Source organism: Magnolia sinica, chromosome 15, assembly GCF_029962835.1.
Source record: "Magnolia sinica isolate HGM2019 chromosome 15, MsV1, whole genome shotgun sequence".
Taxonomy (NCBI): Eukaryota; Viridiplantae; Streptophyta; class Magnoliopsida; order Magnoliales; family Magnoliaceae; genus Magnolia; species Magnolia sinica.
This window is the reverse complement of record NC_080587.1, coordinates 29715919-29977645: the sequence shown is the minus strand read 5'-3', so window position 1 is coordinate 29977645 and position 261727 is coordinate 29715919. Positions and strand designations below refer to the sequence as shown.

The window sequence follows — 261727 nt, the reverse complement described above, 5'->3', positions numbered from 1 at the left end:
TTCCTGTGGGAAGGTGAGACCTCATAGTCAATGTTGCCTTGATAGCCTGAGTCATGGGAATGCCACTTGGCGAGGTCCATGCTAGTGAGAAGAATCTTTCAAGTGTACGGAAAAGGGACCGCCGCACACGATTCCTTTGTGGCCACTTGGTCCACTGGAATCCAAACAATAGTCTCTTAGCATCCAAAATGACTGACGACTTTCGCCTGCTCCATCACATCTTCACGTACAACGTGTATCCCAGATGGAGCAATCGCAGCGAGTGCACACGCCTGAAGGTAGATTTTCTGTACCAAGCTAGGCAAGGAGAGAAGCTGTGTGTGCCTACGTATGTGCTTCTATAGATAGTGCAGACTGCGCGCTCTACTAGGAAGGCCATTCTACTCCCATTTGGCCGACTCATATGTAAGCTTGCACGTGAATTCACCTACAGGCTTGGCATAGAACTCCCTGTGCCAATCCACTTCATCAACGACACGACTCTGCACAACATGGAGATTGGGCCACGATAGCGTCGAGCCTGACGTGAAGAGACTGAAGATGAGGCGGAGAGTGAAGAGGAAGAGACTGACAAAGAAGGCGATGAGATAGAAGAAGAGCAAGAAGGAGGGGAAGAGGAGGCCCGGGACACTAATGAGGGCTCTCCTCCTGCTACTACACGAGAGCGTGACAGTGATCGGGCTGTCAGGGAAGCCTGCTTGGCTCAACTGGAAGAGGGCCAAGTTGCCCTGCGATAGGAGATCGCACAGATCCGAACCAAGGTTGAAGAGACCGAGGCCTTCATGAAACGGAAATTCAAGAAGGTGACTCGCACGTTGAGGTCCATCCTGTGCTATGTTAAGGACAAGAGTGCACCTCCACCATCGCCAGATTCTAACGACTAGTCTTGCACATAGTCATCCTTTGAGTTGCTTTGTGTGTTTCTTTCCTTGTTGCTATGTATAGCCGTGTTGGGCTTAGTCTTATGGCAGGGTTAGTCGTATGTTTTAGTGTTTAAGCTAGTTTGAATTAGCTCACATTCATTTTCTGTCATGATTCATGTAATACTGCATCTCATGTATTGTGACAATTTTGGTAAATGGAATGCATAAAGTTTCTTTAAGCTGTGTGTGAATGTTGTGTTGTCGAATTGTGATTATGCTAAAGCTGACCTGGGTTTCACCCTATGTTGTATATAGGGAATGCCACCTAAGGCTGCACGGACTACGGCACATCACACTCCTGGCAACTCGATTGACGGGGCTCCTCCCCTAAGCGATAGTCAGACGGACCCTAGTTTGGGCCTGACTCATGACAGATTCTCAGCCGGCCACTGGCCCCACTAATGGACCGACACCTATTGCACCACCAGTTCCAGAGCAGAATCGTGCATCTACTTCGACGCTGCACATGCCTCAGGCCGCTCCTCCTACTAATAGGCTGGAGCAGATGATGTTATTGATGCAGCAGCAGCAGCAGCTCTTGGCCACCCTTGGGAGATTCTTTGCTCAGAGCATGGATGTGGCTCCGCTTGTTCCATTTGCGCCCCCTGCTGGGAATGCAGGTGCTAGCGGATAGTTCGAGCGATTCCAGCCCTTGCGGCCTCCTTCTTTTGCAGGTACTCACCGACCCGAGGAGGCTGAGTATTAGCTTGACTGCATCTCTAAGATGCTAAAGTCGCTGCACTGCACTGAGGCAGAGCAGGTTGAGCTAGTCTTTCTCCGCACTGTTGCGGTCGGATATGTATGGACGTGGGCAGCCTTTGAGACCTGCTTCCACGAGAAGTACTATTCCCTCACTTATTGCCACGGGAAGGAGAGTGAGCTTATTCACCTCCGACAGGAAGGGATGACAGTGACGGAGTATGAGAACAGATTTACGGAGCTGGGCAGGTATGCTCCATTAATATTGGCCGATAGCCAATGCGCATGCAAGGGTTTTCTGAGGGTCTATGACCCGAGATCCGCTCGAAGATGTATTGCGCTAGCATACCCAGTTATGCTGAGCTAGTGAGCATGTCTATGCGAGCGGAGCAGGACGGGGATAGGCAGTCTTGTATGCGAGCACCTATGGCTCTTAGGCCGCGATCGGATCTTCCGAGCAGACCGTTTCTCTATAAGAGGCCGCGTGCAGATTCACCGCCTAAGCTTATGGTTCCTCTAGCCTCGACGAGGCAATCAGACGTGTGGTGTACCTACTGCAAGAGGTCAGGCCACACGGAGATAAATTGCTTCTCCAGGATGAGGGACAACGAATTCTCACCGCCTCAGAGGATCAACCGCGCAATGCCTCAGGCTATCTCTACTCCTCCTCTACAGACAGCACCTGCACACCCTTCCTTTCGACCGTCGGTACCTCGCTTTAGGCTGCCTCAATGGCCTATGGTGTCACAGCCGAACCATTCACAGCAGGCTCGGGTGCACTCACTTATAGTTGAGGCATCCGAGGCATCAGACATAGCACCTATGGCTTTCAAAGTCACGGCACAGATTCAAGGTACGCTTGTCTTTTTATTGGTGGATACCAGGTCCACTATTTCGATCATATCATGTGCCGCAGTCAAACAGCTGGGATTGGTTACTACTCCTACGAGGGGAGTGAGGATCCTCACTGCTACAGGGACCTCGTTGGATGTTACCAGGATGTGTGAGGCATATTCATTAGACTTGGGTAGAAGGACAGTGCATGTCGACCTGATTGTCGCCCCGCTATGGCACTACGACTGTAACGCCCTACAAATCGGGGGTCGAGTAAAAGTTCAACTCCCGAGTCCCAACGCATCACTTATGCAACACATTTTATGATGATTAAATGTTGTCTGTATTAGTGCATAAAACATGAATAAGATTAAGCCAAATCAGGAAAACATAATCCAGGGACAGTTATAATACGCACGCGGAAGACTGACTCAAATACGTGTAACTCTACAAATTAGTATAAGTCCCCAAAGTATGTACGTGTTACCAGGTTAATAATTACATGTATTGTTTCAAAATACAAGATGTCAAAAATGTAATAGTCCACCACAAGTAAACCCTAAAACCCCGTCGATTTAGAACGGTCTACAAGAACCTGCCTAAATATTGCACATATGAGAATGCCTCCATATCGTCCTCAAAGTCCGGCTCCGCCTCGCAGGCTACGCCATCATCTGAACCTACAACAGGGTCTGGTTGGTGTTCAAGACACCGTCCCATAACGTGGGAGTGAGTGATCAACTCAGTGGAACAATAAAGCAAAGGTTAACATGTTATCAATTCAGTTAAGCAGTAATGATAAAGCAATAAAATCGAACATCTCTAGATACTCTGATTAATATAGGAATGGTATGAATAAATGATGTATGCCCTCGCCTACACTCCCTCAGCGATCTTCATCTAACGGTCGCGCATGTCAGTCACTTCCTCGTGCTCTTTACACATCGCCAAACGGCACATGCAATGTGGTGCATGAATATGATTACCAAGTTTTTATTAGTCCTTTTCATACAGCAGGATTGGGAAGCTAAGGTACCTCCCTTATATCAATTCCCAAACGATGATCCTTTCTAGGGTCGTCAGTCCTAGCAATTCTCATACGATATTGCGGTCTAGGTCACTGCAAAGGGTTCGTCACCTAATCAGTGCAGGCTTAGTGTACTCTTGTTGCTACGTAAGGGCTCGTCGCCTCTACGCGGTCTTAGAGTACACTCGAGGTCACTACAAAGGGCTCGTCACCTTATCAGTGTAGGCCGATAGCTCGAATACAGTGTCTCATACCACCATATTCGGCTCACAAGACTGTGTTGCTCACTGGACACTGCGGGGAGCCTCGTCACCCCAGCGTAGGCCGACATCTCGACCACGGTGTCCCATACCACCATGCCTGGCTCTTGAGTCTTAGCGGATCGAGGTACCAAGGTTAAAGGAGTTTTCACTGGTGAGTTTGGTACCTTAGTTTCAAGCATTAGCGTCCATACATGGTGAACATACATCGGGTCAATCGGATTACTTGACGAGCTCGACTAGTACGAACGCACGTTGAGTTGATCGACATGAAGTGCGTAAGCACTCTGTATGGCTTAACCACTGCCGGCAACCGAAGTACGACTCGGACTCATCGAACACGTCCTGTGTAGCGAAACAACCTCAACTACCTATTCAATGCCTGTTATCGATTGCCTGGACTATTCCATAGTCTCAAACACATTCAATTATAACAGATAATCATACAAGATAATCAGAACAGTAATGGATCAACAATTCCAATCATACAAGCATATGAGCATTTGATGGGTTTCAACTTAAACATGAATTCACGCATATGCAATCCCTAAATAAAACAGACAAAGAATATAAGTTACATGGAGGAAATCATACACATCGTTAAGGTAGTTGAGAATCTCTCCTCAACGCCCATATAAAGTACAATTTATTACACATTTGTTCATTCAGACATTTCTACAAACACTTAGACTACATATTCCAACATACATGACATATGTTGGTGATATCACGCCTTAGGGCAAATCCTTTCGCCAAGGAGTTGTTACACATACATCTAGCATATATACACGGCAATTAATCATGGCAAACACAATTTCAAATTCCATACATATACGATCATTTCTACAAACACACGGATTTCAATATACCCAACATAGTTCATATATATACGTAAAGCGAAACAGACATCGCATTTGGCATGTGAAATAACACCCACATCAGTAATAAACCATTAACCGACATTGAAAGCCTTGAAAACCATAACATATACGTTTATAGTCCGCACTTTACACCGGTAAACGCGTAACGGATTCGTTTTAGACACTTAGCCTTTGTCAATGGCGTATTGGCAACCTATAGCATGAATTAGGTTAGCTATTTCATAACTTACATTATCTGAAACCCTAAAACAGGTTAGGGTTAGGTTTTCTTACCTAAGAATGGAATCGGAATTGCCTGTATAGCGATACAGGAATGGTGGTTGAGTGCGTGGAAGAGCGGGATCGAATCCCAGGAAGAATCTCCAACTCTCACTCTCACTTTCTTTCTTTTTCCTTTTCTTTTCTCTCCTCTCTCCCCTAGGGTTTCTCAAATTCGTATGGGGTGAGAGAGAGAGGATTTAAGGTCCTTATATAGGCCCAAGTTTGATGGGAATGGCCCCAGGGCCAAGGTATACTTAGGTTATATTCAAATACAGACTGTTCTGATCCAACGAAGCACTTCTAGTAGTCCCTTTTCCACGTGCGATCAGACTTAAGCTCCCTGACCATGGATCTAGGTTAGGCTGAGTTTTCCTTCCGATTGGATTTACAGATCAGCTGTGGCGGACCAGTTTCAGTTCAATAGTCACAGTCACTCGATCAGGGTCACAAGTACATCGACATGTGTGGGACATTTTTCCTGATTCGAGGGTATATTTGGGTCAGATTCTGATGGTCTGAATCCCTAAATTTGACCCGCAAGTGACACGACTTAGATTACTTAAATTCAGATTTTATTTCTAAATATTCTCACGTTTCTCACACACTTCGCTTCGGGCTCAAGTTGTGCATTTATAGACACAATTAAGACTTGATTTCCAAGGAAGTTGTTAAGTCCAGTAATGCGGTCATAACTGTATAGTTTCGTGATCAGCGGACTTTCGACATGCGATCCAGGTCCGATACGGAGTTTCGGTGTGCTCCCGAGAGCAATCGGGTTTAAGAATGGATTCTAGATTTCAGGGTAATGCAGCGTCAATGATACTGTACAGTTTGGGTCTTGTAGATCATATTTAAAGTGATTAGTGCTAATTTCATAAGCACTCTAGTTTAGCACTTGCTAAAACTAACCTAATTTCAAAAGGTTTTGGTCCTGGGTGATTTCTGCCAAAGGTGGTACTTGGGTCCTTGTACGGATTTTTTTGAGATGTTACAATCTACCCCCCTTAAAGAAAAATTTCGTCCTCGAAATTAGTACCTTTTCGTACTCCTCGAGAATCTGAGGTAGTTCTTTCAAACCTCGGCTTCTGTCTCCCAAGCAGCCTCTTCTTCCGTATGATGCGTCCACAACACTTTCACAAGTGGAATAACCTTGTTACGCAACACCTGTTCCTTCCTATCTAATATACGCGTCGGTCGCAGTATATATGTAGCGTCCTCGCTCAACCGTACCTGCTCCCATTGATACTGTGGGAAGGATCGGGAACGTATTTCTTCAGCATAGATACATGAAATACGTTATGCACACTCGCAGGTGGTGTGGGCAACGCAAGGTGGTACGCCACGGCCCCCACTCGATCAAGTATCTGGAATGGGCCAATGAATCGAAGCGTAAGCTTCCCCTTCTTGCCAAACCGAATGACTCCCTTCATAGGGAAAACTCTGAGGAACACATGGTCTCCGACCTCAAACTCTAACGGTCGCCGCCTCGTATCGGTGTAGTTCTTTTGTCTGTTCTGCGCTGTCAGAAGTCGGCGCCTGATGATGTCGACTTTCTCTGAAGTCGCCTGAACTAACTCCTGGCAAATCAAGCTCTTCTCGCCAATATTTGTCCAGCAATGCGGTGCTCTACACGGGCGCCCATACAGTGCCTCATAGGGAGCCATACCAATGTTTGCCTAGAAGCTGTTGTTATAGGCGAACTCTGCATAAGGAAGACAGTCATTCCAACTGTCCTTGAAATCTAGCACACAGGCTCACAACATATCTTTCAGAATCTGATTCACCCGTTCCGTCTGCCTGTCAATCTATGGGTGGAACGCGGTACTGAACTTCAACTTCACGCCCATCGCTTCCTGGATATGAGTCCAGAAGATAGATGTGAGTCGCGTATCTCGGTCTGACATGATCTCCAAGGGAACTCCATGCAGACATACAATCTCCTTAATGTACAACCTAGCCAACTCGTCTGCAGAGTTCGAAACTCTGATAGGGAAGAAATGAGCCGATTTCATCAACCGGTCCACGATCACCCATATGGAATCATAACCCTTCCTCGTCTTCGGCAACCTAGAGATAAAGTCCATAGAGATGAAATTCCACTTCCATTCTACTATGGAAATGGGCTAAAGTAGTCCAGGAGGTCTGCGATGCTCTGCCTTGACCTGATGGCACGTGAGACAACGGGACACATAATCTGCTATGTGAGCCTTCATATTGTCCCACCAGTACGACCTCTTCATGTCACGATACATCTTCGTACTGCCTGGATTCATAGCCATCCTAGAATCGTGAGCGGCCTCAAGAACTTCTTTCCTCAAGTCAGGGAGGTTCGGGACGCATAAGCGGCCACGGTAACGTAAGCCCCCATCCGTACCAACTCTCCACTCTGAGTCCTCATTTGCACTAACCTGCTCTCTCATCTTTGCCAATAGCTCATCGTCTGCCTGAACTGCGATAATCCTGTCATCAATGAGGGGTTGTACTTGAATATGCGCGATGCCCTCATACGACTCCTCCACCGTGAGTTTCTGCTCAAAGTCTCGCACGAACTCTACCATGTCCCACTCTGCTATCATCAACGGAGCCGCAAATGCCAATGCCTTCTTGCAGCTCAGTGAGTCAACCACAAGGTTGACCTTACCAGGATGGTAAGAAACCTCGAACTTGAAGTCCTTCAAGGTTTCCATCCATCGTCGTTGCCTCATATTCAGGTCCCGCTGAATGAATATGTATCTGAGGCTCTTGCGATCGCAAAAGAGCTCGAACTCCTCTCCGTAGAGGTAATGTCTCCAGAGCTTCAGTGCAAAGATGACGGTTGCTAACTCCAGGTCATGCGTAGGGTAGTTCTCCTCGTATTTCCTCAACTGTCTCGAGGCATATGCAATCACCCTGTCCTTTTGAATAAGGACACAGCCCAAATCGACGCGAGATGCGTCTGTATATATAACATACTTGACCCCTTGCTCTGGTAATACTAGCACAGGGGCGGATGCCAACCTGTCCTTCAGCTCTTGAAAAGTTGTTTCTGCCTTTTCATTCCAGGAGAACTTCAGATCTTTCCGCATCAACTGAGACAAAGGTCTGACTATCTTTGAGAAATCCCGAATGAATCGTCGATAGTAACTGCCAGACCAAGAAAACTCCTCACCTCGGTAACTGAACCGGGCTGCTCCCAGTCCTGAACTGCGGCTACCTTAGCAAGGTCCACAGCTATCCCTTCCTTGAACACCACATGTCCCAGGAACTTGACTTCTTCTTTCCAGAAGTCACACTTTTTGTACTGTGCAAACAACTGGTTTTTCCTGAGTGTAGCAAAGACTGCCCGCAGGTGCTCCTAGTGATCTTCCCGACTCTTGGAGTATATCAGGATGTCATCAATAAACACAATGACAAATTGGTAAAGGAACGACTGAAATACCCTGTTCATCAAGTCCATGAACACAGCCAGAGCATTCGTAAGGCCGAACGACATCATGAGAAACTCGTAGTGCCCAAAATTGGTCCTGAAAGCCGTCCTCATCCCTGACGCGCAACTGGTGATACCCTGACTGTAGATCGATCTTTGAAAAATACTGCGCCCCTTCCAACTGATCGAACAGATCATCTATCCTGGGCAAGGGATACTTGTTCTTCACCGTCACTTGGTTCAACCTGCGATAATTAATACACAATCGCAGTGAACCGTCCTTCTTCTTCACAAATAACACGGGTGCTCCCCAAGGTGACACACTCGGTCGTATGAAGCCAGCATCTAACAAATCATTGATCTGTTTCCTCAGTTCTTCCATCTCACATGGAGTCATGCGATACGTCGGAAGAGATAGGTGTCGCACTGTGCACAAGGTCGATAGTGAAGTCGATCTCACACCGAGGAGGTAGTCCGGGTATCTTACTAAACACGTCCTCAAACTCTCGAACCACTAGGGTGTTTTCAAGTGCCGGGCCGTCAACATTCTTCAGTAAGGAAGCATAACAACGAACTCGAAAAGGGCAACTGATCTACACGGAAAACGTAAAGGGCGTGTCCGCAGGCCCATGAGCTGTCACTAGTCGGGTCTCGAAATCAATCTCGGCACTCACTTCAGTTAGCCAATCCATACCAAGGATGACATCGAAATGATATATCGTGATAACAATCAAGTCAATGCATATCGTCCTACTCCCAAGATCTACCAAGCAACCCTCACACATTTTTGTGGCATCTGTAAAAGTCCCTGGTGCTGCAATAACTCACACCCCAACCATCAGAGTCGTCTTCAGCCCTAAGCGCTGGACTGTAGAACATGATATCACGGATATAGTGGATCCTGTATCCACCAACAGAAATATAGGGGTACCTTCAATGTGGGCGGTGAGCTCGAAGGCCAAAGGTACGGTAGTTGTAGAATCAGGCGCTTCCGCTGTAAGTGTATGGACGCACACCTGCTGAGATCGGTTGGGCTGAGGAGCCATAGGTCACTGAGACGGCCTAGATCGAGGTACGAGTGGCCGGAATGATGGATGAGCTGGTGTCGAGCATAGAGGTGGTGGTGATAGAGTCTGGGGAAGCTGGTGGTTGATCCTATGGGGCGGTGAGAAGCCGTTATCCCTCATCTTGGTGAAGCAAGTCACCTCCGTGTGGCCTGGCCTCTTATAGTAGGCATACCACACATCAGGTCGCCTCACAGGGGCAGGTGGAGCCATCAGCCTCGGCGGTGAGTCTGCCCGTGGCCTCTTCCCGAGGAATGGTCTGCTTGGAATCTCTGGTCGCGGCCTAGGAGCCATCGGTGCTCGCATACGGGACTGCCGGTCCCCGTCCTGCTCAGCTCTCATGGACATGCTCACTAGCTCAGCATAGCTAGGTATGCTAGCACAACACATCTTCGAGTGAATATATGGTCGCAGGCCCTCAGAAAAACGTCGCATACGCATCGGCTCATCTGTCAGAATCAACGGGGTGTACCTGCCCAACACCGTGAACCTGTTCTCGTACTCAGCCACTGTCATCCCTCCCTATCGGAGGTGAAGGAACTCACTCTCCTTCTTATGGTGATAGGTGATGGGATAATATTTCTTGTGGAAGTGGGTTTTAAAATCTCCTCACGTTCATATGTGTCAGACCGCAATAGTACGGAGGACACTATCCCACCATAAGCTGGCCTCCTTCTCGAACATAAAGGTGACCAACTCCACTTGCTCGGGCTCTGTGCAGTGTAACGGCTTTAGCATCTTAGAGATGCGGTGAAGCCAATACTCGGCCTCCTCGGGTCTGTGAGTACCCGCAAAGGTAGGGGGTCGTAAGCCCTATAATCGCTCAAGGTGGCCGCTGACACCTGCATTCCTAGCAGGAGGTGTAAATGGAGCAGGCGAAGCCACACCCATGCCCTGGGCAAAAATTCCCGCCATGGTGGCCAAAAACTGCTGCTGCTACTGTGCCTGCTACTGCTGCTGCATCAATAACATCATCTGCTCTAACCTATCAGTAGGGGGAGCCGACAGAGGTACAGATGGCGTCGAGGAGGACGCACGGTTCTACTCTGGAACCGGTGGTATAACAAGGGTAGGCCCATTGGTGGGGCCAGAGGCTGGCTGAGAATCTGGCATGGTGTCAGAGGGAGACGGGCCCGAACTGGGGTCCGTATGGCTATTGCTTAGGGGAGGTGTCCCGTCAAATGAATCGCCAAGAGTGAGATGTGCCGTACTCCGTGTGGCCTTAGGTGGCATTCCCTATATACAACATAGGGTGCAATCCAGGTCAGATTCAACATGCCCACAAACTCAAACACACAGCATTTACACACAGCTTAAAGAAACTTCATGCATTTCATTTACCAAAATTATCATAATGACATGAGATACGTCATAACATGAATCATGACAGGAAACACATATGAGCTATTACAAGTAAAGCTGCAAATGTTAAAACAAGCCAACTAGCACAACATACTTTCCACCTACACTACTACTAAGCTTGTCAACTTTAAAACACACACATTTTAAGACAACAACAAAATAAACTACAGGGTGACAGCATGGATGACTAGACATCCGAGTCTGGCGACGGTGGAGGGGCGCACTTATCCTGCAGGCAACACAGGATAGCTTTCTCGGTGCCGGTCACCTTCTTAAACTTGTGCTTCACGAGGGTCCAGACATCGATGATCTCCTGTCGTAGGGTAGCCTGACCCTCCTCAAGTCGAGCTAAATGGGCTTTCCTAGCAGCCCGATCAGGGTCATGCTCCGCTGCTGTAGGAGGGGAGCTCTCCTCCGTGTCCTGAGTCTCCTCTTCTTCTTCATGTTCCTCCTTTATCTCTTTACCACTTCCTCCCTCGCTTTCTTCCTCTAGATCAATACTTTTCTCCCCCTCACTATCGGACTCCTCCCCATACTCGTCGAGTCGGGCTTGACGTTGTCGATGGCCGATCCCCATGTTGTTAAGTGTAGCGTCGTTTATGTACCGGATCGGTGCAATAACATCCATGTTAAGTCTATAGCCGACCTCTCGAGCCATCTTACATACCAGCCGGCCAAATGGGAGTGAGATGTGGTTGCTGACAGAGTGCAGGGTCTGAATTATCTGAAGTAGGGCGAACGTGGGCAGACACAACTTGTCCCCATGTCCAACCCTGTACAAGAAGTCTACCATCAAACGAGTGCTTTCAGTGCGGTTGCCCCACTGTGGATACACATTGTACGTGAAAATGTGGTGAAGCAAACGGAAGTCATCTGTCAATCTCGTCTATGGGAGGCAATTTCCTCACGTCCAGGGAGCCAGTCGGCCACAGAGGTACCACGTCTGACGATCTCTTTCTCGCACGCTCTTAAAAAAATTCTCATTGGCGTGTACCTCACCACGTGGAATCCCCATTATCCATGCTACCAGATCCACATTGACTGTGTGCTCCCGCCTCCCTACACGAACAGTGAACTGGAGAAGCTCCAGTGATGGGTCTCGGGTATGGGCGTAGAAAGTACGAACTGTATTCTCACATGTAGAAGACTTACCTTTAAACATGGGACCCCACTCGACGTCCACCAAGCGGTCCATAATTGGGTGTAGCCCAAACAACCTCTCATCTACGTGAGCTTCAAGTAAAACCTTGCAGCCACCAAACCGACCGTATTCGAAGCCTATCGATAGCGCTCTCTCGATCGGGGTTTGGGGGTCTAGGTCTCGCTTCGACCTGTGCTCATGGGCGGCGCTTGTGCTTGCCTTTACGCCCTCTCTCCTCTTTGGACGGGTTGAGCGACTAGGCCTGGCTTTATCCGTAGGAGCCCGCTTCCTTCCTATGAGAGAAAGGAAGGTGAAAATGGAGAAGATAGCCGTAACAAGCTCGAATAGAGTCATTGGAGTGGAATGATAGGTGGAAAAAGGATGGGTTGTTGAACTTGAAGGTATGTGAGACACAAATGAGGGATTTGTGCACTCAAATCGAAGAAAAAGAGAGAAATAGGAGAGGGTTTTGATGGGAAATGGTGGAGGGGTGTATTTGTTGAAGGAAAATGACGAAATAAGTGGATGGAGGGAAGATTTGAGAGAGAAACAAAGGTTTTTTAAGAAAAGGGAGAGCTTGGAAGGGTGTAGGGAAGGAAAATAGGGAAAAGGGGGAAGAAATAGGGGTCCCCATATGATTTGGTGGGCCCCACACGAGTTTAGGGGTCGGCCCGACGGCGGCCCGTAGCGGCTCGACCGAACCCGACCACGGTAGGCGCAATGCCGCCCTAGTGGGGCGGTGGCCACCCCCCTCCCGGGGTGCCCGATGGTGTACAGGGTCCACTGTGGGTCCCCCCGAACTGCGCCGATTTGGCCCCGACTCTGTTTTGAGTCGTTTCACATTTTCTCAATTGTGGAAGGCTAGGATTGGGTAAATCATGCTCTAAACCCATCGATTGACGGTCTATAAGTGGTCTGGGGTCAACTCAAGCGATCACGGATGTGTACAGACCCGATCTCAACGATTGTTTTCAGTAAATTTCACCAATTGGCGAAACTGGACAACCTAAGCTTGTTTCTACAATTTTCTCGCACCCACCTAGGTCTAAACGCGTCAACGTAGGTCGTGTGACCATAATCCAGGTCCGGTTTAATCCAAATCATGATCTGATACCAACTTGTAACGCCCTGAAAATCAGGGGTCGAGTAAAAGTCCAACTCCCGAGTTCCAACGCATCACTTATGCAACATATTTAATGATGATTAAATGTTGTTTGTATTAGTGCATAAAACATGAATAAGATTAAGCCAAATCAACAAAACATAATCCAGGGATAGTTGTAATACGCAAGCGGAAGACTGACTCAAATATGTGTAACTCTACAAATCAGTATAAGTCCCCAAAGTAATTATGCATTACCAGGTCAATAATTATATGTATTATTTCAAAATACAAAATGTCAAAAATGTAATAGTCCACCATAAGTAAACCCTGAAGCCCCATCGATTTAGAACGGTTTACGAGAACCCGCCTGAATACTGCATATATGAGAATGTCTCCTCATCATCCTCAAAGTCTAGCTCTGCCTCGCAAGCTATGCCATCATCTGAACCTACAACAGGGTTTAGTTGGTGTTCAAGACACCGTTCCATAACGTGGGAGTGAGTGATCAACTCAGTGGAACAATAAAGCAAAGGTTAATATGTTATCAATTCAGTCAAGCAGTAATGATAAAGCAATAAAATCGAACATCCCTAGATACTCTGATTAATGCATGAATGGTATGAATAAATGATGTATGCCCTCGCCTGCACTCCTTCAGCGATCTTCATCTAACGGTCGCACATGTCAGTCACTTCCTCGTGCTCTCTACACATCGCCAAATGGCACATGCAATGTGGTGCATGAATATGATTACCAAGTTCTTATTAGTCCTTTTCATACAGCAGGATTGGGAAGCTAAGGTACCTCACTTATATCAATTCTCAAATGATGATCTATTCTAGAGTCGTCAGTCCTAGAAATTCTCATATGATATTGCGGTTTTAGGTCGCTGCAAAGGACTTGTCACCTTATCAGTGTAGGCCTAATGTACTCTTGTTGCTACGTAAGGGTTCGTCGCCTCTATGTGGTCTTAGAGTATGCTCAAGGTCACTACAAAGGGCTCGTCACCTTATCAGTGTAGGCCGACAGCTCGAATATAGTATCTCATACCACCGTATTCGGCTCACGAGACTGTGTTGCTCACTGAACACTACGGGGAGCCTCGTCACCCCAGCGTAGGCCGACATCTCGACCACGGTGTCCCATACCACCATACTCGGCTCATGAGTCTTAGCGGATCGAGGTACCAAGGTTAAAGGGGTTTTCACTGGTGAGTTTGGCACTTTAGTTTCAAGCAGTAGCGTCCATACATCAGGTTAATCAGGTTACTTGACGAGCTCGACTAGTACGAGCGCACGTTAAGTTGATCGACATGAAGTGCGTAAGCACTCCATGTGGCCTAACCACTGCCGACAACCGAAGTACGACTCGGACTCATCGAACATGTCCTGTGTGGCGAAACAACCTCAGCTACCTATTCAATGCCTGTTACCGATTGCCTGGTCTATTCCGTAGTCCCAAACACATTTAATTATAACAGATCATCATACAAGATGATCAGAACAGTAATGGATCAACAATTTCAATCATACAATCATGTGAGCATTTGATGGGTTTCAACTTAAACATGAATTCACGCATATGCAGTCCCTAAATAAAACAGACAAAGAATATAAGTCACATGGATGAAATCATACACATCGTTAAGGTAGTTGAAATCTCTCCTCAACGCCCATATAAAGTACAATTTATTACACATTTATTCATTCAGACATTTCTACAAACACTTAGACTACATATTCCAACATACATGACGTATATTAGTGATAGCACGCCTTAGGGCAAATCCTTTTGCCAAGGAGTTGTTACACATACAACTAGCATATATACACGGCAATTAATCATGGCAAACACAATTTCAAATTCCATACATATACGATCATTTCTACAAACACACGGATTTCAATATACCTAACATAGTTCATATATATACGTAAAGCGAAACAGACATCGCATTTAGCATGTGAAATAGCACCCACATCAGTAATAAATCATTAACTGACATTGAAAGCCTTGAAAACCATAACCTATACATTTATAGTCCGCACCTTATGCCGATAAACGCGTAACGGATTCGTTTTAGACACTTAGCCTTTGTCAACGGCATATTGGCAACCTATAGCATGAATTAGGTTAGCTATTTTATAGCATGAATTAGGTTAGCTATTTCATAACTTACACTATCTGAAACCCTAAAACAGGTTAGGATTAGGTTTGCTTACCTAAGAACAGAATCGAACTCGCCTGTATAGTGATACAGGAATGGTAGTTGAGTGCGTAAAATATCAGGATCGAATCCCAGGAAGAATCTCCAACTCTCACTCTCACTTTCTCTCTTTTCCCTTCTCTTTTCTCTCCTCTCTCCTCTCTCCCCTAGGGTTTCTTAAATTCGTATGAGGTGAGAGAGAGAGGGTTTAATGTAAGACCCGTATCCTAGCTCGTACCATCCTATAGGCTTCCACAGTCCTCTCGGTAGAATTTTGACGACCCGCGATCTTTTATCGGCAGTTGTGTGCGACCCCAAATCGTATCCCGTATTCCAGAGTCGGCTCGATCCAAAACTTGTACCCTAGCGACTGCGCCGTCGCCGCGGTTCCGATGCCGCATCTCGCGCACCAAGGCGATACCTAGGCCAGGAGATGTGGGCCCGCGTTTAGTTCGAGAAAACGCCGCGCATTTATAAAATCCGAAGAGAATCTCTACAACCTTTCAAATCAATCCCATCAATCATGTCAAATGTCAAAGTACTCCCATCACCTCACACCCCATCCCCAAGTACAACTACCCCTCCCCTAAAGTCAATGCTCTCTTACAACCAAGTACACATACCCATCACTCACCATCCCTCTCTCCCATCATCTCTCTCTCTCTCTCTCTCTCTCTCTCTCTCTCATTCTCTCTCATTCTCCCAAGCAACCCCAAAGAGAAAATCGTCCATGGTTTCCATGGAGAAGCCATGTGTGGCCCACCTTCCTATCTTCCATCCCCACCTTCCAAAACCAATCTCAACCATTGAAGTCCGTCCTTTGGAGCTCTAGATCGTATTGGTGGAAGAACGAATAGACGATTAAAGGTAGGTGCTTCTATTGGCTAGTTTTCATATTTTTATGATGGGCCAAGTGAGGCATACCGATCGATGGTATGGATCTCACTTGTACCCTAAGATGTGGTTGATGGCTCATCTTGATTATCATGATCATTCCATGGTGGGGCCATTCTCCATGGACCCCATCATGATGTTTATTTTTCTTAATTTGCATGGATAGAGGTCATCTAGACCGTTTAGTTTGGGTGGAGAAGGAACTTCCACCATTGATCTTTGATTTGGTGGGCCCGCATGTATTGGGGCCCCCTTGATGTATGATTGAATGCAAGGGAAGGCTCATAGTGGCGGAGCCCTCCATCACGCATGTCTCTCGATCTCTCTTTCTCTCTCACTCCCTCTCTTTTTCATTTATTTTCTTTGTGTGTTGATGTGGCCGTGTGGCCCACTTGGATGGACCCCACCATGAAGCATGCATTTGATCCAAGCTACTTGTAGGTGAGGCCCACTTTATATATGTGTAGGTTCCACACCACCTATTCATGTTAAGCAGGGCCCACATTAAATATATTCCTATACCCAATAAATATATATATATATATATATATATATATATATATATATATATATATATATATATATATATATATATATATATATATATATATAGTCCAGCGTGCGTCTGGACGTGAACTTGGAAATTTAAATAGTAGCTTTGGTTAAAAGCGTTTGGGAATGACTGAGCATGTAGGCCCCACCTTGACGTATGGGTTTAATCCACACCATCCATTTCATTCTCCTAGTCATTTTAGGCGTTGAACCGAAAAATGAAGCTGATCTGAGCATCTGGTGGGCCATAGCATTGGAAACAGTGGTGTTCACCGTTAAAATACATCCTTTTTGTTTCTGTACACCGAAATATGCCCAATATTGGGCTTGATGGATTTTTTATGGTCTGTAGAGACCAATGGCTTGGATGGATTTTTCTAATGTGGGCCCCACATAGGCAAGACCTTCGAAAAACCAGTTTCAAAAATAAAATAAAATAAAATAAATAGGCAGCAACACTGCGGCTGCTGCTGACGCCATTTGACGCTGGAGGGCAGGGAAGTGGGTCCGATGCATGGGCCCCATCGTGATGTGTTTTGTACATCCATACCGTGCATCTGTTGGGTCCCCTGTGGGAAAGTGGGCCACCCAAAAATCAGCGCTATACATGGCTCAGGTGGCCCACATCATATGAAACAGTGATGATTTCACGTCTGCCTTTGAAACCCCTTTCGGGTCCAGGAGTTTTGGGTCCCTATGAAATTTGTTTTTCCCCTTCATTCAGGGCCGTGTGACCTTATCAATGGGTTGGATTGAAGATAAGTATTATGGTGGGCCCCACATGGGGCTCACTTCTTTCTAGAGGATTGGCTGATGTATGCCACACACCACCGGCAATTTTTGCTGCTGTACTGGACGTCAGCGAGTGCTGTATGCCCCACCATTATGCATGCGTTGTATCTATGCCGCTCAGCCATTTTATTGGTTGCTGGACGGCCCGTGGACCCCACTCTTGATCTAGGTGTTACGTCCAAACCGTCCATCCAGTTGGCAAGCTGCCTTAAGGCTTAAGACAAAAATGAGGCAGATCTGCGTATTAGGTGGACTACACTCCAAAGATCAGTGGGACGTCCACCGTACGTTCACATTTCTTAGGGGCTACAAAAGTTGCTGATCAAACTTATATTTTTTTTGTTTCCACTTCATCTATCAATATGTCAACTTATGAATGGGTTGGATTTGTGAACTACAGATTGGTGGGCCCAGCGAATGATTATGAATGTACCCCTCAACTGATGTGCATGGTGTGGCCTACACAAGCCACGGATTGACTTGATTTTTATGTCCGAGTGGCCCCACCATGATGTGTGTATTATACCTACATGTTCCCTCATTTTATTAGAGCCGTGGGTCCCATTATCTTGAGAGGCCCACCCTACTTATGTACCCCAATCATGGACCGCCTTCGGCGAGCCCACCATGATGCATGTGTTGGACCCACTGCCCATCTATTTTTTTTGTCCCAATCATGGGCAGCCTTATAAGGCCCACCTTTGATGTGTTTATGGCCTGTCCATGAGGCCCATATTGATATATTTTGTGGCCCATTCGAGAGGTCCACTTTGATATACATGAGGCTTATGTATTAGGCCCACCTTGATATATTTGTGGCCCATCCCTAAGGCCCACCTTGATACATTGGTGCGACCCGTTGATGTGGCCCATTGATACGCCCATTTGATGTTTATGAGGTTCATTGGTGCGACCCGTTTGTGCGGCCCATTGATACGGCCCACTTGATGTTTATGAGGCCCATTGGTGCGGCCCATTGATACGCCCATTTAATGTTTATGAGGTCCATTGGTGCGACCCGTTGGTGTGGCCCATTGATATGGCCCGCTTGATGTTTATGAGGCCCATTGGTGCGACCCGTTGGTGCGGCCCATTGATACGCCCATTTGATGTTTATGAGGTCCATTGGTGCGACCCGTTGGTGCGGCCCATTGATACGGCCCGCTTGATGTTTATGAGGCCCATTGGTGTGACCCATTGGTGCGACCCATTGATACGCCCATTTGATGTTTATGAGGTCCATTGGTGCGGCCCATTGATACGGCCCACTTGATGTTTATGAGGCCCATTGGTGCGACCCGTTGGTGCGGCCCATTGATATGCCCATTTGATGTTTATGAGGTCCATTGGTGCGACCCGTTGGTGCGGCCCATTGATACGACCCGCTTGATGTTTATGAGGCTCATTGGTGCATCCGTTGGTGCGGCCCATTGATACGACCCGCTTGATGTTTATGAGGCTCATTGGTGCAATCCGTTGGTGCGGCCCACTTGATGTATACGAGGCCTATTGTGATATATTTCCGGCCCACGTGATGAGGACTCTTTGAGATGTATTTTCGGCCCGTATGATGTGGCCCATAGCCATGTATATTAGGCCTTTGTGTGAGGCCATGGGCCCATTATATGTTTGGCTCTATGTGAGCCACTGCTTGGGAGCGATGTTGGTTAAATGTCCACATTGCTAGGCAATGATGGTTAGATGTCCACATTGTGACATTTTCTTAGGCTCTGGTTAGGCTGATTGACTGATTATCAATCGAGGCCGATTATCGTGACCGATTGCCGATTCTAGTTGTTGTGGTCGATTGACCGATTATCAATTGAGGCCGATTATCATGGTCGATTGCCGATTCTGGTTGTTGTGGCCGATTGACCGATATCAATCGAGGCCGATTATCGTGGCTGATTACCGATTTTGGTTGTTGTGGCCGATTGACTGATTATCAATCGAGGTCGATTATCGTGGCCGATTGCTGATTCTGATTGTTGTGGCCGATTGACCGATTATCAATCGAGGCCGATTATCATGACCAATTGTCGATTCCGATCGCCGATTCCGATTGTTTAAGGCTAATGTAATGTATATGAGGCCTATGTGATGAGGCTCATTGTGGTACATTTGTGGGCCAGGCGATGGAGCCCATTGTAATGTATGTTAGGCCCATGTGAAAGGCTCATCGTGATGTGTATTAAACTCTTAAGTGAAGCCCATGGTGTTCTATATTTAGCCCTTGTGTGAGGCCATGGGTCCACTATATGTTAGGCTCTATGTGGGTCATTCCTTGGGGGCAATGTTGGTTAAATGTCCACATTGTAGAGGTCGATTGTCGATGCCGGTTATTGATACCGATTATGAGTATGTGACCACATAGTATCATGATACATACCCATACGCATCATCTGCATGTTTGTTATGAGATGTGGTTGACCATTGCATATGTTATTGAGCAGGTTATTATGAGACTCCCTGATAGGCAGAGATTATCTCACCTGAGCGCATGGTATGCGTAGGAGTGATGCATAATTGGATTGTATGACTAATGCATCTTGCATTGTGATCACTGTACGCCCTAGCAACATCAGGGTCGTAGCCTCCACAGGTATTTCGTGGATGGCCAGATGGGACACCGAAAATCTGTTCTATATGGGGTACTATAGATATCCCTGGGTGAAAGTCCATAAACCCTCTTGGTTCCAAAGGTTGCTCTAACGTCTAAACCGAGTGGATGCACGAACGCATGAGGGCCGTATACCATTAGGCCGCGTCTCCCACTGTGTCGTGGTTAGTTGGAAGGGGGTGCGGCCTTACCTGCCTGAGAGGAGGGGGCAATGCTAGGCTGAGTCTGACCAGCTCGAGGAATGGGTCCGCTATCGACGAGCTGGGCCCGATATTGGCACGCGGATAGTGAGGTCTCTTTCACTCACCTTGTTGCGCGCGATGGGGTGGCAATCTGGTTTAGAGTGTAATAGACCCCGGTGATTTTTCAGAGAGTAACCGTACTGATATGTGGACTTATTGAGCAGGAATTGCATATTCATTCATTCATTCATTCACTATCTACTCGGGCTGGTGGTGCGTAACTATTTGTTACGTGTACCTTTGCATGGTGAGGATTTCGGTTGGGCGCGCGACTAACCTGAGATCAGGAGTTTACCACATTGAGTCTGACTATCCAAATTTTGGTATGGAACTGATTTGGATAGAAGTTCCTTGTGATGGACCCTGTAGCCTGCGATACTACGTACTATCATCCTGACTTCACTCCACCATGGTCATTTCATTTGTACCGCATATCACATTGCATCCGAGTACTTAGCATTTTAGGTTGCTATGTTTCTGCATTATATGGCCTAGATACGATTGACGGTATTTGTGGACTCATCAGGATTTGCATATTGCATTATATCATCGACATCTGATATTTGGCTTGCTGTCTCCGATTGCATAGCTGATTTATATTGCTTCATCAGTATATGATATTGTTTTCATTATATTTCCGCATCGCATAGCCTAGATAAGGCTGATGACATTTATGGGCCTATCAGTATGTTTTCGCATTACTCTGATGTCGTATGAGTCATAATCTTGTTAATATTTCTGCTTACTCTGGTATCGTATGATTCATGACCTTATTAATATTTCTGTTTACTCTGATTATTCCTAAACTGGTCAGTATTTCTACTTATTCGATATTATACGATTTATGGATTACCAGTATTTTCGGTATTGTATGATTATGACATTATATTGAATACTTGACACTTACCTTGTGCACACACTTTCACCACCCACTAAGCTTTCTATAAGCTTATGCATGATAGATGCATGCAGGTGATGTTAGGTTGCAGCAGCATTGAGCCTGAAGCGTGCAGCGGTCTTCTGGAGCTTTCATTTATTTTATATATGTATTTCCCTTTCAGTATTGTACTCAACTGATTATATTAGTGGATATGTGATGATGATGATATTGCCTTTGTGATTTGGGTAATCTTGTGGTTATGCTCATTACGAGATAAATGTACGTTGGAAAATCCTCCTTATAGGATCCCAAGATCGGAATCTGGCGTATATACACTAGGAGCCGAGAATGGGGTATTACGGAAGCTGTCAGCACCGGATTTGGCGATCGAAAATTTTGTGAGCCTGGTTTCCGAGTTTGGGGCGTGACATTTAAGGTCCTTATATAGGCCCAGGTTTGATGGGAATGGCCCCAGGGCCAAGGTATACTTAGGTTATATCCAAGTACGAACTGTTCCGATCCAATGGAGCACTTCTGGTGACCCCTTTTCCACGTGCGGTCGGACTTAAGCTCCCTGACCATGGATCTAGGTCAGGCTGAGTTTTCGTTCCGATCGGATTTACAGATCAGCCGTGGCGAACCAGTTTCAATTCAACGGTCACGGTCACTCGATCAGGGTCACAAGTACATCGACATGTGTGGGACATTTCTCCTGATCTAAGGGTGTATTTGGGTCAGATTCTGATGGTCTGAATCCCTATACTTGACCCGCAAGCAACACGACTCAGATTACTTAAATTCAGATTTTATTTCTAAATATTCTTACGTTTCTCACACACTTCGCTCCAGGCTCAAGTTATGCATTTCTAGACACAATTAGGACTTGATTTCTGAAGGGGTTGTCAAGTCCAGTAATGCAGTCATAACTGTATAGTTTCGCAGTCGGCAGACTTTCAACGTACGGTCCAGGTCCGATACGGAGTTTCGGTGTTCTCCCGAGAGCAACCGGTTTTAAGGATGGATTTTAGATTTTAGGGTAATGTAGCGTCAATGATACTGCATGGTTTGGGTCTTGCAGATTATATTTAAAGTGATTAGTGCTAATTTCATAAGTACTCTAGTTTAGCACTTGCTAAAACTAACCTAATTTCTAAATGTTTTGGTCCTAGGTGATTTTTGCTAGAGGTGGTACTCGAGTCCTTGTACGGATTTTTCCGAGACGTTACAACGACGTTATCCTCGGTATGGATTGGCTAACAGAGATGAGGGCAAAGATAGATTGCGAGACCAGGGTCGTGACAGCCTACGGACTTAAGGGCACGGTCTTTACTTTTTCAGTGCAGGTCAGTTGGCCCTATCGTGTTGGTTGTTACGCTACCTTACTAGAGCATGTTGATGGGTCGACGTTAGGAAACACGCAAGTAGTCTTGGACTTTGAGGACGTGTTCAGGGCGATACTTGGACTACCTTCTCGGTGCGAGATCGACTTTACTATCGACCTGGCGTCCGGTACGACACCCATTTCGCTACCCACGTATCGCATGCCTCCGTGTGAGATGGAGGAGTTGAGAAAACAGATTAATGATCTGTTAGATGCGGGCTTCATACAACCCAGTGTTTCTCCTTGGGAAGCACTTGTGTTGTTTGTAAAGAAGAAGGATTGTTCACTGCGACTATGTATTGATTATCGCAAGTTGACCCAGTTAACGGTGAAGAACAAGTATCCTTTGCACTGGATAGATGATTTGTTTGATCAGTTAAAGGGGGCACGATACTTTTCGAAGATCGATCTGCAGTCAGGGTATCATTAGTTACACGCCAGGGATGAGGACGTGCAGAAGACGACTTTCATAACCATTTTTGGGCACTATGAGTTTCTCGTGATATCGTTCAGTCTTACGAACGCACCGGCTGTGTTCATGAATCTGATGAACAGGGTGTTTCGGCCATTTCTGTTTTGTTCGTTATCGTGTTTATTGATGACATTCTGATATACTTTAAGAGTCGGGAACAGCACGAGGAACACCTGCAAGCAGTCTTGGGTACTCTGAAGAAGAACCAGTTGTTCGCACAGTACAAGAAGTGCGACTTCTGGAAAGAAGAAGTCAAGTTCCTGGGACATGTGATGTCTAAGGAAGGGATAGCAGTTGATCTCGCTAAGGTAGCCACGGTCCAGGATTGAGAGTAGCCCCGTTCGGTTATTGAGGTGAGGAGCTTTCTTAGTCTGGCAGGGTACTACCGTCGATTTATTAAGGACTTCTCTAAGATTGCTAGATCGCTATTTCAGTTGACACGGAAGGATCTGAAGTTCGCCTGGAATGAGAAGGCAAAAGCAGCTTTTCAGGAGCTGAAGGACAAGGTAACGTCCGCCCCTGTACTAGTATTGCCAGAGCAAGGGGTTAAGTATACTATATACGCCGACGCGTCTCGCGTTGGTCTAGGCTATGTTCTTATGCAGAAGGACGGGGGTGATTGCTTACTCCTAGAGACAGTTGAGGAAACACAAGGAGAACTACCCTACACACGACCTAGATTAGCAGCCGTCATCTTTGCACTGAAGCTCTAGAGACATTACCTCTACGGAGAGGAGTTCAAGCTCTTTTGCGACCACAAGAGCCTTGGTACATATTCACTCAAAGGGACTTGAATATGAGGCAGCGACGGTGGATGGAAACCTTGAAGAACTTTAAGTTCAAGGTCTCCTACCATCCTGGCAAGGCCAACCTTGTGGCAGACGCGTTGAGCCGCAAGAAGATCATAGAGTTTGCGGCTCTGCTGATGGTGGCAGAATGGGGTATGGTAGAGTTCGTGCGAGACTTCGAGCAGAAGCTCACTGTGGAGGAGTCATTCGAGAGCGTCGTGCACGTTCGTGTGCGGCCACTTATTGATGATAAGATCATTAAGGCCCAGAAAGACGATGGGCGATTATCTGAACTTCGAGAGCAGGCTAGGGACAATGAGGACGCCGAGTGGAGAGTTGGTACGGATGGAGGCTTACTTACCGTGGCCGCCTATGCGTCCCAAATCTTCTTGACTTGAGGAAGGAAGTCCTCGAGGCTGCTCACGATTCGAGGATGGCAATGCATCTTGGCAGTACGAAGATGTACCGCGACATGAAGAGGTTGTACTAGTGGGACAGCATGAAGGCTCACATAGCAGAGTATGTGTCTCGTTGTCTCACGTACCAACAGGTCAAAGCTAAATACCGCCGACCTCCTGGACTGCTTCAGCCCATGCCTATAGTTGAATGGAAGTAGGATTTCATCTTTATGGATTTTATATCAGGGCTACCGAAGACGAGGAAGGGGCATGACTCCATATGGGTAATCGTGGACCGGTTGACGAAATCGGTTCATTTTCTCTCATCAGAGTTTCAAACTCAGCAGACGAGTTGGCCAAGTTGTACATCAAGGAGATTGTACGTCTGTATGGAGTTCCTCTGGAGATCGTGTCGGACCGAGACATGCGATTCACATTTATCTTCTGGACTCGTATCCAGGAAGCGATGGGTGTGAAACTGAAGTTCAGTACCGCGTTCCACCCTCAGATTGACGGGCAGACGGAACGAGTAAATCAAGTGTTGAAAGATATGCTGCAAACTTGCGTATTGGATTTTAAGGACAGTTGGGACGATTGTCTTCCTTATGCAGAGTTCGTGTATAACAACAATTTTCAGGTGAGTATTGGCATGGCTCCCCATGAGGCCTTGTATGGGCATCCCTATCGGGTGTCGCATTGCTGGGTAGAGGTTGGTGAGAAGAGCCTAATTGGCCCAGAGTTAGTCCAGGCGACCTCAGAGAAGATCGACATTATCAGGCGTCGACTCCTGGTAGCATAGAGCAGATAGAAGAGCTACGCCGATACGAGGAGGCAGCAGTTAGAGTTTAAGGTCGGGGATCATGTGTTTCTGAAAGTCTTCCCCATGAAGGGAATTCTTCGGTTTGGGAAGAAGGGGAAGCTTACGCCGAGATTCATTGGCCCATTTCAGATACTTAATCGAGTGGGTATGGTAGCATACTGCCTTGCTTTGCGCACACTACTTGTAGGCGTGCACAACGTATTTCATATATTTATGCTGAAGAAATACGTTTCCGATCCTTCCCACATTATCAAATGGGAGCAGGTACAATTGCGTGAGGATGCTACATATGTACTGCGACCGACGCGTATTTTAGACAGGAAGGAGCAGGTGTTGCGCAGTAAGGTTATTCAGCTGGAGAAGGTATGATGGACGCATCACACTGAAGAAGAGGCTACTTGGGAAACTGAAGCCGAGGTTCACAAGAACTACCCTCAGATTCTCGAGGAGTACAAGAAGGTACTAATTTTGAGGACGAAATTTTTCTTTAAGGGCAGTAGATTGTAACGTCTCAAAAAAATCCAATCACTCAGGACTAAATCCTTTAGAAATTAGATGAGAATTAGCTAGTGTTGCGCTAGAGTACCTATAAAATTAGCACTACCCACTTTATATATGATCTGCAAAACTCAAGATGTGCAGAATCATTGGCGCTACATTACCATGAAATATAGGATCAATCTATAAACCCGGTTGCTCTCGGGAGCACCTTGAGACTCCGTATCAGACCTGGACCGCACGTCGAAAGTCCGATTACTGCGAAACCATACGGTTAGGACAGCATTCCTGGAGTTGACAACCACCTCAGAAATCAAGTCCTAACGGTACCCAAAAACACACAACTTGAGCCCGAAGCGAAGTGTGTGAGAAACGCAAATACCTTTAGAAAGTGAACTGAAACTTAAGTGAATTGAGTCATTTTCTTGCAGGTCAAATCTAAGGATTCAGACCGTCAAAATCTGACCTAATTACACCCTCAGATCAGGAAAAATTTTCAACACATGTCAGTACACTTGTGGCCCTGATCGAGTATCAGTGACCGTTGAACTGAAACTGGTCCGCCACAGTCGATCTGTAAATTTGATCGGACCAAAATTTTAACTTGACCTAGATCCAATATCAGGGAGCTTAAGTCCGACCGCATGCAGAAAAGGAGCCTCCAGAAGTGCTCCGTTAGTTCGGAACAGATGCTATTTGGCTGTAACCTAAGTATACCTCGGCCCTGGGGCCATTTCCATCAATCCTGGGCCTATATAAGGGTCTTAAATCCTCTCTCTCTCATTCCATACGAATTTGGAAAATCCTAAGAGAGAGGAGAGAAAAGAGAAAGAAAGAGAGAGAAAGTGAGAGAGAGAGAGTCGGCGTTTCTTCCTGGGATTCAATCTCGCCGCTCCACGTGCTTAACCACCATTCCTGTATCGCTATTCCGGCGATTCCGATTCCGTTCTTAGGCAAGTAAACCTAACCCTAATCTGTTTTAGGGTTTTCAATGGTGTAAATGGTGGAACAGCTAACCTATTTCATGTTATAGGTTGTTGTGGTGCCGTAGATAAAGACTTAGCTTTTAAATTGAGTTCGTTACGAGTCTACTGGCAAAAGGTGTGGACTATAAATGTTTAGGTTATAGTTTTCAAGGCTTTCCATGTCAGTTAATTATTTATGACTAACTTGAATGCTATCATATGCTTAGACACGATGTTTCCCGTGCTTTACACATACATATAAACTATGTTGAATATAGTGAAATCCATATATTTGTTGATATGCTTGAATGAATATGGAATTATGATTCGTGTTTGCCATGATTATTAATTGTAAATGTATGATCGTTGTATTCGTGGCATCTCCTTGTGAAAGGATTTGCCATAACATGTGTTTTAACTAAGTTATTACATGCATGTAATATGTGTAGTCTAAGTGCTTGTAAATATGTCTGAATGAGTAAATGCTTGTTTAAAGGTATGATATAAGGGCGTTGAGACAGGATCCTCAACCCCCTTATCTATACTTATGGTTTCCTTATGTAACCTACCTTGCTATTTATGTGATTTGTGATGAAATGCCTATGTATGTTGACATGTACACTAAGTGTTTGTTAAAATGCTCAAATAAGATCTTTATGTGGATTGATTATCATATGCTGTTCTTGACTATCACATGTGAAATAAATTATTTTGGAGTGTGTTTGGGACTATAGTATAGTCCAGGCAATCGGTAACACGTCCTGGATTGGTGGCTGAAGTTGTTTCACCACACCGGACGTGTTCGATGAATCTGAATCGTACTTGGGTTGTCAACAGTGGTTAGGCCACACGGAGTGCTTACGTACCCCATGTCGATTGGTTCGACGTACGCTCGTACTAGTCGAGCTTGTCAAGTAACTCGATTGACCCGATGTATGTTCACTATGTATGGACGCTACTGCTTGAACCTAAGGTACCAAACTCACTAGTGGAAACCCCATTAACCTTGGTACTTCGATCCACTAAGACTCATAAGCTGGACATGGTGGTATGGGACATCGTGGTCGAGCTATCGGCCTACGCTGGGGTGACGAGCCTTCTCGTAGTGACCAGTGAGCAACACTGCCTCGTGAGCCGAATACGGTGGTATGGGACACTGTATTCGAGCTGTCAGCCTACATTGATTAGGTGAAGAGCCCTTTGTAGTGACCTCGAGCATACTCTGAGAATGTGTTGAGGCGACGAGCCTTTCCGTAGCAACTAGAGTATAAACTAGGCCTACACTGATCAGGTGACGAGCCCTTTGTAGTGACCTAGAACCGCAACTTCGTATGAGATTTACTAGGACTGACGACCCTAGAATGGATCATTGTTTAGGAATTGATATAAGGGAGGTACCTTAGCTTCCCAATCCTGCTGTATGAAAAGGTCTAATAAGAACTCGGTAATCATGTTCATGCACCGCATTGCATGTGCCTTTGGCGTTGGAGTTAAGCACTGTAGAAGGGATACATGCTGCGACCGTGAGATGAAGTCCGCAAAGGGAGTGCAGGTGAGGGCATACATCATTAATACATAACATCCTTGCATTAACCAGAGTACTTAGGAATGCTTGTTGTATTGCTTTATCATTACTGCTTGACTGAATTGATAACATGTTAACCTTTGCTTTATAGCTCCACTGAGTTGATCACTCACTCCCATGTTCTGGGACGGTGTTGTGCACACCAACCAGACTCTGTCTTAGCTGTAGGTGGTGGCGATGCCTACGAGATGGATCCAGACTTCGAGGATGACGAGGAGGCATTCTCCTACACGCAGTTATCGGGCGGGTTCATATGAGCCGTGTTCTGATCTCCGGGGCTACATAGACACTGACTAGATGCCCTTACAATATTATTTTATATTTTGGAGCACACATGTATATTCATTTTGTACATTTTAGGAGTATACATGTATATATTTAACCTGGTAACTTGATCACACTTCGGAGACCTACTACAGTTCACATATCTTATACATGTATTACAATCTTCTGCTTGCAAAACTCACTTGTCTCTGGAGTATGATATGCAGTTTTGGTATAATCCCATTCATGTTTGCACTATACAGACAACATTTAATCATCATTATCTATGTTGCATAAGTGATGTGTTGGAACTAAGGAGTTGGGCCTATGCTCGACCCCCGATTTTCAGGGCATTACACTGGACCCGACACTAAGCCCAAGTCGAGCTGGTGTAGCAGCAGGTTGACAACAGCAGCTGCCCGCTTTCTCTCTAGCATTCTCTCTTCTATTTTCTTCTTCTCTGCTCGACTAGAAGGATTTTGGACTTAGCTTGAAGTACAGGTTCGGAAGAAGGCCCAACCAGGTCCGAGTCACCTGGTGCGATGGCTTGATGTGGCATGAATGCAGCAGCATTCTCTATCATCTTCGGCTCCTCTCTCTCTCTCTCTGAATCTTCTTCTCCTCCTTCTTTCTTCTTTCTTCTTCTTCTTTTCTTTCTTCCCTATCAAAGCCTGAACTGGACTAAACTTACATCAAACTCAGACCGAACTCGATCCAGACTTCAGTGCGGCTTGAACGGGAAGACGTGAATTGGCAATGGCAAAATCTCCCTCGCAGCTCCTTTCTCTCATCTAGCTTTGCTGAAGGGTTCGAATGGTTATCATGGAGCTTCTGGGTCAGGGATTTCGAAGCTCCATGTTGATTTAGATGGTGATTTTGAAGGGAGAAGGAAATGAGCATTTTCTCTTGGCGCCGCAAGTAAGAGAAGCCATCCACTCTACTGATTAGGGTTTCCATCCCTAAAAAAAATGAATCCTCTGCGGTTAGGATGCTCCTAAATGGACGACTAGGATTTGAAGTTTGTAGCGTGTGGATTGCTAGCCTGGCAGCGCAGCAAGGTTTCGTGTTCGAGGAGCGTGTCGGATGCATGCATCGCATCCGTTCACACTGAAATTACAAGCACTGAAACATGTGTTTCAAGGTGCACAGGTAGTAGGGGTTTGGGCGAAATTGGACCCTCTACAAGGTGAACGGTTTGGATCTTCCAAACTACGATGGTTGGTGGACCATGATTCAACAAAAACGAAGCAGTCCGTTTGAATTCCATTTAAGCGGGAAAAGAGAGAATATCTCTTTTTCTCTGTTTTGTCGAGTGAACATAGTTTGACCGTGTGGTCAGGCCCGATGCAATGAGAGCGCATTCACCACTTGTACACTAGTAATGGTGGGGTTCACATTGATGTATGATCCAATCCACTCCCATTGCGGTGGGGTACACAAGCGGTAATGGACCGAAACAACCACCCTTTGGCTATATCTTAAGTATACCATGGCCCTAGGGCCATTTTATCAGTTCTGGGCCTATATAAGGACCTTTACTCACCTCTCTCATTCCATACGAATTCTAAACCCTAGGAGAGAGAAGAGAGAAAAGGAGAATGAAAGAGTGAGGAGAAGAGACAGAAAGTGAGAGATCGTTGCTGGGATTCATTCCCACCGCTCTATGTGCTGAATCGCCTATCCCATGTCGCTACACCGGCGATTCTGATTCCATTTTTGGGTAAAAAATCCTAACCCTAATCTGATTTAGGAATCCAAATAGTAGAGTCAGCGAAATAGCTAACATATTTCGTGATTCAAGTTGCCATTGTGCCGTAGACCACGACTTAGTGTACAAACTGAGTTCGATATGAGTTTACCGGCGGAAGGTGCGGACTATAAACATTTAGGTTATGGTTTTCAAGGCTTTCAATGTCAATTAATGATTTATGACTGACTTGATTGCTATCACATGTGCTTAGATACAATGTTATCCATATATTACATATATATGTGTATTATGTTATTTTATTGCATTCAATGTGTTTGTTGACATATTTGATTGAATATGGAATTATGATTTGTGCTTGCCATGATTATTGATTGATAATACATGATTGTTGTATGTGTGGCAACTCCTTTGTGAAAGGATTTGCTATAATATAGGTTATAACTAATTTATTACATGTACGTTAATATGTGTAGCCTAAGTGTTTGATAAAATGCCTGAATGAGAAAATGCTTGTTGAAATGGATTTAATGAGGGTATTGAGATAGGATTCTCAACCCCCATATCTATAGTTACAATTTCCTTCATATAACCTATCTCACTACTATGTGCCTTATGGATGAAATGTTTATGTATAATAACATGTGCACTATGTGTTTGTTGAAATGCTTAAATGAGATTTATATTTAGATTAGTTATCACATGCCGTCTTGGACTATCACATATGAATGCTATTTTTTAGAATGAAATTAGGGCTACGATGTAGTCCAAGCAATCGGTAATGATTCCTAAATCAGTGGTCGAGGTCGTTCCGCCACACAAGACACGTTCGAAGAATCCGATTCGTACGCTGTTTATCGACAGTGGTTAGGCCACGTGGAGTGCTTATACGCTCCATATTGATTAATCCAACGTGCGCTCGTACCAGTTGAGCTTGTCAAATAACCCGATTGACCTAATGTATGTTCACTATGTATGAATGCTACTGGTTGAATCTAAGGTACTAACTTACCAATGAAAAGCCCGTTTAACCTTGGTACCACGATCCTCTAAGACTTATGAACTGGCATAGTGGTATGGGACACTGTGGTTGAGCTGTCGGCCTACGCTGGGGTGACAAGCCTCCCCGTAGTGACCAATGAGCAACCCAAACTTGTGAGCCTAATACGATGGTATGAGATACTGTATTCAAGCTGTCGACCTACGATCAGGTGAAGAGCATCTCATAGTGACCTCGAGTATATACTAGGACTACGCTAAGGTAACGAGCCTTTCTATAGTGACTTCAAGTATAAACTAGGCATGCGCCAAGGTGACGAACCTCTTCGTAGCGACCTAGAACTACTATCGTATGAGATTAACTAGGATTGACAACCCTAGATGGATCATTATTTGGGTAAATGATATAAAGGGAGGTGCCTTAGCTTCCCAACCTGCTGTATGAGTAAGACTAAGTAAGAAATTGGCTAATCACGTATATGCACCGCATTGCATGTGCCTTTGGCGTTGGAGTTGAGCACAGAGGAAGAGGTGCATGCCGCGATCGTGAGATGATGTCATGGAGGGAGTGTAGGTGAGGTCATGCATCATTAACATATATCATCCTTGCATTAACCAGAGTACCTAGGAATGCTTGTTGTATTGCTTTATCATTACTGCTTGACTGAATTGATAACATGTTAACCTTTACCTTATAGCTTCACTGAGTTGATCACTCACTCCCACTCTGGGACGGTGTTTTAAAACACCAACCAGACTCTGTTGTAGTTGCAGATGATGATGCAGCTTATGATCTGGAGCCGGCCTTCTACGATGACGAGGAGGAGTTCTCTTACCTGCAACTCTCTGACAGGTCTATGTAGACCTGGAGTTGTGTCACCGGGGCTATAGGTTATGGATTAGCAGACATTACACTTTATCATTTTTTAATTTTGAAAATTATACATATAATTTACTTAACCTGGCGACATGTTGATGCTTTGGGGACTTACTACTTATATGTTCTATATACTTATCACAGTCTTCCGCTTGCGTAATTTAACTCTCTAGAATATGATATGCTGATTTAGCATAATCCTATTCATGTTTAATGTGCCAATACAGACAACATTTAATCATCATTATCTATGTTGCATAAGTGATGCGTTGGAACTCGGGAGTTTGGCATCTGCTCGACCCTTGGATTTCAGGGCGTTACAATAAGATTCATCAATTAAATCAGTGGTTTGATGGGCTAAGTGTGGTGATTAAGTGAAGGACCTTTAAGTTGGTCGTAGTGGGTTCGATGAATGGCAGATATGGTGATTTAAGGGCCAAAATCGATGACGTATGGTTCAGTTTTTCCACTAAGGCAAGGTTTAGGCTTTCATTAGTATTGGGATCCCAGACATGAAATGGGTTCATGGAGGCCAATGTTGATTTTGTGATGAAACGTTTGCTTGTCTTTAAGAACCAACGATCAGATGACTTAACTTACGGATGAAGGTTGTTTTAACATAGTTAGATCGATGTATGTTAGAGTTTACAGGCTGATCTTGAAGTGTCTAGGTGATGATTGAGTGTGGATTATAAATCTTAGTTATTGCGGCTTGATGAACGGCATGTTTGATGATCAGGGGTTTGTTATTAACGGTGGATGGTTTATTCCACTTATCAAGAAGATCGAGATCCTGGATGATACTTGAAATTCGATGGAGGGATGGTTCAATCTATGGATGACGAATATACTTGACGGTTGGATCATCATTGTTGATGTAATCTTAGGTTGAAAGGTCGAGGGTCAACTCGAAGTACCTTGCAGATACGTTGCGACTGTCATAGTCTGAATCTAAATGTCAAGATGGATAGATTGAGGATTGTTGGATGGAGGTGTGTGGTCTAAATTACATGTGGTCTCGCACATGTGTAAAGTTATTTATATCTCTATAGTAACACCCGAGTATAGAAAATACGGGGTGTTACAATCAATACCTTTGATTTTTCATTAATGAGTAATACATTGTTTTTATTCAGTATTGATTACTAATATTAGTTAGGTGTGTAGAACATTAGTATTGCCATGAAATCATGTAGGATCTCTACTTTTATTGGCAGGTCAATCACCCACTTGCATAGTTAATTAACCCTGAATGTACAAGAAAAGTACATTTAAGGTGATGTTTATACGCTAAGGTATGAACTGCCCTTTATTGCGAATAATAGAGGATGAGGATATGAGCGAGTAATATTCGTCTTTAGCCCTAAAAAATCAAAGATGACATTGATTAAATTGAATAATATAATCACTCAATTGCTCTTCATGTGATTAATATTATGACTTGAATAAAAGTCAGGTCATGAGGGTATGAGATGAGTTATACCTCATGTGAGACGACCTGCATATTGTATATCCGACATATGTGTAGTATTGTCTACTTTACAGCGTGCATTGCATCCACCTGTTAGGATCTTTAACTTACAGATTGCTTTGATTTGTATACTTATTGTAACTTGCAAGTAGTCAGCCCCATAAGTAACTCTTTGTATCCTTAACTATCATACTCTTATATATAGGAGGATGAGATTGAGTGTTCATACTTTAGTGTACGATGATGAAAGACCCTTAATTGGTTAAACTCATTTACACTAAGAAAGTGGCTTAATCGATTCCAAATTACACATTTCCATGGGGAAGATCTTCTGATAGCTACACCAAGTTTCTAAAATTATTAATATGCACTTGAAGACTTATACATTGGTAGTACCGAGTTTTTGATTGATTTTTGCAAACAATATTCTTTTCAAAAGTATATATATTATAATATTACTTAAAAGGGTTTAAATCGATTTTGTGAAGAACAGAACGTTCACAATAACTCGATAAGTTGGATAAGTGTATATGTTGATCAAGTATTCTAGATAAGGAGTTAATTCTATTCAATGTGGTCATATTGACTAGGACATGCATTGCAAAGATTGGATATTGAGTGCTAGTTAGGTGGTTACTTAGTATGTACACACCTATGAGAATACAACAATGTTCCAGCCGGTCCCACGCCTCTAATTTTTTTTGTTCACGATTTTTTTGTTTTGGTTGTTATGAGATGAGCTAGATGGACAATCTACGATGTGCCCATCTCACGACATGATTGAGTGGGAGATGTTAGACATGGGCATATGGGGTCCACTTGTAGGTGGGTCCTACATATCTTTCCCATTACTCTCTTTCGGGACTTGGTTTCAAGTTTTAAAATTTAAAATTTGATTTTTGAATGAGGGCTAGATACAAAAGAGGTTAGATCAGATAGAGATAGTCATTATCTCATCCAAACTCATCACTCATTTCTTGATCCCTCATTTTATAAATACTGAAAAATATCTCTTAATGAAATTAAGCAGTTTCGAATCTCAGTGAGAATAGAGGGATAATGAGTTTGTGTCCACTTGATCTGTCTTCTACTATCCTAGCCATAAATCATAATTTGGGGCCATCTTAACTATAAAATAAAAGGGGTAATTAGACCTCTCTACTCTTGTAGTGGTTAGGTAGACCACTGGATGTACGCAATTCATTTTCTACTTTTATAAAGGTTTCAAATTGAGCAGATTGTCAGATCCTGCGAGCTCACTATTTCGGACTCTAACATCACTAAAAGATAGCCTAAAAGAGTGAGCTTGCAGGATCCAACGATTTACTCTATTTGAAAGTTTCATAAAAGCCAAAGATAAATGACGCATGTCCAGTGGTCTGCCCAACCACTATGGGAACAGAGAAGTTTGTTCACCCCTCTGATTATATGGTTAAGATGACCCCAGATTATGATATATGGCTTGGATCATATAATGGGGCCAGATAGACACAAACTCACTATCTTGAGATACACTGGGAATTTTAAATTTTTATATCCAACTTTCCGCTTCTTTTAGCTGGGGTATTTGACTTTGAAGAAGGTCATGTCCTGAAATTCTATCTCTTTACATCCTCCACGGTCCTCATAATCTAGAATATATCCCTTTGAGAGTAATAGATACCTTACGAACACACACTCAATAGTTTTAATATCAAGTTTACTTCTATACAGAGCAGGCGGCAAAACATATTCTAAAGATCCCCAAGGAGATAGGTCAGCTAGAGAAGAAATCCTCCCAGTTTACATCTTATACGAGGTCTTAAGAATGAATTCAGATTAAACTTTATTAAGGACATAAACGGAAAACATATCCTAAAGATCCCTAAGGGGGTAGGTCAGCTAGAGAAGAAATTCTCTTAGTCTACATCTTATATGGGGTCTTAAGAACGAATTCAAACGAAACTTTATTAAGGACATAGACGGTTATTAGCAACGCATCTCCCACGAATGTGGTAGAGAGATTGGCACATGTCATCATTAATCTATCCAAATCCAACAGTATCATGTTCTCTCTCTACAACTCCATTTTGTTGTAGAGTATAGGTTAAAGTGTACTGTTAAATAATGTCAACGTTTTCACGGTATGATTTAAACGTTTTAGATGTATACTTGCCACCTTTATTAAATTTCAAGATTTTAATCTTTTTCAATTGTTTGCATTATATTTAAGTGTGACATATCAAAATAAAGCCTTTATATATATATATATATATATATATATATATATATATATATATATATATATATATATATATATATATATATATATATATATAGTGTGTGTGTGTGTGTGTGTGTGTGTGTGTATGTGAGTAATCATCAGTAAAAGCAATGAAATATTGACATTCATTTCTAGCACGTACATTCAAGAGTTCACAGATATCTGAGTGAATTATCTCTGGCAGACCCTTAAACTTTGTCAATTTAGAGAATGATTTTTTAAAAGTCTTCTTGTACACAGCATTCACAAAATTACATATCAACATTAGATAATGAACTTAATAGACTAAAATATGCTAGTTTTATCATGTGGTCATTTTCAGTGTGACCTAACATCGCTTACCATTTTATAGATTGAAATACTACAAATTCATTCGACATAACAAATAAAGCAAAAGATGCACCATCACATTATATGTCTAAAATAAATATATCTGAAATCAAACTTCCCCATGCAAAGATAAGGTTATTGAGTCATAATGAAACTCTTGTTTCGAAAAAATAAATATCAAAACCATCAAATGACAATTTAAAAATAGAAATTAAACTCTAACACATGCTTAGTGTAAAAAGAGTATCATGGAGGATTATTATCCACCCTACGCGTACGAAGATGGTATACGTCAATCCTAGCATGTCTTCGACAACACTATTCCCTATATACACCTTATAACTCCCCATGGCTACAAAGCAGAATTTCTCGAGTCCTTAACGATCTCGGGTCACATTCTTTGTTGCGCTTGAATCTAAAATTCACTCATTAGATAGGATATCAACGTAAAGAATTTCAGAACAAACGTCTGCAAATAAAGTATCTGGTGACTTAGGAATTACCATATTTTTATTGGTGCATTGACAACCATAGCGGCCAGAGTTTTCGCAGACAAATCAAATCAAGTTAGACTGTCTCGGATTCTTCTTTCCTTTCCCCTTCTTGGGATTAAGAGATGTCACATGTTTTTATTTTTTGTCATTTTTCTTCGCTTGCTTGCAATTTTTAAACTAACTCCTGTTAGCTTTCCATATGTGAGTCTCTATTGTAAAGGCTTTTCTTATATTTGGTTGAATTGTATTCATTTCAACCTCTCATTTCGGTGGCCGCAAACTTCTTTGAACGTAGTGATAGAATCAATATGGTTCAGAATCCTTTCGATCGAGGCCCACAATTTGGGTAAGGAATGGTGCTTTATGGTTATCTTTTAATTTTTGGTCTATTTGCAGCCTATGTTCCTAAGGACACATATTATCTGCTCCATCTTATGGATATGGTCCTTAATGGGGCAACTGACTGGCATTCTATACTCCTAGAACTATAGTTCCATTGTCCAAACTCGTACATCTGACTTTTATGCATAGACATTAGTTAATGCACCCCAAATCCCCTTTAGCGGTCTCATGCACCTCATATGTAGGTATGAGCTCCTTATGCATGATGCAAATCATGACATCACTAGCTGAACAATTTGTTTACGTCACTTGTTGTAGTGGTTCATTGTGGCTTTATATTTTGCTAAATCTTTATTCCCAACTATTATTGGTTCTCCTCGAACTTCATCAAGAGTATGCAAAATGTTGTTCTCGTCTAAAATGCATCTCACAGCACGAGACAAATCTTCATAGTTGTTGCCGTCAAACTATTAACTCTTAAGTTGTTCAACGATTAACGTCTTGGTGACATCTCTATATTGCATAAAGTATCACTACTTAGCTATGATTGAAGGTATTGACACTAATCATCAGTATTTTAATTTGATGTTCAAAATTTTAAGTTATAAAAGTAATCAATCTATATTAGGTGGGATCTGGAAGTCCACATACCCAAATGGGCAATGCAAATCAATTAATTTCTATGCTTTTATGACAATCTATTTGTATAACTTGTAATCCTCTATTACAGGTGTATGCATCATTTGGTGGAAGAGACGAGCTCTTTCTCAAATTATAGACAACATTTATTTAAAAGGGATAATCACATCACTAAGTTTTCTATTTTCTAATGAAAATGAGGTGTTGATCTAAACATATCATAAAATTTATTGAAAACAAGTGCTAAGATGAATTAAAAAATCGATTATCACCATTGTTCATTTCCATTCGTAATGGATCTGATCTTCACCGTTAATGATCACAGTTGATGATATATCCACGTTGATCATCATGGTTAATAATAGTTCTGATCACTAGTGGAGCCATGATCTATAGTTATTAGATGGATATAGAGCAGGATCTACATTCCCATGCATGCATATGTGCAATAATGCATGCACACATACATTTGATAATCAAAGGGACACATGGGATTACACATTTTGGTCATTGTGTTAAAAAATGTGTGGCACACTTGACATCACATACATATGGACATGATCACAAAATAAAAAACCATAACTACGATTTACTAAATCCAAAATCTTATTATTTTATGTCATTATATATATATATATATATATATATATATATATATATATATATATATATATCATCATGAGATATATGAACGATTAAGCACAAAAATGGACCGCACCATCTGTTAAATCTCGTTGAAAAATCTCAAGTTACTTCCTAACACTCAGTCTAAATCTGCCCACAAATGGCCAATTAAAGGGCCCTTAACAAGGTATACTTACTCCTAAAGAGAAGTGATTTGGGTTTGTAATCCGGCCCATTTCAATGTGCATAAATGTGGGGCCCATATGGGTTGTCTAACCACTTATAAATAGCTTATAATGGTCCCCCAATTTTGGCACAATGCATGGAGTTATAAGGTATCACAAAGACCATAAATTTATTTATTTTTTTAAAGGCCATTTAAAGGTGTTAATGGTCCCGTGCTAAAATTTGGACCCACTTGTAATTAGACGCCTTGGACAACACCTAATCATGAATTAATTTTTAGGCCAGCTAATTTACAAGAAAACAATAAAATGGGTGCTGCTTTCAGCGGCAACAGACAGTTGCCACTCCTAGTGGCGGCGGCTAATGCTACTACTAGTGGCGGTTCATGGCTGCTGGCAACGTCTGCCTCCCCCTTAATTTCTCAAGTTTAAAAATATTCATACTTCTTCAATTTTTGTTCCTTTCTACTCAGGATTTTCGTTTCCTTTCTCCTCATTCTCTATCTCAAATCCTCAATATTTCTAATCGGAGGAGAGATTATGATATTTCTCTCTTTTTTATTAATCTCTCATTTTGATATCATTAATCATAATTCATTTTCTATTAATCCTCTTTTCCATGTTAACATAAAGAAACATAATTTACCAAAAACAAGGATTAAGGAAAAAGCCACAGGTCCTATATTTAATAAAATAATAAAATTTTAGATTTAATGATAAAAATCTACTTACCTCAATTTGATCCATTCACATTAAATTGAAGATCAGTCATTGAATCACTCTGGTGCCATTGGAAGACAGCCTGGAAGAGTGGGCCTGCAAGATCCGATAGTCTACTAATATTCACAAAAGTTGAAGATGATAGTACGTCTAGAGGTCTACCTAACCACTATGGAAACAGAGAGATCTGATCACCTTCTAATACTACGGTTAAGATGACCTCAGATTGTGATCTATGACTTCGATCATGTAAGGCAGCCCAGACGGAGACAAACTCACTATTCCTCTATTTTCATTGAGATTCATTGGGTATTTCCCTATATTTACAGAATGAGAGATAAGTTTGAGGATTATCCCTATCTAATCCAACCTATTCCTTATCTCTCTCATTGAAAATCAACTTTAAATTTTGAAAATTTTAAACAAAGTCCCGAAGAGAAAAGTAATGGAAAAAGATATGTGGGACCCACCCGTAAGTGGTTGCCCACAAGTGCACCCCAGGTCCCATGTCCAACATGTTATTCCAAAGCTAGCATCATAAATTGGCTGGATTTAGGTGGCTCGTGCATCTTTTTATCAGAAACTATTCTGCACCGGGACAACTTCATCTGTTCAAGTCTTTATAAGCTAATATTGTAGAAGTTTTAAGATTTTTTTACTCTAGGCATCATATCACATCTTGGTGAGCCGTCTTTGATCTTGTAGATGATGTTGGCATGCAATGTTAACAATAATTTGATATTTGATGAAATAAAATACTATCGGCATTGTAGTCAAAAAAAGGAGGGTCACATTTAAGAGAAAAATTGGTAGTTGCAAAAGATGACCAACAGATTATATTCGTTGTATGGTCGACTGACAAGAGTTTCAACATAAGGTCATGGGTTGGAGCACCCATTGTGGTGTGAGTGCGCGGGTGTACGGGGTGTGTGAGTGCGTGTGAAAAAAAAAAAGAGTATGTGTGTGGGCCAGTTAATGAATGGAACACCTTTTTCTTGTGGAGTTGACTTGAGCAGGCAGCCGATTTCTGCGCTCTGCTTTGTAATTCAGTTCTAACCCAAATGTAATATGCCACGTTGTGCGCATGTGCCCAATATCTTGGAGATGGCAAGATTTGAGGATTTAAAAGAGCCTACAAATGTAAATGTACTGATATTACTTGACCCCATTTGGTTGAAAAATCTGACCGATGGCCTTCGTTGCTTCATAATTTTCAGACTGGAAACTAAAACTTGCAGCAAAGGGAGGTTCACACAGGCAATGTGGTTATGTTGTTTTCGCGCGGCATTAGCTTGACTAGATCATGTGAGATGACTTGGATATGATAAGCCACAAGGGCCCATATAGTTTAGGGCAAGAGTTGGTATACCACAAATGCAAGATCTTCAGCTTAACTTTGATGTTTTGACCATTTTTCTAGTTTCATATGATCTTGTTCCTCTATTGATTTTAAGCTACACCATGGGGTTTTTTTTTCTTCTTTTTTCCATCTATGAGTTCATCATCACTTGCATTTGACTCAACTAGAATTCAAACCAATCTATATGACCTTTAGATCACATAACATGCAGCTTCACCAAATTCTACGTGCCACTGGGATGGTCAAACCAATCCATATGACTTCACATCATGCCGGTAGGCCCTACAGCTAAACCATTTGTTCGGTGCTTTAGCCGAATACTTGCAGCCCACTTTTGTGGTATTAATTGATGTCTGAAAATTATCAAAGTAGAAATTTGATTTTATTATTATTATTATTATTTTATTAGCTTTCCAAGGAGTTCAAGATCACAATTCTAATGCCGAATGAGAAAGTTAAGGAAAATTTTGTGGACACATACAGAAGGATAAGAACATATTGTCATATAAAAATCCACTTAGAATTCTGCTTTGGGCATCAATCGATATAAAAAAATCATGAAACTAGAATCATTTAAAAGCTTATTGAATTAGTTTGCCGATAAGACCAAGATTAGGCAATTCCGACACCAAACAGGGAGGTTTTGGCCAATCTTTCAAACACTTATCACCAGCTTGCATGACCCAGACTTTGTGCCAACATCATTTTTATCAAGCAAGCAAGTTGTGGGCAACTCAATCAGGTTGTGAAACCCTGGGAGATTTCAGCCCTAGAATTTTAAGTTTTTGTCCGGAGGAGAGTTTCTTAAGGCCTGTTTGGATACCACCAAATATGTTACTTTTTCCACTCACAATAGTAGATAAGTAACTTATTTCAGATAAGGTTGGTTCGTGATTAGTTATAAATAACTTTCTTACTTAAAAGTACTTAATCACTTCAGTTATTTTTTTAAAAAAACTTTTCTACTTTTCATAAGTTGCTGAAGAGAGGCATCAGGAGAGACGAAAGAGAGGAGAAGGAAGTTGATAAGTAGGTTGTTTAGCAAATATACTTATCTTCTTAGTAAGTAGAAACTAAGACAAGTTACTTGTGGCATAAGTAACTTATCTTAAACAACTTATGATGCAAATGGGCCCTTAGGGATTGCAGTCCTCAAGATAACTTTATGTCGCATTCAATTGATTTACCTGGAGTGTTTTTTTAGAGCTTTTGGCCCTTTTGCGAGGCCATTTTGGAGAGTAACATAGTCGGATCTTCATCCCCAAATAGGCATTTTTAAGTTCCAAAGGCTTTACGAGAAGTAACAAGAGCATTTTGCCGAGCGAGCAGCATTGGTTGCATGGCCTGATACTTTGGGCCCACTTTTGATGGATCAAATGGTATCCAAATATGGAGAATTTTGATTTCATTTGAAAGCTTGTCAAGTTAGCTTTCCAACAAGTCCAAGATAGTGCAAATATAATGTACATGTGCATGGGTGCATGTGTAGAGAGAGAGAGAGAGGATTTATTGAAGCTTTATGCAGTGGGTCGCATGACCTAAGACTTTCAGCCCACTTCTGACGGATTAAATGATTTCCAAATGAAGTGGCTTTGGTGTCATTTGAAAGCTTGTGAAATGATGCTTTGAATAGGCTCAAGATCACTCAATTATAAATGTATTGAGGGAGATATGAACATTTTCTTGAGATCATGCGCCGTTGGCATTGAAGTCATGCAACCTTAGAAAGTTATCTGTTGCAACCCAGCATGGGTTGGGCTACCAGGCTGTGAACACTCTTCCAAGGCTTTTAGGAGCCATTTATCACATCAAATGACTATTATAAATCCTTATTCGCAGATCTGGACCAGAAGAATGACCCGGTTGCTCATAGTTGATTTGGAACTTCCAATGACTTGCTATGTTGTTTTCAAGCGACATGTACCATTGAAAATCTTCACATGACTTTGTGTGGTCCTTGCCGTCAGATTGACTATATCAGCAATGTAGCCTTCAAAATGACCTTCTGTGAATTCAAATTGGGTAAACTTGCTTGAAGATAATTTATGATTATCTGAAGCTTTTGAACAGTCTGGATTAAAAGCAAAGGTCTTTTGTTGTTGATTTTCCCAGTAGCAGAGATGTGCGTACACTGTTATTTGTGAATTTTTAACCACTAACACTCCCATACTGGCTAACTCTAGCCACCTAAATGCTAGGACTTTTAAAGAACATACAGAGGATGTGTGCATCTCCCATCTAACATCCCTCCATTTAGGACAGGTTCCACCATATGCCAGTGTTTTGGAGCACCACATGTAATGTTGTGGGCACGATCAAATATCATATATTTCCTTGCGAGTATGCGCAATCCTTTTCATCCTCTAAGTAGCTCTAGAAAACCATACACAAGCTCAGTCCAAATCCTTACACGAACATGAAACAAGAAATCACCACCGAAAGAGTGGCAGCATGCAAAATCACCTCAGGATTTTGCTCCGTAAGATGCCCCCAACCATGCCATGAGAAATCACCACAGGCTGCTAACATGCGTCAAACCATGCACATCAACAACCAGGAAATAGCCAAATCATCATATCATAATAAATAATTAACTAATAAATCCTTTTTCTTTTCTAAACTTAATGGGTGACAGCCAGCGACATGGTTCTCTAACAGCATGAAAAGATTTAAAAGATAACCAACCAAAGCTGTTCTAAATACATTTGGGTCAGAAAGGAAGCTAACACATAATTCATCAAAAAAAAAAAAAACAGAGAGAGCAAGGATTTGGTCCGGGAGGTAATATTCAATGCTCAACCCAAACTGATGGTGCATTTGTTTAGGTCAGAATTTCTTCCAGACAACCCACATTCCAGTGTTCATCATTCATCTGGTGGGCCCCACCATCAATGGGCAACTGACTAAAATCTCTTCCAAACAATCCAAAGTCAATTGGTGGTGGATGTTTTCTTGGTTGCATGTAGACCATTGGTTGCATTTTATTTTATTTTTCCAAACCATCCATTTGCAGGCCAACAACACAACTTTTCCATAGCATTGCCTTCATGGCAGGGCCCATCAGATCAACAGTCTGGATGATAGAAAGATGGGTCTCATCTGCACAGAAGGCTGGCCCGCACAATAACACTGTTCAGTCAGACCGAGCACTTATGTTGCCTCATATAGATACTACTTGGGTATAGGATAGAATCAGTCACCTAAAGTTCGTTTCCGATGTATTCTCCACTTGCATCCCAGGGGCGAGTTTCAAAAGACTTTCCGATCATGCTGCGCCTCTTGTTTATTGTCCCATCCTCACATCGATATTCAGGGAAGTAGTCTAAAAAGGACTTGCTACCCAGTGTTGCAACCCCATTGAAGAGGAAGTTCCTCACTAAATCCTACACATGCAACAACATAGACCCCATGAAGAAACAGAAAGACACCAGGCATCTAGCAATCAGAAAATGCCTTCAAAATCTTATTGAAATACCTTCGCAAGAGCATCTCCAATCAACCGTGTCAGGATTGGATGACCTGGATCCTGCTTTACCAATCAATGCAAATTAAAAATCGATATTAAGGGAGGTATGTAACCCATGCTCCTCAGTACTAGAAAGAGCTATGTCAGAGTGCATAGACGGAAGAAAAAAGAGAAAAGTAAAAAAATGAAGAGTATATTTAGGACTAAATTGATACGGTTTTGAAGAATACTAAAAGTAGTTGGTTTTTATTTTTCTTAATTTCAATTTCAAGTGGCACAATTGTCTAAATTTTGGTATTCAAGTTCTTATTTTCTTTTTCTTTTTTTAACACACCCACCCACACACCCCCCACATGGGCACTCGAACCCATGACTTCAGGGTTGAAACACAGTGCGTCTACCACTAAGCCATGCATTAAGACCCATGAGCTTTTCTACCCTGTGCAAAACACATGGATTTTACCTGCGCGCAACACAAACAGGCTGGGTTACCATTTTCACTGGCCCACTCTCTAAAAATAGCACGGAATGACATCTACTCTGTCTGATTGGTGGTATTTTCTCCATTCAATGCTGACTATTGCCAATATTCTTCTCTACTGCCCAGCAGCTATATGGCTCAGGGTACAAACTATCAGAGAACTCGTCAAACCTATTTTTTGCGTGCCACCCAAAAAGGGCATTGGCATTGCACCCAAGGTGTTTCTAGGGTGACATTGTGGGTGTAGTGCGCCTTGGAAAGCCAATAATGATTCTGATAATCAAGTATATTAATGACCATATTTGTTTGGTTTGCATCTTGATGCCATAGCATGTGGGAAGCCTCAACTATCTGTGGTTTTATGGGTCAAAGAGAGGGTTTCCTTTGGTTGTCTTTGGGGAATGTGAGTTTGGATACACTGGCTACTAGCCATGGAAGAGTAGTGTTCCATGAATCTCAGTGCCCTAAATTCTATGACCATGGGCAATCCGTTAAATGTATATTGGTCATCCTGTATGAGGAAGCCAATGACAAGGATAAAATGTCTCAACCATCAGGCTCAACGAGATGTTGCTGCCTAGGCCCCACCCTACAAAGGAGTGTGAGTGGCCACAGTGCTCAGGTTCATGTGTTTGGAACTAGCTGAGCATTTGCATTGGAGGATTGCATTGTCTCCGAACCGGGAGATCCATGCCCAGATCGGATTGACTTGATCATGTACCAGCTTTAACTAGTCCCTAGACCTGAGGATGTGTCGGGACTTCATGGTCCTTATGTTGTGTGCTTTGGCTCACCCTGCATGGTTATATAGTGACTGACATATGGGTGTGGTTGGGTGCATGCGTTTGGATATAAGGAGCCCACGTGTTCTAAAATGGGATCCACTGCATACCTTGAGGAATTTTTTTGTGGTTTGGTGATCAAACCATCCATCAAGTGCTTCTATAACGGGGGCCGACGCTAAAAAGGTTTTAAATGTTGAAGGTTTTTAATTGTTGATCTTTTACTTTAACCATTAAAAGTGTCTTATCACACTTGATGGATATCCAATGGTTGATATTTTATACTCCGCCTCTGAAACGGAAATGAGATTTTAGTTCATAGTTGATGCCACTAGTTAGTGGAGGGATTAGGTCAATTTGGGTGAATGGATAATGCAAGCTTGGAAACTTTTATTTTTTTTAATGGTGTAGGGCATATACCAAAGTCTATAGTGATGGGGAGCACAATAGCTCTAAAACTCTAATTCCTATTTATAAATAGATCCCGACCTAGAAGGGTTACAGTGAGATGGCCTTGGACAACCACCCCTCCCCTTTGGACATTAGAGTGGGAAAGAAACAAAAAAGGTGAAAGAAGAAAAGGAGAAGAAGAGAAGAACGAGAGAAGTCTCCCTCCTCCCTCCACCTCATTTGGGAGCTAACTAGTCTTCCAACCGGTAAACGTATTGTTGGTTGTCGGTGGGTGTGTACCATTAAATTTTAGCCTAATGATGCAATTGAACGATTGGATGCTCGCATAGTTGCTAAGGGATGTACTCGGATTCTCGGCATTGATTACATTGAGGCCTTCTCTAGTTGTCAATGGGTTGGGCTAGCCAGACGGGCTTGGGCTGGAGTATCAGGTCCGAGGGCCAGGATTGAGCTTAAAAGCAAAGCATGTTTCTCAAGCGGGTCAAGCTTGGACATAGCTGTCCAAAAGCCCATCAGCCTGGCCCAGCCCTCTAGTTTTTCAAAAAAAAAAAAAAATTCAAAATTTAAATTAAAATTTTTCCCTCTCATCCCTCCCTCTTTAATTTTTTTTCAACAAGTATCAGGTGGATAAAGATCACGGGAAAACACTAAGCTTGTCCAAATAGGTCATCTACTTCAAAGTCAGTCTAATTTAAAACCAATGAGGGGAAAAAATCGATAGAAATTAGAAAAATCAGGGTACAAAACAACCAACAAAACCTAGAAACAAGTTCTTTAAATATCGCAGTAAAAAAAATCTAACGATCAATGTCACTCAGTTGGCTGACCGATCTTAGCATAAGCAGACTAATGGTGTGCCTGTTCGAATTCCTATAGATCCTTCTCTGTCTTCCTTCCCTTCTTGCGCTCATAGTAAACTCTCTCTCTCTCTCTCTCTCTCTCTCTCTGCTTGCTTTTCTCGAGTGACGAAGATCTGTTGCAATGATGCAAGTAGTAGTAGCTCAGTTCATTAATGGCTTCGTTTCCTGCCCTAGCAGAAACGGTAAGAACTCGCTTGAGAAGCTGAAACCCTCACTCATTCCATCCAAGGCCTTCGACGGACGAACAAAAGAAGAAGATAGGCCGCCTCATTCTCCCGATCACGGCTGCAAAGGGACTGGCAAGGATGTTCTTCCTCATAACTATTTAAGCGAATAGAAGCTCCGAGGACTATTTTTTAAAAAAATTACCCCCCCCCCCAAAAAAAATAAAAAATAAAAAATAAAAAATTCTAGTTCTAATGCTTGATTGTGATGTGTAAACATTAGAAACATATAACCATTCACCAGAGAGCCCGATACCACACTCTCGCCAAAGAGTGGACCGTTACACTACCCTAAATATGTTCAAAAAAAAAATGAATACATATTTGAAATATTTGCATTATCCTAGATTTTCTATATTATTATTATTTTTTAGAAATTTTCAGGCAAAATTTTTTCCAACCGTTACGGGGGGTCGTAAAGGTCATTACGCCCTCGTATCAACCGTTACGGCCGATACCCGTATCAGTAATGGTAGTGATCGTTATGGCCACCATTATTGATATGGAATACCTTAGTCGTAATGATTATGGGTGTGGGTCGTACTACTGTACAACAGATGCAGGACATGAAATTCAAATATGATGTGCGAGATTTTAGGCTTAAGATCACGTTAGTTCAAAAACAATTACACAAATTCCATATCCAACATGAAAGTCCAAACCATTCAATTAAGGGGAATCTATGCGGGTCTAGGCCTACACATGTTAGGCCCGGATCTGTTAAAATTATAAACCAAACGATGCACAAAGATAAGCAGTATGTTTTTTCAAAACTCAAATAAATAAATAAATAAAATTCTAGTTTCAATGCTTGATTGTGATGTGTAAACAATAGAAACATATAACCATATTCATAAATTCACCAGAGAGCCCGATACAACACTCTCACCAAAGAGTGGACCGTTACGTTATCATAAATATGTTCAAAACAAAAAATGAATACATATTTGAAATATTTGCATTATTCTAGATTTTCTATATTATTATTATTTTTCAGAAATTTTCAGGCAAAATTTTTTCCAACCGTTACGGGGGGTCGTAAAGGTCATTACGCCCTCATATCAGTCATTACAGCCGATACCCGTATCAGTAATGGTAGTGATCGTTATGGCCACCGTTATTGATATGGAATACCTTAGTCTAAATGATTATGGGTGTGGGCCATACTACTGTACAACTGATGCAGGACATGAAATTCAAATATGATGTGCAAGATTTCAGGCTTAAGATCACGTTTGTTCAGAAAGAATTACACAAATTCCATATCCCACATGAAAGTCCAAACCATTCAATTAAGGAGAATCTATGCGGGTCCAGGCCTACACATGTTAGGGTTGGATCTGTTAAAATTATAAACCAAATGATGCTCAAAGATAAGCAGTAATCATCCACACATGCACAACAATCAGTCTCTAATCCAAGGGATTCACCAATTTCAATTCAAGGAACCCTAGGGTGAGAAAATGGGCAAATAAATTAAGGATAATACGATCTAGGGTTAGGGTTTATGAAAAACTGGTATGAGAAGGTAAAATAAGAAGAAAACCTGAACCAAAAGACAGTTCCCATGTGCGGACAGCAACAATGGCCCAGATGCACATGTGTGTGATCACGACCGCACGTGTGTGGGGCCCACTATTTAGAAAAAGGTCACCTTGGCTAAAGTCGGCCAGGGATGGACTCTAAAAGCCCCAAATCTCAGCTTGATCCGATGCACGGTTTATGTGTGGTGATCCGCCGAAGTTTCAGCCCTCCTGCAAAGCCAGATTCTGATAATCTGTTGTGGAGAAGAAAAACGGCTACAGCTATTGATGGATTTGTAGATAGAATGCTTGTAAAAGAAGAGAAATATGGATGGAAGAAGGTGAGGGCGAATCGCTATAGATGTGGCTTCGCACCACGGTAGTTAGTCATTCGAAGAAGGGAGGGCTTCGCACCCAATTAGGTTTTCATAACTCAGAAAGGAGCAGAAAAACGCAACAATTTTTATTAATCTCCATTGAATCGAAAGAAATACAAAGTGTGCCTATTTATAGGGAAAACCCTATGCTCCTAAACTCATGCCGTGTGCGTAACCTATTACTTGGCGATGAAGTAAATTAAAATAAAAATCAAACAAAGAAATCTAAAGCGTTCATGATGTTCTAAATAATAACAATAAGCAAAACTTAAAATATGAAATCAATTCGACTAGTGGGCCACGATCATGAGATCCCGTGATGGGATTTTCTTGACTATCGAGCCCACTCTTTGAATTAAAACTCCGTCTTCTAACTAGGAGGCCCTCCCTGGACATCGTCATCGAGCCAGATTGACAATGGAGCCTTCATTCGTACGTGCGTGCATAGGGGGCGGCGTGCGTGCGCGTGATGTCCCCGTCAATTCTCCCCGGCTGCGAAGATTTCGCCACTAGCGAAATAAAACTCCTAAACTGCTCCAGGATGTCAGGATCAAGTCTCTGAAGCTCCTCAATGAGCCACGTACTGTCTGAAGCTGGGCGTGACTTCCATTTAACCAAGTACTTCTAAATCCTGCCGTCCAACATTGAAACTATCTGTTGGTCCTATAAGAACCCTAAGCTCTGATACCAAATTTGATGCAGGACATGAGATTCAAATATGATGTGCGAGATTTCAGGCTTAAGATCACGTTAGTTCAGAAACAATTACACAAATTCCATATCCTACATGAAAGTCCAAACCGTTTAATTAAGGGGAATCTATGCGGGTCCAAGCCTACACATGTTAGGGCTGGATCTGTTAAAATTATAAACCAAACGATGCTCAAAGATATGCAGTAATCATTCACACATGCACAGCAATCAGTCCCTAATCCAAGGGATTCACCAATTTCAATCCAAGGAACCCTAGGGTGAGAAAAGGAGCAAATAAACTGAGGATAATGCAATGTAGGGTTAGAGTTTATGAAAAACTGGTATGAGAGGGTAAAATAAGAAGAAAACCTGAACCAGAAGACAATTCCAGCGTGCGGACAGCAACAATGGCCCAGACACACGTGCATGTGATCATGGCCGCACGTGTGTGGGGCCCACTATTCAGAAAAAGGCCACCTTGGCCCTGGTCGGCCAGGGATGAACTCCAAAACTCCCAAATCTCAGCTCATTTAGACGCACGGCTTGTGCATTGTGTTCCGCCGAAGTTTCAGCCCTCCTGGAGGGCCAGATTCTGGAAATCTGCTATAGAGAGAAAAACGGCTGCAACTATTTATGGATTTGCATATGGAATGCTTGTAGGAAAAGAGAAATATGGATGGAAGAAGGTGGGGCGAATTACTATAGATGTGGCTTCGCACCACGGTAGTTAGTCATTCGAAGAAGGGAGGACTTCGCACCCAATTAGGTTTTCATAACTCGGAAAGGAGCAGGAAAACGCAGCAATTTTTATTAATCTTCATTGAATTGAAAGAACTACAAAGGGTCTTATTTATAGGGAAAACCCCATACTCCTAAACTCGCGCCATGTGCGCAACCTATTACTTGGCGATGAAGTAAACTAAAATAAAAATCAAACAAAGAAATCTATAGCGTTCATGATGTTCTAAATAATAACAATAAGAAAAACTTAAAATATGAAATCAATCCGACTAGTGGGCCACGATCATGAGATCCCATGATGGGCTTTTCTTCACTATCGGGCCCACTCTTTGAATCAAAACTGTCTTCTAACTAGGAAGCCCTCCCTGGACGTCGTCATTGAGCCAGATCGACGGTGGGGTCCTCCTTTGTACGTGCATGCGTAGGAGGCAGCATGCGTACGCGTGATGTCCCCATCAAATCCTGTGTTTGTGGCCCATCTAAGTCTTGAGATTTCATTATTTCAGGCAAAGTCTCTAAAGCTCCTCCTTAGTGAGCCACGTATTGTCTGAAGCTGGGCGTGACTTCCGTTTAACCAGGTACTTCTAAATCCTACCGTCTGACGTTGAAACTATCTGTTGGTCCTATAAGAACCCTAAGCTCTGATACCAAATTTGATGCAGGACATGAAATTCAAATATGATGTGCGAGATTTCAGGCTTAAGATCACGTTAGTTCAGAAACAATTACACAAATTCCGTATCCTACATGAAAGTCTAAACCATTCAATTAAGGGGAATCTGTGGGGGTCCAGGCCTACACATGTTAGGGTTGGATCTGCTAAAATTATAAACCAAACGATGTTCAAAGATAAGCAGTAATCATCCGCACATGCACAACAATCAGTCCATAATCCAAGGGATTCACCAATTTTAATTCAAGGAACCCTAGGGTGAGAAAATGGGCAAATAAATTAAGAATAATGCAATCAAGGGTTAGGGTTTATAAAAAGCTGATATGAGAGGGTAAAATAAGAAGAAAACTTGAACTGGAAGACAGTTCCTGTGTGCGGACAGCAACAATGGCCCAGATGCACGTGCGTGTGATCACGGCCGCACGTATGTGGGGCCCACTATTCAAAAAAAGGCCAACTTAGCCATGGTCGGCCAGGGATGGACTCCAAAACTCCCAAATCTCAGCTCGATCCGATGCACGGTTTGTGCGTGGTGCTGCGCCGAAGTTTCAGCCCTCCTGCAGGGCCAGATTCTGGAAATCTGCTATAGAGAGAAAAACGGCTGCAACTATTGATGGATTTGCAGATGCAATGCTTGTAGGAGGAGAAATATGGATAGAAGAAGGTAAGGGCGAATCGGGATAGATGTGGCTTCGCACCACGGTAGTTAGAGGTTTTCATTACTTGGAAAGGAGCAGGAAAACGCATCAATTTTTATTAATCTCCATTTAATCAAAAGAACTACAAGGGTGCCTATTTATAAGGAAAGCTCTATACCCCTAAACTCACGCCATGTGCGCAACCTATTACTTGGTGATGAACTAAAATAAAAATCAAACAAAGAAATCTAAAGCGTTCATGATGTTCTAAATAATAACAATAAGCAAAACCTAAAATATGAAATCAATCCAACTAGTGAGCCACAATCATGAGATCCCATGATGGTTTTTTCTTAACTATCGGGTTCACTCCTTTAATCAAAACTCCGTCTTCTAACTAGGAGGCCCTCCCTGGACGTCGTCATCGAGCCAAATCGATGGTGGGGCCCTCCTTCGTACCTACGTGCGTAAGGGGCGGCATGCGTGCACGTGATGTCCCCATCAACAACTCACCTGGAAGAATGAAATTAGAGGCCATTCAATGGTACGGCCCACCTAGTCCTTTGTTGTCCATGTGTCCCTTTATTTAGTCTACTAGGTACACTAAATACACGTTATATTGTAAGTTAATGAGGGGAATTTTAGGATATTTGCCTTCTTTTTTTTTAACTTAATAGATAAAGGGAGGGGCATGTAGCCCTATCTCTCTTTTTCTCTCTCTTTTCTATTTCGTTTAACTTCTAGATAATTCTACAAATATAAACAGAACTAAATAAAACCAAAGCACCTTTTCTGCTCTCCATGTTAGATATTTATGTTGCGCCTCCTGGTTACGAAGAATCTGAGATGCATTTGTCTCTGCTACTGCATGGTCCATCAACTCAAGCCATGCCTGTCATGGGCAATAATACTCATAATTTAGAATATAAAGGCATTCGGAAGTGGTAGCTAAATGAAATTCACAAGGACTAGCATTTACGTTAAGCAAAACTCAGAAAACAAAAAAAAAAAAACAAAAAAAAAAACAAAAAAAAAAAAAAAAAAAAAAGGAAAAAGGAATACTCCAACCTTATGATTTGTCAAACACCAGTCATTGACGCCACAAATATCGTATGGCTAGTAAGAAATCCATTACACTTTCATTCTTACAATAGCTTGAAGTAAAAAGTTACCAGTTTTAAAATGCATCATTGAAATCTCATGTTTAATTTGTTGTTACTTGTTATTGTGCACTGAAATCCAAAGTGATACTTGTAATGTTACAGACGTAAACCACATTTTGTGGGTTATCATTCACACTAGGGAAATGAACATAAAGAAACGATTTCAAAAACAACCGACTCTCCAAAATCTACATATTCCTGAAATATTACCCTAGTTCATCTAACTGGGAAGGTCATGTTGAGGCCACAATAGTGGGCATGGTTCTTCTTGGTCAGGGAACAGACATTTCCTACTTCACACAGCAGTATTATTGGCATACATTGGATGGGACCAAGAAACTGCATTACATGAATCACTCTTAAGATTTTCTTTGTGACAGGCAATCATACTGTGTTTAGAATAATCGCTGGATGTCGGTATCCGACGACCAATGTTCATTGAGTCACATGCTCTCATTGACCAAACGGTGATGCCTAGAGTATGGCTAATAACCTGGTGTTTTGGATACATGATTTAGATGGTGGTATGGTGGGCCCCGTTGGCATCCATCATGGGATCCACACCTTTAAGGACTTTTAGTATCAAGTGGGGATCAAGAAGTTAGATCTACAAGAAATGTAAATCCAGGCTCAGGTCATCATGAATGTTTTTCTAACAAATCGTATGTTATAGTTTCTAAATTGGATGTTATATGTATCGACTATTTTGGTTAAAGAAAAAGTCTGATTGACGTTTTCTTATGTGTGATAGGACAGCTAACAGTTCAGATCTATAGAATTCCTTTTCCCCAAAGTGGACAATGAGGATAATTTCAAAACAAGACGAAACTTGTAGTGGAGAGCAATGTTTTAAACATCATTATTGCGTAATGTATCACACCCTTGGGATACGGATACATATCAGTTATCACATGGGATATATCGGTTGTATCGCATAATGTATTGTTGTTGTTGGGAAACATGGGAACATTGGAAAATTGGTCAGATTTTTCAACAAAACTTCAAGTATTGTTGAAAAAGACATCGGAACACACTTAGAAATCAAAACATCACAAAAAAAAAAAAGAAAAAAAGAAAAAAAAAAAGTGCACATAATAGGGGTTTCGTTTGTATGGGGTCCTAATAAATGCATTGTCCAACTGAATTGATGCAAGTATAATTAAAGTCTATTCATATAATCTATAAACGTAAGAAGACATGTATGGAAACATAAATTATACATTCAAAAGCAAAAGAAGAATCACTAGATCAGGTTATATGTTTGATTTTGTGTTTGGATACAAAGATTGCAACTGATTTGCGAGAAATTGAGAAATTTTGATTTTTCTCAATTTTTCGCGACTTATCCCATCGCCCCCAAATCTCGAAATCGAAGCACCAAATCCATGATTTGTCATGGAAAACATGAAGAATCATAAAATTGTAACTATTTGACATTAACTTAACGTGATTTATGAAAAAAAAAAAGGATCAAAATTTTTTAAAAAAAAATGCTCAGCGGATCGAATAGGTAGGATATATTGGCACTACCTATGCATTTCATATCGCACAGGTAGGATACAAGATATATCGTGGGATATATCGGCACATATCGTCGATATTTAAAGCACTGGTGGAGAGACCTATACAATTGAATAGTGTGATGGACTTCAAATCATTTTTTTACTTAGTGTGGAAGTATCAAAGGATACATAGTGTGTTATGGGGCTCTGCCTAAGTGCTCAGGAGGTCTTTTGACCTACTGCCTCCCCTGTAAAGTCTGAGGATACAACACCTCCCTAGACACTTTTTCTCTTATTCTTTCTCAAAACCCTGGCAAAAAAGGAGAGGAAACCTCCAGATTCATTGTAGAGAGAGAGAGATAGGGTGTACAAAGCCCTTGGAACACCTCTTTATCGTGAGTGGATTCAAGCTTCATCATTCATTCTCCAACCTACAACAAGTGACGAAAATATAATACAGTTCTTACATTCTCTAGTAACCATCCAATTCAATATACTAAATGGTATCAACCCTAGAGCTGATAACTTAGGCCAATGTGTTGATCAATTCGTATAGGCCAACAGATAGACCACATCAAGAATGGGCCACTTGGTTGTTTCTAACCAATCAACCTATGGGATACTTCTGAACCGTTGCTCTAAACTTTTATTTCCGATCTAGAAATGGTAGATGGATCAGATTGCTAGGAATCTAATCAGAATTGACTTTGGGCTATGCCTCATCCAAGAGGTAATCTAATAATTGGAAGGCCAGATCCATCATGAAAGGTACCTGTTGCAAATGATGTTCCTAATGTTGGTACTATTTACTGCAAGGTACCTGTTGCACATTTCATCCCAAGTAATATGCATTTCAATCAAAACTGAGAGTATGGCAAAGAGAAGTTTATACCTTAAAGTAATCTACGAATGCAGAATACAAAACATCATGCTTGTATTGGCTGGAAGTAAATTTGGTCCATATAACAATTGGTGAGAAAAATCTCAAGGACTCACTTGTGATCTTGTCTCCCCATGGTAAAAGCTGCATAAATCATGTCAATCCATGACTTCAGAAACTATGACTATGAAATGTATTAAAAGGTCCTCGGGTTTGGAAAATATACATGATGTGGTAGTTCTAACACCTTCCTTACCTCAACATACTTCTGGCCAAGAGGCATTAAGCTTTTGTAGTACTTCTCCCTGTATTCCCTTTGGACAGTGACATCATGCAAAGGATTGAGGTCCCTAGAAATGACCAGTCAAGGCTAAGTTCCAGATTCTTTGAAAGCTCTATAAAATTCAGGAAGACGAAAATCTGTCGCAGATGGTAGAAACTGTTAATAGGCTATTTTATGTCAAAAGTCAGTCAGCACATAATGCACTCTCCAAAAATGAAATTGCCATAAGCATATGAGTTGGCACAGAAATCTTATCACAGGTGACATGAGTTCTATCATTTCATATATTTTTGTTCCCTGATTGTTGCTTGCCTATTGTACCCCACTACATTATGATCCAAACAATACATAAAAAAGGACAGCTAGAAATAGTCTAAATTTCAGCACATTTCTTAATAGATGCTGAGGATCTATGGTTAATGCTATTTTTAATATGTGGCCGATACACAGGGCCTACTAGATGAACTGTCTGGATAACCACATACTGAGGCACAAAGGGCAAGCAATAATGAATATCAACAAATGGCAAATAATGCTAGGAAAATTCTCTGTGGATGTCTCTCAATGGTGAATGTTTTTAATCTGAAAAGAAGGGACAACAGTTTGGCAATAATTGTACTACATAAATCTGAGAATCTTCTCCTCATCGGGAAGCCCTTCGCTCTCATTCCTCACATTGGGTCGCTTCCTCCTAGTAAAAACCAAATCAATGACTTCTTCAGACATTCTTATAATGGTTACTCGCAAGCGGCGTGGCCTGTGATCTAGAGAGGAATTTTGAGTGAAACATGATGTTTGTGAAGTACCCTCTGCTGCCATGAGATGTTATGGAGCAAAACACTAGAACTACCAATAACGATCTCTACTTTGAGATTATTGAACTAATTCAAATATAATCTGTCATGGGAAGATATCAATACTGACAGATGTGGAGACATGGGATATGACTTGGTCATTTCCTGAAATCCAAGAGATGAATATGAATAAGGGTATCATGCCAAACAAGTTGATAGTAGGAAAATTTTAGGATTGGAGAAAATAATGAAACTTAAACAATATGATAGATTTAAACCATATCCTACAAATATCCAGGTGGCATCCAATACCGCTATCTAATGTTTTCTGTATCACTATCATTATACGGATACATATCGGTCATCACGCGGGATATATCGGTTGTAAAGCATAATCTATCAATGTTATTGGGACACATGGGGGAACATTAGGAAATTGGTTGATTTCTTCAATGAAACTTCATGGATTGTTTTTTTATTTAAAAAAAAAAAAAAAAAAACCACCAATACACAATTAGGAAAAAAAAAATGTCACAAAAACCAAGTGCAGATAATAGGTTTCCTTTGTATAGGGTCCTAATCCATCCATTGTCTGATTGAACTGATGCAACTATATTAAAAGTCAATTCATAAATTTATAAATATAAGAAGACATGTATGGAAACACAAGTATTACATTCAAAAGTAAAAGAAGTAGAAACTAGAAATATACCTGTGGTTTGAAAAAAAATATTAATTTTTAACATTTTTAATTAAAAATTAATTTTTTTCCAAAAAACTCCTCCAATTGCCAAGAATGTGTAGATCAAGTCAAATAAATATTTGATTTTCTGTTTGAACACCAAGATTGCGACCAATTTGGAAAAAAAATTTAAGAAATTTCGATTTTTCCCCAATTTTCCGCAACTCGGCCATCTCCCCATATCCTAAAATTGAAGCTCCAAATCCATAATTGTTCATGCAAAACATGAAGAATGATGGATTTCTTACCGTTTGACATTATTTACAACATATAAAAATAAAATAAAAACAAATCAAAACTTAAAAAAAAAAAAAAAAAAATACAAACCTTTTAGAATCCAGCCCAAAGAAGCTTCTAATCACGATTTTAGAGAAATTTAAAAAATAAAAAATAAAAAATCTTCTAACAAACTAGAGTGGACTAGTCTAAATCACCCTATAATGTACTAGGAATAAGTTTTTTTTGCAAAATAATAATAATAATAATAATCATTTTTTTGTGATTTTTTTAGGATTTTCCAAACAAGATTGTGTCAATTTCCTTTTATCCCTTTTGATATCGCACGATACATAAGAATTTATGAAGGGGGAGTGTGGATATATCGCACAATATCGTGATATCCACGATATATCACATTATCATGTGATAAATTGCATGATACCATGAAAAATGAATTTAAAGTTGGGTTTTGTTTTGTCTGGTTGGGATAACAAATATATCATGGAATATATCGGTGATATCGCAAGATACCGAAAACTCTCTCTCTCTCTCTCTCTCTCTCTCTCTCTCTCTCTCTCTCTCTCTCTCTCTCTCCTTTAGATAAACGAATGAATGGCGCTCAGTGCACTTGCACGCAGCTCTCCTTTAGATAAACGAATGAATGGCGCTCAATGCACTTGCATTATTTCACTATGTGGGGCCAACCTTGATTTATGTGTTGCATATCAATGTCGTCCATCAATTTTGCTAGCTCATTTTAGCGCATGGTCCCTGAAATGAAGCAGATCCAAATCTCAAGTGGACCACACAGTAGGGATTGAATGCCCACCATTAAAAACTTCCTAGGACCAAGAAATACATTCAAGGTGTCACTCACTAGTGGTTCCCCTGAGATTTGGATTTGCCACACTTTTGGGACCATGCCTTAAAATGAGTTGGAAAAATGGATCGATAGCATGGATATACAAATACATTGAGGTGGGCCTCAACCACTGGTGGTCCACCTGAGATTTGGATCTACCTCATTTTTGGACAATGCCCTAAAATGAGTTGGCAAAACGGATGGACATCATGGATATACAATACATACATCGAGGTGGGCCCCACGTACAGGGCCCTAAAAAAATTGTACATGAGGCATATATTAATTAAATTAACCAATTAAATTATGGGATCGTTGTTACTAAGTCACCATACCAAAATCAAATTGTTTGAACGATTTTAACTATTAATTTGCAAGCACTTATTTTTTGAAGTAGGACCATTTGATTTTTTTTCATTCTTCGTTGTCCAATAAATGCCCATTGATCCATTAGTGGGATAAGTGCCAATAGATTGCATGATTTTGAGCTGATTTTTGGGGCATCGAGTGATCCACCAAATTAGCCCTAAATCGGCAACACTATTCACTTGAATCTAATTTTAATTTTTTTCTTAAGATCTATTGGGGGAAATGATATCAAATTGTTAGATATATGAATTACATAATAGGACAAAAGCCTCTAGACTCCATATGTTGAAATGAAATGTATGCGAGTCACAAGGTGTGTAATACACCAATATTATAAACAATAGTAAAACTTGCATATGAGATATGTTTTGGTATTACATTCATTCTAATAAATTTATCATTGATATTACATAGAAGAATGACCATTACACCACCATAAACATGTTTAAAACAAAAAAAAGGACCGCCCGATACAACATTCTCACCAAAGAATTGACCATTACACTTCCATAAATATGTTTAAAACCAAAATAAAAAATAAAAAATGAATGCATATTTGAAATATTTATATTTTTATGAGTTTTATGGATATTTTTTAGCAAACAAAAAAAATAAAAAATAAAAAAAATCAACCGATACAGGCCGTATAAGCCATCCCCCTTGCCGTTATGCCAATACTCTGCATTGATAACGGTGGCAACCGTTATAGTCATCATTACCAATACGGAACACCTTGGCACCAGTGAAAAATCGTCATTTGCGTGTGTACAAGCGTGAGACACACACTTATATGAATATTGGTATCGTATCGGCCAATACGAACATATCGTATACCTATCGACATGAGATGATATGCAATACGAGGTCGTATAGACCCAATACAAAAAAAAAAAAAAAACTAACCCGTATCTGGCATATCAACATCAATATGGAGCCGATATACCCATAAAACCTCCCCCCCCCCACACTTTTTCTTTTTCAAAATTTCACTAATGTCTCTCCTTTTTTTTCTTTTTCCTTTTTTCATTTAAACCATGGAATAAGCTTAAAAATTCATTTTAGGCTAGATCTAGACCTATTTTGGGATTAAAACAAATTATTTGAATGGGATTCAACAAATCGAAGTGAACTGGACCATTATGGGAAATTTTGGAAAGAAGGGTAAACCTTCACTTTCTTTTTTAGGTTTTCTTTTTCTTTTTGTTGTATTTCAATGTAATGGGCCCTAGTTCGCCAAATCATGCTTGATTTGTGATGCAGGACATGAAAATTAAATATGATATGCGAGATTTCAAGCTTAAGATCACGTTAGTTCAGAAACAATTACACAAATTCCATATCCCACATGAAAGTCCAAACATTCAATTAAGGGGAATCTATGCAGGTCCAGGCCTACACATGATAGGGCTGGATCAATAAAAATTATGAACCAAACAATACTCAAAGATAAGAAATAATCATCCACGCATGCATAGTAATCAGTCCCTAATCCAAGGGATTCAGAAATTCAAATTCGGGGAACCCTAGGGTAAGAAAATTGGCAAATAACTTAGGAAAAACGTAATCTAGGGCCAGGATTCATGAAAAACGGCTATGAGAGGATAAAAGAGGATAAAAACCTGAGCCAAAAGACGATCCCGCGTGTGGATAGCAACAATGGCTAGACGAACGTGTGTGTGATCCTGGCCGCACGTGTGGGGCCCACTATTCAAAAAAAGGCCACCTTGGCCTTGGTCGGCCAGAGATGGTCTCCAAAATCCCCAAATCTCAGCTCGATCCGATGTACAGTTTGTGCGTGGTGCTCCGCGAAGTTTCAGCTCGCCTGTGGGCCGAAATCTGGAAACCTGCTGTAATGAAGAAATCTGATGCAACAAAAGGACGAATTCAAAGTACGGATGGTGGGGGAAGATGGAAAAAAAGATGATGGAGGATGGGGGTGAATCGGGATCGATGTGGCTTCGCACCACGGTAGTTAGCCCTTCGAAAAGGGAGGGTTTCGCACCCACTTTTGAATTCTTCCACAACTCACAAAGAGAGCAGAAAAATAAAGCAGGAATTTTTTTATTAACTTCAATGAATCAAAAGAACTACAAGGGGTGCCTATTTATAGGAAAAATCCTATACTCTAAAACTCACACCATGTGCGCAACCTATTACTTGGTGATGAAGTAAACTAAAATAAAAATCAAACAAAGAAATCTAAAGCGTTCACAATGTTATAAATAATAACAATAAACAAAACCTAAAATATGAAATCAATCCGACGAGTGGGCCACGATCATGAGATCTCATGATGGGCTTTTCTTGATTATCGGGCCCAATCTTTTGAACCAAACTTCGTCTTCTAGGTAGGAGGCCCTCCCAGGACGTCGTCATCAAGACAGATCGATGGTGGGGCCCTCCTACTCCGTGCGTACGTGCGTAGGTGAGGCAGCGTGCGTGCGCATATGTGCGAGATGTCCCTATCAATTTGTGTTCAATTAGGGCCCATTTAGTTGACCTTCAATAAATCAAATCAACATACAACATTCTCTTCAAAGAATGGTCCGATATATCGTCAATATACCATCGAATATATGGTCAAAACACCAAAAAAATAAATAAATAAATAAAAATGAAACATTCTTAGATATCTCATTTTTCCTATTTTTCTAATATTTTTCCATGTTTCTTTACTTTAGGAAAAAAAAATTCTGGTCGATACGGCCCCGACACCGATATGTGACAACATATCGTATCATTTTTCTGCTGGACCGATACCGACATTCAGAACCATGACATATACACAACATTATGCACCCTGTAGTACGGAACCATGTGAAAAACAAAGAAGTTTGAAAAGAAGATTAGAATTGATAACCGAAGGACACGTAAGAGAAGCCTATAACTTTCTCCATGTTTGCCTAGAATGCCTGTTGAAAGAATCAAAGGATAAAGTGCCTAAAAGTGTGGTGATTCACGGGGATGAATGCCCAAAATCAGATAGGATTGTTTGATACATCCACATGGGCTAGGAAAATTAATGATGGATCAGCGGCGACAAGAGAATGGTCAACGGAATCAGAAGAAAAGATGGTGGTTGATCCATCACAAGAAGAAAATGAGACCAAGGCCGTTGCAGCAAAAAAGGAGAATATTGAAGAAGGTGACAAGACCATCCTAAACGTGACAAAGGAAAGATTACTAAATAAGTACCAACATGTGGAAAAAGCAATACATCTACTGCCAACAAAGAAGACCTCCAAGACGATGACACGTGTTTGAGGATGCAAGAAAAAGGGAGAGCATGATCTGGGGAGAGCATGATCTGGTGAACAATGTACCTACTCAACACAGGAATTCACCATTCATTTGCACCAAAGCAATAGAAGATGTTAGGGAGGCACATTTGATTCAAAGCTCGATGTCAGTGCCCAAGTTGGGAGGAAACGATGCATCAAAGCCATTCATCTATTAATAGATGTTTCCCGTAATCAGAAGCAACAAGCAGGAGGAGGGATCATCTTGCAATTTCTGGACAAGTTTAGCTTCACACCCCGATATCTGGAGCCCGAGTATGACGACCTTTGGTTCATGATCGATGGTTTTAGGGTTAAGCATGTGAAAGAGTAAAGTTTTAGGGTTAAGCATGTGAAAGAGTAAATAGATTATTGGGATCCTTATGTGATCACTAAGTTAATATACGGAGGGTTTTTTTATCGGACTTGTACATAAAAAGATACAAGGGCAGCATGTTGTATGGACTTATACACCATGTATTCCTTAAGTGTATGATAGACATATGAGGAGTTATTAGAATGGAAATTCCATAGTGGGTTAAGCATATACAAAGGTCATATATAAGATGAACGGAATGGAATTTCGAATAGATGTGTGTGTGAACAGATATAATGATCTCACGGTTGGTTTACTATGATCGTGTGGTCTGGTTACAAAACAGACGATAGGTTAAGTATATGTATGGATAAGAAGATGATTCAACGGTTAATAGTTATTATTTAATGGGACCTTTGGAAAGTTAAAGGCAAAATATGTTTTAGTGGCAATGTGAAAATTTTAACCCAAAATACAAAAATTACTAAATAAACTCTAACAATTAGATGGTTGATCTAAATGAATGATGGATAGATTTGATAATTAGACAGTCTTGATGATCGATGGCAACTGATGAATTTGATTTAGTGAATAGTTAGATGAATATATACGTTGCTGGATGATCAACTAAAGGAATAAATGGTTGGATGGATGGATCCATGTTCAATTTGGATAGATGTACGGCTGACTAGATGTATGAATGAACAATTAGTTTGAACAATTGGATGAATGGTTTGATTGGGTGGATGATCGAACCGCAGTTGGATTTTGGATAGATAAGTATATAGCTAAGCAATACATGATTAGATGATCGGATGAACAGGTGGATGATCACTTGTGTACTTACACGTGCACAAAATTTTTTAGGCCATTACATTTAGCTTCAAATCTCATATATGGCACTCCTGCAACTAGGTTCTTGAAGATTCTTGTTTGAATCAGTTTATTGGAGTTAACCCACTCTTTTAAGTTGAGTTGAATACAGTTGGTCATTTTAGGGCTTTCTCCATTCACTTGAAAACTTCAAGGCAGTTGCAATCAATTAATCAGAAGATGACGAAGTTTTGGCAATTTAAACTGTAATTTGGTCATAACTAACTTATATCACTTGGAGCCACACAAAATACAACAATCCAAAATGTCATGCGTAATTTTCATTAAATTAAAGAAGACAACAAGGAACAATAATGGTAAAGATCCAGATTTACCTATATGAGAAAAATAAAGATACAAGGGTTGCTTTGGATAGTGGGAAAAAGAAAAGAAAAGTGTAGTGATTATTCAATGATGGATCCCCATGGATTCCATGAACATTATTGAAACATGGATTCCATTTTTCAGGGCCGGATGGTGAGAGGAAAGCTCATTTTCCTCTCTCAAAAAACACCTTGTATCTTGAGACTGAGAAATTGACTATGGTGTTTGGATAATGACTGCTTGGTGGAATCCATTGTTTCCTTTGCTATCCAAACATATTCAAATGTCCCAAACAAGGAAAAGTACTTCATTTTCTTTTCTCTCCTTTTTTTTTTTTCTTTCCCCACCATCATCCAAACAGGCCCCAAACTTCTTTATTTCTACCCAACTCCTCATGAGATACACTATATTGTATTAAAGAGCATTGCATGTGTTATTTTTGAAGCCTCAAAAATCAAAATTGACAAAAACATTTTGACTTGAGAAAGTTATTTGGTTGACATTTAACAAAACTAAGACAAAGTCAAGTTTCATGCAATTGAGATCAAATTAGCAAGATCACTCAACTGAACTCAGTCATACAAGGAATTGAGTATGCCAATAAGTCAACAGTTACATTAGTTGCATACTAGCAAAAGACAAGATAAAAACATCTAGCCAGCATTGGCGAATAATTCCTTATATTCATGCTCCAGAAAACAGACCAAAATGAAGGTTGGTGACTCACAAGACGATTATATTCATGCTAGCAGCAGTGAAAAAGTTGGCGCAAAATATAGGTAGATCAAATTCTGGTTCAGGAAACACAGCAAAGTCCAGAACCTGGAGAAAAATGAGAAGTTAGGCAAGAGATGAGTTAGAAACAAGAAAGTTACGATTCATTATGAGGTGATCTTCCCCAACAATTTCAGTAACAGGTTATAAAGGCTTTATAAAAGACACCCTGAAGCCCTAAAAGTAATCTATTAATGCTTCCACTGAAAAGGACTATAGGAAACAGTTTCCTTACTTCATTACCAATACATCATCATCAACACCTAAGACCTATTCCAATTAACTGGTTCGGCTTACTTATCCCAATTAAACCTTACCTCATAACTAATTCACCATTAACTTGTATTTTCTCAAGCTCATGTTGCTATCATTTCACAACAGTATAGAAGTAGAAAAGAATGGTTAAAATTAAACATTGCAATACAAATAGAAATTAAGAATAAGGCATGCTACTGTGTAAGGATCCATCTTTCGGCTCTCAATTACGAAGCCTACCCCCACTCAATTTGCCTCCAAATTCTCGTGAGAAAGCTTCAAAAAATTAATTCCAAGAACAGCCAAATTTTCATAAAGAATAAGATTAAGGAGTTGAAGAAAAGCATTTACAAATAATATCTAAGAAATCACATTAAATTTAGGCAAGATGAAGATATTAGATGACGTGTTGTATATGAGAATACCATTGAAGTAAACCATTAACAAGTTTCCAATGAATGAACAGAAAACTTGGTTCATTAGTTGCATAAAGTACCATGTAAAGGCCTGCCTGTGTTTTAAATTTTTTTTTTTTTTTTTTTTTTTTTTTTTTTTTTTTTTTTTTGAAGTTATCTATTCATCACCAAGCCTTATTCTGATTTAGTGATGGACAGTTCACAGATCTATCCCCACTTCCTGGGCATCCAGTTCCTAAACATTGGTTAGGACAGCACATCACGATGCAGCTGTTCAAACTGATGATGTCAAATCGAGCACCTGAAGATCAATGGATTGTTTTGAGGGAGTGCGATGGATGGCATGTGGAGCCTTTGGGTGGAATCTTATTTTGCCAATTTTTTTATCGTTTGTGTTTTGTCATCTATTGTTTTGACTGTACCATTTACATGACTGTTGTTGCACATGGTAGTTTTTATGTATGGTTATTTTTCACTATATAAATCTAGCAAATGGTACAAGAGGGTCTGCTTATGGATACTTATTTTTCTAATTTTGTGTATGGCTGTTTTCAACTGTTTAAATTTAGGTAGTATGAGTGGTAGAGATTATGGATATCTTATTTTTTGTGGGACCATGTGGCAAGATAATTACATAGTTTGAATGAGTGAAGAAGCCCCAATTTCCAAAATGTAAGCAGTTAGGATCACTGATCAGGGCCCCACTTGGCAAGATAACATATACACAGATTGGTTCAGCGAACAGGGCCCTTAGCCAAAGTAAAAAATGGTTTGGATTATTTTTTTATAATGGACCCCACGTTCCAAGACAACATGTACACCATTTGCATCAGTAAACATTATACTTGAGTTTTGAGTTTGACAAGTGGAGCCAAAGGTTTGGTAATCCAGATCAATTGTTGGTTGTGTGCCAACATGGATGGACCATTCTCCAAAACTAGTCTAGACTGTAAGGTAATAATCGCCTATCTTGGGCCATTTCACAGTTGTCTGTGGACCATTATCAGATTTCACTTCTTAATTGTTTATTTGTGGGCCAAAAATCTAAGGACTAACAGTATACTATCTAAAGCAGTCTGCCTTCATGGTGCCACACAACATACCAATGGTCCAGATTATCAAACCATGGGCCCCTCCTGCCCAAACTGAAAACCCAACTTTGATAACCTTGTTATGGTAACGGACACTTCATGTCACAGATCTGCCAGCAGGTTAATTGGGTGCATGATTTGAGCTTTACATTAGTTAGGCACACTCTGAGGATTTCCTCACGGAAATATAGGCAATTCAGATTAGTGATCATGAGCACCAAGTGGCAAGATAATGTGTACACAGTTTGGATCAGCGAATAATGCCCCCCATTAGCTTCTTTGGATCACTGATCATGGGCCCCACATGCCAAGACAACATGTACACAGCTTCAATCAGTGAATAGAGCCCCCCTTGTCAAAATATTGATGGTTCGGATTACTGATCATGGCTCCCACATACCAAACCAACATCTACAGGCACCAACTTATACATGGTTTGGATCGTTGATCATGGGTCAGCCAAGTTAAAATGTACACAGTATAGATTTTTTTACATTTCCCTGTGCACCAATTTATACATGTTTGGTATCATCGAATAGTAGGCCACGCATTCCAAAACAAGTAGTGCTTGGACCATCGAACATGGTCCCACACACCAATCCTAATGTGGGGGCATTTTCACACCGGGCTCAAGTGGGGTGGCCTGTGGGATGCAGGGGCACACTCGGGGTCGGTGGCCCGTGGAACCCATGGATTTGGGGCGCGTGTGAGGTGGGTGGCTCATGTGAGGCAGAACCCATGGATTTGGGGCGTGTGAGGTGGATGGCTCGTGTGAGGCAGAACCTATGGATTTGGGGGCCCACAAGGAGGGTTTGACCAACGACCTAACCCATGAATTTGGGGCTTGGGCTATGAAATTAAGGGATTAATTTGTCATGCTCTATCAATTCGAGCTTTTGGAGCAAGTGGTTAATTGTCCTGCATCAAATCCTTATACGGTTTGGATAGTGGGCCCCACATTCCAAAACATGTAGCAGGTTTGGATAGTTAAATAGTGGACCCTATACATCAACTTCTAAATGGATTGGATCGCTAAATAGTAGGCCCCATGTGCTGGAAACATTAAGATGATTGATGCAAGACAATTAACCAAACATGAAGATGATTGATGCAGGACAATTAACCACTTGCTCTAAAAGCTCGAACTGTTAGAGCATGGCGAATCAATCCCTTTATCTCATAGCCCAAGCTCCACATCTCATGGGTTAGGACCTCGGCCAAACCCCCCTCATGGGCCCCAAATCACATGGGTACCGCCTCACACGGGCCACCCACTCCAAGTGTGCCCCTGCATCCCACAGGCAACCCCACTCAAGCCCAGTGTGAAAATGCCCTGCATTAATCACCCCCGGTGAGGAGTCTCGAACACGAGACCTTCCCACTCTGATACCAATTTGATGCAGGACAATTAACCACTTGCTCTAAAAGCTCGAATTGTTAGAGCATGGCAAATCAATATCTTTATCTCATAGCCCAGGCCCCACATCTCGTGAGTTAGGACCTCAGCCGAACCCCCCTCGTGAGCCTCAAATCACATGGGTACCGCCTCACACGAGCCACCCACCTCACACGGGCCGCCCACCCCATGTGTGACCTTGCATCCCACAAGCAACCCCACTTGAGCCCGGAATGAAAATACCCCTTCATTAATGATGTATATCACTAAACATGGCCACCACATGCCAACCTTTATGTGGCTTGGATCACTGAACGGTGGGCCCCACATGCCCAAAAATGTTTCAAGTTTGGACACTAAACATGCCCCACAAATCAATTTATAGATGGTTTGGAATCATTGAATAATAGGCCCTATATGCTGCAAACATGTAAATAGTTTGGATTGCTAAACATGGCCACCATTTTCCAAAATGCATATGGTTTGGATCATTCAACATGGCACGTAGACAGTTTGAACCATTGAACAAGAGGCACCCGTGCCAACATGTCAAACATGTAAGATACATGATATCTTAGCATGTGGAGCCCATGTTAATAATGCATAAGCGTAAAAAGCGGCTTTTATTGCTTTAAATTGCACATAAGAGAAAGGGAAAAAGGGGGGGGGGGGGCTTCCAAAGCTCCCCCTCCCCATTTTCTTTTCTTTTTTTCTTTTTTTTGGGAATTGTGTCTTTCAGAGCTCCTTTATAATGCGTAAGGTAAAATAGTCGTTCTTATGCTTTAACAGTCAAATACATTTTTATGCATAAATTGGGATCAAAACCAAGTCCCCAATATTGAAAGCATTGTGTCTACCATTTGTGGCATCATACCCCCACCCCCAGAATTAACATCATAAGTTTGTTGATACATCTGAGATTGTATATGAGCGATAAAGGAGTTATGCAAGCTAACTGATGAAGATCCAAAGGTCAAAATGCACATCGTGCCTAGATCAAGCTTATCCAAGGGTCTTGATCAAAGATCCAACCATTTAGGTTAAAGGTTTGGTCATTGATTAATGATTCCACCCATTAATAAGACAACTGAACCTGTCAACCATCCAGCTTGTAATCTCGACCATATCAATGGTCCATAATGACATGATTAATGCATGGATCAGATCCATGGTTTGCTGACCAAATCTATAGTCAAATTGGATTATGGGGCCTATGGATCGAATTGGAGGGCTTTGATTGATCACACATGTGAGATATCTCCAGTTCAAGGAAGTCCAAGCAATAAGCCAGTTGTCCTTATCTCCACACAACCGGTAGTTGAAATTCAAAATATAGATAATATCTTTTGAACTTTTGATGTTGTTAGATTACACTCTTCTTTACCCTCTTTGAAGTTGTTGAATAAGAGTAGGATGACTATTGGGATCAAGATAAGTATGAGTTATAGAGAATTCTAACGAGTTATAGAGAATTCTAACATATCCAAGAGGTTTAACATGACTTATTTAAAGCCATCTAGCCATAGGCATGAAACAATTATGGTTGAATGAATTAAAAGAATGGTTTTTCTTGAGGATAGCATGTGATGCTTCGTTTATATCTTTGTTGCTATTCAGTAAAAGAAGAGAGGGAATTTGCTGCAATGACAGGTGTTTAGGCTACTGGATTGTAGGGACATTCCAACATTCTTCTTCTTCTTCTTCTTCTTCTTCTTTCTTTTTTCTTTTTTTCCTTTCTTTTTTTTACCTTTCTTTTTTTTCCTTTTTTTTTTTTTCTTCTTTTTTTTTTTTTTTTGGAGAGAGAGAGAAACATGCCTTTTATTTTTTATTCCTGCATCTATTGGTAAATTTCTTGAAGAGTTTGACAGGAGATCCATCCAGATATGTGGTATGGGAACGGGTATATGATACGCTAGGGGTAGGATCATGAAGGTTGTTCCAGTATGTAATACTAAGGGCCCGTTTATTAAACCTGAAATCTAAAGTCTGAATCTGAAATCTAAAGTCTGAATCTGAAATCTGAATCTGAAGTCGGAAAACTGATAGTGAATTTAGAATAACTTGTTTGTTAACTAACGTCTGAAATGTTTGAAATATATTAATTTGACACATTTACCCATATGAAATAATTGTGATTGAATCCCTACCTTTAACGATAGGAATTTTACTACATTTTCCTTTAGTGCGGCCCACTTAAGTCTTGTATGCCTCTCATTTTTTGTCTCAAATCCTAAAATGATCTCAAAACATGGATGGACAGATTAGATTTATCACAAACATAACAGTGGGCTCCACCTAAGATTCCAGCCTAGGAACTTCCTACAAAAGGCATTTTGCACATAATTTGCACCCTGGGAGGGGATTGCGTACTACCCCACCAAGATCTATCTAAATATGAACAATTAAGGGCTTTTTGGGGCCTACCATGATATATATGTTTTTATCCATACTGTCCACTCATTTTTTTATATTATTTTAGAAATTAAGACAAAAAACAAGGCAAATATAAGGCTTAAGTGGGCCACACTACAAGAAATTGTGGGAATTGGGTGCCTATCATTGAAAACTTCTTGGGGCCACATAAGGCTCTGATAAAGCTGATTTTTGTGTTTTTCCTTCATCCAGGTCTATGTGACCTTATAAAGAGATTTGATGGCAAATAAGCTTCACGGTGGACATCAGGAAGGTTTTAACGGTAGTTATTCCTGTCCCACTACTTTATGTGATGTGTTGACTTGAGCTTTGGATGTGCATCTTTTTTCAGATCATGCTTTAGAATGATATAGAAAAGTTGATAGACGGGGTGGATCTAACACATAAATCATGGTGGGCTCAGAGAAGTGCCCCATATTAAAAGTTGGGATGTGTATAATGCAAGGGAGAAAATCTTTGTAGCTAAGGACAATTTTGGATTTTTTAAAAAAATAATCACGTAACGCATTCTTGATTCCCCATTAAGCTAGACTCCTATCATGGAAAAATTTCGACATAAAATGGTGGAGCACTTTCCTTCTTCCGCGTTAACAAACACCACTAAACATGGAACATTTTCCAAATTCTGCATTAAGTACAAAAATTCAGCATTAACAAACAGGCCCTAAGTATGCATAATAGGTTATACATTCAAATTTGAGATTGTAACTTATATATGAATTATCAATATAAAATTAAAAATCCTTCACGATCATATTATATTGCACATGCCTGATATTACATAAATCAAAGTTCAAATCTCTATTTTTCACCATCCCCCTACATTCTAATTTAAACTTAAACTACAACTTAATAATTAATTAATAAATAAATAAATAAAAGAGTGTAAACCAAAATTTCGGGTTGGTAAAAATAGCAATTCAGATCGTAAATGACCCTTAATCCGGATCACGTTATTTGGAACGGGAAACATAAGGGGTTTAAGTAACCTCGATCTAGCCATCCAGATCCAGGCATGATTCCTATGCCTTCGTATCTGATTTCCTTAAACTTGCGACATCATTTTCCTGGTGGCCTTCCAGACTTTTATCATTGTTCACATGCAAATTGAGGTACGCTAATTTACCAAGAGCCAAGTATATGCAATTTACAGCTGACTGGGTTAAAGTCAACAAAAATGTATGATGACAATATAATGTGGAGCCAATAGAAAATAATCTCAACTCAATACCTCTAGAAAATAGCATTATGATCTTAGAAACTCGAAGAGAGTAACTACTACAAGAAAGCAAATATTTAAATAAACATAAATAGGGAAACTCCTAGAATCAAGATAGGCATTTAAATCAAGCATTTAAAAGATCACAAGTGATGAAAATCTTGAATGCAACTGAGCAAATTGAATAGTTTGTTCCTTTTTTTCTTTTTTTGAAAAGCTATAAGAAGGCACACTAGAACATTGAATATACTGAAGAAATTAAAGGTCAAGATGCACACAAAAGAAAATGGTAGAGAACCAAATTACTAGTGATTGTAACCTGCATTGATTGACCCCCTTCGATGGTCAAACTGCGGAGCATTCTAATCTTCGGAGCTTGAAATGACAATGTCTGAAGCATGGTTTTTTGGTCTACAGCCTTCATGCATTTGTATTTCTCCTAATAAAACAACACAGCAAACCCATTGGAAGTCTCATACCATATGATGAACCTCAAGCTTCAGTGCATCAGTGAAATATATATATATATATATATATATATATATATATATAAATTCATGGTGTGGCTACTGAGTTCCTTTAAAAAAAGGAGCTACGGCTTCTTCTTTTTCTATGATATGTAAGTGAATTTTATGAATAAATGAAAGAGAATCCAACTCCAATGGTGAGGCAAAGAGTCATTGCCAACAATTAACCCTTTTGCTACTCTAGCTCTAGTTAAAGAATCAACAACCTACTTTGCCTCTCCAAACAAGAAAACATATATGAAAAGAAGAGGAAATGCTCCAAATCCCCTCGACTTGGATTATCAAGGAATTGTTGGGAAAGTTCTTCGATAAAACCATACACTCCATGCATGTAGGATCGGATGCAATCAATTCCAAGCAAGACATGCACATAAACATAAATTTTCAGATTTAACACAAAGGGAAAGATGAAAGAATGCCTCCTGTGGCGAAGGAGAGGAGGAGAGGCCACAACCCCAATGGGAGCGACAACCTCCAAAGTTCTCACACCCCTAGTACCCTAGTCATCCACACCCTCTTAGAAAACCTAGGTGAGGAGAGTAAAGAGAGAGAAGAGAGAATGTCCACTATGTTTGGATGTAACACCCTCGGGCATATATATAGCATTCTCATGAGTCTCCTATTTAGCACATGTGTGTGGGCCATCAACAGCCACTTGCACATAGGAGGTGTCCGCACATGAACTCTATCCCTTAGCACTTCATCCATAAACACATCATCATCACCCAACCATCATGTGGGCTCAGGCCCCAAACACAGACCCCACTTGATGATCTTGAAGATCCACCATTGGATAAGTGACAGGCCACTACCAAAAGGAAATAGACTCAAACCCATAAAAGCACATGTTTTCTTTTATGAAAATCATTTTAATGAAGATCTTTTGGACCCGAAAGACTGCATGAGCTCATGACTAACTGGGCATATCAATCCAAGTGATCTTCCCTAGTGACCAGCATTTTAAATAGTGGTAGTGTGTTGCAAAGTGCTCGGCCCTCTATAGCGTGTAGCATATGCTACACGATACTTCTATTTTTTAATTTAAAAATAGGAAAATATGATAAATAGTATTTTTAAAAAAAGGAAAAATATATAAAATGCCTAAAAGATTTATTTTTTTTTCAAGTATAAGCATGTTCAAACAAATTATTAATTATCATTTATCAAAAGTCAGTCCACATATATAAACCAAATCAAATAATTATTGCATCAACAACTTTCTAAGAAAACCACTTTAATTAATAATGTCTAATTGAAACCACAAGTATGAAAAGAAATAAAAATCCCATAGGTTAAAAGTATTAAATACAATACAATTGTTACATTCCTCAACATTAAATACAAAGAAAACGTTAAAAAATAATAAAAATAAAATTAATACACATGCACGCACGCATGCACGCACGCACGCGTGCACACACACACACATTGTAGCAATGTTACATGCTACCCCTATAGCATACGCCACGGAGGATTTAGGCTATTTAATACGCTACAAAGTGCTACGCTATGTAACGCACGCTACGAGCACTATTTGAAACACTACTAGTGGCCAACAATCTTTTTAAGAGACAATCATAGACTCCTTATTGGGCTCACACAAGACTACATGTTTCTCTTCTAGTGACCCAATTAAATGTGAATGTCATCCCAGCTTGCAAGAATGACAACACACGTCAGAGCCACGTCAGAAAATTACAAATTCTCTACATCTAGCCCCAAGGTCAAAGGACCTGTAGACAAGGCACATGGGAATGTATGAGCATTCCTTCATTGTGAATGATCCCCTATTCGATGTGCCAACTACTCATGTTGTGCCTGCTCATGCACTGAGGTATCCAACCCAAATTGCCTGAGACAAAGCCAACATTTGCTAATGCAGTTATCCAGTACCATGATATCCTCACATGTTTACTGCCCAAATACATGATTGGTTGTGATCAGAATTCTCATGGACAAGGAACCTTAAGCCCGATGTCTCTTGTATCATTGTCTTAACCACATGCACAGGCCCGAATAGTGATACAATATCCATAAAGGATTACATGGATCTAGCCATACAATGCATTTAAGTATAACCTCCCCAGATGCATTTAAACATATTTGTTCCTAAGTACCCATGTTGTGTTGATCATTTGCAAAGTAGTGTGAAACCTGGCTTAAATGGGTAATTGATTGGCTTTGAAGTGCACAAAAGCCAACCAGAACTGCTGCAAAATTGAGATTCCAATGACCAATGAGAGGGGAAGCCCACTTGGGCTTTAGTTAGGTCCTTTCTCGTGAAATCCATCATGACCTTCCAATCCTTACTAACATTGGAAACAGCCACCCCCCACTAAACTCATCTCCAAAGCTCATTGAATAATGAAGTTAGTGGTGGAATCTTCCATGCATTCCATGGCTTCATTTCTAGAATTATCCAGTGTTGTAATGTGTGATCGCACATTCGCATATGTGCACATATGTGCACTGATCACATATGCGATCACTGCACATATGCGAACGCATATGCCACATGTACCATGATATGCAATTGCATATGCAATGTATGCGATCGCATACAGCATATGCGATCACATAGTTGCCCCGTTTTCTGACCGTTGGAATTATTTTTTTTTTAATCTTGATTTTTTTTCTCTATAAAAAGGGATTCTAAGCACTCCTATATGCACTCAAAGCTCAAACTCTCTCTCTATCTCTATTTTACTCTCTAACACTCACTCTTATACAATTCCAAGCCTCAAGCTCCACTCCTCCATCCATATTTCTTTCAAGAATCAAGATTGAGATTGAAGTTTCAATCAAGGGACAAATACATACATCCACAAGGATTCAAGAATCAAGATCCAAGAGACATTACAAGAAAACCAAGCTCTCCATCCATCGAATTGAACTCTCTTTCTAGTTTCTAATTTTTCCAAGTTATAAATATTCACACAACACACCGACCACTCTCTCTTTCTACTTTCTAATCTATTATCTATCTCTCTTTCTATCTCATTCTCTCCTAAAGTTTCATAATATCCAAGTTCTAAGTTTTCTAACAACTTCTAACATTTTTTTTTAGTTTGTTTGTTACTTTGTTACAAGTTACAAGTTACAAGTTACAAGTTAGTGTTGTGTTAGTGACTTAGTGTTACAACTTACAACTTACAACAACACAACTTTACAAGTCTACGATCTACATAATTCTAGAATCAAGATCAAGACTCGAGTCAAAGGTCAAGGACTCAAGGCAAAAGTGAAGAGAAGATAACTTAGACAAGAAGTGAAGATTAAAGAATTTGGAACTTCTTTTTAAATTTGTAATTGTAATTTTGTTTGTGTGTAAATCTCTCTCTCTCCCCTCTCTTTTCTACAAGTCTACAAGTGCAACTCAACTCTCTCTCTCTCTCTCCTTTTCTTTTCCCTCTTCTTCTCCCTTTCTACAAGTGTAACTCAACTCTCTCTCTCTCTCTCTCTCTCTCTCTCTCTCTCTCTCTCTCTCTCTCTCTCTCTCTCTCTCTTTTCCCTCCCCCTTTATAGTTTCTACTAGACTACTACTAGTCTACTACTAGTGTAAGTGTGTAAGTGTGTGTGTGTGTAACTCTCAATCTCTCTCCCTCTCTCTCTTCCTCTCCCTCTCTCTCCCTCTCCCAAGTCCCATCTCTTTAAAGTCTTTAGTCACTTTGCTCTTAGTCTCTTACTTTACTTTAGTTTTTACTTTTTAGTTTACTTTCTAATTACTTTTTAGTACTAGGCTACTAGCAATCAATACACACACCACCAATATAATGTCTTCTTCCCAATCTTCCTCTTTGAAACCCAAGTCGAATGACACGAGTTGGAAGTATGGGCACTACCATAGTGTTACGGAAAAAACTCACATATTATGCGAGTTATGTGGGTATGTGAGTTCCAGTGGCATTGCAAGACACAAGCAACACCTTGCGCATTTACCGGGGTCAAATGCAAAGAATGCGACAAAATTACTCCAGAAATCTTAAGGGAGATCATGGAGTATATGAAAAAACAGTCAAGAAAGAGATGCGATAGTGCTCTACGTCAAGAGGAATATTTGGAACAAGATGTATATGAAGATATAAACGTAATTAATGAAAATGAAGCTAGTCCCACTCCCCCTATTTCGACAGGCCGGTCTAGACCACAAGTATAACCAACGGTCTCGAAAAGAGCCCGAGGGCATGGCCCCATGGATAGATGATGTAGACCACACCCCGAGGATGTGATCGACTAAAGGGGTAGAGGCAAAGGGCCAGCTCAAACAATTTTAGAGAACCAGTATAAACAAAAAGATAGAAAAATCACTATTCAATATATTGTCAAGTGGTTTTACCAAACCAGCATTGCTTTCAACGTCATTAAATCGAGAAGCTTGAAAGTAATGGTTAAGGCTATAGGTCAATTTGGACCTGGGCTTAGACCTCCTTCATATCATGAAATGAGGGAGACATGCCTGAAAACTGAAGTTGAATATACACAATCCTTCATAACTGAATATAAGGAATCACGGAAAACATATGGGTGTTCACTAATGGCCGATGGATGGACCGATAGATCCGGTCGGTCTCATTAACTTTTTGGTAAATTGTCCAGCCAGGACAATGTTCTTGAAGTCTGTGGATGCATCGGGCCATCCACACACATGAGAATACTTGTTTAGATTACTAGATAGTGTAGTTGAGGGAATAGGTGAGGAATATGTTATACAAGTAATTACAAACAACGCAGTCTCTTATGTAATGGTCAGACGTTTTCTTATGGAGAAGAGGCGTTATTTATTTTGGACCCCTTGTGCGGCCCATTGTGTTGATCTTATGTTAGAAGCAGGGTATCCCAAATCAATTACGTATCGGCCGTAACGGCCGATACGTAATGGTAACGGCGGTTACCGTTACACGATACGGGGCTGAAACAGAGAGGTGCAGAAACGGAACCGAAACGGCCATTACGAGGGGGCCGTAACGACCGTTACGAGCACGTAACAACTGTTATGGGCAATAACCCTAAAAGAAAAAACAAAAAAAATAATAATAATAACCTTATTCTCGCTTCCTCTTCTTCTTCTTCTTCTTCTTCTTCTCCGTGGCGCTGCTACAACTCATTGCAGCACTGCTGGAGTTCCTCGCGACGCGCTACAGCTTCTCGTGGCACGCTGCAGCTTCTCCTCCTACTTCTTCTTCTTCTTTCCCCTCTGGTGCAACTCCCTCTCCACCATCTCTCTTTTTCCCTCTCGTTTTCTCCTTCTCTCTCTTTTTCCCTTTCTTTCCCTCTCATTTTTTTCCCCTCTCATTTCTCTCTCCCTCTCTCGCAGTCTCAAAAAAAATGAATGGGGGGCGTGGCACCTTATTTTATCGGGTAGTCTGCGGCACATGCCACTTAGTGCACTTGCACTATTTTAGTGCATGCAGCCCACCTTAATTTATGTGTTGTATTATATATCCATGCCACCCATTAGTTTTTCCTGATCATTTCATGGCATGGTCCCTAAAAGGAAGCAGATCCAAATCTCAAGTGGACCGCACAGTAGAATTTAATGTCCATCGTGCACTTACATTGTTTTTGTTCATGTGGCCCACCTTGATTTATGTGTTATATTATATATCCATGCCACCCATCAGTTTTTCTTGATTTTTTCAAGGCATGGTCCCTAAAATGAAGCAGATCTAGATCTCAAGTGGACCGCACAGTAAGATTGAATGCCCACTGTTAAAAACTTATTATGGCCCACTGTAATGTTTATTTACCATCGAAACTGTTGATAAGGTTGCATGGACCTAGATCAAGGAAAACATAAGTTGCAACTTAAAAAATAATATTAACAAATAATAATAATAATAATAATAATATAAGTTTTAATTGTGGGAATTCAATCCCTATTGTGTGGTCCACCAAAGATTTGGATTTGCCTCATTTTTTGGACCATGCCCTAAAATGAGTTGGCAAAAAGGATGGACAGCATGGATATACAACAAATGCATCAAGGTGGGTCCTACTAATAATAATAATAATAATATAAGTTTTAATTGTGGGAATTCAATCCCTATTGTGTGGTCCACCAAAGATTTGGATTTGCCTCATATTTTGGACCATGCCCTAAAATGAGTTGGCAAAAAGGATGGACAGCATGGATATACAACAAATGCATAAAGGTGGGTCCTATATTCAGGGCATCATTCACTCGTGGTCCACCTAAGATTTAAATCTGCCTTATTTTTTGGATCATGATTTAACATGAGTTGGCAAAATAGATTGACGGCACAGATATACAAATACATCAAGGTGGACCCCAATTTCAAGGCCTCACCCACTAGTGGTCCACCTTAGATCTGGATCTACCTCATTTTTGGACCATGCCTTAAAATGATTTGATAAAACAGATGGATGCCATTGATATACAATACATACATCATGGTGGGCCCTATGTACATGGCCGTAAAAATTGTCCATGAGGCATACATTAACTCAAAATTAATAAATTAAATTATGGCATTATTGTTGCCAAGTCACAATTCCAAAATTAAATTGTTGAAATGATTTTCACCGTTAATTTGCAAACACTTGTTTTTTTGAAATATGATCATTTGATATTTTTCATTCTTCAGTGTTCAATAAATATCCACCAATCCATTAGTGAGATAAGTGCCAATAGATTGCATGAATTTAACGTTGATTTGGGGTATTGAATGGTCCACCAAATCAGCTCTAAATCAACAACACTATTTACTTGAATATAATTTCAATTTTTTTCTTAAGATTTATTGTGAAGTATATTAACTTGTTAGATATATGAATTACATAATTGGATATAAAAGTCCCTAGATTGTATATTGAAATAAAACGTACACAAGTCACAAGGTATGTAATATACCAATACCTACAAATATGAGATATTTTGATATTAGATTCATTCTAATTAATTTATATTGATATTATATAGTTAAATAATTAAATATAAAAGATCTATAGCCAATACTATGTTGTCAGGTTCATAAATTCATCAGGCAAATCGATACAACTTCTGACTAAAGAGTGGACCGTTACACCACCATAAACATGTTCCAATTTATAATGAATACATATTTGGAATGCTTAGAATATTCCGGATTTAATCCATATTTTTTCATAATTTTTTGGCAAAAAAAAAAATTTTGCACCGTTACGGGCCGTTACGCCTTCGTATCGCCGTTACACCCCCATATCCGTATCGGTATCAAAGGGCACCGTTACGCCAACTGATACCGATACGGGATACCTTGGTTAGAAGATATAGGTAGGTTATTTATAAGTGTGATTGAAAGGGCTAGAAGAATCACGGTCTTTATGTACAAACACGCCCTTCTTCTCAGTCGAATGAGAAAACACATTGGGAGTAACTTGCTACTTCCAGCAGTCACTCATTTTGCTACAGCCTTTTTAACACTACAAAGATTACATGCAAAAAAATCAGAACTTAGAAGCTTTGTAGTGTTGGCCGATTTTACAGGTGGGCCTTGGTCAAAGAAGGCTGAAGGGAAACAAGTTTAACAAACAATCCTTTCTCAAAGTTTTTGGACACAAGTGGTAAAGGCACTAAAAGCATCCGAGCCCTTAGTCACTGTGTTACGATTGGTGGACGGGGATGAGAAGCCTGCAACGGGCTACATATATGATCCAATGAAAAGGGCGAAAAATAAAATCATGGACCATTTCAACTATAGAGACCGTGATTACAAGCCAATTTTAAATATTATAGATAGAAAATGGGGCAGCCAAATGTCATCTCCATTGTATTCGGCTGCTTACATCCTCAACCCAACCTGTTTATTTGCTTCTGTTGATCCAGCAGAAGCACTAACTATACATATGGTTAGATTTATTGATGTCTTGGAAATAATGATTCCAAATAGAGGAGAACAGGACAAGATCTCAACTTTGCTACACTTCTATACAAAAAGTGATGGGATATTCTTAAGGGATATCATAATAAGGCATCGGACAATAAAATTACCCCATAAGTACTACCATGAATGTTAGTCTTAGTGTCTTACAAATAGTTTTTCTACAAAGTGTCTCTAACTTACTTAAATTGTTTTTCTCAACTGACTAGTGGGCTACCTATGGAGTGGACCCAAACAGAAAGGATCTAGCTCTAAAGAAGCTGGCTATGAGAATTCTTGGACTCATGCATTCTGCCAGTGGCTGTGAGCGCAATTGGATCACGTTCGAGGCGGTAAGTTTAGACTGTTTAGTAATTGTAAAATTCAATTTTTTAGTATAAAGCCTAAGCTAAATTAATTACCTAAATAGTTAATGTTAAATGCTCTTTCTTTCTTGTAGATTCATACCAAGAAAATGAATCGCCTTAAGCAAAAAAAGCTCAACGACTTGGTTTTCGTTCAATACAATAAAAAATTGCGAGAACGATTCCAAACTAGGAAAGAAAAGCTCGGTTTCTTTGACCCTATCTGCTTAGATGAGTTGGAAACAGATAACGAGTGGCTCGTAGAGACAAAGGATCCGATATTTGCTGGAGAGGACCTGACATGGGCACAAGTTGAAGATGCCGCATACGGATCGACACCTGGTGAAGGTAGTACCACTCGAAGCCGAAGGATGGGGGGAGCCGGGGGGTGAGTAGTAGCCATCATCCCATTGAAGAGATTGAAGAGATGGAAGAAAGAAATGGTGATAATGATAATCAAGCTGAAGATCATCCACCATTGGATGTTGATGAAGTAAGTGTATGTGAAAGAAGGAGATGACTCGAATGATGATGATGATGGTGGTGGTGGTGGTAGACCTGGTGGTGATATGCCACAATGGCAACTAGATCAATGTATACAGTATATGATCAGATGAATAATAAATAAATAACTTCTTCATTTTGTTTACTAAGTGTGTTGATGTTGATTGTTGATGTATATGTAGTGTTGAATGTTGAATGTTGATATTTCATATTTGTTAAATGTTAAGTTAACTATATAGTATAATGTAGAATTGTTGATGAATGATGACTTAATATTTAATTCATTATGTAATTGGTTTTATTTTACTTAAATTAAATGTATTTCAAGGGCCAATGACATATAATAATTTATTCATTTTTTTTCTTAATTTATCCCCTTTTTTTTATTTTTTTTTTTTAATTTTTTTTAAAGGGTTTTAAAAAAATGTGCGATCGCATATTCGCACAGGCACAGACATATGCAATCACACACGATCGCATATGCTATCCAACAACATTGGAATTATCGACCGCTATTTCTAAATGCCCAATGCAACAAAAGCACCACCATTTGCCAAAAAATTTGGCCTCGAACCTGAAAAGCACCAATTTCCCAACCCCTAAAAGCCTCATCAACCTTCCAATTGAGTACCTAATGAATAACAAAAAGGTGAAATAAGTGGCTCCACATTTCTCTAGCCTTGTCATAACAGAAAAAGATGATCATCCACGCTTTCCAAAACATTATATATATGGGAAAGACTAATTCTTTCAGCCGAGGTTATCAAGAGAATCTTTTGCATGCTATAGTCCGCCATGAAAAGGCTTCCACTAGTGGAGGAATGAAGTTTTACTCACAGTTCTAAATATTAGTATCAGCAGGCATATTGGCCTGGCCAAAAAACAATACAATATAGGCATTGCAATCGATATCAGCCCTGTATCGGCCCATATGGGTTGTGAAAATACGATGGAAGAAGAGGAAGGAGATTATGATGGAAGGAGAGAGAGAGAGAGAGAGAGAGAGAGAGAGAGAGAGAGAGGAGAACATGAGAGAGGGGAGAATCCATTTCACCTCCCTTACTCCTAGCGTTTTGTTAATAGCAAATTAGGTTACAATATAAGATAAAGAGGAATCCAAACATAATCACAATAAGACTCCTAGCCTAATTATGTTTAACACGAGATAAAAACAAAAAAGACCCAAAAAGGACAGGTGCACAATGAGAGTACACAAAAGTTATAGTGCACTGCAGGATATAGTGTACCACAGGAATACAAGAAACTGTGTACATTAACACTCCCCCTCAATTTGGTGCATGGATATCATCCATGCCAAGTTTGATGCTAATAGTCTTGAGAAGCACTGATGATGTGGCTTTAGTGAAGAAATTTGTTAATTGGTCTTGTGAATGAATAAAGGGAGTTGGAAGAAGATTAGCATGTAATTTCTCCAGAATGAAGCGGCTACTTCAATGTGCTTTGTATGTTCATGGAAAACTGAGTTGGACGTGATGTGTATAGATTCTTGATTATCGTAATGTAGTGGAATTAGAGAAAATGTCATAAAGCACATATACTAAAGAATGGCTTTCACCCATAGGGATTCATAAACTACACGAGTCATTGCACGATATTCCGCTTCAGTAAAGAAACAGATGACAATGGATTGCTTTTTTACTTTTCCAACTAACCAGATTTCCTCCTACAAATGTACAATATCATATAGTAGAGCGTTGATTAAAGGAAGAACCAGCCCAATAAGCATCATAAAACCCGTTGATATTCAAAGGACCATGACCTTTTTTTAGAGAAGACATTGTCTGGGAGTAGCTTTTAAATATTGAAGACTTTGATAGACTGCTTCAAAATGATGACGGTAGGTCATTGCATAAACTGACATACAGAGTAAAACTGAGATAAATTAGGTGACCCACCAATCTGCGATGCATACCTAGATAATCAATTTCGTCTAATTGTCTCTCTTATAACTTATGATTTATTTCGATAGGTAGATCCACTAGCGAATATGCACTCTATTCTAATCACGAGGTGGTGCTATTTGAATTCTCAGAAGAAGTTGAGTGCAAAGCATGCTAAGTAGAGTGCTTATATTTAGGAGTTCACGTCCAACCTAAAACATCGAGCCAGTATTTTTTTTATAAAAAAAAGGTAGTGGAGCCCTCAACCTAAAATCACATCTATTATCTGCCCTATCAGTCTCCACTGTTGGGTTTGAGGAACTTAAAAGAGGCTCTGCAGCAGATGATGACTTTAGGAAAGTATTTTCAACACTCACTGCCAGTTCAAGCATCGAGTATCCACGATTTAGGCTACACAATGGGTACTTATTCTATGATATAAAGTTGTGTCTTCCTAAAAACTCCTTGCAGGAGCTTGTTATAGGAGAACTTCATTCAGGTAGCCGCGGTGGTCACTTTAGCATCGACAAAACAACAACCTTGGTTTAGGACCATTTCTTTTGGCTGGGTTTGAAGAAAGATGTGGGAATCCTTGTTCATCAATGTCGAGTGTGCCAACAAGGCAAAGGTAGCAAGAAAAATACTGGTCTTTATACTCCACTACATGTGCCAAATGCTCAAGGGAAGACATCAGCATAGATTTCATCCTAGGATTGCCTAAAATTCAACGTGACTATGATTCTTTTTACGTTGTGGCTGACAGGTTCTCGAAGATGGCCCATTTCATTCCTTATGAGAAGACATCAAATGCCTTAGACATGGCCAATGTTTTCTTTAAAGAGATGGTTCATCTACATGGTGTTCCCAAAACAATTGTATTAGATCGTGATGTTAAGTTTATGAGCTACTTCTGGTGCACCTTGTGGTCTAAAATGGGAACTAAATTAAATTTCTCAAGTGTTTATCCGCTGCAAAAAGACGGGCATAGTTAAGTCATCAACTGCAATCTTGGAAATCTACTTCAATGTCTGGTTGATGATCATATCAGCTCGTGGAATATCGTTTTACCACAAGCTAAGTTTGCCTATAATAGTTTTGTGAACCGCACTACGGGACTCTCCTTTCGAAATTGAGAAGGATATGCGACTTCAGCAACCCATCAATTTAGCCCCACTTCTTATTGCAACTCTATTGAGTCAGCACGCCAAAGCTTTTGCACAGCATATTCAGGAAATACATGAGGAAATCAGGCAAAGGATCACCCTTATTAATGAAAATTACAAGGGGCATGCAGATGTTCGATGACGTATTCCACAATTTCAAGAAGGAGATAGAGTCATGGAATGGCATAATCCTGAGAGGTTTCCAGCGGGCTCTTATACCAAGCGCCACTCCAAAAAGGCAGGTCCCTATCATATTTTGAAGAAGCTAGGTGATAATGCATATCTAATCAAGCTTCCACCCAAAATGTAGATCAACCCCATTTTTAATGGAAGACCTTGCAGTTTATCTTGAAAATCATGAAGACGAGAGAGCACGGAAGAATAGGCTATTCAAATACTCAAGGTGCCACGCCAACTCGAAGAAATCATAAAGATGTGTTCGATGATCAAATAGTTTCCACACAACCGGGAGGGTATCAGAAGTTTCTCATCAAGTGGAAGGGCCAACAGAGATCCAATAGCACATGGATCTCAGTAGATGATTTCAAGGGCCTCAACCTAGAGCTCTATGAAGAGTACATTGTCATTAACTCGACAGAGCCGAGTTTTTCCAAGACGGGGGGAATTGATGCAATCACCCCACATCCCACACGTGCATGCTCCACACGTGTGTGTAAGAAAGGGCCCACTTTCTTTTTTTAGCCTATCTCTAATTTCCTTTTCTTTCATATCTCTATATTTGGATAATCATAGATTTTTCTTACTTAAGTGCCTTCTTATTTTAGAGATCCTATGTCAGGAAATAAGCATTGTTTTCTAATTTCGGAGATCTTGTAATGCGGGGCATTTTCACACCGGGCTCGAGTGGGGTGGCCTGTAGGATGCAGGGGCACACTCGGGGTGGGTGGCTCGCAGAACCCATGGATTTGGGGCCCACGTGAGGTGGGTGGCTCGTGTGAGGCGGAACCTATGGATCCCATGGATTTGGGGCTCACGAGGAGGGTTCGGCCGAGGACCTAACCCATGGATTTGGGGCCTGGGCTATGAGATAAAGGGATTAATTCGCCATGTTCTATCAGTTCAAGCTTTTAGGGCAAGTGGTTAATTGTCCTGCATCAAATTGGTATTGGAGCGGGAGATCTCGTGTTGAAGGGGGGAAGTCATCTCTAGTTTAAGACTAGAGTGTTGAATCTAAAGCGATGGAAAAGGGAAATATCTGTTTTTCCAACACCTTTCTTTGTATTTTTGAAATACTCATAACATAGAGGACTGTTAAGATTTGCTCACAGTCATTGCATTCTTTTCTCTTTTGTGGTTGCAACTTCAATCCGGCACATGGAATCTTATTGCAATTAGTTTCTTCTTTGATTTATTATAATAGAAGCATTGAAAATAAATGCACAATATTTTAACACTTGGTCTTCCAAAAATCACGAGAAAATGATGTGGGGTGTTATGGGCCTCTGGGCCTTCTGATTTGGTTATTGGGTTTATGTTATGTAAGGCCTTGTGTGGGCTTAGTCTATTTATTTTATGTTTGAATAAGTCTGCGTAGTATTGTTAGCAGTCCGAGTCTTGGGCAATATTGTTAGTAGTCAGAGTCTGTTGGGATGAGTAGGAGACGTGCTGAGGTAGTGGGTTGTTAGTTGCTTAAAGTTAGCAAGTATTACGGGTGTTGTTTGGTCGTCAGAGTCTATTTATATTCTCATTTTTAATGCAAAGCATCAGAGTATTTTTCCAGAACTTATGTGTTGGAGGATTTAGCCCCCTCGAAGTGGCTGATTATCTATTTCACTTTATCACACACCTTACATGGGGCAAGAAGAATGAGGAAACACATGCATTCGAGTGCCTCTATCCACGGAATCCACATTTCTAACACACAAGTCTTTGAGAAAGCAACCAATAAAACCACAGAAATTTTCGTGAAAAGGCATGAAATTCGGGAAATAGACGCATTTCATCTGCATTTCAGCTATCATTATGAATGTAAAAAAAGAATACATATCGAGAGAGAGAGAGACAGAGAGAGAGAGAGAGAGAGAGAGAGGCATTTGCAAGCGAGTGGGAGAAAGAGGGGGGAGACGGGGAAGGAGGACGCAGCTCACCTGCAAAGGCAGAGGAATCAAATCAATGCGACTTTGCGTTTGTTCCAAAGTGAAGCGAACGAATTTCTGGTAGGAGAAGGCCGAGATTTCCATGGCAGGCTTCACTGGTTGCCTTGACACTGGCATCATCTTCTCACCCCATCTACTAAAACTTCTGCACCAAAAGGCGCTTTCATGTGGACAGTTACTGGCCACTTTCGAAGTTCGGACCGAATTGTCTCCACCACCTGTTTTACACAAAAGCTCTGTGGGGCCCACCATGTTGTTTATGTGAAATCTGCTCCGTCCATCCGGTGAGAACGGTTATTTGAACTGCAGAAGTAGATGATAACCTTGACTAAAAACTCATACGAGCCACACCAATGGGAACAATGTAAATTTGCTCCCGAAACCGTTAAGTACACACGGTGTGGCCGGCCAGAGTATTGTAACAGCTGATTAACGGGTGAGATGAAAGATAGAGACCCTGGTAGCCCCGTGCACAAACCCATGGTTGGCATTCCATCCCCTGTTTTCCCGTGTAGCCATTTGAGTCGTAGATGTTGCTGATTTTAGTGTTGAGCCTAACGTAGAGATAGAACGTGGTAAGAGGGGAGCGAATCAGGTGATTTATAAATTTATCCACACCGTTCCTTCATTTTTTTTATTATTATTATTTTAAAATACTAGACCAAAAATAAGATATATTCAAAGTTCAAGTGGTCCACACCACACGAAGCAGCGCTGCTAAGGATGCCCACCATTGAAACCTTATTAGGATCCACCGTATCGTTAATTTTCCATCCGATCCGTTGATATGGTCACATGCAACTCTATGAAGTGAAAGAACAAATATCATCTTGATCCAAAACTTCCGTAGTCCTTAAGAATTTTTCAATGGTAGGAATTTATTCCCCACTGTGTGGTCCATTTGAGGATTTAATATGACTTATTTTTATCCAATATTTTAGAATAACATAGAAAAATGGATGGAAGGTGTGGATAAAATCCATACATCACAGTGGCTCCTCAGTGGCCCTTGGAGCCTCCACCTGTCCCGAGCTCCGAACAGGCGGGGTACGTAATCCGCGTCCATTTTAGTTGAGAGCGTATTGGGTGCTCAATCATGAATGTGTGGCCCTTACCGTGGCGTTACTGTGGGGCTCACATTGATGTATGTATTATGTACTCACGCCACACATCCATTTTTTTCAAATCATTTGAGGGTATTATGCAAAAAATTAAGCAAATCCAATTATCAAGTGGATTGTACCATAGGAAACAGCGTTGATTGACCATTAATGGGCCACAAAAGTTTTGGACCAATATGATATTTATTTTTTCCTTTTATATGTGATCGTGTGACCTTATCAACAGATTAAATGGTAAATAAACACGGGGAAACATTCAGGTGTTCCTGAGAAGTTTTTAATGGTAGGATAGTCAATTACAATTGTTTTTTAGGATATAGTCCACCTGATAATTGGCTCTACTTCATTTTTTGGAATTATTTTCTAAAATAGTACGTAAAAAACGGATGGATGGCGTGGATACATAATACATATGTTAAGGTAGGCCCCACGGTAACCCTACGGTAAGGGCCGCCCGGTCGTAGGTGAGGCTGGGGCTCACCTTATCCGCTCTCTTGTTAGTTGGCTCGAAATGGCAAGCCTCGTGATTCAGTGACCGGTCAGCCCATTTGAAGTAGCCGAATAGGTGTCAGAGACCCATGCGTAGCTCCACTCATGTCATAGATCTGGGCCGTTCATCAAGCAGGATATACTCTAAAGATGACATGACCAAAATTAATATTAGTCTTTCTAATCAGAAAGGTCAAAGTGGTATGAAAAAATTGGGCAGTTAGAAAAGAAATTCCAACATTAAAACTCCAAACGTGTGGCTCACTTGATGAACGTGCTAGCTTGATTTATTACATAGTATGTTTGCAACGCCCCACCGGATGAACGGACCAGATCCTTAAAGTGTGACTTAAAGAATATCTGACACGTACTCGACCCCCTCACACGAGCAGAGACTGACTAAATTTGTTGAATTAAGAACCTATCCTAATCCGTCACTCTTTCATTAAAAAATAATAGATTCTTCCACTTTTAAAGAAAAAAATAGATTCTTGAAACTTATTATACTTTTTGCAGAAAACCTGATGCGAAATTCGTAGCTATCTTCCTTTGTTTTGGGAGTGGACCAGGTGAGACCCCGGATCTACCCATGTAGTTCACCCCCTTATTGTGGGGCTCAAAGTGACGTTTTGAAAGCTCATTTTACGATATGATCCCAAAATTGAAGCAAATCCAAATCTTATGTGGACCATACCAGGAAAACAGTAGTGATTGAATCCCCACCATTAAAAACTTCATGGGGCCAAATGGAATGTTTATTTGCCATCCAACCTGCTGATAAGGTCATAAAGATCTGGATGAAGAGAAATCACAAATATCAGCTTGATCCAAAACTTCTGTTGCCCACTAAAAGTTTTTAATGGTAGATTACCACCGTTTCCTGTATTATTGTCCACCTGATATTGGGATCTGCTTATTTTTTGGATCATATCCTAAAATGAGCTTTCGGCAAGGATAGACAGCGTAGATTTAGTCAAATACATGACAGTCAGGGGTCCCACCCATCTCAGTGGACCCGGGCTCTCACTTAATGCGCTCCCCTTGTTTTTGCCAATGCTGCGGCTCAGTATATCAGCACGTGTGGCTCGTTGGAGCTGCTTGCCAAAATAGTGAACAATCTCCACCCGTTGGCACTCTGTCTGTTTTCGGGCAGGCGCAGTGCGTGCGTGCGTGCATGCTAGAATTGATGCAGCGGTTCGAACATCAATGTATGGACAGGTGGCCTACTCAACCATTCATAAAATTTTATAATAATAGGGTGATAATCGAAGGGTGAAAAACTTACGAAAATGTGTTATACTTTGTCTTTCACAAAAACAGAACTTTTTAGAATAAAATTATAATCAAACATAAATAAAAATTCACAATTGGTAGTTTATCATGGCAACTACTAGGATTAATTTTTTGAAGACATAGATTATAACTAAGAACTACAGCTAAGAATTATTGCTACTAAATTATCGCTCCTAAAATAATTTGATATAAAAGATAAACTTATTTTGATTTGTTTGTGTGTTGTTTTTCGATTGGGGTTGGGTTTTTTTCTTCTAACCTTTTGACTATTTATAAATATTTGTTATAGCTTTCTTTTAGATATTTCTTCCTTTATTGTCAACGGTTATGGCAGTTGAAGAGTTCTCGTCTGGATCATTCTTTTGTTCCATTTTTCTTTTATGATTGTTCCTTTTTTGTCGACAGTACTTTCTAATACTCTCGATTGCATTTTTTGCTTTTGACCACACTTCAAACTTCTTAAGCATTTCGGCCGCATTATTTCATCGGCCATTTGATGACGTGTAACACCGAACCGGTGTCGTGTAGCATCAAATCAATGCCAACAATATTTTTCGCAGAAAAAATAAAAATGCTTTAAATATCTTAGAAAATCTTTTAATACATTTCCTATATTCCGTGTAATGCCACATGTCATCCTCCCATTGACTCTTCTTGGAATGGTAAAAAAAAAAATGGTACAATATTGCCCCCCATGTTGGTTGCCTTTTGGAAAAAATGTGATGACGATGTTATTTGGTTACCGATACTATTAACGCAATCGGTCGACCATCCACATGTCATCTCCCCACTAAATCTACTTGATCGAGGCAAAAATTGAAAGACAATGTTGCCTCCTTTCCACAATTGTCCTTACGACTAGATCTGGGTACAGACAACTTGACTCGGCAAACTCAACTCGTTCAACTCGTTTAGACTCGACTCAATCTAAACCGAGTGGGTGAGTCAGTTTAAACCAAGTAGACTTCATCCAAATTGAACTCAAATCAAGTTCGGGTCACCCAGTAACTTGACCCGACTTTACCCAAAATCCAACTCAGTTCTGATTCGACTCGATTTGAAAGTCAACTCGTGTGTATGTGTGTGTATAAACTCATATATGACGTTTCAAATATGAGATGTCATATAACTGAGGGAGAGGTTGCAATTCTGGCAAGTGCACTTAGGTTTTAAGTTGTGATTTCAACCTATGGATACCTGTTGCACTCGACCCAACTTGGTATTTATGACCGGGTTGGACTCGGTCCGAATTAGTCTAGGCCAGACTCGAACTCAGATCGGGTCAGGCATGCTGGACTTGGTACCGAGTTGGGTTGAGTTCAGGTCAGGTCAAGTCGGGTCAACCCTAACTTGTTCCGACTCAACTCAATGTTGAGCTCGACTTATGACGCGTGGCATACAATCATCTTATACGAAGAGTCATAATTATTCTTTAATTAATGTGCACGTATTGCGACCGATATAAAAAATCTACAAAATGACAGTGTGGCTTTTCCTTACCTTTTCCTCATTTTCTTCTCTCATTCAAATTCCTTCTCTTGTTCGATCTTCTCACTATTATCAAGACTGCTTCTTCCTCTACTGTTGCTTTAACTTTCCATCAAGACGCTTTTATGAAGGAACTAAATTTTCTATCTTCAGTAGTCATTGAATATCTTCTTTTCAATGCCACTCTTAAATCTAACTAGGCATTTTTTACACTAAATCCAGATTTCCACCCTGAAATCACTCATGACCAACTTCTTCCAATAAAACCATATTTTCTAGGGCTCCCTAGAGATGTTCTACTTATTCAATCCAATCAATTTATAGATCCTTCTAATGCCTCAAAACTTCAAGATCATTGTTGAAATTGATGAAATACTGGACAAAATGGTATACTTGTATAGAAGCATAGCATGACGATACGTGGAAATAAGCCAAAATCCATGAATGCATTAGCCTTTATCTGCTCAAATACCCAACCACCTAACCAATACTTCTCTTCTGGCAACAACATCAACTTTCTGGAGTCATTCGACCAACACATTTCATTTTGAATGTGGTTCTATGGGACCGATAATCAGAGACATTTGTGCCTTCACCCATCTTTTACCTTTCGGCGAACTTGTTTATCATAATTTCACCGTGAACAACAAGCATCCCTTTACTCTTACAAACAAAACTAGCAAGGCCTACTCTACTTTCATGGACCTTCAACGCAAATCCGAGGATGAAGTTGATGACTAAGAGCACACAACTTTCCTTTTGATGTGGATTTGCCGACATTTGCTTTGTGTAAGCGTTCTTCAAATTACAAAGGAATACATTCATCTGGCCGAGCCACTTGCTCAAGGATGTCAACTTGCTCTCGCCTCATTCATGCTCGACTACTTGTACCACAACATGTTTGAAGCCACTACCAAGGGTTTTCATCACACTTACGTACTCATTTAGCTTGTGCAAATGTGGTTTTATGAGTATTTTGGAGCAACTTTTATCAATTTTATTCTTACTTATTTGAATTTTACTTCATATGACTATCATAATATTTTTTACTCTAAATTCATTTATTCTTTCGCCGACTACATGAGCTTCTTTATTTCTTTCAACTTAGATATCCATTTAGTGATAAAGAAATCAGTCTGGCCTTACTCTCAAAAGAATATGATTTGGCCGATGCCAAAATTCAAAAAGCTATCTGATGTGTCGAGACCTTCCATATCATGGCACAGTATAATCAAGTGTTAATGCCAAGGCCGGATTCGAGCAATACTACCCAAATTTTCTTGCTCGCCAAATCGGTTTGGCCTAAGACATTCCTTACTCCATTTAATCATCTTACATGTAACCAGCCTCCACATCATCGGTCGATTATTGATTTAGTCCGTACCTTCCATACTCTCCACATTAATTAGGATATTGTAACCTCTTCTTTCACAATGCTTTCTTTTACCAATTGTCCCCAACAATTACATTCTTTTTCCCCATTAGTGGAAAAACTATTATGGGACTCTAGTCAGTGGGTCTTATGAACTTATCATTGATTGACTTTATCATCCTTCATGAAAAATGGAGAAACCTATAGTCGAAAAGAAGAAAACAACAACTGAAGGGAATAAGAAATCGACAACATCTCAGTCGACCATGTCTCTAGTCCAGATGAAGACGTAATCAAAGAAGACAACATCGACTGCATGAACTGTCTTTTCCCTAGCACTAATAATGGTGGTCGAGCTTACTTCCTTTACGTTAATCAGGAAGGTCAAACTTGTTGCTCCTGAACTGAAGTGTCAGAAGACCATAGTTGCATATCCAATTGAAGTTGTGTCAACAACTTTATCAATTCCAACATTTACAACACCTCCAACTATTTGAAAGATCTTAGAGCTTATACCTCTGTCAACCCCTCTTCCTGTTGCTACCATTGCACCAATAAAGCTTCCTGTGTCTACAATTAACAGGCGAGCTGCCTCGAAAACTCCAGGTATTTGTTCTTCAGTTGAGGCTATCACAACCTTTGAAAAACATTATAAAACCAAGTTTTGGCCAGGCATTTCTCCTTTAAAATATTCTTAGGAGATGGATGAAGCATATAAGAGGCACAAGGATGCTCACTTTAACAAGGCATTTAATAAATGACAGATAGAAAAGAAAATATTGAATGATCTCAACCTTCCTTTTGATCACTTTCTCGGTCCATATCGCCCAATTCTCCTCCTTTTCTGCGCTCCAACCAAGCTCTATCTTTGGTCATCAATTCTACTAAAATTTTACCAGCGGTCAATAGATTTTCTACCACCGTTGTTCGGTCTGATTTAGGTGGATGTCATTTATACTTCTTTCTTTTAAGTATTTTTGCTCTCATTATTCTTTCTAACCCTTCCCTTTTCTTTTCTTAGTAATTAGGGAGCTTTTAGCCGTTGAGAAACAACTTGTCACTACCTTGACTCCTCAAGTTGAGCCATTGGCTACTTTGGTTGATGAGGCTCAATCTCTTGCAGAAAAACTTATCATCTCTAACTCTGAAGAGACTACAAGTGATATTCGTCGGTCAAGAAGTCAAATAGAGGGTCTAACTCAGGAAGAGGTAATAATATATCAACCCGTGGAGTCCTTTGGTCTCCTTTTACACTTAATGACTTCGTCGCTCGCACATGATCGGGGTCAAGGAGTTGTAGAGTCCATTAAACCATTACTGCAAGATCTAGTTAGCACAACTTCTTCTTCTGTAATTCTGGTGATATCTACGTTGTCTGCTTCACTCTGGGACCGATCGAGCATGTAGATCCTAAATCGCTCATTGAGCAAGGGGTAGTTACTTTGGACAAAATAGAAGTATTGGAAGAAGAAAGCTCTCGATCAGTTGAAGCTTCTCCCAACCAAACTATTCCCGTAGACATTTCTTTGGTTGACACTTCTTCTCTCTTACTAGTGCTAATTGATACTTGTAGTGTCCTCCAGTCATCGCTTGAGGAAACTCTTCCGATAAAAGATATACTATTTTCCTTTAAGCAAGCCTTCACAAACAATACCATGATAGCCGAATCCCCAATGCCTCCATCATAGCTTCATTAGCTTCAGGAGGATTTGCAAGTTCTTATTCACTTAGGGACTCTTGACGTCATCTCTTTGGGATTGATCGAGAGACTCGATTTACTCATTCGTTGCCACCAAACTCTCTCTTGGTCTGACGAATCCTTATCTGTCAAGATGCCTATACTCTATGAATTTCTAAATCAAGTTCATCAATACCAAGATACAGTGACAACGGTCAACAAACTCCAAGCCGAGCATATTGTTGTGTCCTTAAAAATGACTGAGATCACATCTACTAGAGAACAATTTTCCATCACATATAGCAAATTGAATGAGTCAGACTCAACTTTAATTGGTTTGAAGGCTCAAATCACGGTGATGGAAGAGATGGTGAAGGCACTAAAGGAAGAAGGAAAGTCTCTGACCGAGATAAGGTGTGGTCAGAAAGCTGAAGTCAATGCACTATCTAACTGAATTGATGCAAATATATTCAAAGCATGTTCATATAATTTTTAAATGTAATAAGATGTGTGGAAATACAAATAATACATTCAAAAGCAAAAGAAGAATCACTAGATCAGGTATATACATGTTTGATTTTATGTTTAAACATAAAGATTGCAATCGATTTGCGAGAAATTGATTTTTTTTTTTCGATTTTTTTTTTTTTGCAACTCGGCTCATCTCCAAATCTCAAAATCGAAGCTCCCAATATGAAAAATCATGGATTTGTAATAATTTGACATTGATTTAACATAATATATAAGAAAAAATGATAGAAAAAAATTTTGATCGGATCGAACATGTGGGATATATCCCACTACTTGTGTGTTTTGTATTACACAGGTGGGATACAAGATATATCGCGGGATATATCGACCAATATTGTCAATACTTAAAACATTGTTACCAGCTAGTAGGATATCATCGACATATGAGGATAATTTTAGGATGTGCCTTTCAAATTGCTCTATGCATACACAATAATATTCTTCACAAAATCCAAAAGAAGTGATGGCTTCATGGAATTTCATGTGTCATTGCATGGATGATTGCTTCAATCCATAAATGGATTTTAAAAGTTTACAGACCTTGTTTGTCCGACCATTTTCAACATATCATGCAAGTTATTGTATATAAATATCTTCATGCAAGTCTCCATTCACAAAAATACTGTCTTCACATCCATATGGTATAATTCCAAATATAAGTACACCATAACCAAAATCATGTGAATCGATGTAAATTTAGCCACTTAGGAGAAAGTTTCTTCGTAATTGATACCTTGTACTTGCATGAAGCCCTTTGCCACTAGGCGAGCTTTGTATTTATTAATCAAACCATCTGTTTGCGCGCGCGCGCACACACACACACACACACATATATATACTTCTTTATAATTGCGTCATCATGGTCAACTAGAAGATTAACTAGTTTTCATACATGATTTTTCATCATTGAATCAATTTCCTCGTCTATTGCATTGATCTAATTTTCAGAATATGGAGATACTGCTGGATCTTGATATGAATAGGGTTCATCTTCATCCACTATGACGTAAGAGTACGATTCACCTTTTATCTCAAAATTTCTTTTAAAAATTCTTCCTTGCAAACTGTGTCGCAACTTTGGAACACTAGTTGATGTGCTCCCATTGGCTTCACAAGTCTTAAAAATGGCTTGATTATCATTACTTAGATTATCGATCCCACTTTCTTGAACTGTATCCAACGTCTTATAAAGTTCTATTTCTATCTTGGACTTCTTTCTACTGGGATACATATTATTTACAAATTTTACATCTCGAGACTCAACTTCAATCCACCTACTTTAATTTTCATATACCATCACATACCCTTTCGAGTGAATAGGATACTGGATAAACATGTACTCTATCGTTCTTTTGTCCAATTTACTTTTATTTATAGTGGAAAGTAAAGCATGACTTAATGAACCCTATGGACCTAAATCACCTAACGATGGCTTCCTGCTAGTACATAGTTCAAAAGGTATTTTGGAAGGAACTAAGTTTAATACGTAGGTGGCTGGAAGTATGGATCTCTCAAAAATACGTAGGTGCCTAGAAGTATGTATCTCTCAAAAAATTAATAGGTAAATTTGTGTGGGCCATCATGAATCTAACTATATCTAATAAGGTTCTATTTCTTTTTTCGGCTACACCATTTACTGGGTGTAAGGCATCGTATACCATCTAGCAATACCAACACTTGTACCAATTTGAAGATGTTAGACGTGTATTCTCCACTCCTATTTATCCTCAATATTTAATTCTTTTATCTAACTGGTTTTCTACTTCCAATTTGTAATTTTGAAAGTAATCAAGCACTTTTGATTTTTGAGAAATCAAATATGTTATTTTATATCGGGAGTAGACATTGATGAAAGTTATAAAATACTGACACCCATTTCGAGATCAAATGTTCAAAGGACCGCATATATCAGTATGTATGATTTGCAAAAGGTAATTATATCTATTTGCCTTAGGAAAAAGTTACCTAATTGCATTCCCCGACATACAATACTCACAAAAGGGTAACTCTATCTTTGTCATTGTTCCTAGTAACCCGGCTCATTCTAACCTAATCATACGATTTTTTTCTTATGTGTCCTAGTCTGTTATGCCACTTAATAGGTTCAGAAACAATACTAGTGATAGTTAAACCAATAAAAGATGAAGAACTACTTGATATTGATGAAAATGTATTTACAAGTTACAATATTTGAAAAGGTCTCCAGAAATATTTAAAGTTGAAAAGCCAATAAAAGAATTCTTTTAGGTGATGCTCACAAAATAAGAAACTTATGTAAAATAAAATAAACCTAAACTTCAGTGTTCAAATAGTATGTCGCCACGAGCCATTATTATGCAATGGCATACAGGCAAAAAGGAAAAAATGTTATATTATTATTATTTTTTATTTGTTGCATATTCCTGCAAAGTGTAATTTGTGCAGAATAACAGAAAAAATTTCAATTTCTTTCATCAGAGCCGCGTCAATTGTTACTCTAGTACCACTATTGAGTGCAGATGAATAGCATAGCAGGCTCCATTTATATGATTGCAGATCGAGCAACGCAATTGCACGGCTGCATTGGGGAGTCGAAACACAAAAACCGGCGCTTCGCTCAAATCAACGGAAAAATAAAGAAGATGAGCTAATTCACTTGATATTATGCTAACAGAAACGACACTGAGCAAGCCTTTTTCTATACCGCAACACTCACACCACGTATCAACCGCGCACACACCTCATATGCCACGTGCACAACCTTTGTCTCTAGTGTGTCCTATGCCACCCCTCTCATCTCCCCCTTAAATAAGGGAAAGAGGCAGTAGCTACGAGGGGAGGGTGGGGTGGGGTGGGGAGAGGTGGTTGCTGCCTCGTGCACATGCATGCTACCAGGTGCGTAGAGGTGGGCATCGAGTCAAGTCTGATTGGATTGGGTCCAACTTGACTTGATCCGATTTTTCGGAAACCTAATTTAAACTCGATTCGATCCGAATCCTTATTGGCTTGACCCGAACCGAGTTCGATTCAATCAGGAAAACTGAACTGAATTGAGTCTATCCAGTCAATTTGGAGTTGGTTAAATCGAGATCGGGAGAGAAAGGAGAAGAGATGGGTGGGCACGGCACTGTTCAGGTAGAGAATGATAAGAAAGGGATTAGGGCTTCATTCGGGTAGTAAAAAAAAATGAAAATAAAAAGTATTACTTATATAGCACATGACCGAATTAAATCGGTCTAGATTGACCACGATCTGATATACAATCGGATCTAAGTGGTCTTATTTGAACCACACCGATTTAGGCTTTCGGTTCGGATTCTGCCTAGCTCTAGGTGTGCCACACCGACAAAGTTTAGCTACTGACAGGTTGAGTAGCGACACTTGCTACTGAAGTTCATCTAGTTCCGTGAGTCCCACTATGATGTATTTTTTGTATCCACACCATCCATCCATTTTGAGAGATCATTATAGGGCATGAGCCAAAGAATGAATCAGATCCAAATCTCGAGTGGACCTCACCACAGAAAACTGTGGAGAGAGTGACACCGACCATTAAAAACTTCCAAGGGCCACAAAAGTTTTCGATCAAGCTGATATTTTCTTTTTTCCCTTCTTTAATGTCTTTGTTAACTTATGAACAGGTTGGATCTCAAATAAACATCACGGTGGACCTAGGAAGGTTTCAATGGTGGGCGTCACTCTCCCCCCACTTTTCTGTGGTGGGGTCCACTCCAGCTTTAGATCTGCCTCATTCTTTTGATCATGTCCTAAAATGCTCTCTCCAAATGGATGGACAGTGTGGATACAACACATACATCATGGTGGGTCCCACATAACTTGGTGACGTCACTTCAGTAGCGAGTCTTGCTACTCAACCTGTCAGTAGCTAATCCGCGTCCGCGCCATACAGGGCACATGCATGCTGCCAACAAGAAAGAGCTTCGAGCAAGAATGGAGGTCAACAATGGTGGTGATGCGAAATGCAGCTGGGTTTGGATATGGGATAGGACCCCTGAATGGAAATGGTGATGGTTCTCAGCATCAGCAAGTTAGAGATGGGTATCCATGCTTCTGACAGAGAAGCTGCAAGGATGGTTAGGAGCAACACGGTATGTCAGCAAGGCAGCATTGAGTGACGGGTTCATGATGCTGGATCTGTACGCAGCAATGGTTACAAACAAAAAAGCACACATAATAGCGGCCAATGTGTTAAAATGCCAGGATCAGTGAAGAAGGTCTCTACAACGCTGGCTGCAGCAGAAAAAAAAAAGGATGAAGTGGGTTGTACTGATGGATCCAGTGTTGCTGGCAACAAATTTAACAGCAGGTTAAGGTGATAAATTACAGCAATGGGGAAACAGGTATCAATGGCTAGTATTTTTGTTGATGGTGGGCAGAGGACAGATGAATGGCTCCATTCACAAGAGACTACTACGTTTTGGAGAATATTGTTATATATTTCATTGATGAGAATGGCAATAATAGAATATTGATAGATCTGGCCCGCAAATCCTACTATTGACATTTTAAAATTTATTTTCACACAGTCACTGATCGGGTGGTAAGGAATGAAGAGTGGGGTTTTATGACCTCTAGGCCATCGGTAGTCAGGCTAACTAGATGTAAAACTCAAATCCAACATTCTCTTTCATATTGATGGTAAAAAGTTCTATTGTACTAATTTCCTTGCCGGACATCAGATGGCTAGGAATACATTTCACAGCATGTGCATGTGTGCGCCCACAGGCACTGGCACTCGACTGTTCTAACAGTGTGGATGCCAGTTGTTAGATGGGACCGGGAAAAATCTGAAACTCATAATGCAATTGCACAAAAATAATACAAATAGATTAAAAAAAGTTCTTGAAAGTCAAATAACTGATCTATATCTTCAAGCCTTGGTTGATGCATTCTTGTTCTTTCCACTTCTCTCTACAAAAATAGAATGTGAAAGCAGTGCATAAAGAGCTCACGCTACAGGGGTTCAATGGACCCACTTTTGAGCCTCTCCATCCGGGCTTGGAGCCCGGAGAGTGCCATCTCATTCATGGGAAGAACACCTGTCTGCAGACCAGGTTCTGGATTGACATGATCCAATCCATGGGGCAACTGGCTCTGTAATCGTTGCACTATGTTACCATTCATGGATGTTAATGGCCGGCTCCTCTCTGTGTTTCCAGCAGCCGCTGCAGCCTGAATGCTTTTCATTCGTTCTCGGATCGCATCCAATGTCCCGGTGGTCACTGCACTAGCTGTTTCCATTTTCACTGACAGACCCATCCAAACACAAGAGACATAAGGGGGTGTTTGGCGCATGGTATTGGGAAGGATTAGGTGGGATGGGATTAAAAAAACATAATTATTACATATGGCAGGGATTGTCCCCCTGTTTCCATGGGATAAGCTTAATTCCATGCCATGTTTGTAATACGGTGGTACATTGAATGGATATACCCACCATCATTTGAAACTATTGAGAATAACACATGTGTTATATCCAAACCGTTCATCTGTTTTGTAACCTCATTTTATGGCATGGGCCTAAAAATGACGCGGATCCAAAACTTATGTGGCCCCAAAGAAATTTTCAACAGTAGGTATTCAATCCCCGCTGCTTTCTATGGTGGGGTCCACTTGAGCTTTAGATCTACCTGATTTTTTGGTCCATGCTCTAAAATGATCTTGAAAAATGGGCAGACGGTGTGGAGATAGCCCACACATCATGGTGGGACCTACACAACTTGCTAACATTGAGTGGAATTGGCACGAGACCCAATGCAATTCCATCTAATCTAATTCCATGCTTTTCTATTCTTCCCAAACATTGAGTGGAATTGGCACGGGACCAAATGCAATTCCATTCCACCTAATCCCTTCTAATACCATGCCCCAAACGCCACCTAAGAGAGTGGGAGAGTCTTACCTCCAGATGAATATCTATCATTCCAATCCTCCCTAGTATGTTGCTTCACATCTGACTGATTCCTGATGATTCCTGGATAGATTACACCCATGCTGCTATCCTCAGGAAACAATGAGGGCATTGATTTTCCATGCTCGGGTTTTGAATTTAGTGATGATTTTATATGTACAGGGGAGAGCTTCTGTGAAGAAAGTGGTAGAGCTACAGGGGGAGGGGTTGGTGCCGGCAGGCCTGAAGGTGTCCTTCCACCAGCGGCATTTTTCTCCACCTAACATGCACACCAATGACAAAAGTTCAACCCCACAGGTAAAACGCATCGGTTATCTGATCCTCATGGGGTGAAGAATGGTAATAGGAAACAGGCCTCTCCTAACCTGTGCTAGCCCATCTAGTATATATGTGCGAAATGCCTCGCTTGCATTCTGAAGCTGAGCTGATATATCAACCTGTAACAAAATGAAAATGAAGTGATGTTGGCGCCTGAATATCACAGCTCAATGCCCCAACCACTACATGAATTATTACTTAACAAAAACCAGCCAGCTCTTGAACTGAGAAATAGTTTCCCCTTATTGAAGTAATATCACATGGGAATAAACAGGAATGCACACAAATACATGTGTGCACTTGCTACCTTTGGGTACAATTGAGTGATACGGTAGAGTTCGTATAGACCAATGGTGCAAGTTTGTTTGTCGCCGATTTTCTTGAACACTGCAGCAAGTTCTTGCTGTTCTTACAAGAAGCCCAACAAATAAGTGCTCTGAATCAGTAGCAAAAAGAGGCTAATTGTCATTAAAATCAAACTCCCAAATGAAAGCAATGAGAGTAAAAATTACAACATGCAGGACAAAACCAATCCAGCCAAAGAATTTTGAGTATCAATGAATGTACCTTCAATTGTGCATCTGCAGAATGTGTTGTAGGTGATGGACCGTTGGGAGCAGAATCACCCCAGTGAGTTTGGCCAACTGCGCCAGATGGGGTCAACATTCTAGCTGCTGCAAGAGTCTAGTATACACGACAGAAGATCAGACCAGTCACGATGATGCAGTAACCAACAAGTGTTACTGTGTTTGAGCCTACCTGAAGATTAAGGTCAATGTAGGCGAGTATGATAGGTTGAGGTTCGATATCTATAGGAACCATAGAAAGATGGCCTTTTATTGCTGTTCCTCGAAGCTTAACGAGCTCATGTAGAACAGTTTTAACCATTCTCAGTGGTTTGTCATCAGCTCCAGCTCTGACCATATTTCACATGATGTCAGGCTACAAAGAACTAAAATCAATATCCCAAAAGCTATGTATAAAAAAGGCAGTGTATAAAAAATGTTTACATAAATAGCAAGCTATACCAAAAAAGAAAGAAATAAAAAGAGATACCTCCTCCTGATTTCTTCCATCCCTAATACTTCTAGATATACATGAATGCTTTGAAGAATACGGTCAAGATCCACATCAGATATTGTACTCTGGAGAACCTGGTAACATTCTGGATGTATGAAAATTCTCTTAACTAAATCATGAAACTCATGTAAGATCTCAGCCACAGAACATGATACTTACCTTGGTCAATTTGATAAGACATTTGACAACTAGATCTGAGAATTTCTGATTCATTGCCGAAGTCTCAATGGAGGCTGTTGATGGCCATCTTGACGGGTCTAATGGCTGCAAGAGATTGATCAGAACAACAAATGATGACGTCCGTTCAGCATTATCCTGGGTACACCAGAGAGAGGAAGAAGAAACGTTAGCGACCTTGCCAGAAAAAGGAAACTAATAAATGCAGTTCAAAGAAAAAAGAAAAAACCAACCAGAATCTTGAGCATTAAAACATTCAGTGCTTTCAAAAGTTGGCTGCCATCATCCATCTGCGGAACCCTTTCATCGAGAAGCCAAAGCAGAAGCTCAGTGATGAGGGTGTCAAGGGTACTCTCCTTTACAGCATGAGCAACCCTTTGAATTTGAAACGTCTACAGCAGAAAAGAATCAATATTATAAATCATCGAAGAAACAGACTTACAACACAACACATTCATCTCTCAAGCAGGTAAACTACACAATAACTGGATGGAAGGTCTACCTGCATGAGTGTGTTCAGAACGTATTTACATGACCTTGAAGAAGCTCCAGCAAGACTGAAGTCAAAGGTCTTGGCCACCTTCAAAAGATGAAGTTGATGAGTGGTGAAGAGAACTTAAATGCAATCAGATACCAGTGAGGAGATTAGAAGACATTTAATTACCTGGGTAGCAAGACATGTAACAAGTCTGTCTGCATCCCGGACAAGATCATCCATTGCACTGCTTTCAGGATCAGTTGCGGTCAGCTCATGACAAACAACTTTCATGCCTTCAACTGACTGCACCAAATGAAAATAGGAAGAAACGCTGTTCAGATTCTTTATCTGAATAATAAAGAAAACATTGAAGAGGCCTAATATAATTCTTTGTTCCATCCCTTTCTTCCTCATTAAAAGATGGATATAGATTTTTCTATCTATAAATGAAGGACTTCTTTCAATAGTATTAAACATTTTATGCATGAGAAGAACTTCGATTCTATATCTAGCAAGTGCACAACTTCCACAAAGGAACCAAATAAAACGACACCAGAACTTCATTTTAGAGTCATGGCTAAAGAGATAAATCTGTGAAAAAAAAGGAAGAAAATCAAGAACTACATCTAGCAAGTATACAACCTGCTCAGGAGAACCTAATGAAATGATATCCAGAGCTTCATTCCAGACTGCAGGACCATTTGTGACAGCCAGTGGCCGGGGTAAGAGATGCCTGTCCATTTGAGACTCAAAATGCCCACTGGTTTCTCTAGTGGCGAATATCAGTATCAGACAATAACATTAGAAAATAAAGATATCCTTATCATGAAAGAAACATAGTTTGAAACAGTAAGATATTCTTTAAAACATAGAGGATTGTCGAATAGTTGCTAATACCTGGACAAGATAGGGGCAGACAAGGAGCTTGATAGAACTTCTCCACTCGGTTCTGCTATGTCTAATCTGGAGATAACAGGGTTAAATAAGTTGTGTTAAGCAAAAGAGCAAGAATGATCAGCATATAAGACAACATTATAGCAATCATGTAATTATAATATTCCCACATTCACAAAGTTAGACAGTATCAGTACTATATCATAGATAAAAAGGATAGATTTGAATCTAACAATTTAGTTCAAGTGAAAAAAAAAAAAACTACCAGAACAAAATGATATAGAATTGATAGGTGAAATGTTTGTGGTCTGCCACATCATAGCATGTACGCCTTGTTTAAGCATCATGGTTCATTTTACTAGTTACCTTACGACCTCAATCAGAGAATTTGACTTGCAACATCACCATGTAATGGTTCATTTTTCTATTGACCTAATGATAACATAGATTTCAAATTAAAGAATAATTAAGGAGTTCTTTTTGTTCATACAACAGCATAAAGATATTAGAAGATGCTAAGTGATACTCTCAGAAATAAGTTCACCAACAGTACCCATTAGATGTACATGTGTGGACCACCTGATGAGAGGAACAGCCTGTTTCTTAACCATGGGATGATTGCAGTCAGGTATGCCTCATGAACAGCCTGGATCTTGCACGTGTGCCATGATCACATGTGTCCCGCAAAGAGGATTCCCAGTCCTCCACATGAGTCTTCTTTATGTATGAGTAAACTTCTATTAATGGAACTAAAGAATACGGGCCAGCACATAACTATCGAAGAGCAAACAAGAACCAAATAGCAAGAGATTGCCTCATCACTCCGCTAGCAAGAGAGCCGGTAATCTCATTGGCCTCTCTGAAAACATGGCTGAAGGACGCATTTAAGGAAGGAGATAACTTATGGATTTTGACGCAGGACGTGAATTTAAATATGATATGCAAGATTGCAGGCTTAGATCACACCAATTCATTAGAAAATAGAAGCAAACTGCCTTGAATTGTGAGCAGTGGTTGCTCACCTGATTGCATTTCAAGATCACCCTCCACAACTAAAAGGCCACGAGAACGACGAGTGAAAGATGAAGTGCTTGATGAGAAGCTCTAAATTGTGTTTCATTAGTATCCCCAGTTCCCAACCCAAACAGTCCCTAGAAAGCCAATTTTATTTTTATGGAAATAAAACTTATTCTCAAAAGGGGAATAAAGGGGCAACTTTCAAGATCACCCTCCACAACTAAAAGGCCACGAGAACGACGAGTGAAAGATGAAGTGCTTGATGAGAAGCTCTACTGGTAGAGACTGACCCACTCGTCCCTCCCTCACAGGCAAGCCTATTGGACACATTATTGGCAACATAAAGAGATTGAAATTCATGAGACACAATAAGGGATTTAATCTCCCTAATACAAGATACAGGGTTCCAGGGACCTAGAGCCTTCCCCAAAATCCATCACAACATCAAATTAGAATTTCCTTCAATAATTAACTTCACTAAGAGTGTGACGCTAATCGAATGCAATCCTCACAGTGCTAAGAACTTGGTTCAGCTTCCTACAAGGACCCAAGGAGGCTAATACCACCCCTCCCTTCACACGTCTCAAAATGCCAACTATCCCAAAAAGTCCAGTTCTACCCCGAGCACACCACTCAAAGTTAAGCCCTATTCCTTCCATGAACCATGGAAGTCCCAATCCTAATGAATACATACATGATGATGTGAGCATATCCTGAAAACTCCAGGGAAACCTGAGCCTGGTCTATGGAGGAGTGTGCTCATAATAGAAGATCCCAATACTCTTGTTTCTTTCCTTCCACAGTTCCCACATAATTGCGAACGGCACCATTTTTTGCACAACCTTCTCCTTAGCATGAAATGAGTTGAAAGATCAGCCATCAATCACCTCCATAGGAAACCTGTTAAATGCCCTCTTCATCCCAATCTAGCCAAGAAGTGATCCACATGACCTTGGCCATTATATATTGAAAGAAAATATGGCTCAATGCCTCTTCCTCCATATAATATACATTGGGGAACTTAAACAGAAGGATTTTGTTAGTTGTTAGCCATCTAGGCAAACCTTCAAACCTTAGGCGGTATGTGAGTCCCAAACTTTGGCACGTGATTGAGGCAGCCCTTCAAAAGAGAGCCATGTATGAGAACGTTTTGCCTACCATCCATTTCCGTAATTATTATCATCAAAATCGGGTCACTAGCCACCAACAACGCATCTTGGCATAATAATCAAACACTTATCTCTTCTGCTGTCTTAAATTACTAATCTCCTGACCTGATCAATATTATAAATGCGGGTCGTTATTTTGATAAGCCACAATTCACATGTAGTGGATAGCATAAAAAGACTTTCACTAACCTCTGGTTCCATAGAATTTAAGAGGCAGGACGTAACTAACATATTGTTTAATTCCCATTCAGCATATGAGGGATCAATCCTAGCTGGTTCTGTATCCCAACTTCTGTTTTCCTCCAACAAACAACTAAACAACTTTTGACCACTAAAGATAATCGCTAGACTTAGTTTATGTGTTGTAATCTGCAACCCGGGATTCTCAAAGTGCATAATTGACCTCTCCATTTTGGAGTTGATGGGATTAACAGTCTCAGATGTGGAAGATGAAGCCATGGTAAAATCTCAAACAAATAGAAGAATATAATTATCAAAGCCTCACACCAATCAATACCAAGTCACTACTATTATCAGCTATAGCTAGAAGTACAACAAGCAAAGCTCTCAAAAAGAGCTCCAAACCAATCGACAAAAGAAGTGAAATGGATCTTACGACTAACAAAGCTTGATAGTTTTCACAAACCTTGACGACTTCAAGTAGAAAAACAAGACTTAATTACCTGATTGCTACCCTCAAACAGTTTGCTGAAAATCTGCCATCGCAGGAAATTCTAGCAAACCCTAGTTGATGCAAACCGATTTATGAGAAAATAGAAGAAACCTTGAAGAAAATCTATCCAAACTTGGATATCCATCAAACCCTATCTGCCGCAAACAGTTTTTATTGAGAAAACTGACAGAAATACACATCGAAATCTGATTGCTGCCCTCAAATAAATTGCTGAAAACTAGGGTGAAAAAAACCCAAAAACTCTGCCCTAACATGAAATTCCAGCAAACCATAGCCAATTCAAACCATTTTCTGAGAAAATTGGAAGAAACCTAGAAGGAAATCTGTCCAATCCTGGATATCCAGCAAACCCCATATGCTGCAACCAATTTTTTGAGAAAATCGGCAGAAAAACACACTGAAAATCTGATTAAAAAAATAAAAATAAAAAGCAGCAACCCAACAATCAGCAGCCTGCCACAAAATCTGAAGCAGCCAGAAAAGAGAGGAAATCTAGAAGAAGAAGAGAGATCAAGGAGAGAGCTTTCCTTGCTTTGATACCATGTTAGAGAAGAAAAGAACTTGAGAGAGGAAAAACCACACAAGGGCTGCACATCCAACTCTCATTTATATAATATGAGGAGATGTATAGTTACAAACAAGCCCTTAGCACTAAAGAGAAAAGAGGGCAAAAGAGGAAATAAATAACTAAAGAGAAATAACCAAGGACCAAAGGCCCACAACCTAAAGCCCCAATATGCCCACACGCAGATGTCTACAGCTCTTGTCCTGCTTTTGAACCTTAAAGGATAACTGCATTTCCTCCAGCATTGAACTTAGGTGATATTCCTGTCCTTCAAGAATTTACAAGTATCTTTTTCTCATCATGGATAACTTTTCAATATTATAACCATGGTTTTCCAGGCCACTAGTGTGAGGTTCGTGCTCTCATTGCTACTCCCAAGCCTAGTTAAATGAGGATTGTGCCAGGTAGGCAGCCAATGTAAAACTTTTGTCATATCCTTCTCATGAATCCCGACACGATGCTTGCAGAGAGTGAAATTGCATAATAGAATTCATGTAGCTTACTCCAATAAGTTGGGATAAGGTTTCAATGATGACTTGGATAATGATGACAATCAATGTTGTCGTAATCATTACGTATCACAAATCACAATAGAGGTTGAATCAAAGCAAATCGCAAAATCATATTGTAAATCCTCATATATATATATATATATATATATATATATATATATATATATATATATATATATATATATATATATATATATATTTTCTGATCTTCTTACAAAATAAAAAACAAATCTGAAAAATATAAATAAATCAGGAAAAATTAGAACCCATAAATCATCCATTTTCCACCTATATGCACCAACATAAGTAATAAATATCATGATATTGGCAATTCAAAACTTGTATAGGATAACATGTTGTGATAATGTAAAAGGATTCTCGTCTTTGCTTTGTGTTTCAAGAAATTTACATTAAAAACATGTAAGAACCTTTTAATAATTTATGTTCTTTCTACCTTTCTCGATGCTGATGATGATGATGATCATCCATGGCCTTCCAAGTATCAGATGGTAAAGGTCCATGGGAGTACCATTGCAACATATGCTCTTTGAATAACAAAATCTATTTCTTTCTCAAAAGACAAATGAGGATTTTTAAAATGGGAGGGCCTTTTACATGCCTTAAAAGCAGAAGGGTAGAAAACAAGAAGAAAAAAAATGTATAAAAATGAAGAAAAAAAAAGTGATTTTTATGTAATTTGGACCCCAATGACAGTCTATGATTATCATATGATTTGATATGATAATCGTACGTTCAATACAATTCATACAAGAATCCTAAGATTATTGTAGATTTTTTGAGTTTGGGTTGTGAGTCATATTGGCATATACATGATACAATTCAATTCAAATCGTACATTTGACAATAGTGATGATGATGGTGATTGGGGTGATGGCTATAATGACGATGATCATGCTGATGATGATGATGATCATCCATGGCCTTCCAAGTATCAGATGGTAAAGGTCCATGGGAGTAACATTGCAACATATGCTCTTTGAATAACAAAATCTCTTTCTTTCTCAAAAGACAAATGAGGATTTTTAAAATGGGAGGGCCTTTTACATGCCTTAAAAGCAGAAGGGTAGAAAACAAGAAGAAAAAAATATATAAAATTGAAGAAAAAAAAAAGTGATTTTTATGTAATTTGGACCCCAATTACATCGTCTATGATTATCATACGATTTGATATGATAATCATACGTTCAATACAATTCATACAAGAATCCTAAGATTATTGTAGATTTTTTGAGTTTCGGTTTTGAGTCATATTGGCATATACATGATAAAATTCAATTCAAATCGTAAATCGTACATTTGACAATAGTGATGATGATGGTGATTGGGGTGATGAAGGTGATGGCTATAATGCCGATGATCATGATGATCATCTATGGCCTTCCAAGTATCAGATGGTAAAGGTCCATGGGAGTAACATTGCAACATATGATCTTTGAGTATTTTTCACCAAAGGAATAAGATTATCATCAAGTTGGGTGTTCTTCAGGATTGAGAAAATATTTAGCTTCAATAATTTCTCAACCTACCTCCTAACAACAAAAGATCGTGCAACAACCTCTTCCACCAAGGTGTCAATCGAGACAGCATATATTTAGCCATAATTAGGTCATCTATTTATGGCATGATTGTATATATCTTGTACAGTTATTGTTTCCTTGTTTGTTAGCCTAGATTGATGTTAATGGTTGCAATTCAGCCTTGTAATTAGCCTTGAGTTTCTATATAAACAAAGGAACATCACAATGAGGACATTCAATCCAAAATATTTACATGGTATCAAAGCTTTCTATTACCCGTTTTGAGATTTCTGGGTTGGGTTGGGACTAATCTGTTGGTCTTCTTGGCTGTCAATACCTTCAAAGGAAGGTTTAGACAATTCTGGTGGGTTATAAACTATTGTTTGGCAGTTTTTGTTGACGGTAGGAAGTTTCTTTCTTGCTGGAAACTCTCATTTTGTGGTGATTAGTGGCTGTCGGCGTGTCCAGTTCTTGTTGGAAACTCCTATTTTGGTCTCCTTTTGTTTTGGGTTTGTTGGTTGTAGGCTTGTTTTTGGACTAGCGGTGAGGTGGATTCAGTATTATCTGTCTTTATTACTGTGTTCCGGGCACCATGTCTACTAGCAACTCGGATTCTTTTGGTGTGCGCTTCACGGGCAAGAATTATTCTGCTTGGGAATTTCAATTTCGCCTATTCGTTCTGAGGGGGGTCACATAAATGGAAGTGATCCAGCTCCTACTGAACTTTCTAAATTGGCTCAATGGAAAGCAGTGTTTTCAGTAGCGTGCGTAGCGTAGCAAAATCGCTACGTAGCGTAACAGGTAGCGTATATCCTGTGCGAGCCTTTTTTAAAGGTATTTGCGTTGGTTGGTGTACCGCACACCATGAGCTTACTGGCGCGTTGACGTCACCAAGTTTTGTGGGTCCCATCATAAGGTATGCATTATATCCAAACCGTTCATCCATTTGTCGGGCTCGTCGTAAGGCTTGGCCCGAAAAATAAGACAGATACAAGGATCAAGTGGACCACACTGCAAACAGCGGTCAGAGATTGAACGTCTACCATTGAAACCATTTTGAGGTCATAAAAGTTTTGGATGAATATGATATTCGTTTTTCCTCTTCATCCAAGTCTGTGTGACCTAATGAACAGATTGGATGGAAAATAAAAGTTATGGCGGGCCCTACGAATGTTTTAATGGTGAGAATCACTGTCCCACTATTATCTGTGATGTGGTCCACTTGAGCTTTGGATATGACTCATTTTTGGGATCATCAACTAAAATGATCTCTCCAAATGGTTGAACGGTGTGGATATAATAAATACATTATTGTGGGGCCTATATAACTTTGAACCGCCAATGCAACTCGAGCTCGAGAGTGACAGCGCGCGCTCATTTTAGGACGTGACCAAAAATGAGGCGTATCCAACATTCAAGTGGGCCACGCGAGAGGAAAAAGTGGGCATTTAGTGAGCACCGTTGAAGCATTCTTATGGCCAAAAAAGTTGTGTCAGGCTATCTTTTGGGTGTTTTCACTTTATCACATTTGTAAAGACCTTATGAACGGTTTGGATAGCATATAAATAGTAAAGACCTTATAAACGGTTTAGATATCATACAAAATAACTTGGTCTTTTTAGTTTTTTCCCGATTTTTTCCCTTTTAAAATGCCAGTTACTGTCAGTTTTATGTTCTTTATACTTGTATTGTACTTAATGCTCTTAACTTTGGAATTTTTATTTTGAAGAATGTGATATTTATATATTTTACTTTTTTTCTTACTATTTAATATTTATCATATATATATAATTAAAAAAATAGAAGTATTGTGTAGCTTACGCTACACGCTACGCTATTTCGCTACACGCTACGGAGGGTTGAACGCTACGCAACACGCTACCGCTATTTAAAACACTGATGGAAAGTGAAAGATGCTAGAGTCATGACATGGATTTTAGGATCTGTTGATACTCTGATTGTCCTAAATCTGAGGCCGTAAAAGATTGCAAGAGATATGTGGGAGTATTTAAAGAAGGTTTACAATCAGGACCACATAGCTAGACGCTTTCAGTTGGAATATGAGATCGCCAATTACACTCAGGGCGGTCTCTCCATACAAGATTATTTTTCTGGGTTTCAGAACTTGTGGGGTGAATTCGCTGACATTATTTATGCTAAGATACCAGCTGCATCTCTCGCTGTTGTTCAGGAGGTTCATGAACAGAGCAAGAGAGATCAGTTTCTAATGAAGTTATGGCTGGAATTTGAGGCAACTCGCTCCAATTTGATGAATCGTGATCCTCCTCCCTCTTTGGATGTGTGCTTTGGGGAATTACTTCGTGAAGAGCAGCGTCTTGCAACACAGGCTACTTTTCAGCAGAACCGCATGGCCTCTAATGATGTTGCTTATGCAACTCATGGGAAAGGCAAGGGTAGGGATATGTGGAAGGTCTAATGCTTTAGCTGCAAGGAATATGGGCATATTGCTGCTCACTGTGCCAAGAAATCTTGAAATTATTGCAAGAAGCTAGGACATATTATCAAAGACTGTCCGACTCGTCCCCAGAATCACCAAACTAATGCCTATCAAGCTGCGGTGGGTACTTCTGCTTCCGCTAATTCTTCTACAGTTGGTGATCCCTTTGTTCTTACTCCTAAAACAGTTCAGCAGATGATTATTTCAGCCTTTTCAGCCTTCGGGCTTCAAGGTAACAGTACACTACCATCTTTAACTTGGCTTGCTGATTCTGCTGCGTCTAATCATATGACTAGTTCCTCCAATACTCTTACCAATGTTCGGAATTATCATGGCTCATCGTACATTCAGATTGCTAACGGTAGTCAGTTACGTATTCATGCTGTTGGGGATATTAATTCATTAGTTAAAGAAGTTTTTGTATCTCCTGAGCTTTCTACTAGTCTCATTTCCGTCGGACAATTGGCTGATAACAACTGTAATGTTGGGTTTTCTCGTCATGTTGTATTGTGCAGGATCAGGTGTTGGGGAAGATACTCGTGAAGCAGCCTAAAGTTGGACGATTGTTTCCTCTATATTTTTCCATTCCTTCTTGCATTTCTTTGGCTTGTACTACTGTAAACAATAACAATGAAGTATGGCACAAACGTTTGGGTCATCCTAACTCTATTGTTCTATCTCATTTAGTAAACTTTGGTTTGTTGGGTAATAAAGATCAATTTTCCTCTCATCTCTCTTTTGATTGCTCAACATGTAAATTAGGTAAGAGTAAGTCTCTTTCCTTTCCTGCTCATTGTAGTTGTGCTGCAAGCTGTTTTGATTTGATCTATAGTGATGTGTGGGGTATTACTCTTGTTATATCTCATGCAAATTATAAATATTTTGTCACGTTCATTGATGATTATAGTAGGTATACTTGGATTTATTTTCTTCGTTCTAAATTTGAGGTATTTTCTGTGTTTCAACAATTTGTGGCTTATATTGAAACTTAATTCTCTTCAGGCATTAAAGTGTTAAGGTCCGATTCAGGTGGTGAATATGTCTCATGATTTTCATGCCTTTCTCAAGCAGAAAGGAATTGTTTGTGAGCGTTCTTGTCCTTACACACCTCAGCAAAATGGTGTTGCTGAACGTAAGAATCGCCACCTGTTGGAGGTTGTTCGAACGTTATTGCTTGAATCTTCGGTTCCTTCCAAATTTTGGGTGGAACCCTTATCCGCGGCAGTTTATTTAATTAATAGATTGCCTTCAAGTGTCTTGCATTTTGAAACTCCCTATTATCATCTTCATCATCAACATCCCAACTATCTTGATATGCATACCTTTGGTTGTGTTTGTTTTGTTCATTTGCCATTACATGAACGACACAAACTTTCTACCCAATTTGTTAAATGCGCTTTTATGGGTTATAGTAATTCACACAAAGGTTATGTTTGCCATGATCTATGCTCTAACAGATTTCATATTTCTCGTTATGTTGTTTTCTTTGAAAATCAGTCTTTCTTTTCTTCTCATATTGCATCTATGCCTGAGATCAATGTTCTTCCTCATTTTGATGACTTGACTCCTATTCTTAAGCAATTCAAACCTGGATTTGTGTATGAACGCCGACGACCGACTTTGCCCCTTCCCGAGCCTGACTCGACATCTGAGCCTGTTCAGACTGTTCCTTCTGCGGCTGATCCGGGTTTTGACATTGTTCCTCGCCGGTCTACTAGAGTCTGTCGTCCTCCTGATCGGTATAGCTTTTCTCATACATCTCTTCATGCTACTTTGTCCTCTATTTCAATTCCATCATGTTATTTCGAGGCTGTTAAGCATGAATGTTGGTGTGAGGTGATGACCGAAGAACTTTGGGCTCTTCAGGACAATCACACATGGGATGTTGTTCCTTGTCCGACAAATGTTAAAGCCATTGGTTGTAAATGGGCTTACTCGATTAAGCTGCATTCTGATGGTACTCTGCATCACTATAAGGCCCGGTTGGTTGTACTTGGTAACAGACAGGAATATGGGGTTGACTATGAGGAGACCTTTGCTCCAGTCGCCAAGATGATTACGGTGCGGATGATTATTTTTATTGCAGTGTCCCAAGGCTGGCCACTTCATCAAATGGACGTTAAAAATTCATTTCTTCATGGTGATCTCAAAGAGGAAATTTACATGGCCCTGCCGCCTGGCTTGACATCCTCTTCTTCTGATGTACGTAATTGAAGCGATCTCTGTATGGGTTGAAACAGGCTCCCCGGGCATGGTTTGATAAGTTCCGGTCTACCTTGCTTCAGTTTTCCTTTGAGCAGAGTCAATATGACTCCTCTCTGTTCTTCGTAAGACCTCTGCTGGTATTGTTCTTCTTCTTGTTTATGTTGATGATATTGTTATCACCGGGACGGATTCAGACTTGATTACTTGTCTACAGCAGCATCTTCAGGCCTCATTTCATATGAAGGATCTTGGTCCTTTTACATACTTTTTGGGGTTGGAAGTTCACACGGATCCTTCTGGCATCATTCTGAATCCACGTAAGTACACACAGGATTTGATTGCTTTAGCTGGTCTTCAGGATACTTCTTCTGTGGATACTCCTCAGAAGTAAACACGAAGTATCGTCGTGAGGGTGATCTCCTATCTGATCCTACTCTATTTCGACAGCTGGTAGGCAGTTTGAACTATTTGACTATTACTCGGCCTGATATTTCCTTCGCTGTCCAGCAAGTTAGCCAGTTCATGCAGACTCCACGCCATCTACATTTGGCTGCCGTTCGTCATATCATCCAATACCTTCGAGGGTCCCCTAACCGTGGGTTGTTCTTCCCAACCGGCTCTCCTCTTCGCCTTATTGCATATAGTGATGCGGATTGGGCCGGATGTCCTGATACTCGATGGTCTGTCACAGGCTGGTGCACATTTCTTGGTGATTCCTTGATCTCTTGGAAGAGTAAGAAACAACCTTGTGTTTCTAAATCTTCTACTGAATCCGAATACCGTGCCATGTCTGCTGCTTGTTCTGAGATTGTCTGGCTTCGTGGGCTTCTGGCTGAGCTTGGTTTTTCCAGTCTGATCCTACACCTCTCCATGCTGATAATACTAGTGCCATTTAGATTGCTGTTAATCCCGTTTTCCATGAACGAACGAAGCATATTGAGGTGCACTGTCATTCTATTTGGGAAGCCTTAGACACTCGTATCATTTCTCTTCCTCATGTTTCCACTGACCTTCAGATAGCTGACGTGTTTACTAAGGCCATGACACGACAGCGCCATCAGTTCCTTGTGGGCAAATTGATGCTTCTTGATCGACCAGCATCAATTTGAGAGGGGAAGTCAATCGGGACAACATATATTTAGCCATAATTAGGTCATCTAATTATGGCATGATTGTGTCAATCGGAACAACATATATTTAGCCATAATTAGGTCATCTATTTATGGCATGATTGTATATATCTTGTACAGTTATTGTTTCCTTGTTTGTTAGCCTAGATTGATGTTAATGGCTGCAATTCAGCCTTGTAATTAGCCTAGAGTTTCTATATAAACAGAGGAAGCTCACAATGAGGACATTCAATCCAAAATATTTACACAAGGTATCCATAATGGTTACGTAAAGGCCGTTACATAACGGTAATGGTGGTGCTCATTACGTGATATAGGGTTGTAACAAGTACCTTAGGAAATTCCTCCTATAAAGATCCAAAAATGATAATTTTTTTCTTTATAAAGGGGGGCCGTTTTGGGTTGAAATTTCACATTTCTTGTTTGTTTGAGTTTCCTAGAGTGTTGGTAAGACAATTTTGATTATGTGTGTGCATTCCTTAGCCATTAAAACTTGAATCAAAGCGGTTTGGATGGATCAAAGTTCAAGTTAGCCATTTTGGGGAAAACCAAAATAAGAGGTAAATGTCTTTTTTATCTTTTTATCTTTTTATCTTTTTTTTTATCTCTCCTTCTTTTTTTTTGGTTGGAAAAATGAAAATGAAGATGACAATACCAAATTGACCATATCTTGCTAGATTTGCGGTCAATTTGTTTTGTTTTCTTTCCGATTTTGATTCTTTATTGTTCGAATACATGCAGAATATTTACATATACAAATCATATGCATTAGGCCAATCGTTTTGAATGCCTTTTTATATTGTTAATATATATATATATATATTGAATGTAGGAATCAAGGTATTCCATATTGGTAACGGTGGCCGTAATGGTCACCAACATTATCGATATGGATATCGGTAGTAATGGCCGATATGGGGGTGTAACGACCTTTACAACTCTCATAACAGTTAAAAAAATTGCCTGAAAAATTCTAAAAAATTATCTAGAAAAATCTAGAATAATATAAATATTCCAAATCTATATTGTTTTTTTTTTTTTTAATTTTTTTTTTTTAAAACATGTTTATGGTAGTGTAACAGTCCACTCTTTGGTGAGAGTATTGTATTGGGTTGTCTGGTGAATTTATGAATATGGTTGTCTCTAATGTTTACACATTACGATAAAGCATTAGAATTAGAAATTAGGAAAAAAAATGCATATATACTAAATTTTCAATTTTTATTTTTATTTTTATAAAAAAGGCACTTGGAGCTTCTATTCGCCCAAATCGCTTCAATCTACTATTTTAATCCTAAAAACTATAGAACAAGTAGTTGAAATCTGTTGTAGAATGATGTAGGAAAGTTTTTTGGAATGAGAAAAGTAAAAAAATGAGGAAAAATGGATTTACATAGAAAAAAATAAGTGGTCGTTTTTAGATTGTTACGGGATAACGGTCGTTATGACCCGTAATGACCATTACGGCCCCTGTAACAGTCAATACGGTCCCAAAATATCAACCAGCCTGTTTCACCCTTGTATCGTGTAATGGTCACAACTGTTACCCATACGTATCGGCCTTTAGGGCCGTATCGTAACGGATACGGAACACCTTGGTTATAAGTCAATTTTTTCTGTAACGGCTGTTACGACCCTGTAATGTGTAATAGTTACCATTACAGGAACTCTAAACACACTGGATATTACAAGTGCTTTTCCCGCTTGTGGGTTAGTAGGTGTTTCTAGGTAATAATGTGCCTCTCGGTCAACTGCCCATGCCTCTACCACTGCACAATGCCATCCATTCCTATGCCTTCACTACCTATCCCATCCTCCCGGGGCTCCCTCTCTCAATTCAGTAAACCAGTACCTCCACCTCTAAGTATGCAACACCCGCCCCTGCCTATGGGTAATTGGATGGGTAATAGGTGCAAGAGAGATTTTGCGTATCAACAATCTGCTCATCTCTCCTCTACTAAACCTACTCTAGAATCCACTCAGTTGCCAGAATCACTTGAATGAAGGGCTACTTCAGGCTATGCTGCTAAGAACACTCCTAGGAATGCTACCAGTAGTGGATATGTGGAAGTACAGTACGATGATCAAGAGAAAAGTGTGGTTTCTAAACCCATTTCGATGACCCAAGAATTTCACTATTTTGATTAAGCTAGTCCTTGGAAATAGCGTAGCGACAAACAAATCAAAAAGGTCCAGTCTATAGCACAAATTAATAGGAAATGCTATTTTCTTCATAAGAAAAACAATTCACTTCTATGAAATGAAAGAGTTTCACAGGAATTGTCTTGATCATTGGATATCATTGATTGAGAAATAAAGAAGTGTTCTTGAATGATTTCCGGCAATTCTTCCCAGTAGGAGCTTTAGGAACCACCATAGGAGGTGTGATGTATGTACATGCACCTATTTCAAGGGGGCACACTTGAGCCTAATATTTATTCTATATACCATGTTTGTATGGTGGGGCGATGTCCTACGTGAATCCACGTTGGAAGGTCTGTGGAAATATTGTTACTTTGTGTGTGTGCATGTCTGTAGTGTACTCTTGTGGAGCATTGTAACTTTCTTTCAGAATTAATGTGTGTGTGTGTGTTAGTCATTAGACTAATCACAACACAATTCTTGTTGCTCTAGCCGTCTCTCCCTCTCTCCCCTTTCCTTCCTCCCTTCTACAGTTCTCCTGCATCATATTTCTAGTTGGTATCAGAGCATACGATTCAAGACTTGATCACAACCTATGGTAGTGGGGCCCACTACTGCCATTATCCATACGTACGGGTGACGTTAGCAATGTACAACTGACCGTCCTTTTGGAGCAGAAAGTATGGGATATGATATATCTAGATTTTAGAGGAATAATGAAGATTTTCTACATTTTTTGGAGAAATTTTTCATTCCGTTTCAGCAAAAATGAAGAAAAATCGGAAAAAGTCCAGATTTCGTTCTTTCTGTTGTGTTGTTTTTCTGGACTTTTGAGCAGATCTTCCACAAGGGGTAGGTGCAGTTGATCAAGAGCAATCACCATATATAAGTACCACAAAGCTTCGCCAAGATTTGAGTGTGTTATGACGTGTTTCGTGAGAAGCGGGTGTCGTTGGCCCTTGTTTTTTTTTAAAAAAAATCTTTTGCTAGGATTTTTCCCCTCCTTTTCTGATGACATGGGGTTGCAGTGTAAAATCATATTGCTAGGATTGCGAAGTTGTTCTTGTTCTAGTAAATTGCACACACAAGGTGTTCGACGAAATGCTTCACTCGACTTTGCATGGGGGATTTTCACAAGTGGTGGATCATTTCTTCTTAGTTCATCATCTCTTCATTTATCAGGCCCTTGTTGTTTGTGTGAGTGTAATTCACTCACTTTGTGTTGCACGTGATGCACACAAGTCTCCACATGCTATTATGTGTGTTGTCTCAAGTGTGTGAGTGTAGTTCACTCATTTATTGTGCAAGTTGCACTTGTTTGTAAGAGAATTTGCATTTGGATGACAAGTTTGTGACTTGATGGTTGTCAAGTTTAGTTATGATCGCATACTTAAAGAGAGAATTCAATGAATGAAGTGCATGCTACAGTCTATATACCGCCATGTTGTGTTTGAGGGGGAGCAATGATCCATGCTCATCACCACCATCTGGTTTGTATGTATTCCAAGCTGGGCATGATCAATATAATGCTCCAGCTTGAGGGGGAGGGTGGAAATATATGTAATTTTGTGTGTGTGTGTGTGTGTCTTTTGTGTACTCATGTGGAGCATTGTAACTTTCTTTCATTATTAATATATGTGTGTGTACGTGTCTTTGTTAGTCATTAGATTAACCACAACACAAGTCTTGTAGCCCTAGCCGTCTCTCCCTCTCTCCCTTTTCTTTCTTCCATTCCTTTTACAATTTTCTCTTGCATCAGATTTCTACTAGGTCATCATACCAAACTCGTACAATTAGGACCTTGATATGGTTCTATTCCGTTCATCATATCGGAGGTTATGTTCCTTTTTAACTCTTTTTTGGGGCTTCTTCCCATTCTTCTTTGGTTCCTATGGTACAAATCAGAGGTATTTGGCCCCCAAAAGGGATTGGGGTTTTAGATCCTCAAGAAATCCCTTTTCGTTAGCATTACATAACAGCCATCACATAACCGTTTTGGAATACCTTGGGCGGAAATGGTAAAAGTAAATGAAACAAAAAGAACAATGCCCAAGATGGAACTTGCTCTGATGCCAAGCTAGTGCAACCAAATCAAAAGGATTGACTTTCAAATTGGATACATAACTTACTGAAGATGGTCAAAATCAAAATCACAAATTCACACCACAAAATTAATATTTGACCCCACAAGGATGTGATGAAGCAACACATCCTATGACAGATCAAGCAACTAATGCTAGGAATTGGAGTGACACATCTAAAAAATCTCATAAGTAACTTTTTCAAATCCATCATTCATGTCACATCAATGTTGTTGAATCGCGTATGCGATATTGTGCAATCGCATATGCCTGTGTGCATATGCAATTGCACAAATTTTTTATTTTTATTTTTTTGAAAAATTTAAAAAAACCAAAAATTTTGGAAAAATTCAAAAAAAATTGTAAAAAAGAAGAAGAAGAAATTAAGGGTAACTATCCTAAGTTAATAAATAACTAATTTTACATATTTAAAATATATTTGAGAGAAATAAAATCAATTAAACAATGAATTAAATAACAAGTACTTGCATCTTGATCTTTCAACTTCCAATAGAGGGAATGTAGGGGAGACAGAGAGACCACTTGGAAGTAGAAAATATAAGAGAGAGATTAAAACCACTTAGAATTAAGAAATGTAAGAGAGGAATAGAGTCAAAGAGTTTTGGAGTGAGAATATTGCAAATGGGGGAGGTTTGGAAGCCTTCTTATAGACAAAAGGTTATTTTTTTTACAAAAAATAAAATAAAATAAAATAATGTGCCAACCGTAGGCCAATATGCGATCGCATATGCTGTATGCAATCCCATACATCGCACATGCGATCGCATATGTGCCAGATCGCATATGCCATGATCGCATCTGCGGTTGCACATGACAACAATGTGTCACATACATATGATCTATGAAGCTATGTATGGGCTTGGGCACACTTGAATCAATCTAGGATATTAACTCCCAGTGGTTCCAACAATCCATAATAAATAATCCTAGTCCCGCTAAAAATTCTAAACAAAGTAAATCTAACATGGAAACACAAATAGACTAGATCAATGAGTCCAGGTCTAACTACAACAAACATGTCCAAACCAGACCACCACCTCATGTACTACGCTTAGGAATCCTTATGCTCAATATTATAGCCTTAGAAGGTTGTACAATTGATATGAAGTTACTAAAGATCACAAGCACAAGTATATAAGGTCATTAGTAGATGCCTGGTTAGTGTCGTGGAGCATCCAATTCTATATGTTGGTCCCACAATACAATCTGACAGTTGATTGATCCAGATCTATCATCAGACTATGGATTTGATCTTAATCCTCAGGCCAATTTGGACCATTGAAATGGTCCAGATCCTCAACCTGGACGGTTCGATTGTCCAGATCTTAAATCGAGACAGTTGGATTGGTCATATCTTTGATCAAGACATTTGGATGGGTCTAATATAGTCCTGAATCCTGATATACAATCTGATGGTCTGATCTTCGATTGGTCAGATTTTTTAGGCTCATGTAGGACAACCAGCCATCGGCAATCTTAACAATTAACATTTATGGAGTCCAAGATAAGGTTGCATTCCCGATTATGAAAGTATCATGAGGAGTTATAGAACGTTTGGTTAGATATCAAAACAACCAGCAATACTAAAGTATCCAGATGCAGCTTTCAACTAAAGAAGCAACAAACACAAAATCTGGAGTTTCTACAAAGAAGATACAAAGATTAGTAAGGCAGCAAATCATCACCCGTTGTCTCTAACAGAGCGCCATAAAGCAGCTCTAGCTTCCCCAGGTTTTCCTTCCTTCCTCTTGTCCATCTCTCGAGCCTGACCAGAAACATATCATGAAATATAGGTAACAAGAGATTCGATAGTAACACAAACAAGGCGACATATACCAACCTTCCACTTGAACCTATCATCCAGCATACTTCTCTGAGCATCAGATAACTTCCCTACATACTTCCATATTTCTTCACCTATAACCAAAAGGTCACAATGAAAATACGCAAGAACTAATAACTGCTACACAAGCTCTTTCTTATTTTTGAGAATCAAAGAGAATTTTTGCTCCAAAATAAAAGAAAATACATCAAGGGAAATGGAATCAGATTCCAATACAAAAAGAAGACTGACAACACGTCTTTTGCTAAAAACGTCCCCAAGATATTCGTCTCCCTACCCACACGGGCAAAAGAAATGTTTAGCCTAAAGGGGAAGAAATGGGTAGCAAACAAGGAATGACCTTTAAGTGCCAAACCCACTGCATTCAAGGAATGACCTTTAAGACCCTCTACAATCCCCAGACCAGAACAACTCTTCCTGATGATCCGCATACCTTCCCTAATAGCAAGCAATGGATGAATAGGTGGTCAAACCATTTCTTCATCGTTCTTGCTCATTAACAAATTCCTCTAAGTTTGTCTTCACAGTACGAAGACAATCGAGGCTCATTAATATAATTAATGGCAGCCTTATACAAGCTGGCAGTGTTTGTGAAAAAAGTAAGGCACACACTAATTTCAAGAGGATCGAGAGGAAGAGTTTCAAATATATATTTTTGTATGATTTTCAACTAAAAATTGCACTAAAAAGACCAATGAAATAAGCTTACACCAAAGGCAAGGTGCAACCAGCAAAATTCACAATGGAGTAAGATGACCTCATGTATTTATAATTTGAGTCCAGGGATGTTGGATCTTAATTTTGATGGTTGCTCTCACAGCAACCCGTGTCCAGTGGGTATTGGGTGCATTTTCAGGAATGAGCTAAGGGAGGTCAAGAAAGATTTCTCGAGCCCTGTGAGAGTGAACCGCAAATGAGGTTGAGATGGTGAAGGCTATTTGGCCTGGAGTACTGGAGCCATGGAGCGTGTTCACTTCCATAATCAGCCTATACTGATTGAAGGGGACTCCTTAAATACTATAAGATGGCTAAGGAAGCTTGACAGATTCGCTGAGATCAGTTATTAACAATCCCTTGAGGAGAGGAATTCCGATTGTATCACATATTCTACTTCTTCCTTTCTCAATATAATATTGTCATGGAGATTAAAAATAATGGTGAGTGATAATATAATTTAGGATAGTAACATACCAAGATTCTTATAAGCAGTAGTCAATGTGTTTAGAGCAGCTTTCCTAATTTCACCATCTCTTTCTGAAGTCAACACAGCAACATGTTGCAAAGACTTTAACTGCCCAACAATCTGTTGAAAAAAGAGAAACAACATGAGATGTCTTCTAATAAAATAGAGGCAAACAAGAAATTATCAAGGTCACCACCTCAGCTCCATGGTGATCAATTAAGAAGCCAATTAGATCGACGCACTCTATTCGAGTCCTGTTGTTTTTTGAGCGTAATCCCTCCAAAATATAAGGGAGAAGTTTTGATGCTGAATATATGCGAACAATTTGCTTTGTCAGTTCATGCATTTTCACTCGCACCTTTTCAATGTTATGTCCAGACTGCAACACAAAGCAAAGGTCAACAAGAAAAGTGTGGAGCTTAAAGGGAATATTCTACTCATGAGCAGCAGTAACTAAACTGAAAGAAAATTACAACGATATACGGTAAGGTGATAAAATCCAAGCTGTCATCTTGGGAAGGTTTTTCAATTATCATAAAAATAGCAGAGGCAAACCCCAATTAATTTTTTAAGGCTTAGATGATGATGATCAAAAGATAGCGGAGGAACAATTACATGGTGCAAATGAACAAAGTAAAACATGAAGCAAAAAATAATGAGCCCAATATTTATAAAAAAAATGCAGTTCAATGACAAAAACAATGAGCCCAATAACTATTAAAAAGAAAAAGGAAAAAAATAGTAGTTCATAACTAAAACATTGCCCCCCACCCCCCCTCTTTTATTTTTATCATTATTATTTTTTACAATTATTAAGAAAGCGGAAACCCGTGCCAACTGCCAACAACAAGTATAGATAGAATAACCTTCTCTATCAAACAAGGAAGAAATATGAACGCTTCTGACTCAGTCAGGGTATAACCCTCATCCTTCAAAGTGCCAATAAGCTCAGGAAGAAACTCCAGGACCTGTTTCATGTATCCAAGGTAAATATAATCACGGCTTGCAAGTAATTAATCAATACAATTCAGAAGAAAACAAGACTACCTTCAGCAAACATGTCGTGTTTGATTCACAAAACCGCATAACAAACCACCTCAAAAGTATATCAACAAGTTCAATCATTTCTTTTCCACTGGATGGTAGAGCCTGTATAATAGATAAATTGAGTAGAGAAAACTCTCCGCAATTTTGAAGCAAATCAAGGAAATAGGGAATGAGATATAAAAGCCACCTTCCGCAACAATTCAAGCCCGTCTATTTGTTTTTTGAAATCCATGCTTAGAAGTCGCCTATGGAGGTCTTCTCTGAAATACTTCGCTATATCGTTCTACACAAAAAATCAAATTAAGAAAATAACCATTAAGTTTTTAGGACAAAGCAAAACTGAGCGCGCACACACACACACACGAAAAAAAAAAAGAGGAGGGAAAAAAAGAAGGAAAAGAACACCATCTCCTGCAGGTTTAAGGATTACAAAACCTCAAGATCTTGAATCTGCTCTGGGCGTGGCTCCTCAAATTTATGTCTTCGTATAACCATCCTCTCCCTGTCTTCCTGTTTAAACACCAAGACATGTAGTCAGTCTTTGAAGCTATACGGAAGATCCAAGAACTATGATTCTTCCTTGCATACCTTGTATGAGTCCTTGATGTTGAATAATTGGACTGCAATATCTTGAGCGGACATGGCAGAGCCTGGCCTACTGACCATTGTCTGAATGCCTCTCTGTCCAAACAAGCGGAATGATTAGCACAAAATTTTGCTGCAACAAAGAGAGGATTCGGAGGAGGAAAAAACAAACCAAAGGAGCAGTTGAACTCCCATGCTTCAATACACGATCGTAATCATTTGACCCTGATTTTCCAATCTTTGAGCTGGGTTTGGAGGGCAGACCAATAGAAACCATTTTTGTGGATTCCACGGCTTCTGAAGGCATGGAATAAGTACATAAATATGGTGTTATTCAGAACAAGAAAAAAAAAAACATTCATGAATGTAAGAAATCTAAAACAGTTCACCTTGGAGTAGAACAGCAGGCTGTAGTCGTTGAAGAATAAGTGCTAAAGCTGGTCCACGTAAATCCTTTAAACTCTTTGTTACCTAAAATGGAAGAACAAAGAACAGGCACCATTGAAATGCTCATTACAGAAACTACATTTCAAAGAGTAAGAGAAGCACATAAAAGACATCAAAGGCATACAGCTTCTTGTCCACAAACTCTCAAAATTTCACCAAGAGAAGCTTCCGCTGCTTTTCGGACCTCCAATGATTTGTCCTGAATAAGCCACGTAGGGTGAAAATTACTGCTTCGTGTATTATAGTTGTAAAGGAATCTGTCCTAGTACTACAACAATTTAAAAGATACCATCAAAGCCGAAGCAGTTGGCTTCAAGAGATGCAAAGCATCAGATGAATCACTTATCCTAGAAAGATGCTTAGATAACCAATCAAAAAGGTCCTTCCGCCCCTCTGCACCAAGCTTGGTATCAGATAAAGCAGCTGTAATGTTTGGAACCTACAAATGCCAGCATATCCAAGAATCATAACATGCAGCAATCAAGTTTCCGTTTTCAAAGTAAGCTTGCATCTGCAGATACCATCTTATCAAGCAGAACAGCTGCAACCCAAGAATCTAAAGCATTCATGGTGCATTCCCTCATGTGCTTTTTATTATCTCCAAGACATTTCAGAACATCTGACAGAATTCCCTGTGCAAAGCAAAGTGTGTAATAGTAAATCTTCAAGCCTCCAAGAGTCAAAACATCAGAAATTGAATGAAAATTTTCATTAAAAGACCACTTTTAAACCTTGCTTGACTTCTCGACTGCAGGGCCCATTGCAGATGCAATACCACCAATAGTAGCTAAAGCTGCCATCACTAGATTTTTATTGCTGTCATATAGGCGGCCTCTAAGAGCTCCAAATAACTCTCCTGATAATTCAATAAGAATTTAAGATTGATGAAATGCAAACAAGCATCATGAACAAGGTTCAAAAAGTCATCCCATAAGGCTTGTTATCATCTGGATTGTACGGATTTCATTCCTAGCCAGGACAATATCTATGCCCGACTGCAGATCCTTTATCGGCAGATCCAACTTATGCTGTCAGGGAAGTTGATAATATGACTGAAATGTCACAGTTGCTCCATTCCATGAAACTTGAGATTAGCAAAACATTTACGTACTATGAGACGGCCAAGGAGATTTGGCATGCCATTACAACATCTTATCCTCAGAAAAAGAATGTGGCAAGAGTGTTCCAGTTAACAAGTGAGATCGCCAATCTTTGGCAGGGAGAGAAATCTTTATGAGACCATAATACGAAACTCTGGGAAACACTGCTTGAGTTATCCTAGGCTCATGCGATTATGCAATGATGAGGAGCGAGGAGAGGAGATTGAAGAACAATGGATATTTGACCCGGAGAACGCAGCTTTAGTTATCATAGGCTCATGCGATTATGCAATGATGAAGAGCATGTAGAGGAGATTGAAGAACATTAGATATTTGATCTACTCGTTCTGCTCAATCCTGAGTATGAAGCTATTCATACTCAAATTTTGAGCAGAGAACCAATTCCTTCACTTCGGAAAGTTTTTTCTTTACTTCAGCGAGAAGAAGGTTGCAGAAAGGTTTTGTTGCCACTAGCCACGGATGTGGCCATTCATGAGTGAACTGCCTTTGTTCGGTGTTTTAAATAGCTATGCTATGTAGCCTGTAGCTTAAGATATGTAGTGTAGCTTAGCCTTCACGCTACATAGCTCATGAAAATAGCTTAAGTCGCATGTAGCCTACACTACATGATAAGTTGCATGCGCCTCATAGAATACGCTACGTGCTACGTAGCTCACATTACAAGTTATTTTTCACTATAATGTTAAAGCCAATTAATGTTTTCAATGATTCTACTTTTTTTAAAAATAATAATAATTAATTAATCTTTTCAATGCTTTTAGTAAAATAATAGGTAGCAGTACTAAATTAGTTTAGTTTCTCTTTCTATAACTTTATACTTAATCATTGCCCTTTCCTATTACTTTAGGTTGCATTTGATTGCACCAAATATAATGAAATTTTGTTAAATTTCATTACTAATCAGTCTAATTTGGTGCAAAATATCATGAATTGGCGCAACCAAGCGCAACCTTGATTAAAAATCTTAAAGTAACGTGTAGCTTACTCTAGCTTACGCCTCACGCTTCAGATGGATGAACGGTACGCTACACACTATTCGCTATTTAAAACATTGCCTTTGTTAGCTCATACTATGAAGGCATAAAGCCAAGCAATGATTTAAATATCGACGGTATTGGCCAATATATCCCACGAGATATCTTGTATCCCACCTAGTGTTCGAGTTGTCGGTATCGCTACAAGTTTCGCTAGGTGGAGATAAAGACATAATATCTTTATCGCTGATAACCGGAATTTTGGGGGGGGGGGGGGGGGGGGGATTGGTTTGACATGGGAGAAATGGTGGAATTTTCAGTGAAACATCAGGACATGCCTAAATACACATATTTGCATATTTCGGAATAAAAAATTGCAAAAAGAATACATTAAATAATAAGTTTTCATTTAATGGAGCTCAAAAAGCATGTGTTGTCGTAAGAAATCACTCCAATAATAACCAAAATGATTTTATGTAATATAAATGTAGCTAGCCTACAATAATTAAGACATGTAAAACTAAATGAAAAAAGTACACATTTCCGGATGGCTTTGAGACAAGGTTCTTTTTTACCTCATTCGTACGGACGGCTTGGATTATACAATTGTTGCTATCAAAGAACCAACATCAGATGGGCCACTACCAAGAAAAGAAAAAAAAAATAACAAAACAATAGGACGTGGATTGTGTGCTACCCCCACTAGGACCTAACTATAGATGAACGGTCCTGGCAAGGGTCTACGGGGGCACACCTTGATGTATGTGTTTTATCTACACCGTCCATCCATCTTGGCATATCACTTAAGGGCATGAGCCGAAAAAGGAAACGGATCGAAGGCTCAAGTGGACCACACCACAAGAAACAATGGGGATTGAATGCCTACCTTTGAAAACCTCTCAGGGGCCACAAAAGTTTTGGATCAAGCTCATATTTATGTTTTCCCTTCATCCAGGCCTGTGACCTTATGAATAGGTTCGATAGCAAATAAACATCATGGTGGGCCCCAGGAAAGTTCCAATGTTAGGGTCATTGTCACAACCGCTTCCTATGGTGTGGTCCACTTGAGACTTCAATCTACCTCTTTTTTGGAATCATGACCTAAAATAATCTTTCAATGTGGATATACGGTTTAGATAAAACACATGTATCATGGTGAGCTCCACACAGCCCTGACAGGACCGCTTGTCTCTAGCTAGGTCCTAGTGAGGGTAGTGCCCAATCCGCGCTCCAAAATGGGCGCAAATTGCGGTCCAAAGAGAGGTTTGCAATGAAGCTAGTTGGGGCCCATTGTGATGATTGCGATAAATCCATCCCGTCCATCTTTTTTTACAGATCATATTAGGAAATGGGCCCAAAAATGACACAAATCCAATACTCAGGATGGTTGCACGATAGGAAACAGTGGGCAGGTAAATACTTACCGTTGAAGCCTCCCTAGGGTCCACCTTGATGTTTATATGCCATTCATAACGTTCATAAGGTCATTTCCCGTGGTATAAACTGAAAGCACAAAAAAAATAAAAATAAAAGAAAAAAGAAAAAACTAATCTGAGACTTCTGTAGCCCACAAATATTTCAATGATGGAGGTTCAATTTGTGTTGCTTCTTGTCATGCAGCCCAATGAGTTTTGGATATGCGTTATTTTTTTGCCCATGTCCTAACATGATCTAGAAAAACAGATGGGCGGGGTGGATTTCTCACAAATATCACGGTGGGACCCACCTACCATCCGTGGCAAGCCCTTCTTCGAAGGCTTTCACAGGAGCGGATTGCGGACTGAGCAACTCTTAGTGTACTGAGTAAACTCCGAGGGGTCCACCATGATTTATGTATTTTATCCACTCCGTCCATCCATTTTACCAGAATACCAAAATAACCTGTAAATGGCTGTTTATATAGCCTTTTCCATTAAAAAAAGGCTGTTTATATAACCAGCCATATTTAGGGGCATAATTGGAATTTCTAAAAACTGCAAACTGTTCAGACCTTCAGTTGCCTCCTCTTTGGGTGCAGGTCACATGAATGCTCATGGGATCCAATCTGGGCCTCAGTGATATGAAGGTTTGATCTGGGGCCTAAAGGCATCTATGGAGGGCATGGTATACAAACAGATGACTCAAAAGAAGGTGAGATGTACTGGTTGGGGGCCAAGCACCACAGATGATGATGATAGCAAAGATGAGAACCCTAACGTCAATAACATGACATTGTACCATAAGTCGTGAGTTAATTGATCAAAAACTATTTTAACCATCTGAAATCTATTCTTTATGGGAAGAGTATGTGGCCTATGGGTGTGACTTATGGGGCCTATGTTCTGAACCAGTACAGAGTAGCTTATGAGCAGCAGCTCTATGGGCCCTATCAAGGTGCACATTACCATGATTTGTTCTTCAGATATGGACAAAGAGTCCACCCCATACAAATAAAGATAATGATTGGTTCGAACTAACACGTACTTATAGATCGTATTGAGAACCAGACGGTCAAGATTCGTCATATCGGTGTTCACGACCGTCAGGTAAACCAACATACTTAACTATGTTAACCAAATTTGGCGATAATGTTTCCAGACTTCTTTTTGTAACTTGTGTGAATTTTCTGAAATTTCCATATCTTTTATGATTCTTTTATGGATTTTTAAAATATTTATATCAACATAACTGAACTCGGTTTCTGACTCGACCCATTTTTTGTCCAAGTGGTATTCACATCTGCAAAATACAGTTCAGACTCGGTATCCGATGAGTCACGTACCAAATGCGAGTTTTGAACCATGCTCACAACAATGTTAAAATGTATAACAATTAAGTGTAAGAGCAACTTTCCATCCCAAAATTTGTGAAACCAAGAAACCAAAATGCACTAATGATGCTCTACCAGTGCCAGTGGGCTGGATGCGCTTATTGGCTTCTTCCAAAATCTTATTGACCGAATCAATAGACTCCAAACGGATCTGAAATATCATAAAACAAATGTAGAATTAGTACTGAAAGAGTGGATATGCTCATGCACCGATGCATCCAGTTACCATCTACTAAATCAATATACACATGTTGACAGGCAAACCTTCCAGTCAGGGCTTGCCATGTTCTTCACCAAACTGGGTGTGATCTTCCCACTAATATCTTCACGTGGCAGACCATCTAATCCAACAGAAGATATAGATGACGTGGGATCTGAGTCTTTTACGGTTTTCTTCGGAGCAGCAGCCACACCCTGCCCAAGACCACACTAAGTACCATGTACAGAAAATAAAATGGAACTGAAGGGAACAAGCATAATTCAGAATGAAAATGTTCAACCTCGAATGGGTTTTTCTCATATTCAGCATCAAGTGCACTAAGAAGTGCAGGCTTGACATCAGCAAGAAACCCTTTAATATCTGCAACAAAGAAGAAACTTAAAACCCTCCCACATGAACTTGAGACAAACCAGCCATCCATACAAGAAACTGAAAATATCACCTGGACCAACAAACTTATGCAAGGCTCCAATAAGTTTGATCGTTGAGTTTCTTGTGGCAGCAACACTGGACTGTAACCCCGTTTCTTTACAGAAATCAATTAAATCCTGTAACTCAATAGCATGAATAATTATTATAATACATAGCAGAGAAGTTGATTTCTTATATAAAAGCGTAACAAAGAAAAAACCTAAAGCATGGGGGAGATCGTGCAAATATGAACTCATGCCACTAATGTTACAGGAACAACTGGAAGCACCTTCAACTTTAAATGTGACACACCAAAATCTTCAACTGCAGAGACCATCCAAGAAATTCCCTCACTGAGAACCTTAGGATTCTTGTGCTCCTTCATAATCTTGAAAAGCTAAGTATAACAAGCAGAAAAGTGTTATTCAAAGGAGAAATGGCCAGACAAAATAACTAATGCAGGTAAAGAAAACCACGTGTCTATTTTTTATTTTTTTCTTTACTTTTTTTTTTTTGAAAGCCATTATCTTTCCAATCAATACAGAATTAATATATAAAAATTGAATATTATTTACAGCAAAAGACACAGAAGATCATGAGGAAGTATGAACAGCCTCTGTGCTTACTCTCTCGAAAACAAATCCTGGACCTACTGCTTCAGAGAAAGCAGTAAGACACTTCGTCGCATGAGCACGTAATTTTATATCTGCTACCTGTTCGCTTATACCTGTAAATAGAAATCCAGCACAAGATTAATCTATAAGGAAGTCCCAGAAATGCAAACTCAACACATGCTCCAAATTGCTCAAAACTCATTCACATTGCTCACAACTGCCCATATCTACTAGGCTCAGGTGTCCCAAATGAAAAATCTCTGAAAGAACTTATCAACAACTTGCATCACATGGATTGATTTGTATGTAACAGGTTGTGGCCACTTTTCTGTGTACACTGAGCCTACGTAGAACATCTCATGAATCTGTAACTTCTTTCAGTTTTTCAGAAGGCATGGTTGACAGCATTAGATAGCTTGAAGAGTCAACATGTCTTGGAGAATAATCAAATCAAACATGTCTAACATTCTTAAAACTTTGTAGACAATGCAAACACATCTGTTACCATGACATAACACCAACCTAGAATGCAGAGCACAACACATCTTTTTGGGAACTTTCTGACTGTAGAAGCTATTTGAGTAATGATCTCTATAACCTGTTGTTGAACCTGCATTTATTGAAGACAACATTTGACTGCCCTGAAATATAAAAACAAAATACAATAGGAGTAGAAAGTTATCCAGATAAGTACCTGAACATTCTTCTCGCCCCATCCAGGAACCGCACACAGAAAACGAATTAAGATTTCTGCAAACTGGTCAAGATCTTGAAGAACTTTTACCTGCTGTTTTAGCAAGATAATTGCTGCCAACATAACAGAGCTTAATTAGTACCTCTTCTATTGCCCGACCAACTAAACGGATCAAGCCAAAGTGCCAAACACAGCCAAGTCAAAAGGCAATAAGATCTTCCATCTCTAAAACTTCACTGACTATTGGGATGGTTTACAATTTTACTGTTTTATTGAACTTCATGGCCAGCATAACTAGTAACATGGATTATTATAGAAAGTGCAGCAGCTGAAAGGTTTCTGAATAAACAGTAAACCCCAGAACTAACAAAAGGCATTACTGTAGAAAAGCCAAAGTGCCTTACACAGGCAATTCAAAAGGCAATGATGATCTTCCAGCTTCAGGACTTCACCAATTATAGGAATGGTTCACGATTTTACCATTCTGTTGAACTTTACAGCCAGCATAATCAACAAAATGCATTATTGTAGAAAAGTGCAATAGCTGAAAGGTTTTCGAATAAAAAAGTAAACCTGAGAAGTGGAAACTATTTACAGACTGTAGATTCGTAAAAACAATAGAAAAATTGCAAATAAAGGAGAAAACAAGCACGAGGAAGAAAGGCATGAAGAGGAGTGGAACGGCTAGAGAGAGTATAGCCTCCATGTCCCCATGATTATTTTATTGGGGCTTTCACTTATTTGCTGAAATTACAATATTGCCCTCTTACTTGAGTGACTTTAAGAGAGATAAACCATGGGCCTAAAATTCTACCCAAGCATACATACTAAAGCCCAAAAGCCCATAGGGTCCACACATTGGACACTTTACATTTACCACTCCCCCTCAAGCTAGAGCATGGATATCATGCATAAGGCATACCCAGATTGAATATAAGCTTTTCAAACTGAGACTTCCCAAGTGCTTTGGTGAACAAATTTACAATTTGATCACAGTACAAAATATATGGAGTGATAATTTCTTTCTAAGAGATCGTATTCTGAATGAAATGGCAGTCGACCTCTATGTTTTGTCCTGTCATGGAACATTGAATTTTTGATGATATGCTAGCAGCTTGATTGTCGCAGTGTAAACGCATTGGAGTTTGATCTACAAACCCCGATTCTTCTAGAAGTGATTTCAGCCAAACTAGTACACAAATTGTACCATGAATCTATTTTCCCTTTCAACATTAGAACGCGCAACAGCATTATGCTTCTTGCTCTTCCAGGCAACCACATTACCACCAAGAAAAGTGTAGTACCCTGTAGTCAACCGCCTATCATGTTTGGCGTTGGATAATCCATATCTGAACAACCAGATACCTCAAGATGCTCATGAGATCTATACAGGATACCTTTCCTAGGTACACACTTCAAGTATCTAAGAATCCTCATGACTGCAGGTAAACGTTTAGCTCTAGAAGCTTGCATATACTAACTAACCACACTAACAGAGGAGGCAATATTGAGCCTAGTGATGGTTAGATAGATAAGTTTGCCGACAAGTCTTTTGTACACACTTGGATCTGCCAATAACTCTCATTTGTCAGGATCAAGCTTGAGATGAGGATCCATTGGTCTTTCAAGTTTCAACAAATCTCAAATATATTTTCTTTGACACAAATTTATCCCAAGTTCTCACCACTTTGATACCCAGAAAACACAGAAGGAAACTTAGATCTCTAATTTGGAACTGGTAGTGAAGATACAATTTTAGCTTCTAAATTTGTTCCAAATCATCACCTATGACCAGTGTTCGAAATATTAGTATCATGTTACGTACCGCACCCTTGGGATACAAATATATATCGATTATCGCATGGGATATATTGGTTGTATCGCGTAATGTATCACTGTTGTTGGAAACATAGGGAAACATAGGAAATCGGTCGAATTTTTCAATGAAATTTCAGTGATTGTTAAAAAAGATATCAATACACACTTACAAATCAAAACATTACAAAAAAAAACAAGTGCACATAATAGGTTTTCTTTCTATGGGGTCCTAATCTATGCGTTGTCTAACTGAATCGATGCAAGTATATTCAAAGTTTACTCATAATTTATAAAAGTAAGAAGATGTGTGGAACACAAGCAATACATTCAAAAGCAAAAGAAGAATCACTAGATCAGGTTACATACATGTTTGATTTTATGTTTGGACAAAAAGATTGCAACCGATTTGTGAGAAATTGGGAAAACTTTGTTTTTTTTTTCAATTTTCCACAACTCGTTCATTCTCCTCCAAATCTTGAAATCGAAGCTCTCAATCCATGATTTTTCTTGCAAAACATCAAAAATCATTGATTTGTAACAATTTCACACTGATTTAACATAATTTACAGAAAAAATGATTGGAAATAAAAAATGCTCACCGGATCAAACATGTGGGATATATCCCACTACTTCTGCATTTCATATCACATAGATGGGATACAAGATATATCGTGGGATATATCGGCCGATACGTCGATATTTAAAACAATGCCTACAACTACTATGTCATCCACATATGCCACAAGTACAATATAACCGGATGTAGTATGCCACAAGAAAACTGCCTGTTCCACTTTACTCATCTTCATTCCATACGACATCAACACACTACTAAAATTTTCAAACCATGTTCTTGGTAACTATTTTAGCCTATAGAGTTATTTAATTTGTACACCTCAGACGACTCCCATTGAGCAACATACCTAGGAGGTTGCTCCATATAGACCTCTTGTAATTCCCCACCCAGAAAAGTGTTCTTCATGTCTAGCTGAAAGAGAGACCAATCACGATTAACGGTTATAGAGATAATGACCCATATTGAATTGATTTGGCCACTAGAGAGAAGGTACCCAAAAATTAACTCCATAAACTTGAATGTAGCCCTTGGCTACCTATCCAAATAATTAACTCCATAAACTTGAATGTAGCCCATGGCTACCAACTTGGCCTTATAACGATCAATTGATCCATCCAACTGAAACTTAACTTTGTAAACCCATCTATATTTAACTGGTGTCTTGCCTGATGAAAGATAAGTTAACTTCCATGAACCATTGGAATACATGGCATTTATCTCCTCATCCATAGCCTCTTTTTTTTTTTTCTTTGTATCCAACAATGCATCCTGAACTGCCTTAGGAATGGAAAAACGGATAAACCAAGAGCAAACTTCTGATAATTAGTGGATAAGTAGTTGAAGGTAACAAAATTAGAATAGGATATTGAACACATGAACATTTAACTTTACAAATAGCAATAAGTAGATTAGTGACAACTTTAGTAGACACAAAAGAATCTAAAACCTCAATAAGTGCAATAGCTAGAGGAAACAGTTTGTACTACTTGGTCTTTTCTCTTTTTCTTATAATATGCCTGCGTGAAAACCCTATGAGGTAGTGACTCAATAACATAATTGAATGCAAACACATTTGGTGGCGAACTTCCACAAGAATAACTTCTACAACACGATCAAATTTAACATAGAAAGGCACATTCTAAAAAAAAGGTTACATCAAGTGTCACAAAATGTTTCCCGAGTCAAGAAAAATAACATCGATAACTTTTTAAGTGCGTGCAGAACCCAAAAAAAAAAAATTTAATAGAATGTGGTGCTAGTTTATCTTGACCAGGCCCAAACAAATGAACAAAGTATAACTAAACACTTTGGGAAGTACAATAAATATAGGCTTGTCAGGAAACAACAAGGAGAAAGATGTTTTTCCATCCAACATGGAAGACAAGATCCTATTTACCAAGTGACATGTGGTAAGGACTACATCAACCCAAAGAGACCGTGGAACAATCATTTCCAATAATAAGGAACGAATAACTTCAATTAGATGTCTATTCTTGTGCTCAACCATCCCATCTTGCCAAGGCGTATGAGCATAAGAGGCCTGATGAACAATACCCTAACTTCATAAATAAGACTGAAAATCATGAGAAATAAATTCCAAGGCATTATCCAACCTAAATATACAAAGATTTGTACCACACTAATTTTTATTTTTATTTTTTCACTATGAAAATTTTGAAATATAGAAGACTTTGATCAATGTTTGATAAGACGACGAAGACATTCTAGAATAATCATCAATAAAAAGAACGAAATACTTTAAACCTAACAAACCAGGAACTTGAGCTAGTCCCCACACATCACAATGAACTAATCTAAATGGGACATCACTCCCATCATCAACTCTAAAAGGAAAATGAACTCTACGATGTTTACTCAGATGACACGTTTTCACTCTAAGCTTAACACCTTTGGAAGAGATGGAACAAGACTTTGTAACTTCTTGAGAGATGGATGACCTAAACGACGATGCCACTAAATTGCAGGACCATTAGGAAGCACCGCAACACCTATGGATTCAGTCTCCAAATAGTACAAATCATTCCTTTCATGGCTTCCACCAATTTTCCTCCCCATCTTGAGGTTGTGAAAAACACGGTGACAAGGAAAGAAGGTTATAGAATAATTTAGAGACTTTGTTAGTTTACCTACATATGAAATACTAAAGGAAAATTTGGGGGCATACAAGACATGATAAGGACATAGACGCATTAGGCCAATATCAAGCCCAACAACATTGGATGAAGTACCATCATTTAATGAAATAGACATTAAATGAAACAAGGTCAAAGGAAAAGAACTACAGTTAACTAAAATATGATTAGATGCCCTAGAATCGATAATCCAGGGAGAAGGATGATATGACAATAGACACGATTTACCTGAATGAGCCAAAGTGGTAGTAAAAGTGGAAGGTACATTGTGGGACAGAGCCACTTGAAAAGAGGAACCGCGTATAGTATTCCTATGATAATGTAACATTAATTTGATCACCATCAACACTCGGTAAAGTAGAAGTAGTGGATCTGCCATCCGTAGAAACATCATCAGCCACAAGTGCTTGATTGCCCATGGAGGCCTCCCAGGAAGATCCCAACAAAAGTCCACAAAATGATTCGTAAGGCCACAAAGAGTGCACACATGATTTCCTCTACCACCACGACCACCTTTACCTCCCTCTGGCATCCTACCACCTCTACCATTAAGAAAACCACCATGATGGGTCCATCCACCATGACCTCTACGCATACTAGTGTAACCAAAAGAAGTTGCCAAAGCAGACTCATTAAAACTAGTAACATGAGCACTGTCAAATTTATTCACAATAGAAACTCTCCAAAGTCTAACATAGACCCCTGCAACTGAATGTACCGCCCAAAATCTAACCTTTAGCAGACTGATATTCTTTTAAAAGGCTAGACAAATTTCACAACTTCCATGTCTTCCATCTGCTCCCTTATAAGAGTTACGTTGGAGTAATGGGATGATAGATTGAGAATTCTTCCCACATACCAGTCAGTTTAGCAAAATATTCCCAAGAGATGTATCTCCCTTTTAGAAAGAGAAAATCAATTCAGATGACTAATACCCTAGAGAGATATTCTATTCAGAATAGCATACTTTTCATGATATCCAACACATCCTTCGATATTCAAGAACACCAAATTAGAACTAACTTTAGGTTTAGTGCTATTCCACAACAAATATCAAATCTAGGCATCCTCACGCATCTACTGTTGATGGTTGGGATCATGTTCCCTTGGCTTGGGTTCCTTAAGGAATTGATCCTTCTCTTGGGTGAAAAGAAATACCTCAACAGACTTAGCTCGAAGTGATTTTCCCCATTTAGTTTCATGACAGATGTTATTGATATATTGAACAAAGAACTAAGAATTCCTTTCAATGATGAGGGATCAATTACGACACCTTTTGGCTCCATAACCACCTTGAGATCGGGATACTTCAACTTATATAGAAAAACACTGATCTTTGATCAGATTTACACATAACTACACTCCATGTCAATAACCAATATGAATTTCCAGCCCTTCATCATCTAGGATTCACTCAACCATTAAGGGCATGTTTGGATTAGTGATTCCGATAGTAACGTGTTGTAAACTGCAGTAAAAAAGTAATGATTATCATTACTACAATAGTCCAAAGGAAAGCAAAATGGTGAAGGTATGCAATACTAGTCTAATATCTCCACTTTCCACATGTAAAGTAATTTCGCTGGCTAGATTACACTTGGATGTGATTCTGTTACTATGTGTTATATCCACACCGTCCATCCATTTTGCAAAAATCATTTTAGGGCGTATCTCCAAAAATGAGCTTGATCTAACACCTCTAACCCCGAGAAGTTTTCAATGGCAGGCATCTAATCCCCATTCTAGCTATGGTGTGATCCATGTCTTCTTTGGACCTACTTCATTTTTTGTCCCATTTCATTAAATGATCATGCAAGAGGAATGGATGATGTGGATATAACACATACTCTATGATGGGGCCCACGAAAGCATGCCAAGTCAACATACTTCCGCCAATCCGTATCATGGTGTGATTCCAAAGGATTACTGTGATTTGACAGTAAGCAATATCCAATCAAATGGAAAGAGTAATGATGTGAGTTTTACACTACATTACTCTGGTAATCTATTATCCAGACAGGCCCTAACTATGCATCTCAAAATTATGTCATGGATAGCGTAGATCTACCAAAAAACTACCTTTCAATGCAAAATATTGGAGGAAAGCCACTTTAACATCACCTTTATGAAAAAAAATAAAAAAATAGCAAGTTTTCATCTTCTAGACAAGGCTCCTACACTCCCGTTACGAGCTGTTGCATTTACTTTATGAAGAGTGGAAAAAACAATGTTTTCTTTAAGACAACCATGAAAAATACATTTTTCTTGAGGTTCGATCATCACGTTAGGGTTTTTACAGCCTTGAATATTGGATGTGGGTGTTGGGGTTTTAAAGAGGAGATTTGACATCCAAATCACAAACAAAATGGCACTGATACCATGCAGATTCGTAAGAGGAACAGAAAAGGAGTAAGTAAAGGAGAAAATAAGAAGAATGAAGAGAGGAATAGAGGAGTGGAACGACTAGAGAAAGAATAGCTTCCATGTCCCTGCTCTATTATTTTATTAGGGCTTTCACTTATTTGTAAAAATTACAAGATTGCCCCTCTTACTTAAGTTACTTAAAGAGAGAGAGAGAGAGAGAGAGAGAGAGAGAGCCATGGGCCAAAAACTATAACCAAACATACATACTGAAGCCCAAAAAGCACATAGGATCCACACGCTGGACTCTTTACATTTAAACACTAACAAAAGTGCTCCATATTAACAAAGCTAGAATGTGGACGAATGTGAACATGTAGGTGGTAAGACATCTAAGGCCTTGTTTGTTTCATGGACTACTACAATAATGTGGTGTAAAACTCACATCATTACTTCTTTTCTTTAATTGGATATTGCCAACTGTCAAATCAGTGTAATCCTTCAGAATCAGGGTGTGGCATGGATTGGCAGAGGCGTCTTGACGCGCCATAGTTTCATGGGGCCCACCATGATGTATGTGACATACCCACACCATCCATCCATCTTGTATAATCATTTTATGCACTGAGACAAAAAATGAGGCAGATCCAAAGTCGAAATGGACCACACCAAAGCTACCAACAGGGATTGAACGCCTGCCACTGAAAACTTCTTGAGGTCCACAGAAGTCTTGGATCTTCCTCATTTTTGAGGACGCCCTAAAATGACATTGATGGACGTTGTGGATATAACACATGGACGAAATTACATCCAAGTGTATCTAACCAGGGAAATTACTTTACATGTCGGAGTGGAGATGGGAGAGAAGTATTGCATATGGTCAGTATTCCGTTTTACTTCCTACTATGGTAGTAATGATAATTATTAATTTTTTACTATTCCATGAAACAAACAGGCCCTAAGCATTGTTCCTGCCAAAAGTATCCTGCTTTAAGCCAGCCCCCCAAAATCTGATGATGAGCTAATGTAGCCAATGTCATGCTTTTCTGAAATCTTGCAGAAGTACGAGTAAGGGACCAAGTATGTTGAACATTGGGTGCATGGGAACCTCTTAACATCAACCTCTTGGACCCTCTAATCTTTAATTGCACAATGTGCAAGGAGAAGCAGGACAAGATTCAGGTACATGAGCGTGGAGGTATCTCTTCCACAATGCTAGCATACAAATGCATAGGAAGGAGTGATGTTCTAGTTTGAAGGTCATCCTAAACCAAGCTCTAAATTCCAAACTATCAGGATAGTGTGGAGTTAAAGATTACAACTAAAGTATGAATTAGTTAAAACTATTTCTCCAAGCACAACTTTTAAGGTCCATAACTCAAAACTCAGGGAAGTTGGGATCCCTTGTTCAGTATCAAAGCAAGTCTAAAATGAAAGCCCACATTCTGAAGGAACTGGGAACCATACCATTAAAGGACCTGCTGATCACAATTGCTTGCAAAATGGACTCTTTAAACAGGTGGGATTTCTTCCATTTCTTATCATTTAATTGATTCTAGTTTTCACAGATGAAGATTGATTAATGGAAGATGAGGACCCAGCAAGGTTCTGACAATTGGTTTCATAGGGCATGTCAGTCCAGCCCCAAGATAATAAGATACAGAGCATAACAAACTGTATCGATGCAATGTTTTTGGCAAAAAAATGCAGAAAACATCAAAGAAAAAAAAATTGGGAAAAACAAGAATCTGTCACTTTTGTTTTTGAAATGTACTTTAATGGTGAATTGGATAACTCTTGGCAGCACCCATAGTGTATACTGTATAATAGATGCTACTTTCATCATCATCATCACCAAAGCCTTATCCTGACAAATTGGGGTCAGCTACTTTAAAGTATAAATATCACAATTTATCTATACAATATGCACAATTATAATTTGATCCATAATCATTCTAAACATGACAATCAAATAAATTCATCTTGGCTTTGATTCGTCAAATCACACCAAAATCTTGTGTTTTCATACCCAAAAATAATAGGCTCTAGTTGAAATGAATTCCTAGCATTCCCTACACTTGAGATGAAGAAAATACATGAAAAACATGAAGAAAAAGTAAAAAAATAAAAACGGACTCTTATATGCGTATCAGTACGGATACAGCCCTAAATGGCTGATATGCGTGACAATTTTCAAAGCAGGCTGCTCTATCCTCATATCAAGAATCAGTAGCGGCCAATACAGAAACGAACTTCTGCACCATGGGAACCTAGCATCTCAAGCTCCACATCTCTGTAACAAGTCCTATAAAAGAAAGGCATGATGCCTTCCTTTTTCTTTTCCTTTTTCGAATAACGAAAAATGAAGAAAACTACATATCAAAACAGGCAAATGGAGGCAAAACACTGCAGTTGCAATCTTCTGCATAAACTTGACCATCATGAAACAAGATAATGTACATTGAGTTGAGATAACATGAAACCTTCAAGTCGTTCCTTCCAAACACTACTCTTTAATTGAGAAATCATATCCGCTTTAAGAAGAGAACCTAATCTTCCTTCGATCTCTTCAAGACTCATTTCTCCAGGCTGAAACATTCAAGCAAACAGAATGGTTATATGTAACATACTGATATTGCATGAGAAAGTTAAAAGTTTGAATTGCTCTTATATATAGAATGGTTGAATATTCACCTCAGTATCTTCAGATTCAGCTGCTCCCAGGGTCTTTGGCTGTCCAACTCCATCAGCCTTTCTTCCAACACTGGGTTTAACCGACCCACTTTTTTTAGTGACTGACTGAAAAAAATACACACAAGTCCATTAAACTAGACAGTAGATATCATGAGTGCTTTTTTCCACTCAAGAGTAGACCACCATGATGAAGTGCTTGCAGAATTATAATTTGAATTGATTAAAAGGAAAAATGAACTCACTGTTGGGTGAACAGGCCTCTTTCCACTAAGCATGCTTGCTGCTGATCTTCTCACAAATGAGCTTTCTGCAGCCTGCAAAGTGATTAACCAAGAGCATCATCAGTTTTAATGCAATTGATATACTACCCAACATAGAGAACACAATTGCTTGCTACACTAAGTGCCAGAACGAGAAATTCGAGGCAAACAGAGAATATAGAATCAGGAAATTCTGATTTAAAAAAATTTCCTACTGCAGTTTCTGGATGATGAAATGGATGCCAGAAACAGGAAACAAGAAACTAGGTGTTTGAGACAAAATGGGTTCCTTCAACCATACAAATGACATGAAGGGTTGTAAACCTTTTAGCAAAAGAATGGGAAAAATATACTATTATCTGTAACTTACCCTACCAATGTTACAAGCTTCTACAACATGTCCAGAACAGGCTTGCCCTTCAAATATATGCATGCGCGTGTACATATATATACACATACATGAAAAAGCTTATGATTTCAATGACAAAAGAAAGACCTGATAGGGAACTAATCAGGATGATGAAAAATAAGAAAGTATTTGCACGCAGAAGCCTGAAGAAGGAACACTCATAGCAACACAATGTAGAAGTTGCTCTAAAAAATCAGCCAGTTCCATGACAAAGATCAACCAAAGAAGACCAATAAATTCAAGCATTGGGTATTACAATAAGAAAAGAAATTTCGAAGCTTCCAGTCAGCATCTCACTGCTAGACTTTAGCAAGAGTGAGAAGCAAGACAGCCAATATTCCAAAACATGGTAGGAAGTTAGGGTAACGGTTTCTATTTCAGCTGTATTATTTGGGCACTCACATATGCCAATTCTGGATTCAGATAGCATGGAGATGTTTTTCTAATTCAACTACACCAGTTCTTATTTACTAAGTACAAGATAACATTTAGGTTTTTTACCAAACAAATCATTAGCAATCTGCATCTATGGAACACAACAAGCATCAACATTGTGGTGTTCTTGTGTTCCTTCTCTTCAATCAACAGACAGCACACTTGTCTCAATACATGGTGACAAGCAGCACCTAATAAGTGGAGTGCCAAGTAAATAGACCATAAAGAGGTTGAAATATCACTACCACCACCACCATCTTATCCTTCTTCGAACAATTTCAAGTCGGGTTTTAAATGGTAGACAGGCAAAATCTTTCCGCCTACCATGCATCAATCTTCCTCTTTTCTTCAGGCTCTAGAACTGGCCATGGCAACATTAACAACAATCCATGCCAACACAATACCACCCAGCTCTAACCCAACCCATACAATCTATAAAATCATGCCCCAAAGGGCATGCAAGGAGCATCCAAATCAGGCAAATCACAGACAAATTGAGTCTGTTATCACCAAGCTAATGAGGTAAATGGTAATAAATTATATGGAGCATACCAACCAATTAGACATTGGAAACAAGACCACCTGAGCATGTCAATTTCAATTGATAACACCAAGCTAACTCTAAAAACATTAACAACCATGAAAAGCTCTAGAAACTTCCATTTTCTACCAAATTGTATGCAGTATTCTTGACATTGTCAAATAGGATGAATTATGAGTCATTTTCTATCAGAATGCAACAAATTGTAGCATTTGAATTGGATGTAGACTTTTAACAATACTGTCATACAATATACATGTATCTGCTATCATACCATTAAGGAAGATACCAAAATACCCACCTTGTGATTTTGTGAGAATTATAGGTAGCATTCCTGCTTTTGTCGAATAGGATACAGATAAATTGTGTGTCATTTTCTATTAGTTTCACAACAAATTGTAGGACTTAAAAAAAAAAAGAAAAAAGAAAAAAAAGAAAAAGAAAAAAAGAACCTCTATTCATCGATCAGAGATAATTACAAGTAAGATTTCGGGTGGGTCCGAGTCTCCGAGAACAAAAAGTGACAAGGACCCGCCTATCGTAAAAGGAGAGACAAGGAAAGCTATCTCACCCTCAGGTTACCCAATCCCACCTTGTCCAAAAAGAGAAGGCCTTTGGGGATGCAAGGAAGATCTGCCTGAGAGTTGAGAAAAAAATTCAATTGGGAGCCACTACCGAACTTAGCGGCACTATCAACAACCGCATTCGCCTCCCTGGGGGTGTGGGAAATGGTAACATCCATAACACCCCTGAGCACTAAGATCCTGGACCGCCAATATGACATCGACCACGAAGCATTCGAGATGTCAGAAAGAAAGGTCACAACAGAAAGCGAGTCGCTGGCCACCTCTACTTTGGAAAAGCCCAACTTGGCACACAAGGAGAGGCCCTCCCGGATGACCCTAATCTCCACTCTCAAGTTGGACCCGAAACCGTAGCAAGAATAGAAAGCAAAAAGGAGCTCCCCTTTGCAGTCCCTATTGACGCCACCCCCACCCGAGGGTCCTGGGTTTCCAAGCGACGACCCATCTACGTTTAACTTGATCCACCCTCTCTTTGGTCTTGACCACTTGACAACTTGAATTTTCCTCTGATGCAACGAAGCCTTATCAACCCCCAAATCAGCCAGCACAGAAACTGTCATGCGATTCAGAGCTCTAAGAGGAGGAAGGGAGGGCCTTATCCAAGAGATCCAGCAGTGGATCGCAGTTACCACCTTAGTGCCAACGGGAGAGTAGTTGTCGAAGCGGGCTGCATTTCTCGCTTTCCATAATTCCCAAAAAATGAAAATAGGAGCTAAGCCCCTTAAGAGTTTGAACAGATTTGAAGTGGCAGCGGAGGACCACCACCTGGTTGCTCTGGCCATAGCTGAGCTGACTGTAATTGGTTGGATATTGAACAGGGGTTGGAAGCGGTCCCATACTTCCGAAGCTAACCCATCAGAGGAGAAGACGTGGTCAATAGTTTCGATATGGTACTGGGGCGTGGGCCCACAACAGACACATTTAGAGGCCATAGAAATACCTCTCGACTGAATGTTGGCATCGACCGGGACTGCCTTGAGAAAGATCTTCCAAGAGAGGAGCAAGAGTTTGGGAGGAAGCTTGGAGTGGCAAACCCAAACAACGCACGATTTTTTAACATCTGCCGAACGGACCATCTGCCACGCCAATCTGACTGAGAACTCACCTAAGGAAGAGAGGGCCCAAACTTGTTTGTTGTCGATGGAAGAGGTGCAAGTGCCCTCATCTTCGATATGGTTAAGAACCACTTGAGGGAGGAGCCGGGGAACTGAAACAGGATCCCGCCAACCTGAGGGACCGAAAAAATCCTTAACAAGCTAGGGCATTGAAGGAGGGGGCTGGAGACTCCAGTCCACAAGAGGCCCGATACCAAACCAGTCTTGGAACTAGAAGTTCAGGTCACCCCAGCCTAAGATCCATCTAGTCCCTAAGTTGATAGCTGGAATGTGCTTAGAAATATGCCTCCACAACGGCGAGGCTAGAACCACCAGAGGAGAGGATGTCTGCAGGGTATTTCCTTTTAAAAAAAGGTTGCCCAACAGCTATCTTGCCCTCTGCACTTGATAGTCTAAGCCATCTTCATTCTAAGGGCCTACATAATATTGGGGAGGCATTTAATATCCAGGCCACCTTCAGCTTTCGGGTGAGCAATACGTTTCCAGCTGACCCAATGACACCTTTTGCGGTCGCCCTCCCAACCCTAAAAGAAATTAGCGCATGCTTGATCCAAGTCCTTTAGCAGGGAGAGGGGGATGTTCGTAGCAGCCATAGAAGGGATCAGAATGCTGCTAAGCACGTGGTTGATAAACGTCGAGCGACCAGCTTAGGAAAGAATCCTAGCCTTCCAACCCGAGATTCTTGCCTGGAATTTGTCTATTATCCTTTGAAAGAAGTCTCTCTTCACTCTCCCCTTGAAGATCAGAACCCCGAGGTAAGTGAAAGGCCGCACTCCCTAGTTGAAACCCAAGATCCTCTGGGCAGACCTGACTCTTGCCTCGGATTGGTGGGCGGAGAGGATAAAGAAGCTCTTGTTGGAGTTGATTTTTTGGCCTGAAGCAGCTTGGAAACGGTCAAGGAAGGATTTGATGCACTTCAGCGAACTGCGGCCCCCAATAGAGAGGAGAACTGTATCATCAGCAAAGAGGAGGTGGGTGATGAGGGGACGCCTGCGGCTGGTGCTGAAAGGCTGGCAGAGCCCAGAGGTGATCAGATTATGAAAACCTCGACTAAGGGCCTTAGATGCAAGGATGAAGAGGCCCGGGGATATTGGATCCCCCAGGCGGAGCCCTCTGGACGAGCGGAAGAAACCACTAGGTTCACCATTGATTAAGATTGAGAACCAAGATTTGTTCTAGCATTTCTCGATCATGGCGATTCAGTTTGCTTAAAAACCAAACCGGTCGAGGACTAGCTTGAGGAAAACCCAATCCAATCTATCACACGCCTTCTCCATGTCCAATTTGATAAGGATATGTCCACCTCGAACTCTCTTGACGATATCTCTGAAAGCTTCCTGGGCGAGGGCACAACTCTCAGTAATCGATCTTTCTTGGACGAAGGCCCCCTGTTCGGATGAGACTATTCTGGGGAGGAGCTTGCTAGACCTGTAGGCAAACAATTTAGCAAAAAATTTGTAAATAACGTTACACTGGCTAATGGGTCGGAAATCAGAGAATTTTTTCGGAGCAGGGATCTTGGGAGTAAGGCAAATGAGGGTTGCGTTGAAGGCCCTCAGGAGGCAACCTCCTCTGAAGAGGGCTCGGGCTGCTAGGAGAATGTCGTGGCCCACTATGTCCCAACAACTGTGGAAAAACGCCGCTGTGAAGCCATCCGGCCCTGGCGCACCGTCCATAGGGATACTACACATAGCTGCCAGAATTTCCTCACTCAAGGGCTCTGCCATTAATTTAGCGTTGTCCTCGGCTGAGACATGAATGAAGGAATGGCATCAAGGAGGTCAGCAGGGGCTGCAAATGGGCCTCCCTGCAGCAGTTTAGAGAAAAAGGAAATGGCAGTCTCCTTGATCGAGTCTTGATCAGTCACTACTGCCCCATCTTCTAGCTGAATCTCCAAAATGTTGGATCTCCTCGCCCGGCAAGACGCCACACTGTGGACAAACTTTGGTTGTGGTCCCCCTCCTGAAGCCAGCGGTTTCTGGATTTTTGTTTCCAGAAAATCTCTTCACAAAGCTCAAAGTGGGTTAATTTTTCTTTGGCCTGATTCAGCTTTTGGAGATTATCCAGGTTGTTATCCCGAAGCACTATGTCTTCTAGAGCCGACAAATCCTCCTCAGCTAGCCTTTTTTGCTTCCTCCTCAGCTAGCTTAACATTGTTGAAAATATTGCCAAAGGTGTCCTTGTTCCAGCTTCTAAGAGCTGTCTTAACATATCTAAGCTTGCTCTGGATGCCAGCCATTGGATCTCCCTCAGCGTCAGTTGCCCAGGCACTTCGGATAAGTTCTTGGAAAGAGTCGTGATGGACTCACATACGCTGGAATCTGAAAGGCTTCGGGAAGTTCCTGGTAGTAACATGGAAGGAAAGGAAGATGGGTGAATGATCTGAGTTCACCCTGGGTAACTGTTGCACCTGAAAGGTTGGAAATGTTGTCTGTCAGGGACCGTTGCAGCAAATTCTGTCTGATCTGGCCCAAGATCTAGACTGCCCACTTTGGTTGTTGCACCAGGTGAACTGGTTTCTCAAGAACCCTACCCTGTTAGGAGCATCAGCAAAATCTGATGTGCTCAAGCTATCGAAGATGCCTCTACCTCACCTCTTAGACGCAGATAGCACAGCGTTGAATGTAGACTTTTAACAATAATATACAACAGAAATACACAGGTTGCTCAACAGACAACACTCTTACCAAAGAATGGCCCGATACACTGTTGAATACATGTCCAAAGAAAATGGACACTATAGTTTACCATTTTTCCAATTTTCTGTTATTATTTTTAGTAATCAAAACCTTGTCCCTAGCTGTCCACCTGACACCAATCCTCCACCGAAGTTGCTGACAGTCCCACGGAATCACTACCTTCAGTCTTCCTCAAATATTCAAATTTGTTTTAGACCTTCTCTACACATTGAACCATTCTCTACTCTTACCAGATATTCCAACAGCTATGTCCCCTCCCCACTGTACAAAACCATGACCAACAATTCAAACCCATGTTAAATCCTCCTTCCTTCATTTCAAGCTCCCCATTCAGTCCTTGGCGAAATCTGTGCCATATTTGAAGATGTTTTGGATAGGGAATACCTGCTCTAGAATATATATATATATATATATATATATATATATATATATATATTGACTTCACTCCTGCCACCGAATTACTAATACCCTCCCACACAGCCAAAGATAGGAGCTAAATTAGAATGTGCATTATTCTGGTCCTTGTAGGGTCCAGTGAGTCAAAACATCGTGGCACTCAAGGAGGGTTCATGGCTCTTTCAAGCATCTTTTGACAGGATTTTTCTTGAATGGGGATTCGTATGATGTCGTTCTTTGGAGCTCTTCAGGAGACCCAAATCCTTAGAAGTTAGCATTTTACACCTCTGAGGATCAAGGGGTATGTCTTTGAAGTCAGGCATCATTTCCCCCTAAATCCCTTGGCTAAGAACAGGGTTGTCGATACTCTGATTGAAGAGGGCTCTTATCGTTGGCTACAAGAGTGTCCAGCATGGAATCCTTGTAGAGGAAGATCACTACCCATCCGATAAATGGTGTTTCTTGTTCTTTTAGTTATTTTTATTTCCTGCATTGGTATTCAGTAGTATCCTGCGGACCACCTAAGTTCTCATATTCTTCTGTTTCCTGGTGTACTTGGATTTCAAGGCTTCAATTTTTCTGAAGCAGTTGTTGTGCTTTAGGGATCTGGTCAACTTTGAACTGGAATCTGTCAATGCCATCAAGTGGGCCAAATCCATTGCCCATGGGGGTTGCAAACCTTAATGAGGATTTAACAGATTGTGTCCCAATATAATTGTCTCGTTCTTTAATGTTCACCAAAACACAACCCCATAGCAGATAACCTCGCAAAGGAAGGGGTTAGAGTGGTTTTCTACTTCTTTTTGTTTAGAATGGGATAAGAAAGGATTCCCTTACCATCGTTGATTGTTGTCAATCGGTCTAGGGCGTTGGATGGAATCATTTAATTGCTTTTGGAGGGACATGGATAGGTGTACGTTTCTTTGTTCCATCTTCCATTCTCATTATAAAATTCTTTGTAATCCATTAAAAAAAAAAAAAAAAACCTTGGCCAGACTTACCACCTAAACCCAAAATCAATGTCGACACACACACACACAGAAAGAACATTTTCCTCCAAATCTCATGTGCTTGCTGCACAAATGCAAGCTTCTAAAACGCTGGTTAACATCAAGAACTACAGCTAGCCAAAGTTTCTCTTATTAAGTATAGAAAATTACAAAATTACCTAAATTCTAAAAAAAAATTGACCCACACCCTGTAAAAAGGAACTATTATGGCCAAATAACCCCCCATGGTGATTTCATTCAAGAAACCCTTTCTTCTATAAAATGAATCAATAAGCCCCCACATCATAATTCTTCCCTCCTAATTGTCATCATCAAAGCCTTGTCCTTGCAATTTGAGTTCATCTTAACATTCAAAACAAGAATTCTCATGGTAGATTGGCAAAAGTTTACAATTGGTTGCACACTGACACCAAATCTCTACCTAGATTGTGGGCTAGCAGGTGTAATTGGTACTTTCAATCTCCCTTGAGGGATAGTTTGGGAAGCTGGAACTTGGTTGCATGATCCATCTAACTAGGTCGCATTCCGGCTTCAAACTCGCGCTCTTGCTCCCACTTCCTAGCCTTACTACTTGATAACATTATGAAACAGACACTTTTCCCCACTTGCAGCAAAATTCATTGCCGCTTTGATTAATGCTTTGTACAACTATAAGCTAGAAATGCTTAGAAATGAAATTCATCTCTACCTATATGGTGTTTTCAGCTGTTTGTATGGTTTTGAATATATATGGGTATGGAGATGCATATCTGCCCAGCTGAAAAAGATACAACATGGGAAACCCATATCAGTTGAATTTTTTTAAGCAAATGAATTAAGGGAAAAGGAAGCAATGAGATATACAACAATCTTTTTCTTTTTTTTCCTTTTTTGTTTTCGTTGTTTGTTTTTTGTTTTTTTTTTTTTTTTTTTTTTTTTTTTTTTTTTTTTTTTTTTTTTTGGCATTTTGAAAATGTTTATAACCAAGTATCTGGCCATTTGTCGGCTTGACCTATTGAAAGTCAATCAAATGGACCAAATAGGCCCATCACATTAAAAGCAACACGCACACAAACTGACAGTTTATCCTTTTTTTCTGATTTTTTTTCCATAATTGACCATTTCGCTTCTATTTGTCGAATTCCACTCTAATATTTTGTTATGATCATCAAAATAGCCTAGATCTAGTATAAAATACTTTCTTTACTCCATGGTTTCAAAAAGAAGAAGAGAACAAAAGTTTAAATTTGGGCCATGTATAGGTCGATACGGGCCAATACAACACCATGTCGCATATCACATCAAGTCTATATGGATATGACATGCCTGTATTGGCTAATACAATACAGATAATTCAATCCATGGTTGTTTCTATTATAAAAGGTAGTTATGGAATCCGATTGTCATTATTACGAATTTCCTTGGAAAATGAGTGAATCGATTCTCCAAAGAAGCCTAATCCATTAGCATTCGCTATCTTTATTGGGGACACCAGTCAACTGATAAAGGCTCTTTTCAATTTTCACACTAACAGGAACCACTACTCGAATAATGGCAGGAAAAACAAATCGAATTCCAAAAAAAAATATAGTTGCAAAATGCAAATAGACAATGAAGAATGGATTATTTTCCACGTCGTTAGTTTTCCTTGGAGATTTTCCATATCCATGTTTTGGATTCTTCCTATCAACACAAGCCCTAAATTTCACATTTAGTTTTTCAAATTTACCCTTCTCCACCCATTGAACCTTTCATTGCACTCTCTGGACAAACACTTTCCAACATCTCTGTCCCCTGTCCACAACACAAAACCATGGCCAACGATTAGAAACCATGTCGAAATCCTCCATTCCTTCAATTCAAGCTCCCCACTCCACCCTTGGCCAAATTTGTGCCACCTATAACCTATTATGGTGTTGGAGAACTTTATCCAGTAAAATCTATTTTAAGTTCATGAGCATAATCGAGTCACTCTGCCCTCCCTACTGAACTTGTCACTTGCAAAGGAAAAGCTTAGGAGAAATGCTGCTACAATTAGCGTAACAAGAGATTAAAGAGGGCATATGCAGCACATAAGTACCAATGTAGCACACATGGGCAAGTTATGTAGCAAAGATGGAAGATTACAAAGAAAGTCACCAACTATCTATCTTTATCATACATGTGCGACCCACTTAATTAATGTACCAAGTTGGATTTCGAAACCAGGCATCTTCTCGAGCATATGCCTGCTTTATTGGGAGGATGAGTTGGTTGACTACATTATTCTTCTTTGAGTTGGTTATTGGTGTAAGTGTGGAGTATTTTATTCGTATGAGTGTGTTTTATATTTGTTCTCCCCAATGTGCTTCTCAATTTGTTTACGGTGTTATAGTAAAGCTTTGGGGCGTTAAAGGCTTAATCATTATCTACACAACCTTCTTCTCTCAAAAACTCTCTTCTACTCTTCTTCTTTATAAATCACGTGATCAATTATATCATATGGTATCGGAGAAGTGCTTAGACCTTTAAACTACAAGAAAAATCTTCTCCCCATTCTTCGCTTTTCTATTCTTTTCTCTTTTCTTTCTTTTTTCTTCCTTCTTTCGTTCCCCTTCCTTCCCACTGCCGTCACCAGCTGGTGTGTCAGCCATAAAAAATGGCCAACATACCAGCCGATGCGTCAGTCAGCCAGCAGGATGGCATGCCAACCAGAAGCCAAGGTTGGCACACTAGCTGACAACCAGGGTTGGCAGCACAAGCAGTTAGAGACGCAGTTCCATCAGTTCCGTAAAGATCGGAGGACCTTTCTCCAGCCTTACAACTAGATTCAAGGAGTTCAACCTGGAGAAATGGCTATGGCTACGCCTCTCCTTTTATATCTATTTGCATTCCTGATCGACATTTTTGGCGTTAATTTGTCGTTCCAATGATCCTCCATCTTCAACAACTCCCTTTGACCCTTCTGTTTGAACACTTCATTGTCAGCCTAACATGTCCACTTGTGGGTTAACATATATGACGCTATGTGGTAAGATCTAATGGATTGAGTTGATTACATTTCTTCATTATTCAAGATCGTTTTATGAAGAACATAAGGGCTCGAGCGATCAGAAAACAATGATGTCTATGGGGTCTAATCAACAAGACCACCATCCAAGGTAAACAATCCCTACTGTAAAACTTGATGGAAACTACTTAGAATGATCTCAGTCATCCAAGATGTTCTTTGATAGTAAGAGAAAATTAGGATGTATAAATGGAAATAAAGAGCCAGCCACAAAAGACATTCACATTGAGATTACCTCCCTCGTATCTATCAGCTGCATCAAGAGATCATGAATATGCAACTTGGGGAGTCTAAAGCATGATTTGAAGTGAGAGCAACACCTAATTAGAAGGATCCTGCAAATAACAGCCTACAATCTTGTGGGAGGAGAAGCTAGCCGATGAGCCTCTTTTAGTATGCCGAGTACAGTCTTTCCAAGAGATTGGCCCCTGTCACAAGGTCCAAGTCCTCTCGATGAGGACCTTTAGAGAAAGGGTATCCTCGATCATTCTCCAGGAACAATGATAAAGAGAAGCTCATTTGCACACATTGTGGTCACCATAAACACGTTCGTATGCAGTGTTATGATCATCATCCCTATATTTGTCCTAAGTCCAAGAAAGCAACTAACAATGTTAAGGTTGAAAGAGAGCTAGTTTCAGGTGCTCTAGACTCTGTAGATCATATTATTAATGCCTACAACAAGACTGTCAATGAACTTCATCAAGAGCTGGTAAATCTTCATACTTCACATTTAGTTATACTTATAACGTGTAACTAGCTACATCTGCTCATTCTACTCAGTCTCCCTCACCTCCTTCCATATATAGATTATTGAGTCCAATTCCACAGATCACATGACCAATGCAAAAGGTAACTTCCTCTCATATTCCAATTCCTCAAGTCAAATCAACTTTGACAATAGATCCTTTCCTAAAGCCTCTATGAGTGGAGCTTACCGGCTCACATCATCTTGATTGTTTCCATTTGTTCCTCATCTTCCTACTTCCCATTCCAATTTGCGATATCTTAGTACCCTACTAAGCAATTAAATTTGTGTCACCTTCTTTCATTCTCATTGTCTTATACAAGATCTGCAAACCACAAGGAGGATTGGTGGCGGACGTGAAACATATGGGTTTTACTTGTTTGACGCTGATGACATCTCTACAACATGTCTCAAAGTCAAATCTTAGTACTAAAGAGCATGTCTGGCCATGCCATGCTTGCATGTGTCATGCATCCACTGCATCCCTTAAGTTGTTATTTCCAAATAAATTTCAATCAGATGTTGACTTCAACTATGATGTTTGTCAATTGTCAAAACATTGTAGAAATATAATCCTAAAAGTTTATAGCCTTTTTATTTGGTTTATTCTAGTGTGGGGTCCTACCTCAATAATTTTGTTTTTACATATAAATATTTGATTCCATTCATTAATGACTATTCTCTATTCACCTGGATTCATTTGATGAAAAGTAGAAGTGAAGGATGTTACAATTTTGATGCAGGACATGAAATTAAATATGACATGCAAGATTTCAAGCTTTAGATCATACCAATTTTAAACAATCACAAAATTCCACGTCTCACATACGATCAAACATTCAACAAGGGGAATTTAGCTTACACACGTTTGGGGCTGGATCAAATAAAATTATAAACCAAACAATGCCCAAAGGAATATAAGATTCATCCACTCTTGCAAAGGATTGTTCCCCAATTCAAGAGATTCACCATGTTTCAATTTGGAGAAAGTCTAGGATTTGCAAAAGTGGAAAAAAAAAAAAAAAAAACTTGGAATTTGGGATTATCTAGGGTTAGGGTTAGGGATTTAAGGCGAGTGAGGAGAGAAATAAAGGAGAGAGAAGAACCTGGGACAGTCCGCACATGTGGACAGCAGTCTGGCCCAGACGCACGTGCATGGGTCCCTGTCTGCACGTGTGTGGGCCCACGAAACAGGAAACGGCCACCTAGGATGTGGTCGGCCAAGGGTGGCCCACTCACACACCAAATCTCACGTCGATCCATTGTCCGGTTTGTGCGTGGTGCTCCGCCGAAGTTTCACCCCCCCCCCCCCCCCCCCTCTGGAGGGCCAGAATTTGAAAATCTGCTATAGGGGAGAACTTAGGTACAAAAATGGGGGGATTTGAAGATGGGATAGCTGTGGGAGATTATGGATGTGGAGTGTATGAGGTGGGGACGATTTGGAATGGTTGTGGCTTTGCACCACGGTAGTTAGCCCTTCAAAGAAGGGAGGGATTTGCACCCAAATAGATTTTTCAACTCAGAGAACTAGAGAAGAAGAAAAAAACGCAGAATTTTATTCATAAACTTCAATGAAAAAAACCCGACATGGAGTTACCTATTTATAAGAAAACCCTAAACCCCAAAAGCCGCGTCATGTGCGCACACTAAGACTTAGAGACGAAGTAACAAAAATAACAACTAATCAACGCAATCAAAACCGTTCATGATGTTTCTAATAGCGACAATAACCAAAACTCAAAATCCTAGATCATCTAGGGTAGTGGACCCCGATCATGAGATCCAATGGTGGGATCCACATGATGATCGGGTCCATTCCTATGATCCATAGCACAGCCTCCTAGCTAAGAGGTCCTCCATAGATGTCGTCGTCGATTCAGATCGATAGTGAGGCCTTCCTCCTCCTTGAGTACGTGCGTAAGGTGGGGGGCGTGCATGTGTGCATAATGTCCCCATCAAATTTTGTTAATAATGTTCCCTACTTCCAATGCAGGTAATTACACTGTCTACACTTCAACTAGAGGTAATGCATTTCCTCTTCCTGTCATGGTGAATCTGGGTCCCGGTGAATTGATTTGAGTCGGTGAACAAGCCACTGAGGGTGTATACTCTAAGGAAACACAAGGACCAGCTCTTAGAGATGCCCAACATTGCCTATCCTCCAACTTTAATCTTGTGTCGTCTCCTTCAAACATGCCAATTGCCCTCCAAATGGTAAAACATCCAAGTGCATCATAACCGATGAACAATTTTGTGTCCTATAATTCTATTCTCCTACTCCTAAAGTGTTCCTTCCTCTACAGTCTATTTCCATCCCCTTGTCGATGCCTTAGCTGATCTTAGTTGGAAAGTTGATGAGATTGAGGAAATGGCAACTCTTAAGAAACAAGGAACATGGGATCTAGTCGAGTGGCCTGAAAATAAACATGTTGTTGGTTGTACATGGATGTTCAGCCTAAAAAATAATCCAAATGGCTCTATCGCTAGACACAAGGATCGGCTTGTTACCAAGTGGTTCACTTAATAGCTCGGTGTTGATTATCAAGAGAAGTTTGCTCTTGTTGTTAAGTTGAACTCAATACATGTGCTTCTACCAATGGCTGCTCATTGTAACTGGCCGCTTCATCAGCTATATGTGAAAAACATCTTCCTGCATGCCAATCTAAACAAAGAGGTTTATATGTCTCTTTCCCCTAGTTTTCGTCCATCTGGAGCAAGATGAAAAGTATGCAACTTGAAGAAGGCCCTTTATGGTCTCAAACAATCTCGTAGGGTGAGGTTTGAGAAATTTCAGAACGTTATCTCTAAGATTAAGAATGATTTCTAGAAAAGTTCCTATGATCATTCGGTTTTCATTAAAGACACTAGGAAATCCTTCACTCTCTTAGGGGGTGTTTGATTTTTCAAATCCCTCTGCAAATGCAAGGAAATAAGTTATTATTACTTTTTACAAATGTTTGTCAAGATACAGCAACAATGAGTAATTCCTTCTCGAAAATCGGTCCAGAAAGGACTTAAATTTGTGGGCCCCACCATGACGTACGTGGCTTATCCACATCATCCATCTGTTTTACCATAACATTTTACAGCATGAGCCAAAATATGAGGCAGATCCGAAGCTCAAGTGGACCACAGGAAACAGCAATCCTAAAGACATCCACCATTGAAAGTTATTTCCTTCCTAGGGCCCACATTGATGTTTGTTTGTCATCTAACCTATTCATAAGTATACAGAGACATAGATAAAGAGAAAACACAAATATCAGCTTCATCCAAAACTTCTGGGGCCCCAAAGAAGTTTTCAGCGGTAGGCATTCAAATCCCACTGTTTGTTGTGGTGTGGTCCACTTGAGCTTTAGATTTGCCTTATTTTTCAATTCATGACCTAAAATGAGCTTGCGGATGGGATGGACAGTATGGATCAGTCACACACATCACGGTGGGCCCCACCGTTTTTACTTTTTTCCGCCTCGGGTTTAGAGCCAAAATGCTTTCAAACAGTCATGCCTATCAATGTCACGTTGGGAACGTTGCTAGAATTACAAAGGTAAACCATCATTTGTCCATTTATGGGAATTTACAAGAAGGTTTGAAAAATCAAAACACCCCCTTAGCAGTTTATGTGGATGATCCTGTTATCCCTGGTGATAGTGGAAGTGAAATTACCAAAGTATGACAATTTTTGGCCAAATCTTTCCAAATTAAAGACTTGAGCTTTACCTCAATACTTCCTTGGGATTAAGGTTGTCTGATTTGAGAGAGGTATTTTCATATCCCAACTAAAATATGGCATGGATCTTCATCATGAAACAGGTATGTTGGGTATGCATCTTGCAAATACCTATTAAGTATAATCATCATCTTCATCATAAGGAGTTTGAAATTTGTAATGATTCGGTAATGCATTGGCATCTAGTGAGGAAGGTGTAACCATTACTCAACCAGATATTGCATGTGTTGTGAGCGTGGTTAGTCAATTCTTACAATCTCTATGCTCTCCTCATCCTGACATTGCACATGAATTCAATACTTGAAATCAACTAGGGCCAGCAATGGGCTAGGCCTAAGCAGGGAAAATCAATATTTTGAATAGGCCCAGCCCAATAACTCATTTTAGGCCCGAGGTCCACCATTGTCAGGCTTAAAAATCAGCTTAGGCAAAGGACTTTTGTATCCCTAAAATGGTCATTTGCACATTCAGGTATACTGTGATGCAGATTGGGCAGTCTTCTGATGATAGGAGATCAATCTCTAATTAGTGCACATTGTAAGAGTGAATCTCGTTTCATGGAAAACCAAGAAACAAATTGTTGTTGCCTGTTCGTCAACTGAAGCTAAAAACCACTCCCTGACTCATGTTACAGGTGAGATTATCTGAATTCAATCTCTCCTTCATGACATCAGCATCACACTCTCCACTCTGATTTAGTTGTACTTTGACAATCAACCTACGATTCATATTGCATCCAATCATGTTTGTCATGAGAGGACGAAACACATCGAAGTAGATTGTCATTTCGCATGTGAGAACATATTGCCTAGGTTGCTTTGTACTCTGCATCTCCAGTCCAACGACCAAGTGGTAGATATTCTTAACAAGGCCATCTATCCTTCTCATCTTCAAGCTATCATGGGCAAAGGGGCATGTGTGATGTCTTTGCTCCAGTTGAGGGGGAGTGTAGGACATGAAGCATATGTACATTTCGTTATTGGCGCACGTGTGGAGTATTTTATTTGCATAGGTGTGTGCATGAGTGATACGGGGTTCAATCCCTGGTTGTGTTACCTTTCAAAAAAGAAAAAAAAAAAAAAAAAATAGTGCCCAGTCAAGACACCATACCTTTTAATGTTGTTTCAGGTTTTATAGTAAAGATTGACTTAAACCATTCTCTAGATAACCTTCGTCTCAAAAGTTCCTCTCTCCTCTTCTTCTTCATACATCATGTAATCAATTACAATAATTTAGTGAGGAAAGTATGGAACCAATCCTTCCACCTTTCCAAGGTTCCATGGTTGCTCCAAAGTACATTGGAGAGCCTTGCCAAGTGGTGGTCATAGGGGTCATTCTTTAAAAAAGGCAATGAGATATTGGAAATGTTTCCCACAATATTTAAAGAGATTTGTGGCAGGAAGGACACTAGGATTCACTTTCCAAGAAGGGAAAAAAAAAAAAAAAAAAACAAGAGGATTTGCACTAATGCGGTATAATGAGTGGAGTGCATTAGCAGTATCGTCTCCTTTGTGTTAAGTTGGATGGTTATCATGTCCGAGGAAGATATTCAAAATCGGTTACGTAATAGCTGTTACGTAACAGTAATGGTCATAACCGTTACACGTTACGGGGTTGAAACGGCCGTAACAACTGTTACAGAAAAACAGGCTGTAACGGTCCTGTAACAGTTTTTTCAAAAAACAAAAAAGGGCCTCAACAGCCGATACGGGGGCCGTAATGGCCGTTATAGCCTATATCATAACAGTAACGGTGGTGGCCATTACGGCCACCGTTACCGTTTTGGAACACCTTGCCGAGTTCAAGGGGGAGTAGTGGGAAACTTAGAGATTGGAAATAGACAACTCAAAGTGGAAAGAGAAGGGATAACATCCCAATATAGCAATGTCCACCCACAAAGGATGGTGAAAGGCTTAATTTTGGTGGGAGCTCCTTTTTAATGGTAACAAATTTAATTAAAGCACCACTCAAAAGAGGGGAAGACAACCAAAGGGAGGGGATGATGAGATATCATCGAACATTCCACAAACCTGATTAAATATATAAATTCCACGAACCCCTTAGCACCTTTTTTAGAGAGAGAGAGAGAGAGAGAGAGAGAGAGAGAGAGAGAGAGAGAGAGAGAGAGAGAGAGAACAAAGACTTTATTAAGACTCCCACCAAAAGGTAGGAAAAGAATACTCCAAAGGTTGCCAACAAAAGAAGAAATGGCAGCCTTTGCTGCATTTATATAAGATGCCCATCCCGAAATGAGGCCCTTGACAATGTTAAGCACCCCATTTTCCGTGGTCTTCTCGATTTTGAAGCACCTCCAAATTGCCTTACCGGCTTTCCCAACACCCCCTCAATGCCATTGCCATAGAAGGGTCTTCACCGTCTCCAACATAACCCAATGAGTCTTTACAAGGAAATGATTCCACACTTCTTGAGCAAAGGAGAGGTGGATAAAAAGGTGGTCAATAGATTACGCATTTGCTAACACATCAAAGACACATTGGGAAGAATTCGAGATCTTCGTTGCAGATTATCAATAGTCAAAACTCCCTTTCTAGTAACCAGCCACACAAACACCACAATTCTTAAAAGATGCACAAACCGACACTATAGTTGCACAAGCATGAAGCGAAGCGACAACAAATTCGGGTGCGAGAGCGAGGAAGAGGCTCTTTTAAAAACACAGACAAGTATAAATAGGTATGAAGCAAGAACGAGAGTCGGCAATGGGAATTTGAAGTAAGAGCAAGAGCAGGAGTCTGAAGTGGGGATTCAAAGCAAAAGCGGCTTGTAGTTAGAAGGATCCTACAACTAAGGCAACACCCAACCTATTCTCCTAAACTACACAATGAAGAAGATCGACTCCGTTTAGGAACAATCTATTGTCGATGGAGCTCCTTAAGCAATCAAGGCCATAGGGGATCAAGGGAGGTTCTAAGAAAAGATAAGACCAACATAAAAATGGCTTTCTAAAGTAGTTCCACAGAGATGGAATCCACTAAGGCGGAAATCTTGCGATTTAGGGTTTATGGCTCTTTTAGGCATCTTTTAATTATGTTGCAAGGCATTAGTACAATGCCAATCTTTGGAACACTTTCGGGGCCCCAAATCCTTCGAAGTGAGCATCTTACATCTCTGAGATCAAAGATAAACAGTTGAAGTTGGAAAATATTTCCCCCAAATTCCCAACGATATGAATGAGTTTTCTTCTTTTTCTTCTTCTTTTTTCTTGAGAAATAGGATTGGAATGAGGTTGCCAAGAATCTACGGCTAAAGAGGATGTAACCCTCCCCTTATCTACTCCATGGTAGCCCTTTCTGAATCTTATATATATATATGTGTGTGTGTGTGTGTGTGTGTGTGTGTGTGTGTGGGAAATGGTACTATGAGGTCATCCTCATGGGAACTTCCCATGAGGTCGAGATGTGTGGGCCCCACCATGATGTGTGTCGAACATCTACCCCATCGCTAGATGAACCATTCCATGGTGGGCCACGGGCTTAAAAATCAAGTCAATCCATGACTTGGGTGGGCCACAACACATCCAATAGTTGAGAGGGATTACCCTCCCATTAAAACAATCATAATCATTTATTAGGCCCACTAAGATGCGGTTCACAAATCCTGCCCATCCATTGTGTGTGTCCCACTTGGATGAGGGGTTAGACCAAGTTTCAGCTGCATCCAAAACTCAAGTGGGCCCCACCAAGTGCTTTTATATGTTCTAAGCATGTCTTCACATGGTTTTAGATGGTCTGGCCAAACTGATTTCCATATACGGCTGATTTTTGGGATATCCCATAACCTAAAGGGGACCCATCAAATGCACAGTGTTGATGTTTGACACACATCACAGTGGGGCCCACACAGCTCGACCTCATGGGAAGTTCCCATGAGGTCAACCTCATAGTACCATTTCCCTATATGTATGTATGTGTGTATGTATGTATAAGAATGAAGGAGACAAAGATAAATGCACTAATTGTCATGGGATTAAACTTATGAGCCGTTCTATGAAAAACTTTGGGGAAAAGTGATTGAGCAAAGACTAGGGAATGAGACGAATGTATCTGAAAATCAATTTGGTATCATGCCAAGGAGGTCTACCGCTGGAGTTATTTCCCTACTTAGACAATTGACGAAGAAACATAGGGAGAGGAAGGATCTCCACATTGTCTTTATTGACTTAGAGAAAGATTAAGATAGGGTCCCTAGAGAGTTAATCCAGTGGGTGTTGAGAAAGAAAGGAGTTTTAAGAGGATATATTGATATGCTATACGATGTGTGAGGGACTAGTAATAAATGTAAGAACCACCACGCCTGCACCAAGGGTCAACATTGAGCCCTACCTTTTCACATTGATTATGGACGAGTTGAGCATTTGCAGGAAAAGATCCTATGTAGCTTGAAAATGACGTGGCTTTGATTGACAAGACGCAATTGTCAAATGCGATCGCATATGCGAATAGATTGGATTGGATTGCATAGACCATGATGCATATGTGATTAGAGAAGCGTGGCATGGCATACATATGCAATGAATATGCGATCGCATGTCCCAACAATTAAAATTTCTCTCTTACTTTCCATTTCCCATTTACAAATTATACTTCAACTCTTCCAAGTATCTCTCTTCATTCTTCAACAACAACAATCAAGATCCAAGGATTCAAGATTCATCATGCAAGTTTGAATTCGAACTTCAAAGTTCAAGTTTCAACACAATCAAGCTTCATCCAAGATCAAGATTCAAGAATCTAGACCATTTCTTCTTCTTCTTTTTCTTTCATTTCTCATTTATTCATTCATTCATTCATTCTTTAAGAATCAAGAATACCCATTTACACATATGGTAATATTCTCTCTCTCTCTCTCTCTCTCTCTCTCTCTCACACACACACACACACACACACACACACTATCATAGTGCTACTGAAAAGAATCACATAGTGTGAGCTACGCGGGTTTGTAAGTGTCGGTGGCATTGCACGACACAGGGAGGACATAGACAAACATTTTAAAAAAAAAGCACGATAGTGTCATGCTTCGAGAAGAATTTATAGAACAAGAAACCCATGAGAATATAGATATTAATGTAGATCAAGATTCAAGAATCCAAGATAGGTAGCGTAGACCACATCCTAAGGATGTCGTTGACCAAATGGTTAAAGGAGGACCTGCTCAAACAACTATTGAAAACCGATACAAGAATAAGGATAGAAAAACCACAATTCAATACATTGCTAAGTGGTTATACAAAGCCGCTGTTGCATTCAACACTGTTAAATTGAAAAGCTTCAAGGTTATGGTGGAAGTAAGCAAGCAATATATACAAATGCCAAACATTAGTGCCCATGGGTCAACATGGTACACATCTGCAAGATCTAGAACGCTTGTATGGCAAGCCCCAAATTAAATGTGTCGGGGTCGAAAAACCAAGTCAGTCCATTCTTAAAGTTGGCCACATGTATGTTGAATGTGTGACCTTCTTTAAGGCCGATGTAACCAGTGTTCACAATATCGGTACTATCGGCCGATATTATTGTTATCGGTACTCAGCAGCAAGAAACCCTCGGAAATTATTAAAAAATCCCCGATTCCTAGATATATCGCAATTTATTGTGCGATATCGTCAATAAATGCATGATATTGTGCGATTTTATTAAAAAAAATATATAGAAAAAATCTCTTACCTATTTTATATGCCTAAGGGAGCCTCAATCGACTGGATTTGGTGGGTCTAGATCATGTAAGAAAACCCTAAACCCCATGTTTTTCTTCGAAGAGAATTGCTTTGGAAGGAAACCAAATTTCCGGTAATGATTAGGGGGAATTGAGTTGGAATTTGAAAAAAAAAAAAAAAAAAAAATGGAGAGATTTTTAGGATGATTAAGGATTTCGAAGTCGCCGAGGCTCGTGGGTTACCGGTTTAACGGAGAAGAGAGTTTTTGAACTCTCGGCCTTTTTTTTTCTTTTTTTCTTTTTTAAGGGATAAAGACAGTACAACCCTTACGGTGAGGCCCACCTTGATGTATGTATTGTATATCCATGTTGTCCATCCATTAGGAGAGATAATTTTAGGTCAGGATACAAAGAATGAGTTAAATCCACAGCTCAAGTGGATCCCACCATAGAAAATTGTGGGGATTTAAAGCCTACCATTAAAAACTTCATGGGGGCCACAAAAGTTTTCGATCAAGATAATATTTGAGTTTTACCTTTGCCCATATTTGGTTGGACTTATGAATAGGTTGGATCTCAAATGAACATTATGGTGGGCCCTGGAAAGGTTTCAAGTTTCAACGGTGGGGCATCACCGTCCCCACTGTTTTCTGTGATGGGGTCCACTTGAGCTTTGGATCGGCCTCATTCTTTGGCTATTGCCCCAAAATGATCTCTTAAAATGGATGGATGGTGTGGATACAACACATAAATCATGTTGGGGCCTACAGTCAAGGTCCCACCAACATCGTTGGTTCCATATAGCGTCTACAGGCGTGGGTTGGGTACTACCTAGGCACCGTTTGGATGGATCCCTAACTGTAACAAATGAACCAATAGTGATTGAATCCCCATCATTAAAATTTCGTGGGGCCCACCAGAATGTTTATTTGCCATCCAACATGTTGGTAAGGTCACAAAGACCTAGATAAATAGACCACATGAATATCAACTTGATCCAAAGCTTTTGTGGGCCCATGAAAAGTTTTTAATGATCAATTACAATTGTTTGGTCCACTTGAGATTTGGATCTGCTTCAGTTTTGTGACCAAGTCCAAAAATGAACTTTCAAAACAGATGGACGGTGTGGATATAAGGAACATAAATAATATTGGGCCAAAAATGAAGCATATCCCAAGCTCAAGTGGACCACACCACAGAAACAATGTGAATTAAACATAAGCTGTTGAAAATTTTTTAAGGGTCCACCATAATGCTTATTGACCATCCAACCTATTGATAAGCTCAGAAAGACTTCGATAAAAGGAAAAAAAAAAAAAACAAATATCAGATTGATCCAAAAATTTTGTGGCCCACAAAATGTTTTAATTGGTCAATAACCACTGCTTTGTGTAGAGTGGTCAATGTCCACCTGAAATTTGTATTTGCGTCATTTTTTGGACAAATTCCTAAAACCATGTGACAAAACAAATGGACAGCGTGGATATACCATGCATACATCGAGGTGGACCCTATTGTCAAGGTCCCACTCACATGGTTGGTTCCATGTGGCATGTCCCAGGTGCGGACACCTGCTAAGGTGTTATCCCTACGGTAGGGCCCACCTTGATGATGTGTCGTATATCTACATCATTTCTCTCGACCATATTAGGATGTGATCTAAAAAATTAAGTAGATTCAAATCTCAAGTGGACCACACGAAAGGAAATAATGGTGATTGAGTGTGTCACCATTAAAAATTCCAAAGGGCCATCGTAAGGTTTTCGTAATGTTTATTTTCCATCCAACCTATTGATAATGTCAAGCATACCTAGATAAAGGGAAAATACAAAGATCTTCTTGATCCAAAACTTTTGTCGGCCACATAAAAATTTTTTATAGTCATTCATCAGTGTTTCTAGTGTTGTGGTCCACTTGAGATTTGGATCTTCTTAAGGTTTGGGATTGCATCCTAAAATGAGAGGGAAAAACAGATTGATAGTGTGGATGTACAACAAATACACCAAGGTGGGCTCCACATGGTTAGGGTAACAAATACATCATTGTTTTAATCCGACAACACACAACTTAGAACCTTATACAAAGGAAACCTATTATGCACACTACTTTTTTGAAATGTTATGATTTAAAAGCATGTATTAAGGTTTTTTTTTTTTTTTTACAATCCTTGAAGTTTCATTGAAAAATTCAATCATTTTTCCAATGTTTCCCCATGTTTCTCAAAAAGTGCGATAAATAATAAATTATGTGATACAAACGATATATCCCATGCGACCGATACGTATCTGTATCCCAAGGGTGCGATACATGGTGCGATACCGATATTTCGAACACTGGATGTAACAAATGATGGTTAGCACAAGGTCCACTAAATGTTTGGCATGTCAAGCAAAACATATCAAGCTGACAAGCAAAATATACACAACTACATGAGACCAAAAACCTGCAAATCTATGCAACTACTTACCCGTGGTGACACATTTAGTGTAACAAAACAAAATATACGATTAGAGAATTGAGTTGTGAAAAGATTTGAGGACAAGGATAAGAAGGAAAAGGACCACATAATTAACCAGAAACTAGGAGGTCATGCCAATCATCACTAGATGAAGTCAACAGATTGTGCATAACATAAAGCCAGAACAAAAGAAAAACAATTAGCAACCCACCTCTAGACATGACATGCTCGCATTTGAAGTAGATACTGCACCTGGCATATGACAACATAAAAGCATGACAGAAAACCAGGAAATGGACAGCATCAATTGGGAAACGGTTCCACAATAATAATTCAAATGGAGGACAATAGAAAACATTCAAACCTGATCCAGTACTAGGAACAAGGCCACCTCCTGAACTTCCAATCATTTCTGAAAGTTTCTTTTTCCTCACCTCATCAAGTTTCTCTAGTGCCTTTTCCAAAGGCTTCATGCCAACCAACTAGAAGACAGAAAAGAAGAAAGAAAGAGGAGCAGAGGTGGAGGAGGGGGAACAGGAAGAGATACAGGGAAAGGGTTCAACATTGATTACAGGACAAAACAAAAACAAACTTGCACAATATTTTCCAAAGGAATTGAGGGAATACCTTGGCTGTTGCAGCAAGTGCAGAAAAAGCAGCATCTCTCACTTCTGGTGTACCATCATTCAGGCACTACAAAAGTTGAACACATTGTGTATGTTGAAAACTTGAAATATGACCAATTCAGCACAGATATTGGTGGATATTTCAACATGGTTATCACCATATAATAAAAACAGAACAAGGAATTAATTATTTGGACATACTGACCTCAATAAAGACAGGGACATAATCCTTATGCAACTTGAGAACAACTGCTCTGTTACTTGTCTCAATACACAATGTAACCCAGTTTAAGGTTAATGAGCGCACAAGCGGAACTTTATTTTTCACTGCCCCTCTAACATCTGCAGCAACAAGTGCTCTTAGCTATCAAGAAACCCTTAAGCACGAACGCGCCCCCCCAACAGACGCGCACACACACACACAATATATATATATATATATATATATATATATATATATATTGCAAGTGCCCCTCAACTGCTCTCAATTTCTGGGCATGCTATGCCAATCCCAACGTAATTCCATGTACACAAATGCAACAAAAATTAATGTGTGAACAACCAGAGGAACTCCTTTGGTCTCATTCACTACGGTGCCGTTTGACAAACTGAAAAATAAGCTCTAAAATTAATTCAAGTGCTAAAAACTTGAAGTGCTGAATTGTAATTTTGGAATAATTTTAGCGATTTTTAGTCAAAAGTGAAAAAAGTTTTAATGCACCACTACTTTCAGCATTCAGCCATGGGCATTAAGTGAAGGGAGGGGAGCTGAAAAAAAGAGCCATGTTTTCAGTGAAAATTAATTAAAGCATATATTTTACATACCTTTTGGGGTGAACCTAGTACTGGTGAGCATATATTGCATCTTTTTTTACTTCTTTGACAATTGATTACATTCATTAATATTTTTTATTTCTCACAGCTAAATATCATGCTTGATGACATCAGAAGATGAAATCTTAAAAAGTTCAGTAAAAGGAATTCCAGAGGAAACGCAAAAACACAGTCCTAAATCCCAAATATATTCCAGCTGCACTTTGCAGTGATCAAAATTAAACTGCACAACTGGGCAAAAAATCCTGTATTCCTTGTGCGCCTTGCCAGTAAATATAAATTAGTGGATGGATAATAAATAAGAACAAGCGAAACTACTGAGTACATTGCATTCAGAGATGAAAAATGAATTGAGATAAAGAAACCTACTAATAATCAGACACATTGATGTTTCGATTCACCATGTTGTGTCTGGATGACCATATTAACACTAATAATTTAGGAGTCAAAATGGAGCCAGAACTTGCCTTCAACAACATCCACAAGAGTTACACACCCAGACATATACATCGCTTGAAGCGTCTGAGTAAGAGTGTCTGTAAGAAGTGGTTTCTTTTCTTTCAATTTTTCCTAAAAAGAGAGGGAAGTGCAATAAGTCATGCAATGAATAGAGTTGACAACTTTAATAGCACTTCTTTCTAAAAGTACAAAGGCCTCAAAAAATAAGAAAATGCTAGAAGCAGACCACACACAAATAACAATTAATGAAAATTTTAGCAGGAATACACAATTGATCACTCATTTGAAAATCACAAGAGAAGACATGTATAGAGAGTTACAGATGTACCTTTATATGTATCTCTGTGTCTTTTTTGTGTGTGCATGTTGCCATGTTCACACAGTGTTTGGTGCTCCTGTGGAGCACTTTATTGTAACTCTAGTATTCTAATAAAATAGTGTGTGGGGTAGGATGCCCTAACACTCACATTTTCTCCAAACCTCTCTCTCTCTCTCTCTCTCTCTCTCTCTCTCTCTCTCTCTCTCTCTTTCTCATTCTCCTCTCTCTCTCTTCCATTTCTTTCATCTTCTTCTTGTTGATTGGAGCTACTTGCATCGGGAAGAACATGATTTGATAGAGCTTGATTTTAGAGGAATTATGGTGTTTTTTGCAGGATTTTTTGGCTGATTTGAAGCATGTTCAGATAGTTTTTTAAGTCCAGCGGAAAACTCCAAATCTTCGCTTTTTTACGATTTCTCCCAAATCGGTAAGATTTTTTTGGGGATTTCTCCCTACTGTTGGTTGGTTTTACCATATGAAGGCATCCATGGGAGTTTTTCTGATCAAGAGGAAGTATTTTGGTGTTCTCCTGCCATTTTAGAGGTACGGCTCCACCGTTTTTGGCCCCTTAGGGACCCTGGACATACACTGCGAGTCTTTGTGCTCACTTTTTCATTCTATGGCAGTGTGTTGTGACCATGCAAGCCCTTCTGTGAAGTTTCATGCTGGATCTTGTGTTTTTCTCTACTTCCTGGGCCTGTAGCCCATTATTTGGAGCTTCGGTTGTGTGGAAACCTGTTCAGGATAGTCCGGTGACTGTCCTTGTTCTCTATAATCTTTAATAAGTGTCTATGGACCATATGGATGACAAAATCTCTTATGGGTCTAGTGCGGGTCTTTAGATTCACACCCCTCGTTGATTACAACAGTCAAGTTGGATGATAATAATTATTTACAGTGGGCTTAATCCGTGATATTATTTTTTGGAGGAAGAGATAGACTCACCTACATATTAGATGATGCTCCAAACCATATATATGGACATCACAAAACCTGGACCAAGGAGAACTACCAAGTCATGGCTTGGTTACTTAACATTATGGATCCGTCTGTCAGTAACTCTATTATGTTTCTATCTTCTGCGAAAAAGATATGGGATACCTTGCATGACAAGTGTTCAGAAGCAAGGAATTTATCAAGAGTTTTTCAGTTAATTTCGGATATTAACAGGTTTGAACAGGATTCCCGATCTCTAAAGGAGTACTTTTCTACCCTTCGGGGTATGTTGGATTAGTTGGATCTCTATCATCCTCTTCCGTCCGAGAGCAAGAAAGATTATGATCTTGTTTGTAAACAATGGGAAGAAAGCCGAAGCATGCAGTTCATTTCCGGTCTTAACTCTAAATATAAAGGTCTTCTTGAGCAGATTGTTGTGATGAATCCTCCTCCTCATTTGACGGCGATTTATGCTATGGTCCAACGTGTTGCTACCTCAACCACATCACCCCAATGTTTTCAATAGCGTGAAGCATACACTACATATCGTAGCAAAAATGCTATGTAGCGTAACTCCCTGGTAGCATAAGCTACAAGGCATGTAGTGTAAGCTACAAGTAGCGTAGTGTAGTGTGTAGCGTAGATGGCGTATGCTACCTAAAATCTCATTTTTTTAAAAGTGTTTTCTCTATGTTAGTTTAACACTTATTTTAAAATGGTGATGAATTATACCTATGGCACGTGGCATTACATTAAACCAATCCGGACCATCGAAATTGTGGTCCATATCGTGGATAGAGCACTTAGATCAATCCGGACCATCTAAAGGCAGAGAGAGAGAGAGAGAGAGAGAGAGATTTTGCATGGAAACAGGTAGTTGATGATCCAGATTTGTAGTCGAGAACTCCTAGAAATTATGCATTTTGTAAATTTTATCATATTTTCTATTATTTTAATTAAAAAATATTAAGGATCGTGTAGCTTATGCTACACACAATTGAGGGCCAAATGCCACGTTGTACGCTACACGCTATCTAAAACACTGCACCAACCTTACTATCATCTGATAACTCAACATACGCAGTTGGTGACGGTCTTCTTTCAATCCTGCATCACGAGCACCTAGGCCTGGCCGTGACTCTGGTTATAGCAATCAAGGTCGAGGTCATGCTGTAAGACCCGTACCCCGATTAATCGACCTTACACCTCAATTTTAGCATTGGCATGTTTTGGGTGGGACTAGATCGACAAGTTTTGATCGCGATCCTATTTTAGTACCGCAACAACCTAAGACTTGTACCCTAGCGATTGTGCGAGCATTGCGATTCCAACGCTACACGGCACGCCCTGTTACGATACCCATAGTAAAAGATGCCTATGTGCATGCTAATCGAGGCGGGCCGCGCTATGTACGTGGGGTGTGTGGCCCTCCTAGAGAATCTAGCAAGGAATCTCTATTAGTCCTACTTCTGGTGTTGCTTAACACGCGAGAGAACATTTGTCTAAGAAGGTTGAGGCTGATGAATATCAACGAACCAGAGTAGACTGGACTTATGAGTATATGTATTCACAATACAACCAGCCAAAGGAGCATCATGGGAATGTCGTCGCCAGTGGTATAGGAGGAGATGACACACCATGACATCAAACAGTTTACGGATATAAATATGGAAATGACCATATTTAGTATAGGGAGACTGCTGAGGCACTTTCATGTTGGACTAATCTTAGATATGATCCCCATGGAGAAGGTTGATATGGGGGATATACATACCCATATTTGGTTCCGAGTAATTTGCTGCACAGTACACTCTCAGCAGTACGAGCTGTACTGGGGGCAATACAAGTACAGCTATTATGGCTATGACAATGGGAATACATTTGGCACCGATACCTATACGTATTTGGGTTTGACATGGCAAATGCCTAATGGTAGTGATGATTGTAATCATTCATCCTTGGGTTTCATTGACATGTTCTTTCCCTCGAGTTATTATGGATATGTGACACTCGTTTCATCGCCTCAACCAGATGATGACGACTTAGAGGTCAAGCACCACAGGCAGCACAATTTTCGTTTAGGTGATGACACGAGTGATGAGTATTGTTTTTTAATTTGTGTTTGTCCTTTGGCATCACTTTATCACTTATGTTATGACTTGTGAATTCACTATATACTTCATGCATTAACATCTATACTCGTCTATGGTAAAATGGTTATATAAATACTAATACAGTAATACATACTTTTCTTTTAAAGGTAAATGACTTTATTAAAAAGCCACGCAAAGGTGGAAAAGAATACTGGAGGAAAATGATAAAGAGAATTACAACCCCAATAGGGCTATGATGATGCAAGAGTCCATGTCCCTAAACCCGAATGCCCACTCAACCACCCAATGCACCGTCTTGCAAAAAATTCAGTCTTCCGACTCCGACCTATTCTCAAAGCAGCACATTTTTCTCTCCCCAAATGGCCCAGAAAGTTGCCATCCCTGCCAATCTCCAAATCACCTTGCCATCTTTACCAATACTGCCAACATGCCAATTGCCAGGATGACAAAGAGGGGAATGAATCGGCATAACCCAAGTGACATTGAGGATGGCAAGAAAACTATCCCAAATCTTCTTTGTAAAAGGACAATGCAAGAATAAATGGTCCACCGACTCGGCGTCTCTCAAGTACATAATACAGACATTCGGTAGCACCAAGCCCCCCTTGTAGAGATTATCCATGGTTAATACCCTATTCCTACCTACCAACCAAATGAAGGATGTAACCTTTGGGGGAGCTCCATACTTCCAAAATCGATAATTGTGCCCAGAAATGGCTGAAGGATAAGTTAGGAATTTGTAAAAAGACCTGATGGAGAACCCCCTGAACTGTGTCCAGTCCAAATCATTGAATCTTCCTTGAACTCTCCAAGAGATCCAGTTTTAGCCTCTCCAAAAGATAAAAATACCCCCAATTCCTCGTCTGAGAGGCCTCTGTGGCAAGGAGGCACCCATATGACCTTGTCTCCCCTCTTCTCGAAGCAGGTGGCAATAGGAATGTTAATGTTCAGGGCAAAGGCAGCCAAAGAAGGGAAGGCCTCCTTAAGCAAACTGCTACTGAATTCAGGAACCGTTTCCTACCACGAATCAAGTGCCTTGTCTAAACTTCGACACCATAAATAAAATTACTTCCCACAAACCCGAGGTTTTATGCGTCAAAGAATCTTTAATCCACTAACCCCCTGGTCAGGTTCCGTATTTCCTAGCCAATGCCTCCCCCCAAAGACTTTTTTCCACCAAAGCAAACCGCCACAATCACTTACCCAAATTGGCTTGGTTCGTATGCTCCAAAACCCTCAAGCCCATCCCCCCTTCACATAAAGGTTTGCACATCTCGTCCCATCTCAGGAGAAGGAACTTTTTCCTCAACTCTTTCCCCCTCCATAAGAAATCACGTCAGAGTTTTTCAAGCTTGTCCAACACCGATTTTGGGCATTTAAAAAGTGACATGAAGTATAAAGGCATGTTGGAGAACGTTGCTTTAATCAAAGTCAAACGACCTCCCAAAGATAAATGGCAGCTCTTCCAGGTGGAAAGTTTCCTTTCTATACTTTTTATAACTAGGCCCCATAGGTGATTAGCCGGCTTGCCTATACATACGATGAGGGGAAGGACCTTAATCCATAGTCAAATAAATCCGCGAGCTTTTGGACGTCATCAACCGACGTATGAATGCCAAGCATTTCGCATTTCGAGGAGTTCACCTTCAAGCTCGATACTGCTTCAAAGCAAGCAACAATTTTCCACAAATTGTCTTCCATTTCTTTCTGCGCATCACAAAAGAAAACGATGTCATCCGCAAACTAGAGATGAGTGATAGGAGGCCATGATTCGCCAATTCTAAATCCCTGAATCAGACCCACTTCCTAGCCTTTTATGAGCATCTTACCAAGAGCCTCAGCAACAACCAGAAAGAGGAAGGGAGAGGGTCACCTTGGCGAAGGCCTCTCAATGCCTTAAAGAAACTCTTTTGGAGAGTTGTTAACAATAATCGAAAAGAGGCCAATCTCACACATTCTTGAATTCAGGATCTCCATTTCCAGCCACATCCAAAGCAACCCAGCATATGATAAAGGAAGCTCCAATCAACGTAAGCGTAGGCCTTCTCAATATCCAGCTTGTAAACAACCCCCCATTTGCCTTCTTTATACTTAAGAGTGATTGCATTCGTGAGCAAGTTGAGCACAATCTAGAATTTGACGACTGGCTACAAATATACTCCGATTTCCCGCTATGATTGTTGCTATAACTCCTTGAAATCTGAAGGCTCTTCGGTAGGATTTTATATGAGCTCCCTAAAAGACTTGTAGGCCTGAAGTCCGTTAAATTTACAGCTCCTTTTTTTAGGAATGAGCACTATGAAGGAAGCACCCAGTTCCTCCGATAGCATTCCCCTATCAAAAAAAAATCTTTAATGAAGGCAATCACATCTTCCATGACCTCATTCCAACAAATCTGAAAGAAAAAAAAGAAGAAAAAGCCATTGGAAATCCATCAGGCCCCGAGGCCTTGTCCTTACCAAGGGAGTTAACTGTCACTTTCACTTCCTCCTCCATAACTGACCTTTCAAGAGCCACACTTTGATCATTAGAAATAGAAGGAAAGAGCAGATTATCCAACAAAGGTTGCTTCCCATCCCCACTTGTCAGAAGTTGTTCATAAAAATGAACTATGGAGCTCCATATCCGGCTTTTATCTATCACCCTACTGCCATTAACCAGTAGACTGCCTGTGTGATTGTTCCTTGCCCTCACACTTGCCATATTGTGGAAAAACTGTGTTCTTATCCCCTTCTTCCAGCCAAAGCATGCAAGATCTTTCTCTCCATTTAATCTCCTCTTCCTTGATCCTTTTGACATACTACAGCTTTAGAACAGATCTTCTCTCCCTCTCTGCATCTGAGATCAGACTACCCACCTACTTGAGGTTGAGATCTTGAATTTCAGCAAGGATTGAGTTGTTCTCCAATTCTTGTTGCTAAGAACCTCTTTCTTCCAGACATTTAACTTTCCTTTCAGACTTCAGCTTCTGACTTAGGATAAAGTCTGCAAAACCCTGAACTTGAAGATCAGCCCACCACTCCCTGACCGCCTTGTGAAAGCCTTCAACCTTTAGCAAGGAAAGCTCAAAACAGGAGGGTCTCGGACCCAGTTTTCTTCCACCGCATCCAGAATATTGGTCTATGGTCAGAAGTTGATCTAGGCAGGCCGAATAGTTTAGACAAGGGGAACTTCTCTATCCATTCCACCAAAACCAGAAACCTGTCAATGCGAGACATAACTAGGTTCACATGTCCATTCGACCAAGTAAAACAAGCACCCTCCATCGGCAAGTCCATTTAATTGCACTGGTTGTCTCATCATTATATTCAAGCTCTTATGATCTTATCTATATTGAATCATTGATATTATATATATATATATATATATATATATATATATATATATATATATATATAAAAGGAGCTTTGCAGTCAATCTAAGCCTGTCAAGTTAATAAAATCATTAGATAGCCCAAGACAACATTTTTACCAAAGAACGGCCTAGTACACCATAACAAACACATTCAAAATCATACGAGAGTACATATTTGGAGTCCTCTCAATTTTTGGGATTTTTCTAATATTTTTTCGATTCTTTTTCTAAAAGATATTTCAACCGTTATGGCCCAGTAACGTAATGGTTACAACGGTGGCCGTTACCATTATTGAATACCTTTATATATATACATATAAACATATATATTTTTTATATGAGGTTTGAATGCATAATGTCGACTCTAACACAAGTAATGTATTTTCGAGCAAAATTGAGCATATCGTGAACCATGCATGATACCAACTGCGACCAACTAGTGTGCCATCACAAGTTTGGCAAGGAGGCCAAAAATCAGGCTAATTCAAAACTCAAGTGGGACATAGCACAAGCAATAATTAGGAGAGGACGCCCACCCATTAAAACCTTTCAATTTGTGTGAGAAGCCCACCATGGTGCATAAATGTCATCCAATCTATTTCATCAAACATCATACCCACACTACCAAGATAAAGGGACATCCTCAAAATCAAGTGGTTCCAAAACTTAGGTGGGCCATACTACATGAATCTAGAAGCTTTAAACGTGCTTTTATATTTTTTGCTTTGTTCTGGTCCCCTAGGTTTTGGATCGGCCTATTTGGGCTTCATGGTAAACATGAGGGGGGCACATGATGAATGGTGTGGATTTACACACATAACAGGGTGGGGCCCACATACTTCAACACTCTATAACTTATAGCAGTGCCAACACTATGAGATCATTCCTCTTCCTCTCCGAAGAGAAGACTCAATCCCTTGTGAAGAGATTCAACTCAAGCGGGCGCCAATGGATTCCAAAACAGTTACATAACAGCCATTACGGTTACGGAGTCATAACGGTCCACTATGGGACCGAAATACTTTTTTTAAAACAGTACAGCTTGTATCTTAAAGGTAAAGGTAGTGACCGTTACAGCCATCATTACCATTATAGAATATCTAGGCATTAGGCAAGCACCACTGAAATGTGAATGTGATTCCCACACCAACCATCAGGGACCCAAAAATCAGGCAGATCCATGATTCAACTGTGCCAAACAAAGGGAAACAATTGGGAGGGGGATGCCCACCCTTGATTTTTTTGAGGCCCACCGTGCTACATATGGGACATCCACTCTGACCATCAAATGTGTAACCCAATGTTAGGCCCAGGCCCAAAAATCAAGCTCATCCGTGGTTCAGGTAGGCCACACTGAGGGAAACAATTAGGAGGAGAGATGCCCACCCTTGATTTATTACAAGCCCACCATGTTGTGTATGTGACATCCACTCGAACCATCAGATGGGTCACCCCATGTTAGGTCCAAGGCCAAAAAATCACACTAACCCACAATTCCAGTGGGTCGCACTCACAACAACGGAAAGATTTTGGAGACATGGCATTACCCTATTTGTTGTTCCCAATCGTGTTGCCCCACCCAAACCACAAATGATCCTATTTTTGGACCAGGGGCTATCATAGAGTGATGCATCCGATGGCTGATGCAGATGTCACATGCACATCACAGAGGGGCCCACCTAAGCCCCTACCCCTACACCTACTCACCCACCCACATTAGTCCCTTACACCAATACTCACAGGGGACTGTTCCTCCACACACGCATATATATATATATATATATATATATATAGGGAACAGTGTTTCAAATAGCGCCCGTAGCGTAGCGGTAGCGTACGCTACGTAGTGTGGCATGGCTGTAGCGCTACGTAGCGTCCCAAATAGCGTAAATCCCCGGTAGCGTACGCTATAGCTACGTAGCGCGTAGCGTCCGTAGCGCAAGCTACAATGTATTTTTTTACTATTTTATTTTTTTATTATTTTTTTCACATTTTCTTTGTTTCTAATGTTGAGGAATGTGACACTTATATTATACTTGATACTTTTAACCTATGGAATTTTTATTTCTTTTCATAGTTGTGACTTGTGGTTTCAATTAGACTATTAATTAAAGTGGTTTGTTTAGAAAGTTGTTGATGTGATAATTATTTGATTTGGCTTATATATGTGGATTGGCTTTTGATAAATGATAACTAATAAGTTTTTTGAACATGCTTATAATTGATCAAATGAATCATCTTTTGGGCATTTTTATATATATTTTTTTCATTTTTTTCGCTATTTATTATATTTGTCCTATTCAGTGTTCGAGTTGTCGGTATTGCTACAAGTTTCGCTGGCCGGATATAACGATATAATATCGTTATCGCCGATAATATCGTCGATAACTGGAAATGCATGGAAAATTGGGAAAATATGGGAAAAATGGTGGAATTTTTCAGTGAAACTTCAGAACATGCCTAAATACACATATTTACATATTCAGGAATGAAAATTTTGCAAAAAGAATGCATTAAATTAGAAGTTTCCATTTAATGGGGGCCAAAAAGTATGCGTTGTCATAAGAAATCACTCAAATAGTAACCAAAATTAGTTTATATAATACAAATGCAAGCTTACAACAATTAAGACATGCAAAAGTAAATGAATTGAAAAAAATACACATTTCTACCCATGTTTCATCCCCACAGAGTAACGAGGTGGCTCGTAATCATTGTCCGGATCCCATGGCAGTTGAGAGTAGTACTGTTGCCCAACATATTGGCAGTACTGTTCCCAGGTCATCCTCTGCTCGTACCAATTGAGGAACTCTCTTATGTACCTCTGATAGTCATCCTCCCCAAACTGTACGAGTACGCCTAGACGTGGGAATTGTGTGACATACATCGACGGCATTTCCTGAGCAGGGTACTGAGGGAATAGATCAAGTCCAACCCCAACTCCTTGATAGTATTGTTGTCAGTCATACGGATACCCCGAATATTCTCCTGTCAAAGGGTCATGACTCGAATAACTATCTTCCAGCTGCCTGTACCCATGGGTAGAAGAGCGTGACTAAATGTCAGAGCTGCCATGGCTATACCCGTGATATCCCCCATGAGCATAAGGTGGGACAGAGGTGGAGCTCCCCTGATCTGAACTTATGTCCATAGATGACAGGCTGCGTGTGAGAGCATCAGCCGCGGCGCGTCCATCTTTCTTCTTCGAACGACGCTCAAACATATATCTGGGCTCTGATGCTCTCGCCCTGGATGGTGGACGAGATCCATGATCCTCGTCCTGAGTGGCATGGTTAAAGCTCTGCTCTTCAGTGAACTGGCCAACGGATCGTTGGCTCTGAGCCGTCGTGTACCCCCCATCACTGCCACCCCCACCCCCACTAGTACCACCTATACTAGTGTCGGTGCGTCCGTCCCCTCCCTCATCACCGTCGTCATCGTCATCGTCCCCAAGACCAGTGTCAAGTGGGAGTTGAGTCTCATCATCATCATCACTCACTACGACTTGATGATGAGGAGGGGGCCGTGAAGATGCTTCCTCACCCTCTTTGGAACGTGCAGAACTCCTCACCAAAGAATCAAAGGAGTCTGTATCCGCCTTCTGTTCCTCTATTACCTGATCGACATCGATACCCAGAGCCATTGCTCCCTCGGTTACCTGTGGAGCAGGGCCTCCCTCCGCATCATCTAAATCAGCTGATTTGACCCACTCATAAAGTGGGTCATCATCATCATCACCATCACCTATCTTTGCCATGTTACCTATAGACAACAAGTCTAACGGGTCTTGATTTTCCTCCATGTCTCGGTCTACCCGCAACTATCTCTCTCTTTACTTCATATTGTAATGGCAGTAAACGAGCTTTTACATCTTCTCATATGCTAGCTTGTTCCTCTTGCTAGTGTGTATGAGTGACCATGTGCTCCAATTCCTCTCAAAAGGTGAGGAGGATACAGTCTGTGCGAGAACACAGACTGCCAATAACTGCAGTACGGGCGTGTCGACTCCGTACATCGCCCACCACTCACCTATATATCCATGAGGAACTTGTTTTAGTTTGAAGTTTAAACGAAAAATGCAATTACCTAATTATGTTACCATACTCACACGGCATCATCGTTTCAGTCGATGCTTTTGCTAGTGCGGATGAGAACGTACCCCTCGCATCCCTAAACCGCAACAACTGTAAACACGGATTCACAGGTCATTATTTTTAATCACTCATATTTCTACAGGCTATAAGGAATAAATTTTATTGCATTACCTGGTTACCGAAATCTGCTTGCGCTGTCAATTCTGGGAACAATCGTTCGAACGCCTCCTGAACGGCCATCGTCAAATCTCGATTCTCATGGAGCCGACGTTTATAATGAAATTTGGGATTCAGATAGTATGTTGAAACCCAAATATTAGTTACTCAGTTGTATTAACATGCAAACAGAAGTGATACTTAAAGTACTCAGTTGTATCAACAAACTTACTAGCTTGGTGGAGTGGATGCTCGAGAGTCCCAGTCCATCGACGATCGATGATATTGATCACGCCCTGATACGAAGTTGGGATTGCAGTCATTATCCCCTCTCTCATAATTCTCATAAGCTCATACATCGACCCCATCGAAGGCCACATCTCATTATCTACGGCTCGTAGGACCTTGTACATCGGATGCAGGAAGGAAACAACGTTGTGAACTTTATCCCAGAAGAAATCAGAAAGCACTATATTCGAAAAGGTCTTTGCACCCTCAGTCTTCCTCTGATTCCACTCCATGTATTTCTCGGATCTGAACAAATTTCTCAGACCCACGCGGTGCCTGTATAAGATATCGAGTGCAATGAAGTTCGTGGCGAACCGTGTCGCGCCTGGTCTAACGATGTCCCCTCCACAACACTTACGCATTGCAGCCAATAACCATGAGTGATTGTATATAAAGTTTGTCACTCTCCTCGCATCCTGGATGGTTTTCCTAACAGAATCCCTCTGGCCTATCTCCTCGAGCATTAAATCAATGCAGTGTGCCGCACACGGGGTCCAATAGAGATTGAACTTCTTCATCAATTTCTTCCCTGCCTTAACGAACGTACTGCCATTGTCGGTCACAACTTGGACAACATTCTGGGACCCAACTTCTCTAATCACTCCTTTCAGGAGAGCATATATGTATTCGTGATCTTTTATTCTTACCGATGCATCAATGGATTTGAGGAAAACCAGTTGTCCTCTACAGTACACCATGAAATTGATAATGGACAATTTCGTAGGTCCTGTCCACCCATCACACATGATTGTTACCCCATACTGCTTCCAGTTCGGCGTGAGTCCACGTACCTAAGCCTGCATCTCCTCGTGCTCTTGATCAAGGTAGATGCCAAGAATCTCTTGTGGCGTGGGAGGCTTCACACCGGGCCCGGCACGCTGCACCTCCTCAATCATATTTTTGAAGTGAGGACTGGCTGCTGCATTTGCTGGTACATGGCTCGAGATGAACCACCTAGATATAGCGCCACCCACTTTTTCCCTAAGCCCCTTGCTCCACATATTTTTTTATCTTTTTTTATTAACGCCTGTGATGGATGCATCTGGGACACGAGTGCTTTGCGTGCGTTGTAGGCCATGCCCGCTGCCTCCATCAAATCGTCTGCTGCTCCCACCAGCCTCACGTCGGGACATCCCAAACGACGGCCTACTCTCATCAATAAGTCTTCTTTGTTCCCCCTCCCATTCTGAAGCCCGAGACTCACGAATCACTTGTCTAAAATAACTCCTTTCTCGAGCCGTAACACAGTCATCGGGGTACATGATCCCCTCATCGTCGTCGTCATCGTGCTCGTCGATAGCACCAAGGCCTCGTCCAGTGCCTCGTAGCTCCTCCCTCATATCCCTCTCCCAATCCTTTTGCTGCAACTTGCGTGACTTCGCTTCATTCAACACTCTTCTCATCTCCTCTCTCACTGGCCTTGTTACACTTGGACAGTGTTTCACATTCTTGTATCCCCCTGCCAAATGTTCCTTTAGCCTAGACACTCCCCCACTCCGTATCATTTGGCCACAATAGTTGCATATGGCTCCATATTTATTCCCCTCCACTGGCCATCCATGTTTCCACCCAATGTCCCTTACTCCTCCTTTTCCCGATCCAAATGATATTTTGCTCCCTAGTAGTATACAAATTTGCAATAATGGACAAAAAAAAAAAGTGCATCGGCTCGTAGTCAGTGTAATAAGCCCAAATCATTTCAAGGGCTAAGATGTTAGATCAAATCAAATTTTCATATAAATTACAATTAAGGGAAGAGTCTGCAGATTGCATACCGAGTAAACTTTATGGGGCCTACTATGATTTATACATACAATTTGATGGGTCCATGTAAATGGTGGACGTTATCTCCCAACTTATTCCCTCTGGTGTAGCCCATTTAATTAACTGATCATCTTGATTTTTGGGAATTTGGAGTAAAAATCACAGTTTCATAAGATGGACGGGTTGGATTTTACTTTATGAATGCATGTGCATGAAAGCCACATGGAGTAACGGGTAAAGGATTAGGTGCGGCCCCAGCCTCATCCATGATAGTGCGGTCCAGCCCCCACCATGATGTATATGTTTCATCCATTTTTACATACCATTATAGGGCTTTATACCAAAAATGATAGGAATATAAATCTCAGGTGGACCACACCACAGGAAAATAATAGTGATTAGATATCCACCATTCATCATGGTGGGGCCCATAGAGCACCGACCACTAGCCATTGGCTGGTGGCAAGGGCGTAGACAATCCATTTTTTTTTTTTTTGGGGACATGGATTAGATGCTGACAAGGTCAGTAGCCAAGTGGCTACTGAAGTGACGTCACCAAGCTATGTGGACCCACCATGATGCGTGTGTTGTATCCATACCATCCAACCATTTGCAGAGATCATTTTACTTTTATGCGTGATAAAATGAATGAGATAGATCTAAAGTTAAAGTGGATCCACCACAGAAAACCGTGGGAGCAATCACACCCACCGTTGAAATATTTATAGGGTCTACTATGATGTATTTTTGAGATCCAACCCATTCATAAGTTAACATCGAGATAAATGAAGTGAAAATAAAAATATCAGATTGATCAGAAATTTCAGTGGCCCCTAAAAAGTTTTGAACATTGGAAGTCACTATCCCCACTGTTTTCTATGGTGGGGTCCACTTGAACTTTAGATCTATCTCATTTTTTTCTCATGACATAAAAATATATCTCCAAATTAATGGATGGTATGGATATAATACATGCATCATGGTTGGGTCCACATGGCTCGGTGACGTGACATCAGTAGCCATTTGGGTTAGCCACCCCACTGGAATCGATGCCATGTGTTGAAACGAGGTATCTCCACTCCGTCAGCGAGTTCAGCTGTGGTTCAAGGTGTCTTTAGCTACGGCTTTTGTCCGTAGCCAATGCAGAAATTGGATTTGCTACTAAGTTACTTAGTACGCTGTAAGTTGGGCCCACTGTGAATTTATGTGGTTTATCCACACCTTCCATCCATTTTTTCATATCATTCTAGGCGTTGAGCCCAAAATTGAAGCTCATACAAGTCTCAAGTGGACCATACCATAGGAAACAGTGGAAATAATGATTTCCACCCTTGAAGCCTTTCTACCCCATGCAGCGCAGGACCGAGATTTCCTTCCTGCGCTGCAAGCTCAGGTCGGGCCCGCTGTGATGTTTGTGAAACATCCTCACCGTTCATCAGTTTTGTGAGTTCATTTTATGACATGATGCCAAAAACGAACTGTATCTAAAGCTCAATTGAGCCTAAAAAGTGATAATTAAACGTCCACAGTTGAAATATTTGTGGGGCCACAAAAGTTTTGATTCATGCCAGTATTTTTGTTTTCAGTTCATCTCAACAATGATGACGTTATTAATGGTACGGATGGCATCTAAACATCACTGTTGAACCAGGAAGGTTTCAACGGTTGGAATTTCCCAAACCACATTTTCCCTTTAGAACAGCTCACTTGAGCAGTTAACGTGAACCAGGAAGGTTTCAACTGTGGGGTCCACCGTGATTTATGTATTTTATCCACTCCTTCCATCCATTTTAGCAGATAATTTTAGGTCATGATCCTAAAAACGAAGTATATCCAAACCTCAACTGGACCACACCGTAGTCAACAGTATGAATTGAAATCTATCGTTGAAAATTTCTTGGGGACCACAGAAGTTCTGAATCAAGCTGATATTTGTGTTTTCCATTCATCCATGTCTGTGTGATCTTATGAACAGGTTGGATGAGAAATAAACATCACGGTGGGCCCTAGAAAGGTTTTAACAATGGAAATCATTATTCCAATTGTTTCCAATGGTATGGTCCACTCGATCTTTGGGTATGCTTAAATTTTGGTCTCAACGCCTAAAATAAGATGGAAAAACAGATGGACCGCATGGATCGACCAGATACATTCTCGGTGGGCCCCGAAGAATGTGTTCGGTACGTTAACAGCGTACGGAACCACGTACGCGACCCCTTTTATGCCCGCCCGATCCATTTACGCCCGCCCGATCCCCGAATTTCGAAAATCCCTCTCAAATTTCAAATTTCCACCAAAATCCCACCGATTTCTCCAAAATTTCAACCAAAAATCCCTCTCCCTCATCCCAGATTCCCAAATAAGGAAAAAAAAAAAAAAACCGTCAAGATCTCGCCCCGCAAGCAGATTCGAGAAGTTGCAGGATTTTTCGACGGAAAAACGAAAATTTTTGGGATTGAATCTTACCGGATATTGCCGATCTGCACTCAAGGCTTTGAATTCGCTTCTTCCTCCAAATCCAGGCGAAAAAACAAGTAATTTTTTGATTTTTTTACATTTTTTCACCAACAACTTCCCCTTTTATCGACAAAGGGGGTTGTTGGCTACAGTTCCCACCCATGGTTGGTGGGAACAGTGAAATATCGACGATATTTTGGAAAATACCGATAATCCGTCGAGATTATCGGCGATTTTTGGGAGCGAATCAAAAAAACGAGGTTTCGATGTCGCATAGCCGGTGACACTGATATTGTCGGCGATATTTCGATGATATCGCCGATATTTTATACACTGGTCCTATTTTTAAATTAAAAAATAGAAGTATCGTGTAGCTTATGCTACACGCTACGTATTTACGCTACAGGCTATAGAGGGCAGAGCGCTACGCATCACGCTACCGCTATTTAAAACACTGATAGGGAAATGATCTGGTAGTGTTGACCATATTGTAGAGTCAACAATGTGGGGCCACTATGATGCATCTCAAACACTCAAAACTATGATGTATGTCAAAAACTCAAACTGTACATTAGATGTGCCCTATCCAAAAAAAGGAAGCCCTAAGAATTAGCCAGACCCAAAACTCAAGTCCGCAAACACCTTCAAGAATAGTATAAAATCACGAATAAAACCTCTAAAACGCATGGTGTGGCCAACTTAATTTTTGGAAGAGCTTAATTTTTGGGATATGCTTCTATCCATGTGGCGCACACACAAAGAAAAGGTCGGATGGCATATGAACAAAAATGGAGGGTTCCACATAGAAACCTACCATGGACATCTACTCTATAGAATTTCCCCAACACACACACACACACACACACACACACACACACACACACACACACACAAAAAAACACTCACAGTCATGACAATGACTGAACCATTTTTCTCATTCATGAACTTAATTTTCTTATTCTAATATTCTTGTTATAGGATCATGTATCTATCATTGGGGCATTGACTATGGCAATGTAGAACTAAGAGAAGGTATTAGGAATGGAACTTAGTAGGATGAACTATAAAAGTGGTGATTTAGTCAAAATTGACAGCTAGGAGATTCAGAAAAGAGATATGTTCAATTGCCATGGCTTTATCATTAGAAAGGATAAAGAGGCTTATGAGGATGTTTCCAAGAGAAATAGGGATGGGTGGATGTGGCTGGATGGAATGGAGATGCACATAGAAGGGTGGTGTGACATTGAACCTAGGGAAAGTTGTACACGGCAGTTATTAATCCAGCTATGCAATATTAATCAGAGTTTTGCGCAGCTAGGAGGATCTCTAAGTAATCTGCAGAATCTTGCTCTGTGCAGCATTATCTCTCTAATCAGGCTGTGATCTTAGTAAAGAACAAGAAATGAGTGAAGCTCTGGAGGAAGTCATCGAATGTGGATCATGTTGGGCATTCAACAGACCATTAGAGGATGTAAAAGCTCTAATTCAGAATCTGGAAGATATGTATGGTCATTTGTCAACAATGGGAAATCAAAGACAAAGGGCGTTGGGAGGTGGAAACCTCATGACTCGGGTCAACTAAGAGAGGTATAAGTAGTGGGGATTCTTGTACCAAGAATGTGAAGGTGAGGGCAATCTCTTCGGTTTGTCAATGGAAGTGTAGTGGAAAAATAGGGGTTCGGAAGCTTTGGAGAAGACATTGCACATCAAGAGTTTGTTAAGAAATATAACGTGGATATTCTCCTTCAGGAATCTAAAATGGAAAACCTCTCTGCTTTCATTCAAGAGCTTTGGTATTCAAGCCCAGCTAAATGGTCTACTATTCCATCATGGTGCAGAGCAGGTGGTTGCCTTTTGCTCCAACAATGGCAGAATGGATCGACGAATTGAATTTGGAGTTTTCCATTTCAATAAACTATCAACAAAAAAGGACAACTTTGTCCAGTTCCTTTGATTGGAACTAGGCAATATCCCAATTAAAGTGGTTTTGTCCGTGGTGCACTAGATGTGATTTCTATACTACTCATTCTCTAGTATGAGAAGTAGGGGTTAAGGTAACCACCAGTTGTGGAGATCTCCAGAATTTATTAACGGCAACAAATAAAGTGATGTCCAGATAGGGGCACTTTTATATGGTCTAATGAACAAAAATGACTGGTTAAGTGCAAGCCCAATCAGTTCCTAGTTTCAAGTAGGTGGGAAGATCATCATGTTGATAGGACAAGCACCACTCTTCGTATGCCATCTCAGCCAACAACCCCACCCTATTGGTAAAAAATGAGGAGGCAAGATGCCCATCTCCTTTTAGTTTGAAAATATGTGCTGGGAAGTGTCGAGCTTGATAAAACATCAAGAATTGGTGGAACAAGTTTTATTTTAAGCTGACAGCTGGTTCTGTATTCCCAAAGAATCTTCAAGCTTTAAAAGAAAGCCTAAGGTCTAGAATAAGGATTCATTTGGCAGGCTAAAACGAAAGAATGAAAATAGCCCTTCGTTAGGGAGTGAAGATCCACCATCATTATGGAGTGAAAATAGCCCATTGGAGAGTGAAGACCCTTATCATCTTCCTTCTTTGTTTGTTCACTCTTTCTTTTTGGCAATAAAAATTCTCAAAAAAAATAAAATAAAATAAAATAAAGTAAAATAAAAGAGAACATAGTAGCAACAAGGAAGCAGTTATGTCAGAATATATTGCAATGGTGTTAATCACCACTCCAATGATATACACTATTCCAACAATTTTCTGGCCAACATCAGGAAAAGACCTTGAATATGAAGGGAAAAAAAGGCAAATGTACTTGAAAAAAGTCTGCAGCAATATATTCAAGTCATAAATAATTTTAAGTATGCTTATTATACTCACAAGCAATACTGGTAATAGGAAACGAGAGCTCCCTGAAAAATGGTTCCTCAGACCCCTAGCCAGATTTCCAATTGCTTGAATGGCTTCTACAGAAACAGCTATGTTTACATCGGTAATAAGCTGCAAGCATATCAAGATAAAACATTTTACTCTTAGCAAAGCGACCATCAGCAATAAGTGGTACATGAGCCACTGCATAACTTAGAGAAAAGCATGCATGCCAGTATCAGCTACAAGAATGACGTGCTAGACAAGGCAACCCTTTCAAACACTCTCACTATGATGTTAAATAGCATCAATACATACATGTTATTAATGAGAGTAAAATTATAAAGAAATATGGCCAGGCTCCAGATAAATACAAATGCATTGAGACATTATAAATAAAAAGCTACTTAATGACAGATGGAGATGAAAAAACAAAAGAAAAAAAAAAAAAAAAAAAAAAAAACCTGTCCTCTATGACCAAACAAATGCATTCGACAAAGCAATTTCTAGACAAACGGAAATGTTCAGACACCTTCTTGAGGATACGACAGACTTCGCTGAAATCACCAGGAGCAATTCTTTTTGTGGAAGAAAACTTAGTAAGCTCTGCAACAGCATCCCTCCTTTCAGACCATTTTGTCGCTTTCTGGAATGACAATACAAACAAATCAAAGATCAAACATGGCATAACACAAACTGACCTATTCATATGGCATGACAAATTTTACATATGATAAATAAAAAATGAGAAGTTAGATGTGCCAGGATTGAGAACATTATGAAAGATGACACTTACCACTCCATCCCAAAATCCTGACTTGTCTAATGGAGTCAAAATATCAACAGGATCAACAAGTTCGTACTCATCTATTTCCTGTGGAACTGACAAGTAAGAATTTTCTCAGGGCAAGTGCAACAGGTGAAGTGGAAGACTGTCACGTCTCAATAAGCTAGAATAGTCAATAGGTGTGTGAAAGCTGAAAGAAATATTGCATCATTTAACCCCATTTACTAAATCAAAGAAAGTATTCAATGGAGTTGATTCCTTTACCATCAACTGCAGATTCTTCATGAGCCATGCCTGTAACTTCAGCCACACGTTCCTGCTCTGGCTCCTTCTCTTGCTCAGATCTGAAAAGAAATCAATCTATCACTAAATCACATCAAGCCAGTAACCTACCATAGGTTCATGTAAATCTCAGTTTATATAGATGGGAAAGCATACCGTGCAAAAAAGGTTACTCCCTTAAAGTCAATTTAAGAATACTAATGTCTAGCACACTTGCCATTTAAAGGGCACATGTCGAGGAGTGGTGGGTTGTCCCATTTAAAGGGCTCTTCGAGGGGGTATCAGAATGTGAATAATTGCCCTAGTATTCCGAGGGAGGTGAGAGCACAAAGGAAGCGGGTTGCATGTGAGGAGGTTAGGGAGGACTTGGCACATCAAAATACAGGGTTTTGGGATGGTTGAGGAGGATGTGGTCCGCAGTACAATGATAATGTGTATGCCAAGTACTGTGTCACTGAGTGGAATAGGAAGGAGTATGGACAGGCAGATTGAGAGTCTATCCAAGAGTGGTATAGGGAGGAGATGAGGTGGGAGTCGGGAGTCATTTAAACCTACTTTGAGTGGCCCACATGAGAGTTTGGTGGCATCAATGGGGCAAGGGCAGTAGTAGGGGGTGAGTACAGTAGGAGGGTGATGGGGAGTTTGTGGATGCAGTGTGTGGGGATGTTGGATCCGTCCCTGTGGTTGGGGGGTTGGGGGACACACTTGAAGGATGTGTGGAACAAGGGGAACATGAGGGAGAGGATGGGAAAATTCACATTGAAGTGGCACTTCAAGAATAATGATTCATGAAATGTAGCGTATGAGCCCAAGTGTGAAGCCTCCTATGCCAGGGGAGATTATTGTGTCTTACATGGATGAGGAGGTGGTGAAGATTTATCGTTACATTGAGGAGATGTGGCCATCATGTGAGACGTATGATGTCATGATGATATGTGACAAATGGACGTAATCGACATGATTGTCCATCAAGAGAGGACCATTTTCGGAAGTCTATCAATGTGTTAAACAGCATTAAGGATGCATGCTACATATATGATTAAGGATGCGATGCAGGAGGTGCAAAAGAAGAATGTGGTGTAAATCACCACAAACAATGGGAATGTGTTCGTTAAGGTGAGAAAAGAGTTGATGAAGAAGTATGATCTATATTTGACCCCGTGTGTGGTAGCTAACTATTTCCCAATTTGACTAGATTCCTTTTCACTAAAAGCGAGTCACCATGCTCTCCATCTCTCCTCGAATTATGAGGTGGCACCACAACAGAGATCAAGGCTTCCTCCGCCTTCTTCTCGTCCACTCAACTCCATCGGTCCGTCCCCTTTTGATGGAGAAAATTTCAGAATATCCCCCCTCAGCCAGTAAAACAGATCTGAATAGCAGTGACAGGTTCGAGACTGCATCCCCCACTACACTCCTGAAACAATAATGGGTATTGCACCAGCTCACCTTCCCTACCCTCATCACCCAACCCACCATCAGAAGGTTGAAACAGTAAGGAGATGGACATCGAAGATGGAGAACTAGGCATTGAATAGTGAATTGCATGGATAGAGTTGGGGAAGAAAGAGGTGGCTTGAGGAGACTTTTGCTACCAACAACCTCCCTAGAGACCCATTCATGTCCTTGAGAAGACTTCATTGCAAGTGTTCCACCTACCACACATATGACATCCCATGCAGTGTTCAAAGCATCAATATCCTTACATGCATCGATGACCAGGGATACGGAAACATGTATCAGAATCACCGATATTATCACTGATACTCAGAAAAATATCACTCTCTGAGGGAAACAATAGAGAAACATTGGGAAAAAGGTGGAATTTTTTAGTGAAACTTCAGGAAATGTTAAGTGCCTGTTTGGCCCGTGGGATTAAATGATATGGAATTGTATTAGGCGGGATTAACACCATTATTGCACAATGATTGCATCTCTTGAAATACCATGGTATTTGGGCCATCCAATCACATGTTTGGGATAAAATTCTTGCTATGAGAAAAACATTAGATTAAGCAAAATCCTGTTTGGTGGACCATTGAATTGTAATTAACGAACCAATTTCACAACAGATGTCAGTCACTTGTACACATATATAACTAGAATGTCACAAATAAAGGGCATATATGGATGGATTGCATGGATAAAACACATGCATCAATGTGGGGCTCACGTGTAGTGGATTTCAAAATCCACTGGAAATCTTGCATGTGACCAAATGCAATTCCATCCCACCTAATCCCATCAAAGCCCACGTACTAAACAGGCCCTAAGAGACATGTTTACACATGTAGGAATCAAAATATTCCAAAAGACAACTATGGATAATAAGTTTCCATTTTATAGGGGCCTAACCATGTGTTGTTGAAAAAAACAATAGTATAAAATAAACATATTAAATTTATAACCAATCAATCAATCGGCAAACACTCATCAATATATAAAATTTTCACATTAATTAATGGTGAAAAACACATTTTCTACTATAAAAATGAAGAAATTAGGATTTCACTGATTTTCACTCGAATGTTTTTTTTTTTTTTTTTTTTTGCCACAATTCCCTGTCAATGCATGAGAATCATGCTTATGCATAGACATGGATTTCCATGGCAATCAATGTTGATCTTTGGAAAATTTTTGAAGTTCTTTTGGATTTTTTGTCACCTTTGAGTTCCGGCCCATCTAGCTTTCAAGGCGAGATTTCTCTCTGAATCCAACTTTGATTCAATAAAAACGAGTGACCAAAATCACATAAGGAACAAAATTCTAGAAAAAAAAAAAATCCCAAAATATGAGTTCTCTTTTGGGTTTTTGAAATTTTACCCAATTTTCTGTTAATTTTCACATATTTACAGATATGTCCCTGGTGTCGAAGATATTATCACAGGTATCAAGGATATTATTAATGGTATCATCGATACTATGAAACTTTTTAAAGGGATTCTTCTAAAAATATTGTTCATATCAATAATAGCACCAAATATTACTGATCTTTTCAAAACTACCAACAATATTTGGGAATTTTAACTTCCAAGTAGTTTTGGTATCATTCACTTGACGATACTGAAAATATCGTCAATGTTATCGATAAAATCATCGATATTTGGAACACTGAATTCCCAAGATCCTACTAATTGTCCTTTAACACCAGTCCCTCTCCCATCACTAACCACGATCGAGTCAATTGGACAGGGTCCAACTGTATCTAATGCCTCCATAATTGAGGGAAGGCCATGCACTTTAACCTATCCAGACAGGTGTCCATAGCCATAGCACCTAGCGGGAGGCAATGTTTTTTATATCGTTATTGTGAAATGTATCACACCATTAAAATACGAATACATATTGGTTAGCACATGGGATATATTGGTTGTATCACGTAATGCATCGTTGTTTGTTGGGAAACATGGGGAAACATTGGGAAATTGGTTGAATTTTTCAACAAAACATCAATGATTGTTAAAAAAAAGACATCAATACACACTTAGAAATCAAAACAACATGGAAAAAAAAAAACACCAAGTGCACACAATAGGTTTCCTTTGTATGGGGTCCTAATCTCTGCACTATCTGACTGAACTAATGCAAGTATATTCAAAGTCAATTCATATAATTTATAATGTAAGAATGCATGTATGGAAACACAAATGGTAAATTCAAAAGCAAAAGAAGAAGTAGAACACTATAAATATATACGTGTTATGTGACTGTGGCTCAGAGCCTTAGACCCACATAGAGCTACACATTGGCTCAGAGCCTCAAACCCACATAGAGTTGCGCAGCTCAAAATCATCATCTGAATCTCGATGGGGACGGGCATGGTATTGCTGCTCCATAAACTGATAATACTATGCCCATGTCATGATAGAATGATACCAGTGAAGATACTCTTTAACATAATGATGGATTGGTACTCATCCTCTTCGATTTAAGAAAATTTGGAACTATTTTTGAATTTTCTCCAATTTTCTGCAAAACAGCACATATTCACCCAAATCCCAAAATCAGAGTGTTTGTGACAATGATGTCATCAAACACTCCTAAATACTCTGATAGGGTCCAATTGACAGCTAATCGAAGGGGTTCTGATGGGTTTTTTTTTTTTTTTTTCAATTTTTCTAACCTCAGGCCCAAACTTCCCACACATTCATGCGATATCTATCGATATCAACAGATAACGTTGATACGAAGTATTTTTCATATAGGACTGGTCGCAATATCTGCGATCCCATGTGATATATTGTGATATATCATGCGATACGAAAAACTTTAGACACTACCTGTGTGTTTCGAATTGCATGGGTGGTATGCACGATATAATGTAGGATATATTGGCTGCTATTGTCAATGCTGGAAACATTGGCTGGAAGGAGGTAGTGGCTTCGATCACCTCTGAAGTCCATAGAGATTTCCTCCCACAAGTGGGCTCTCTCCTTGGGCCAGGATAGAAACCACATCTAGGCCCACAAACCCTTCCATAGGGGGCTTATTGCCTTCACATGGGCTATGAGTTAGAACACCCTAAACAGGGCCTAGGTGAATCCCCATGCACACCTTCTATTATAATTTTAAAAAGAGCAACAGTTGCCACCCTTGGATCTGATTGGGCCATCATTCCACCTATCAGTTGTAGCCACAAATGACAAGATCCATCCGAAGGTCAGCGAGATTACTGATTCGAAACACCTTCATCCTCCGTAAGTGCAAGGAGCATGGTATTCTATAAGGGCCTGTTTGGATTCGCGTATAAGGGTGCGTTGTATGGTATTATAATAGAATATTCTCGAATATACCCATTATACAGTGTTTGGATTGGAGTTGGCTTCCGGCGTTCACCATGTGTGCGAATACACCAATAATCCAAAACTTTCAAAAGGTGGTAAACTGATTCGAGACCCCACTGCAACGTGCAGTGCAGTCTCTTCAATGCATAGTATTATCGGGCGGCGTCTATCTCTTTGGATATTATACGTTTCAACTGTGGAGAACGGAGATATCCTGCTCCATCATCGCAGAAGATCGTCTTCTTCCCAGTGCATGTGGCCATTCGGCTGCGGAATAGTTTCCTCTGTTAGTATTGATAATCTATATACCACTGGGCTATGGTGTAATCTCTCTCCTCTCCACTGTTTCTCTCTCTCCACGCAAAACCCTGCACGTAGCAACATTCCATGAGAGATGAGTCTAGAACCACACTATTAGGATTGTCACGGTTATTATCTTCGTTATATTTATAGGACGCCCGTCGTTGCCTTTCTTTCTCCATCTCCATCTGAACCTCTTTCTCCTCCTCCATCTATCAAAACCTTATCCAGGGTCAAGATGGCATTTTCTCTCTCAGGGATCTGGATTCCTGCTTCCATCCAGACCGTCGGACCTTCATCTCGATCCAGTATCAACGGTGATCAGAAGAACAAGAATCTCTCTCTACTGAAGAAGGATCCTCTCTCTTGTAATGCTCTCTGTTCCGATCTCTTTTTTTTTTTTCGTTTTAAAAAAGTCCATCTAACTGATAAATACACCCACGCTTTCTGCTTTTGGTAATAGAATAGCACGAGGTGATACTATTCTCTTTTATTTTTATTCCTTTTTAGAATCCTAGATTTGTGATTTTTTTTTTTTTTTTAAGTTCATTTTTGCTCGTAGGGAAAAAGAAAAAACCCGAATCCGTTGGAAGGCCAGCAAATCGGATGGCCTGGATTGAGGTCACTGCTCCTCCATGGGGTAATAACCCTCCAGATGTTGTACGACAATACAATACGCAGGCTCAATACGTCGTATCCAAACATTGCATAGTACAAGAAATTGTATACTTGCTCGAACAATACGTCCTATCCAAACATTGAATAATGGCATGCTGATTTGGATGTATTCTCAAAACCGTCCAATGTATACATGAATAGTACCCAATTACAATACAATACAATACTATACGCGAATCCAAACAGGCCCTAACGGTAACAGTGACCGTAACGGCCACCACCGTTACAGTTAAGATACGGGTTGTAACAACCATTATGGCCCTCATAACAACCATTACAATCTTTTTCTTTTTTCTTTTCTATTTTTTAAAATAAGAACTACATTGGCCCTGTAACGAACCATTACAAGGGCCATAACAGGCTATTACAAGAGTCGTAACAGCAGTTACAAATCATTTTTCCATAACAGCCATTACAACCTCATAAAAATGTAATTATTGGCAACGTTATTGTTACATAACGGCTGTTACAACACACCTTATATCCTCTCTGGCATACAATGCCAGGGCAAATCTACACCGACTTCACTCTCCTTCATAGAGTTGTTCTCTACTAAGGCGCCTTAACGGCTACGTGACTTAGGGGTCGTTTGGCACCATGGATTTGGAGGGGTTTGAGGGGATTTCAAATCCCCTGGTATGTTTGGCACCATAAAGTAACTGGGGGTTTCAAATCCCCTCAAAGAGGGGGTTTGAAATCCACGATGAAAGTTTGGATTACATCTAAAATCCTTATAAGAGTTACATGTGTAACATGTGTCATTAGACTATTTATCTATTGGCCCACTGATGATAACCCAAAACAATTAGATTATCAATTGCATCACTATAATTACTTTAATATGATGATCTGGGTCGTCCAAACATTATCCATGTAAATCAACGGTTAAAAATTGTTGGTTAGTCACTCAGCTGTAATCTTGTGCTTGTTGCCCATCCCAGACTTGGAATTTCATCATTTTCAGGCAAAGAATATATTACAATGGGCTTGTTGCAACCATTGTGTCAAACATTACATACATACACTAATTAGAGAAATAAAAGTTAATTTAGTAATTAAATTCAAACCCATGTAAATATACTAAGCATAGCTACTTTTGGATTAGAGGGGATTCTAAATTCCAGGTGCCAAACACAATGGGAGGATTCCAAATCCAAGGGGTTTCAAATCCAGGGGGTTCTGAATCCAAGGGGTTCCAAATCCACACTCCCAAATAGGCCCTTAGGGTGTAGTGGCCTCTTCTTACCCCCAGATACACACACATCTCTATACAATGTGCCTTCTTCCTTAGCCTCAGATTAGTGCCTCCCTTCCAGCTCCCTGGATCAGGACGCATCTCCCCTATATATGCAATCTTTACTACAAAAGAGAATTCCCTGACCTTGATGACCAAATGGTTTGAGATATTACCCATCTTCTACTTTCTGATTTTTATTATACCGCACTAAGATCTACATAACTTGCAATGGAAGGATCTATCTCGATAATCTCCCTACAACATGAACCAATTGTTACAAACACTTCTTAGAACCAAATAGCTCTAACAACAAATCAAAGATTTGTATCCACAACTCTTTCATCCCAAAAATCAACCAATCCTACCACTTGAATATTGACCGGATTCGACTGCCCTCCAGCAGCAACAATGAAAAAATTATTCTATCCAAATCCTCTACCGAGCGCAAAAATAACCACGTGACCCCACCATCGAGGGCTTTGATTATCATGCCATGCTCTAAAAGACCACACCTATCCATTTGACGATGCCCCTACCTGCCCCAAAGAAGACCTCGCCAGATGGGCCACCATACTCCATTGCAGCACTTTTAGAGAGTTCTAGATCACCTCTAGGTTAACTCTCACCACACGGGCACCCTCCCAGCTATCCTACAATGCCCACCTGATTACCAAGGGCAAGGACCCTGCATTCTCAACCCTAGAAGGGTCAGATTAATGTGGAACCATGGCGTCACAATAAGGTTTCAAGGCTGAAAACTCTAGGCTGCAGAGCCTTCTCTATAGAACATTCCTTGTTCACTGTTGGTTGAGCAGAGTTCGCCATAGGAGACACCCCCGCCCATTTTCTCCCAATGATTTTTATGATCTCCAGATCATAATTAGCCTTCCGCACCAACGGTCTTTTCCCTGTAAATATCTTACCGTTGAAACTGCCACTATTGAAGCCGTCTCTTCTATCCAAACCAAGTGAACAAAAGCAAAGACCCCGATTTCTGCTGACCCACTCTTCCTGGGAATCACAACATCCATCATTTTCCCTACATTCCCAAACACTCTCCAGAGGTCAATTTCATACCATTCTTCTGGAAATTTCTCTACAAATAGTTTGAGGAATTCCATCATCTCCTTCCCTCTCCCTTTCCTCTAGCTTACCTGCCCAAACCTTTCCAGTTTGTCACTGAAATCAACTCTCCCTCTTCTCTCTCCATACTCCCTATCATCTCTTCATGAACATAGTTCTCAATAATTCCCCAACTTTCAAGTGGTCCGTCCTAGGTTGTAGAGTTGTATACAAACAACAAGACCTTTTACTAATCAATTGCTTTTGATTTCTCAATCAGATCTTGTAATCAATTAATAAAGAAAATTGCAGTAAGCCCTTCATCCATCGTTTTGATTGTTAAGTTTATAAGACTATTTGCACAAACTTTTTTCCCTTTCAAAATAACATAGAAAGTATAGATTACTCATGCATCAAAACATCCGCCTATATGCTTACCCAAAGGCAACTTTGCTCAACAAGAACTGTTCAAGTGTTAGTCACTTGCTTGGACATGGGCTTTCGTAGCCAATTGAAATAGTACATCTTCAGCGAAGCAGTCAAGGGTCCAGCATGAACAAGTACAGCATCTTAACCAAAATGTGTATTTATCTAGCAAATAATAAAGAAGGAGAAGACAATCAAATAAGCAAAAAAGAAAAAGAAAAACATATCCCTTAGTACAAAAAGACAGGAAGAGAACCTTTAAAAAAACAAAAAATAAAAAATAAAATAAAAATAAAAATCATAGGTCCAGGAAAAAAAAAATCCAAGGATCAGGACTTCAAACAAAGAACTAAAATTTTTTCAACATTTTTCCCCAGACAAATGAAACTGTTAAAACAAAGAAAATTGAGAGATTACCTAATTTTCCGTGATGGCCTAGCACTTCCAGTGACATTAACGAGTTCTGCCTCAAGTTCTTTTTTCTTCAACAAGTTGCAAAATGTCAAACTGTTATCCTATCTATTCTTGTGTAAATTGCATGAATCATGATTATTTTCTGATAAATATTGTGCTCACCATAGTATCCCGCATTTTTTCAAACAAAATTGACTTTACTGGGTCTTTTCCAATCCAACGGCACAGTTCAAGTGTCAGCCCTTTGGATGATGCATGGACGTTCTGGTCTTGGTGGTCAAAAAGTTCAGGGAGCATTCTGAGAATTTTTTTGGGGTAAACAACCTTTGCCCCAAATTCACTTGATACACGAAGCAGAATACAAAACATAATATACATTGATGTTAGTTCCAAATTTGTAGAAAAAGCAAAAAACAAAGAAAGTTTAATCAGTAAATACTAAATAATAATAATAATAATAATAATAATAATAAAAAAAAAAAAACCTGAGGGCTTGAAACATGACATCAATGGCTGGGACAACTGCTTTTGCAACTTTGTTTTTTATCGCTTTCTCCATAGCTTCCTGCAAGCCCAGCATGTCAAGAGTATCAGAAAGTATTTTGTTAATGCAATTCATCAATTCGATGAGAAATCAATCATGCTCATTCAAATGAAATTATTCACACATCGAAAGCAAATGAAACCCCTTTTCTTATCAAGGTTATAGGGGAACACTTCCAGCTAAAGATTATTTAGTGTTAAAGTTGACCAAGGTATACCTTCGAAATACCAACATAGTTTGCTGAAGCATCTGACAAAACACTTAAATTTCAATGAGTACAATATAAAAGCATATTAAAAATTCCAACAAATACACCACAAAAAACTATATGAAACACTGTCCATGTCTTCCAATATGGATGGGTCATTTGGACAACATTCACAGACAAAACCAACAAAGAGTAAATAAGTAAGAGAGAGGGAGGGAGGGAAATTAGGATATAATTGCTAGCTAGCTCCAAAGAGACTAACTGGCTTCTTTATAAATTAAAAGGAGCAGATATAATACTCCACATGACTCCACATGACTACACATAACTAAGGCCCTGCTTGGTAAAACTTATTCTCAGCACTTATCACTTAAACAGGCCATTTTTCAGTGATTTTTCCTGATTCAGATCATTTGGTAAATCCAAGAAATTACGTGCTTAATGCGGATTTTCACTGAAAAGATGTTATTTTTTCAAGCTTTCCTCCCTTGACTTGAGGCTTAACATGGAATGCGGTAAGTGATTTTGCGTTACCTTTTTTGGTTTTTTGGGCTTAAATAACCATTAAAAAAAATCTAAATGTCAACTTTGCCCCTTTTGTAAGAGAACCCCGATCCAAGCTTTCAAAGGACTACATGTTGACATGGCAAAGTCTTGTAGGCCCTACCATGATGTATGCATTATATCCACATCGTCCATCCATTTTGCCAAATCATCTTAGGGCATGGGTCAAAAAATGAGGCAGATCCAAAACTCAAGTGGACCACACCACAGAAAATAGTGGAGACAATTATGCCCACCATTGAAACCTTCCTAGGGCCCGCCATGATGTTTTTTTTCTATCCAACCTGTTCATAAGGCCACAGAGACCTAGACGAAGGGAAAGCACAAATATCAACTTGATCCAAAAATAAATAAAAATAAAAATCAATGGGCCGTAGGAAGTTTTTAACGGTGAGAGTTCAATCCCCACTATTTTCTATGGTGTGGTCCACTTAAGCTTTGGATTTGTCTCAATTTTGATCTCATGCGCTAAAATGATATGACAAAATGGACGGATGGTGTGGATATAACACATATCACGATAGGGCTCGATTAACTTTGCCACGTCAACAAGACACTAACCTAGGTGTTGTGTTATACACTACCCAATCCGTTAAAACCGAAGGTTTAAGCAAAGGATCAAGTGGTGTTACCTAGGTAACACGTTAAAAGATGTCTCCAAAACATGGGGCCCACCTCGATGTGTGTGTTGTATATCCACATTGTCCATCAGTTTTTACAGCTCATTTTAGGCCATGGTCCCAAAAATTAAGCATATCTAAATGTCAAGTGGACCACACCATAGGAAACAGTGGTCATTGAACGCCCACCATCAAAAACTTCCTAGGGCCCAACATAATGTTTATTTGTCATCCAACCTGTTGGTGAGGTCACACAGACCTGGATGAAGGAAAAACAAACATCATCTTGATCTAAAACTTGTGTGGCCCACAAAAAAGTTTTTTTTTTTTTTTTTTTGTGAATATTCAATCCCTACTATCTGGTCCTCTTGAGATTTGGATCTGCTTCATTTTTCGGACCATCGCATAAAAAGAGCTATAAAACTAATGAACAATGTGGATATACAACCCATGCATCAAGGTGGGCCCCACTGTCAAGGCAACACCCAGCTTATTTTAGTGCATGGTCCAAAAAATGAAGCAAATACAGATCTTAGGTGGACCACACCACAAGAAACAATGGTCATTGAACGCCCACCATTAAAAACTTCCTAGGGTCTGCCTTACTATTTATTTGCCATCCAACCTGGATGAAGGGAAAACACAAATATCAGCTTTATCCAAAACTTTTGTGGCCCACAAAGTTTTTAATGGCCAATCACTTGTTTCTTGTGATGGTCCACCTAAGAATTGGATCTACTTCATTTTTTGGCCCATGCCCTAAAATGAGCTAGCAAACAGATGGATCATGGATGGAGCAGATATACAACACATACATCAAGGTGGGCCCCAAGGTTGCACCCACTTGGCTAGATCCAGATCGTAGCTAATCCGACGTGAAGTTTTTGTAGAGATTGTAGAAATTGTAGAGAGAGAGAGAGACAGAGAGAGAGAGAGAGAGAGAGAGAGATGGGAAATTAAGGAGCTCAAAAACATGAGAGCCCTATGTTGTCTTATTATTTTTTTATATGTGGGGTTTCCCCTATTTACAAATAACATCCTAATAAACACAAAATTAGACATAAGACCTTTGCATATTTGCAGATAAACCACTACATAATGAGAAAAATGTTCCAACACTCCCCCTCAAGTTGGTGTATGAATATTTGCCATACCCAACTTGCCAAACACGTCTTGTAGCATAGGAGAACTGAGAACCTTCTTACAGATATCTGCTAGTTGTTCTGTTGATTTGACAAATGGTGTACTCAACACACCAGAAGAAATCTTCTCCCGAATGAAGTGAATATCGACCTCAATATGCTTGGTCCTCTCATGGAGAACTAAATCAGAGGCAATACGTGTAACAGTTTGATTGTCACAATAAAGTGGGCTAGTATAGGGAATGGAGAATCCAAGTTCTACCATTATGGATCTCAACCACAAAATTTCACATGCCCCATGGGCCATAGCCCGATATTCTGCTTTTGCACTTGATCTAGACACAACGGACTACTTTTTGCTTCTCCAAGTCACCAAGTTCCCTCCAATGAATATACAATAGGCGGATGTAGATTTTCTATCTGTTGGGCAACTTGCTCAGTCAACATTAGAGTACCCAATAATATCAACATGTCCATGATTAGCATAGATAATGCCACGTCCTGGACATGACTTTAAATATCTCGGAATACAATACATTGTATCTAGATGAGATGGCCTTCGTGAATGCATGAATCTGCTAACAATGCCAACTACTTGAGTAATGTCTAATCTTATATAGTTAAATAGATCAACTTGCCAACCAACCTCTGGTACAAAGCGGGATCAATCAGAATATCACCTTCAGATGCATGTAATGAGTGATTTTGATCCATTGAACATGAAGTAGGACGAGCTCCAAGTTTGCCAATCTCACTCAGTAGACCAAGAGTATACTTCTTTTGAGATATAAAGATGCCCTTGGATGAACAAGCAATTTCAATCCCTACGAAGTATCGAAGAGGGCCAAGATCCTTAATGTCAAACTCCTTGCACGGCATCTGCTTGTTCAATAAATTCCAAGTCATCCCTAGTGATGACAATATCATCCACATTCACAGAGTATGATGGTGTGACACTTTTCCCGAGTATGAATAAATATAGTGTGACCTGACTGACATCGCTTGAATCCAAACGAGAGAACCGCAAAACTAAACCGTGCAAACCACGCTCTTGGAGATTGCTTAAGGCCATAGAGGGCCTTTTTCAGCTTACACACTTTCCTTGTCTCCCCCTTAAGCTGAAAACTAGGCGGAAGATCCATATACACCTCTTCAGTAAGGTCACCATGAAGAAAGGCATTCTTGATGTCTAGCTGAAATAACGGCCAGGAGAGATTCACCGCCAAGGAAATGATCAGACGAACAGAATTTAACTTGGCAACGGGAGAGAATGTCTCAGTATAATCCATGTCATAGTTTTGAGTGTAACCCTTAGCAACCAGGCAAGCCTTGTACCTTTCAATTGAACCATCCGCTCGATACTTTATATAGTACACCCATTTGCATCCAACGATATGCTTTCCCACGGGTGAGGGGACAAGGTCCCCGGTGTCATTCTTATCCAACGCAGCCATTTCGGCCTCCATTGCATGCTTCCACTCAGGGACCGCAAGAGCCTCAAGAACAGACTTAGAAATAGAAGAAGAAGAAATAGCAGCAAGGAAAGCACGGTACGATGGAGACAGTGGCATAAAAAGAATTTTACAAATAGAATGCAAGGTTGAATAATGACTATGAGTGCGAGAACTACAGGTGATGATGGAGAAATAGGAATGAGGGAGTTACCTAAGGTAGGAAGAGAAACTACCGGTGGTGCAAGTGGTGGCCCAGACTTCCGGCGGACATAGGTAAGTATGTGCTTAGGTGTCATCGTAGAAGTAACAAGTGGAGCATCAACCAAAGGCATAGGCAAAGAGACTTGCATTCAACAACATCCACGAAATCTGATACAGAGAAGAAGGGATGTTCTTTAAAAAAGGTGGCATCTATGGAAACATAAAACATTTTAGAACATGGATCATAACACCTATAGCCTTTGTTCTGAAGAGAGTAACCAAGAAATACACACTTGATTGACCGGTTATCAAACTCGTCTCTCTTGGGGCCCAATGAGTGAACAAAACAAATAGAACAAAAAGCCTTAGGAGGAATAAGAAAGAGAGGACAATCAGGTTTCAGTATATGAAACAGAGTTCTACCATTTAAAACACGTGAAGGCATACGATTAATTAAGAAGCATGATGTCAAACGAGCAACAGACCAGTATGACTTAGGAACCTTCATACCAATCAAAAGCGAGCGAGTCACTTCAAGAAGATAGTGATTCTTGTGCTCAACCACCCCATTTTGCCGGGGGTGTAAGCACAAGAGAACTGATGAAGAATGCCATGTTCTTGAAGATAAGAGGTAAAAAAGAATCCGATACATATTCACCCACATTATCAGAATAAATTGTTTGAATATTACAATCATACCGTGTTTTGATCATTTGATGGAATGATCGAAACAAGTGTGGAAGTTCATCATGCCACTTCCTCAAGTATACCCAAGTAACACGTGAAAAATCATCAATAAAGGTAACAAAATAAGAAAAACCATCAAGAGGCATAACTAGACCAGGACCCCAAACATCAGAATGTATTAAAGCAAACATTTTATTAGTACGTTGTGCAACAGTAGGAAAAGTAGTTCGAACATGTTTATTAAATTGGCATGCTTCACATCGAAGAGACACATCATCCAACTTATTAAATGCAAGAACTAAAAAAACATGAAGTCTGAAAGAACACATGACCAAGACGTGCATGCCACAATGCAGCAGACGCCTTTCGAGACTCTAAAGTACTAGAAGCAGAAACAAATGAAGAAGATGGAGCAAAAATACTATCAGTAGAAAGCTCCCCCTGACACAAAAAGTAGAGACCACCACACTCAAAGCCCACACCAATAGTCATCCTCGTACTCAAGTCCTAGAAGAGACAATAAGATGGAAAGAAAATCACACAACAGTATAAGGCTTTAGTGAGACCACTAACAAAGATCAAATGTGCACTAAATTTAGGAACATAGAGGACATTAGATAAGGTGAGAGAAGGAGAAAAAGAGACAACCAATATATTCCACTGATGTGGAGATTCCGTCAGTAAGATGAACTAGACAATGACAATCAGCTAAATTGGAAGGGATAAGACAACTATGCTCACCAGCCATATGATCCGGGGCTCCTGAATCAATAATCTAGGTCGCAGGAGATGAAGAGCCATGAAATGCAGTACTTGCAATGGCAATGAAGGAGGCAGAAGGCTGTGAGGCAGAAGGTGCTGACTGGGCCTGAAGTGTCTTGAGTCGTTAAAGATCGAGAACATCAGCCTAAGTCATGGTGACAATATCTGTCTGATTTGAAGCAGGAGATGAATGAAGAGAAAGGCCACCAAGAGTATCAGATGTGGCTCTAACCTCATTAGAAGTCGCAACATGAGCAGCAGGGCGACCATGTAATTTAAAACACCTGTCCCGAGTGTGTCCAGATCGATTCCAATAAGTGCACATAAATCTCCCACAGCCAAGACCACATCCTCGGCTGACGGCCCCTCGAGTTTCCAAGCCACCATTGCGACTATCAGATGGAATAGTGGTAGATGTAAAGGCGGTCCTCTCCTGGGTGAGAACTGGGGTTGTCATGACCCGTCTGTGTGCCTCCTCGGTATGAACGATGGAATAGGTTGTCTAGAGTGAAGGAAATGGATGTGTAGCAACCAACTGAGTTCGCAGTGCCTCATACTCAGTACTCAAGCCTGCCAAGAACTTATAAGTTTTGGCTTCATCTTTCTGTGTCTTCACAATTTCTGCACTACAACTGTCTAGTAGTTCACTCGGAGGTTGTAGGTGACTTGACTCCTCCCAACAGCCTTTCAAGGCCCCAAAATACTCAATAACAGACATATTCTGCTAAGTGAGAGAGTAAAGTTTTGTAGTCAACTGGAAGATGCGAGGCTTATTGCAAACAGTCCCATAAGTATCATTCAGATACTTCCACGTATCAGATGCAGTCTCATAAAAGAAGCAGAAGCAATACAAAGCTCCATAGAATTGAGAATCCAACCCATCACGATGGCATTCAAAGAATCCCACGCATCTATCTTTGTAGAATCAACAGATAGTGAAGTGAAGGGTCTTTTGGAAGTGTCAGTGAGAAATCCAAGCTTTTCCTTCCTAACAACATACATTCGGACAGCGCGGGACCATAAAAAAAGCTACTCCCATTGAACTTGGTGGAAGTTATGGAGAGAGATCCCTCAGAATGATGTCCAATAGCCTTGGGAACCATAGATATATGAAATCATGGATAAAACAGCACTAACAAGAGGTACAAATCATAAGAGGGTCGCAGGATTATACACCGAACAGATGGTGTATGTGCAGCGCCCAAAAAAAGGAAAAAACAGTCCAGCCGCGCCCTATTTTTTACCAAACCATCATGTATATGTTTCGGATCTGCCTTAAACCACTTCAGATGTGTAGATCATCCAAAAACGGTCCAAAAAATATAGGTTTTGCACAACAAAAACCCTTTGAGTAAGAAGAAATCTTAAGAATGGACGATAGGTGGCCGGTTTCCAGAAAATACTTAGAAAATGCAGAAAAAATATCAAACAGTCTCAAAAAATTGAGGAAAAAATCACCATTAAGCTCCTCTCATTCGGCCGCACCAGAGGGATGAGATTTGACCCAAACCGACCGTATGACTGACGCCAGCGGCCATACGACTGACATCAACAGGGGTCTGGGATGGGAAACCTTCTCCTCTTCAGCTCCTTGAGATTCTCTGTTAACCTTGATTGCAACTTATCTTTGATACCATGAAGTTTTTATAGAGAATGTAGAGAGATTGTAGAGAGAGAGAGAGAGAGAGAGAGAGAGAGAGAGAGAGAGAGAGATGGGAAATAAAGGCACCCAAAAACATAAGAGCCCCATTTTGTCTTATTATCTTTTTATATGTAGGGTTTCCCCTATTTACAAATAACATACCAATAAACACAAAATTACTCATAAGACCCTACTTTGCATATTTACAGATAAACCCCTAAGAAAAATGTTCCAACACAGTGTTTGTTGAAGACTACTTTGATAGTTTGCCACAATGTTTAAAATGGTGGCAACTCGTCTATCATACACGTTGCGTTAAATAGATCTATGTCTGTCTGGATTGTCTAAGTTGGTGGGTCTCGCTGTAAATGGACCACAACTTCAAAATCAAGGTCATCTAAAAATCTAACAAATCAATTTGGGGTTGTCAAATGGATGGCTAAAACTAAATTGGTCATGGTACAATATCAATGGGCTAATTCAAATGGATTAAAGTCATTGAATCAGTATCAATTCCTGTTACTGCACGTGGCAAACATAAAAGATCTAGACCATTCATCTACTTGGCTTTATTAGGTGGGGGAAGCATTAAATTTTTATTGGATTGGGCATAGGTGCCAAACTTGGTGGCATGACAATAACAAGTTTCGTCTTATACTCTTCAAAAGATAGAAATTGAGACAATAGGGGCAAATATGACAATTTGTCAATTTTCAGACATTTGTGGTTTGTGTTTACCAAACAAGTATTTGTGAAAAAAGAAAGTGCTTATTTTCAGATAACAGAACCTTTTTTCAAACAAATTACCAAACAGATTTTTCAATACTTATAAGTATTAAAATTTAGCAATTCAAGTTTTCAACACTTAAATTAATTTCCAGACCTTATTTTTTTGTTTACCAAACGACACCTAACTAAAAATGACTAGGGTTTAATTGGTAGATAGCTCCTAAGAGACTAACTTGCTTATAAATTAAAAGGAGCAGATATAATGTTCCACGTGACTAACTAAAAATGACTACACTATACCACTCTATAACACTCCCCCTCAGGCTGGAGCATGAAGGTTCAGCATGCCCAGCTTGTGACAAGTGTGTTGAAGATGATTGAGACCAATTCCTTTGGTTACAAAATCAGCAAGTTGAACTTAGGATTTTTTTAATAAGAAATGTGAATCTCCCTCGTCAGCAATTTCTCCCAAATAAAATGACAATCAACTTGAATGTGCTTCATGCACTCAAAATAACAGTTGGAAGAGATAAAATGGGGCCACTTATCACAACGAAGTTTCATAAGAAGAGGAACACGAACACCCAACTCTGACAACAACTTCAACCAAAGAAGCTCACAAACACAATGAGCCATAGCACGATACTCTGCTTCAACATTGGTGCAAGCAACAACAGGTTGCTTTTTTACTTTTCCATGTATGAAGGTTGCCCCCAACCAACATACAGTAACCTGTAGTAGATCTTCTATCCGTCTAAGAACCAGCCCAATCAGCGTCTATGAATGCCTCTGTTGGTGTAATTTTTGAAAGATAAAAGCATAAAACTTTTCAAAAGTCCAAATTTAAAAACCCTAGGATCCCTGTTTAAATACAATCAAGTTCCAAAACACAGAAACAAATGGCCAGAAGCATCTCTCACATTTGTGCAATATGGTCGCTGCAAAAGTTAGATGCCGTTCTTCCAATGTAGGAAGTCTCTCCATGATTTATCCTTGTGAAATGAGAGAGCAAAAAACCGCCACGCATGCCCACAATATGGTTGGACGTACGAACCTGAGAGGCATCCACAAAGTCGACCCCACATGATCACATGTGTGATGGAGGATAGACATGTTTCTCTCTCTGCTTCTTCCCTTCCCTTTCTTCTCTCTTTTTCACTTTCAGACCAGACATCCTAATGGAGGAGGAATGGACATCTAAGGCTCTCTTGTTCTCTCCACATGAGACGGGATCTATTTATAAGGGGGAATCAGCGGTTCAGAGTTAGAGAGAGACACCAATATGGTGCTCCCTAACCCCATACATTTTTTTAGTTACCATTAACAAAAAATGAGGAAAAAAACGAAACAAGGGTTTACTTGCACAGCAACTCAAAATGAAAAGGGAAACCAACCAATTGGAAATATCCAACTAAGACTCAACTAAATAAAGATTCAACCAAACGTTCCAAAAACACTTAAATAGTGTAGCCTATCCAACAATATATGATGCCCCATGATTTGGTCCATATCTTCAATCAGGATTTGATGATCGGATGGTCCCGAACCGGTAATTGATTAACTAGGTCAAATTCAACAATTCTCAAGCACTTTTCAGCTGCTCATTACGTTCCTTAACCATTGCCAGCTTATTGAGACTTGAGAGTATTTATAAAGAGATTTTTTTATTTTTTATTTTTTTTTAAAAAAAAAAAGCGAACTGAACAACAAAGAATTTTGAATTCTTGGCTAGGCTACGCGCTGATTTTGAACTACAGAAAGCCCAAGTCCTTCGAAGATATTCTCTATCTTCCTCAGAATCTATTGACAACTACATCAGAGAACAAGCTAGTCATCACCATTGCTGGACATAATTCTTGTTTTCTTAACAATTTTATTCATCACAGACTCGTGTAGCCAACAATTGAGATTCGTCAACCACATGCTGTTATATAAAACCCTAGCTAGCACATATCACACCAAATCCAAGAATAAGGATTCTTCCACTTAAAAAGAAAGGAAAATCAATGCAATAACCAGCAAATAATCAGAACTCTCACTAGTTTGATAACCTAGATCACACGCCCCACTTGAGAAAAACATGCTCTTGCACAAATCCTAAAGAAGGGTTGAATGCCCAAGGCTTCTAGAGAAGAAAAATGTCTGAAAAGTTGTTGGATATTTTTTCTTTATTGAGTTCTTATATAGAGGGAGAGAGAGAGAGAGAGAGAGAGAGAGAGAGAGAGAGAGAGAGAAGCCCTAGCACTAAGACAGGCCTTACATCAAGCATAAAATATGGACTAGATGTTATGATATCTACCCTACTACTTAATTTAAAAGAAAATGACTAAAATACCCTTATCTACTTAAGTGAGACATAAGCAAAGTAAAAAATAAACCAAAATTCATCCAATAATAAGATAAATTTCGTAACTTGAGGTAAATACCACCAAAAGACCCTTTTGTGGACCCAAAAAAGTGTACCACAAGTGCCACAATGCGCCGTCCATTGATGGATCTACGAATTTGGCCATTATGAAAGATATTGAGGCTCCTTTCTATGCTTTAATGCATTCTAAAATTTCTTAGCAAGAATATCGGCCCGATCCATCAGCATTTGGTTTTCCATGTCCTCATCATCCTCTACAGGTTGGGAAGGACTCGACCTCATGTATATTCCATTGCCCGATGTGGTGTGAAATCAACAACATTGAACACATTAGAAGTGTTCACTTCAATTGGTAGCTCAATGCAATAGGCATTGTCGTTGATTCGCTTCAAGATCTTGCACGAGCAAATCTTTTTCTACTTCAACTTATTGTAAGTGCTGACCGCAAACCTTTCTTTCCGCTAAGAAGACTCATAATAGATCTCACTCTTCAAAAACCACCTTCTGATATTGTCTATCTGCAACTTTGCTTGTAAGGTGCATTGCTTGCTTCAATCTGCTAAATTGTTCGGGCACCTACTGAATCTACGTCGTCAACTCATCAATTCCTTCGTTTTGTTGGGTATCAATATAAGTAGAGTTGGGCATCGAGTCAAGTAGATCCGAGTTAGGGTTGACCCGACCCTACTGGGTTTTGAAATAGACCTGACTCGAACTCGACTCGATTAGGTATTGAGTCCAGCATGCCTGACCCAATACGAGTCTGGGTCTGCCCTGGACTAACCCGAACCGAGTCGGGTCGAGTCAGCACCGAGTCTGGTCGAGTTGACCTTTTTTTCCTGTTTGTATCCCAATTTAGTAGTGTACTTGAGTTGAGTTGTTCATAATAAACATTGTCAAAAGTAATTTGTAATAGGGGGAAAAAACGAATAAAATAAATAAACATTGTCAAAACTCAAAAGTATGTTCAAATGGAGTTGCACATACAAACTATTCATTCATTCAATATCCTTTGTATAATAAATGCCTTTATGGCATGTAAGTTGTAACCCAAGTAATTGTGTCCATAATAATAACCCCCTCCACCTTACCCGTCAGAATCATCATTTGGTTCTCTTTTTATGGCTTGGACTGCGGGAGAACTCTAAGCTAAGTCCGAGTTGGAGGTGTCTAAAAGATGGTTTTTTACCGAGTTGGAGGTGTCTAAAAGATGGTTTTTTACCTCCTCTGAATCGGATGGTAAAGATACATTTTCATCATCCTCGTTCATATATTTAAATAAACGCAACCAGCCAACCATATGAGATTTAAACAACATTAAGTCATTTACAAGCATAAAAGAAAAGATGAGAAATATATATATATATATATATATCTATTCAAATACATAAGTTGATAAACATAGAAAATATCCACCCATATCCACCCACCCATCAAATGTTACAATTCAAGTCTACAAATAATAATTATCAAATTGTCGTAAGCAAATGTAAGGGAAATAGAAGGTACTGTCTCATCCTACTTCATGCAATTGTTATAGGTATTGTCTCATCGTTCTCACCCTCCTCTTCCTCGAACTCTTCATCAACAGATTTGCCTTTTCCCCATATCGGAGGCAACCAGTCTTGTGTACAAATGAGCGCTTCAACTAATTCCAGTGTAAGTGAGCTTCGATACTTGTTCTCAACCCTATTTCTCATGTTAAAAACAGATTATGACGCCACGGTTGAAATTGGAATTGACAATATGTCTCGTGCCATCAATGAGAGCACAGGGTACTATGATTCATGAGCTTTGGACTTTCACCGATCTAAAACATCAAATTCTTTGCCTTTGCACTTTACAAGTGGCTACTTTTTTTCTTTTTCTTTTTTTCTTTTTTCTTTTTTTTTTCAAGAAAACTTTCCATTACAAGAATAAACATATACAACAGGGAAATTTCGAGCAGGCCCGCTGATAAAAAGAAGTAAGCCCACCTATCGTAAAGCTAGAAAGAAAGCTGAAAACAAAAGAGTTAGGCTACCCGAAGGTTGCCTAGGCCCACTCTGTCTAGGAACAGCGAGCCGCGAATGGAGGGGAGATCTCCTAAGGAATTGAAGATCCGGTGTTGTTGCTCATTGCTCCCTAAACGAGCTAGGCCATCTGCAACCGAGTTGGCCTCTCTGAGGGTGTGGCCGAGGCGAACATCCATGTTGCGCATGGTATCCATGATCCTAACCATCCAACACCACATGGACCATAAGGGATAGGATTGCTTGGAGCTGGTGGAGATGACACAACTTGAATCACTCACCACCTCCACCTTCATGAAACCGCGCTGCACACACTCTACAAGGCCATCCAGAATCGCTCTGATCTCAGCCCTGGTATTGGATCCGACACCATAGGCTACCGAGAAGGTGAAGAGGAACTTTCGAGCCAAGTCCCTTCCAACTCCACCTCCTCCAAAAGGGTCTGGGTTACCCAAGGAGGAACCATCGACGTTTAATTTTATCCAACCATGGCAGGGTTTAATCCATTTGGCGATCTGGAACCCAGGCACGATGGGCACAGGTCCATCAATTCCTAAGGCACTGAGGGTTATCCTCACAAAAAGCGAAGGGGTCATGTGCAGCGGGAGACGCTAGAGATGACCATAGCGATGCGAATCACCGATCCATCAAATTGGGCTGCGTTTCTAGCTTTCCAAAGTTCCCAAAAGATTAAGGCAGGCATAAGACCTCTCAAGATCGAAATTCTGCCCTTAGAGGAAGCGGATGCCCACCAAGAACTGGCCCTGGGTATTGAATAGGATTCCAAAATGCGACCAGACCTGATGAGTCATGGCACCAGAAGAGAAAACATGGTCCACTGATTCGATCTGGAGCCTAGCAGCTAGATCGCAGCAAGTGCACTCGGAGGTTATGTAGACGCCTTTACTCTGAACATTGGTGTCCACCGGAATCGCATTTTGGATGATCTTCCATGTCAGCAGGGATAGTTTGGGAGGAAGTTTAGCGTGCCACACCCACCTGGACCACGAGGTCTAGTACAGCTACGCTAGAGCTGCCGAGAGCTCGCCCGAGGAGTCTACCCATATACATTTGCCTGTCGTGTCAGACATGCAAATTCCCTCGTCATTGATGTGGTCAATCACCACCTGAGGGAGGAGAAGCCTGGCATGGGATATGATGGACCATCCAAAGGGCCCGATCATGTCGTTGACTTTGGAGGGCAGGAGGGAAGGGGGGATTGCGGCAATCTCAATGTGATGAGGGGCCCAACCTGACCAATCCATGGACCAAAAATCACAGTTGCCCCGACCGATCAGCCAGTGAGATCGGGCAGCAACGTCGAGTAATAGGTTGCAGATCCTCTTCTAGGTGGGCGATGCATAGGAGTAAAGGTTGGCCCCTCCCACCAATTGCACATCCCTGCGGTACTTTGCCCGCAAGAATGCACTCCAACAGCTAGACAATTCCCTAATCATGCCAACTTCATGCGCAGGGCTTTCATGACTGCTATAAGACTTCTCAGCCCCAAACCTCCCTCAGATTTGGGAAGCGAAAGCTTCTTCCAGCTCAACCAATGACATGATTTTCTAGCCCCATCCCAGCCCCAGAAGAAATCAGCGAAAGCCTTCTCGAGATCACCCAAGACGTTGGAAGGGAGGTCCGTGGTAGCGAGTGTGAGGATAGGGATGCTGGTCAACACGTGCTTGACCAGGGTCAGTCTGCCAGCCTAGGACAGGATGCGGCTCTTCCAACAGGCGATGCGCATTTGGATCTTCTCCATCAGGGACTAGAAATAAATCTTCTTCAGTCTGCCTCGGAAGATGGGAATCCCCAGGTAGGTGAAGGGAGGGGTTTTGCTATTGAATACCAGAATACTTTTCGTCGCTCTAGCGCACGCTTCCGATTGGTCCGCCGAGGGGATAAAGAAACTCTTGCGGGTATTGATTTTCTGGCCCGACATGCCCTTGTAAGCTTTAAGGAATTTTGAAATTTTCTCGCTTCTGTTTGCAAAAATGATCATGTCGTCGGTGAAGAGGTGTGAGACCACCAGGCAAGAACTGCAGGCTGTGAAAGGCTGGCAAAAGCCTCTCGCCACCAGCTAGTTAAGCTCTCCACCGAGCACTTCAGCCACCAAGATGAAGAGCCCAGGCGAGATAAGGTCACCCTAATGCAGCCCTCTTAAGGACTTGAAAAAGTCGAACGCTTCTCCATTGATGAGGATGGAGAACCACGAATTAGACCAACACTTTGCCACCAAATCAATCCAGTTTCTGCTAAAATGAAACCTGGCCAACACCATTTCCAGCGAGTCCCATTGAAGCCTGTCGTAGGCTTTTTCCATATCCAGTTTTATAGGGATGTTACCCCCCCCCGGACTTTGCAGTCTATGTCTCTGAACAATTCCTGGGCCAGCGCACAGCTGTCTGCTATCGCTCTACCCTACATGAACGCGCCTTGTTCAGCGGAAATGATTTTCGGAAGAATCACACTTAACCTATCAGCAATTATTTTAGCAAAGATTTTGTAAACGCAGTTACATAGGCTAATGGGTTTGAAGTCAGAGAATTTCCTTGGGGATTTTGTCTTCAAGATGAGGCAAATGAGGGTCACAGTAAAGGCTCTAGGGAGAGCTCCCCCTTTGAAGAAGCATCGGGCTGCTTTAACCAAGTCTGGGCCCACTGTGCCCCAACAGGCTTGGAAAAAGGCACCCGAGAAGCCGTCTGGGCCTGGCACACCATCCGAGGGAAGGGCCCAAACAGCGACATGAACCTCCTTCAGCAAAGGATCCAGCATGAGAGAGAGGTTGGGGAGGCCTTCTCTCCCCCGTCATAGAATCTGAGTGGGTTCGTTATCTCTATCAAGAGGAATGGTGGAAGGAAGAAGGGCATAGACTTCATCATGCTCCATGATGTATGCGAGATCCCCTTCCCACACCATTTACGAAAGAAATATGGGGGGCCGGATCGCAAAGAGTGTACCCTTTTACAGATGGTTTCTTCGGATACCATCAAGTAGAGATCGCGGAGGGAGGAGACAAACGTCGAGACTACTTGAATAGCGGATTGGGGGTAGACCGTTTCTTATTTTGTGCTGAAGCAATTTATAAAGCACAGGCCAAAACAGGTGAAATCAAAGGACATTACTTGAATGCTACAGCAGGTACATGCGAAGAAATGATGAAAAGGGCTGTATTTGCCAGGGAATTTTTCAGCGTCCGAAATGCTGTGGGGAATGACTTACAGCAAGTCAAGATTGGTTGAGGACGGTTCCGCACGCAACAGGTCACCAAAGAATTCCAAGGCAGCTCGTTTGATGGCCTCAGTGTCTTTAGCCACTGTTTCCCCTTCCAACTGGATCTCGTGGATGGCTGATCTTCTTGGTCTTTCTGTGGCCGATGCGTGGGAGAATTTGGTGTTGCGATCCCCCTCTTGGAGCCCTTGGTTTCTCATCTTTTATTTCCAAAATACTTCCTCACAAAGTTCGATGTGGGACATCCTGTCTCTAGCCTGCCAAAGGGATTGCTGTAAATTTGGATCCATGGAGCCCTCTGTCGCGGTCTCGTCTTCAAGTTGGCAAAAATGTTCCCGAAGACGTCCTTGTTCCAAGTCTTCAAAGCGCGCTTGACATTCTTCAGTTTGCTGAGGAGAATAATCAAAGGGTCCCCCTGAATGTCTGGACCCCAGGCCCTTTTAACCAGATCCTAGAATTAGTCGTGCAGGATCCACATGCGCTGGAACCTGAACGGTCTTAGGACGGAAGGTTTTGGAGGGGGGCATGATAAAAAGGAGGGGGCTGTGGTTCGAGTTCAGTCTGAGCAAATGATTCACCTAGAAGGATGGAAAGGAATGCAGCCAGCGATTGTTGCAGAATGCCCTGTCCAGTCTAGCCTAGATACGAGCAAGGCCCTCATGATTGTTACACCATGTGAATCTGCTCCCTCTATAGCGAGCGTCAAGGAGACCCGCACCCGTTGACAGAGATTGAACTGTTTGGAATTCTGGCTTCATGACCAGATCTGAGAGGTATATTGCAAATATATACACTTAGGATATTGTAGGTTACAAGAGATTTGAATTTACAAACAAAGAGGGAAATAACAACCTAATAACAACCCTAACAAACATTTGATTTGAAATTTAAAAATACAAAAGAGAGACTGTACATCAGGTTTGTTAAGGTTGTTGGAGAAGATCAAGGGATTTGACTGTCTTTATCAGTGATCTTAGTCAAAGTTACGGATGCTTTCTGCTTAACATCCCCCCGCAAGCTGGAGGAGGGGAGACACACCAGCAACTTGTCTCTAAGAAGACAAAACCGAGCTAAACTTAACCCCTTAGTGAACACATCAGCAAGCTGGTCTTGTGTGGAAAGGAACTGAAGGGAAATGTCCTTGTTAGCAACCTTCTCCCGAATGAAATGAAAATCAACCTCAATGTGCTTAGTTCTAGCGTGAAAAACAGGATTGGAAGCCAAGGCTAAAGCACCAATGTTATTATACCAAAGAATAGGAGCAGCAGCAAGTGGAATGCAAAGAGCCTGCAGGAGCATCCGTATCCAATACAACTCAGCAGTGGCAAAGGCAAGAGCTCGGTACTCAGCTTCAATACTAGACCGAGCCACCACAGGTTGTTTCTTAGCTGACCAAGACACCAAGCATGAGCCAAGGAAAATACCATAGCCTGTAGTCGATCGACAGTCATCAGGATTCCCTGCTCAGTCAGAATCACAAAAGGCCTCAAGAGACAGAGGACCTTTTGTGCACCATAAGCCATGATGAATACTCCCCTTAAGATATCTTAGTACTCTTTTGGTTGCAGACCAATGAGAGGAAGTGGGACAGTGCATAAATTGGCAGAGTTGGTTGACAGAGAATGAGATGTCTGGACGGGTGAAGAGTCCCTGTGAGCTTGAATGCCAAGAAAGAAATGCAAGTCACCAAGGTTCTTCATCTTAAACTGAAGCTGGAGTTGACTGATGAGGGAAGAAATCATGGCCTGATGTGTCCCGGTCACTAAGATGTCATCAACATAAATGAGAAAGAATAAATGAACATCATCGTTGTGATAAACAAACAAAGAGGAATCCACAGTGGATGAGGTAAAACCAAACTCCAAGAGTGACTGGGACAACTTCATAACCCAGGCCTGATGAGCCTATTTCAGGCCATAAAGCGATTTCTTAAGTCTGCAGACATAATCAGGAAATTCTGAGTTAACAAAACCTCTAGGTTGCTCCATATATACTTCCTCCTGTAACACTCCATGTAAGAAAGCATTAGAAACAGCCAGCTGAGTGATAGTCCAGTCAAACTGAATGGCAAGAGTAAGAACAATCCGAATAGTTGCAGTCTTGATGACTGGACTAAAAGTCTCAGTATAGTTTATGTCACTCTCTTGTTGACAGCCAATAGCTACCAGCCTTGCCTTAAATCGATCAACCTCACCCATTGATGACTGGACTAAAAGTCTCAGTGTAGTCTATACCACTTTCTTGTTGATAGCCAAAGGTTTTATTGGCCATCAAAGCATCATACTCCTCTTGCATGGCATGACACCGAGCCGGATCAAGAGATGCTTGTTTGTAAGAACTAAGTTCAAGAGGTACCATAGTACTGGTTAGAGCCATAGGTGGGTGTTTAGTGGAGTGGAAGGAGGTGAAATTAGGAAACTCACGGGTTCTGAGGGTGCCTATTTGGGATCTAGTGGTCATAAGATGCAATTTTGGAGGTTGAGTGTTTATAGGAGGCGAGGAAGGTATGCTAGGTGCAAGGGTAGCTGAAATGGACAAAGGAATAGATTGAGATGGAGGGTTAGAAGTGGATATATTGGTAGGAGGAGAATCTGATTTGGTAGAGGAAGGTGTTTCAGTGACTGTAGGAGAAGGATTAGGATGAGAAAAAATAGGAGGAGAATGAGATAAATCAAACTTTGAAATAAAAAGGAATGGGAGGAGATGTACCTATCGGGGAAGATATGTTGTTAAAGGTAGAGATGGACTACACTTCTTTAGCTGCAAGAAGCTTAGATTCATTAAACACAACATGCCGAGACACGTATGTCCAGTGAGAAGAAGGATCAAGACACCTGCACCCTTTTTTATTGGAGTTGTAACTTAGGAAAATACACCTCTTAGTTCTAAACATCAGTTTGTTAGAGTAAGGCCGTAGGAGAGGATAACATGCACAGCCAAAAGATCGCAAGGCTGAATAATCAAGATCTGTACCAAACAGCTTAAAATAAGGAGTTTAATTATCAAGAATAGTTATAGGTAGCCGATTAATGAAAAAAATGGTTGTAAGAAAAGCATCAACCCAATAAGTAGAACATGAGTGAGATTGAGCCAACAAAGATAACCCCATTTCTGTGACGTGTGTATGTTTTCTCTCGGCCACTCCATTCTGTTGAGGTGTGTGTGGACAAGTGACTCTATGATAGATCCCATTGTTTTGAACGAACAATTGAAAGTGTTTGGACATGTATTCCCCACCTCCAGCAGTTTGAAGTTGCTTGATTTTGCAAGACAATTGATTCTCAATTGGGAGTTTAAATTTACCAAAGCAAACATACACATCTGATTTGTTATGAATAAGATAAAGCCAAGAATAACGAGAAAAATCATCAATAAATATAACATAATAACGACAACCACCAAGAGATTTGGTGGAACAAGATCACACATCAGAATGAATAAGCTCAAGAGGAGAGCTAGAAGTTCGCAAAAAATTAGAGAAAGGAAGTTGTTTACTTTTGCCAAATCGGCAAGGTTCACAAACATCAGAATTATTTAAAGAACCAACAAAAGGAAGAGAGTGTTTGTTCAACAAAAACGATACAACTGAATTGGAAGCATGCCCTAATCTAGAATGCCAAACTGAAACAGGTGCTTTAACTCCTACAACGGCTGCCATAGCAAGCGGCTTATTGAGATCTAAATTCTGCAACTTGAGAGGATACAATCCACCACTACTCCTGCCTTCCAGCAATGTCTGCCCCTTGTGATTGTCCTTCACAAAATAGTGAGTTCCAGTGAGTATAAAGAAGCAATGGTTATCTAGACAGAATTGATTGATGGAAAGTAAATTTGCACAAGCTTGAGGACAATGAAGAACACGATCTAGTTTAAGTTTGGAAGTAGGAGTGAAAAGTGGTAGAACCAGTGTTATGGATACTCAAACCTTGTCCATTACCAACAGCAACATTCTCTTGATCAGTGTAAGGTTGATAGAGTGTCATCTGCTCCAGATTGGTCGTGATGTGCTAATTAGCTCTACTGTCAGCAAACAAGGTCTCTTCACCTTCTTGTGTGGCATTAAAGTGTGCAACCATTGCAGCCAGTTGAGCTGGAGGATGTCCACCTTGGTAAGCATAGTGCATGCGGTGGAAGCGGTGAAGAGCTCTATGATTAGACTTGCCACAGATCTAACAGGGTGATCTGAGGGTGCTGAATGGCTGTTGCTGCTGCTGATTGGGTTTTGGAAACTAATAAGGCTGCTGGTTGGACTATTTAGGAGCTGAAGAGTGGTAAGGTGTTTGCAATGAGGGCTGGTTTGATTTTCCGGGATATTTGGGCTTGCGGTTAAATGTTTGAGTGAAGTTTTGGTGCTGAGAATTTTGGTTGGAGCGTGGAGGAAAGTTGTTCTGCTGGGAATTTTGATGCTGAGGTTTTCAGGCAAAGAAGGCAAAGTTATTGGTGTCAGGTGACTTGGTTTTGAATTGGTGCTCAAGTAAGAGATCATTGGATAGCAGTTCAGCTTGAAAATCTTCAAAAGAGATAATTCTATCTCGAGAAGCAATAGAAAGAGATGTGATAAAAGGAAGGAAAGAAGGATTCAAACCAGAGACAATATAATTAATCAGATCATCATCATCAATGTGTTTCTCGGGTGCACCAAGTTCTGCCACAATCTCCTTTGTATTATCTAGATAAGTGGAACAATTTCTAGAGCCTTGAGATAGGGACTGAAGTCTTCTCTTCAGATGGCCAATCCGAGATTTGGACTGAGAGGCAAACTTGTTGAATAAAGTAGTCCAAGCAGCCTTTGCAGAAGTGATGCCACAAAACTGAGGGTGCCACCTTATGAGAAAGAGTGGCATTAATCCAACTAAGAACAAACTGATCCTTTTTGTGCCATAAAAGAAAAGCTGGATTGAGATTAGAGGTCTGTCTTCCCTGATCATGTGAGAGGAACTTATCTGGGCACGGTTTTGAACCATCCACAATGCCCATCAAATCATTACTTTTGAGTACAGGAACAATTTGTGATAACCACATGAAATAATTCTCCCCATCAAGCTTAGCCGAAACAAGTCGACTAAGGTTAGGAGCAACAAAAGCAACAGCATGAGAGTTTGAAGAAGAGGAAGCCATGAGGATGGGATAGGAGAAAATATATGGATCAGACGTGAGTCAAGGGCTTTGATACCATGACAGAGATTGAACTATTTGGAATTTTGGCTTCATGACCAGATCTGTGAGGTATATTGCATATATATACACTTAGGATATTATAGGTTACAAGAGATTTGAATTTACAAACAAAGAGGGAAATAACAACCTAATAACAACCCTAACAAACATTTGATTTGAAATTTAAAAATACAAAAGAGAGACTGTAGATCAGGTTTGTTAAGGTTGTTGGAGAAGATCAAGGGATTTGACTGTCTTTATCAATGATCTCAGTCAAAGTTACGGATGTTTTCTGCTTAACACCCGTGAGGCCCTAGGCGAAATCAGAAGCGCTATGGGAATCGAAACTAGCCAAGGAGCCTCTTCTCTTCGAGGGGACTGCATTGAAGTCTCCTATAACTAGCCACGGCAAAGCATAGGTCGATCCTATCCTTGCCAGGTCATCCCACATTAACCTCCTCAAAGCTCTCGAGCACTTGGCGTAGACGACAGATATCAAGACTCTATCAGTGGAGGAGTGGGGGCCAATCTCGATGGATAACATCTGGTCCGAGGCCTCCAGGACTGCGGAGGAGAGCGCAGATGAGTGGAAAATCCACACCTTGCCACCGTTAGACGCATTTGAGCAAGACGAGTGGAAACCCAGCTTCAGGCCTATGCGGGTCCACTTATCATCACGAAGCATTGGATCGAGAATGGCTACGAGTGCTGGCTGGAATTTTCTGATTAGCCTCTTGAGAGTTCTTATGGTGGGAGAGTTTCCCACCCCTCAAGCATTCCAAATGAGGATGTTATCCATGTGGAAACTGGGCTAGTATCTCACCTCGGCATTCCATTCTACGTAGACTCTCGATCCAGACCTCCTTTGTATCCCCTGAGATCACCGCCTTGCCTTCACGCCCCAGCCCCTGCTCCAAACCATGGGGCCTACGGATAAGTGGCTACTTGAGATAGTTGTCAAGTTCTATTTGGGTTGTCTGTGTTTGGGTCTCAACTTGTGCCATTAAAGACATGAAATTGTCGATCGTGCAGCAACACTAGAACTAGAACCTACTTGAGGAGTCTGACATGAGGTATTGTCTTTTCCAGCCCCCAAAATTTCTACATAGAAATTGGACAGGTCTCAGACTGCATCACGAATCTTATCGACCTAAGTGGCACTCTTCTCACCATACAGCTTTTTAAAAATGAATATAACCATGAACATCTTGTATCGAGGATCAAGAACAACTGCAACGGCCATTACCAAACTGCACTCAGACCAATACTTATCAAACTTTAACTGCATACACGTAGTCATCATTTGGAGAAAATCTGGTCCACTACAACTTGTGTAAAACATTATTTACTCTCCAAAGTTCTAGCATAAATATATTTGTTGTTGGATACTTGCTTCTTGAAAAGATCTTCGTTGTGTCAAAAAACCGAAAAAAAAAACTTGTGAACTACTTCAGTTCTTGTCCAATCATCATCAGAAGGCAACCACTAATAGGAACTATCACGCTCCACATAGTGAGAGAATGCATCTTTGAAAGCTATCGCTGAATCTAACATTTCGTAAGTTGAATTCCAACATGTCATGACATCCAACTTCATCCTTTGAGATGACAAATTTAACCATTTCACGATCTCATTCCATGTATTTAATCATGAAGGTGACCCTCGTCTGTACTTCACACTCTTATATTCTCGATCATTGGCTCAACTATTTTAAGCTCATCTTATACAATCAAGTTTAGGATATGGGCACAACACCTAACATGAAATATTTTTTCACCAAAATACAAGTCAACGGTGGCCCTAAACTAGTTTGCAAAATCGTTATCACACCATCGTTTGCAGAGACATTATTTGAAGTTATCGAGGAGATATTCTTCTCGATGCCCCACTCCACAAAGCATATGTAGATGCAGTCTGAAATCATCAAACCAGTGTGAGGAAGAGCAAGATGGCAGAAGTTTATAACTCTTTTGCAGAGCCTCCATTCAGCATCAACGTGGTGGGCAATTAGAGACATATACCCATTTCATTGACTGGATGTCGTCTATAAATATGATGTAAGGCTGATTCGGGAAACCGATGCCAACTGTCCTTTCAACTTGACCTTCTCGCTTCCATACATCTTCACGCACACTCTCTTTATTGTTGTACGAGAGACCTCGTATCTAGGGTTAAGGCCTCTGGCTAATTTGACAAAAGATGGACTCTCTACCATCTGAAATGGTTTTTCATTTGCAATAATAAATCTGGTCATCAACTCATTCACATGGTCCCTGTTATACTTATAGGTACCTTACGACGGATCCACCACAGATTGGGTAAATGAAGTGTTTATTGGCCTGAGGTCTGGCTTCTCACTTTTTTATGACAGTTGAATAGGTATTTCTTTAGAGTTGTGGTCGACCCATTTACTTGTTTAGCATATTGAGCCTTGCAGTACTTGCACTGTATCTTCACCATATCATTCTTTAGGGTTACTTCTTCAAAATATTCCCACACTACCGATCTTTTTTACCTTTTACTGAATTCTGGAGGTACTAATCTCAATGGGCACCTCTTCATCTTGTAGACCTGATCCTTCATCCAAGATCACCGGCGAAGTGATTGACAAACCGCTGAGGGTATTGAGATTTCCTCACTAGTCATCTACTAATTGAAAGATACTAAACCAGATTAGCACTATAATGCCTTAAAAGTCTATACTAAACCCTAAATTAGTAACCCATCCAAGGCTGGATAGATTGTACTACTTTCATATTCCCATTAAAACACTCATGCCAAAATTCTGGTAGCATCTCCCCACGTCTCTCCAGATAAGTTGATCTTCTATTTCATTCTCATGCCAAATATCTAAGCAATGTGAAGATATTTGACATGATAAATAAAAAGGAAAAAACATATCCAAAGAGAAATGGAGAGATGGAGCGCATAAAAAGCATGAGCATTTAAATAAGTTATATGAAAGCATACTATCTGTCTAACATTGAACTGTCCAAAATAGGACAATTGGAATGATTTCGATGCCAACAAAAACACATTATATCTATGCCTAGCCACATAGAAATCTTCAAATGGGCAACTAATTATCTAATTCACATAAATAAATCACATTAGGCTAACTGTCTAATGCACAATAATAAGCCAAGCAATAAGCAATGTAATCCATAATTCACAAAAATAAACCACTAATTGTCTAATTCACAAAAATAAACCACATTAAGCTAACTGTTTAATGCACAATAATAAGCTAAGCAATAAGGGGTTGGGGGAATAAGGGTTTGGGATTAGGTTTACGTTTAGGTTTAGGGTCTAGGGATTAGGTTTAGGGTTTGGATTTAGGGTTTAGGGTTTAGGTTTTAGGTTTAGGGTTTAAGGATTAAGTTTAAGGTTTAGGTTTAGGGTTTAGGGTTTGGGTTTAGAGTTTAGGGTTTAAGTTTAGGAATTAGGTTTAGGATTTAGGTTTAGGGTTAGGGTTTAAGGTTCAAGGTTAGGGATTAGGGTTTCAAAATGGCTTAGCCCGAGCTAGCCCAAACACACCCGAGCTAGCCTGGACCAAATACAAGCATCCGACCCATTCCAATTTGGACATTCAACCCTACCCAACCCCAATTTCACAAAACCCCCCAAATTAAAATAGATGAAAATCATGAAATAGAACTATACAAATTACCTTGATTAGTTGATTTGGAGAGTTGGGTGGTTGTCGAGAGTTGGCAGCGAGCGGGTGGGCCAGGTGGGTGTGGACGAGCTGCTGAGTCGAGACGAGCGGCCAAGCTATGGTGGTTGTTGGGTCAAGACAGACGGACAGTCGAGTGTGGTTGTGCGGGAGATGAGGGAGGGAGTACAGATAGAGAGAGAGAGAGAGAGAGAGAGGAGGATGGCCTGGTGGTGGTGGTGGGTGGTTGTCGGTCTCGAGAGAGGTAGGGAGAGGTCGAGTCAAGTGCGGGCATGTGGCGGGTAGGTTAGATTGAGTTTTTTTTTTTTTTAATATATATACTATCTGAACCCGAGTCAAGTCGAGTTTTGGATCAAGTCGAGTTAGTACCGAGTCGGATTTCAGGTCAAGTCGAGTCGAGTTAATGGGTGACCCGGACTCGACTCAGTTTGAATTCGGATTGGGCGCATTCTACTCAGTATGGATTAACTCACCCACTCAGTTGGGGTCGAGTCGGGTCTGAATGAGTCGGACAAGTCAAGTCTGCCGAGTCCACTCGTCCCATGCCCAGCAAGAATAAGATCAACCACATTCGAAGGTTTAGCATCAAAGACCACTTCAAATAGGCTCTTCTGAGTAGTCTTGTTCTTGGCTCAGTGGAAAGGTTAAGTCACACCACTTTGGCATGTCCTATACCAATGTGCGCAACAAGTTTCCCAAACTCCGGTTTACTACCTCTATATGCCCATCGATTTGTGGATGATTAGCATTACTGGTACATGAACTATCTACATAATGTCCACCAAAAATGACTGACCAACTTGCCATCATAGACCAAAGTAATACTCTTTGGCACCTCGTGCAACTTCGCTACCTCACGAAAATATAAACTTGCAATGTAGGACTGCATCTCTAGTTTTCCTACATGGAACAAAGTGGGCCATTAAACAATCCACAATAACGAAAATAGAATTGCTACCACGTTGTGTACACAACAACCCAATATGAAATCCATGCTCACGTCCACCCATGGTGTCTGTGGAATAGGTAATGGCATATACAATCCTGCATTATGTGCATGCCTTTTAGTTGTCTAACATATCTAGCACCTTTTCAAGTACCTAGACACATCTCTCCTCAATTGTAGCCAATAGTACTTTTCTTCAATCAGCGCAAGAGTCATATCTCAACCCTTATGCCCCAATAATGATCAGGCATGAATTTGTGCCAATAGTTTCTCCTGAAGAGAACAATTCGAGATGCACAATCTCGTGCCCTGAAAGAAAGAAAACAAAAACAAAAATCATGTAAAGTATATCCACCTTGTTGCTCGCTCTCCATTTCAGCCCAAATTTGCCCGAAATCTTGTTCACCAACATACATATCCACAAAGCAATCAAAGTCAACCACCTTAGCTTGCAACACAACCAATAAGCTCCTCTTGCGACTCAATGCATTCACTGCCCGATTTTGTGCCTGCCTTATGCTTCATAGTGAAGGTGAATTTCTTCAAGTAAGATAACCATTTCGCATGATGTCGATTAAGTTTTTAATGCCATTCAAATATTTCAAAGCTTCACAAATGGAGAAGAATACAAACTCGTGTTGCACCAAGTAATCTCTCCAATGATGGAGGGCTTATACAATCGTATAGAACTCCACATCATATGTAAAATACCAACCCTTGGATTACTTAGCTTTTAACTATAAAAAGCTATGGGCCGCCACATTGGCCGAGTATCGCCCTGATGCCAATGTAGGACGCGTCACAATCTTCCTAGAACACCTTATTAAAGTCCGACAAAGCTAAAATGGGTGCTTCAGTCAACTTTTTCTTCATGGTTTCAAAACTCTTCTATATCGTTGTTGACCACCCAAATTATCCATTTTTCAACAATCTGGCAAAGAAGCAGCCAGTGTACAAAGTTTCTAATAAATCGATGATAGAAAGTAGCCAATCCAAAGAAACCCGCATATCATGTACTTCTACGGTGCAGGCCATTTCTGCACTCACCACATGGCCAAGAAACACAACTTGATTAGTGTGGATCTATCACACGTTCGCCGTTACAGTTGACCGCATCTCAGCAACAAACCAGATGCTTACTTTGGCATTGAGTTTTTAGGGCAAATCAGTTATAACCTTAGCCACCTTCGTCTATGTGAAGTGCTCGAGGATCACGCGCAGGGACCTGTGGGACCAACTCAGCCTATTAGCGACAAGTTCCTCGATCCCCTAAGTGGTAGCGGGTGATTTCAATGTTGTCTTATCCTCAGCAGAAAGGAGAGGGGCAAGCCCCTTCGACCATCGCAGCTCTTCTGAATTCGCCAAAGGGCTCAACAAGGCAGGGCTAATTGACGTGGGTTTTTTGGGGAACAAATTCCCGTGGTGCAACAATCAAATGGGCCAAGCGAGGGTTTGGGCCAGGTTAGAGTCTGTTGTAACAACTGATGGCTAACCACTTTCCCCTAATTTCAGGTTCAGCACTTGGCCAGACTACACTCAGACCATGCTCCCCTCCTCCTATCCTTCCCTGCCCAGCCTAAAACCTTCCCCAAGCCTTTCAGGTTCCAACGTATGTGGCTGCAACATGAGTCATTCCACGACCTTGTGCGCAGGAACTGGACTGCTAATTTTGTGGGAGACCCGATGTTGGTCCTACAAAACAAATTGAAAAAAGTGAAGCGGGCGCTCGGGAGCTGGAACAGGAACACGTTCGGGGACGTCTTCCAAAGGGTTCGGGAGGTAGAAGAGGACCTCACCAGGGCTGAGGCCTCGGCTCACAGTTCGTATGACACAAAAGTTCATCAGCAACTGCAACTGGCCAAGGACAGGCTGGCCCATTGTGAGCTTTGCGAGGAGATTTATTGGAAGCAGAAATCAAGGAACCACTAGCTGCAGGAAGGCAACCAGAACACTAAGTTTTTCCACAGTATGACTATTGAGCGTCCAAGAAGAGCCACAATCCATGAAATCAAACTCGAGGGAGCAGTAGTGGCTGACAATCAAGACGCCATTAAAGGGGCTGCAACTAAATTTTTCTCGTCCCTCATGCAGGCTGACCCTCCCAGCCTGGGTGATCTCCTTGACGTGATCCCCTCCAGTGTCTCGGATGAAGATAACAGGTCTTTGATGGAAGATCCATTGCTGGAAGAGGTGCAGGCAGCAGTGAAGGGGCATACACCCGATGGAGCTCCTAGTTCGGATGGCTTCACAGGGGCTTTCTTTCAGGGTTGCCGGGATATTGTGGGCCATGATCTTCTCCTAGTAGCCAGGAGCCTTTTCAGAGGAGATTCTATCCCAAGAGCCTTCACAGTGACACTGATATGCCTCATCCCAAAATCCCCAGCGCCAGAAAAGTTCTCGAATTTCCTCCCCATCAACTTGTGTAACTGTGTATACAAGATTTTTTCCAAGATAATAGCTAACAGGCTGAGCAAGACCTGCCCAGCATTGTCTCCATCGAGCAAGGGGCTCTCGTCCAAGGGAGAGCCATTTCGGAAAACTGTGTGTTGGCCCAAGAAATCTTCCGCAACATTGATAGAAAAGTGAGAGGTGGGAATATCCTCATCAAACTGGGCATGGAAAAAGCCTATGACAGGCTCGAGTGGGGTTTCTTAAAAGCGACGATCTGGCGGTTTGATTTTGGGAGTAGCTAGATTGGCTTGGTCGAAAAATGCTGAAATAACTCTTGGTTCTCCATCCTAGTCAATGGGGAACCATGTGGGTTCTTTCGGTCCTCTAGAGGTCTTCGTCAGGGGGATCCCATCTCGCCCGGCCTCTTCATCCTAGCGGCAAAGGTGTTAAGAAAAGGTTTCAAACATCTGATTGACAGGGGCAACCCGTAGGAACTACCCCCTCATCTCTCATCTCCTCTTCGCAGATGATAGTCCTCCTCGCCAATGGAGGTTGCTCTTCGCTGAAAAGTATTGCGAGTTTCCTATCCCAATACCAATGTGCATCGGGTCAAAAAATCAACACTCATAAGAGTTTTTTCATTCTTTCGACGGGCCAAACTCTCACTCGTTCCAGGACTGCTCAGAGGATCCTGGGTTTCAACCAAGGGGTGACTCCTTTCACCTATCTCGGAGTTCCAATCTTCAAGGGAAGAACACGTAGAGCATATTTCCATTCTTTGGTGGAGAAAATTTAGCGCAGAATATCTAGCTGGAAAGACAGAATTTTGTCCCAAGCGGGCCGCTCGACGCTGATCAACCATGTCCTATCCAGCATTCCAATCCACATTATGGCAGTGACTGACGCTCCAACTGCCCTGCTTGGAGACCTGAAGCGCGCCTTCTCAGATTTCTTTTGGGGCTGGGAGGGTACCCGCAAACGCTGTCACTAGGTTAGCTGGAAGTCCATTGCGATGCCAAAGGTTGAAGGTGGGCTGGGAGTTAAAGACCTTAGCAGTATGAGGAAAGCCTTCAGGATGAAGATGGCTTGGACAATGACACGCAGAGGAAAGGACGGCTGATGGGCAGAATTCATGAGGGCCAAATATTCCATCGACTTTCACTCTCCAGGAGGTTTGAGCCTCGTGCCTTTCGCCTCCCCCATGGAAAAAAATCCGCAAAGACTTTCCTATTATCAATGCCCAATCTCACTGGCTCATCGGTCGTGGCAATTGCAACTTTTGGGAGGTAGATTGGAGGTTGCAGGCGTCTACCCCTCTTTCCCATCAGGTCAGTAGTTTCATTGGGTTGTAGGGTTGGCATGACCCCACAGGAACTCGGGTCCTCCTCCCCCAAGTGGTAATAGACCACATAACAGACGCAGGTATCTGCACCTCCACTATGGAGGATAGGCGGATTTGGATCGACTCTCCTTCGGGAGAATTCGACGTTAGATCGGCTTGGCAGATTTCAAGACATGCAGGGGTTAAGAATTCATGGTCCAAATGGGTGTGGCGCCACAAACTTCCGCCAAAAATATCTCTCCTCACTTGGAAAATCATCCACAACGTGGTCCCTGTGGACAGCAAGACCCAAGCCAAAGGCATCTCCTTGGAGTCGAAATGCAACTGTTGCCACTTGCCCCTTCCCCCCCATGTGGAATCAATAGACCACATCTTCTCCTCGGTCATCCCAGCCACAAAGGTGTGGAACTATTTCCACCCCCTATTCAGCATGCACCATTCAGCCCACGCAACAGCCCGCAGTTTGGCTGCCAGATGGTGGACGTCTTCTGCCCACTCTCACCGTTTGCAAATTCTAAGGGGCCTCACCCCTCTCATTTTCTGGGAATTATGGATGGCCAGAAACTTAGCTCCCTTTGAAGACTCCCCGATTTGCGTTGATAAGGTGATTGGCAAGGTCCTCCACTGGTTCACCTTGAACAGCCCCTCTCCCTCTCCCGAAAGTCTTAAATCATTCTACAACTGTAACCCTTTCAGCTCTAGGGATCTAGGGGAGGTCAGCAAGCCCGAAATCTGTCCATGTGGTCAAATGGGCAAGACCCACGAGCGGCTGGATCAAAATCAACGTCGATGGCTCTTCCCTTGGGAACCCTGGGCCATCTGGGCGTGGCGGCGTCTGCAGGAATTGCGCAGGTGATTTTTTGTTTGCATTCTCAACCGGTTATGGATTTGGCTCCAACCCCCAGGCTGAAATTAAAGCTATCTAGGAGGGGCTCTCTCAGAGTGTGAAGTTGGGTTTCTCCAAGGTGGAGGTTGAGAGTGACTCCAAGTCCATGATAGAGACCCTCTCCAACATCATCTCTCCAGCTTGGACCATCTGGTACTGGAAAGCCAGAATCAAAGTGCCCATGGGCAACTTGGAGGTCAAGCTTTCTTACGTCCCTAGGGAAGCTAACGCGGTAGCCGACGCTCTAGCTCATAGGGGCAGCGACTGTCAAACGCCTACATTCTACCGATCCCAATCCGATCTCTGCTCTATCTCTAGAGGTCTGTTGTTTATGGATAAAGTAGGTTTGGGTAGTTTGAGAGAGGGATAACCCTCCTTTTGCTTTGTCTCATGATAGGCGGGCCTGTTTTTTTGTTTAGGTTGACAGTTCCGTCCGAATTTTTGTATAGTCTTTTCTCATTTAATGAAGATATCCCTTATATAAAAAATTAAAAATTAAAAAAATAATAAAAATAAATAAATAAATAAAAACGCACAACTCAATCCATTCCCAAGCTACATTTTTGGGTTAGCATATAACGGTTCCTATCTCAAAGCGTCACATACACTTTGTAGATGATGCATATGGGCGTGCATCTCCGAACTGTAAATTAGGATGTCATCAAAAGGTGTCACTAAGAACATTCCAATGTAGGGTAGTAGCACCTGGTTCATCACTCTCATGAACGTGCTTGGTGCATTAGAGAGACCAAACGGCATCACCAACCATTTATATAACCCATCCCGCATTTTCAATACAATCTTCCACTCCTCACCCAAGTGGATCCGAATTTGAGGATATCTGCTTCGTAAGTCTATCTTAGAAATGATTTTTGCCCCTGAAAGCATATTCAACATGTCATACAATCAGGGTACTAGAACTGATATTTTATGGTGATCTTGTTGATGGCACTCTAATCGATGCACATCCTCAACATGCCATCCTTTTTAGGTGCAAATAGAGCCAGGACTGCACATGGGCAAATACTTTCCCTAATGTATCCATTTACGATTAAGTCAGTGACTTGTCATTTCAATTCATCATGCTTTTTCCGACCCATCCTGTAAGTTGTTGGGTTGGGTAAACTCAACCCCAACACCAAGTTAATGCAATATTGGATATCCATCATCAATGGTAATCCTGAAAGTAGCTCATCTGAGAATGCATCTTTGTAATCACCAACTAGGTCTTCCGTTAATTTACTCATAAGGGTGGCAAGACTAATATTTTTTCCACATATAAACCACATCATGGCCCTCAATTTCCTCCAAAAACCATGCACGGGACAGAAGACTAACACCCCCCATAGTTGTGAGTTTCACACAAATCATCTCTCTCATGGGTTTCAATAATATTTTCTTATTATCTTTCATGAAGGTGTTTGTATTCCCCAACTATTGTGAATGGTCCACCGACCCTACTACCATGGTCAACCTAACAATATGTGGCACACACCCATCCCTTGGACTACATCGCACTACACATTCTCATGATAGGTTTTACCATTAGTGAATGAAGCCAAATGGCAACAGAAAACCTTTACCTCACTATCTTGCTTAAACCAAGCAAGTCAGTATGGAACCAGATGCTTCTCGATCTTCAACTGAAACTTTTCTATGACCTTCTTCGAGATGACATTTTTACATCTGCTCCCACCAACAATCACTCCATAGAATTTGTTCATTCACTATACAGCTTGTCTAGAAGATATTAGTCCACAACTAATCATCTTCCTTAGGTGCAAGAAGAGCCATTCGGATCACCAACATCTCTAGACCATCGCCATATATTTGATCGTCTCCACCGTTAGAATCATATTTCGCATCATGCATTCCCCCATTGGCCTCACCCTCATTATCAACCAACTGTACCTCCACAATTGCTTTGGAAACGCCAACCAAATTGACCTGTCACTTCCTATCATTTGGAGGAAATATGCCCAACTTTGTTGCATTTGTAGCACCAGATGTAGTATTTTTTGTGTGTGTGTGTGTGTGTGTTTAGTGGCTCTTCTAATATAAGTGGATGTGCAAACTTTCCTCTTCTCCTGCAATGTACTATATGTGATCTATTATAATAAACATTGTGTGAAAAGGCATGTTAGCTTACACACAACATTTTCCCCAAACTCTCCTCTTTGTTCTTCTCTCTCACTCTTCTCCTCTTTTCTCCACACTATAATCATCAAATCCTTTTCTACCGTGGCGAGTTCCAATTCCTTCCAACAGCAATTATTCAGCTCTTGCAATCTCTTCTGGTTATTCTAAAGGTGGAAAAGGATCTAATCGAAAGACCACAGCACCTAATGAGAAGGATAAGTTGGGATGCGACCATTATGAGAAGACCTGCCATACACAAGAGACTTGTTGGGATCTTCATCATAAACCAGTGAAGTTCAACCGTTCTAGACAGCCACCTCTGTTGGCGCCTTTGCTCCTTCCTTGGGTGCTAACTCTTCTTCCATAACATCCCCTCCTACTGGGTAGCCCTCGTCGATGTCGGAAAGTTTATCTATTGTGGAATTAGACCACCTTTGTCGTTTACTTCTCTAAAATGAAAAGTTAATCTACTTCTGACTGATTCGCACAATCACGTACACATATCTGCTAACCTTGTTTGTCACTCCTCATCCAGCCCAACCTAGACCATTGATTCAAGTGTGACTAATCACATGACAAGTCTATTTGTCATCCATCTTTTCTTCATACAGTATATTCTAGAAGAGATGAAGTGAGAATTGCTAATGGATCATATCCTCTATCTTTGGGAATTGGGAAGGGTGATATCAAGCGTAATGATCACTTGTCTCTATCTTATGTTTTTCTCATTCCAAATTTATCCACAAGCTTATTGTAAGTAGTCGTACAAAAAATGTTGTCTAACTTTATTTCCTATCATTGTGATTCCCAAGACTTGGTGACGAGGAAAATGATTGACAATAGTCATGAAGCGGATGGTTTGTACCTTCTGGACATTGTTGGTTCTCCTTCAGCCTTGCAGCCACGTAGTAGTCTTAATAGGGATCTTAATCATGCCCAGGTTAGCTTATGGCTAGTTATTTAGGACATGTATCTTCAGTCATTGAAGTTGTTATTTCCCGACTTAAACTAAGTCAGTTTTAGGTCAGAGTCTACGCTGTTAATGTCCAAGCATTGTAAAACAACCTTTTTCCTTATGTTTGAATAAAAGTTTGTTACATTTCATATTGTTCATTCTGATGTGTGGCCCCTCTCCCATTGTATCCATGGATGGCTATCGATATTTCGTTTCTACTGTGGATGATTTCTCCCACTGCACCTAGGTGTATCTCATGAAAGCTTGTGATGAAGTAACAAATATTATGAAAAGGTTTCATAAGATGGTACTCACCTAGTTTGATAAGAAAATAAAAACATTTTGGTCGGACAATGCTCGAGAATATTTTGAAGGTGAATTACGGGGTTATTTACAAGAGTATGGGATGATTCATCAAAGCTCTCGTTCATACACTCATTAGCAGAATGGAGCGGCAAAACGGAAGAATTGTCATCTTCTTCTAGTTATTCAGAGCCTCATGACAGGGATGCACGTTCCAAAGCATTTTTATACTGATCTAGTGTTAATTTCCACCTATCTTATTAATCATATGCCATCAAGGGTATTGAAGTTGAAGTCCCCGCATCTAGACCATTATCCAAATCAACCATCTTTCATTGTTCCACCTCATGTCTTTGGATGTGTGTTTCATTCATGTCTCGAGTCAAGACCAAACCAAGTTAGATCCAAAAGCCATTCGGGGTATATTTATGGGATATCGCTCAACACAAAAGGGATACAAGTGTTTTGACCCTACATCCAGAAAACGTTTTGTCACTATGGATGTTACCTTTTTCGAGTATGTGCCATATTTTTCTCGTGATCCTACCTTTCTTCAGGAGAAGCGTAGTGAATTGGAAGAAACACATCCTTCTCCAATTTATCCCCTTCCTAGTCATGTTCGTTACAATCCACCAACTACTACTCCAGTAAATCCAAGGCAGCCTACTAATACTTATTGATGCAACCCAACACTCACAAGCGAAGAAACTACAGGTATACAGAAAATGTCGAAAAGGGGTGATCACAACAACACGCCCACTCACTAATTCTAATTCCTTAGAACTAGGTAATCATTCGCCTTTGTTTGTTCCTTCTTCCTCTGAAGATAGTGCTCCTATTGTCTTATGCAAAGGGAAGCATGGTGTACTTAGATATCCTATATCTGAGTTCATTTCATATGAAGCATTATTTCCCTCCTATTATTCCATCTTGTCTTTGGGAAGAGGATTGTACCATGAGAGAAGCAAGGAGGTCAAAATGTTTCAAATATACAACATGGCTCTGGCAATGCAATGGAGTTGGACCCTCATGTCGATTCAAATGAATCAGTCTTTCCACGAAGGTAAATCCAGTTACATCAAAAGATGCAGTCAATACGGCCAAAATCATACCCATAACCCAAGTCAATTCGTAAGGTTTTTTTAAATCCACCTATGAGATACATGCTTTGCAATTTTTGGCCCCATATTCTGGGTGTGCCATGGGGGAATATTTATGCGATAATGGAATGCACGCATTAATAATCTACGATGATCTTAGTAAACAGGTGATGGCATATTGACAAATGTCATTATTGTTACACCAACCACCAAGCTCATCATGATTGCCTTCCTTTAGCCACCCAGCAGAACAAGCGCCCCTTCAAATCATCAGTTCAATGTTCAATGATGAGGAAAGAAAGGAGTTTATCTCCAGGAAGGGAAGTCTGCTTTATGGGAAAATGAGGAAAAGTAGATTTCTTCTATTTCTTTGCCTTCCAGATTCCAAGAGGTCTCTAATCTAAAGTAGAGTGAAGCTATGATGGAAGAGATTAGGGCGTTAATGAAGAATGGAATGTGGGAATTAGTAGATTTACATGAAGGAAAGGAGCCAGTAGGTTACAAATGGGTCTTCACAATTAAACACAAGGCAGATGGGTCGATTGAAAGGAATAAAGCCAGGCTTGTTGCCAAGGGGTACACTCAAACATATGGGATTGACTACGAGGAAATGCTTACACCTGTAGTGAAGATGAACATATAGGTTCTACCTTCACTTGCTACTAATTTCTATAGGTCGTGGTAACAACTAGATGTGAAGAATGTGTTTCTCCATATAGACTTGAAGGAGGAAGTGTATATGGCTCCGAAACTTGGTTTAATGAAGGAAAGGTTCATAAGTTAAGTTGATTTATGGACTTCAACAATCTCCTCTGGCTTGGTTCGAGAGGTATAGTCAGGCTGTGGAGAGGATTGGTTATTCCCAAAGTCACGTCGACCATACTCTCTTTATGAGGTGACGAGGTTAGTTAACTATAGTTTTGATTATTTATGTGGATGATACTGTGGTGACATGAGATGATTCTTAGGAGAATTTTGAATGAATTTTTGACAAAAGAATTTAAGATTAAGGTCTAGAAAATCTAAAATATTTCCTAGGTATAGAGGTTGCTTGATCAAAGAATGGTATGTTTACAACTCAAAGAAAGTACACCATAGACTTACTGAAGGAGGCTAGGTCCCCAACCAAAAGACATTCCCACTGATCCTAATCATAAGCCAAGTCGAAGTGAGGGGGATTGTTACCGAACAAAGACATGTATCAGAGGTTGGTTGGCCGACTTTTATTTCTCTCACAAGACCTAATATAGCATATGCAGTGACTGTGGTGAGTCAATTTATGCAGGCTCCACGGGTTCCTCACTTGGAGGCAGTTGAAAGAATCTTGAGATATTTGAAGGCATCTCCTGAAATGGCCTTTTATTTGTAAGTCATGGCTAACTACACAGATACCAACATCGATGCAAATTAGGCTTATGGTGTAGATGACAGAAAGTTGACTGCAAGATATTGTACTTTTGTTGGAGGAAATTTGGTCACTTAGAGAAGCAAGAAATCGATTGTGATAGCAAAGTCTAGTGTTGAAGCAAGGTACAAGGCTATGGCACATGGTGTAGGCGCGTAGTAGAGGTATTGTGGCTGAACATTATATTTCGTGATTTAGGAATCAAGGCAGCGACTCCTATGAAGGTGTTTTGTGATAGCAAGGCATCCATTATCATCGCACAAAATCCAGTTCAACATGATCATACCAAGCACATTGAAGTTGACAAGCACTTCATTTGTGTGCAAGTTATCACTCAAGATCTTTACTCACGTTTGTAACAACTAAGAATCAGCTACCTAACATTCTCATTGAGTAGTCAAGACAAAATTAGAATATGTTACTAGCAAGCTAGGCATGATGGATATCTATACTCAACTTGAGGAGTGTTGAGAATATAGTTCGAAGGGCTTTTATGTAATATGTGGTCTAATAAGGGTTTATTTATATCTTCCAAAAAAAAGGGCTTATTTGAGAAGGGGGACTAAAAAGAACCCTAATGTTTTCTCCTTTGCTCTTCTTTTCTTCTTTTTTCCTTTCTCTTCTTCTTTCCCTTCTTCTACCTCTCTTCCTAGAATCTTATTCCCCATTTTTACTCTTTCATGATACTATCTAGCCTTACTCCTCTTTTCAAATAAGGAGGCTTGCCTGCATGCTTCTGCAATTGTAAACACCAGCTGAATCCCCAACTGATCTGCAATAGTGGGTTGCAACCCATCAATAAAAGCAGTGACCAGCTGCTCATCAATCTTAAATAAATTATTCCAAGCCACCAGATGATGGAACTCTTCCGCGAACTCTATGGTCTTGTCTCCTTGTCAAATATGTTGTAATAGCTAGAGAAGAGATTGAACATAGTCAATGGGTAGAAAGACCTCCTTCATGAGAGACTTCATCCTCTCCCATGTTTTCACCTAGGTCTTTCCGCACCTTTCTCCGGTGACCTAAACTTGTTCCCACCACACCGAAGCCCTACCTTTCAACTTCATGGCAATTATTCACTTTTTTGCTCCCTCCACATTTTTGTAATCAAAGATCCTCTCCAACACATCAATCTAATCCAAAAAAAAAAACCATCCCCATGCATACTACCATGACATAGAAGAACCTTCACCTTCACTTCGATCCATAATGATCCCCTCTCATTCCCGCTTGCAACGGCTCAACAAACAGAGCCTCACAATGGAATGGGTAAATATTACTCTTGCTCAACTCATCGTTATCATCTTCTTGAGTCGGTGGTTCATTTCTTGCTAATAGTGTAGTGAGTTGTTTGGGGATGATGGTTTGCAGTTACCTCTCTAAGATGGCAAATCTCTCTTCGACTAGATCTACATCTTCCCCATACATTCGTTGTGCACCACGACCTCTACCTCTACGCAGCATGATCATAGAATAAGAAGCTCATGGAAGAACAAACAATGGCGGAAGTGGAGCCTCTAATACCAAATCTTGTATAGCCAACGAATGAGATTCATCAACCACACACAATTACATCAAACCCAAGCACCAAATCACACCCAAACACACCAAGTCCAAGAACAAAGATTCTTTCACTTGAAAAGAAAGAAAAATCAGTGTAATAACCAACAAATAATCAAGCTCTCACTAGTTTGATGACCTAGATCACACACACCACTTGTGAAAAGTATGCACTTGCACAAATACTAGAGAAGAGTTGGCGCCCAAGGCTAGTAGAGAAGAAAATTGTCCCAAAAGATGTAAACATTTTCTCTTTATTGAATTTTTATATTGAGGAAAACAAACGAGAAGCCCGAGCACTAATCGGGCCTTGCATCAAGCATAAATGAACTAAGTGTTATCATCTTAATCCTAAAATCTTCATTTAAATGAAAATTACTAAAATACCCCTATCTACTTAAGTGAGACAAGCAACGGAAAAAATAAACCAAAATTCATCCAATAAAATTCATAACTTAAGGTAAATGGCATGAAAAGACCCTTTTTTGAACAAAAAGTGTACCATGGGTGCCACAATGTGGTCCATTAAAGGATTTACGGTTTGGCCATTATGAAGATATTTGGGCCCCCTTCCACGCTCTAATCCATCCCAAAACTCCTCAACAAGTATATCAGCCCAATCCATCAGCATTCAATTGTTCACGTTCTCATCACACTCTGCAACATTTGCAGTGGATTTGTAAAGGATAGTTGTCTACCACTTTCTTATACTAATAAAGATAAATTCCTATCACTCATTGCAGAAAACGTAGACATCTTAAAGAGCAATGCCAGGATTTAAGCTCCCATCTTCACACAGATCTACCAAATATCATTGTTGTTGCACACTCTACTCGAATTGCGGGGGAGCATGGCTATTTTTCATTCCAACCCCACTATGATTAACCCAAGAGGCTAAATCATCAAGAATCTCCAAAAACAAGTGGTTGCTCTTGAAGTATTGACTTAATTCACTACTCCAAATGAGCAATAAAGTATAGTCGGTGTTCGACATATCGATAATATCGGCCGATATTATCAGCATCGCGGTCCAGCGATACAAAACCCTTCAAAAGAGACGAAGAAATTAGGAAATTTTAAAGAATACTTTATATCAATTGATATATCAATCAACATCGCCAAATATCGTTCGGTATCGCTAAACATCGTGCGATGTCGATGATACTGTCACTTTTATCAGGATTTTGTTTGTTTTTTGGAGAAATTTGGCTATACAACACCTGCTCATTCATGAGGCTACTATAGCCAACTACCAAATTCGTCGATAAAAGCGTCGAGATGTCGAGACAACATAATTATCCAAAAAAACTCAGAAAAGAGAGAGAGAGAGAGAGAGAGAGAGAGAGAGACTTTCAACAGGTGGATTTCGGTACCCGTAAAAGAGATCGCCCTTACCAGAAGCTACATTTGGTGGGCCATTCGAATCGAAGCACCGTTCGTAGGTTAGTGCTATAAAATGATCTTCCATAATGAATGGACAGATTCGATAAAACATATACATAAAGTGCCCCACAAAGCCCACGACAGGACCGTTTGTCTCGAGCTAACGCCACGCAACAGGAAGCGGATTGGGTGTGTACCACACACCACCAACCTAGCTGGTGTGTTGACGTCACCAAGTTTTGTGGGTCCCATCATCAGGTATGTGTTATATCCAAACCGTTTGTCCATTTGGCGAGCCCATCATAAGGCTTGAGCCGAAAAATAAGACAGATCGAAAGATCAAGTGCACCACACTACTAAAAGCAATGGGAGAGTGAAAGTCTACCATTGAAACCCTTTTGGGGGTCACAGAAGTTTTGGATCAATATGATATTTTTTTACCTCTTCATCCAGGTCTGTGTGACCTCATGAACAGATTGGATGGAAAAAAAAAAAACATTATGGTGGGCCCTACAAATGTTTTAACAGTGAGAATCATTATCCCCATTTCTATTTGTGGTGTGGTCCACTTGAGCTTTGGATATGACTCATTTTTGGGCTCATGATCTAAAATGATCTCTCCAAATGGATGAACGATGTGGATATAATAAATACATTATTGTGGGGCCATGTAACTTTGATCTCCTTTGAACCGTTCGTACAACTCAAGCTCAAGGAGTGTCAGCGCTTGTCTTCACACGACACGTACCCACACCAGCCAGGTCGCTGGTGTGTAGTACACCAGCCAATCCACTTCCCTTTTTTACGGGCGCGGGTTGGGTTACCTCCAGACGGAAGGTATTGTCAGGGGCTCTATAGGGCCCGCCATGATGTATGAGTTTTATCCACACCATCCATCCATTTTGATACGTCATTTTAGGGCATGACCCCAAAAAGGAAGCAGAAGTAAGGCTCAAGTGTACCACACCACAGAAAATTGTGGTGGCAATGATGTCCACCGTTGAAGCTTCTCCACACCACAGTAAGAAGATAGTCTACATTCTCCACACCATGGTAAGAAGAAAGTCATTCACTCACATCAGCCATTGAACCTCCTTCCCTAATCGAAGCAACCAGGCATCGTTGAAGGACCTTACAGGAGTTCTCCACCACATAAGAATCAGGCTGCACCTTCGGCCCTTCCTTCCACACACACCCTCCCTTGATTGCTTGCTACACCTCCCCTACCTTGGACCTAGAAATCTTATCCTCCTCCCTCTCAAAAGGCCTCTTCACCACTGCATCAAGAAACGACTCCGCTGAACCCTAACAATATCCCCCATGTGAACACCTTTCAGGACTCCTGCCCTTCTCCGCTCCCTTCCCCCCTTTTCGATTCTCTCCAAATTCCTATGGCCAGCTTGATTCACGACCTCAAGGCCATGACAAGTTCTCTACATAGAGGGCCTCCTGGCCCCCAGAGCTCCTACTGTTCAGCTCAACTGCAGCACGACTCACCTCCACCTGATTCTCTTTTCGCACAAATGCAAATCCCATGACTGCTGCCAACTCTCTGCTTTAGGGAATGACCCCCTCCATGACCTTCCCAATACTTCCAAAACCCTAGAAAACGGCCTCTTGACCACTCCTCTGGGAAGTTTTCCACATGCAGTTTTGGGAACTCTGGTAGTGACTAGTGACCCTGCTGCTCAACCACTCCACAAATTCAGTTGCCATCCGTTAAACTCCCCAACTTTTTTGTTCTCTAAACTCCAACTCTCTATCGATCAAAATTGGAATGTAGTTCCACAATATGAATAGTAAGGTGGATCATATTCTGTTTTATGGAGCTAATTACTGCAATCTTTTTAAGTTCCAAAATTACTTTTGTGTAATCAGTATCAGTTCAGTAAAAAAGAAATAATTATTGCAATTAGATTCAATAGTACATCCAAACCTGACCTACAGAAAACTAATTAGCACATATCATGCTTGATGCTGATATGGAATGGCAGTACCGTAGAAATCTGCTTACGTGAGATTTACTGGTGGAAGGTGACTATGAATAGGCCAGGTCTCTAAGCAATTGAAATTGAGTGTGATTCACTTGAGAGAGAGAGAGAGAGAGAGAGAGAGAGAGAGATGCATACCAAGAAAACGTCTGCTGCCTCCAACTCAACCCAGAGCAAAAATGAAGCCTGGGCCTTCTCCACCGTCTTGGGACGACCGGTGAGGCATTTGGCAACGATCACATCGCATACTTCCTTTGCATACCTACAAAAGTAATAATACATGTACGGAAACGAACGGATCAGTGATCTTAAAGGCATGCAAGATATATGCAGCAAGTAGATGCTGTTTACCTGCCAGCGTCAGCATCAGCGGCACGTAGGAAGGCAATTAGGGCATCAAGGGCCTTCTCCTGAACAGGAGCATTTGAATCGGCAACCGTCTTTCTGAATAGGGGACCTGATCATCAACAGCAAAAAGTGAATCAGTCGAAGCATTCTGTCATTCGATCAATGTACGGTGTGTGCATTGCATGTGGGATGGATTGAGGGAAGAGAAGGAGCAGATCTGAGCCCTAGAAAAAGGAAGAAGGGGATTATCAGATACCAAAGTCACGGAGACGGGGATCCTTTGGATCGGAGATGGATTCGCAGAGGGCGGCGAGGTCGATGTTGGCATCACTGCGGACCTTCCAGTTCTTATGAAGAAGCCGTTCTTCCCACGGCAGCTTCTTCGCTTCCTTTAGCAATTTCTCGTCTTCCGTCGACATTCCTCTCTCCCTCGCTCTCTCTCTCTCTCTCTCTCTCTCTCTCTCTATCTCTATCTATCTATATACATCTACAGACGAGAAGCAAAGGATCAAAAAAAATATATAGATTGCATACAACAATGGTATGGCCTATGAATTGTTCCAGAACAATATTTCGGATGTAAGTTGAGAGTTCTGTTCGTGCTTTCATGCACGAATCATTCTCCTCTCTCTCTTCTCTCTCTCGCTCTCAAGAGCGAGCGTGACAGCGTGTGAAAGAAGGCACCCTCGGTCTCTTTTGTTTGGAGTTATATGATACTCAGGCTGCCTACGACGCTTGATACGCCGGCATTTGGACATTATACACGTACGTGACAATACTAACTCAAATAAACAGACTAGATTATCCATCCTAATTGTCCCCAAGTCACAATCCCAAGATTCGATGGGTCGGATGATATTAACCCCTGATTCGTGGACACTTGTTTGTGCAAATAGGACCGCTGATTTTTTTTCATTTTTAACCGTCCAATGAATGTCCACAATCCGAAAGTCGAATCATCAAATAAGCATAATTTTCGGTTCATGATACGTCTGCACCGGTTTCATAATTTGGAACGGCTTTATTTACTGATTATGTAACACATGCAATTTTTAAGAATTTATAAGTAGTACTTGTGTATCATCCACCGTCCTCTTCCAGAGTATCTAAGTTTTCTCTTTTGTTTTTTCCCTCTCTTTTCATTTCGCCACTTGGGGCCAGCAAATGAAAAGGAACGAGGAACGAATGAAATATGACAAAAACATTCACCTGTCCGGAAATTTGGGTTGCACGCGTCGTTCCAGAGTCGGTAGTGGGTTCTATGGTACTTGGATTAAACTGTGCATTTCTACAAGTGTTCCCACTGTTACATGATCCAGACCTTTGAACTGATGTGCTCTATTCTAGGCAGATCATCATGTAAATATATCTTCAATAGAACGTTTCTAACTCTATGATTTTAGGTTTTGCAGTAAATGGTTGAGAATGGAAACAAATCTACAGCCCTGATTAAGCAAAAGAAAGAGACAAGATTGAATAACTATGAATTGAAATCTTGGGGCCATTACTTCAATGGTGTGGATTATAAATAAAAGGGGCCCACTGGTAAATAAATTTCTAGGTTACAGAGTCAAATAAATCCTCCTTAAGCCTACGCTAACAATGTTTGAAAATACGAAATACAAAATGATTAAAATAATCCGTATTGTTAGACAAAGGTTAATCATTAGAGAAAAAATTTCATACTCTTGCAGACTTCAATGTTTGATACAGAGGCAGTAAGATATTGAACGTGTCTGGCATGTGACTAAATTAAACCGTCCAAATCGCTTATATCAACCTAGATGACTCTTGTATGAAAAATTACGCTGATACGATCTCGTAAATGGATGATTGATGCTAATTTGATGTACGGTTGGAACGACACTTTTGTAATGGTTAAAGGTTCAAAAAGCTTATGGCCATTAATCAGGAATTATAATTACTTAATCAATCTTAATTTCAGATGATAACTTATATGCATTGGGTCCTGAAAATTCAACAGTTAAATTTGAGCTGATCATTTTAAGGCATGTTCAATCACACAGTTTCCATTAGAATGGTCCACCTAAGATTTGGATGCTTTTTATTTTTAGGATTATGCCCTGAAGTGATATGGAAAAACGGATGGATGGGGTAGATGTATAATAAATACATCAAGGTGGGCCCCACAGCAAGGGCCGCACCATCGTAGGTGAGGCCGGCTTTCCTAATTGTTAATGGGCCGAGTAGGTCCTACCCCTGTTTCGAGCTCGAGACAGGCTGAACTTCGGCGAGCTGCCGTGATGCGTTGATTTCATCCACACCGTCCACTCATTTTTCCATATCATTTTAAATTAGGAGCCAAAAAAAACAAGGAAGAGGGAAAGATACCTCGTTTCTCTTGGTATCGATTCCCTGGTGGGGGTGGCTAACAGTGAAGTGTGAACTGACAGTGGGTGTGCTAAAAAGTTAACAAAAAAAAAACAAGGGTCAAATAGACCACACAGTAGGGATTAAATTCCCACCGTTGAAATTTTGTTGGGAACTAAAGAAGTTTTGGATTAAGATTATATTTGTTTTTCGACTTCATCCACATGTGTATGACCATATCAACATGTTGAATGGCAAATAAACAACAAGGTGGGCCCTAAGATGGTTTCAATGGTGAGCGTCATTAACACCTCTGCTTCCAGTGGTGTGGTCCACTTAAACGGCTCCCCTTTAACCCCAAAACTGTGGGCCACCAAGATGTTTGTATTAGATCCACTCCATTCATCTATTTCATCAGCTAGTTGTAAGACATTAGCCAAACATTAGGGAGATTCAAAACTCAAATGGGCCACACAGGTAAAGATTGAACGACCACTGTTGAAACCATAGCGAGGTCACAGTAGTTTTGTATTAGGATTATATTCCTTTTTTCACTTCATCCATTTGGTAATTACCTCGTGGAAGGGTTGTGTGGCATCTAAACACAGTGGTGAGCCTAAAAGGTTTCAACGGTGGGTATCTCCATCTCCACTGTTTCATGTGATATGGCCCACTTGAGTTATAGACCTCCCTCTAACTTAAGCTCATGTCCTAAAATGAGCTGACGAAGTGGATGGACAGAACGGATATAACACAAACATCATCGTGGCCCCACAGAGCTTTGGATTACAGGGAGCCATGTAAAACTGGGCTACAGGCAAGTCGCGTCCACGTCTGTCGCAGCTCACCTTACGGTAGGTAGGTAGGCAAGTGGATGTGTGATATGGACTATGCAACAAGTGGACCCCACGTTGAATTGGTTCAGGAATGTTTCTCTAATCTGGTATCCTGTACCTTCATTTGAGAGCTTAAAAATGGATGATTATGGAAAACCATACAGACTATGGTGGGAGCAGATTCAGTCAGTTATGACCATAAGCCCACCTTGATGTATGGGTTGTACATCCACTCTGTCCATCCATTTTTTAACTCAGGGCATGGGCCCAAAAATAAAACAAATCCAAATCTCAGGTGGTGATTGAATGTCTTATCATTAAAAAATTCCCATGGCAACTGTAATGCTTATTTGCCATCCAACATGTTGATAAGATTAAAAGATTGGATCAAGGGAAAACATAAATATTCAAAACTTGTATGCCCCATAATAAGTTTTTAATGATCTATAACCATTATTTCCTAAGGTGAGATCCAACTTCAATTTGGATGTGCCGCAGTTTTGGGTCCACTTTCCAAAATGACCTGAAACTCGGATGAATAGCATGGATATACAACACACACGTCAAGGTGGCCCCACAGTCTCCGCCTCACCAAAATGGATCAGGTCCTGACCTAGCTAAATCCACTCACATGGTTGGCATCTGATGAGCAACAGATCCATGGATCACATTGCCAGAAATGAAACCGTAGGAGAATGTCCGTCCATATATGCCATCGTGGCACACATGTACGATATTCAGTGGATGGGGATTGAGTACTACCCCCGCTTGTTCCAAGGTCGGGTGAAGGCGGGCCTCTGAGGGCCACATGATATATGGCTTTTATGCACACAGTCTATTCATTTTTACATATCATAAGATTAATTATTCGTCATTGAAAACTTCTTGAGGGTAATAGTATAGCTAGAGGTGTACACGAATCGAGCTAGCTCGGTTGGCTCGTTGACTCGACTCGAAAAAGCTCAATTCGACTCAGTTCGAAGCTGAGTTTGAGCCGAGTTGAGCCAATTTTTTGAGCTCGAAAATAAGTTTGAGCCGAGTTCGAGTTAGCCCCTGCTCGACTCGACTTGACTTGAATCGAACCTAGCTCGAATCGAACTCGGATCGAACCGGTTCGGTGACTTGAGTACTTTGATATTGATGTTGCTCACCAGGTGTTTGATGAAATGACTCGAAGAAGTATGGCCAGTGGCAAGGAATGTATGTATTTGAAACCAATACCCTTTTTTTCTTTTTTTTTATGTTGTTTAGAAGGTGTTTGATAAAATACCTATAAAACCATTGCTGCTGTCTCAAATATAGTGAGATTTTGAATGTGCAGTCCGGGTGCTTGTAAAAATGCTACAATGGCAAACTCGGCTCGATCCTGACTTGAACTTGGCTTGAGCTGTTTGATAAAACACCCATAAAACCATTGATGTTGTCTTAAATATAGTAAGATTTTGAAGGTGCAATCTAGGTGTTTGTGAAAATGCTGCAGAGGTGAACTCGGCTCAATCTTGGCTAGATCTTGGGTCGAACTGGCCGAAGCTGCTGATCGAATTGAGCTTAGCTGGCCAATCAGGCTTGAGGACCGAGTCGAGCAAAGTTCAAGCTGAAGTCAGCTAGTAGCCAAGCCTATTCGAACTGAGGCCAGCTGATTCGGTTCGATGTACACCCCTAATGAGTAACAGGGAAGCAGATTGGCTGATGTACCGCACACAAGCAATCTATCTGGTATATTGATGTCAGTAAGTTCTGTGGATCACATCCATTTGGTGAGCTTGTCCTAAGGCGTGAGCCGTTCGTACAACTTGGAGTTCGAGGAGCGTCAGCTATTGCCTTCTCACAACATGTACCCACACAACTGTATCGCTGGTGTGTGGTACACCAGCCAATCCGCTTTCGAGTTATAGAAGCAGAGTATCTAGCCTCAAACTGGGGAATTGAAGCCTTTTTAAAAAAAAAAAATTTACACAGGCACACACACCCCCCAAACACTCACACCATAGTGGGATTTCACCACCTACGGTACTCTTTTTTTTTTTTTGTTTTTTTAAAACACAGGCACACTCACCCCACACACTCACATTAGTGGAATTTCACCACATATGGGTACTCGAACCCTTGACCGGGTGTTGAAACTCCTGAGAGTCTACCACCCGAGCAAGAGTAACCTTTGATCCGGTGTTGAAACTCCGGAGAGTCTACCACCCGAGCAAGAGTAACGACCCAGGGGAATTGAAGCCATATCTTCCGTTTGAATGTCATTTTCTAAGAGAGAGTAAATAAATAAATAAAGCAGTAATGGCTAATGGGGACGTGCACATCAACGGTCCAAAAACAGTATCAGATGTTGGAGGGCTTCGATCTGACAATTCGAATGGTTTTAAGGTTTTTTGCCAACCACGGTGGGCTATGTGCGTTCAATGGTTTAGATCCAATGGGGGATGCACCATTTGCACGGACCAACCAGAATGCTTTACAACAGGAATATAGTGCATTTGCAACAGGATTGTCCCACGAACTGTTTGAAGTGTACGACTGTACGGTGGAGATTTGATCAGTTAGCAATTATAGTTCCCTCACAACCGCCTTGCCCCATTACTGACCCATATGTGGCACGATTTAGTGACATCTGAGCTGAAATCGCATTGCGTACTGAGTAATGAGTTACTCAGTGAGCTCTTATCATACCGATTAAACTCAGTTGGGCCCACCTTGAATGTATGTGGTCTATCCATGCCATCCATCCGTTTTTCCATCTAACTTAAGGGGTTGAGCCCAAAATTGAAGCATATCCAAAGATCAAGTGGATCATACCACACGAAACAGTGGAGATAATGATTTCCACCATTGAAACCTTGTTAGGCCCCACAATGATGTTTATTTGTCATCCAACCTGTTCATAAGATCATATATACATGGATGAACGTAAGAACAAATATAAGCTTGATCCAAAACTTCTGTGGCCCCCAAGAAATTTTCAACAGTAGAAGTTCAATTCAACTTTTTCCCGTGGTGTGTTCATTTGAACATTGTATATGCTTCATTTTTGGGATCAAGCCCTAAAATGATCTAGGAAAATGGATGGATGGACTAGATATAATACATAAATCATGTAAGACCTCAAAGAGTTTACTCAGTACGCTAAGCGTAGTGAGTTACCACGCAATCCGCTTCCACCTGAGCTGTTCATGAAGTTGAAGTGGAAATGGATTGGCTACTCCCCCTGCCACCAGCCCGGTGGCTGATGGTCTGTGCTCTGTGGGCCCAACCATGATGTATTTGTTTCATTCATACCGTTCATCAATTCGTACATATCATTTTAGGGTTTGATCCCAAAAATGAGAGGGATATAAAATGATCTTGATCCCAAAATAAGAGGGATATAAATCTCATGCGGACCACACCACAGGAAAACAATAGCGATTGGATATCCACCATTAAAATCCTCCTAAGGCCCACTGTACTGTTTATTTGACATCCAATCTATTTATTAGGTCATACAAACCCAAATGAAGGAATTAAAAAAAAAGATCAGCTTGATCCAAAACTTTTATGGCCCCCAAAAAGTTTGCAAGGGCCAGTGTTCATTCAACACTGTTTCCTGCAATGTGGTCCATATGAAATTGGGATATACCTCAAATTTTTTTGTTTAAACCAATAAAATTATCTAAAAAAATATACGGACAGCATGGATGAAACAAATAAATCATGGTGGGCCCACAGAGCACCGACCACAGCCATTGGCTGGTGGCAGGGGAGCAGCCAATCCGTTTCCAAAGTGAAGTAGGCCACGAGGTCTGCTCAACAGCCACCTGACGACAAAGAAAGCAGGCAGCTGGCCAAATCCTTTTCAAAGCCCTCGTTTTATTTTTTTAGATGGGACGCGTCTGATAAAGGGTCCATATGTCGCACATGTATCCCCATTGGCACCTGTGTTACAAGTCCGGCCGAGAACACGCATGAAGGAATTCAACAAGTCTTAGCCGTTCCGCTACGTAAAAACAGCTACTGATGGAGACCAATTAGGTGATTGTGTTTGGACGTTGGTAAAGGAACAAAAACGCTTTATAGCCGGAAATACTCTGTGCACACGCCATCAAATATAATTTATAATTATACCCATTTTTAACGCACTTAAAGTGTAATAATAAGTTGCTGCCATGTGTCACCACTATGGCCCAATAATGGTCGGATCATACTCACACCCAATATAATTTTTTTGCCCTTATCCTTGTTGATACATCTCCTGTCATAAATGCAGTGGCACATGACCGTACCTTAAGATAAAGTGAAATGGTATAGGACACGTACCCCTAATTCATTTGGTATGGGATTAAAGAAGTATAGCTAGCACATCAATAAAAGCTCCACCGAGGCAATGGTCTTTTCACAAATCTAGATATGCCCAGTAAGGCCATTTCTTACGATCTTTAAAAAACGGGAGATCTTCTTAAAAATGTTCAAAGCTCTCAATGATTACGAAGATCTGAAGATCAGACCAGTATCTAAGTGGATAGGAATCAATGGATTATGACCCAATATGAATCTGGTGGGACCAGTTCCACTAATTCAACGAATGTTCATGGCCATGATAGAGGGGCTCTGAAAATGGTTTCCAATCAAACCAGATCAAATTAGACAAAGCCTTGCAAATGATTTCCGATCTATGGAGACCATTGCAATTACGCTGACAAGTGATCTGAAAATGATTTCAATTTTATGAAAATCTCTTGTGAGAAGACCATATAAAAAGTCACGGTTGTGAAGGATCCCGAACTAACAAAGAAACCCAACGAGGGTTTTGCCGCCTCTAAGAGTTGTAAAAGGAGAACACGATGAAGAGCTCGAAGCTTATACCAAACACATATTACATTTACCTTTATATTTTATCTTAGCATAGCTTAACCTAGTCTTAGCTTAGATCGTTACTGTCCAACGCTGCCACTAAAATATACTTGGGAGTAGAATAAATATCAACAACATTATGTTACTAGATCTTGATCAGCTGAGTTCTTATTTAAAAGATTAGACATTTTAGTCAAATCTTGTTTACCATTCACCTAGATTATCTATTCATACATTTTGGACTCTTTCTGTTTTATTTTGTCATCTTAGTTCCTCTGAGAAATATATATTGGTTGCAATTAACGTGAAAGAACAAGTCTTTAAGCCACAAGGCAAAAAAAATCCATTAGGAGGGACTAACCCCCATCCATCCGCAAATCACCTGATTATTGATTACAACTGATGATTGACAAGGGTAGTTGAGTCTTATTACTCGATCTTAATCGGTCCATCTTAACGTAGGGGTCACCAGCATTCAATCAAGCATTGAGTCAAGTATGACTCTGGCACGCCCGCACTTCCTAATTGCACACGTTAACCGAATACAGGGCCTTAGTAACACGTGTGGCCTCGTGTTTGATTGAATTACGCAAACATATTTTTATTATATCTGATGGGACCCGATAAGCTACCTTTAGTATTTCTCAAAAGATTAAGATGCGTTCTAAATTGAAAAAGGCTAGTTCTGTTGGTGACGCCACAAGACTTGGACCATCAGTATGAGGTTGTCGTTAGAGTGGAAGCAGGATCGTCTTCCTAGCCATTCTTCGGTGACCTTACTGCACATTTTCTATATATGGAAGAACATATACAGTAGCTGATCAGGGGAACCAAGGCACAATTAGAATCTTTGAGAGATTAGTTGAGAGTTTCCTCTAGAGACTCTCAATCAATAATATTACCCAATATGCCCCCAATCATCCAATTGAGTGGGAGATAGAACGGTCGGCTGAGATCCCTATAAGAGCAAGCTAGATCGAACCTTACGGCCAACCCATGTCACCACCACTAGCGGCACCAAGGAATAACCGAGTTGTTCAGTCATATGGCCGATTGAAATACCTAGACCGATTGAATCATTATGCACTTGAGAAGCAATCCCTGACCGGTGTTGTTAACATGGGAGGCAACCAATTGTCCAGCCAATGCCATATTTCCATGGTTCCACAGCTGAGTACTATGGGGGCAACCTCCGATCAATACTATAATGACCCTGAATTTTAGTGCACTTAGAACTTAAAAAAAAAAGGTAAATATTTTTTTTAATTAAGAAATAAAAACAAGTTAATAGTTGTGTTGGTAGAGACACTCTTGGTTGAGAGAGAGGTTGAGGGATCAATTCTTGCTATTGCAACTCTTAATTATGAGTGAGGTTAGAGGATATTCTCCCTTGGATTTTTATTTTTTTTAATGTTTTTTATTATTTTGTTCATCTCTTCTCGATCCATGCAATGGATGGTGTAAATAATCCACACGATCATTATATAGGTGCGTATAGAAATTTTAACAAAGAAATGATTTGTAATTTCATGAGCAATAGTATTTTAAGAATAAATTTAATTGCTTGCATCCGACTGTGTTAAGAGAGATCTGAAGGAGTCATTTGATCCCAAGCACCAAAAGATACCAGTGCATTAAATTTCAAATTAACCTGATCAGTGGATGGCCAATTTTCATCAGATTTAATCATAAGAATCATTTATACCTTAGATTTTAAAATAGTGATCAGACAGATCAGCTAAGATGCCGACCACATATACTCATTTTAAAATAGATTTAAATTGTTATTTAGAGAATATAGGTGGATCTGATCGTTTGATGGTAATGAGGATGAAAGGTTAAGATCGTACTTATTATACTTTGAATAAGTTTTTTTGGGAAATATAAATGGTCTGGATCTAAGCGATGTATTTACCTATTCTCAATTTGAGATTTTGTGATGTTAACGGATGACTTAAATATGTCCTATATGATCAGTAGATCATTTAAAATAAGAAAAATAAGGAAACTTAAAAAGTTAGTTTTTGATTTTTATAAACTTGATATTTTAAATTTTATTAGTTAAATTAGTGACAATCCTTGATGATCAAAAAATAATAGGACGGTAAGAGTGCTTGGTTGATCAAGTGAACCTCACATGATAAGATAACTAACTATAAGTATGCAACCTAAGAGAATCTAACAATTGCAGTCTCCGTGTGGGGTGTCCGAATTGAGAATTTATTAAGCAAAGATAAATGATCAAACATGTTAGAAAGATGCAAATAAGGAACTAATTGAGCTACGTAATTAGTTAATTGCTAGCCGATCGATCTCGATGTAACATATCGGAATCAACATCACCAAACTTCAGGCGAGTGATCCCAACATGTTTTCTCTTAATCGTGATTAAATTAGTCATATGATTGTTTTCGTTAATTGTAATTTCTTGTGTTGAATGCTTTGTTTGCTTAGAAATAAAATGACATATAATGTTATATATGTGACAATTGCTAACATGATGCATAAATCATTCCCATACATACATGTCATGCATCACATAATTGTGCTGAATACCTAGGGGCACTCCTTGGATGACATTTATGTACTTACAATACCGGGTGACCCAGGGGACCATCCCTGGATGCCCACAATATGTGGAAGCCTACCAAGATGATGGAAGCCTACTCAAAAGGGGGAAGATGTAGGTTAATGGGATCTAACTCAAGCAAGTGGGCTGATAAACCCACTTGATGCATTTAGGCATCCATGCATCTCATAATATTCATGCGTTTCTATTTTAATTATGATGTGCATGAACCATGGTCGGTTAACGGACATGACTAGCTGACATTTTATTAATGAAAAAACTGTAAAAATTTAGTGGACGATGAGACAACTGCTCAAGTTTTAGGGCATGAAGGTGAACCAGTGGATGATTTACAAGTACTATGGCCATATCTTGATGAAGACAAGTTGAATATGTTAAATCACTAACATAGCTAATTGAACTCATGTTACTCTTTTAATTATGTCTTTGAAAAAATTTTAAGTTGAGTAACTGAAAGTTATAAATAGTTAAAGTTTTTGTTAGTAAATGGTTAAATAGAGGCCAAATGGGTGGGTTGTAGTACCATACTTAACTTTTGTAAATGTTATCAAATGTGGATTGAATGCTCATAAATGATCGTGATGGTGGATATATGTATATGTGATCAAAATAAATGAACGTGAGATATTTTGTTGAAAGTCTGAGTTTAGAAACTTAGTGTACATTTTAATTAAGCTTTTGAGAAATGGTATAAATGAATGTTTTTAGTACACATGGTGTACAAGTAATATACCATAACGTGGGTATGAGGCCACACATTCTGTATCTGAATTTCGGAGTGTGACAGAATGGTATCAAAGAGAGGCTTTTTTTAAAACCTAGAGTGACCTGTAGGTTATGTACCTTACTAAATTTTATAAAATGTAGACCCTTGAAATTAGAAATATTTCATCAGGATTTGCCTCTTGATTGATGTATGGAATGATGGACATAGAGGCTCAAAACTAAGTTTTTTTATATTAATTTTTGTGTAATGTAGAAATAAAAATTTAGTTTCCTTACACTCTAATTTGAATACAATTTAGATTAAGATGGGTTAGTGTGTATCAAAATAAATTTTAAGGATCTTTAATCCACAAAAGTTCTGTTGGACAACAATGAGCAGCAGGAATCACCCAAATTGTAAAATTCGTAACTATAAAATTATTACTCTGATCGAGGCGATTTGAAAGCCTGATCGAATATAGACAAGTCTAAATTAAAATAAAAATAATTTAAAAATTCGAATCTGATAGTCACCGTGCTAATTTAGGGAGTTAGCATAGGATGGTCAGAATTCATCAAATTCCGGACAGGTGTAACTACAAGAATTTTAAAAGTTTTTGTGGTTAGAATATTAAGCTAAAATTTTAAAGAGGCACAGTAAACTTATAATAGGATTTATATAAAATTTTTAAACTTAATATGAAATCTTAAAGTATAAGAAGCAAATCGACAATCAATTTGCCCAAATCAGTGTCTTGTCGGTTTAATTAACAATTTTTTTCATTTTGATAATTACATTTAGTTAAATTAAGATTTTTATTTGAAGTACTTTATTTAAAGAAAAAAATATTGAGTGTAAAAAAAAATTCATAATCTCTAAAAAATTTCAAAATTTCTTTCTTATAGGATCATAAGCCCATAGTTGGTGATTTTTTTCCCTTTGTAATTTTGTTGAAATATGATTTGTACTTTTTAGATACATAAATCTGGACCCCATAATACTTTTAAGAATTTTTTCTCCCCACGTTTTATTAAATAATGGAAATCACCTGATTTCATAAACTCACTACTAATTAAGTACGAGTCCAATTGAGGTTATTCATAGGCCACATTATATATTGATAAATCGAGTTTAAAAGAAAAATAATTTAAAAATAGAAATTTAGAATTTTTCAATACCGAACTTAGTTTTTTATTTTTAATTTTTAATTTTTATAACTAATTTTTTTTTTCTTTCTAGACAACCCTCATTATCCGAATTTTTTGAATCTTCTATAAACCTTAGTTTTTGAAAAAAAATTACATACTTATAAATTCATTACTTGAAAAACTAAAAGTCCAATCCAGTGTCTGGAGCTATCCATAACATTAGCGTGACCAGCGCCATTAGTAGGGGTGCACACGGGTCGGTTTAGTCCGGTTCTGGGGTGAAATCGGAACCGAACCATTCCTAACGGTTCAATGATTTTGGGAACCGGAACTGGACCGTTAGTACCCTAAAGCCGAACCGGAACCGGATCGTGAAAAACGGTTCGGTTCCGGATCAGGTCCATGGTTCTGGCCTAAAGGTCGTTTTAATTCTGTTGTGTTCCCGTTGTCTGTAATTTAAAAGATTCTACACTGTAATGTGTGTTTGTAACAAAAACATGCATGATTTTACCGAGAAGTAGACCATGGATGGCTAGTCCATCTAGATGGGCCATCCTTCAATTGCCTACATGTGTCAGTAGGGGGACCAACTATCTAGTGGGACCAGCCAGGAAACAATCCTAGCCGTTTATTGTTGATTTGAAGGCCACTGGATCATCCCATCAATGTGCATCTTTTAAATGTTTTTCATTATGTCAGGGCCCATTATATGGAAGGTCATGATTGATGTAATTACATGTCATGTGTATTGTGGATAAATGGCTCTGGGCTCACAAGATCTTCTAGCTCCACTATAACATCTCTCTTTATATTTCATCACTAATTGGGACATGGTTGTATGTTGAATGCGGATGGTTGGTTTGTATATGAGGTGGGACATGCTTGTTTATCGGTGTGATGACTGGATTAGCATGATGTTTTGGCTCTGGAATGAAAAAATGCGGGGCCCACCTGATGTTAGTCACTAGGTTCGCTGTAGGAGTATGAATTGGTTGTTGCTTTGAGCGACTTTTCTTTTCTTTTCTAAGCCAATGATCAGATCAGTCTGATTTTTGGGCCAGAACATAAGGAATATGTTCTCCACACAACAAAATTAAAACAACCTAGGCTGTCGATGATTGGGTAGGGGCAGGCTGCCGGTGATTGGGACAGCGAGAGAGAAAGAGAGAGGGAGAGAGACAGAGAGAGAGAGGGCAGAGGGAGGGTGACAGTTGGCGAGAGGGCAGAGGTACGATGTTAAAGGAGGTTAATATATTTAGGGTTTTTTTTTTTAAAATTTTAAACTAAAGTTCGGATCCATGGTTCGGGTCACGGTTCGGATCTACGGTTCGGATCAACGGTTCGGTTCGGTTCTACAGGGCCCTAAACCGGAATCGATCCATAACCAATGGTTCTAGAACTTTTGGAATTGGAACCGGACCGTTAGCACCCTAACCGGACCAAACCGGATTGATCCAACAGTTCCGATCCGGTTACACGGTTCCACCGGTTCGATGTGCACCCCTAGCCATTAGAACCATAAAACTTTTAAGATGCTAGTTTCAAATCTCAATGACAAGATTTTTTTTTTTTTTTTTTTTTGGGTGAGTAGAATGTAACAACCTTGAATTTTAGTGCACTTAGAACTAAAATAAATAGTTATTTTTTTTTAAAAAAATTAAAAATTAAAAAGTTAATAACTGAGTTGTTAAAGACATTATTAGTTGAAAGAGAGGTCGAGGGATTGAATCTTGCCATCATGACTCCCGATTATGGGTGGGGTCAAAGGATCAATTCTTAAAGCAATAATAATAGGTTTTTGGTTCTATGCGGTTGACCTCATGGGAACTTCCCACGAGGTCAAGCTGTGTGGGCCCCGCTTAAAATTTGGATGCATATGGAACTTGGTTTGACCCCTCATTCAAGTGGGACACACATAATGGATGGGCTGGATATGTGAACCACATCTTAGTGGGCCCAACAAATGATTATGAATGTTTTAATGGGAGGGTAACCCCTCTCGACTTGATTTTTAAGACCGAGGCCCACCATGAAATGGTGCATCTGACTAATGGGGTAGATGTTTGACACACATCACGGTGGGCCCCACACATCTTGACCTCATGGGAAGTTCCCATGAGGTCGATTGCATAATTAAATGGGGTTACAGGAGAGGTTGCTTGCAAAAGAAAAACAAATGAGAGAATAAGTTCCAGCCCTTAGATCTTTTTAATTTTTTTGTTATAATGTTCATCTCTTCTTGATTTATGTAATGGATGGTGTGGATCATCCACACGATCTGTAACGCCCCGACTTTTTAGGATTCGAGTACATGACCTGTTTCCTAAAAACCCGAGTGTTAACCTTAAAGGATGATTAAATTCGAGTGTATTTCTTTTCATTCTATCAGAGTAAGCAGATGAGCGTAGAATGGACAAATCATACATAAGGAAAAATTTCATTTACGTTTAGGATGTTCAAGAGGTTGCCCATAATGACTTATACAAACCAATGCCTCGATATAATAAATACAAGAATTCACATAATTTAATACATGAAAAATAACAGAAGAATGTAAACGTAAGCCGCAAGACCGCGTAGCTCCTCTTAGCAATACGGTTGTGCATCCCTGACACTTGTGCCTAGATCCTTATCAGTCTGAACTTGAAAATCACTTAAGCCACTTGTGTTACCTATACGGTTATATATTTGATGGATGAGTGACCAACTTAGTGTGAATTTCCCTCAAGATTACACACCATCTCGTTAGGTAAGCATAGTTATAAAGCAAAATATACAAAATAATATATGATGCAGACCTTATTAGATGCATGGATGCGTGAATGCAATCATTGCCTCGGGGATGCTCATCCGTGTGGACAGTGGGCTCGTCACCCATGCAATCATTGAACCTATGAAAAATCATCTAGTCGGAACAATACGTACATCACGTACGATAACAATAGATGCTGGTCTATGTCATGTATGTATGATTAGCCAATCTGTTATTAATCCAATTACAATCAGCCATTTTAAATAAGCTCAAAGGTCACTATGGGGGCTTGTCACTAGCGTAGGCTGACAGCTCGGGCATAGGTCTCATACTACCATCCCTGGCTCATGAGACTACTATCTTAGGATGTTTAATGGAAACCTGTTGACTAGTGTCCAATTATATTACATTATATAGGGCTTACCATTGCATGGTTGCACGGTATAAAACATCGGACCCATATAGGGGAAATACCAGAACAAATCCACATAGGGCGATATCAAACAAGCAACAAAGGACAATATCAAACAAGGCCGCATAGGGTGAGTATCAAAACCATGCGATAAAAGACCATCCTTGAAAACCATTGGACACAACAACCCTGGATAGTATGCCCACATCAATGGTCAATTCGAACCACCATTCAATAACCACAAAGCCGAAGGTCTATTATAATCACAACTAGTCGAGTTACATCCTAAGTATGGGTGTACATTTATAGGTGGGGGTTTCCATTGATGTACCAGTTTAAGTTCCATAAGTAATCCACAAATAATCCACAAGCATGAGATAATATGCAGGCTAAATATTAAGCACGAAATCTAGCAATTTGATTCCAACAATTGCACATGTGATTATAAGATGGAGATTTCAATTATCAATTCAAATTAAAATAAAACTATACTTAAGCTAATGGGAAAATGGAAAGCTCAAGGGGAAGAATCATCACCTTATAGATCGGATCGCCACTAACGTTGCTAGGAAGTACGTGTGCCCTTAGAATTAAATCCTACTATAAATCAGGAAGTACAATTAGATCCAACTTTTGCACACTACCTAGGTTTAAGATTATAACCTAGGGTTTGAGTTATCTATCTTAGGGTTTTAATGTAAAATTAGGGTTTTCATCTTTAGGGTTTAGTTTTAGGTTTAGATTCTAAGTGTTGATTATGGAATCTGAACCCTATTTTGTGTGACCATTAACGATATTATTAAAAGGAATAATGAATGAATAAAAATAATCAAATAGATTAGTTATTAATTTTTAGGGATTTTAACAATGGATACTACCATATTAAATTGTCTAACAACAACCCATGATAAATAGTAGTGCTAATAATTTCTAACAATTATCAATACTAGCAATATTCTTAATATTAGTTAATACAACACTAATAATCATTTTGGTGAAATAAATAGTATGTTCTAACGTCAATGTTAATATTTTAAGTATGGCAAAATAAAATACTAATATTTTAATAATGATAATTTCTATATGTATTAACCAATATCAGTATGGATAATTTACTAATGGTTAATTGTATCTAAATTTACTAACCCAAAGAAAATGATAATAATAACAACGATGATAATTAATATTAGCTAACCTGATGACCATAACCATTGTGATGGTAATAAAATAATATGATCTACTATCCATGATAATATTTAAGGGTGGTAAATAAAATACTGCTATTTAATAATTGTAATTATGTTTATAATATTTAATATAAGTGTAGTTAGTCTACCAATGACTAATCATGTTTAATAATCATAATAATTTCTGCAATAACAATTTATGGTAACTTAAATAATCTAATTTAGGGAGAAGGGTCATCTTACATTAGTCGACATGGTAGCTTAATGCAACTGGGCTGCCCCAACTCGACCCTAGCCATGGGCCAGCAGTCTGACTCGGTCCCAAGCTGAGTTGACTCGGCTGCCACATTTATTTTCTCCCCAATCTCCCCGCCTCCCTTCTCTTCTTTCTCTTACTTTCTTCTCCATTCAGGCCCATGCACCAGCAGGGTTGCTGGACCAAACCAAGCCCACTTTACCCAACAGTTCGACTCAAAGAAGGGAATCGGGTCAGCGACTCGTCTCGAGTCCACGAGCTGACTCGACAGTGGGTCGAGCTCACCGCAACCACTTTCTGCCCTCTCTTCTCATTGTTCCCCTACTCCCTGCTCTCCTTCTCACTCACGTCCATTATCTAGACTCAGCAGGACTCAACTCAGTCATGACCTAACTGAGTTAGGTTGGTGCAGCTACACCACCCCTACTCTCACTCTCATTTCTCCTTCTCCTATCTCTATTTCTTTCTTCTCTCATTTACTTTTTCTGCTTCTCTGGGGTCTCAACAGACTCTTTGATTTGACCCAATTTTGCCCTGATCCGAGTTAGCTCGATGCGGTTCGAACGAAGAAGAAGGAGGTTAGCTCCAATGATGAAAACCGTTTGGATGTCACTTCCTCCAATCTGTCCCTTGCAGACAGTCCATATGGGCTCTATGAAGCTCGCAGACATGTGGCTTTGAAGGTTATGAGAGGTTTGGCTGGTGGGTTCGACAGCTGAAGATGGCTGTCGCTCCTCGAGCATGGCCGCAAGGATAGGAGAGGTTACTCTTGCTCGATCCTTCATGCTCCTCTTTATATCAGCCTTCTCTAGACTGTCAAATAGAGAATGGGTGGCCTAGATCACACTAGCTTGAGGCCGTTTCGAGATACCGCTTGTAAGGCCGAAATCGGCCACAGTTTTGGTTCTCTGTGGGCGGGAATCCTCTCCCACGTGAAAAGCCATTGGATGGCTGGGGTCTCACCAAATGGAAGGTTGGGATTGAAGGAGATGGAGCTCATGCGGATTACTAGCATGGCGCATGGAAACAGTTTTCATTTTTGTAAAGTGGTGTGTTTAAGATTCGTGCGCGTGCGTGGATGCTCCAGCACGTGGGAGTCACTGGGTTTTGGTTGAGGTCATGCCCTAAGCATGATGGATGGTTCGGATCATTTACAAGGATGATCGTGGTGGCCCACGGATGCCGCAAACGGATGTCGTCCATTCGTTTTGAAAAGGGATAGGGAGCGGGAAAGGAGGGAGAGGTCTTTCCTCTTCGGGTAGGCTTGGGTCAGAGGCGTCTGACTGAGCCTCTTAGCTCAGTGCACAGCGGGTGCACGTGCATTGCACACTCATGCCGCCCAAAAGTGGGGTCCACAAGGTTGCATGGTTTAATCCGGACCATCCATTCAATTTGGAATAGTCTCATTAGGACATCAAACTGAAGATCAGGCAGATTTAAGCTTTAGGTGGGCCCCATGTCTAAATTTTGGGTTATTCCATTGGCTTTTACTGATCCAACAGTTGGATTTATCCTGTTTCGAATGTTAACGGTCAAAAAGACTCTAAGGATCATTTAAGTGTGTTCAAGCCTACTTTCTTTGTAGGACCTTCCATCTGATTTGAAGGGTCCAAATCAAGGCCATCTAATCGGAGATGAGAAGATCCAAAGCTTTAGGTGGGCCCCACTACTTAATTTAAGTCGCAGTCATTGACCCACGTTATAAGTTATTATTATTTCACGTTACATTTGTAGGGCCTAATCTTTAACAAGGGTATCCTTATGGTTGATCTTATAGTTTGGTTGAGTACCCATCGTTAGGCCACAGATCAGCGAGATGTTGTGGATTTGATGGGCGATGATTGATCCATCTTGAAAATCGACAGATAGCTAGCTTGATGTATAGATCGGGACTACTTTTAAGGGTCAGATTTAAACTAGGATGAACATAAATGTTTACTTAAGCTTGAATTGTACTTATACTAAGTTTGGTTATACGGTAACACCCGAGTACTGGAAAGTATGGGGTGTTACAATCTACCCCCCCTTAAAGAGAATTTTGTCCCCAAAATTCAGTGCTTCTATTATGATTAGGGATGATGATAATATTCATTATTTTCCTATATGTACAAATGTATGCCACTAGGCGTCCAAAACTAAGGTCGTTACACGATCATTATATACGTACGCAGTGAAATTTTAACATAGAGATGATTTGTAATTTCAGATATGGGTAATAATATTTTAATAATAAATTTAATTGCTTGCATATGACTGTGTTAAGATATATTTGAATGGGTTATTTGATCCTAAGCGATAAAAGATACCATTGCCTTAAATTTCAAATCAATTTAATCAATGGATAAGCCATTTTTATCATATTTAACCATAAGAATCATTTATATCTTAGATTCTAAATTGGTGATCGGAGAGATCAGATCAGATCCCCATTATGTATGCTCATTCTGAAATATATCTAAATTGTTATTAAGAGAATATGGGTGGATTTAACCGTTTGATAGGCCATAAGGATGAAAGGTAAGGATCATACCTATTATACTTTAAATAAGTTTTTTTGAACATATAAATGGTCTGAATCTAAGCGATCTATTGACCCATTCTCAATTTAAGATTTTGTGATGTTAGTGGATGGATTAAATCTGTCCTATATGATTAGTGGATCATTTAAAATAAGAAAAATAAGGAAACTTAAAAAGTTTAAATTTTTAATTTTTATAAACTTCAATATTTTAAATTTTATTAGTTAAAATAGTGACAATCCTTGATCATCTAAAAATAATAGGATTGCCAGAGCGCTTGGTTGATCAAGTGGACCCCACATGATAAGATGACTAACTATAAGTATGAAACCTAAGATAATACAGAATCTAACAATTGAATTCTCCGTGTGGGGTGTCCGAATTGAGAATTTAATAACTAAAGGTGAATCGATCAAATAGGTTAGAAAGATGCAAATAAGGAACTAATTGAGTTATGTAATTAGGTAATTACAAGCCGATTGATCTCGAGGTAACATTTCGAAATCCACATCACTATACTTCAGGTGACTGATAACAACATGTTTCCTCTCAATTGTGATTAAATTAGTCATCTGATTGTTTTCGTTGATTGTAATTCCTTGTGTTAATTGCTTTGTTTGCTTAAAATTAAAATGACATATACTGCTATATATGTGACAATTGCTAACATGATGCATAAATCATTCTCATACATGCATGTCATGCATCGCATAACTGCGCTGAATACCTGAGGTACTGCTTGGATGACTTGTAGGTACTTACAGTACCAGGTGATGGGGACAATCCCTGGATGCCCACAATATGTGGAAGCCTACCAAGATGGTGAAAGCTTACTAAAAAAGAGGATGATGTGGGTTGATGGGATCCGACTCAAGCAAGTGGACTGATCAAACCACTTAATGCATTCACCCATCCATGCATCTCATAACATTAGTGCATTTCTATTTTAATTATGATGTGCATGAACAATGATGGGTTCACTCATTGGGCTTGGCTAGCTGACGTTTTATTGATGGAAAAACCATACAGATTTAGTTGATGATGAGACTACTGCTCAAGTTTCAGGGCAGGAAGGTGAACCAGTGGATGATTCGCTATGGCCTTATATTGATGAAAACAAATTGAATATGTTAAATCACTAACATAGCTAGTTGAACTCATGTTATTCCTTTAATTATGTATTTGAACAAATTTTAATTTGAGTAACTAGAAGTTATGAAAAGTTAAATCTTTTGTTAGTAAATGGTTTATACATCCCCAAATGGATGGGTTGTGGTACCGTGCTTAAGTTTTATGAATGTTATCAATATGTGGATTGAATGCCCATAAATAATCATGCTGGTGGATATATGTGTATGTGTTTGAAATAAATGAATGTGAGATGTTTTGTTGAAGGTTTGAGTTTGGAAACTTAGTGTATATTTTAATTATGACTCTATAAAATAGTATGAAGGAATGGTTTTAGTACACTTGGTATACAAGTCATGTGTCATAACACGGGTTTGAGGGTGCACAATTTGTATTCAAATTTTTGGGCGTGACAAATATGCCAATCCAAAATAGTTTCTAAACTATCATGTACCACGGGGACAACCTCCAATCAGCTTAGCCATGTATTAAAGGTATAAAAGGACAGAAATGCTCGAGGGGAAGCCTTTAGACGGTCTACTTATCCAAAATGACTTTCATAGGGCAGAGGCGGTGGGCGGCAGCCGGAGTCGTCAACCATGCGGCATAAGGGCCATACCTTCTATAGCCACAACGATACCTGGCTAGGATGAATTGGTAAGCCCGCAATGGCCGCTTGGCCAGGATGATGTCATGGACTCGTCCAAGAGTATGGGGTCCAATCGACTCATTACTCGCTTGGGATGATGTCATGGACTCTTCTAGTAGTGCGGTGCAATTGAATGACCAACTCACTGCTCAGACAATCTATAAAAAATCTTTCCACGAGTGGGTCAACCAATACTATGAGTTTCTTAGAGGGTTTAAGTTCCCCGAGTTCACCCTTTTCTCTGGAGAAGGAAAAACTTTCACTATTGAGTACATCGGCCGCTTCACCATGCAATATAATGAGGCATCTCATGATTATTTTTTGAAATTCAAGTTATTTGGAAACTCTCTCATAGGGACGACCTTCACATAGTACTTGAACCTCTCAATTAACTCAATTCAAACCTATAACGAGATGAAAGAGATATTTCACATGCAGTTCTGCCGAACTGAGCGCATTGTCGACTTCTCCTGGCTGCGACAACTACGTGAAGATACAACTAAGCAGTTCATTGCCCAATTTAAAGGTGCCAAAAATCGTTGCCTGGTGATCTTCCCCGAGGCTGAGTTCGCTAAACTCATCCTAGAAGGCTTGGGCTTTAAGCTTTGTAAGAAGTTCTAGGGCATGTACTTTAAAGATTTAATTTAATTGTCTACTAGGGCTACCAAGTACGAATGAATCCTCCAAGAGGAGAAGCAGCGGATGAGCTCATCCCATGGCATGTTTTATCATGATCTAAACTATGAGTTGGTTGTGATGAAGATAGTTCATGCGCGGCCGACTGAGGACGTCGACACCTCTTATGAGGTGGTCATGACCGAGATAGTAGGCACATGACCATATGAGTGCTTTTCAGACCCTAGACTCGGTAACTAGACTCACAAGGAACTCGATGGCTGGTTCTGGCTACAACAGCTTCCGTAGTACCCCATTCTCGGCTCCTGAGGCAGGTTGCGATCCTGAGATCCTACAAGGAGAATTTTTATAACAATATAATCATTCCAATACGAGCATACCCAAAATCATGGCAAGTATATCTGAGAATAACAAAGGGCACACATCACAAAATCTACTAAGAATTTGAACTTTTACAAGTTTACATCAGGCCCAAAAGGACATACATTAGATAATAGGAAAAGAGAGAGAAATCAACAACACTGGAGTCCTCAAGCTCAACTCTACTCTACGCTCTGCCTCTACGACGCTTGTCTAGGATCACCTGCATGCATCAATTGTGCATAAGCTTATAGAAGCTTAGAGGGTGGTGAAAGTATGTGTCAATGGTGCACAGAAGAATAGCAGGAGGTACAAGAAAAGAACATGCTAAATGAGAATATCACTAGCCTTACCAAGGCTTATCATGAATACCATGCAATGAGTACTGGACGCCATACCAAGGCAATGTATGAAGGGGCTTATACAGCCAATGCTAATGCGATGCAAGTAATGCCAGTGCTCATATCCAAACCACATATCAAGTACATTTTCAATCATAAAGAAATCACCGGGGTCCAATACATTGCTGAATGACTACCGCTCTACAGACGCCGCACAGTCAAACGAGCATAAGAGACCTCACTACCCGCCTGTGGACAACCAATCACCAACAAGGCCTGAAGGTAGTGGACCCATTTATGAACTGGTCAGACTCAGCCTAGCAACACCTCCTCACACCAGGCAGGCAAGGCCACACCCCAATCTAACCGACTACACGACAATGGGAGTCGTGGCCTAACGGTATAAGGCCCTCGTATGCTCATAGTTTTCACTTGGTCATGGCATTGGAGCAGATCCTTGGTACTATGAAAGTTTTGGAACTTTCACCCATGGGTATCCTATGCACCTGGTATGCTCAAGTAATATTTCTGGTGTTCACACATACGGCCATCCACGAATGTCCCTGTGAAGGCAAGACCCTGATAAAGCAAGGGCAGTATTATCATGAAATGTGATGCCAATGCATGAGTCACACATACAGATCATGCACAAGCTTCAGGCACTCAACGTGCACAAGGGGAGAAACTTCGTCCCTCAATGGCCATTATACAATGCAATCAATTCATACAGAAGATGCATATGGGTCACAATGATGTAAGTATGCTACTTGTAAAATGTATTCCTCCTTCCCAAGGAGGGACAAGGAAAAGATCTATGGACAAGTACTCTAAGGAGAAATGAAGTTCTCTTGGTGGGGGCCCAACAATTTGGGATGACCCACAAGCTAGTGGAGTCCTAAAACCTCAAGGAGGAAACGAGCCTAACAAGGTCCAAGGTGGGCCTTCAACCACCTATCAGGTCTATATGGGCCTACCTTAAAGCCACCAAGGAGGACGTCTAACTTCAACTGGGTCCCAAAAATGTAGCCGCTACGTTTGTAAATAAAAGTCCAAGGCCCAAATCAATCCATGGCCTAGTGGGCCATACACTAAGCCCAATATATAGGCAACCTGGTGGGCCTTTAAGCAAGGTTAAGGCCCAACCATAAGGGTCATGGGTTCACTCATTGTGGTGGGCCTAACGGGCAGCCCATTATCCTAACATATGGAAAATCCTTATATTTAATACAAGTAAGTTAGGCCTCACATCTTGGCCCAAGTATGTATTTATTATAGTGGGCATGCAAGGGCCCAACTACTTGAGTATTTGGCCCAAAAGACCCATCACAATGACATGGTAAATATAGGACCCAAGGGTCCAATGGGCCTATCAAAAGTTCCAGCCCAACCAAGGCTATAAGGCCCATTAACTAGAAGGCTAGCCCGAGAAGAATCCAATTGGAATGGGCCCTTAATCATGCACTAATTAATGCCCAAAAATAAAATTAAAATGGTAAGATAACTGAATCAAATCTCCTCAAATATAGCAGGCCGTACTTCCCCAAACAGAGATTTATGGGGCGGCAACATTGGGCCCATTGCTGAATTTCCAGCCCATCCACTTTTTGGGTTTGTTGGAGTCTAGCAAATAAATTAATTTATATTATTTATTTTTTGATGATCCATACACATCACTGTGGGCCCCACCAGATTAGAGGGAATGCACAACACACACTAGGAGTGGGCAATGTTGCTGGAATATAGGCCCAACAACAGCCTTAGGTAGGGGCGTCCCATGGTGGGTAGTCCTACGGGCCTGGGTATTTGGCCCAAAACTTACCAAAATTTGCAGGCAGCACCATGGTTAGCTCGATTGTCCGTTCGGTTTGAAATTTTGTAGAGTGACAATTCCATGGGTGGGCCACACTCCATAAAATTTCATAATTTTTTAGATATTCCTAAGTATTTTAATTAATTTAAATAAAATAGTCTGTCTTGAAAATCAGACTGACCTGGACGTCCCAACGTGGTGGGCCAGTCCGGCCCTTGCCAAGGTTTGCACAGGGGTCCATTAGATCTAAAATTTAGTAGGTGGGTCCTACCATGGGTGGATCAGACTTTAAAAAAATTTCAAAATTTTTGGACATGTATAAATATTTTAATTAATTTAGAGAAATCAATCTGTCCTGAAAATCGGACTGATCTGGACACCATATTATGGTGGACTGGTCCAGCCACTACCATGGTGTGTACAGGTGTCAATTGGCTCCAAAATTTGGTAGGTGGGTCCTAAAATGGGTGGGTAACCTCCTTGTAAATATTTAAAATTTTTAGACATCCAAAAATATTTTAATAAATTTCAGAATTCCAACCTGTCTAGGGTGGAGTGCTATTGGAAATGTAACTGTCCTGAATTTGGGCCATCCAAATGGGTGGGTTCTGGGCCTCCAAAATTCCTGAAATTTAGACGCAAGGTCCCTCATCAAGCATACAACAAATTTAGACCTAGAAAAATTGTCCACCTTCTAAGAAGATATTTTTAAAATTTTATTTTTATGGGACTATGCTGCTGGACTGCACAACAGAAATTTCTGGCAGCCCACTATGTTGGCCCATCTTTTTGGATGCCCAAATGGGGTCTATTGGGGCTGAAATTTGGTATGGTTGTAGGTAGGTCATGCAGATACAAGAATCACATATAAATTTATATCAATCTTCTCATCAAATTTCCAAAAATCAGGCCCCAAGGTGACCCAAAAATCTATCCAGACAGTTTGTAGACATCAACATTACATTGGGATAAAATAATTTTAATCAGTAATTAAAATGGGATTTAATCCCAAAAAATTAGAGGATGGACCACCCTAGTGGGCCCCACAAATATCCAGATCATCCTACCATACAAAACACCTTTGCATGTGTCCCAATTAGTTGGATTTTGGGGATACATGTCATAAGATGGAATGCCATGGGTGTCCTCTCCTTTTTGGGTGGCTGAATTTTTGTTGGCCCACAAGGTGGGCCACACACCATGATCAGGGATGAGAATAAGGGAAAAGAAGAGAAGGAAGGGAAATCCAGCCATAGGGAAGGGCTCCACCACTATTAAGCCCTCCCAAGAAAATCCAACCACACATCATACACCAATATACATCTACACTATGAATCTCATACATGCATGACTAAAAATTAAAACGAATGGTTGGGATACCATCCCGACCATAAAATGAAGGTCTAGATGACCTTAGAAATATTTGGATAATGATATACATAATGATGGGGTCCATGGAGAATGGCCCCATCATGGAACAATGCATGCATGTAGGATGGGCCAAGGGCCACATCCAAGGGATTAAATGGGATCCCCACCATGGATTGGTGGGTCCCATATGTTCCATACATGAAGAAATAAAAGGATCAAGATAGAGAAGAAGGATTAGTAAGTTATAGAAACCCACCTTCAAATTAAGATCTCAATCTCCCACATAAGAAAGATCTTGGACCAAGGAAGAAGGTTTAATGGCTAGGATGAATTTCAAAGGGTGGGATTGAGGGATTTTGAAGCTTCGAGGGGCTGGATTAATGGAGGAAAATGGGATGTTTGGGAGAGAAAATTGCTGGAATGAAGAAAATGAGGAGGGAGAGAGATAAGGAGAGAAAGAGAGATAGAAATGATTTGTTTGTAAGAAAAGAAATGATTACCTTAGGGAGGAGAAACTAAAGTTGCTAGGGGTAGGGTAGGTTTGGGTGGTGTGTGAGGTCTTAGTAGTGTGAGTTATGAAGATTTAGGTGGTGTGTGTAGTGTTTATTGGAACTTGTGCAAAAGAGGGAGTGTGGGCCACATGCACCACTCCAAGGTGGGCCACATGATCAAATCAAGGGCCATAGAATGAAACGTACATAACTTTTGATCTACATATCGGATGGACGCACAAGATGTGTCATTGGAACTATAATGATGATGTGAATAAGATGACATAGGTCTTGGGCCAATCTGAGTCGGGTCAACGTGATCGGACTCAAGGATGACCGTAAACGTTACCCATAGGTCGCGGGTCACCGGGATTCAACCGGTAGGACCGCAAGACCATGAGAAATGAAATACACACCTACACACATGCACACGCAAGAACTCAGGTTGGGTCTTACAGTGCTCAACCTTGAAGAAAGTGGAAAGCGAAGCATTGGTCGGTGTCAATCCAAAAAAGAAGTGCCTCTAAGCCTCCAAGGTAATGGACTTTCAAAATATCCAATGGTGAGGAAATCTTTGATATGCTTTTGGTGGCCAAATTCATTAGATTTCCTCAATATAAAAAGACTCCATCAGCTGAGGAACTTAAAAGATGAGTATACTATAAGTAACATAGTACTAGAATGCATTTTAATAAAAACTTTATTATGTTTAGGAACATCCTAAACATAATACAGGAGAAAATCGACAAAGGTCTCCACAAGTTCCCCACTAAGGAGATCATGGGAATCGACTGGAATCCCTTTCCGAAGATTGCCCTGGTCAATAGTGTTATGACTGAAGTCAGGACAATCGGTCGATTGGTCGAGATGTTGAAATCAATAGCTCACTGAAGGGGCCATCTCAGCATGATCATCAACGAGAGCAAGAGATTGGGGAACCTCCACAGTTGGGCCATTACACGAAGCTATTTCTTAAGGCAAACAAGGGAAAGCACCTCAAGTAGAAATTAAAGATCGTTCGGTCATATGTGATTAGTGTGCTATTCACATTAAGGATGACTTAAGACGAATGATTTAAAAAGGTAAATTGACCCAACACTTTACCTGCGAACTCTCGACCGATTAACCCCCTGAACAGTTGCCTGTACAATGATGACCATACTTACCATCCGCGACCAGCCTATGGGTGTGAAGAAGCAAGTTGTCGACCTGAAAAGGGAGCGGTTGCTTAGAAAGCAAAGCCCTGGGAGACCCAAGTTTTGGTGCCCAAAAATCAGGACCTAAGAGTTCATGAGTGACTGCGGCAAACCTCGCGTAGGCACACCAAAGAACAACTAGACCTTCGTCAACCCTGGCGACCTCTGGGCAAACTGAGAATGGTTCAATTGAACAAGGGATTTATCGACTTGTGGAGCATTGCAATCCATTATAAGTTTCCTCGAGTCCTCTAAGGGTCAACAAGGACTCAAAGACGCTGGTTACAAAGACAAAGCTACAATCAGGGCCTTCACTATCATTGACCATGTGATATGAAAGAACTTACACCTAGTTAAGGAGAGACTTAAGCCATGCCTT

The 261727-nt window shown here is 40.4% G+C and overlaps 3 protein-coding genes and 1 non-coding gene across 8 annotated transcripts; all 4 read right to left on the bottom strand.

Annotated features, from left to right (window-relative positions):
* Nucleotides 1-42891: 42891 nt before the first annotated feature.
* On the bottom strand, nt 42892-85168 carry LOC131226777 (phytochromobilin:ferredoxin oxidoreductase, chloroplastic). Of its 5 annotated transcripts, none has more exons than XM_058222500.1 (8): nt 84818-85028; nt 70710-70829; nt 63534-63628; nt 55003-55096; nt 54759-54890; nt 51989-52093; nt 43808-43861; nt 42892-43715 (listed from the first exon to the last, which is right to left on the bottom strand). In XM_058222500.1, the coding sequence occupies exons 1-8, from the start codon at nt 84944-84946 to the stop codon at nt 43533-43535; spliced, it is 912 nt and encodes a 303-aa protein (XP_058078483.1). In that variant the 5' UTR covers nt 84947-85028; the 3' UTR covers nt 42892-43532. The 5 variants fall into 5 exon arrangements, with proteins under 5 accessions (XP_058078483.1, XP_058078484.1, XP_058078487.1 ...); XM_058222501.1 differs by having other exon boundaries at nt 43808-43858; nt 84818-85027; XM_058222504.1 differs by lacking the exon at nt 70710-70829 and having other exon boundaries at nt 84818-85168.
* A 12232-nt stretch (nt 85169-97400) lies between these two features.
* Nucleotides 97401-234451, bottom strand: LOC131227757 (protein MOR1-like). Its single transcript, XM_058223562.1, has 54 exons — nt 234053-234451; nt 233800-233905; nt 233587-233710; nt 192536-192615; nt 192213-192390; nt 192054-192118; nt 183132-183211; nt 182877-182962; nt 182613-182726; nt 182093-182212; nt 163756-163858; nt 162660-162796; nt 162456-162521; nt 162193-162310; nt 162040-162080; nt 138982-139053; nt 138740-138844; nt 138529-138634; nt 129137-129249; nt 128965-129052; nt 128455-128555; nt 128118-128225; nt 127860-127965; nt 127698-127777; nt 127462-127611; nt 127273-127348; nt 123025-123149; nt 122815-122925; nt 122583-122732; nt 122418-122492; nt 122236-122317; nt 122019-122143; nt 121850-121942; nt 121697-121771; nt 121449-121544; nt 121262-121363; nt 121081-121182; nt 120411-120593; nt 120223-120334; nt 119029-119105; nt 118874-118953; nt 101660-101725; nt 101405-101531; nt 100949-101065; nt 100787-100864; nt 100518-100676; nt 100267-100422; nt 100084-100181; nt 99787-99943; nt 99595-99711; nt 99335-99430; nt 99075-99146; nt 98701-98968; nt 97401-98029 (listed from the first exon to the last, which is right to left on the bottom strand). Exons 1-54 carry the CDS (start codon nt 234213-234215, stop codon nt 97752-97754), a joined length of 6063 nt encoding a protein of 2020 aa, XP_058079545.1. The 5' UTR covers nt 234216-234451; the 3' UTR covers nt 97401-97751.
* On the bottom strand, nt 197647-199684 carry LOC131227756 (uncharacterized). The gene is made up of 3 exons (XM_058223559.1): nt 198465-199684; nt 198212-198347; nt 197647-197977 (listed from the first exon to the last, which is right to left on the bottom strand). Exons 1-3 carry the CDS (start codon nt 198617-198619, stop codon nt 197756-197758), a joined length of 513 nt encoding a protein of 170 aa, XP_058079542.1. The 5' UTR covers nt 198620-199684; the 3' UTR covers nt 197647-197755.
* On the bottom strand, nt 212745-212839 carry LOC131228441 (small nucleolar RNA Z247). The gene has a single exon (XR_009162944.1). It is a non-coding gene; the product is annotated as a small nucleolar RNA Z247 (small nucleolar RNA).
* Nucleotides 234452-261727: the final 27276 nt, after the last annotated feature.

What these genes read in the sequence shown, in the direction of transcription:
- LOC131226777 (XM_058222504.1), bottom strand. Translation starts at nt 85,078, where the DNA reads ATGGTGGGCCCCACAGAGCTTTTGTGTAAAACAGGTGGTGGAGACAAT. An exon ending in TAACATGGAGAGCAGAAAAG is followed by an intron (nt 43,862 to 51,988) that starts GTGCTTTGGTTT and finishes TGATTGGTAAAG; the next exon opens with CAGGATCCAGGTCATCCAAT. An exon ending in TTGGAGATGCTCTTGCGAAG is followed by an intron (nt 43,716 to 43,807) that starts GTATTTCAATAA and finishes TTGCATGTGTAG; the next exon opens with GATTTAGTGAGGAACTTCCT.
- LOC131227756 (XM_058223559.1), bottom strand. Translation starts at nt 198,619, where the DNA reads ATGGTGGCTTGGAAACTCGAGGGGCCGTCAGCCGAGGATGTGGTCTTG. An exon ending in ATGTTGCGACTTCTAATGAG is followed by an intron (nt 198,348 to 198,464) that starts GTTAGAGCCACA and finishes TAACGACTCAAG; the next exon opens with ACACTTCAGGCCCAGTCAGC. An exon ending in AGCCCCGGATCATATGGCTG is followed by an intron (nt 197,978 to 198,211) that starts GTGAGCATAGTT and finishes TGTCTCTTCTAG; the next exon opens with GACTTGAGTACGAGGATGAC.
- LOC131227757 (XM_058223562.1), bottom strand. Translation starts at nt 234,215, where the DNA reads ATGTCGACGGAAGACGAGAAATTGCTAAAGGAAGCGAAGAAGCTGCCG. An exon ending in CAACTGCTTCGGCTTTGATG is followed by an intron (nt 122,493 to 122,582) that starts GTATCTTTTAAA and finishes TGGCTTATTCAG; the next exon opens with GACAAATCATTGGAGGTCCG. An exon ending in TTACATGTCTTGCTACCCAG is followed by an intron (nt 100,865 to 100,948) that starts GTAATTAAATGT and finishes CATCTTTTGAAG; the next exon opens with GTGGCCAAGACCTTTGACTT.